Source organism: Bos javanicus, chromosome 2 (genome assembly GCF_032452875.1).
Source record: "Bos javanicus breed banteng chromosome 2, ARS-OSU_banteng_1.0, whole genome shotgun sequence".
In the NCBI taxonomy this organism is placed as follows: domain Eukaryota; kingdom Metazoa; phylum Chordata; class Mammalia; order Artiodactyla; family Bovidae; genus Bos; species Bos javanicus.
Window position 1 is genome coordinate 8,999,646 of NC_083869.1, and position 288,358 is coordinate 9,288,003.

Genomic DNA, 288,358 nt, shown 5'->3' on the forward strand with positions numbered 1-288,358 from the left:
GAAGCCAGAATAAAGTTGGATGTGGAAGTCTGAGGGATGAGGAATCACTGTTTACTTTATTACATACATTTAGTGCTAACTGATCTTTCAGTTACATGCCTAGAGTGCTTTGCTGAAAAATAGAAGTTAATTAAAATGAACATAAAGTTGTTCAAGGTTTTCACTTTCCATCAGGGGCTGTGGGGAAATTTTCTGAATTGTGAACTAGGAGATATTGTTTCTTGTATTAAGACTGACACTACCTCGTGGATGAATTTGTCATCTGATTTGTTTACCACACATTGACCCATCTTTAGAAACAGTGTTTTGGATTTGACTGCTTATAAGGATTCTTCTAGTTTGGCACTTTAGTATTTTATGAAAATGCTCTCTATTTAAAAGCTAAACAAATGTAAAGATATTCTGTGCTTAAAAAACAAAAGTCAAGATCGTCTAGGCTCTTCTCTTAGTAGTAACCACATCCCTTGTAAGGTAAAGAGATTATTTACATCCAGTCATCTGCTATACTTCTGCAAAGCTTGCCTTATTCAAACTGACTCCACCTGTTGCAGATTTCTTTTTCAGTGCCTTCTCAGTGCTAAGTCATGTCCAACTCTTTGCGACCCCAAGGGCTGTACCCTGCCAAGTTCCTCTGTCCATGGAATTTACTAGGCAAGAGTACTGAAGTGGGTAGCCATTCCCTTCTCCAGGGGATTTTCCCAAGCCAGGGATCAAACCTAGGTCTCCCGCATTGCAGGCAGATTCTTTACTGTCTGAACCACAAGAAAGTCCCAAGAATCTGGGAACAAGCTGCCATTTCCTCCTCCAAGGGATCTTCCAGGCCCAGGGATCAAGCCCGCGTCTCCTGTTCTTTACCACTGAGCCACCTGGGAAGCCCATTCAATGCCTGATTAGTCCCTAAACAACAAAAGGTCTTTATTTTTGTTTTATGAGAAGCTTCCAAAAGTACTATTTTACAAAGTAAAGTGTTTCCCCAACAAAGTAGGGGCCCTACTTTGGAAGATTCTAAACGCCTTAATATGTGACTTTCACTTATGCTAAAAAAATTTCTGAACCATCAATTTTTCCCCTCTTAAGATTGTATACAATCTAGAGAAAATAATGTGTATCCTTCTGATTGATAGTGTTTGAGGCATTTTAAGTTCATAAAACATTTTGAAACAATTTTGGAAACACTTGTCTCTTTTAATAATCATTCTTAAAAGAGCTACCAAATTTAATGAAGAGTAAATTATTTCTAGTACCAAATATTTTATTTCAATCTACAGTTCATTCTAATAAGCTTTAAGAAAATCCCATTGGACCAAAGTTAACCCATTCTTGTCAACATAACTTTTCATTTGCTCTTCTTACAATGAAGTAACATCAGCTAAGTCAGTTATGAACCTGGGTGTCTTTGGGATTTTAACCCATATTTGATCTGTATTTTCATAAAGAGTTTAATTTCAACTTGCTGACCTCTCTCTTAAGCTGCAGGTGCTCTCAAATTACAAGCCAGAGGAAACTGCTACTTCCTTCTTAGTCAATTATTGGAATCAGAAAGCAAGAATTTTGACTTTCAAAAGTGAATTTAACATATTCCCCATTCTCAACAGAATGTTCTACAAAATTTATAAATCACTCTAGGGAGATTTCCAGAGAGTTTCAAAATGTGAACAGCTGTGAGCTACCTAAATGACCCATTTTGCCAAGAAGTTTCTACTCCAGAGATGAAGTAATAAACCGTTACCAGTTTTTACTTAAACTATCTGCCACTGTTCAATGAGAAAGTTTGTAGAGTTATAAAGCGATGTATATGTTAGGACAATTTTTATTTAATATTTTGCTTTTTCTCCTCCACAAGCGATACACATACATAATCACTTAATCAGGAAGAAAAATCTTTACAATCCATTAATTCCCACAGCTTCCCTTATCTATGTATTCTATGTGCAAAGTTGCTTCAGTTGTGTCCAACTCTGTGCAACCCCACGTGCTGTAGCTGCCAGGCTTCTCTGTCCATGGGATCCTCCAGGCAAGAATACTGGAGTGGGTTGCCTATGCCCTCCTCCAGAGGATCTTCTTGACTCAGGGGTTGAACCCATGTCTCTTATATCTCCTACATTAGCAGATGGGCTCTTTACGACTGGTGGCTCAGAGGTTAAAGCATCTGCCTGCAATGTGGGAGACCTGGGTTCGATCCCTGGGTTGGGAATTTCCCCTGGAGAAGGGCATAGACAACCCACTCCAGTATTCTTGCCTGGAGAATCCCATGGACGGAGGAGTCTGGTGGGATACAGTCCAAGGGATCGCAAAGGGTCGGACACAACTGAGTGACTTCACTTCACTTCACTTCTTTACGACTAGCGCCACTTGGGAAGCCCATCTCTTATCCATACTGGCTGCCAATAAACTGTCAGACATAAATGAGAAAATGTAAATATTATGCAAGAAAAACATGAAATACCAATCATATGCAATAATAATGAGTATAGGATTTGGATTCGAATCAATTTGGATTTGCACTCAATTAGCCTTACCTCCGGAGAGGGCAATGGCACCCCACTCCAGTACTCTTGCCTGGAAAATCCCATGGACGGAGAAGCCTGGTGGGCTGCAGTCCATGGGATCGCTAAGAGTCGGACAAGACTCAGCGACTTCACTTTCACTTTTCACTTTCCTGCATTGGAGAAGGAAATGGCAACCCACTCCAGTGTTCTTGCCTGGAGAATCCCAGGGACGGGGGAGCCTGGTGGGCTGCCGTCTAGGGGGTCGCACAGAGTCGGACACGACTGAAGTGATTTAGCAGCAGCAGCAGCAGCAGCAGCCTGACCTCACTTTGCCAACAAAAGTCAAGGCTGTGGTTTTTCCAGTGGTCATGTATGGATGTGAGAGTTGGACTGTGAAGAAAGCTGAGTGCCAAAGAATTGATGCTTTTGAACTGTGGTGTTGAAGAAGACTCTTGAGAGGCCCTTGGACTGCAAGGAGATCCAACCAGTCCATTCTGAAAGAGATCAGCCCTGGGATTTCTTTGGAAGGAATGATGCTAAAGCTGAAACTCCAGTACTTTGGCCACCTCATGCGAAGAGTTGACTCACTGGAAAAGACTCTGATGCTGGGAGGGATTGGGGGCAGGAGGAGAAGGGGACGACAGAAGATGAAATGGCTGGATGGCATCACTGACTCCATGGATGTGAGTCTGAGTGATCTTGGGAGTTGGTGATGGACAGGGAGGCCTGGCGTGCTGCGATTCATGGGGTTGCAAAGAGTCGGACACGACTGAGCGACTGAACTGAACTGAACTGAGCCTGAGCCTTCTTTGTCTGTGAAACGATTACAAGGGTCAATGGGAGCACACATGCATCATATAGTGTTTGCTACATTGTAAGGTTTGATATTACAACTTGTAGGATGGTTATTATTTCCAAGAGTTTTAGAATATAGTTTCAGTTCAGTTCAGTCACTCAGTTGTGTCCGACTCTTTGCAACCCCATGAATTGCAGCACGCCAGGCCTCCCTGTCCATCACCAACTCCCGGAGTTCACTCAAACTCACGTCCATTGAGTCATTGATGCCATCCAGCCATCTCATCCTCTGTCGTCCCCTTCTCCTCCTGCCCCCAATCCCTCCCACCATCAGAGTCTTTTCCAGTGAGTCAACTCTTCCGATGAGGTGGCCAAAGTACTTTAAGCTGCAACAATTATTCAAATAACTTAGACAATTAAAAGAGTAGGAAATTTTAGGTAATTTTTTTTTTTTTTTACCAAAGCAACAACTTTATAAAATGGGATTACTATAAGTAATTTTACTGTTAACAATATTAGTAGCAGAAAATTGTATATTTAAAAAATTTTTTTAAAGTTTAATTGTTTTTGAGATAACTGCCTAAGAGGTGCTAATAATATTTTTAATATGGAACATGGATAAAAGGGGTACAAACTAGTGAATGTTCTTTTAATTTTTCTAATGAACTTTTGTAAAACTCATCCTAAAATACTCAAATATATCTTATGTTGCTAAGAAATGTTGTTTAAAAAATGACGATCATTATTCCTTGTGTTATCCTTCCAAATATTCAGAAACTTATACTATATTATTCACATGTGAATAATATGGGAAATGTGTGCTCTGAATGGAAACCAGATTATGAATTGATCTGAATGGAAAAATAATCAACTTTCCTTTCTGAATGCTGTGCTGTTTTTCTATATTGCTAATACTCATTATTTAATATTTCTCACTTTGCCACACCTAACTGAAACTCTAGTAACCAGTATCATTTGACTTATAGTCCATATAATTTTATTCAAGAAATACCTGAAGTAGTTTGCCAGATTAAATATTTTGTTCATAATGTTGTGACGAAGGAGGACTGATTCCAAAACTAAACACCTTAATTTCCAAGTTCCAGTTCTCCCAATTTCCAGTTGTGACAACTTGCTAAGATTCTATTCTCTCATCTGAAATTAAAAATAAAATCTTATTCAGAGTTAAAGAAAATATCTAAAGCACATAGCGTATTTCTGGGAAAATGCCAGTCATCAACAATATTACACTTCCTCAATTTATCCTGAAACAGAAGGAAGTTTCCAGAAGCGCTACTAAGTACTTACAGATACACTAATTAGTAACCATGCAAAGTTGAATTTGTTTTTATGCTTCTTTACAATTAACCCCCCAAAAGAGGGTCCTCCAACCATAGTATTTTTAATTTTCTGAATAGTGACATATAACCATGAGAATGCAAGTCAAGGACACCATATATAAGGAAACATAGTTAACACTGTGAACACTAACTTTGCAGAAAAGGCATAGAAACATTTCCCAGGGAAAGATTTTTGTACTTGCTTACTTACGCCATCCCACCACCACAGCCTCACCCAGACACACAGAATAAAGCATAAAACTTGATTTGAGTGCATGAACCATTGCAAAAAGATTAAAATACAAATTCCTTATCACAATCTATGTGATCCTACTTACAATGTCCTGATATACTTGGGTGGAATTCTCTTCTTGTTCACAGGTCTCTGGACTCTAGGAACTATTAAGGTCCTGCATCTGAACAGGTTTTGCTTACTTGTGCTAGTATTCCTAGTAAACTCTGCTTTGGTGCCCTTCCCCCAACCCACAATGAGCTGGTGCATTCATCTCCCTGTTGCCGGGAGAACTGGCTGCTAATAGCTCTCACCTGCATCATTGTCCCCAGCTGACAGTAGTTACTTCCCCTAGATATTATGCTCCCCAGAGTGGCTCATGCTGCTGCTGCTGCTAAGTCGCTTCAGTCGTGTCCGACTCTGTGTGACCCCCTAGACGGCAGCCCACCAGGCTCCCCCGTCCCTGGGATTCTCCAGGCAGGAACACTGGAGTGGGTTGCCATTTCCTTCTCCAATGCAGGAAAGTGAAAAGTGAAAGCGAAGTCGCTCAGTCGTGCCCGACTCTTAGCAACCCCATGGACTACAGCCTGCCAGGCTCCTCCGTCCATGGGATTTTCCAGGCAAGAGTACTGGAGTAGGGTGCCATTGCCTTCTCTGAGAGTGGCTCATACAAGGACTGAAAAGAAGCTATGAAAGACAAACTCCTGTGCATCAAGAGAGGACAAATCTTACATGCAATTTACACTCCAAAGCCCTTGTCCTATGCATTAGGCCAAATCCAGATTTTACCTGAGACCGCATGCTTGCTCACCTCATTCTTCTTCCAATCCTGCTTCATTCCCTTCTTTAATGCTTTTCAGTAAGTTTGCGACCCCATGGACTGTAGCATACTAGGCTTCTCAGTCCATGGGATTTTCCAGGCAAGAGTACTGGAGTGGGTTGCCATTTCCTTCTCCATTTCAGTAAGTTATGGGAGCTCAAATCCCTCCCTCAAGATCTGTTCTTGGACCCTATGGAGAACAGACTCCTTTCTAATTTGTGGAATATCTCCTATTTCTTGAATTTTAGGTTCCAGAGTAATTATTACCTTCAGAAAACGCTCTTCTACAAAAAATATGTCCACCTTCTATCCCTCCCTTCCTATCTACTCAGCCCTGGGTCTGTTTCAGTCATTGAACATACTGCCTTTTACCAATCTGAGTAGCTGAGCAATATGAATAAAAATAAGTGTTTTTCTATTAATAACTGTCTACCTGAAGATACAAAGTAAATTCTTGAGAGCAGAGACCATGTCCCTATTATCAAGCTTTGTACTCCCAGTATCTATCCAAATGCTGGGCACATAGCAGATGATCAGTTAATATGAAAATCAATTAGCATCCAAATGGATGGCTCTACTTCGGAAACTTTGCTTTCTGATGACATAACTGTTTAGAGAGATATATCTCAGGGGTAATTAATATGCTCCCAAACACTGTATCTCAAATGTCAGCTGAATTAAGCCAGAGTAGGTTTATAATCAATTAATTGCTGATGTTTTTTTTCCTAACACGTAGTGGTAAAACAAAGATATTTTATGCTTAAATATAGTGAGGTCCTTGTTTATCAAATGTGACACTTGTTACTCTGTTTTGAGATTTTGAAAATGTGATTTGTATTCCTGATCAGATAGGAGTTAATCCACTTTAACCTAGCCATAGGTTCAGAGCTGTCTAGCTTTAGATCATTTCAAATGTTTAAATATATATATATGTCACGTGTATGTGGTACGTACATTCATTGGAAGACAAAAGGTAGTGGGTCGTTTTAATTTGAAATATTTCATTTATATTGTTTCAACGTTTAATGATTCTTTTGCCTTTGCATCTAAATAGTGTATGAAGGACATATTCTTTTCACTGTATATAAAATGATACCTTAATTGTATAGTACACACTAAGTACCTACCCATTATAACTCTAGCCATCATGTGCATCAGAATGTTTTCTTAGGAATATTCCCTTGTTATTGAGATTTTGATTTCACGAAAAAAGCCAATAATAATTTCATTTTTTTTATTTCACTGAGAGCAACTTTGGCAATTTGAGGATGCTTAACACTAGATGGCAGGATAAGACTGTAGATTCCCAACTCCTCAACACTATTAAAAAACAATACTTTCTCAAAGGTGCTAAGAATTCTTAGGCAAATACACTATATTCTTCTTTAATATATGCATTATATATAGTTCTGGGCTTCCCTGTTTATTCAGACGGTAAAGAATCTGCCTGCAATGCAGGAGACCTGGGTTCGATCCCTGGGTTGTGACGATCCCCTGGAGGAGGGCATGGCAACCCACTCCAGTATTCTTGCCTGGAAAATTCTATGGATGGAGGAGCCTCGTGGGCTACAGTCCATAGGGTGGCAAGAGCTGGACACAACTAAGTGACTAAGCACGGCACAACATATAGTTCTACATTCCTTTGTATTTAAGAGTTTTCACTGTATATAATATAGTGATATTAAACATGAATAAATTATTGAAAAGAAAATATAACTTGCTAATAATTTTAGAAGTTATATAAATATGATAATAGCTGAATAAAATAATCTGTGCTGGGAAAACCTTCATTGTATTTGGCATTCTTAGAACTTGATTAAATTTTTAACCAAACTATAAAGATGTGATCTGTTAATCAAATGCTGCTTAGGTCAACATGAGTAAACACAAAGTTAAATAAATCATTTATTATTTTCACAATGAAGATTGATAGCAAATAAAGAGCATTTCAGAATAAATTCACAATAAATATCCAGTAATGAAAAGGGCATCTTTCTCAATGCCAACTAATGCTATCCTAGAAATAAAAACTATTTTAAACTCTTCTGGGAAAAGCCATTTCTGTTTCCCAGACAAATTACTCACTCTTAGTATTTTGTACCAGCAATATGGATAAGTATTGCTAGGGTGACTGTACATAATTTTTCATCCAAACCAGGACACTTTCAAGCATAAAATATAAACTGGAACTGCCCTAGAAAACTGGGGTATATGATCACCCTGATCAGGGAATTTCACCCTTAGGAAGTTCATTTTGTGAACATTTATGAATTTGTTGTATTTTTAAATTAATTTTTAATTAGTCCATGACATAGCTCATTTGCTATTGTTAGCTCTTTTATCAACAGGCAGCCCTTTTAGAGGAGGAGAGGCTCAAACACTCAAAATCCTGAATTCCTTGCAAGATCCAAATCCATCAGAACTTCATAAGAATCAATGAAAAGAATAGGCAAGTTTTTAGCTAATTATAATTGATATGTTTGCCTTTGTTGCGAAAACACATTATAAAATACTAAGAGAAATAGTATGTAATAAGCTGCTGCTGCTGCTGGTAAGTCACTTCAGTCGTGTCCGACTCTATGCGACCCCATAGACGGCAGCCCACCAGGCTGCCCCGTCCCTGGGATTCTCCAGGCAAGAACACTGGAGTGGGTTGCCATTTCCTTCTCCAATGTATAAGCTAGTTCAGTTCAGTTCAGTCGCTCAGTCGTGTCCGACTCTTTGCGACCCCATGAATCGCAGCACGCCAGGCCTCCCTGTCCATCACCAACTCCCGGAGTTCACTCAGACTCACGTCCATCGAGTCGGTGATGCAAAATAGTTTTAATTATACATATATGTATGGACCTGATGTCACGGTACTCACTTCAAATTTAAAGTTTTCTGCTCCTTTGAAATTTGTATTTATAGTAAATATTTTAAAAGCAACATTGATTTATTGATAACTTATGTGTACAGTTAGAATGAAATCAGCGCTTTGGTTTTAATAATGGAAAATAGCATATTCACTCTCAATGGCCCTGCCATCAGTCCTGGGTCCTTTAACTACCTGCAGTTCATTCAGCAATAAAATAAGTTGAAAAATGCTGAGCAACTTAGGTAAAATAATAGAAGGTCATGTCAACTTACTTCCCTATTAGGATTGCTTTTATTTTAAGTTTATAAAAATTGTGTGTTTCTCCTCAAATTATTGGTGCATTTTTAACAAAACATAGTATACATAATTGCTGATGCATAAATTATCTAACTGTAAGCAATGACTTTCAGACAATTGAGAACACAGAGGAATTATTAATTTACAACATAATACCTGAAAAACTTCATAGAAATAATTTTTAAAGTTCTTTCTTACACTCTTACCAGGGACAGTCTGTCCATAACACGTCTTGTTTAACAATGTTTTGTTTTGTTTTGTTGGGCAGAACTATGCTCCAAGGCAGTAGCCACACCATTTCAAAATAAGTGGTCAGTTCAAACCAAACCACATTTTTGGTCTAACATGACTAAGTGAGTAAAATAAAATAAACAGTAATCCAGAGATTTTTAGATAGCCTCCTCCTGAGTGTCAGTCAAAGTGCATTTCAAGTGGTAATTAGTACTCCTTACTCAAGGACCATTGCTCTTGTGAGCCTTCCATGGAACCAAAAATGTAAGCACAATCTCTTTTGTAGGATTCTGAAATGGACAAGCATGATTAATTACTATTATATATGCCATTCTTCACTGGATGTCATTCCTGAGTTCTATAGAAAACTTTATTGATAGTGCTCGGCATGGTTTCATCTAGACTATGTTGGTAGCATTAGCTGCTAATTGAAGAGAATACAGCACTTGATTCTTCATGTGCTACACAATCTGTGCTGTAAACAACTAGACAACAGAATACATCCTATTTTTTCTTAATTCCCCAACACAACTAGTACAGTATCTAGCTCAAAATATAGGTTTGATCACTAGAAATTAAATGATTGCAAGTGTCATTAAACATATGTTCTGGAAAAATATTTTATAAATAAATACAATGCATAGGGCTAAATTAATATATTGATTCATGTCTCACTGGCAAAGAATTACCTCATTGATTATTTAAATATCTTCATTTTGTTCTAGTGCATTTTTCCAAATATTTATGTCATGTTTCAGTGTGAAGATCCATATTTTCGCCTGTCCCTTCATACCCAGAGTGGCTCTCTGAAAGTCCTCTTGCCATTCAACTGGAATTTATAAAACAGCAACTCTGAAGAATTTGATTAAAAGTATGCAGTTTATCTGTTATTTCTAAGTGAGGCTTTTAAATGATAACTAATAAAAATTATCCAAGGGACATCATGGAGTATAAGCATGCCTGACCAATAATTTAAATATAAATGCTATGATCTCTATTAGCCTTCCTATTTTGTATAGAACTTGATGTAAACTAGAAGAGAAAGAGTAATAGTTTCAGTATTTTAGGACATAAATTTACAGCATAGATGTTTTTTCATTCACTAGAGTTTACTAGTGGGCAAATGAACAGTGAATCTTGAGGGAAAATAATTACCATCTGCAAACTTATTGGCAAAAGTTTTAGTTCTTCATAAGTTAAATTCAAAAACTATATATTGATCTCTTTCTAGGAGTCAGATGATAAACCAAGAATGAGTGTTGAGATGACATGCACAGTGATCACTGAGGCACATAATAAAGTCTAGTGTTTTATTTTGCTATGAATTTTAAGATGGGAACAGCAAGACAAATTTTGTCAAAGGCTGCACTAGAAAATATCAGAACCAGGACTGGAATTTCTTGTTTCTTGGTCTAATCCTAGTGCTTTTCCTGTCTTCTTAGTGGTTCCCTGAACAATGTATTCACTCCACAGCAGAATTCAGGAAAACTTTCTCCTGACAATATCCACGTCAGTATTCTGATTAAAGAACCACTGTTTGTGGAGTCAGTCATAGTCTGCAACTTGGACTATTTTTTATCACGGCCTGAAATAAATTACTCAAAATGCAGCCTCCCAAAGCAAAGCAAAACCAAGCCCTAACTGCAAATAATGATATTCTACAACCTTTCAACCTCTGGTTATTTTCTATCTCCCAATAACTAAATAGGCATAAGTTAGTTTCTTATAAGCTTTATAACTATAATTTGATAGAGATTAGTACATATCATATTTATATGTGTTTATTTTTACTGACCTTGATCCTATTGATCATAAAATCAGCAATTATGTAATAAGTTTCTTCTGCGGATCCAAGTAATAAAAATGTCAGCAGGAACATACTGTTTAAAAAACGTGAATCTTCTTTAATTTATATTGCCTGGTCTTTTGTTAATTCTACAAGGAATTTGAGCATCTCATTTTGTTCTGGAATTGCAGTAACATACCAATGTTTCAGTGCCTCTGATCTCAAATTTATTCAGAATTGAGAAATCATCATGATATCATCTCTATTTCTAAATGTTACCTAATTTGTTGATTGAAAATGTTAAAAATATAGGAATTTTAGATATTATTTGATACATCTCTTCTAGTTTACAGATGAGAAAATTGATATCCATACAAAGCAAGTGACTTTTAGTGCAGTTTAGGTTTCAGAAATTATAACTATTGTTGTATTTCACACATACTATATTGTTTAAAAAAGTACATTTCACATTTAAAGCTTTCTTCCCTGATAACTTCCAATGATTTATTAAACACATTTTAGAATAAAATTACTTTTTGAGGTAAACCTTTTTGTAAAATGTAAAATTATGTTACATAATTTACCTTGTTTCAAAATTTATATGTATAAACTATCTGCATTTTTGTTAAGGTTATTTTGAGGTACAAGGTATTAATTACTTTTTTACTTCATAGGTGATAAGTCAAATATTTTAAAATATGTGCAAACATTTACATGTATAAGTGTTCTCAAGGTTACTTTCTCTAAAATATATATTCATATATACTGAAAAATAATTATATATGTATATCTATAGATACACAACACATACACACACAATGGTTCTGGTTGGAACATATTCCTATGTCATGAACAAAATTTTAAAAATGTTAAAAAAAAACCTGCAGGAAAGAGTTTCATCATTTAATTGTGGAAAACTGATGAGGGAATAGCTCTGATTATCGAGGTCCAAATTAACAAGAATTAGATCACAGAACTAATTATGATGGAAAAATAGTTATTACTTTTCTGTGTTCCTCTATGAAGAAAGATATGTTACATTAAAACATTCCCTTGATGCTTTGTAAAGTATAATTCAACACACACACACACACACACACACACACTCCCTAACTCCTTTAATTCTTTGAGCAGAATACTATATTCAGATTTCCTTCAAACCATAGGCAGCTCTGTTTGACAAGTTCTAACAGAACTCAGTCAAGGTGAAATCCAGCCAGCTTTTGCTGCTAACAATGTGTTCATACAGCATATGATGTGTGTCTGTTCAGGCTGCTTCTTGCTCCTGTCTCAGAATAAAAAAGGAGTACTGCTTTCCTGGGGTATGCCATTTGAGAAAGAAAGTAACCTAACACTAACTGCAGGCGGGGTCAGAGTGATGTAACAGGAAGCTCTGATGTTTCCCTTCTGCTGCTGAGCACATACAATGTGACAACTCTTCCAGTCCACTCAGAACAACAGTCTCTCCAGCAGAGTGTCACCTCCTGCCTTAGGATCACCAAGCTCTGCTAACTGGACCTCACTCTGCCTCCAGGATCATATTGCAAGGCTTTCACCCTTCCCCACCTTGCCTGGGGGTACATTTCCTCTGCGGAATCTCAGAAAATCAAATTCCATCCTAAGAATAGTTCACCAAGAATTTCCTTAGGAGCTGTTCTGGGTAAGTGCATTATTCAAAATAAATATATTTATTCAGAGTAGTATTCTCAAGTCGTTTGACAATGTTTTTACTATAGAACTCAGCTAGTGACATTGAAATTATGTTTAAACAATTTTCATTTACTTCATGTGTTAGAAAAACGACAGTATATCTCCCCAAGATGTACACAATACCTGTTACTACTAGATAATATTATGTACAGTGCTATTCTAGAAAATAAATTTGGGAAGTAATAAAACATCTAAATGGATTTAAAGGCATACTTCTGAACAAATATCTTAATCAGGGAACAATGCCTTTTAAAATTAGCTCTACTATTAGCTAAGCTTAAATTTTGACAGCTGGAAAACATTTTTCCCCCACCAAGAGTCTTTAAACTTTCCATATAATCACTGTTTTAAAAAGGGGATGAGAGAATACTTATGGGGATCTTGGAGCCTCACTCACTCTGCTGTTAAACACAATGGAGAATCTAAGGAAAAGTAATAACTTTGGATTTATTATATTTGTCTTCTATTTGCCTTCTACCTCTATTTACACATACATCTCGAACTACTAAACTAATGGAATTTTCATTGTTCGCTGTTGCCAGATGTGTTTAAATCTCTTTTATTAACCCTGAACTGTTTCCGCTGTGTTGGATCATGGGGTGGGCAACAGAGGAAAAAAAACAACTAGGGTTGAGAAAATGTTGGTATTTCTAATTTCAAAGCTTTTTATAGCTAAGAAGTAATAGAATGTGTTGCTTCCATTTGTCTGATAACCCTCTGCAAGCTTTTTTGGGAGGGTGTGATATTGAGATAACAAAGAAAATAGCCAAGATTTCCCAATTGGGTATATCAGATTGTTAAAGAGAAATTAAAGTGTGTTTTAAAAAAAATAATTTCTAGGATAGAACTTACTGAAATGTCGAGATGAAACATCTGTTAATGCTTCTTTCAACAGTACAGACAATTGGACAGTTTAAGAAACGAGTGTCTACTTTATAAGATGTTTGTATAGAGACATGACAAATTTATTGCTGAGGAAAATTAGATGTCAGATTTGGGTTCAAATTATATTGATTGACATAATTTTAGTATATTTTCATACCCAAATGAAATGATAAATCTGCAAAATGTCTTTCCATGGAGAAATTCTGTACTTAATCATCCATATCAGGCACATTAACAGTGGACCACCAACTCATTTTGAGTAATTCCTTTATAAGTTTCTACTCAATTCTTCCATATATTTCTCCAAATAATGGAAACTTCAATTAAGTCTTGTTTTTGTGATTCTTTAAAAAATATTATGACTGGTTTCCTATCTCCTGTCATTCATTAATTGTACTAAGTTCTCTGACACATTTGTGGAAATGGATATTGTTTTTGAATGTAACTTTGTAAATAGCCATTAGATAATTAGGGGAGGAAATGGAAAGAACACATTAAATGCCTAACCCAATGTCATGGGATAGTAACAAAACCTAAAAATAGCAGTTCTTTTAGTTTATTTTCTTAGAAGGAGGTGTTACATAAAATTAATATCATATTTTATAATAAGAAACTTCCTCAAATTCTATAATCTCTAATTGCTAACCAAAACCCCATAATTTTCTTGAATAGCTTATTTTTGGTAACAATTATAATGATTTATAATTTTTATTTTCAAATAATAGTGTGGAATATTCAGGAATGAATATTGTGGATCTTTTGGCAAAGGCTTATTATTTGAGAAAATCATTGAAAATTTGAAATAAGAATTCATGTTATTATATTCTACAGTTTGCTTTCTTTCATTGTAAAGAAATATCAGAGCACTGACACATGCTTTCAGCCATAAAGAATTAATTTATTTTTCTGGATGATATTACCCTATTAGATCATAAAATGAATGCACAGAATCTAATGCCAGTTCTAAATATGTAAGATAAAATATAGAGTTGAGAAATTACATGGGTAATGTGAGCTAAAATATGTTTTACCTGCAATATTTGGGTGTCTTTAAGAATATGCTTTTGGTTATTGCTACAAGTCTCCATCTTGACACATGCCAAAATATAATTTTGTTAGATAAAATATGTAAACTTCTAGAATACATAAGATCGTTCATTCACTTTGAAAAAAAATGAATCACAAAATATTAAAAAAAGAAATCAGACTTGGGTCTGTAATTTTAAGACTATGCTAAATGAATGGCCAAGGTGTATGTAATTTTCTCATTGGTGATGCCTAGGATATAGTGAACTTTAAATTGAGTCAACACGTATGAGAACCTTCAGATTCACTTGTACATATTTTATCATTCTTTTATGCATAACAGATATTTACTTCAGTAAAAAATTCAAATAATATCAGAACAAGAAGTTTACCTTATAAGCTCTATGTTAGCATGGAAAAATTATTTGATAAACATGTAAAATCTAATCAAAATTCAGTTAATAGTATTATTACATATTTCTATTTTAGATCATATCTGAAACAATTATAGCAATATTTTTTCCAACCTTTACCTCCATAGTTAAAATTTGAGAGTTACTTAATTTTTAAGACTTGCCTTAGTGATTGCTATAGAACAATTAACAAAATACTTTAAAGATCAAAATATGCATTTACTATACAAAACTTGTTTATGTATGACATTGAACACAACTTGAAAAACAGAATTCTGTTTTTAGAGATACCATGATAATGGTCAACATTTCAGAAAACAAATATATTTAAAGAACATTATTTGAAGTCATTGGTTTCATTCCTTATCTTTGTTTACGATTCAGAGAAGCTTTTAACCCATAAACATGAGATATATCATTGCAGTGGTGTTAAAGACAGACACTTAGAGAGTCAGACTTGTAGCATCTGTTAGTTCTTGACTTAATCAGACTTTCAGAGAATGAACTTAAGATGGAAAGTCAATATATACTTGTTTAAAAGATTTGCCTGTGTTTGGTTTTGATGTCTAGGGATGCACTATATAAATGTCTATAATTTCTTAGGAAATCTTTCTTTTTCTACCAAATTACTACTACCATGTTGCTGTTGCACTATTAAATTTAAGAAATTCTCTCATATAATACCAGAAAATGCTCTGATGCAGTTAAATAGAAAATAAAAGTTTACCAGAGACACAGGATCTGCATACTAATGCGATATCTCACACACTTTCCCATTTATTCACATGGACAATCATGCCTCCCAAATTCTTTCATCAATCCATAGTTATGCAACTCAAAGTAACTGGATAGTTTTCATACCTTAATTTTAGTTTATCTACTTATAAGTTGGTATATAATTTTGAAGCTATATAGACTTAACTAGTATAAAATTGCATAATATAGAATACATTTAATTGTAAAATTTGGAATTTTACAATTTTACAAATTTGTAAATATTGATCTAGTGTGATTTAAGGAAAAAGAACATATGATTAGATATATGATAATTAAATCAATAAAACCCATTTAAATAATAAGATATTCTTTTATACATACTATTGTCATTCCAGCTTAAACAGCTTAAACTTTCCATCCTCAATAAATCCAGATTATTATCTTTTCATATCTAATTTGAATTACAATATTGTTCATTAAATTAGATTAAATTAACTAATCTGTATTTTTCATATTTGAGTTAACTTAAAATCAAATTAGTTTTTAACTTTAATGTTATTTACAAAAAATGAATAAATGGATTTTAAAGACCCAATAAAAGTCTTTTTAATATTAAAAAATAAAATGGAATCATTGTCTGTGACAGAGTTAGGTTCTATGATTATTAGGTTACTGGTATTATTATCAGATAAGTTGCAAATACTTTACCAGAACATATTTCTTCCTTTTTTTCCCTTAAATTTCTTTACTTAAAAAAGACAGTATCATGCAAAACTAACACAATATATAATTGCTTGCAAAAATGGTCAAAGGGGTGTATTTTTTTAAATACAAATCAAGTTTTAATCTTTTTCTTCCTTCATGGTTTAATTAAATGTATCATATGCTTTCTCCCTTACAACCAATTACTAGGACAAAAACTCAACCCAATCTAAATCTAAATAAACAATTAACCAACCCAACCCTGTGGTATTAAGGTTTTATACCTTATTGCAGTTGTTGGATGGAGCCCAGTTTTCAGAGAAATCTTATCCCTCTTAACATGGAACATATTTTTTAAATAAAAAATGTTAATATGGCATAAACTTTTGTATAAATCTGTCATTATTTCTCTATTCCGACTTAGGTTAACTCAGGCCCGATTGTGCTTCTCAGAAACCATAGTCACGAGAACAAGTGGTATAGTGAAATAGCAGCTAGAAGGTTTACAAGGTGCCTGTCCCTCTCCTTCCAGCCGAGTCACTGGGGGGTCGTTAGCATATTCATGAGCACACAGACTTGCTTTTATCAATGGAAACTAAGTTAATTTGTCTTAAATCCATGCACTGATTTGATACATTTTACAGATGAGTATTAGTTTGAACCCATAACCATTAGTTAACCTGACACCAATTATTATGCAGATATCTGTGCATGAACCTCAATTTTGCTTCCCTTCCAAGGATAATTTGAAGAGAAAATTGGAACTGCACTAAGTACTAGAGAAGAATAAATAATGTGATAGCAGAAAATAAGGAGGATTAAAACTCTGGGAAAAGAATGCCAGCAATACAAAATTGTTGATCTTTTTTTCCTCAATTGTGTTCATTTCAAATATGAGGCAAAATAGGAGATTTGTTTTTATTAGATAATGCGAACCTAACATTAGGGTAACAGGCTTAAATATTTTATTAATCAATTTACATATTTCTTTTAAAAATCATTTCAATGAAATTGTTTTGGTTTCAAACCTTTTTTTATGACATGACAGTAAACTTTATTAGCTAAGGCAAAAATATAACTTTTGTAGTTGTGCTTTAGAAATTTAGATATAGTTGTTGTTTGAAGCAATTCCCTGGAATGGAGTATGTTTTAGACCACAATCATATCATATTTAGTAAAGACATTGCTACATTCTAAATGTGTTAAACAAAATTTTATTAAAGTCTCAGTTAACTAAAATATCTTGGAGTTGTAAGGTTTACTTGAGTAAATACATATATTTATTGTCAGGTTGCTTTGCTTTCTGATCCTTGACATTGTAAGATGAGGATGTGTTATTGAATGAAGTATGCATTGATGGATTTTGTTGTTGTTTAGTTGCTAAGTAGTGTCCAGCTCTTGGAACTCATGGACTGTTGCTCACCAGGCTCCTTTGTCCATGGATTTCCCAGTCTAGAATACTGAAGTGGGTAGCCATGCCTTCTTCCAGGGAATCTTCGCAACTCAGGGATCCAAATGGAGTCTTCAGCATCAGCAGGCAGATTCTTTACTGCTGCGCCATAAGAGGAAGCCTTTGTTATTGGATGAATCTATCTTAATATTCCTACAGGAGAGTCTGCCTCCTCTGCTACAGCCTCCAACAGGGGGATCTGCCTTCCCTGCTACAGCATTCCCTCCCAAAGTCAGGAGAAGGTGACCTGTGCACACTGCATTCGTACAAGAGAACTCCATTTTAAAGGGTGGCTTGCTGCTACTGACTTAGCTAATTTCTTTGAGGGTTTGCTATGTGCCATAGACATTATTAATTACTAATGTATAAACTCCTTTCATCTCAAAGCCCTAGCAAATATTATCCTTGTTTGCATGTACGAAACTCATAAACTAAAGCACAGAGCTCCTAAGTAATGTGCCCAAGGTCATATAGTTATCAAGTGGCAAAACAAGGCCTTGACTCATGTTCTGAACAACTCTGCTTCCCTTTCCAATTGGTGGCTGATACCATGTCATCCCTAGTGCAAAGGGATGCTGTTCCTCGAATCTTAGCTTAAGTGTAGTTAGTTAGTTAGCTCAGTCGCTCAGGGTTGTCCGACTCTTTTCAACCCCATGGACTGCAGCGTACCAGGCTTTCCTGTCCATCACCAACTCCTGGAGCTTACTCAAACTCATGTCCATTGAGTCTGTGATGCCATCCAACCATCTCATCCTCTGTCATCCCCTTCACTTCCCACCTTCAATCTTTCCCAGCTTCAGGGTCTTTTCCAGTGAGTCAGTTCTTTGCATCAGGTGGCCAAAGTATTGGAGTTTCAGATTCAGCATCAGTCCTTTCAATGAATATTCAGGGCTGAGTTCCTTTAGGATGGACTGGTTTGATCTCCTTATGGGCTAAGGGATTCTCAAGAGTCTTCTCCAACACCATTAAAAAGCTTCAATTCTTTGGTGCTCAGCTTTCTTTATAGTCCAGATCTCACATTCATATATGACTATTGGAAAAACCATAGCTTTGACTAGATGGACATTTGTTGGCAAAGGACTGTCTCTGCTTCTAAATATGCTGTCTAGGTTGGTCATAGCTTTTCTACCAAATAGCAAGCATCTTTCAAATTAATGCTGCAGTCACCATCTGCATTGATCTTGGAGCTCAAGGAAAGAAAGTCTCTCACTGTTTCCATTGTTTCCCCATCTATTTGCCATGAAGTGATAGGACCAGATGCCACCATCTTAGCTTTTTTAATTTTGATTTTAATCCATCTTTTACACTCTCCTCTTTCACTTTCATCAAGAAGCTCTTCAGTTCCTTTTCACTTTCTGACATAAGTTTGATGTCATCTGCACATCTGAGGTTATTGATAATTCTCCTGGCAATATGAATTCCAGCTTCTGATTCATTCTCATGATGTACTCTACTTATAAGCTAAATAAGCAGGGTGACAATATACAGCCTTGAAAGACTCCTTTCCCAATGTGGAATCAGTCTATTTTTCCATGTCGAGTTCTAACTGTTGCTTGTTCACCTGCATATAGGTTTGTCAAGAGGCAGATCAGGTGGTCTGGTATTCCCAACTCTTCCAGAATTTTCCACAGTATTGTGATCCACACAGTCAAAGGCTTTGGCATAATCAATAAAGCAGAAATAGATGCTTTTCTGGAACTCTCTTGCTTTTTTGATGATTCAGTGAATGTTGGCAATTTGATTTCTGGTTCCTCTGCCTTTTCTAAAACCAGATTGAACATCTGGTAGTTCACGGTTCACGTATTGCTGAAGCCTGGCTTGGAGAATTTTGAGCATTACTTTACTAGCGTGTGAGATGAGTGCAATTGTGCGGTAGTTTGAGCATTCTTTGGCATTGCCTTTCTTTGGTATTGGAGTGAAAACTGGTCTTTTCCAGTCCTGTGGCCACTGCTGAGTTTTCCAAATTTGCTGGCATATTGAGTGCAGCACTTTCACAGCAGCATCTTTTAGGATTTGAAATACCTCAACTGGAATCCCATCACCTCCACTAGCTTTGTTCATAGAGATGCTTTCTAAGGCCCGCTTGACTTCACGTTCCAGGATTCCTGCCTCTAGGTGAGTGATCACACCATAGTGAATATCTGATTGTGAAGATCTTTTTTGCACAGTTCTTCTGTGTATTCTTGCCACCTCTTCTTAATATTTTCTGCTTCTGTTAGGTCGATACCATTTCTGTCCTTTATCGAGCCCATCATTGCATGACATGTTCCCTTGCTATCTCTAATTTTCTTGAAGAGACCTCTAGTCTTTCCTTTTCATTTGTTTTCCTCTATTTCTTTGCGTTGATTGCTGAGGAAGGCTTTCTTATCTCTCCTTGCTATTCTCTGGAACTCTGCATTCAATGGGTATATCTTTCCTTTTCTCCTTTGCTTTTTGCGTCTCTTCTTTTCACCGCTATTTGTAAGGCCTCCTCAGACAGCCATTTTACTTTTTGCCTTTCTTTTCCATGGGGATGGTCTTTATTCCTGTGTCCTGTACAAAGTCATAAACCTCCGTCCATAGTTCATCAGGTACTCTATCAGATCTAGTCCCTTAAATCTATTTCTTACTTCCATTGTATAATCATAAGGAATTTTATTTAGGTCATACATGAATGCCTAGTGGTTTTCTTCACTTTCTTCAATTTCAGTCTGAATTTGGCAATAAGGAGTTCATGATCTGAGCCATAGTCAGCTTCCGGTCTTGGTTTTGCTGACTGTATAGAGCTTCTCCATCTTTGGCTGCAAAGAATATAATCGATCTGATTTCGGAGTTGACCATCTGGTCATTCCATGTGTAGAATCTTCCCTTGTGTTGTTGGAAGAGGGTATTTACTATAACCAGTACGTTCTCTTGGCAAAACTCTATTAGCCTTTGCCCTGCTTCATTCTGTACTCCATGGCCAAATTTGCCTGTTATTCCAGGTATTTCTTTACTTCCTACTTTCGCATTCCAGTCCCCTGTAATGAAAAGGACATCTTTTTGGGGTGTTAGTTCTAAAAGGTCTTGTAGGTCTTCATAGAACCATTCAACTCAGCTTCTTCAGCATTACTGGTTGGGGCATAGACTTGGATTACCGTGATATTGAATGGTTTGTCTTGGAAATGAACAGAGATCATTCTGTTATTTTTGAGATTGCATCCAAGTACTGCATTTCAGACTCTTTTGTTAACTATGATGGCTACTCCATTTCTTCTAAGGGATTCCTGCCCACCGTAGTAGATCTAATGGTCATCTGAGTTAAATTCACCCATTCCAGTCCATTTTAGTACACTGACTCCTAAAATGTCAGTGTTCACTCTTCTGTCTCCTGTTTGACCACTTCCAATTTGCCTTGATTCACGGACCTAATATTCCAGGTTCCTATGCAATATTGCTCTTAGCATCGGATCTTGCTTCTATCACCAGTCACATCCACAGCTGGAGTGTTGTTTTGGCTGTGGCTTTGTCTCTTCATTCTTCCTGGAGTTATTTTTCCACTGATCTCCCATAGCATATTGGATACCTACCGGCCTAGGGAGTTCATCTTTCAGTGTCCTGTCTTTTTGCCTTTTCATGCTGTTCATGGGGTTCTCAAGGCAAGAATATGGAAGTAGTTTGCATTCCCTTCTTCACTGGACCATGTTTTGTCAGAACTCTCCATCATGACCTGTCCATCTTGGATGGCCCTACACGGCATGGCCATAGTTTCATTGAGTTAGACAGGCTAGGATCCATGTGATAAGTTGGTTAGATTTCTGTGATTGTGGTTTTCATTTTGTCTGCCCTCTAATGGAGAAGGATAAGAGACTTATGGAAGCTTCCTGATGGCAGAGACTGACTGAGGGGGAAACTGGGTCTTGTTCTGATGGGTGGGGCCATGCTCCATAAATCTTTAATCTTATTTTTTGTTGATGGGCAACAACTGTGTTCCTTCCCTGTTGTTTGTCCTGAGGCCAAACTATGGTGGAGGTAATGAAGATAATGAAGACCTTCTTAAAAAAATCCCATGCAAGCACTGCCACACTCAGTACCCCTGACCCTACAGCAGGCCAATGTCAACCCACATTAAGTGTAGAGTGCATTGAAATTCTTTCAAAACAGTGATGGAGTAAATAACCTTAGTTTTCCAGGTTACTCCATGAGTTTAATTTTTAAGTTTTTTTTTTTTTTTTTGCCACCTTTATCAGTTGCAAAAAATTAAAAAGCTATAATATCAGTTAAAATATGAGCCACATTACAGATGTGAAGTATAATGGACTTTGGCTTTAGGTTACTCACGTATGAACCCAAACTTCACCACTGCTTAATTCCCTTTTGTGTCAAATGGAAGTGATAATCACACTGCTTTATAAGGTTTTGTTAGGAATCCAATAAACAATTCATTGAAAATGTTTAGCACAGCCCTTGGCACTTAGTAGGTATTTAACACATTTTAGTACTCATCATAAATTTTCCGTGAACAAGAGGAAATAATTGAGGACATAACTTGTGTCTTTGCAAAAACTTATTTCAATCAACATACAGAGAGTTAGAATACAGCCCCTTCATAGGTCAGGGAGAGTGATCAAGAGTGATTTGTAATGTTTTTCGACTAATCACACTTTTGTAATCATATAATATATGCCAGAACCTAATAAAACTGACATTGCTAACCACCATTTCTACAAAGTTTGAGCACTTAAAAGGTATCTTCATGCTAATAATTTTAAATGTATATTATATAGAAATTATTGTTTTTTTCTTTCTTTTACATATGAAGTCCAATGAAGTAAACGGTTTTCCCAAAATCAAATGGCCATCATTGACAAAGCTCTGGTTTTTACGTATGTCTACTGTGATTCTGAATCCTAACTATTTTGTTGCACTTGTGTGTATTAGATCTCTCTTATTACAAATGTTGCACAAAGTTGAATAACAATAATGATCCACCAGATCCAAACTCAGTTTCCTCTAACTTAAGATAATACAAATAAATTTAATCATGTTACTCATGTGGACTTTGTGAAATATGGTACGTTAGACGTCTGTCAAGAAATTTTTAGTTTTGACTACTTATAGAAGCTGTAGAAACTCAAAATTTAAAGAGCATTTAGAATGATCAAGTTAAACGTCATTTGTAGAACTCCAAGTTTCTGGTGGTGATTTTATTTTTAAAAAATGTCTTTATTGAAGGGCCTTTTATTACTGTCTAATGGTACCCACTTACATTATCTTATGTATTATATTTCAGAAATATGATGAAAGAATACCTGTACAATAAGATTGTTAACATTCATTTATGTTGTAGTTTAAAATAATTTATTCTGTTTTTGAATATTATATGATATATGACCCGCATTGAGAATATAATGAAAACTACAAACTCTTTCTCCTGTACAAAACCAACTAATCTATATTCATAAGATAAATGTCATAGAGGCTCACATTTTGCATATAGCTGCGTGAGTTTCAAGGGACCTCCCTTTTTGATGGATCTAGTAAGAGTTTTGGATCTCATTTATGAAATTTGCTAATTAATTCAAGTGACAACTTTTCTTCTAGAATGAAGTAAATTATATGTATATATTTTTCATATACCTCAGATACATTTATAAGTACCTACAAACTTAAAAAATGAGAAACAAATGGCCTATAAGATTATTTTCATCAACTAGAGCACAATGCTGCATGAAAAACTGCTCTGGGAAAAACTACACAGCAGTAGAATCTGCAATTGGTGATTTTCTGTCTTCTCTCCCTTTTCCTTTCACTGTTTCTATACCCACACCTGCACCTGCCTATCCTCACCCTTCTCGAAACCAAATACTCAGCAGCTACTTTCTGGCCACAGATGGTCAAGACAAGCATGGAAAAAAACCTTGAAGAAAATTTTTTTCTTCTTTAGGAAACCTCAATATTTACTCTTAAAGCTTTCAAATGATTGGAAGGCTTTATCACATACATTATCAAAGGTCATCTGCTTTACTTAAATTTGACTGATGGTAGATGTTAATCATATCTACAAAATAGCTTCACAGCAACATCTAGATTAGCTGTGATTAGTTGTTTGATCAAACAACTGGGCACCATAGCCTAGCCAAATTAACACATAAAATAACCATAATGACTACTTAGGGGGATTCATCTATATTTGCTCTTTTTTCTCCATAATGATTTAGATTTTTATATTTGGAAAGTTCTTCAAAAATTCCTTCTGGAATAATAACTGGAACTATAGTGAATTTGCTAGTTAAATTGACAAGAACTGACATCTTAATGCCATCCAGCCATTAGAATGGCACATATTCTCTAGTTATTCAGGAATTTCTCTAGAGAGATGATAGGGGCAGTCTGGTGTGGTTTAAATGTATGTTGAGGATATATTTAAAGTAAATATAATACATATTATTATAATATGAAAATATTTTTATATAAACTGAAGAAGGAAATAGCAACCCACTCCAGAACTCTTGCCTGGAAAATCCCATGGACAGAGGAACCTGGTAGGCTGCAGTCCATGGGGTCGCAAAAAGTCAGATATGACTGAATGGGGGACATTAAAGAGATATGACATGATATAAAGTTTCCACATTTTAAGAAAAAAGAACATACCCATAGGACCTTCCCAAATTGCTCTTCCTCTTATCAAGTTAAAATATGTTCTCACTGAAATATATTTTATTTGGGGAAATTTCTGTTCACACCAGAATTTAATCTGGTCAGAGGATAGCTGTGGTTTAACTCAGTGACTGTGCCATTATTGCTATTAAGGGTGCTATTATAATAGCATGCTTAAACAGCATGATCTTCAGTTTTGCAAGCATCCATGATATGCCAGGCCCTATGTTAGAGGTTAAAGGTGAGCAAGACAAGACCCAGGGTCTGGACAACATCAGCTCCGCCTCAGCACAGTGTAAGACAGCACTGACTGAAGAACCTATTAACTCTTAATCTATACTGCTGGCTGTCACTCCATTTTTCATCTTGTCCCAAGATCAGGACGGATGCTTTAACTAGGCTGTTTTCTAAAATGATAAAAGCTGATGAGTCAGATATTTTCTGACATATATCTATGAGTCAGACTTATATAATTCTGACTCTGCATATATTCATTATATTTAAGAAACCTTGGATTATAGATTAGAAGAAAAAAACCCTGAAATAAGGGATAATCTAATGGATTCTTCTCGGCTCACAATTGTATGTGTTTTGATATTCTGAAATATTTTCTTACTGCTCTGATGTAACTTTGGCATTTTAAATTTTAACAGAAAGGTTTCTTTGCATCTAAATCCACCCAAACTATCATGGTTGTGTAACAGAAATTGTTCATTTTTTTAGGCTAAAAAGAATGTGGTTAAAGAAAGTGATATCATTAAGAATAAAGCTTTGAAGAATGTATGGGCTCATTAATTTGATTAGGAAGTTCTTCAAATGAGATATAAACAAGATTTAAGGTCTAGAGCAAACTGGCAAGGGTGAAATCCATAAAATAATTTTCCTAAATATTGTTTAATATTTTAATTAATTGAATTCTTCACATGAATTAACTTCCTTAATTATACAGTTTCCAAAAGGATTTCCCATACTGCGTTCCATGTTATCAGTTCAAAATTGATTAGAATTCTTACTCTTTTGATAATAAAATTAATATTTTTCCATATTTAATGAAGCAGATTCCATCCTACTTCTTTCAAAATAAATATACCAAAATCAAAGAGCTTGTACTAGAGTTTTTGTGAAAGTCAAACATCCAAAAATTCACTATTGTGTAAATTTTCAGATTAACCCTGAAAGCTCACAGTTCACAAAATTCTCAACTGTCTCAAGTCTGGTACCATAAAAGATTATGTATTTAAGGCTACAAAATCTCAATTTTCTCAGTTATAGTACCATACAGACCATAAAAGACTACATGTTCAAACCTTTCAATGTTGCGTGTAGTTTCTGATGCTAGAAGCCAGAATAAGATAAATAAATTTAGTTTATGGGATCCAAACTTAGAAGCAGGAGATTCCAGCTCAGTGTGTCCTCAGAGGATTTCATTAAGTGTAACTATGATGTAGGTCTTGAAATAGCATGTGCTCTTAAAAAAAAAAGTTAGATTTTTACACTGAGACAACACCCTGCTCCTAATTACTCAAAACCATTAAATCATTTTTCCCACACACTTGTCCTTTTTTATTCCACACATAGTTGCATAATTTTATTATCATGTGAGGGAAATAGTCTGTAAATGCAATATGTAAGCTTTTCTGTCTGGAGAGCTATCACAGTATATCAATTTCAATTTGAATAACTCTTTGGAATTAACATTTGTGGTAAAAAAACAAAGATCAGGGACTTCCCTGGCAGTCCAGGGGTTAAGACACTGTACTTTCAATGTAGGGGCACAGATTCAATCACTGGCTGGGGAACTAAGATCCTGAAAGCCACATAGTGTGGCCAATAAATAAAACAAAGATCATTGTGTATCATATTACTTTATTGATATAAAATTATAATAAAAATTAATGAAGGAATACTTATTTAAATGAATTAATTGAGTAACTTTCTATTAATGTTTATTATGTCTCCTTTTCTCTACTCTTCATCACTTATGCATCATTATAGCACCAGAATATGAAAACAAAACAAAACACTAATTGTTCTTACTTGTGGGCCTATAGTTCCTAGAGTCTGTATTTTAGTAGCTCTTCTTTCTTTGATTGAGTCCTTTACCTCCAAACAAGTTGATTTCTTTGCTAGTACTTCTGATATCAACTGGTGTAAGTTTAAGGGAAGGTCAACACATTATTTAAGATAAGATTAAATTTTATCTGAGTTTCTTTTATGGAGCATAGAACACTTTTCCCTCAGATATCCATATGCCTAAGTCTGTCTCTTCCCTGTAGTCTTTGCTCAGATAAAAGCTGTTCTTTGGGGCTTAAGCTAATCATTGTTTAAAATAAACCTACACCTATACCTACACCCCTTCCCCAGTGGCTCAGATGGTAAAGAATCTGCTTACAATATAGGAGACTGGGATTCAATCCCTCTGTCTGGAAGATCCCCTGGAGGAGGGCAAGGCAACTCATTCCAGTATTTCTGCCTGAAGAATCCCACGGACACTGGAGCCTGTGGGCTACAATCCATGGGTTCCCAAAGAGTTGGACAGGAGTGAGTGACTGACACTACAACACTGCTCACCACTACAACCCTATTGCTCATCTTTACCTGTTTTAGCATGCCCTTGCTTTTTTACTATAAAGTCAATCATCTGGCCAAACCATCTATTATAATTTACATATTTTCTGTTATTATTTATGTTCTGTCCATGACACTAAGCCCTAAGCTCTACAAGTACTGCACTTCTATTTTTTTCTTCCCCTCTGACACCTAGCACCTAGATAAGTGTCTACATTAGTAGGTGCTTAAAAACTGTTGAATAAATGATTAAATGAATCAATGTTTCTTTCTACCAGTTTCCACAGAAAACTGGATAGTGACTCTGTGATTTTGTGTGCAGTACACAACAGGTATCAGAGCTGAAATTCTGAAGACGTTAGTCACTACCTATTGCCAAAGAGAAAATATTCAGAAACTAATTACTGTCTTATTATTCTTAGGTCAACCTAATATTTACCCCTTTACTGTCATTATAAAGACAGATAAATGAATAAAGATGCTTTCGGTAATGTATTTACTGTTCAGGTTTCACTGAATTCCAAGGCGTGACCTTTCAAACTGGGGTAAATGAGAAGGCTGCTCAGTGTTTTAATACAGAATGTTGAAGCATTTCCCTAATTGGCCAAACAATGGCTGAAATTGGCAGAATTTCTTGTTGAAACTGGCAGACTTGCCCACTGTTGCCTCCCAACAAAAGTCTTCCTCCATTGCTTGTTGCCTTTTTGGACAATAGCACTAAAATGTCTATAGAAGGAGAAAAAGAACACTTAGTGGTGAAATTGAAAGAAAGTAAATTAATCTCATAAAAAAGCATATAGGGTAGAATACAAATCCTGTTTGATTGTCAAAAAATTACACATCTCTATAATAATTGATGAGTTACATATTTCTATATCTGTAATTTCTCAAGCTTTTAAGTATTGATTTATAAATATTTAAAGATAATTCTAAAAAGAGTGCCAAGTGTCAGTGCCCTTTCATCATTGTATAGTTCTGCAAGTTTTCTAAACTTAAAGCCAAAGGACTATTTTATAAATTAAAAAATATAATTGTCACGAAATAGAATCATGATTTGTTTGAAAGCTCATGATAAATTTTCACAAAATATATCTTCCTAAGTCATAAATTTTAACAATTCCTTTCTATTTAGATTCTCCAAAGGTTTATGTCCATAGTACGCAGAAAAAAAAAGTATGTGTATATATACACATTTTATATGAATGTGTCAAGGCCGTGACTTCCCTGGTGGTTCAGATGGTAAAGAATCTACTTATGATGCAGGAGGCCTGAGTTCGATTCCTGGGGCAGGAAGATCCTCTGGAGAAGGAAATGGCAACCGACTCCAGTATTCTTGCCTGAGAAATTCTATGAATAGAGGAGCCTGGTGGGTTACAGTCCATGGGGTCACAAAGAGTCAGATATGACTGAACGACTAACACTATTTACACTTGTCAAGGCTGTAATTTTACTGTTCTTCAACATATCTTGTATGACTGGATTTTAAACCGCGTACTAGTTTGTATGAAACAACTCTATGTACTCAAAGGAGTATTGCTCAAAACATAAAAGTAAGCTATGAAATGGGTTCTTTAAGTCTTTTTGAAATTTCTAACTTTTGTTGTTGTTCAGTCACTCAGTTATATCTGACTCTTTGTGACCCCAGGGACTGCAGCATTCCAGGCTTCCCTGTCCTTTACTATTTCCTGGAGTTTGCTTAAACTCACAGCTATTAAGTCAATGATATCATCCAGCCGTCTCATCCTCTGTTGTCCCCTTCTCCTGCCTTCAATCTTTCTCAGCTTCAAGGTCTTTTCCAATGAGTCAGCCCTTCGCATTAGGTAGCCAAAATATTGGAGCTTCAACATCAATCCTTCCAATGAATGTTGTGTTAGTAGCTCTGTTGTGTCCAGCTCTTTGTGACCCCATGGACTATATACAGCCTGCTAGGCTCCTCTGTCCATGGGATTCTCCAGGCAAAACTACTGGAGTAGGTGGCCATTCCCTTCACCAGCGACTCTTCCCAACCCAAAGATTGAACCCAGGTATTCTGCATTGCAAGCAGATTCTTTACCATCTAAGCCACCAGGAAAGCCTCCTCCAATGAATATTCAGGGTTGATTTCATTTAGGGTTGACTTGTTTGATCTCCTTGTTGTCCAAGGGACTCTCAAGACTCCACTCCACCACCATGGTTGGAAGGCATCAGTTCTTCAGTGCTCTGCCTTTATTGTCCAGCTCTCATATCCATACATGACTACTGGAAAAACCATAGCTTTGACTAGATGGATCTTCATCAGCAAAGTAATTTCTCTGCTTTTTAAAATGCTATCTAGGTTTGTCATAGCTTTTCTTCCAAGGAGCAAGCATCTTTCTGGCTTTAATGCAGTGTTACCAAAGGGATTTCCCAGGTGGTGCAGAGGTAAAGAATCCACTTGCCAATGCAGGAGGCACAAGAGACTTGGGTTCCATCCCTCAGTCAGGAGGATCCTCTGGAGAAGAAAATGGCAACTCGCTCCTGTTTTCTTGCCTGGGAAGTCCTATGGACAGAGGAAACTGGTGGGCTACAGTCCACGGGGTTGCAAAGAGGCAGTCACAACTGAGCATACAAACACCAACTTATAACAAAGTTACTATTATAAAGCATAAATAATAATAATGGCCTAACAAAAATTGTATTTTGTTTTAGAATTATTCTATATTCATTCTGATATGTTTATATATATATGTGTGTATATATGTTTACATATATATGATATGTTTACATATAATGTGGTCTCCTGCATGACAGGCAGATTCTTTACCGTCTGAGCCATGAGGGAAGCCCCATATATAATGTGACAATCCAATATTCTACAATATATTTTCTTTTTCCAAAGTAGCTTAAAATAAACAATAATAATAATAAAAGCTGAAACCAAAAATAATTTTTAAAAGACCAAAATGTGACAATTTACTAATCAAGAAGGGCTTGATGAAATGGTAGAAAGGGCAGTTAAACTTTACATAATAATAGAATAATAATAGAATTTTCAGTTCAGGTACTTGGCACATAAAATTGGAGTGCAAAAATAAGTGATTTCTCACAGTGAGCAGAGACACCACACTTTCTCAAGCTAGAATCATGCCCTACAATGAAAAATGGGTACTCCCAGTAGTCCTGTTCAGCAAAAGGCAATGCCAAAATATTTGTTTACTCTCATTTAGATTCAGCAGAGGTACCATGTATTCCTGAGACCCTTTTCTAATAAAGTGCTGCTTGTAGAATGAAAAAGCTGTTTTGAAGCCTGAATAGTTGTCCAATACTAAATTAAGTCTAAAAAAATTGCTATCAACTTAAAATAATTTCTCCAATTATTATTATTGACTCTTTATTGCATACTGGATTTAAGGATACAGGCCAAAAATTCATTTTCAGTTTTAGCAGTTCTTCAGCTCTTACATATGCTGGATCTCCTTGACTCTGTTAAGTGTCTCTTTTCTAGAGGCATAGCTTGCTAACCTACAGCATGGAATATGACTGTAAATCAGTTTGGTAATCCACGATGTTTCCCACAAGCAAATGTTACTAGCAATCCTTTAATTATTTCTATTTTAATTCCTCTTACTAGGTCCTCACCTCACTTGTTTCTAAAGAAGTGGATGTGCTCTCCTTGTTTACATGGATCATATTTTTAAATTGTATATATTTAAACATATAATTTAAAAAGTACACAAACCCTAAACTTTTATTCCTTGAAGTAAAACCAGGTCAGATCTGGTCACAGCATCTGGGCAAATGGCAAGGTGAAAGCTTTTGAGATTCAACCAGAAGTTGATGAAACAATAAATGAAAGAAACAAGATCAGAGTTAGGAACTACTCAGGAGAACAGAAAAGATTCAGAAAAATTCTCATCTAGAGACCAAATATCTATATCTATCTATCTATCTATCTATATATCTGTAAAAATGTAATTAACTTAGGTATCATTGCTTACTGAGTCAAAAAAGTGATATAAAGCCAGAGTGAGGGGTGTGATTTGTCAGTAAAAGAAAGCAGAAAAAGAGAAGGGGAGTAAACAGAATAAAGAGAGGAAAAGAGAGAGAAGATAAAACGAGAGGCTCTAAAAGAAGATAAATTGGTTTGATAAGACATATTATTTGCCAGAAAGTTTAGGAAATAAAAATCCAGCACTGAACTGCATCAATTAAGAGGTGGAGATACTCTGGATACATGACCGTGGACAAAAATTTAGTATGCAAATCCTTCTAGCTGTTTGGTATAATATGTTGGATAGGAAAATTTAACTGCCTTTTTGTTTGAAGAATGGGATTGAGTGTTAAGCTCTTACTCCTCTGATAAGAGGTGACAGGTATTCATGAAGAAGTTGTGAGAAGCAAATACCACTCCCCAGTGGTAATCATGTTCTAAAAGTTGGGCCTAATTGTTCAGGATTCTACTTTTTAAAAGTGAAGGGTTCATAGAGTCTGACCCACTGGGACATCTTAGTCTGTCTAGGATAGCTTCTCAAAAGGCAGCCCAGAAATTCAGCTCCCTTGCCCAGAGAATCCCAGGGATGGGGGAGCCTGGTGGTCTGCCGTCTCTGGGGTTGCACAGAGTCGGACACGACTGAAGCAACTTAGCAGCAGCATCAGCAATCATACCATGTTTAAAACAGCAGACCTGGTTTGGTTAACTGCGCATCTCTCAGCTCATTCCAAGTCTACCAAATCAATCTGAGGTGGCTCAACATACAGAGGAAGGTGATGCTGAAATGAGTCCTGCATGCTCTGAAAACTGCTTTCTCTTTACTTTGGATTTTGTGAGAATAAGAAATGATAATATGATTGAGTGCAAATTTATAATAAAATTAGGGTGAACAAGGCATGTGTTTAAATCAAGTGATTCTCTAACCAATGAAAGAATAAGTATAAATTCACACTGCACTACACATATATAACAAGATACTTATTGCTTTCCCTTCTCATTCTTGCTTAGAGAATTATTAGTTTTGTGATTTGAGGTACACATTTTCCATGTCTGAATCATTATAACTTAAAAGTCTTAGAAACTTAGTAATAATCCAAAGTACAACTTTACTCATCCTTCCTTTTTTCACTAGCCTCAAGGGGTAGTATACACACACACAAATACAAATATACACACAGATTCACAGGTTGTTCATCATTGGTCTTTCAAAATTCTCCCATATAGCTAAGAAACTAACCTAAAGTCAAAGAGAATTCTTTGACACTCCTAAATCACATTTGTAAAATTTACAAAGTGTTTAAATTGTGCATATATTATGACTTAGCTATTACATCTTAAAAGGGGTCTGATCTCAACAATATTCTGACAAAAGGAAGTAAACTTTAAAATTGATCAGTGCTGTGTGATCTCCCACCCTACCTCCAAGACCTATCTGAAATACATTGCATTTTTATATATTCTGATCCACAGATCTATAACAAGTTCTTGATTCCATAGTAAGGAATCACACTCTGCACATTGTCCTATAAAACCTTTTTATATTTTAAATTTTTCATGCATATAAAAGATTATTAAAATGCACTGTTTAAATAAATAAATTCCTGTATACCCAGAACCCATCCTGTCCATCATATTTGTCACTAATTAAGTCACATGTGTGTGCCCAGAAGTTAGCCATTAGCCTAAACTTGTACGAGTCATTCTCTTGCTTTACTTTATGGCTTGACCATAATCATCTGTATTTCTAAGCAATGTATTATTTAGTTCTGTGTTTTTAGTTTTACTTTTATGAGAGTGGAATCCTTCTGAATATAGTCTTTGGAGACTTGCTTCTCATTCAGCATTATGTTCTGAAGATGCATCTGTATTAATGTGTGTAATTGTGGTTCTTTTCACTGGTACAGTGTTCCTTGGTATGAATGCACAATGCATTTATCTTTTTTCTGCTGACAACATTTGGATTGCTTCTACAATTTTGCTATTACAAACAGTGAGGCAATGAACATTTTTTAACATATTTCCTTGGTACACATGTCTGAATTTCTTTAGGGAATACATTTATGAGTAGGATTTAAGGATCCTAGAAGGCAATGGCACCCCACTCCAGCACTCTTGCCTGGAAAATCCCATGGATGGAGGAGCCTGGTGGGCCGCAGTCCATGGGGTCGCTAAGAGTTGGACAAAACTCAGCGACTTCCTTTCACTTTTCACTTTCCTGCATTGGAGAAGGAAATGGCAACCCACTCTAGTGTTCTTGCCTGGAGAATCCCAGGGACCGGGGAGCCTCGTGGGCTGCCGTCAATGGGGTCGCACAGAGTCGGACACGACTGAAGTGACTTAGCAGCAGCAGCAGCAGCAATTCTTACACCAATTTATTCTCCCAGCCATGTGTGAGGTTCCCATTGCATCACATCCTTTCCAATACTTTGTGTTAATGTCAAACTTTTTTAAATTTTTGCCAGCTTAGTGGGAGTAACATAGTATCTCATTGTGGTTTTAATTTTCATTGCCCTAATTATGAATCACAGCAAATTTGCATGTAAAACAAATTAAAATTTTCCTCCAAAACATTTGTTTCTAATTGGGTAGCAGTGACTGGATGTAGAATTATGGTAAAACCACTTGTTGCTTATATGTTTTTGAGAAAAGGACTTTTTGGTTAGGGGATCCAGGGAAAGTTTTATTGCTTTAAAGCTGGGTATGGATGAGCGGCATTTCTCATCATGACTAAGAACATAGATTAATAATACCTAGAATCATACTTCCAAATTTCCATTCCTTTAATTCAAAAATCCCATCAAATACATATCTTCTTTAAAAATAGGAGGTAAGGGAATAATTCCATTCAGATGTGTGTGTGCTTTTTAGAAAAAAGACTTTATTTTTCAGAGCTGTTTTAGATTCCTATAAAAGCTGAGTAGAAGATAAAAGATTTTCCACCTAACCCTCTTCCTACCCCCTCCTCTATTACTCATATCCCCCATGAAAGTTATACATTTGTTAGAATCAATTAACCTATATTGGCAGATCATACCCACTCAAAATCCTGTGCTCTGTGACACCTAGAGAGGTGGGATGGGGTAGGAGGTGGGAGGGAGATTAAAAAAGGAAGGGACATTTGTATACCTACTGGTGATTCATGTTGATGTATGGCAGAAAGCAGAACAATATTGTAAAGCAATTATCCTCCAATCAGAAATAAATAATTTTTAAAAAATACTGTATGATTCACTGTTGATGTTATGCATTCTATGAATTATAACAAATATATCAGGACATGTATTATGTGGTTTTTTTAAATAATCTTTTAACTGTTTTAAATCATTCATGGTGCTTACAAGTCTCGGAAAGAGGTCATATCTCTCTTTCTACTGTTGTAAAATTACTTAAACATAAAGTTATCCTAGAAGGCACTGCAGTTTGTGTCTTCATGTAATTCCTCATTTTGGAAACCACTTGATTGCCTTTGTACCCATTGGCTGAATTTAACTAATATATTTCTTCAAGTTTCTGATTTCCTCTTAATAAATACACTTAGGTTTGTGTATTTGTTCTTTTAACTTCATTGTTGTGCTTCACCATGGCAACAGTACTTCAAGAAGGTTTATCCAACATTCTTATGTAATTCATTTATTTACTGTGTTTCTAAGGTTTAGTTGATTTTTATTTCATTGTCTAAACATTTCAGTCTGGTGCTGCTTGCACAAGATTAACTTTCTTTTGAATTTTCTAGGTATCTTTATCATTTTAATTAAGGCTTTATAATATTTTCTTTGTATTTTTTGGTACAGCAGATGCTGATATTTTCAGAGGAAAGTGGAATACCATGTTGACATATACATTATATTTTATTAATATATGCAATATGTTCACTAACCAAAATGATCTCATCAATATATTCACTGGTAGTCCGAAGTAATTGTTGACATTTTTGATTTCTACTAAAGCTTATCACCAAAAGGATGGAAATATTCTTTCACAGCATTTTCAGTTGGGGTTAAAAATGAAATGTCTAGAACCATGCAGAAAAAAAGAAACAACAAAACCCAATGGTCATGTCTATTTCTAGTGGTATTTTCTAGCAAGTTGGGAAAGTACGCAAAATAAACTTCAACTTTGAACCTTGTGAATTCCATATGAATGCCAGTAAAGTCTGAGACTGACAAGACTTTTTGTTATTTTTTCCAAAATAGCTAGTAGAAACTCCAAATTTTAACTATATGCAGAGTGTCTGTTTATGTAAAACTACACATCTCTTTAATATGGTCACTATCCTAATGACAATATATGCTAGACCATTTATAATATATTATAAATTATTAAAGTATGTGAGGGTATAAAATTTACAAACTAATGCAAATTTTTTTATTTATATAAAATATTTTATTACAGAGATTGCTTTTAACATAAGCTTCTTATGCTTTTGGGTTTTCATGCAAGGATCCCTAATGACTTCATGAAAATCCTTTACAATAATTCAGAAATTATTGTTGGAAGTAGCAGCAAATTGATGATTCATAAGAACAAGTTTATTTTAAAAAAACCCCTCTCAATATAAATTAATGGAGATAAAAATTTGCAAATGCAAATTTGACATCTTAAAGTACTATAAGTTCAAACAAGTAAGTAAGTAAGTAAGTGTTAGTTGCCCAGTCATGCCTGACTCTTTGCAACCCCATGGACTGCAGCCCACCAGGCTCTTCTGTCCATGAGATTTTCCAGGCAAGGATACTGCAGTGGGTTGCCATTTCCTTCTCCAGGGGATCTTCCCGACCCAGGGATCAAACCTGGGTCTCCTGCACTGCAGGCAGATTCTTTACTGACTGAGCTACAAGGGGAGCCCAATAGTACTTTAAAGTATTTAAAGAAGTTCAAATAGTACTGTGTAAATGCAAATCAAGGTATATCTTGCCTTAAACATTATTTTGAGTCTGAAAAGAGACATGTAAACTACATTTATATATGTTAACTCTTAGTTTGGTAGTGGATGAGTCTCACTTGTTAGTAATACCCTGTATTTAAGGAGGGCTAAATCTCATTACTGACATGGTCTAGTCTCTAGCTTCCTCTGACAAGATCTGTGTCACTCTTTCCCCCTGATTCATTTCAGTTTGATCATGTTGGCTTTTTTTATATGCTTGAACTAGTCATGTCATTCCATTTTCAGAATCATTGACCAAGCTACCCTTTCCTCCAGGAACAACTTTTCTCCTGAACATTTGAGGACATCCACTTCTTCCTAGTGCTAAGATCTTGAACAACAGGCACCATCCTCCATGTGCGTGTGCCTTAAAATCCTCATTCTTAACAAATGAAGTCCAAGAACAAAGTTCTTGATTACTTTCAGGTTAAAATGGTGGCAACCTAAATTACCTGAAACAATACCTTCCAGCTTCCCATTAAAATAGATGTTTGTGATTTTCAGAAAGCACACTAGTATATAACTTTAAGTTATGTAAAATTCCACTATCCACTAATATTATCACCAAATTCACAAGAATGTTCTCTTGTCATCTAGGGTCCTACGATGATACACCAACCATTTGTGCTACCACCAGTCAAAACTATGGATGGCCCCACCTTCAGGTACTGCATATGAATATATTACAAAAGGACACTCACGCCTTAATGAAACTAACATGTTAGATTTACAGTGATATTGAGGACAATATGAATATGTTAATAATCATAAGAACGATTTCACAGAATGATACATAATATAACTCCAAATAACTTCTGAATAAAGGAAAACTTTTAAAGGCAATCTAACAAACTGCTAATAAAGATGGATTTATGGGCATCTGTCAAACTTACAGTCATTTCCTTGGGACCTTTGGGTATGAACTTATCCCACATGTTTTTGTTCCCTTGGCCAGAGGACTAGGAATGTTAAATTAATACAAATGGCTCTTATAAGATTTATTAATATCCTTAATTTGATAGTATTAGCCACAAACATCACACAAAAACACAAACACACACAAATATATAACGTCTATGGTTACTCTTGTTTTAACTATAAATAAATAAATATATATATATATATATATATATTAAACAGGAGAAGGCAATGGCACCCCACTCCAGTACTCTTGCCTGGAAAATCCCATGGATGGAGGAGCCTGGTGGGCTGCAGTCCATGGGGTCGCTAGAAGTCAGAGAGGACTGAACAATTTCACTTTCACTTTTCATGCATTGGAGAAGGAAATGGCAACCCACTCCCGTGTTCTTGTCTGGAGAACGCCAGGGATGGGGACGCCTGGTGGGCTGCCGTCTCTGGGGTCACACAGAGTCGGACACGACTGAAGCAACTTAGCATCAGCAGCAGCATATATATATATAACAAATTATGTTTCATGTATAAAGTAATAGGGCTAGGTTGCTCTTTTGAACTAAATTCCTTTCCTCTGTAAAGTTCTTTGTTTTCTGATTCACATAATCACTGTTATATTCTTACAAATGGCTATAAACCTTTCCCATAATTGGAATGTAAAAGGATATCATTTATAAATAAGGGAACAGGAAAATGGTGGTTAGCTGAATTAAAGATTTAAGTTGCCTGAGCTACTATTTTTAGAACTCCCGGGCAAAGCAGTTTCAACTTCAATCATGGGCATTAATTTCAAGTTTCAGGGCACTGTTGCTTCCTAAAAGATTACTGTTGAGACAGATATCTCTTCTTATTTATATTTAGCACTGTAGTTCCATACCAGATAAAATATTAATTATGTGATTATTATTATACCTCACATCCTCCTTCCTGACAAAATTAAAGTAGCTTTCCTGTCCTCACTTATTTTTAGACTGCGAAGTATTTAACAATTCAGTAATGCATCATCTCAATAAACTATAATAGCATTAATGAAAAATAAAGGCTAGTGAATTATTTTATCTTAAATTCAAAGCTGAGTGAATTAATTCCTTACTCTAACTTTAAATTCCCAAGTCATTTTGTTGGACCAAAAATAGCCCCTCTATAATTATTCTTTGTCCTACAGCGTGTCTTTGGGAACTCATCATTGTTGTTCTATCCTTTTATGTGTCAGCTTCCTTTGCACATTGAATCTCATATGACTCACTGTTCCTTAGAGCATGGTGTGAATGCTTGAAATGCCTACTTATAACTGACAGTTGACTTTTTTCTTCCTGAACTTTTTTATGTGAAGTGGTGCCAGATCAATTTTTTAAAGCCCCAATTTTGCTTATTGAAGACATGTAAGAAAGAGCATAAAATGAAAGAAGATTCACTTACTGGGCAAAAACTGACTTTAACTTCCACTATCTGTGAGTACCAGTCATCCTCATATGGAAGTTAAGAGGATTACCCATTCTTTTCTGTCTTTCCAACTTATAAATTCTAACATATATTGGCTAGTTTGAAGGAGATAATTTGGAAATGACTTGAAAATGAAAGATCTGAATTTAAACTGCATTCTCTTCATTAAATTGATCTCTGACTTGCAGTGTATTGGTGAGATTTTTTTGTGAAACACAAATAGCCCTGATAGTAATTTTTAAACTTTTATTTCTAGCATGGAGAGTTTAAGGTGAATATGTATTTAAATTCTAGCAAGAAAGAGTTTGAAAAAATGATCTCTGGAAAGATTAAAAAATATAACTGAGAATCAGTTTGCTATCATATTAGTTTGACTCACATGCAGTTTAACTTTAGCCTAATACAAGAAGCCCAGAAATGAGACTTAAGATAAAAAACTCCTAGTCTTAGCTCATCTGCCTCTGCTATGGGATATGAGGCAAATCACCAAACATTCCTGAACTCCCAACTTCTAAATCTATAATATGAACAGGTTATACTGTGAGACATCCAGGTCCATTTCAGCTCTGAAATTCTGGGTCCTCTAACTGTAATCACTCGGAATTACAGACAGGAGCTGGAAATAAAATATCATTTGAAGTTCTTTGTAATAAATAATGTGATTTGTAATAGCTCAATTCTTCTAACTCCAAATATTGTTTCATTTCTTTATTTACATAATCATTCAGTAGACTCTGAAACTTGACAAATAGGTAAAAGGTAAGAAAGAGGAAAAAAACAAGAATGTCTCTGGCTAGGCTGAATTTTGGCAACAGAAGGATCCATTTCTATTAATCACTAAAATTGTATATTCTTACTGAAAGTTCTCTTTGACTGCATGGTAGTAAAAATATTAACTTTTAAATTTATAATAATTTAATAGATCCATTTTCATATTTAAATCTTAAACCAATTGAAACTGAATCTCACATACAAATTTTTTCCCAAAACTGATGGACAGTTGTAGCAATGCTTTTTATCAAATAATGCATCCATTCTATTACTGATTTAAAACATAATTAAATTGTTCTATTTGCTAAGTGATATTAACAAACTGGTTTGGATTCTAGGGTCTATTTGTCTAATCATTGTTGTTTAACTGACCTTTAAAATTATTCATTACCTTGATTGCATTACATTTATACATCATTTGGGGGAAAATTAAGCATCTCTATACATTTTAGTTTTATATACATTAATAAAAATGTCTCTTTAATAGAAATAATTTTATGTCCATGAAATAATTATATACCTTCTTCAACGGCTCTTCAGGCAGGAGTAATGCCTGGTTCTTAACGATCAGAGTGTACTTTTACACAGAACAATGTGAAGGTTTTCTTAGCAAATATTATGAATACGTCAGAGAATCAAGAGAGAGTCAGGTTGATTAGAACAATGAGAACCAAATTAAGGTAAATTTACAAAAAAAAAAAAAAGTATTGATATTCCACTAAACTAATGAAACAAATTATAGGACTTTAACTCAAATAAGACACTTTCAGGACCCTGGATTTAATTTTGTACTTATGATCTGGTGGTTTTTTAAAGAGCAAATTTATAAGCACATTGATTTTCTCTAATCCAAGACCATAGCATATAAATCCCCAAATTGTCAGTGATTTGGTTACTACATCTTACACAAGGAGCAAAGGAGACACTGGTGTGTAATTCGAGAGGCTGGCCACTGAGGGCTGGTCCATTGTGGAGCATATCTCTCCTAGCTAAGCTTTTGACTTTGCATTTCACATAAATATATTGGAGTTTGGTCTCCCTATCTGTAAAAATAGGAGATTAAATCTGAGACGAAAAAAAAAAAGAGAGAAAGTTGCTCAAATAAAAATAAACTCTAAGATTCTCCTTAATTCTAACTCTTCTTGGTCACTTTGGCTCTTGGCTTAATCATCATCTCCAAAGGGTACATTTTACATTCTACTTTTGTCCTTTAATTTGTTATGTCTGTCTTTCTTGTCCCTGAGCTACATTAAATAAGCATTTGTAAAGAGCTATTTTAAACCTCTGTGTATTACACCTTATAGTGCCTGTAAACTCAGCTAAGTGTATTACAAATTGTATTAGAATGTTCCCCCCAAATTATATATTTAGTGATTAAATTACTCATGTAGATCAACTTCATGCATAATTGTCTTACCATTCCTTGAAAAATGAATAGCACGCTGTCTTATTGCTCAGAGTTAAAAACAGGTAAACTAGGGGACATCATTGTTCTAGAAGATGTAATTGATGACCTCTTACAAAGAGTAGGTATAAAAATATATAGCATATATTTTAAGTGTAATTTTTTAAAGAGTTAAAAGATGCAATTTTTTAATAGTTGGAATATCCAAAAAAATACCAGTTCTTATCTTTCTGTATAATTAGCTGTGTTTCCAATAAAAATCGTTCAAATAAAAATTATGGATTCAACAAAATGAGTTTAGCACAACTGACGAGGAACATTTGCTAAATATACTTGTCATTTATGTTAGCTTACATATCTCACATGCAAAATAAAGCATGAACCTAAGTGTAATACACCTCTTCAATAATTCAGTATTGTTCTTGATCCAATGATTTGGGGGTCTCATTTTCAGTGCCAAAAAATCTACAAGTATTCTAAGCTGTAAGAGATTTCCATATTATAATGCGTCCTATAAATGGTGGTATTCTTTGAAAATACACTTCTCTGAAATCTCCTTGTTAGCTTACTTTTAATCATACTCTATTTTAGTGCATAAAGCTGTTCTCTTTTGTATTGATCACGGAAGTAGTTCTTTTTTTGACCTCTATAAAAAATTCCAGACACAGAAATTGTTTTGCATGTAGTAGACTGCATTGAATATTTTCATACAAAATATTCAGGAGAGATCCACATATTAGCAATGTAAATAATTTCAGATCAAGTGGTAGACATCGTCATTTATAAAGATCACTTGGTTTTTCCAATATCTTATCTATTTCCAGCCTCTCCATCTTTCTGGATCCTCTCTCTTCCTCTTTATCACTCATTTCCCTGCTTCCTTTATAGGAGTGAAAATAATACACTTTCTAACATTGATTCATGGAGAGGAGATTTTTCTTTTCATATTTAAGCAAATGCAAATGTTTGTTTTTATGTATCTGCTCTATCATATGTTATTTTTGATGTATTTTACATACAAAAAATAGTTCCTTCAGTAAAAGAAATTCTGGTATCAATGTTAATGGTAATTATGTAATGAATTATGATAACAATCTATTTATAATGACAATTATTTAACATTTAATAGGTAAAAGTAAGTTTTCATTGAAGTTTAGTGGGAACCAAATTATATGCAGACTTACCCGATGGCTCAGTGGACAAAGAATCCACCTGCAATGCGGGAGACACAGGAGAAGAAGCAAGTTCCATCCTTGGATCAGGAATATCCCCTGGAGGAGGGCATGTCAACCGAAAGAGTCACAGAGTCTGAAACCACTGAGCGACTAAGCACAGCACAGTACTTGTTATTTGTAGTGTGGATGCATGCTTCGTTGCTTCAATCGTGTTTGACACTTTATGACCCCATGGACTGTAGCCCACCAGGCTCCTCTGTCCATGGGATTCTCCAGGCAAGAATAATGGAGTGGGTTGCTCTGTCCTCCTCCAGGGAAATTTCCTGACCCAAGAATTGAACCCACAGCTCTGAAGTCTCCTGAATTGGCAGGTGCGTTCTTTACCACTAGTGCCAGCTGGGAAACCCTTTATGTAGTGTAGATACTATAAATTTCATACATTTACCTGTTTATTCCTGTTCACATTTGCTTTACATTAAATTATAATTTGTTTTATTCATTTTTCTGACTACAGTGCTCAGCCTAATAGTTTTCAAATGCACTGCATTTTTATTTTTGGTAAGATTGCATTTTTTTGTTTCATATGTCTTATACTTTAGATCAATGATCTACAAACTGGCTTATGAATATACCTAAGGAGTAGGCAGAAAATGCTTGTTGTATAGACATCGATTTCCAGATCCAAAATTCCTAAGGTCTAAGTTGCCAGCCAGTCACCCTTTCCACTTTTTCTTTCATAGTTTTCCTTTTACTTCTTTACACACACACATATTATTTCACCCTTCTGAGTCTCACTATTAATATTATACAAAGTATTTCTGCAGGGCATAACAATCTCCCAGGCCATAAAAATGAGTACAGAAACAACGGATACACTGATGTTTGCCAAACCTTTTTCGAAAGTACACATGGCCTCTCTACTTTCTTCATCTCATCTGATATATTTCTAACAAAATTTTACTTTGTGTTTAAAATTATGTATCAAATTTTGTAATGAATTTATTATGTTCTGATCTAGAGTATAAAGTCTAGAGGCAAACTCTTTGGTTCAAATCCTGAATCAAATAGTTTTTTTAATCACTTGGTTAAGTTAATAAATCTACTTGTGCTTCAGTTTCCACATAGGTAAACCTGGGATAAACAGTACCTATTATATATATTTTTTAATAATGTGATCATAAAGATTGAAAAGGTAACTGTTACATTTTTATGTATTATAAATTGGTCATCATCTATTATGTATCATTGATGTTTCCAGACTTGGTGGTCACTGTCTATAAGAACTGATAGAAGTTTCTGCAAACGTGAAAGTCTTAGTCACTCAATCATGTCTGACTCTGTGACCCCGTGGACTGTAGCCTTCCTGGCTCCTCTGTCTATGGAACTCTCCAGGCAAGAATACTGGAGTGAATAGCCATTCCTTTCTCCAGGGGATCTTCCTGACCCAGGGATTGAAATCGCATCTCTTGCACTGCAGGCGGAATCTTTACTATTGGAGCCACCAGGAAAGCACGATAGAAGTAGAGGTGGAAATATTTAGTACTTAGATCATGGCTTGGAATTGAGTAAGTCTTGTGTGAGCTACTATCATCATCATCACCATCATTATTATTATTCTAATAAAATTGTAATGGTCAAGCAATTGAGAAAGATTTTGAAATTTCAACCTAGGTATATGTTTTGTTGCATAAAATAGTTTGGTCAGGGAAGACTTCATTGAAAATTTTCCTAGGAAAAGATTAGGAGAAGTTTGCATAGTAACCATGCGAATGCTTCACAGGAAAAGGAAGATGCTGCGAGATGATAGCGTTTAAGTCTCACTTGCTCACTCAGTGACTTGCTTCTTCCTCCCTCCGTCTTCCTTGCTCCACTCCGTCTTTACACGTACTGTTTCTCTCTTATGACGTTTCCTGGTTCTCCTGTAATGTAGTCGCTTAAAAGAATTGGAAAACTAAAAAAACATATTTCAATAGAATAAAATTCTGTAAGCAAAAGGTGGATAGTGGAGTGGAATATGATGTCAAGGAGATTAAGAAATTTCCAGCTGTCAAGAGAACACTCATTTCTCTACAAGTGATTGTGTAGGTATTAAATTGTTCTTGCATTTATATTTCATTGAAAATAATATAGCAGTTATAGTTTAAAATATCAACATTTAAAATGTGCCAAATATTACACTTTGCAAATGATATAGTAACTTAAATGAAGTTTTAAAATTACTTTAGAAATAGCATCAACAGAAAAGTTAGAAGAACACTTGCACTAGATTGACATGTTTAGTTCATCTTTGCATTCCCTTTTCCATGAAAGTACACTTAAAATAAGTTTACTAATAAATATGTATATAACATTTTACTATGAAAATATGATGAATTATAATATCGTACCTTTCATTGTAGCATGGAGTTGTAACCAAAACAACTAACCTCATGTTCTTAACTTGACATAATTACAGGAGGATGTGTTGGATCTGGGATAAGGTGATGAGATATTACATGTATCACATAGAAATGAGCTCTTGATGCTATTAGTAAGAAAATAAATATAAGGCTTTGCAAATAGTGGGTTAGAAGATACCATAGGGTTTCTCTTTTGTCATTAAGGATAATAAATTATAAGGAGATTAAGAAAGATCCTTTGCAACTGGAGCTTTTACTTCTACATATAATAATTTATATTTGTAGTTTAGGATAAATAGCTTACATTTATTTATTGATAATGAAGAATATTATGCATTTCCAAAAACGAAAGAGCTTGTCATTAGATGTGGAAAACCCTAGTCTTTTTCAAGATGCAATAATCCATAAAAAAAGCAATCAGTTGAACACAGAGTACCTATCTTGAAAGAGGTTTTTATTATATCAAAAAAGGTCATTTAGTGGGATAGATCTATACTTACAATTAAGAATCAAACCCCTCCACCAAATCTCAGCAGAGTTCATTAGACTCCAGATTAATTCTAATAGTCATTAGGGTGTGGATTTCCCCTCTGTAGGAAAACCCCAAATTAAAAAAAAAAAAAAAAAAAAAAGCACCCTTCTCCCCTAATAGAAAGCCCTGTTTCTTTTCTTTAGATACTTTATTATTGTTTCATTTTGTCTTCTATCCTATCTCCCAAGTCCTCCTTAATCTTCTTTTCAAAACAAGTTAATCTTTTTATGGAATAGATCAGTTTTGATAAAATTTTCCCTCTTCCCAAATTATGCAGACCCAAGAATGAACACATCAAAGTGAAATTTCCAATCAGCCTATGCCACGGTTCATTTATACCTGTCAGGATTATAATTTTGCTAGTTTTTAACTTCAAGCCAGTTTTTCCTAAATTGCCCATTTTTATAACTTTCCCAGATTATCTAATTTTCTGTCTGTATTAACGTGTCAGTCACAATATACTTAAAAATGGCCAGATGTGCAAGCCTTGGGTTTCCCTGGTGGTTCAGCAGTAACGAATCCGCCTGTAATGCAGGAGACCTGGGTTCAATCCCTGGATCAGGAAGATCCATTGGAGGAGGGCATGGTACAACCCACTCTTGTACTCTTGCCTAGAAAATTCCATGGACAGAGGAACCTGACAAGGTGGCAGATCATAGGGTTGCAAAGAGTCAGACATGATTGAAATGACTCAGCAGCGGCAACAGGACAAGCCTTTCCACTGTGTGGCGTGTTTGCTTAATGTAAAGTCTTGCTAATATATTTAATGTTATATTATTTATATGTCTACTAGTTATTGAAAATAAATGAAAACACATTTACATTTATTGACTTCTATTTAAGTGACCTAAAGTAACGGAGAAATGCCCAGCACCTAGAAAGAATAAAGGGTGTGGCATACGAGGAAAACACAGTCATTTACTGTATTTTACAGGAAGTTCCTGGCTGTGACTAAAAGTTCTTTGCTGTCTCGGAGACTAGATATAAGACAAAGGGAAATGCAACACAGATAACTGGTAGCTTTTAATCTGTTGAATCTAAATATGTCTGCCAGTGAGAAACAGATCCTGGATTTAAAGAAAATGGGTGCTATGATTCAATGAGTCTGGGAAGTAGACCTGGCAACAATAACTCAAGAAAGCCTTTAAGCCTTTAGATGTACTTTTACTGTTTTAGGCTTAAGTTTTAGAGAAACCAAACCCTCCAGGTCAAAGTTCAACACTTCTCTGTCAAATGTTTTTCTGTATGATACCGAATATCACCTGAGGTAAGAGAAATTCCAGTAAACAGTAACCATCAACTGCCAAAGGTAAAAATGACCTCACTGGGCATATCCAGAGCTTTTAAATCAAATTTGGCTACACTTTTAATTAGACTTTAAGCAAGAGACCTGCCTATCTATAAATACAAATCATGGCCATGCTGAATTTATTATTCTTTATTATCTCACATATAAATTTGTTTTTCACATTTACTGCTATATAATTAGTAACAAATTAAATTTAAATCATTTGGGATTCCATTTTATACAGTGTGCCTATCTTAGTTAAATATTTCTGGAAAAGTTATTATTCCCTATTTTCTATCAATTTTTTTCCAAAGCCTTTGGACGTTAAATAAAGGATCCTGTGACACAAAGACTGCCATATCACTAGAAACACTAATGCATGCATACACATAAAACCACAAAATACTTTAGAATGTAGTTTACTGTCAAAAGAGCAAGTTTTCTGAACCATAGCAGATCTTAGAATTTATCTTTCAGCGAAATCATAAATATATTCCTCAACATATCCTATTAAAATAGTTTCTGTGTTTCCTTTACTGGGGGAAAATGACACTGTATGCTTTTATAAATTCTCATATTCTACCTGATATTTCATAGAATATTTGGTGGAATTGTATGTGAATATACACAAACATATATACATACATACATGTAGCTTGAAACACAATAGCTGAAATTCAAATATATTCTGAGGGAAAAAACATGCAATGAACATAAAGACAAACAAGTGTGTTTGTTTATAAAGACATATTAAATTAAAAAGAATAAGACTAAATTTTTGGTTCAAATTTTCTAGTGCCTAGTTTGAAAAGGTATATACTTGTAGCCAGAACAACTCTCTAACACTCTATTATTAATTCTATCATTCTCTATTACTGTTTTGAAGGTTAACTGCATCTTCAAAAATTTTCAATAGTGAACAGGGAAGAGTTATTTTTTTCTCTTACAAGTCCCAACTAAATATAATATAAATTGTAATTTTTATTCTCTCTGTTACAGATCTGATGCTTGAAAATCTTGTGGGCCATTTCTGAGCACAGAGCTTTAAGCAGTCCTATATTCAGTTTTCTAATAATTTATAGCTTTGTAGGACTCCAGTTTAGTTCATTTGCTCAGTTGTGTCCGACTCTTTGTGACCCCACTGACGGCAGCATGCCAGGCCTCCATGTCAGTCACCAACTCCCAGAGCTTTCTCAAACTCATGTCCATCAGGTCGGTGATGCCATCCAACCATCTCATCCAATGTCATCCCTTTCTCCTCCTACCTTCAATCTTTCCCAGCTTCAGAGTCTTTTCTAATGAATCAGTTCTTCACATCAGATGGCCAAAGTTTTGAAGTTTCAGCTTCAACATCAGTCCTTTCAATGAATACTTAGAACTGATCTCCTTTAGGATGGACTGGTTAGATCACTTTGCAGTCCAAGGGACTCTCAAGAGTCTTCTCCAACATCACAGTTCAAAAACATCAATTCTTCAGCAATCAGCTTTATTTATAGTCCAACTCTCACATCCATACATGACTACTGGAAAAACCATAGCCTTGATTAGATGGAACTTTGTTGATAAGTTCAACTATGTTGAACTAATGTGTCTGCTTTTTAACATGCTGTCTAGGTTAGTCATAACTTTCCTTCCAAGGAGTAAGCATCTTTTAATTTCATGGCTGCAGTTACCATCAGCAGTGATTTTGGAGCCCAGAAAAATAAAGTCAGCCACTGTTTCCACTGTTTCCCCATCTATTTGCCATGAAGTTATGGGACCAGTTGCCATGATCTTAGTTTTCTGAATGTTGAGTTTTAAACCAACATTTTTCACTCTCCTCTTTCACTTTCCTCAAGAGGCCCTTCACTTTCTGCCATAAGGGTAGTGTCATCTGCATATCTGAGGTTATTGATATTTCTCTTGGCAATCTTGATTCCAGCTTGTGCTTCCTCCAGCCCAGCATTTCTCATGATCTACCCTGCATATAAGTTAAATAAGCAGGGTGATGATATATAGCCTTGACATACTTCTTTTCCTATTTGGAATCAGTCTGAGGTTATTGATATTTCTCCCAGCAATCTTGATTCCAGCTTGTGCTTCATCCAGCCGGGCATTTCCAAGATGTACTCTGTATAAAAGTTAAATAAGCAGGGTGACAATATAAAGTCTTGAAATACTCCTTTCCTGATTTGGAACCAGCCTGTTGTTCCATGTCCAGTTCTAACTGTTGCTTCCTGACCTGCATACAGGTTTCTTAAGAGGCAAGTCAGGTGGTCTAGTATTCCCATCTCTTTCAGAATTTTCCACAGTTTGTTGTGATCCACACAGTTGAAGACTTTGGAGTAACTAATAAAGCAGAAGTAGATGGTTTTCTAAAATTCTCTTGCTTTGTCTATGATCCAACGGATGTTGGCAATTTGATCTCTGGTTTCCTCTGCCTTTTCTAAGTCTAGCTTGAACATCTGGAAATTCATGGTTCACGTATCGTTGAAGCCTGGCTTGGAGAATTTTGAGCATTACTTTGCTTGCCTGTGAGATGAGTACAATTTTGCAGTAGTTTGAGCATTCTTGGGCATTGCCCTTCTTTGGGATTGGAATGAAAACTAACCTTTTCCAGTCCTGTGGCCACTGCTGAGTTTTCCAAATTTGCTGGCATATTGAGTGCAGCATTTTCACAGCATCGTCTTTTAGGATTAAAATAGCTTAACTGGGATTCCATCACCTTCACTAGTTTGTTCTTAGTGATGCTTCCTAAGGCCCATTTGACTTTTCATTCCAGGATGTCTGACTCTAGGTGAGTGATAACACCATCATGATTGTCTGGGTCATGAAGATCTTTTTTGTACAGTTCTTCTGTGTATTCTTGCCACCTCTTAATATCTTCTGCTTCTGTTAGGTCCATACCATTTCTGTCCTTTATTGAGCCAATCTTTGCATGAAATAGTCCCTTAGTATCTCTAATTTTCTTGAAGAGATCTCTAGTCTTTCCTATTCTATTGCTTTCCTCTATTTCTTTGCATTGATCAGTGAGGAAGGCTTTCTTATCTCACCTTGCTATTCTTTGTAGGACTAGATGGATCATTATGGTTTTTTGATACAACTGATTATTTTTAAATGAAACACTGAGAAGCAGGCAAATAAAAAGGCTGATTAAAAGAAAAAAAATAGTAATCTGTTGTCACAGAGTTAGTATGCATTTTTCTTTAAAACATTTGTGCTGACTATTCTATGAAATGCCCTCAAACTACCTATGCCCAGGTCCGTTTTGTCTATAAGCAACACTTAATTCTTGGTATAAATTTAATTTTTCCTCATATTCTTCTGGACAACTTCTTTTATGTTTAACTTGGAAATTAACAAAGCATTTTTTTGCTGTTTACTCCAAGATTATTGCTATTGTTCACAGGTTTGAAAAATCTTCTTTCATGATGCCCTAAAACATGTTGTCACATACTATTAAATCCAGACGTCAAAAAACTACTCCACTTTGGATTCATGACCTATCCATTGTCCATGAACTGGGATCACCTAACATGCTGATGTATATTAAATTTCAGTGTACCTATTGCTGCAAAATCTCTCATGCAGTTTCAGTGCAAACCTGATCAAATAAATAGTACAATTGATATTTTCTATTTAAAAAAAAAATGGTTCTATCAAATGTTTCTGAAATTGCTCTTCAAATCCTGATATGTTGACGGTAGGGGACACACATGTGCTTAGAGTCTTTGTATCCACTCTGTCTATAGGTCACCATCTGAGTCACTAGGGAAGCCTCCTGTTGAAAGGAGATCTCTCAATTGCCATTTTATTTTACTTTTCTCTTTTTGTATAGCAAGTTGGCCCTTATTTAGCCCCAAGGCCTTAAGAAATTGAGTAAGCAATAAGTATTTACCTTGAAAAAAGATTGAGAAAATACATAATTTATTACACAAGTTAAAGATGGATGTTTTAGCAAGAGTATCATTCAAACACTGATGAAGTAGATAAAAACAAAGATAAAGCTCACCTTGTTCACTAAATATAATTCTTTTGAGTCACTGATTTTTAAATTTGCTTGAAATTACATGCAAATACATTAGTCTAAAAATAATAATTTGCAACTGAAATCTCAATAATAAAGATCATTTGATCACTTGTGTGTATAATTGGGTGTTCATACTTTATCTTGAGGATGTCATTAACTCATTTCACAGGATTTTGCATACCTAGGCTAAATTCCCAGAGGCAACATAGGGAAACCCAAAGGAATTGGAGCTAGGAGATATTTTTCTAGTCTCTATACCTGACCTATTATTGAATGTAATCAAGACATATCACTTTTTCAGTATTAAGTGTCCTCTATACAGTAAATTTTTGTACCACATTGACTTTTTTATATTATTAAAAATATGATATTTAAACAATAATAAATTCACAATGCTTATACTTCCAAAAGTCATGTTTTATATTGTTTCTCTAATTCTGAAAAAGAGATCTTTCTGGGGTCAGAAAGATCTCAAGTCTTCTGTAACTGAGCAATTGCAAGGTAGAAATTACATAGCATTATTTAATACCATTCATTTTTTCCTGAAGTATAGTTTAATGCTCTTAATATAAACAAAGAATCAAAATTAAATGTAAGTAATGGTGAGGATTATTCATTTTATTATCCTCCCTATAGGATCTATCATGATGCTGGGCACATAGTAAGAAATTGCTTCAAGTTCTAAGGTACAGACAAAATTAGAAATTTGGGGAGTTATTGATAATATAACTTAGTATCCAGAAGTTTTTGTAACCTAACAAGATTTCAGCCACAAGAATAATGATGGAAAAGTTCATTTAGATATAATTAAGATAAACTGTATAGAGCCAAGAGTAGGTTTCAAAGTGTTTTAAATTACGAAAATTGTAAGTGAACTACAGGATTACCTAGCTGATTTAAGGTACCTTGGGCTTTTACACGCATTACCTGGTAATAAGGAGGTATGTGATAGTTCCTAATGAAGTTATTTTCAAATGGGAAAAAAATAAATAGAGCTACTTCCACATGGAGGGTACTGCTACTGATCTATGTATCAGATCAATTAGTCGCTCAGTCGTCCCCAACGCTTTGCGACCCCATGAATCACAGCACACCAGGCCTCCCTGTTTATCACCAACTCCCGGAGTTCACTCAGACTCACGTCCATCGAGTCAGTGATGCCATCCAGCCATCTCATCCTCTGTCATCCCCTTCTCCTCCTGCCCCCAAATCCTCCCAGCATCAGAGTCTTTTCCAGTGAGTCAACTCTTCGCATGAGGTGGCCAAAGTACTGGAGTTTCAGCTTTAGCATCATTCCTTCCAAAGAAATCCCAGGGCTGATCTCCTTCAGAATGGACTGGTTGGATCTCCTTGCAGTCCAAGGGACTCTCAAGAGTCTTCTCCAACACCACAGTTCAAAAGCATCAATTATGTGTACCTAAGGATTAATCTATTCATGGCTCAGATAGTTCTATCTAAGAAAGGTAACATGTAAATTCTTGTTAGTCAGCATTTACAGATACCCTCCCTTTAGAGTGTTCAGAGGAAATTCTCAATTAACTTTGAAGTCATTAACATAATCCTCTCTCAAAACCCAGAATATTGCATCAATATTCTGATAAGTTGGGGTTTCTCTGGTAGCTCAGCTGGTAAAGAATCTGCCTGCAATACACAAGACCTCAGTTCAATTCCTGGGTCAGGAAGGGATGGCAACCCCTGGAGAAGGGATAGGCTACCCACTCTAGTATTCTGTGGCTTCCCTGGTGGTTCACATGGTAAAGAATCCACCTACAATGTGGGAGTTCTGGGTTCGATCTCTTAACTTAATCCTTTCTCAAAACCCAGAATATTGAATCAATATTCTGATATGTTGAAGTCGCTCAGTCATGTCCAACTCTTTGCTACCCTAGGGACTGTATCCCATCAGGTTCCTCTGTCCATGGATGGGATTTTCCAGGCAAGAATACTGGAGAGGGTTGCCATTTTCTTCTCCAGGGGATCTTCCTGACTCAGGGATTGAACCCAGGTCTCCCGCATTGCAGGCAGATTCTTCACCATTTGAGCTAGCTGGAATTCCCTCTGATATGTTAGGCCTACTTAGAATAAACTTTAAGACATGTATTGCTACTTGTATTTATGTGTAAATAATCCAAGACTGGATACTAGAAATTATCTTTCTTTCATCTTCTTTTCTGAACACTAGCCTTTCCCCACACCTCTACTCTCTTATATCACTTCTGTGTACATTTCAAAATTCTTTCTTTTCACTCAAGATACCACTCAAACATATGTACTCCTGAAACGTAAATTCATGTTATCTCCTGCCAAGTTTAGATTTCAAATTAAGTTGCATGAGGCCCATAATGATTTGGCTTCCTCCAGCCAGTATTTTATAAGAATTCATATCTGCTTTCTCCCCTGGTGGCTCATATGGTAAACCATCTGTCTACAATTCAGGAGACCCAGGTTCGATCCCTGGGTCAGGAAGATCCTCTGGAGAAGGAAATTGCAACCCACTCGTATACTGTTGCCTGGAAAATTCCATGGACGGAGGAGCCTGGTAGGCTACAACTCCATGGGCCCGCAAAGAGTCGGACACGACTGAGCAACTTCACTTTCACTTTTCTTTCAGTGTATCCCCCTTTCTTAAATGTTTTATCTTATATTAGAGTAAAGCTGATTAACAATGTTGTGATAGTCAGGTGAACAGCAAAGGGACTCAGCCATACATATACATGTATCCCTTCTTCCCCAAACTTCCCTCCTCTCCAGGCTGCCACATAAAGTTGAGCAGAGTTTTCTGTGCTATGGACAGGATCTTGTTGGTTATCCATTTAAAATATAGCAGTGTGTATGTATCATCCCAAACTCCCTAACTATCTCTTACTCCTATTCTTCCCTGGTTGGCAACCATAAGTTTGTTCCCTGTAAGTCTGTTTTGTAAATAAGTTCATTTGTCTCATTTCATTTTAGATTCTGCATAGAAGGGATGTTATATGATATTTTTAGGATACATACAATATATCTTTTTAATGAATTTTTTAAAAAATTGTTTAGCCTGTCCTGAGCTTTGTTTGTGGCTGTAGACAAATAGGTGAAACTTAGCAAAGAATAATCATCTACAGTGATCTTCACCGTAAGGACAGCTGCCTCTCCCTATTGATCTAATTCTTTCCTTTCAAAAAAATTCAAAAGAAGAAACATAATTATGACCATTAGCCTATTGAGCTCTACCTTCAAACAGCTTCATTATAGTGTAATTTTTACACTTTGAAAAAACAGTGATTCATTAAAGAAGAGTTGCCCAAGATATGCATGATGAGTATGTCAATAAGCTCATGAAAGAAATTCCATTTATTCCAGAATTAGTTCATTAAATGAGTCTTTTAATCAGACTGATTCTTGATGCAAAAGACAGAAACTTCTCTTTAAATTCATCTGGCCAAGATGCAGTCTTTAAACATATGAAATATCAACAGATTAATTTTGAGCACTACATGAAAACGATTTTTAATTCTCTTACAATGAAGGCTTTTTTAGGAATGTTAGCACTTACTTCATTTTGTAGATTTTAGAGTAATTTCTATCTGGAATGTATAGTTTTGTGACAGTGGCAACTGAAGATTTGATGATTAGTAAGACAAACAGGTTAAGTTGACATATGAGCCAGTCTCTGCTTCCAGAAAGAGTAGTGTGTGGTTCCTGAACTAACAGTTATTAATCATAGGATTTTTTTAACTTCTATGTTTAATGGCTTAATATGATGCTATTCATCTTCATAATGCTATCAGGCAGATAGCATAGATCCTTTAGAGGTAGATTTATACTTCTAGTTAAAATAATCTAAGGAAGGTTTTTTGATTCATTTTAATTTAACCTGACATACAGTAACTATTTTATTTAAATAATAGCTCTTCAGCAAATGAAAATATATTTGTTTTAATTTTACAAAAAGAAATGGTCTATTTATTAACAAGATAATGGTTAAAATGAGATAATATTTAAAATACCTTTATAAAATTCTTAGAAAATTTTCTTTTCAGTTTTTATTTAGAGTCAAGCTCTGAGAACTAACTCAATCCAACTGTATTATTCTGCTAAGGCTACCATAAAAAAAAGAATCACAGATTGTGAGGCTTCAATAACAAAAGTTAATTTTCTCATGGTTCTGGATGCTGGAAGTTCAATATCTAGGTGTTGGCATGTTTGGTTTCTCTTGAGGCTCTCTTATTGGCTTGCAGATGATCACATTCTCATGGTTTCTACCACAGTCTTGTCTCTGTATATGAGCATCCCTGAAGCTTCTTTTTCTCTGCAGAAAGACATCAGATTAAGGACCCACACTTATTACCTCATTTAACCTTAATAACCTCCTTTAAGTCCCTATCTCCAACATTAGGGGTTTTAGCTTCAACAAAATTAATTGGGAGGGGATACAGTTTACTCCACAACACTGAGAATTTCTAAGAAATTATTTCAAAGAAAATGGAGTTGAAATCGGTTGGAGTTAGTAGAAATTTTACAACTAATCCTAGGTAATAACTGAGTTCATTCCCTAAGTAAAAAAATAATCATCCCGTTGACCTAAAATAAATACCTGCCAGTTACTTCTACAGCATGAAATGGATTTATTCAAGATCAGCATAGAATTGCAATCCAGGGTCTTCAGTCATGGCAATGGAGAAGGAAATGGCAGCATTCTTGCCTGGGTAATCCCATGGACAGAAGAGCCTGACGGGCTACCGTCCATGGGGTTGAAAAGAGTCAGACAGGACTCAGCGACCAAACAAACACAAATCATGGCAAGTCACATGCAAGTCACCCACAAAAACTGGAGAAGTGGCTTTTTTTTATAGTGGGGGAAAGGAAGTTGGGAGGGCTAAAGTAAATAGAGTCCATGGTTTTTCACTGGCTGAGTTATGACAGTCTCTTATTGGCTGAACTTTTGCCAAGGAAAAAGAGGAAGTCTTTCTTCTTCATGTTAGGTTTTGTTATAGTTTCAGGGTGTTAGAGCTCCTATTTCTGTCCTTCTGACTCTATTTTAACTGAGGCTTCTGTTTATTAATTTCTACACTTCCCTTTTTTGAGCAAGGTCTTTCTCTAAAAGCATGGCTGGTTAAGAGTCAGGTTTTTCCAGTTTCAGTGGCTTTTTGCCCCTCAATGCCAGGAAGAATCTTTCCTAAGTGTAGTATTCCTTGTCAAAGGGAAAATGCATGGATCTTTTGAGATCATATTTAAGTAAAAAGGAGTGGTAGAAGGGAGAGCTCTCAGGTACTTTTTATTTAAAGCCCATTTGTTTTCAAGATCATAGTCATCTAATCAAAGGTTTGGCAGGTGAACTTCCAAAAAAGTCTGGATATCTGAGGAAAGTTGTCTCATCAGATGTTGTTCCCTTCAATTCTGGGAAACCTTTTCTTCCAGTTAACCAGATGATATGCCTGTTAGTCAGGACTTCGTGTATCCTATGAATCCAAGAGTCTGTTCCTTATAGTTTGGCAGTACCACAGTTGGTTAGCAGTACCTGATAGGGGTCTTTCCAATGAGATTGAAGAGAGCCTTCTGTAGGTAGCTTTTCCAATTGGTAAAATTTCCAGTTTGCAAAGTATTATACTTAAGATCTTCATTTCCTGAGAGTGTACTGTGAAAAGATTGCTCAACCAAAACACGATTTTTTGAAAAAAATAGAAGCTATTAGACTTTTGTAATATTGGAGTATCTTTCCTTTTATCAGTTGTGGGTCAGAAGAGACAGGAGTCAAGTGCGTGGGAGTCCTGTGGCTATCACAAAGGGTAAAAGTTTATGAATTCCAAAAGAGTGGATCTAAGGTATAGAAAAGCCAATTGCAATGCTTTTTGGCCAAGGTAGTTGGAGGACCTCACATACTTTGCTAATTGAGTCATAATAGAGACATTAGTGCATTCAACTAAACCAGAGGATTAAGGGTGGTAAATGCAGTGGAAATGTTGCAAAAGTGGTCAAATAGCACAGACTTGTTAAAGTAACTGATCAGTAAAATGGGTTCCTGGATCATTATGAAATTTGAAAGGAATCCCTGGGTAGGGATAATTTTGTTTTCAGAATGACTTTGCTACAGGGTTCAGTCCAGTGTAAAAACATACAGATACTGACTAAACTTATTTATATACATAAGACAGAGTAAGTCGTATGAAATCCACTTACCAGACCTCAAATGACCCATTAGTCAAGTGAAGTCGTTCAGTAGTGTCCGACTCTTTGTGATTCCGTGGACTGTAGCCCACCAGGCTCCTCCATCCATGGGATTCTCCAGGCAAGATTACTGGAGTGGGTTGCCATTTCCTTCTCCAGGGGATCTTCCTCACCCAGGGATCAAACCCAGATCTCCCATATTGCAGGCAGATGCTTTAACCTCTGAACCACCTGGGAAGCCCAAAATTAGGAAGTTTAAAATGTTCAGAAGCAATACGGGCAGGCTACCCTGGGTTGTATTTTGGACAGTGGGACACATGAAGTGAGCACTTTTTGTAGCCTTGATAATGTTTCCCCACTCATTGATTCATGAATGTTATTATTTTGTCAGTAAACTCGTGTTTTAATGCATGTTCAATGGTGAGGAGTGAAAATTTGAGAGTCTACAGAAAGACTGGATTGTAATTTGATCCAAGCCAGAGCCTTCTCTTTTTATCAAACAACAATTGTTGAATTTTCATTCTGTTTTTTCCTTCCCTGAAGCCAATGGTTGGGCTTTTCTAGCCAGTTTATAACTTATCATTTGGGAAAATATCACTTTTGACCATGACAGCAGTTTGGCTGTCATTGGTTCCTTTAAGGAAAGCAGCCCCTGTAAAAATGTCAGCAGGGTGATTTCCTCTAACTTCCGGACAGTCAAGTTTAGAATTCCCCGGAATCTTAGTAATAGCTAAAGCGGCAAGTAAAAATATTGCATTCAGTAATTTCTGAACATAAGGAACATTTTTTGTTTTATTTTTTCTGGAAGTAAAGAAGTCACATTGCTTCCACAACATTCCAAAATCATGAGCTACTCTGAAAGCATATCTACTCTCAGTATAAATATTGACAAATTTGCCCTTGGCTGAAGTACAAGCCCATGTAAAAGCATATGATTCAGTCTGTTAGGCTCAAGTAGACATAGGTGAAGATGCTGCCTCAACAGTACCAAAATGTGTTCCAGTAGCATACTCTGTAAAATATTTGCCATTGTCACCATTTAAACAAGAATCACTGGTGAACCATGAGACTTCAGTGTTACTCAAAGGAATTTCCTGCAGGTCATCATGAAAAGTCAGGAGGTGATCCATCAGTATTAGGCAGTTGTGAGGGATTTTGTCAGTGACAGAGGGAAGAAGAGTAGCAAGGTTAAGATTACTACAGCATGAGAGAATTATGTGAGGAGTAGTTTTAAAAGATTTCATAAGAGATGAGCTGACTAGTGGAGAAATGTTAAGTATGATGGGAATTCAGGAGAGCCACTATAGCATGAGATACAAAAATTGTTAGGGAGAAATCCCACAACAATGTTCTCAGTAGCCTTAACCAAAATGGCTGTGGTAGTAATGGCTTAAAAGCAAGAGGTGTATCCCAATGTCACTGGGTCTAGTTGCTGGCTATAGTATCCTGTGGGTAAATGGTGGTCCCTATGTTTTTGAGTGACCACCCCAAGGACATTTGCTTTCTTTTTGTATACAGAAAGAAAAAAAGGGAATCTGATCACTGAGATGCCCTAGAGGAGGTGAGTTCATCGGACTCTTCTTCAAGGCCTTAAAGATTGTATCATCCAGTTTTTAACCACAAAATCAGGTCAGGGTTGCTGTTGTTGAATAAAACATAGAGAGGTTTGGTCATAAGAGAGAAATTTAGAATCCAATTTTGGCAATAACTAACTACCCTGAAAAAACCTTGCAGTTGGTGCTTGGTTTTATGCAAGTTTGTTCCCCCCAAAAATGGATAGGAGATCTCTTTTATAGGGGAGAAAAGGAAGTTGGGAGGACTACAGTAAATGAAGGGTTCATGGCTTTTCATTGGCTAAGTTGAGATAGTTTCTTGTTGGCTGAGCCAAGAAAGAAGATGAAGTCTTTCTTCTTCCTCTTGAGCTTTACTATCATTTTGGGCATGAGAGCTCTCCTTTCTGGCCTCCTGGCTCTATTTTAATTGAGATTCTATTTATTAATTTTTAAAGTCAATATTTTCTATACACCAGTAACTTCCCATTATTGGTATTCAGTCCTTCAATAATAACTTTCAGCCAAACATTTTATAAACTATTCATAATTAGAATCTTTCATGGCTAAATGTCAAGTTAATGTCAGAAACACTTCTAGTTTCTGGTCATAGACACTATTAGATACCACAGAGGCTTATAAAAATGTTTTTATATTAATAAGTTTACTTTTCAAATCTATACTCCTCCTCAGATTCTTCAGAAGGATTTCTCTTTTCTCTTGTGAGTCAGTATTTTTAATGCTATCCCTTTTAAAAAAATTTATTTTATTTTGTTAGCTCATCATAGCCTGAAGTTAGATCTGCTTGCCAAAAGACATCTTGAGAATTTCCCTTGTTTATGCTCACTGTTTTCTAAGGCTTCATCAAACCTGCTCTCATGTCAAAGTTTAAAGGAAAGCAGATAAGCATAACTTTTAGTCAAGTCTCAATATTTAGAAAACATGTATCTAGATTTTTCTAGTGTGGAATTGCCTCATGTCTTATATCCAATCATTTGGAACTCTCACACTTTGACCAATAGAATGCATAAAAACCTCTTCACCAGGGTTCTTGCCACTTCTTCCTTCCCCATGGGGCTGGACTTGTGAGATTAACCCTTAACCATAGAGATTATTGAGACAGCACCAGTGTCTACTCCTAACCAAATCAATCAATTAATATACAAAATGTATTTCTTGTTTTCTGGGAAATGAAATTTCTGGATGAATAGGGGAAGTACAAAAATAATATACATATTTCTCACATTGTTTTGTTTTAAAAACGAAAACACCTACAGTTAGTAATTGAACCCGGATCTCCTGCACTGAGGCAGATTCTTTACCATCTGAGTCAAAAAGGCCCTTGTGCATAGGTTGCCATTTAAATGCCATTTTAAACCAAGATTCACATGTGCACTTTGAATTTAAACATTATTTATTCAATTATGATAAAATAAATTTTATTATGAAAGAAAAATTATGTTTTTAGTATCCTGTTGATCTCACTGCTGATAATTATGATCTCTTTTAGTGAAAAGTAGATTTTAAATTAATTCATTATGACATGCTGCTGCCTATATTAATATGTGAGCAGTGAGTTTAAAATGTGGTCATCTAGTTATAACTTTAATTTTTAAGTTACTTTTGTATTTAGGAGGGCTTTCCTGATAGCTCAGTTGCCTGCAATGCAAGAGACCCCGGTTTGATTCCTGGGTTGGGAAGATCCACTGGAAAAGGGATGGGCCACTTATTTCAGTATGCTTGGGTTTCCCTTGTGGCTCAGCTGGTAAAGAATCTGCCTGCAATGCGGGAGACCTGGGTTCGACCTGGGATAGATCCCTGGGTTGGAAAGATCTCCTGGAGAAGGAAAAGGCTACCCACTCCAGTATTCTTGTCTGGAGAATTCCATGGACTAACAGTCCATAGGGTCACAAAGAATAGGACACAACTGAGTGACTTTCACTTTATATTTAAGAATGAAATATTATTGACTGACATTGAGGAATTCAAATACCTCCTAGTATAACAATATGCTAATTAACCTCAGGCAACTGCACTTATACAACTTTACAGACTTGTGACCCTAATAAAACATGGTAGAAAAGAGAACTTTCTTCCCATAAATGAAATTTTGCATAAATAAAATATTTGCTATGCTGATGTCCCTGTTTAGATATGGTACTTCCCATTTCTCTTACTGTGTGAAAATTAATGGTATTCAATATTAAAATATATCATAATAATAAGTCACATTTTTTGAGTACACACTAATATGTCAATAAATGTTAGCTTGCTGCATACTAACACATCAGCCCTAAATAGGATATAATTATTCACATTTTATGTAAGATATCAAAGTTAGAGGGAAAAAATGATTTGCCTAAGTTACATAGATGTATAATGTCAGTTTACATCAGAGCTCAAAGAAATACATCATCAGTCTGTGACTAACTCTATAATAAGAGTCTTTTTCACTTTCCCCAAGACGTAAATTTGAGAAAACAAACCTGGCTTGCTTTCTCTGGTGTTTTGTATCTTGTATGTTCATGCTCAGTTGCTCACTGTATCCTATTCTTTGTGATCATATGGAATGTAGCCCTCGAGGCTCCTCTGTCTATGGAATTTTACCGGCAAGAATACTGGAGTGGGTTGCCATTTCCTACTCCAGGGTATCTTTCTGAGTCAAGGATAGAACTCATGTCTCTTGCATCTCCTGCATTGGCAGGCAGATTCTTTACCATTGTGCTACCTGGGAAGCTCATTTTATTAATATATCTACTGAGACATAAATCATAAGTTTTTGTGTCAAGTCAGGTGCTGTCAACATAAAAGTTTTACCTTTGATAAAGATTATTTTAAGGTCAAGAAAAAGAAATACAAGAAGGTAAAGTGGTTGTCTGAGGAGGCCTTACAAATAGCTGAGAAAAGAAGAGAAACAAAAGACAAGGGAGAAAGGGAAAGTTAGACCCAACTGAATGCAGAGTTGCAAAGAATAGCAAGGAGAGAGAAGAAAACTTTCTTAGGTGAACAAACAAAGAAACAGAGGAAAACAATAGAATGGGAAAGACTAGAAAATCTCTTTAAAAAAGTTAGAGATATCAAGGGAATATTTCATGAAAGGATGGGCAGGATAAAGGACAGAAATAGTAAGGACCTAGCAGGAGCACCAGGGACTAAGATAAGGTGGCAAGACCACAGAGAAAAATTACATTAAAAAGTCTTAGTGACGTGGATAATCACAATAGTGTGGTTACTCATCTAGAGCCAGACATCCTGGAGTGTGAAAGCAAGTGGGCCTTAGGAACACAGCTAGTGGAGCTGATGGAATTCCAGTTGAGCTATTTCAAATCTTAAAATATGATGTTGTTAAAGTCTGCCCTCAGTATGTCAGCAAATTTAGAAAACTCAGCTATGGCCACAGGACTGAAAAGGCCAGTTTTCATTCCAGTCCTATGGAAGGGCAATGCCAAAGAATGTCTGAACTACTGTACAATTGTACTCATTTCACATGCTAGCAAAGTTATTCTCAAAATCCTTCACACCTGGCTTCAACACTACTTGAACCAAGAACATCCAGATGTACCAGCTGGACTTAGAAAAGGCAGAAGAACCAGAGATCAAGGTGCCAACACTCACTGGATATTAGAGAAAGCAAGGGAATTCCAGAAAAGTATCTACTTCTGCTTCATTGACTTTGCTAAAGCCTTTGACTGTATGGATCACAAAAACCTGTGGAAAATTGTTAAAGACATAGGAACACCAGACCACTTACCTGCCTTCTGAGAAACCTGTATGCAGGTCATGAAGCAACAGTTAGAACGGGACATGTAACAATGGACTGGTTATAAATTTGGAAGGAGTACAGTTGTATATTGTCACCCTGCTTATTTAACTTATATGCAGAGTACATCATGTGAAATGTCAGACTGCGTGAATCACAAGCTGGAATCAACACTGCCAGGAGAAAAATCAATAATCATCTTCAAATATGTAGATGATGCCACTGTAATGGCAAAAAGTAAAGAGGAACTATAGAGCCTCTTGATGAGGGTGAAAGAGGAGAGTGAAAAAAACTGGCTTAAAACTCAACATTCAAAAACGAAGATCATGCCATCTGGTCCCATCATTTCATGGCAGATAGATGGGGAAATTTTTGAAACAGTGACAGAGTTTAATATAACAGACCATAATGAAGGCTGAGCACTGAAGAATTGATACTTTCATGTCATGGTGCTGGAGAAGACTCTTGAGAGTCCCTTGAATAAAAAGAGATTAAAGCAGTCAGTTCTAAAGAAATCAACTCTGAATATTCTTTGGAAGCACTGATGTTGAAGCTGCAGCTCCAATATTTTGGCCACCTGAGCATGGTGTACTATAGTCCATGGGATGGCAAAGAGTTGGGCACAACTTAGAGACTGAACAACAACAATAATTATTAACACTTAGGAGAGTTTTTCTTCCTGTAGGAAGAATAATTTTCATTATGTGCTGAAAACATCGTCTGCTCCAAACTGTTCTCTTGGTATGTGAATGTCTTAGATAATATTATAGTCCTATAACATTCTCTTCAGATCAGATCAGATCAGATCAGATCAGTCCACTCAGTCCTGTCTGACTCTTTGCGGCCCCATGAATCTCAGCATGCCAGGCCTCCCTGTCCATCACCAACTCCCGGAGTTCACTCAGACTCATGTCCATCGAGTCAGTGATGCCATCCAGCCATCTCATCCTCTGTCATCCCCTTCTCCTCCTGCCCCCAATCCAGAGTCTTTTCCAATGAGTCAACTCTTTGCATGAGGTGGCCAAAGTATTGGAGTTTCAGCTTTAGCATCATTCCTTCCAAAGAAATCCCAGGGCTGATCTCCTTCAGAATGGACTGGTTGGATCTCCTTGCAGTCCAAGGGACTCTCAAGAGTCTTCTCCAACACCAGAAGTCAAAAGCATCAATTCTTCGGCCCTCAGCCTTCTTCACAGTCCAACTCTCACATCCATACATGACTACAGGAAAAACCACAGCCTTGACTAGACGAACCTTTGTTGGCAAAGTAATGTCTCTGCTTTTCAATATGCTATCTAGGTTGGTCATAACTTTTCTTCCAAGGAGTAAACGTCTTTTAATTTCATGGCTGCAGTCACCATCTGCAGTGATTTTGGAGCCCAGAAAAATAAAGTCTGACACTGTTTCCACTGTTTCCCCATCTATTTCCCATGAAGTAATGGGACCGGATGCCATGACCTTCGTTTTCTGAATGTTGAGCTTTAAGCCAACTTTTTCACTCTCCACTTTCACCTTCATCAAGAGGCTTTTGAGTTCCTCTTCACTTTCTGCCATAAGGGTGGTGTCATCTGCATATCTGAGATTATTGAAATTTCTCCTGGCAATCTTGATTCCAGCTTGTGTTTCCTCCAGCCCAGTGTTTCTCATGATGTACTCTGCATATAAGTTAAATAAACAGGGTGACAATATACAGCCTTGATGTACTCCTTCCTGATTTGGAACCAGTCTGTTGTTCCATGTCCAGTTCTAACTGTTGCTTCCTGACCTGCATACAGATTTCTCAAGAGGCAGATCAGGTCGTCTGGTATTCCCATCTCTTGAAGAATTTTCCACAGTTTATTTTGATCCACGTAGTCAAAGGGTTTGGCACAGTCAGTAAAGCAGAAGTACAGGATTTTCTGGAATTCTCTCTGGCTTTTTGGATGATCCAGTGGATGTTGTCAATTTAATCTCTGGTTTCTCTGCCTTTCTAAATCCCCAGCTTGAACATCTGGAAGTTCATGGTTCACGGAGTGTTGAAGCCTGGCTTGGAACATTTTGAGCATTACTTTGCTTGCATGTGAGATGAGTGCAATTGTGCAGTAGTTTGAGCATTCTTTGGAATTGCCTTTCTTTGGGATTGGAATGAAAACTGACGTTTTCCCATCCTGTGGCCACTGCTGAGTTTTCCAAATTTGTGGGCATATTGAGTGCAACACTTTCACAGCATCATCTTTTAGGACTTGAAATAGCTCAATTGGGATTCCATCACCTCCACTAGCTTTGTTTGTAGTAATGCTTCCTAAGGCCCACTTGATTTTGAATTTCAGGATGTCTGGCTCTAGGTGAGTGATCACACTATCGTGATTGTCTGGGTCATGAAGATCTTTTTTGTATAGTTCTTCTGTGTATTCTTGCCATCTCTTCTTAATACCTTCTGCTTCTGTTAGGTCCATACCATTTCTGGCCTTTATTGTGCTCATCTTTGCATGAATTGTTCCCTTGGTATCTCTAATTTTCTTGAGATCTTAGTCTTTCCCATTCTATTGTTTTCCTCTATTTCTTTGCATTGATCACTGAGGAAGGCTTTCTTATCTTTATTTGCTATTCTTTGGAACTCTGCATTCTAATTAGAATATCTTTCCTTTTCTCCTCTGCTTCTCTTCTTTCTACAGATATTCAAGTCCTCCTCAGGCAACCACTTTGCCTTTTTGCATTTCTTTTTCTTGGTGATGGTCTTGATCTCTGCCTCTTGTACAGTGTCATGAACCTCCGTCCATAGTTCTTCAGGCACTCTGTCTATCATATCTAATCCCTAGAATCTATTTGTCACTTCCACTGTATAGTCATAATGGATTTGATTTTGGTCATACCTGAATGGTCTCCGAGAAGGCAGTGGCACCCCACTCCAGTACTCTTGCCTGGAAAATCCCATGGACAGAGGAGCCTGGTAGGCTGCGGTCCATGGGGTCGCAAAGAGTTGGACATGACTGAAGTGACTTAGCAGCAGCATACCTGAATAGTCTAGTGTTTTTCCCTACTTTCTTCAATTTAAGTCTGAATTTGGCAATAAAGAGTTAATAATCTGAGCTACAGGCAGCTCCTGTCTTGTGTTTGCTGACTCTATAGAGCTTTTCCATCTTTGGCTGCAAAGAATATAATCAATCTGATTTTGGCATTTACCATCTGGTGATGTCTGGTGTGTAGAGTCTTCTCTTTGCTGTTAGAAGAGGGTGTTTGCTATGATCAGTGCGTTCTCTTGGGAAAACAATATTCGCCTTTGCCCTGCTTCATTTTGTACTCCAGGGCCAAACTTCTTTAAATTTCAAAATCTATTTAAAAGTCAAAATTCTGAGAGGTTAAGACTGTGCCTATTTGATATTCCTGCTTTTCTCTCCATCTTTAAAAGAATGTTTTGCACTTGTTCCTTCCCCTATTTGAAATATTCTCTCTCTCTCTCATTCTCTCTCTGACAGATGCTTAGATCACAATATCTCCTTTATTGTTCCTGAGGTAAATCCTGACACTACTAAGGTTTTTTCCTAAATCAAAACAAGTAAGTTTGAAAAGCTGATCCAATGGAGGAGAAGGGGGGAAAAAAAAGACTTCAGTGTTGTAAACATTTTCCCAGAGATCAAGGCTATTATCCATCATTATTTGATAAACAGAGTCAATTAAAAGCATTCACATGTAAAACTTCCCTTTACAAAGAGCTCACTGTATTGCTACAGTCCTGGGAGAAAACGGGGAGAAGAAGAAAAGGGAAGAAAGGAAAAGACTTTAGACCTCTAACCAAGAGGAATGGTAAACATTTTATGTGTTCTGAATTAATTTGTTTGTACTTTCTTGAAAAAGTAATTGCTACTTAATTTTTAGGAAAAAGCAAGTTTTATATTTCCATTAAGTGTTGTTTAATTATGAACTACGCAGAGCATGAAGGAAGAGAGAATAGAGTAAAAATTTAAAGAAAAACTTGCATTTGTAAATCTTATTTTTTTCTTGGTCACATTCTTGTTTAGCTGTCACTGGAGTAGTATAATCATTTCACTCAACTCTACAGTGATTAGATTATTATTATTATTTTACTACAATATTCTTGGTAGCTTTTCTGAGATGGGAGGATTTGTATACAAATTACAATAAAATTGAAAATCTGTTCTGGATTATCACAAAAGAAAAAAAAAAAACCTGCAGAAGGGAGGTTTAGAATTTTTTGTATAGTGAATTCATTGATTTACTGCATTTAGTAGGTGTTTAGGCTTCCATATCATCCTACCTTTTAAAAAGAAAGATATATAATATGTAATGTAATTTTATGGATATCACATGGACATCTTTGAGTTTTATTCCTAGATTGTCTATTTCTTAATTGTTTTAAATAAACTTTAATGTATACTGTCATGCTTCTTAAACATGTTGCCTTATTTATTAAGGCATTGGGAAGAGAAAAAAAAATTCACTGAAGTTTTTTAGTGAGTTTTAAAAAATCTACTCACTGTAGATTTTTACAACTAAAAATCAAAATCTAAAAATAAGTTTTCTAAGTGTATATATATATATACACACACACACATATATGTATTTATCAAGATAGTATCAAATCTCAAATAGCATTATTTTGCAAACTGCAATATTTTGTTGTATGTTTACAAAAAACTAACAAGGAAACTTTTCCTTTAGTTTAGCTTTCCATACTTAATGGATTTGTAGTAATACAGCATTACTGAGATATAAAAACTATAGCATTGCCCCTCAGAAAATCAGAATTAAACAAAAAGTACCTTAAAAATCTAGTCTAATACTCTTACTTTACAAAGTAAAAAAAAAGAAAAATTGAGACTACCTAAGATGAATGATTTTGTTCAAAATATATAGAGCTTGTTTAGTGACAGAAACCAAGACAACATGTAGAGGTGAAAGTCCTTGTAATCTCATTGCACTGTGCACAAGAAGCTTTAGGTCACGTCTGTAGGCTCCTTTTCCTCTGCGATCCTCAGGTTGACCAAAATTAAAACCCTGCATTTATTCAGCACTCGACTCAAAGCTATTGAAATGCTTTAAATGCAGTGTTTTACCTAAACATATGCTTAATGCTAAAGAAAACTTTAACATGAAGTAGCATATATGCTCAAACTCCTGCACAATTGCACTCATCTCACACGCTAGTAAAGTACATGAACCATGAACTTCCAAATGTTCAAGCTGGATTTAGAAAAGGCAGAGGAACCAGAGATCAAATTGCCAACATCCGCTGGATCATTGAAAAAGCAAGAGAGTTCCAGAAAAATATTTGTTTCTTCTTTATTGACTATGCCAAAACCTTTGACTGTGTGGATCACAATAAACTGTGGAAAATTCTGAAAGAGATGGGAATACCAGACCACCTGACCTGCCTCTTGAGAAATCTATATGCAGGTCAGGAAGCAAAAGTTAGAACTGGACATGGAACAACAGACTGGTTCCAAATAGGAAAAGGCGTATGTCAAGGCTGTATATTGTCACCCTGCTTGTTTAACTTATGCAGAGTACATCATGAGAAATGCTGGGCTGGAGCCAGCACAAGCTGGAATCAAGTTTGCTGGGAGAAATATCAATAACCTCAGATATGCAGATAACACCACCCTTAGGGCAGAAAGTGAAGAAGAACTGAAGAGCCTCTTGATGAAAGTGAAAGAGGAGAGTGAAAAAGTCAGCTTAAAGCTCAACATTCAGAAAACTAAGATCATGGCATCCGGTCCCATCACTTCATGGCAAATAGATGGGGATACAGCGGAAACTTGGCTGAATTTATTTTTTTTGGGCTCCAAAATCATTGCAGATGGTGACCGCAGCCAAGAAATTAAAAGACTCTTACTCCTTGGAAGGAAAGTTATGACCAACCTAGACAGCATATTAAAAAGCAGAGACATTACTTTGCCAACAAAGCTCTGTCTAGTCAAGGCTATAGTTTTTCCAGTAGTCATGTATGGATGTGAGAGTTGGACTATACATAAAGCTGAGCGCCAAAGAATTGATGCTTTTGAACTGTGGTGTTGGAGAAGACTCTTGAGAGTCCCTTGGACTGCAAAGCGATCCAACCAGTCCATCGTAAAGGAGATCAGTCCTGGATGTTCATTGGAAGGACTGATGCTAAAGCTGAAACTCCAGTACTTTGGCCACCTGATGCAAAGAGCTGACTGATTTGAAAAGACCGTGATGCTGGGAAAGTTGAAGGCGGGAGAAGGGGACAACAGAGGATGAGATGGTTGCATGGCATCATCGACTCAATGAACATGAGTTTGAATAAACTCGAGGAGTTGGTGATGGGCAGGGAGGCCTGGTGTGCTGCAGTCCATGGGGTTGCAAAGAGCTGGACACGACTGAGTGACTGAACTGAACTGAGCATATATTTATATCTCACTGTATGTATCTCAGCCTTTAGTTTATGCCCAATGATTTCTCATTCTTTTATTTTTAAATTTAGATTTTTGTCTCTTAGCGTATAAAAGTCAGCAGACGTTTCTAGGATTAATAGGCAAAAATATACTACTAGCCTTTTGAATATGCCCACTATTTTAGAAATAAAAGAAATAGTTCATTTGAAAATGTTCACCACTTGCCCGTTTTGATTGCCATATTATCACCCACCAATTTTTTAAAAGTTTTTTAACAGTATGAGAGAAAACATTTTTGGATTAATTGAAGTACTTTTCTTTATTTGACAAATGAATGAGACAAACTGTTTTAACTAGTCTTATACTCTTCCTATATACACTTGAATTTTGCTATGATCAGACTTTATAGATCATTAAAAAGATGTTAATCATTATAATTAGACATATTTGTGATGCATATTTATTTCATTTGTTTATTCATTTGAAAAATGGTAATGATTATTACACACCAGGCAGTGTCCTGGGGACCCAAGGGTTAGTAAAGCAGGGCTCTCAAATACTTCAAATAGCACTCACATTTGGTGGGAGAAAGAAGACAGACTGAATTAAGTCTAATGTGATAGTGTGGCCTAAGAGGGTGTGGCCTCTCCAGGGTGGGAACATGAGGGACACAAGGAGTTCAGAGAGGGTTTCTTCAGGATGAGAGAGCCAAAGTCAAGCCCTGAAAATACAGTAATTAGATCCTTCATAAAACATCATTAGCATTATTGCACAAAACAGTTTTTTTTTTCCCCCCCAGAATTCTGCTTTTCTTATATCCTCTGACTAAAAGATTTTCCAGTTGGTTAGTTAATGTGTGTATTTAATGATGTGAATTCCAGCACCCCTTCCTTGTGTAGGAAATAAAATGGAAATCCTGTCCTTCTATCTTCCAGTTTGGGTTTGCTCCCTCTCTATCTCTCTCCCTCTTCCTCTCCTTCTTTCTCTCTCTCTTATGTAAGAACACACATACACACACACACGGACCAAACCACATCTTTTTTCAAAAGTTATTACTTGCTTATTTTAAGTACCAAACACAGGATAAGCAACGTTCACTTTTTTGAAAAAAATTATTTTTTAACTGGAAGAAAATTGCTTTACAATGTTGTGTTGGTTTCTGCCATACAACAACACGAATCAGCCATTGTTCCTGTTCGGTCATGAATCAGTCATAATTACAGACAGATCCCCTCTTTCTTCCCCTCCCCCCACCCCACCTCACCCTCCTAGTTCATCACAGAGCACCAGGCTGGGCTCCCTGTGTTAAATAGCAACTTCCACATGATAGTTTATATATGTCAATGCTACTTTCTCCATTCGTCCCACCCTATCCTTCCCCTGCAGTCTCTACAAGTTCATTCTCTACATCTGCGTTCTATTCCTTCCCTGTAAATAGGTTCATCAGTATAGTTTTTCTAGACTCCATATGTATGTATTGATATACCGTATTTGTTTTTCTCTGACTTACTTCACTATGTATAATAGGCTCTAGGTTCATCCACCTCACTACAATTGACTCAGATGTGTTCCTTTTTATAGTAGAGGAATACGTACCACAGCTTCTTTATCTATTCATCTGTCCATGGACATATAGGTTGCTTCCATGTCCTGGCTATTGTATACAGTGCTGCAATGAACATTGGGTACATGGGTCTTTTAGAATTGTGGTTTTCTCAAGGCATATGCCCAGTAGCGGGATTGCAGGGTCATATGGTAGATTTGGGCTTCCCTGGTGGCTCAGATGGTAAAAAATCCTCCTGCAATGTGGGAGACCTAGGTTCGATACCTGGGTTGGGAAGATCCCTTGGAGGAGGGCATAGCAACTCACTCCAGTCTTCTTGCCTGGAGAATCACCATAGACAGAGGAGCCTGGCATCCTATGGTCCATGGGATTGCAAAGAGTCAGACACACTGAGTGACTACAGCACGTGGTAGATTTATTCTTAGCTTTTTTTTTTTTAAGGAAACTCCATTGTGTTCTCCATAATGGCTGTATCCATTTACATTGCCACCAACAGTGCAGGAGAATTTCCTTTTCTCCACATCCTCTGCAGCATTTATTGTTTGGAAGTTTTTTTGATGATGGCCCTCTGACTGGTGTGAGGCAATACATCCTTGTAGGTTTGTTTTATTTTTTTGCATTTCTCTAATAGTGATGTTGAGCATTTTTCATGTATTTATATGTCTTCTTTGAAGAAATGCCTGTTTAGGCCTTCTGCCCCTTTTTTTTTTTTGACTAAGCTTTTTGTTTTTCTAATAATTGAGCTGTATGAGCTTCTTATATATTTTAGAGACTAATCTTTTGTCAGTTGCTTCATTTGGAATTATTTTCTCCCATTCTGGGGGTTTTCTTTTCATTTTGTTTATTGTTTCTTTTGCTTTGCAAAAGCTTTTAAGTTTAATTAGGTCCTATTTGTTTATTTTTGTTTTTATTTCTGTTGCAATAGGAGGTGGGTCATAGAGAACTTGCTGTGAATTATGTCAAAGAATGTACTGCCTACATTTCCTCTAAGAGCTCTATGGTTTCTGGCCTTACATTTATGTCTTTAATCCATTTTGAGTTTATTCTGTGTATGATGAAAGTGCTCTAATTTCATTCTTTTATGTGTAGCTGTCCAGTTTTCCCAGCACCACTTATTGAAGAGGCTGTCTTTTCTCCACTGTATATTCTTTCTCTTATGTCAAACATAAGGTGCCCTTAGGTGCTTGGATGTATCTCTGGGCTTTCTATCTCGTTCCACTCGTCTGTATTTCTGTTTTGTGCCAGTACTGTACTGTCTTGATGACTATAGCTTTGTAGTATAATTTGAAGTCAGGAATGTTTATTCCTCCAGCTCCCTTAAGCAATGATTACTTTAAGAGACCATAGATACACACAAACAAGCAGACTAACAAATAACGTTAGGCTCCCCAATACTTTCTCTTTTTTTCCTCCTCCTTTTTCTTATCAATAGTACCCACCATTATACAGAGGTGGAATCCCCATAAGGTTTTCTTCACAATAAAGATATTTAACAGAAAAATTCAGTTTGAATTGTGAATGGAATATTCTAAACATCTTCATTAGTAAATGAATTTATTTCCAATTTTTAAGTACATATAATTTTCATGAAATACAGAGCTAAATCAATTACATGTAATTTTCATAAAATATTAAGAGTTAAATCCAAATATATGCAATTTTACAGAACAACAAATTATTTTTTAGCTTAAAATTATTTTAGATGATGAATTATTGCATTTATTGTTTCTTTGCCACAAATAAACATATCAACATTTTTCTTTTCTTTTCTTTTTCTGTTTTGGCTGGGGATGGTCCTGAGGTTGTCCAGAATTAAGTTTTGACAATAAGAAGGAAATGATGAAGTCCAGCTACTTATAGCCCCATATTCATACTATTTTATACTAAAAGGGAACATTATATTATAAAACAAAAATAGTATGATTCAATTAGTAAATAATAAATTATTAATTTATTTTGTGTTTATATGTCTGTATTAAATTTTATTTGTTTTTGACCACAAAATAAGCTTAATGAAGAACTGCTGCATTTTTTTTCTCCTTCAGCCATTTACATATTATATCTTTCCACCATTCTGTCTCCACCTAATAACTCCCTGATATTTCCAGATAATATATCTGCCACCTTCAGTTTTTCTTTTTTTTAAGTCAAGGAATTAAGAAATTAAAAACAACAGTTGATAGTGCAGATGCAGAAATCTTCATAGGGTATGTATTTGTGACAAAGTAAAAAAGATTTTACCTCCTTAATAATATTGTCCTGGGAATCTAAAGAGGAGACTTGAGTGCCGGTGTTTATTATTTTCTCAGAATAAAACCCCGATGTATATATGTCATACACATATTTTCATATATGCATGCATACATGCATGCTGTCGCTTCAGTCACGGCCAACTCTTTGCAACCCTATGGACCATAACCCACCAGTCTCTTCTGTCCATGGGATTCTCCAGGCAAGAATACTGGAGCGGGTTGCTATGCTATGCCCTCCTCCATGGGATCTTCCTGACCCAGGGATCAAACCAGCATCTCCTGTGGCTCCTGCATTAGCAGATGGATTCTTTACTGCTCAGCTGTCAGGGAAGACCCCAGAAGCCCCTTAAAGCCCCCTAAAATAGGGTACTTCCCTGGGGGCTCAGTGGTGAAGATTATACCTGCAATTCAGAAGACTCAAGTTTAATCCCTGGGTCGGGTAGATCCCCTGGAGGAGGAATTGGCAACCCACTCCAGTCTTCTAGCCTGGGAAATGTCAGGAAGAGAGGAGACTGGTGGGTTACAGTCCATGGGGTCACAAAAGAGTCGGACACGACTTAGCAACTAAACAAAAACAACAGAATGTGTGTGTATACACATGAAATGGCACTTCCTAACAGAGCAAGAGTTAGCAGTGTTATGTAGAGAGCAAAGTAGTAGTTTTCATAAGACATAAGTGATTTTGAATATAGTATTCATTGTCACTTCCTTTTGACTGTGTTAAATCCCATGGCTTTGATGGCTAATAATCCCCTTTACAGAAAGCGGAGAGAGTTGGCATTGTTAAATATTCATGTATAATTTTACCCCAAATTGCAAGTCTTATCATTGGGATCAATTAAAGCAAACCATGGCATTCTCTTCTGCTGCAGGGGAGAAGAGAGACCACTACTTTCATAGTACTTATCGCTTCCCAGATAGCAATAGGTGATTATGTGGGTTATTACATTTAATCATCACAAGTATACTTAAGATAGAAATGTTATGCTCATCTGAGAACTATAGAAACCCAGGTAAAGGCTGCAGATTTAGTTTCTGCCTGCATTTCCAGTTTGTAAATACTACAGCTGGTATCTCAAATCAGCCCACTGATGCAAAAACCTGTGCTCTCTGCCCTTCATTTGCTTTCTACCATTTTCCTGTCTTTTTTCCCCCAAGTCCCCCACTATTAGTTTTAAAAAGTTGTTATCTGCTGCCAAAAGCAACATAATCTCCCGATAGATGCATTGACTCCTGTCCCAGAAAGCTGCATGTGAGTTTTCTAGACATAACCTCCAACAAAGTGGCCCTTCAAGCTATGTTTATCTTTTATTTACTTTCCTCTTATTCCTTCTCCTCTTCCTCCTAGTTCTCTTCCCGTCCTCTTTATTGTTATTTTTTTTTTTTCCTTTTCTGAGATTGCTATTTTTATTACTGTTTACAAAGACTTTTGCTGGGGAAACACTTTTCTCTGGAAAGACAGACACACACAGCAGAGCAACCTGAGTTGCAATTTGACAGACGGGCCCCAGCAATGCATGGAATTCGTTTTGAAGTGACCAAGACAGATTTCAGGATATTGTGATTCTTTTCTTTTCCTCCAAAAGAAAAAAAAAGAAAGATCAACATGGGTACCTAAAGAACCATTCCATATGATTAATTTATTTTCTTTAGATTATTTTAACTTTACAAAACAAACATTTATTTTCCATAGTAATTTTTTTTCTCTTATTTGGAAGAAATTCCTACTTCGGTGGACAGATTTTTCACTTGATTTAAAATGATGATTTGTTTTGGTAAATTGTCTCTTCTGTTGTTTCTTCAGGGTATTTTGCATTTTCATGAAGATGCACTGTTTTAAGATTCGGTGAGAGGAGGGATAGTCAGGTTAGAAAAGTGCTTTACTGATGTTGTTAAGACCTATTACACCATGTCAAGCGTGACAGGGCATTTTTTTTTCTTTCTTTAACACATCCTGGTCCAGTTAAGGCTAAGATTCAGAAAAAGTGCTTGGCACAACAATTTAGCAGGAAAGAAAGCTATTTTAAAAGTCTTTTGGGAACATGTTTGTGAAACAGGAAAAAACATACAATTGGGTTGATAATAGCACTCTGTAAAGGTTAGACTCGCTGAAAGGGACTTGCCATCATTTTTCACAGGGAACGTGTTGTTCTTAAGCAGCCGTTCTCACTTAAGCATGGCTTAATTCAGCAAGGAACTTCTTCCTGTGCAACTTCTCTTGCACTGGAAAATCTATTTTTAAATTATAACCCAGATTTAGTCACAGGACTAAATAATTAAAAATAAGTTGTTTGGTATGTGCAACATTACAGCAGTAGTAGAGAGCATCATGGGACAGGGTGCCTAGGAAATGTCTCAGGTCACATATCCAGGTTCCCCCCATGAATTACCTAACGAACCTCAAGTTCCTGCAGGCCAGCACCTCTACCCTACTCACACAAGCCTTGCTCTTTTAGAACCTACGCTTTTGTGTTTCTAGCTCCTAGTCCATAGAATCCTCTACCTATACTATTAACACACAGTTTTCCTTTTGAAAGAAGGACTAAAATTCCACTAGTGTTTGAAATGTGCTCTGATTCAATTCCATATATATCTCTTAGAGTACAGTGTCTATTCTCTTCCCATTATGGACAGCTTTTCTGGACAAAATGGCACCTTTTTCTGTTCTATTGGGAGAAGGAAATGGCAACCCACTCCAGTATTCTTGCCTAGAGAATCCTGTGGATGGAGGAGCCTGGTGGGCTGCTGTCCGTAGGGCCGCACAGAGTCGGACATGACTGAAGCGACTTAGCATTCATGCATGCACTGGAGAAAGAAATGGCAACCCACCCCAGTATTCTTGCCTGGACAATCCCAGATGCAGAGGCACCTGGTGGGCTGCCGTCTATGGGATCACACAGAGTCGGACAAAACTGAAATGACTTAGCAGCAGCAGCAGTTGTTCCATTATATGATGATGAGTGTGAACATTTTATTTCAAGGCCCTTCCTTACTAATTTTCAGAATTATGTAGACAAATACTCAGGCACTTTCTTCCTCAAAATATCTCATCTATACTCATATGTTTTCCTACCATCTATTTTCCTCTGTGTATTCCCTATATTCCTATTGGAAGCCAGAGACTCATATTAGAATTGAGGGACTTCCTTTAAGGACTTCAATTAGGGACTTCATTAATTAAACTCAGGTGAATTCTCATATCTTCATAGATTAAATCTATTGAATATCTCTGACTTTTAAATATTCCTATCCATGCCCATCATTATCAATCCTAGTTCCAGCCTCCATGATTATTTTCTTGCCTCATTTCCTTAGAAGTCATTGCAGTATTCTAATTCGTCTGTTTCTGTACAACTGCCCTTGTCACCATCTTTGAATCAATCCTCCTACTTTGTAAAAGGAAAATCTTGACATAGTGTTCTACTACTTAATTCCTCTATGATTATCATTATTAATTTTTTGCAGCTTGGTTAGCAAATTTTTAGAAAACATGTCATGACTACTCAGGATGATGCCCATGGCAGACATCACCGATGCCTCAGGGAAGCCTACTGAGTCAAGACTCAACCCAGTCACTGCTCAGGGCAGGAGTGCTCCCTGCCATCACCAGCAATTAAAGTGGGCAGAGAGAGATGAACATCTCTAGCTTACAGCATTAAATCAAAACTCTTCAACATGACAGAAGATACCACCTTTAATTTGCATCCCTGTCTTTCAAGAAGGTCTTACCTCTTGTATACTTGCATCTGTTTAGTACCTGACACTTTCAAATTACTAAATTAAAAGAAAAATAAATGTTTGGCCATGCCACACAGCATGAAGGATTTAGTTCTTTAAGCAGGGATGGAATCTATGTGCCCTCCAGTGAAAGGGAAGAGTCTTAACCCCTGGGCCACCAGGGAAGTCCATCAAATTACAGATTTATTGAAACTCTACTCAAGTGTCATATTAAGTAGACACCATATGTTTCTCCCTCAGCACATGCATATACATGCACACACACTCACTCCTCCCATGTAAAATGCACCATTCTCTGCTCAAACACTAAAAAATATTTATTGACTATCTATACACTTTATTGGGCTTCCCAGATGGTGCAGTGGTAAAGAATCCATCTGTTAATGAAGGAGATATAGGAGACATGGGTTCAACCCCTAGGTGGGGAAGATCCCCTGGAGTAGGAAAAAGCAACTCATTCCAGTATTCTTGTCTGGAAGATTCCATGGACAGAGGAGCCTGGCAGGCTGTAGTCCATGGAGTTGGACAGGACTGAGTCACCGAGCATGCACGCACACTTTATTAACGACATTTGTATATCTTTTTCCCCTATAAAATTTTTTACTACCTCAAGATAAAAAATTAAAGCATTTCTGGATCTCTAGTACTTGGCATAGGTTTTGAAATATATATCTCAAACAAAGAAATTTTATATTTAAATAAATGTTTGAATGAATGAATGAGTATACTAAAAATATTAAGATGGAATTATGTTTAATGGTTATGAGAAAAAGAAACTTGTAATGGTACAAGTTTCAGTATTATCAACATTCTGTTTGATATTTTAAAAAGTAATGAAAAAATAGAGTTAATTTAAATAAAGCATGTATTTACCTTGGACACACACACATTGATTTTTCTCTTTCCTTCCTTATTTGCTCCCCCTTTCTTATTTCCTCCCTTTCCTTCCTTCTTTCCTTTTTTCCTTTCACATTTTTTAATCTATTAATAACTTCATAAAAGGGAAATATTTGTGATATAAGAATTTTAACCAGGGTTTATTTCCAGGAATGAACTATAGTTCAATAATTTTTCTTTTTTTCTTGCTAATTCTCCTGTATGCTGTTTCTTTTTTGTTATAGCTTATAATAACACAATTAAAACATGCCACAAATGGGATAAAAAATTTGCATTTTTGTGTATAAATTATCAGTTTTTCACTCCTGTAAGAAAATGAAAATGTCATGGGATTCTCTATCAATCTCCAGCTCTCAGCTGATTATCTCTTCTTGGCTTCACTTTTAAAACAGGTTTTCTCCATGTGATAAAAAGGATGTATGAGTGCATGCATGCATGCATGCTCAGTCATGTCCGACTCTTTGCGACCCCACAGACTGTAGCCTGCCAGGCTCCTCTGCCCATGGGATTTCCCTGGCAAGAATACTGGAGGAATTTCCTTCGCCAAGAAGGATGTGTGAGGACAGCCCAATAACAATGTACTATTTGCTTTGCAACTCCAACAGAAAATCTTCGCAGATAACACTAAAATAAATGTCGCAGATAACACTAAAAATATACTTTTGATGGTATAGCCTAGACCACATTTCCATGCTTAAATCAACCTAAATCAGAGGATTGTGTTAATCTGACCTCTTTTCAATCACTTCCCACCTCAGCAGGGCAGCCTCACTTCAACCAGAGTGAATAGATTTTCCAGCGGAAATAGAGGGTCATTTTATCAGGGAAAAAATAGGAAATGTGCTGGACTGACCATATCAGTAGAGTTTCTATGCTTCCTACATGCTAGTAGATGCTGTATGCATGTTTGATTTGAGAGAAATGGAAAACGTCAAAAAACAAAAATACCATAACATTCATGATGGACTACTATATTCATTTAAATTAAAATTTCAGCAGAATTGCGTATTTTTTTATTTTATTGTTTGAGGAAGAAAACATGTTTTTGCATAGAACTTGACTCTTGACTTCATGGAGAAGTAGGTATAAAGCTTGTAATCCAAAGAGCTGGAAAGATGTGTTTCATTTCTATGCTCTTGGACAAGCAATTCTTTCCATATTAAATCTCCTGGAGCAAGTGTCCCATCAAGTACAAAGCATTTTTTTAGGTTCCCTCCCACCTTTTACTAATTGGGCTGATATTTGGCCACTTGCCTCTTGCAAATAAAAAGAAGGTGACCAAAATCATCGGAAATGGCTAATTATACCCACAATGGGAAAATAATTCCTGTGAGTAAGTACTTCAGAGTGTAAAATGAAGTCCAAAATTTAATCACAATATTATCTTTCATTAATGGTTATTCAGCTATTCAATCTGGAATGTTCATTAGATAAGCAAGTAAGCACAGAGTCAATGTTTTTCTTTTTTGGTTCCAATACATTGTTAGTAAAGGCTGTTAAAGTTAACATAAAATTAAAGTCAAATTTGAGAGGTTTTGTATCTTGTTTTTAATTGGATTAACTTGTTATATTCTTTTCATTGTGACTGATTATAGTGTGTACAATTTGCTAGAGCAGTATTAGGAAATATGCAGTTATTTATTAACTAGGACATATTTGGGAATAGACTTGTCATCACTCACTTAATTTGATATTTTCATAATTGACTTAAATGACAGAATAGAAACATTTCTGCATAATATAAAGAGTCAAGATGCTTATGACAATCATCTTGAAATATAAGATTAATTTTCACCTATAATGCTATTAAAATTGCAGCAAATAACTTAAGCCTATAATAGCTTAAACAAAATAACTTATTTATATTTCAAAATTTTTAATGTAATAATAATAAAAACAGCTAACACTTATTGAATTGTAAAATGTTTACGTATATTATCTCATTTTATTTTCACAATAGTTTTCTGGTTTAAAACTATTTTGCAAATGAGAAAACAATTCTTACTGAAGTTGTTTAACTTGCAAATGTGAGGCTGAGTTGGGTTTTAAAATCACAAAGTTTTAACTCATATTTGTGGCCAGCATAGCTACTGCCTCTGCTTGTAAGTGATAATCACACAATGTTCCTCGATCATGCTAATTATAAATATCAGTTGGGTGTTACCTTATTTCAGTCACTCTCTGGAAAAGGAAAACTGTATCATTAGTCAATGGGACAATATTTACAATATATGTTTTCTTAGCATTTGTAGTTCAATAGTTACTATTAAAGTAAGTGTTAAAACACTCAGTTGTGTCCGTCTCTTCAAAACTACTTTCTGGAGGTTTTTATGAGAGTTTTTATTGCCTTTTTAAATATTAGGTGTCCTTTTATATGCTAAGTAATGCATAAGATTTTGATGAATTAAACGTAATAATCTTTCTTACTCTTTCATTAATTAACTTGTTGAGTATATTGTTGAATCATTCCTTAACATATGCTGTAATTTCTGGCACCCTATGATTTTTAAATTTTTACCTAGGTCATTTTCTGTTAAGTGAAAAAAGAGATAAAAACTCAATGTAGCCAAATTTCAGATTGTTGGTTTCCAGTATTAGAAGCATTAAGGCTATTCCAATGATGATGGTAATAAGTTTAGCTTGGCCTAGATGAACTGATCAGGTTCCATTCTGAGAAGTCTGGCAAGAGGGCTTATGAAGTATGTTTGCTTTTCTAATTTCAATTTTGTGCAGTGCAGAAGAGAGAACTAGACTTTTTTTTTTTTGTAAATGGCCTTTCAAAAGTAATAGTGGCTCTCAAAAAGAGGCAGTATATAAAGAGGTGAAAGCAAGATGTGACTTTTGTATTTATTTTTGGCCTAGATACGTTTTCCCTGAATTCTCATATAACAAAAGAAAAAGCATGTAGCCAAGTGGTCCACTTTCCACGGCCTTAGATTCAAACTCACTCTTTTTGGGTAATTGGTAGGAGTCCTGGGGAAAGTCTTCCTGAGCCAGGAAAAACAGTGTCAGGAATGACTTTGATTCAAGAATATTTTGGACTTGGGTTACTTTCAACAAAACTGTTCCTATATTAACTATCTTTTAAGATATAAACTTTGAACCTTTATTCAATGTTTGTCATATCGTACTCCTTTGTTTTACAAATGAGACACCTGGAAGGTGTTTAACTTGCTCTGACTCATTGACTGACAGTGTACTGCCTAAGGCCCAGCCTTGGCTTCCTGTCTTAAATGTTGTGAAAGCATTCCTTTTTAGAACCTCATGAATTTTTCTTATGGACTGTTTGTGTAAGCACTGAACTAAGCCTCTAAAATCACCATAAAATTACCACTCTCTAACTTGATGAATATTTGCATTGACAGCACAAATCTTATGTTCACTTCTGTCTCCCGATACAACTAGGTGAAAGTAATCACTCAATAAATAGGGTGAGATGACAAACTGAATTTCTAGAGGCATTTCGTCATCTAAGTTAAATTTTAAAGTGCCTAAGAGTGAGACAATACATATTCTTTTTATTTTGGTACTTTAGCAGAATGGCAAGTCTGAATTGTCAAGCTATTTACTAATGTAAGTTTAAAAAAAATCACAATATTTCTAAATAATGTATGTTTAAAAAAAGTCACAACATTTCTAAGGAAAAGAATTAAAAGAAGAAATTGTGTGAAAATGTGTTTTATGAATTAAAATAAAATGCAATGCAATGAATGGATGGTTAAGTAAAATAACTGAAAAAGCAAAGTAGAAATGTATTCTGCACTTATTAATCCTTAATTATCCAAATAAAAGACTCAATCCTCTGAGTTACTATCATCCAGGGCAAAGGGGCCCAGATACAGGGTCAACCTTGGCCAAGTCACTAAAATATTTATGCTGGACTTTTCCTGGTTCATTCAGTTGAGATTAGTGTTGTAGTGACAAATTGTTATAACATGGGTCGGGAAGATCTGCTGGAGAAAGGCATGCCTACCCACTCCAATAGTATTGCCTGGAGAATCCCTTGGCCAGAGGAGGCTGGCAGGCTACAGTTCATTGGGTTGCAAAGAGTAAGACACAACTGAGCAACTAACATTTTCACTTTTTTCAGTAATAATGATAATAGCAAGAGCTAATGCTTTTTGGGTATTTATTATAAAACAAATTCTTTACATTATCATGCAATTTAACACACTGATGAGTTATGATAAAAAATTCTAGGAAGCATTGATTACACCACTACTTGTACACCCATGTTGAGGATAAGAAATAGACTTGAGAGAGTTTAAGTTTGTAGTTATGGCTCTCTGACTCCAGCATACATCTTCTAACCAAGATGCAAGAGAAAAAAAGAAGCTAAAGATTAAGTTGAGTATTTATTCTCTAGTTGGGTAAGTGCAGTTCAGTTCAGTCGCTCAGTTGTGTCCAACTCTTTGCGACCTCGTGGACTGCAGCACGCCAGGCTTCTCTGTCCATTACCACTTCTGGAGCTTGCTCAAACTCATGTCCATCGAGTCGGTGATGCCATCCACTCTCTGCTCTAGTTGGATAAAACATGCAGAAAAAAGTTGAGTTGATTTTCTCAAAATCATACAGCAATTTAAGAGCAGCTAGAAAGAAATTCTCTTAGCTAATGTGATTGCCTTGCAGTATTTATGAATATACAGACAGTCTCCAACTTAACATGGTTTGACTTTATGATAATATGAAAGCAATACACGTTCAGTAGAAACCCTACTTTCTTTTGAATTGTGACCTTTCCCCAGGCTGGCAATATGTCGTATGATATTCTCTTGTGATTCTGGACAAGGCAAGGAGCCAAAGTTCCCAGTCATACACAAGATAATGAGGATAAACAGCTGATACAACCATTCTGTACTCATACAACTTTCTGTTTTTCACTTTCAGTGTAGTATTGAATACATTGGGCTTCCCTAGTAGCTCAGATGTAAAGCATCCGCTTGCAATGAAGAAGACCTGGGTTCAATCCCTGGGTTGGGAAGATCCCCTGGAGAAGGAAATGGTAACCCACTGCAGTATTCCTGCTTGGTGAATGCCATGGACAGAGGAGCCTGGCGGGCTACAGTCCAGGGGGTTGCAAAGAATCGGACATGACTGAGTGACTAACACACACACTCAATACATTACATGAGATATTCAACACTTGATTATAAAATAGTAATTGTGTTATGTGATTTTGCCCAACTGCAGGCTAATGTAAGTGTTCTGAGTAAGTTTAAAGTAAGCTATGGTTTTTGGTATGTTAGATGTATTAAATGTATTTTCCACTTACAATATTTTCAATTTATGATTTATCAGGACATCAGTTCAGTCAGTTCAGTCGCTCAGTCGTGTCCGACTCTTGGCGACCCCATGAATCACAGCACGCCAGGCCTCCCTGTCCATCACCAACTCCTGGAGTTCACTCAGACTCACGTCCATCAAGTCAGTGATGCCATCCAGCCATCTCATCCTCTGTCGCCCCCTTCTCCTCCTGCCCCCAATCCCTCCCAGCATCAGAGTCTTTTCCAATGAGTCAACTATAGCCCCATTATTAATTGAAAAGGATCTGCATTCTAAAGTTAGGAGGAAGGACTGGCCAGTTGGCAAGCAGAAAATTACCACTTAGTTTTAATGGGAAAATTAATATTTTATAAGGGTAAGGATTTCTAGTTAGTTTTTTCTTACAGCTCTGACAAATTGCCACAAATTTAGTAGTTTGAAACAACACGTTTATTATCTCACAGTTCTATGGGTCAGAGGCCCTGTGGGCTTGTCTAGTTTCTCTATTTCAAGTCTCACAAGGCCAAAGTCAAGTGTTGGCAGAGCTGTGTTCTCTTCTGAAGGTCCTGGAGAGGATATGCTTCTGGACTCATTCAGGTTGTTGGCAAAATTCAGTTCCTTGAGGATGTACAGTTGAGGTGCACATTTGCTTGCTGGCACCTTTGTCATTGTAGAGTCTGGTTTCTGGTCCTTGCACATGAGCTCCTGCATGGCATAGCCAGCAACAGTGGATCAACTCCTTTTTGTTGCTATTTTCTTCTGCTTCCTTCCTTCTGCTGCACTGCTCTGACGGACTTGTCAATGTTCCCCTTCTATTTGAAGGGCTTAGTTTAGGCCTACCAGGATAATTCATGAAAATATAGGATAATCTTTCTATTTTAAGGTCCATTACCTTAAAATCACAGATTCTGGGGACTATGTATGGGAATCTTTGGCGGCTTGTTATTCTGCCTACCACAGGATTCTGTCTGTACCACTGGTTCTCAACTCTAGTTGCATATTTCTGCATCACCTAGGAAACTTGATAAAAAGCTTATCCCTTGGCCAAAATCAAGAGGCACTGAACCTGAATCTCTTGGAGTACAATCCGGGCAATGACTTTTTAAAGGTGTCAGAAAATTATAATACGTTTGAGACAGCTGAGAACATCCTACAACACCAGATTTCTTCAACTCGATTGAATTCATTTTGTAAATAACCTACTCAAAACATACTGTGTACCCACTTTCTACCCCACTTTGCTAGGGTTTGAAGTCACAGGGATGAACATGTCTGGGGAGTAATTTCCTTGGTTCTGTGTCACTGCAGCAAAAATTTGAAGTGATGGATAGACCACTGTTATAGCTCAGTTTTATTTAGAAAGCAAAGGAAAATACATCCTTGAGGCATGAGGGTGGGCTGGCCCAAAAGACGGGAAGAGAAGAGAAGCCCCCAGTTCAATTTTGGCTCCTCTCTTTATATGTTTTTGTCTCCTCCCCTTGAGCCTGCCCTACGTAAATTAAGCTAATCAGAAGGCTGTTCGCTTCACCTGAGGTCCTTACTCTGGTCCTCGGACATTCCTTTATTCTATTTTCATGGGCTTTTCCCTTCTTTGTCTTTTAGCCTTTGCTATTTTGGACTCCGTTTTCCTATCCTAACTACCTAACAAATATGGTGCATGTCCTATTCTTCATGTACTCACAATCCAGAAGCATGAACAGTATAGAGTAATAATTATATTACATGAAATGTCAAATATATATATTAAACATATGTATTTGAATAACTTGCTCTGGAAGTTCTGAGGTAGTAATTGTGCCTGGGAACACTGCAGAATATTTTGCTTGATTTATACTTAATAGCACTTTTAAAATAGTCTGGCCAGCACCTAGAGACAGAGGAATATAAGTGTGTCCAGGTTTCAGCACGGCCAAATGAGGATGATGTGTTTGTATTGTGCTTCCCAAAATTTAGCAGGCCAAGAATTTCCTCGGGTGCTTACAAAAAGTACTCCCAAGTTCTTCTGAAGGTTCTGATTCAGAGTTTCTGTTCTGGGGCCTAGACATTCTAATGTGTTCAGCAAGTTCTGGGGGTGATTCTGATACAGGTGATCCATTAACCCACACTCGGTGGAACCCTGGTGTATGTTACAACAATGATTTGTTACTTGTTCATTCAAAGGCTTAATAATTTGAGTTTCTTACATTCCAGTAACAGATCTTCAAGAAAGAGACGTCACTTTATATTTTAATTTTCTTACTGCTTCACATATTGAAAGTGTTAGGAACAGTCCAGGTCAGGATGGGGGTGGGGAAATAAGGGCATTTCTTTCTCAAAGACTCTAGTGCAAGTAAAGATGGTAATTAGCAGGAATCATTCTAGCACAAAGACTTAGGTTTTGCCAAAAAATAAGCAGTGAGAAGATAATAAAAAGTAACCAGGATCTTGTACTTGAACACTTTTCTAGTGGCACAATCTGTTCCATATAGTGTGAATGAGAGAAAGAAGTTGACATTTGCCATAGACATGTAGGATATTGGGAGTGAAGAGTGCTTTTCCCTTGTTTTGAATCAGGAAAAATGAAGCTTGTTTAATATGCTATAAAGGAAAGTACTTGGATAGGAAACAGCCTCACTTTGCTCACACAAAGATTCGGGATACTTAATGGCAAATTAGATATTTGTGGGAAATGCTTCTGTTAGCCAGTTTTATAGTAACTAGATAAATAAATGGAGCAAAGAACATGGCTTAGGGCCTGTGACAATCCAAGATATTTTGGAAATGGAGTAGAAGATTAAAGTTGGTCTTTTGTCTTAATTTTGGAGTGAACATACACTTTTAATATTAGGGTTAGATGGGTCAACTAAAAATAAGAATTTTTACTAAGAAAAATTTATGAGAAGTGTGTACATGTATAATAAAAATTTGGGAAAATAAGAAGCAATTTTGAAAGGCACTGGATTTATGTTTTTGTGTTCTGGTAAATGATTAAGTCACACTGATTTATTATGTTTAGGTAGAATAAAAGATTTTTTAAAAACTGATCAAGCCAAGAAGATTGGTTAAATTTTGTGGATTTGGAAATGCAAAACTGTTAAAAAAAGGGAGAACTGCCTTGTGTTGCTGATCTACTGCAATTTTAAGAAATGAACCCAGAAGATGCTACACAAAGCAATGAGTGATTAGGAAGCTATATTTCAAAAGTTATTTGAGTTCTTAAGTCAAAGTTCTTTCTGTGATGAAATATGTCATTTAAATTTTATTTTGGTGATTCTTTGAGCAAGAAGCTTGTAGATTATTTATAAACTATTTTTTATTTCATGTATACAGTAAAGAAAGTTATTTTATTTCTAATAGTAAAACCAAATCTTCTATTTTAATTTTGAGATGTGATAATAGTATTTTTAGGATCTGTGAGACTAGACCAGCAGTAACTACTACCAGTACCACTGTGATTAGAAATTCACTTATGAGTTTAAATTTGAGCTTTCTCAGTTTTGAAGCAGCGCTTTTCCTGTTAAACAAACCTGAGCTCACTAGGAAAAATCCCCTGGCAGAATTAGTCATGTAATTTGACCTCCTTTAATTATCTACTGGGCTTCCCTGGTGGCTCAGACGGTAAAGCGTCTGTCTGCAATTCAGAACACCCGGGTTTGATCCCTAGGTTGGGAAGATCCCCTGGAGAAGGAAATGGCAGCCCACTCCAGTATTCTTGCCTGGAGAATCCCATGGACAGCAGAGCCTAGTAGGCTACTGTCCATGGGGTTGCAAAGAGTAGGACATGACTGATATCTCTTCAAAATTGAATGGGACCTACTATATTTCGGCAAGCAACATGAAACTCAATTGTCAATAAATAATTTAACTAGGTATGAGAAATTTACAATGATTTACTTAACATCTTTGATTAATTAATATAATGTGAACTTCAGGAAAGATAAATCTGGAATAAGCTAAACATAGAGGAGAGAAATGCTTGCTAAATGACCATATGAGAAGCTGTCTACAAAGAACCAGTGACTTGGTTAAGTATGATTAATTGTAAGCTGAGGCATACAGTTAAGCATACTTCTGACAATAATCGTGTCATTATACTCATAAATATGAGGCTTAACCTAAACTGACCTTCAGATGTATCTGCAGTGGCATTATTTGTATGCCTAGTCATGATTCTTACATTATTGATGTAAGAATTGATGTAAGATGTAAGAATCTTGGTAAAAGGGGTGATTCTTCCATCACTAGCATTTTCATGCCATATGTCTGCCAGGAAGGAAATTTGATAAATCCTTTGTAGGGTAGATGATTCAAGCAAATTGGATCACTGCATGAAATAGACATTCAGTTCAGTTCAGTCGCTCAGTCGTGTCTGACTGTTTGCGACCCCATGAATCGCAGCACGCCAGGCCTCCCCGTCCATCACCAACTCCCAGAGTTCACTCAGACTCACGTCCATCGAGTCAGTGATGCCATCCAGCCATCTCATCCTCTGTCGTCCCCTTCTCCTCCTGCCCCCAATCCCTCCCAGCATCAGAGTCTTTTCCAATGAGTCAACTCTTCGCATGAGGTGGCCAAAGTACTGGAGTTTCAGCTTTAGCATCATTCCTTCCAAAGAAATAGACATTACCAGATCTAAAGAGTACAAGTAAGTATCCACCATGTTGTTTAGAAACTGCCACCCAAACTTGCTGCTTCAAAGTTTGATAAAACCAGGGATCATAAACCTGATCCCTTGATTAGGAATGCTACAAATATATACAGTGTAGAATATAATCTTGTTCCTAGTAACCCACTTTCCAAATCTCTAGGCAATAGGGTGAAGTAAGAAAGCTATAAAAGTGTAATTACTTGCACTAATCAATATTTTGTGAGTTGAATAAACTCATCTTAATTATTGGTGCCAGAATGATCCTTTGAACACTAAGAGATATTTCACTAAGATATTATTTGGAACTCTGATTTTGAAACCCATTAGCTTAGCAACAAAAATAGCTGCTAGTGTTGCATGAAATGTTTTTCAAATATGTTGGATATAGGAAAACTTCAAACATGTTTTTTGAGACAACTTTTCCTTCAATTTTTGAGCCCAAGTATGCATTGAGGATAATTTAATCCTGCATTGTGTAAATCATCAAAGCATTGTTTCATAAAAATCTGATTTCCAAATAAAATAATATTCTTTTACATTTTCCTTTGCAACTTTGTATTTTATACATATTTAATACGGAAAAAATGTGGGCTACTAATGTTTTAAATTTGGCTTAAGCTTTATGACTTCCAAAGATAGTACGATAAACTACTGTTTATTCAATCCAAATACCCAACCAACCACTGAACTCAAAGATGGAATAAAGGACTTTAATTTTGTAAAAAAGTAAACATGCTGAAGTTTCCCCTCAATTTTCAGTGTCAGTATAGATTCAAACACTACTTACAGTCTTCTAATAAAAGAAATGATAATTCACTAATAGTTACAACTAGTGTTCTGGATTGTAAGCTTAAGCTCCTAAAGTACTTTATTTCTTCATTTTTTTCATTTATTCCAGACACAAAGAAAAGAAAGATCAATGTGGTTTCTGTCTGTGAGGAACCACATCAGCTAGGGAATTAGATTTAAATAACCAAGACTAACACATTCCAATAAATATTAGATAAAATGGGTAGCCGTTCTCTTCTCCAGGGGATCTTCCCAACCCGGGGATCAAACCAGGTCTCCCACATTACAGATGGATTCTTTATCATCTGAGCTACCAGGAAAGCTCAAATTATTCAAAGGAAGTTTAAAAAACAGTTTAATTTGAAAATTCTTTTATTGTATTCTAGTTTTTTGATATTTACTTAAGTAAAATAGTCAATTGCTCAGTGTTTCAACCATCCTGGATAAATGAAAATAGACATAAACTTCTCCATATAATGGAAAACAACAAATATTTGTGACAAAACTCAAATATTGTAAGCAAAAGATTTTTAAAAATCAGAGAAGCTGAATAAAAATATCATCTTACTAGTGGCATTTTCTTTGAAAATTTTAATTTATCATGGAAATTATTTTGTTCATTGAAATACAATTATTATATCAATATTTCAGGTCATGACCTCCAGATTTAAGACATTCTTCAAGACAATTTTGAATACGATCCAAGAGAAAATGTGATTTGAGTCTGGAGACAATTGTGATTGTAAGTATCAGAAAATTAGATTTTTCTCATGGTACAATGTAATAAAAACTAAAATATCAACTCATTAATCATTAAATTGCAAAAACTTTGATTCATTGTTTTCTTTCTATTACAACATGATTTTTTAAATCTAAAATTAATGTAATACTTTGTTTTTTCATTGTATTTTTTTAAGATCAGCTAATCCTAAAAGCCCAGTGTAGCTGACTGAAAAGAAAACATTATTTGGAAGATTGCTACAATATAAAGAAAAGTTTCTTTTAGGTAAGTCATTGATGAGGTCAAGCAGTGGCATGAATTCTGTGTGCTTGTTAATGGTGCACTCTCATCGCATGCAATAATACAAATGATAAGTAAAATGAAGAAAAGATTTTTATAATTCTTATTCTAACATTTGCCCTGTAATAGAAATCACATTTCCTAATGAAATTAAATCTAAGTTCATAGTTCACTGGCAAATATGTATTGATTAGTTTTTATCTCCTTTGAAAAATGTTTTTAATTCAGCTAAATAAATATATTTTATGATAAACCATGGTCATTTATATTTCATAAAAATGCTACCAGAGTAGATTGGTGATGGAACTTTTGGAGAGTAAGTGCCATACACTTTATTCCTGCAATGTTTGCCTCTTAGAATTAAGAAGTTAGCAGGGATCTATATCCAACATTACAAACACTTGACAGAAATACTTTTATTTGCTATTGTCCATATCCTTTAAACTTATTTTAATAATATAGATGGGTTAGGGAACTATTTTTATTATAAAAAGTGAATCCTGGAGTGAAGAGGAATTTCTGTTAAAGTAAAAGTCCATTTTTTATGACTTATGGATGCTAGCTTTCAAGGAATGGGCCCAAATTCAGTTTTTCCTTTAAATTGTTAAAGAGTCATAAAATTAAAAATAAGATTAATACTTATTGGAAATAAGCTTTAATAGTAAACTATGCTATCAAAAGTTGTGCTTTTATGTCTTATGAGACTTTACTCTGATACTTTTTATCATTTTATTCTAATTTTTTTATCCAAATTTTGGTAAATTTAAGGATATATAAAGTAGATTACCAGTGGGAATTTGCTGTATGACACAGGGAACTCAAACCTGGGCTCTGTAACAACCTAGAGGGGTGGAATGGAACCACCGTTCGTGAGGGAGGGGACATATGTACACCTATGGCTGAATCATGTTGATGTTTGACAGAAACAAACAAACAAAAAGATGATTTCTGATTATTTAAAATTACATCTGTGAGAGGCTTTCCTGCTTGAAAAGCTAACTAAATTAAATTAAAACGTATTTAATTTAGCTTTTAGTGCTTTAAACTATGACGCTTATAATATTTGTAATTCATAAAACTGTTAATCAAATCCTTAAAGCAAAATTATCGTGTAGTTTTTATTTTTTGTTGTTTCTTTATCATGAGGTTTAAAATAAATTCCTATTAAGAGCCATGTATATTTATTTCATATATATTGCTGAATTATATTTTTTATTTTCTATTGCAGTTTGATTTATATATATAGCATATTTCATTTTGGCTTTAATGATGGAGAAAAAGTTTTTCCTGTCTTCTCTGTTCCTCTTGCCTTTTTTCATGGTAAGCATAAATTTCTCAAATGTATCCCCCTTCCTATGATTATTTCTGTTTTAACTTCTAATATACCCATCATTGATAAAGGTTAATAACACAAAATTACATACATATAGTTATTTGATGCGTAAATAAAGTACTCTTTTATATCTAATCAACACAGCAATAATTCATTTTCTTCCAGTGTACCTTTTTAGGCTTTTAGTCCTGTAACAGGCACCCCAGTATTATGTTGCGTTGGGAGGGGTGGTATCAAAGTGAGGAAGTATGAGAGATACAGCAGTGCAGACCAGAAGAAAGTAATTACCAGAGTTTTAAAAAAAAATGGAATGGCTGTATAGCCCAGTCATACATAATAGATGAAATATTTTCAATCAGACCTGCTGACTCTGAGTTAGCTATGTTAAAAAAGCAATTCCAGCCTGTTGATTTTCTTCCCATTCTGCCAACTGATTGACTTGTATTGACCGAAAAGCATTTTGGAACCAATCACTATGTTTTAAATTAATTTCCTCATCCATTCATTCAAATCAGTATTAAATGTCCGCTTTCTGACAGGCATTGAGGCTAAGTTGGGGCAGATGTGTATGTGAGTATGTGCTCTCCTGCAAGCCTCTGCATGTATATGCAGGGGAGGTGGGGCTGGAAGTGGAGGGTAGACTGAGGATGACCAAAAAGCAATTGCTGTACTAGAGGGGCTGTATGCTTTATACAGTTAATGTTATTTTTGTTTACAGAAGTATTTTGTTCCCATTTTTTCTCCCTTATTAAAGCAGTGACTATACTCTTACTACAACAACAACAAATACTCTTATCATATGTATGAGAAACTGAGAGATACAATCTCGTCTAACTCTGTGCCAGCAAATAATTTTCCTGTGGTGTTTCCAAGTAAACCCCAGGAAGAGTCAAGCAAAGAGACTCAAGAAAAATATAGAAAACTTAAATGGGAAAAAAGCACGACTACATTCCTGTTAGCATTTGTATTTAAAAACATTCTCAAGTCTAAGAGCAGTCCAAATTCTAGGCTTCTCAGATGTTATCTTAGGTAAATAGACTAGAATTCAAGAAACAGGACTCCTGTTTCTCTGGCTCCCAGCCTCAACTGAGCCTGCCAATGAGCTGCACGGGCCAAAGCTGGTTCCCTGCAGGTAATTCTGTAAGAGATTACCAACCTGATTGTTGTAATTTAAGGAATTGTGACCGTTTCTCTTGAATTCATTCAGACAACATGCATATCTGGCTTTTAAAGTAAAAATAAAAATGCTATTGGTTTTATGCAATTATAAAAACTGAGAACAGGAGAAAAATATTTTTCCTTGATGTTGTAAATTTCCATTTTTAATACGTGCAGCACAACAACTGCATAAATCTTTGTTAAGAAATTAAAGCCAATCTAAGAATGAAAAAGTTAATGTTGAATGGTGGTGAGGTGATGGGAAACTAGAGTGGTGTCACACACTGAGGGACTGTTACTATTTATTTTACATTTAAATTAAATTCAACTTATTGCTAGAGAACAGCAGTAAGAAAATTAAGAATAAGGAATCAACACAGGAATAGAAAGATAACTGTTTATGGAAAATAGGAATAATGCAAAAGCGAAGAAGAAATAAAGTTGAAGAGAGGTGTATATAGGCTTCATGCTATGAAACAAGGAAAAAAGTCATGTAGAAATTAAAGTGTAAGTGAAGCTTAAAATAATGCTACTAAAGTGGAAGAATATAAATATAGACCTTATCTAAAACATTTATTGATGTGCATACAATTAAAACTCTATTAACCAGCAGCATAAGTGAACTTGCATTATTTTATCAAAATGTAAATATAAAAATGGCAACAAGCTTGAGTATTTACCATGTGCCAGATACTTCCCCTTTGTTATCTTGATACTATTTTAACCCATTTTACAATAAGAAAGCAGAGGTTTTGGTGGGATTGTGTGGTGGGGTGGAGGTTAAATATCTTTTCTACATTGCCAGGTTAAAAAGTAGAGGTGGAGTTTGAATAGAGCTGTCTGCATTCCAGAAAGCTGGCCTGGAGCCGGCCCCTACAGGCTCTGAGGGGGAACACTGGACTGTACTTCCCAGTGATGCCACTGGCAGCTCTTGGTGGTGGTTGGATATTGGACGAGGTGGGGATATTTACAACGTGGAAACCGGCAAACACTGAAAGTCAGGAAGTGCCCCCCAGAGCCTGTTGATCATGCAGCACATCGATGTACTTATATTTTTCACTGTGACAGACTGTCTCTAACATTCTCACAATTCTGAAATTTTATTTTCTTTAATTCCTTAGATTCTTGTTATAGCAGAATCCGAAGAAGAGAACCCCGATGACTTAATTCAGCTGGGTGTTACTAGAAATAAAATCATGACGGCTCAATATGAATGTTACCAAAAAATTATGCAAGACCCTGTTCAACAAACAGAAGGTAAACATGACTAATTTTAAATGCATTTGATATAGATTATAAGAAAACTACCCCATTACATCATTGCAGGTCTCTTAGTTTCCTTCTTAAAAATGGGTTAGTTGCTAGTATTTCTAGTATATATGCAGTTTTAATTATTTGTGAAGAACATCTTATTATGTAATTTATCTTAAGTGAGTGAGTGAAGTCGCTCAGTCGTGTCCGACTCTGCAACCCCATGGACTGTAGCCTACCAGGCTCCTCCATCCATGGAATTCTCCAGGCAAGAGTATTGGAGTGGGTTGCCATTTCCATCTCCAGGGGATCTTCCCGACCCAGGGATCAAACCCGGGTCTCCCGCATTGCAGGCAGACCCTTTACCATCTGAGCCACCAGGGAAGCCCCAATGTATCTTACCTCTTTTTAAAAATTCTAATAAAAATATATGCGACAGGGATATTTTTAGTATTTTTATATAGTATAAAGATATTTAAAATAAAAAATAAGTCTTGAATTAAATCAATGAGAGTTGATCTTCAGTTTATGTGCTCTATATTTCTTTTTTTCACAAACTTCTTGATAGGAGCTTAGTAAAATGACAATTTTTTGCATAACACATACTATGTATAGTACATTTGGTAGCAAAGCTAATGAAATCCATGAATTTCTGTTTCCATTAGGTATTTTTAAGGTATTTTTGAAAGATTTATTGAAGGCCTACTAAGTGTCACATATATGCTGTAATTCTTAATTCTGGCAACAAGTAGAGTTGCCAAATTTAGCAAAACCAAAAACAAAACCCAAAGCACGAAAACACTATGTTTTTTATCTGGCAACCTTAAAGACAGGATTATCTTTAAAATATAAAATGCAAAACTCATAATGAAACAAAGAAAAACGTAGACTTTAGATATTTTTAAATCAGTAGAAACAAATAATTTAATTTGGGGAGAAAATATTTATAGTATAAAACATGCTTGTTATATACATGATATGTTAAAAGTACATTACTGTTAATATTTGTAAGTGTCAAAATTAACTTGCTTGTGAGAAAGAGAAAATAAACAATTTGTCTGTATTGATCAACTCTTGGAATCTTAATCTAACCGATATATATTGAAGCAATTTGATATATCTGTCCAAATATTTTTATTACAATATATATCCAGTATCTCTAAAATATGTCAGACAATGACAAACTATCTGATATTAGTTCAGTAGGAACTGAATTATCAAATAGTTAAAATCTGTATACAAATTCTGTGCTAACCGATCTGGCCTCTCACTTTATTCCATTAAAGTCTAAGTGTTATTAGCTTTAAATTTTTGAATTAATGCCTTCCAAATGATCTAGATATGTGTGCAAGCTAGCTTCAAATCTAATTTCTTAATAATAGGAATATATTTATGAGGGTTTTATAATCAAATAATTTTGTGATAAAGTTCAGGATCACTACATAATAAATCTTCCTCTTGGAGATTCATAACGTCCTCTGTAATTTTAAATACTGTAAAAAATCCTATAGTAAAGAAATGTGTTTAACTTTGTGTTTTCCAAATCTATTTGACCACAAAAACTTTTTTAATGGAAAACTTTTTCATGTCTCACTCAAATGCCATATAACACAGCTGGGAAAATTCTAGACCTTTCTATCATGTAGTCAGTGTTGTGGAATCTTTTGGAGCTCTGTAAGGACTTGTCTAAAGTGCTTTCTAAAATGGGATCAGGAAAATTTTCTCTGACAGGCCTCAAAATGCATTTTGTTTGGTAATAATGTGGATGCAAGCTATTTAAATAAAGAGTTTGAAAATCACAGGAGGGAAAACAGACTATATGAGTTTTATTTTTAATTAGAAATATTTAGATTTCAGGCCGATAGAATGTTTTCTACTTCTGTGAGGCCTAGATTGATTCTGAGATTGCTATGCAGATCTGTTAATAATAATAAACAGTTCATGCAACATTCAAGTTTCTATCTATGTGTGCTTATGGCAAAAAATTACCGTCTTTGATTACAGACTGTTATATAACTTTATAAAGTTTTAGTCATTTTATTTCTCTATGCCTTTAAACTTTTTTTCATGTAAGAGGTTCTTGTTCTTAATGTAGGTAAGAAAAGAATGTGAGATTAAACACTTTTATTTCATTTGAAAAGAAAAGGAAGGAAAATAAGAGTTAGAATTTGGTGAAGGACTCTAAATAAGTGTGTGTCAGGGTTAATGTGGTAAAATAGGAAATATTGGAATGTTCATTTGTGCACCTCAAAAAATACTATAACTTGCCCTAAGAACACAGTTTCTAAAATAAAACACGTTTCCAATTTCCCAAATTTTTGAATTTCAAAAATAGGGACACGAATTAACCCATACTTCATGGTTAAGGAAAACCAGCAAAGGCCATGTAATTTATTAGATAAATAGCTACCTTTGAGAATGAGAATTAAAGCTAAACATATATTTGTTTAGATATTTCTAAATTTAACAATTAGTTATTCTAATAACTACTTTGTGAATAATCCAAGTACTTGTTATAAAGATTTTATATGATGTCTTCATTTTCAGTAGACAGTCTGTATTCCCTGTTAGTGTGGGTCAACCATGAGGACTTCAGGGGTTTCTGTATAACTAGAGGGAGGTTAGTAAGCCTGATGTTTGCTTTCTCCTGAAGGCATTTACTGTAACAGAACCTGGGATGGGTGGCTGTGCTGGAACGACGTCGCTGCGGGCACGGAGTCAATGCAGCACTGCCCCGATTACTTTCAAGATTTTGATCCTTCAGGTAAGAGCAGAAATGTATATACAAATCTCTTTGACATCTATTTAATAAACCCTCATTTAACTAAATTACTATTTCCTTTTCAATTTTAAAGAAAAAGTTACCAAAATCTGTGACCAAGATGGAAACTGGTTTAGACATCCAGCAAGCAACAGAACATGGACAAATTACACCCAATGTAATGTTAACACACATGAGAAAGTTAAGGTACGTAATAATTATAAATTCAAACTGAATTTACACTATCTACTGTAAAAGTTAGTTACTGATACAATATCGGAGAAAATTTAGCTAGTGTTCATTCATTTCACTGTAAAGCCTTTTCATTAAAAAAAATAATAATAATTATAGATTTAGTCATTACACTGAAGAAGCAATCCAGCTAAGTAGATGTCTATTTACAAGTCAATGTCTCAGTACTGTAGTTTAGAATTTTCCAAAGTAAACATAGTTTAAAAGTAAGAAAAAAGAAATGTTCATCTGTGGTGGAACTCCTATAGTTACACTCAGGAATTGTGCTCAAGAGACAAGAACAAGCCCAGGGGGATTTAATAAGACCTATCCATCCCAGCCAAAGACTTTCATCCTGACTGGCTGTTAGGTCACCCTCACTGGCATTCTCACTTTTAACATCCATCATACATTAAAGTCAAGGTTAGCACAGTTCGTCACAACAATACGGTTTCGATACAGAGTGCCTGCACATATCTGCACACGTGTGTGTGTGGAGGCAGTTTGTCACAGTGATTAAAACAGTTCTGGTTTCTCACTTCCTGTTTCTGCTCTTTATCCACTGTGACCCTGGGCAAACTAGAACATCTGCCTCAGTCCCTTCCTGTCTAAAATGAGGATAGTGAGCCCATCCTCAAGGTTTTCATAGGAATTGACTAAATACAAGGAAAATATTTAGAAAACTAACAAGCCTATGGTAAGCATTTGATAATTGCCAGCTCTCATTATAAATCATGTACTCTTTATTTATTCAGAGAAGGGTTTGAACATATATATATAAATACACATTAAAATGGTAAGTTACAATAAAGACAAAAATCAAAGAGATAAAGTTAAAACCAAGAAAAATAATTTATTTGTACAGATCAGAGGCCCCTATACATTATTATATTGAGATTTGTTTTGGAGTATCAAGTTTGTCAAATGGAAAAAAGAAACCTAGTTGGGAAAGAAGCCTTACCTGGCATTCAAATTAAACAAACAAATCATCAATTTAAGGTGCAAAACTGATGGAGTGAAAATTGTCAGTGTCTTCCAAAATTTAAAACGCTGGTTTTACATTTTATAAACCTAGATCAATAAATTTATTTCTTCATATGTTTAATATGACTTCTAATGTCTTAAATAAAAATAGCAATTTATAAATTTTGGTATCACCTGATAAGTTTTTATAGATATTCTTCATTCAAGATGTATTCAAATACTTACTGGCTTGCTTGCTAAAGGCTTAGGTTATCAGATCACATGTTTTTAAAAACAGATGTTATTTTATTGATTTGGGGCTTATACACATGTAGAAGTATAGCATTGATATTAGCATTAATTAATTTTTTATTCATACAAATTACAGACTGCACTGAATTTGTTTTACCTGACTATAATTGGACATGTATTATCTATTGCATCACTGCTTATCTCACTTGGCATATTCTTTTATTTCAAGTAAGTACATGAAAATCTTTTTTTAATTTACTGATTATCTTTGGTGAATGCAGTATCATATCCATGTTTATGTCATGTGCTGATAAAATACATGAAATATAGATGATTTATAATATTTAAAATAAATTTATATTTAAAATAATTTGAAATATATTGACTTTGTCTTGACTTTCTAAAATATAGAGAAAGGAGATTGATGAACTCTCTGAAGCTTAACTTGTCATGCAGTAAGAAAGGAACCAAAACCAATATGCAAACCTATCTGTATTTGCTTTGGAAACTGTGAAATATTAGAGGTCTGCCCAATTAAATTTTCAACTTCTTGGTCAATTTTACTATCAGCATACATAGTACATTGTAAGAACTGTATTATGTGCAAAAAATAACAATGACTTTTAATATATACTATTAAAAATAATAATTTCAATATTTGTGGTTAGGTTAATTTTCCTGGTGTTGGGGGGATAATCTTTAAAATAGTTAAATTCTGCTTTGAATTTTACTTGCAGTTTTTTCTTTTGCGAGCTGGAGGGAGAGTCAGTTCCAATTTATTTTTTAATAGAAATATAGTTGATTTACAGTGTTTCAGGTATACAGCAAAGTGATTCAGTTATATGTACATACATGTGTCAGTGTGTGTGTATGTGTTTATATATACATATGGCAATGTGTGTTAAGTCACTTCAGTCATGTCTGATTCTTTGTGACACTATGAACTGTAGCCCGCCAGGCTCCCCTGTCCATGGGATTCTCCAGGCAATGCTAGAGTGGGTTGCAATGCCCTCCTTCAGGGGATCTTCCCGATCCAGGGATCCAAACTTGTCTCTTATGTCTGTCTCCTGCATTGGCACGCAGTTTCTTTACCACTAACACCCGCTTTAGGAAGCCTGTATATATGTATGCATGTATATATACAATATATATACGTATTCTGTGCTGTGCTTACTCACTCAGATTCGACCCAGGGTTTGAATTCAGGTCTCCCACATTGCAGGCAGATTCTTTACTGTCTGAGCACCAGGGAAGCCCAAGAATACTGGAGTGGGCAGTCTATCTCTTCTCCAGGAGATCTTCCTGACTCAGGAATCAAACTGGGATTTCCTGCATTGCTGGCAGATTCTTTACCAGCTGAGCTGCCAGGGAAGCCCAAATATATACATATGTATACACACACACACACACACACACCATCTCTCACCATCTCCAGGAGATGCATACTTATATATACACACACCATCCCTCACCATTAAGGACAGGGATACCTGACATGCTGCAGTCCATGGGATGGGGTCTCAAAGAGTTGAATACAACTGAGCGACTGAACAACATCAATATACACACATATATTCTTTTCAGATTTTTTCCCACTAGAGGTTATTACAAAATACTGAACACAGTTCCCTATGCTATACAGTAGGACCTTATTGTTCTGTTATGTATAATAGTGTTATCTGTTAATCCTAAATTCCCATTTTACCCTCCTCTTCTAATTTCTTAATTCTGTCCATTAGCTGTGATTTTTTAAATTGATAGGAAAGTAAATTCTAAAACATGCATACATTATCTTATACATTAACATGGTCTTCATAAATATGATCACCAGCAGTGATTACAGAATGTAGTGTGAACAGTAAGTGTGCTTTATTGTATCATCACTACCGTCACTCTCATTGTCTCTCTCTTACTCTCTTCTTTCCCCTGCTCTCCTTCTTCCTACCCCCTACTCCTCCTACTCCTTCTCCCCTCCTTCATCTTCTTAAACAATTATCTTGGAACATGATCCAGAACCGACTACAGTAATGGCACATCAAAATAATTCAAATCGAAAAAGTATTAGATAACTGGAAGTTAGGTTCCTTTTTAACTGGAACACCAGCTTTTAGCCCACAGTGCATCACAATTCAAAGTACAGCAAATAACATATGAACTAAATGATTATCTTTCATGGGTTCAAAATCAGCGAGTCTAGAGATTGTATCATAATTTCTGTTTTGGGAAACTTGTGCCTTCTTAAGAACCTTCAATATGAATTACTTTGGGGAATTTTAATGGCACTTTTGATTTAAGACATTATCTAGGCATCATTCAGTTCAGTTCAGTTCAGTCACTCAGTTGTGTCCAACTCTTTGCGACCCCATGAATCGCAGCACGCCAGGCCTCCCCGTCCATCACCAACTCCCAGAGTTCACTCAGACTCATGTCCATCGAGTCCGTGATGCCATCCAGCCATCTCATCCTCTGTCGTCCCCTTCTCCTCCTGCCCCCAATCTCTCCCAGCATCAGAGTCTTTTCCAATGAGTCAACTCTTTGCATGAGGTGGCCAAAGTACTGGAGTTTCAGCTTTAGCATTATTCCTTCCAAAGAAATCCCAGGGCTGATCTCCTTCAGAATGGACTGGTTTGATCTCCTTGCAGTCCAAGGGACTCTCAAGTCTTCTCCAACACCACAGTTCAAAAGCATCAATTCTTTGGCGCTCAGCCTTCTTCACAGTCCAACCGTCACATCAATACATGACCACTGAAAAAACGATAGCCTTGACTAGACGGACCTTTGTGGGCTAAGTAATGTCTCTGCTTTTCAATACGCTATCTAGGTAGGTCATAACTTTTTTGCCAAGGAGTAAGCGTCTTTTAATTTCATGGCTGCAGTCACCATCTGCAGTGATTTTGAAGCCCAAAAAAATAAAGTCTGACACTGTTTCCACTGTTTCCCCATCTATTTCCCATGAAGTGATGGGACCAGATGCCATGATCTTCATTTTCTGAATGTTGAGCTTTAAGCCAATTTTTTCACTCTCCACTTTCACCTTCATCAGGAGGCTTTTTAGTTCGTCTTCACTTTCTGCCATAAGGGTGGTGTCATCTGCATATCTGAGGTTATTGATATTTCTCCTGGCAATCTTGATTCCAGCTTGTGCTTCTTCCAGCCCAGCATTTCTCATGATTTACTCTGCATAGAAGTTAAATAAGCAGAGTGACATATACAGCCTTGACGTACTCCTTTTCCTATTTGGAACCAGTCTGTTGTTCCATGTCCAGTTCTAACTGTTGCTTCCTGACCTGCATATAGGTTTCTCAAGAGGCAGGTCAGGTGGTCTGGTATTCCCATCTCTTTCAGAATTTTCCACAATTGATTGTGATCCACACTGTCAAAGGCTTTGGCATAGTAAATAAAGCAGAAATAGATGTGTTCTGGAGCTCTTGCTTTTTCGATGATCCAGCGGATGTTGGCAATTTGATCTCTGGTTCCTCTGCCTTTTCTAAAACCAGCTTGAACATCTGGAAGTTCACAGTTCACGTATTGCTGAAACCTGGCTTGGAGAATTTTGAGCATTACTTTCCTAGCGTGTGAGATGAGTGTAACTGTGTAGTAGTTTGAGCATTCTTTGGCATTGCCTTTCTTGGGGATTGGAATGAAAACTGACCTTTTCCAATCCTGTGGCCAAGCTGAGTTTTCCAAATTTGCTGGCATATTGAGTGCAGCACTTTCATGGCATCATTCAGGATTTGAAATAGCTCCACTGGAATTCCATCACCTCCACTAGCTTTGTTCATAGTGATGCTTTCTAAGGCCCACTTGACTTCACATTCCAGGATGTCTGGCTCTAGGTGAGTGATCACACCATCGTGAATATCTTCGTCATGAATATCTTTTTTGCACAGTTCTGTGTATTCTTGCCACCTCTTCTTAATATCTTCTGCTTCTGTTAGGTCCATACCATTTCTATCCTTTATTGAGCCCATCTTTGCATGAAATGTTCCCTTGGTATCTCTGATTTTCTTGACGAGATCCTTAATCTTTCCCATTCTATTGTTTTCTTCTATTTCTTTGCATTGATCACTGAGGAAGGCTTTCCTGTCTCTCCTTGCTATTCTTTGGAACTCTACATTCAGATGCTTATATCTTTCCTTTCTCCTCTGCTTTTCACTTCTCTTCTTTTCACAGCTATTTGTAAGGCCTCCTCAGACAGCCATTTTGCTTTTTTGCATTTCTTTTCCATGGGGATGGTCTTGATCCCTGTCTCCTGTACAATGTCATGAACCTCATTCCATAGTTCATCAGGCACTCTGTCTATCAGATCTAGTCCCTTAAATCTATTTCTCACTTCCACTGTATAATCATAAGAGATTTGATTTAGTTCATACCTGAATGCTCTAGTGGTTTTCCCTACTTTCTTCAATTTAAGTCTGAATTTGGCAATAAGGAGTTCATGATATGAGCCACAGTCAGCTCCTGGTCTTGTTTTTGTTGACGATATAGAGCTTCTCCATCTTTGGCTGCAAGGAATATAATCAATCTGATTTCGGTGTTGACCATCTGGTGATGTCCATGTGTAGAGTCTTCTCTTGTGTTGTTGGAAGAGGGTGTTTGCTATGACCAATGCATTTTCTTGGCAAAACTCTATTAGTCTTTGCCCTGCTTCATTCCATATTCCAAATTTGACTTCCTACTTTTGCATTCCAGTCCCCTATAATGAAAAGGACATCTTTTTTGGGTGTTAGTTCTAAAAGGTCTTGTAGTTTTTCATAGAACCGTTCAACTTCAGCTTCTTCAGCGTTACTGGTTGGGGCATAGACTTGGATTACTGTGATATTGAATGGTTTGCCTTGGAAATGAACAGAGATCATTCTGTCATTTTTGAGATTGCATCCAAGTACTGCATTTCGGACTCTTTTGTTCACCATGATGGCTACTCCATTTCTTCTAAGGGATTCCTGCCCACAGGAGTAGATATAATGGTTATCTGAGTTATATTCATCCATTCCAGTCCATCTTAGTTCTCTGATTCCTAGAATGTCGACATTCACTCTTGCCATCTCCTGTTTGACCACTTCCCATTTGCCTTGATTCATGGACCTGACATTCCAGGTTCCTATGCAATATTGCTCTTTACAGCATCAGACCTTGCTTCTGTCACCAGTCACATCCACAACTGGGTGTTGTTTTTGCTTTGGCTCCATCCCTTCATTCTTTCTGGAGATATTTCTCCACTTATCTCCAGTAGCATATTGGGCACCTACCGACCTGGGGAGTTCCTCTTTCAATATCCTATCATTTTGCCTTTTCATACTGTTCATATGGTTCTCAAGGCAAGAATACTGAGTTGGTTTACCATTCCCTTCTCCAGTGGACCACATTCTGTCAGACCTCTCCTTCATTACCCACCCATCTTGGGTGGCCTCACGGGCATGGCTTAGTTTCATTGTGTTAGACAAGGCTGTGGTCCTAGTGTGATTAGATTAGACATCATTAGAAACTAAAAAAATTTCACTCTGAAGAAAATTAATTCAACATTTATGTACATTTTAAAATGTGACTTTCTTACAAAATTGTATAAAAATGTATCAAAATAAATTGAAGAGAATTTTTACCCTCAAATATGGAAAAAATTTCCTAAAGAAATAAATTTACAATTAATTTAACTTAATTTAAATTGCCATTAAAATTTAATTGCCATTTGAATTCAATTGCCAATTGAATTTAATTGCCATTAAAATTCCCCAAAGTAATTCATATTGAAGGTTGTTAAGAAGGCACAAGTTTCCAAAAACAGAAATTATGATACAATCTCTAGATAATTTGTAACAAATTATCAAAAAGTTCTTGCTCAAAATAAACTGTCAATTCTTAATTACTGTAGACCCATTTCTCATTTTAAAAGAGAAGTTAAAAATTAATGTTGTCCCAAATACTGTATTCATGTTCAACATATTAATAAACTTTATTTTTTTCAGAAAAAAATCAGGTTTTCTTTTATAAAAAACATCAAGAATACTATATGTAATGTATATATATATGTGTCTGTGTTAATTGCTACAAATCTCCAAGCTTTAAAAGAAAGATTGTGGCATGCTACATAGGCAAAACCTCATTAGCAAATAAATATCTTGCCAACGTATCGTTTAGTTCTTGGCCTCTACATAAAAGAAAAATTAATATTTTCAACTAATTACATTGCTTATTTTTAGAGTTTATTGTGAAACTACAGTTAACTATTCATTTTCCGAAGTGAACTAAAAAAGATTCTTTTTTTTTCGGCTTTTATTTTATTTAATTTATTTTTGTTTTAATTGGAGGCTAATTGTTTTACAATATTGTGGTGGCTTTTGCCATACATTCACATAAATCAGCCATGGGTGTACATGTGTTCCACATTCCTGAACCCCCCTCCAACCTCCCTCCCCATCCCATCCCTCAGGTCATCCCAGTGCACCAGCCCTGAGCACCCTGTCTCATGCATTGAACCTGGACTGGAGATCTATTTCATATATGATAATATACATGATTCAATGCTATTCTCTCAAATCATCCCACGTCACCTTCTCCCACAGTCCAACAGCCTGTTCTTTACATCTGTGTCTCTTGTGCTGTCTCGCATATAGGCTCATCATTACCATCTTTCTAAATTCCATATATATGCATTAATATACTGTATTGGTGTTTTTATTTCTGACTTACTTCACTCTGTATATAGGCTCCAGTTTCATCCACCTCATTAGAACTCATTCAAATGTATTCTTTCTAATAGCTGAGTAATATTCCATTGTGTATATGTACCACAGCTTTCTTATCCATTCATCTGGATGGACATCTAGGTTGCTTCCATGTCCTGGCTATTGTAAACAGTGCTGCGATGAACATTGGGGTACACGTGTCTCTTTCAGTTTTGGTTTCCTCAGTGTGTATGCCCAGTAGTGGGATTGCTGAGTCATATGGCAGTTCTATTTCCAGTTTTTTAAGGAATCTCCGCACTGTTCTCCATAGTGACTGTACTAGTTTGCATTCCCACCAACAGTGTAAAAGCATTCCTTTTTCTCCGCACCCTGTCCAGCATTTATTGTTTATAGACTTTTTGATAGCAGCCATTCTGACTGGGATGAGATGGTACCTCATTGTGGTTTTGATTTGCATTTCTCTGATAATGAGTGATGTTGAGCATCTTTTCATGTGTTTGTTAGGCATCTGGAGGTCTTCTTTGGAGGAATGTCTGTTTAGTTCTTTGGCCCATTTTTTGATTGGATTGCTTATTTTTCTGGAATTGAACTGCAGGTGTTGGTTGTATATTTTTGAAATTAATTCTTTGTCAGTTGCTTTATTTGCTATTATTTTCTCCCATTCTGAAGGCTGTCTTTTCACCTTGATTATAGTTTCCTTCCTTGTGCAAAAGCTTTTAAGTTTAATTAGGTCCCATTTAATTATTTTTTCTTCTATTTCCATTACTCTGGAAGGTGGGTCATAGAGAATCCTGCTATGATTAATGTCAGAGAGTGTTTTGCCTATGTTTTCCTCAAGTAGTTTAATAGTTTCTGGTCTTACATTTAGATCTTTAATCCATTTTAGTTTATTTTTGTGTATGGTGTTAGAAAGTGTTGTAGTTTCATTCTTTTACATGTGGTTGACCAGTTTTCCCAGCACCACTTGTTAAAGAGATTGTCTTTTCTCTATTCTATATTCTTGCCTCCTTTGTGACAGATAAGGTGTCCATAGGTGTGTGGATATACCTCTGGGCTTTCTATTTTGTTCCATCGATCTATGTTCCTGTCTTTGTGCCAGTACCATACTGTCTTGATGACTGTTGCTTTGTAGTAGAGCCTGAAGTCAGGCAGGTTGATTCCTCCAGTTCCATTGTTTCTCAAGATTGCTTTGGCTCTTCGACATTTCTTTTTGTAATTCCATACAAATTGTGATATTATTTGTTCTAACTGGAAGGTAAACTTCCAAACTCATTCTATGAGGCCACCATCACCCTAATACCAAAACCAGACAAAGATGCCACAAAAAAAGAAAACTACAGGCCAATATCACTGATGAACATAGATGCAAAAATCCTTAACAAAATTCTAGCAAACAGAATCCAACAACATGTTAAAAAGATCATACGTCATGACCAAGTGGGCTTTATCCCAGGGATGCAAGGATTCTTCAATATTCACAAATCAATCAATGTGATACATCACATTAACAAATTAATAGATAAAAACCACAAGATTATATCAATAGATGCAGAGAAAGTCTTTGACAAAATTCAACATCCATTTATGATAAAAACCCTCCAGAAAGCAAGCACAGAAGGAACACATCTCAACATAATAAAAGCCATATATGATTAACCCACAGCAAACATTATCCTCAATGGTAAAAATTTGAAAGCATTTCCCCTAAAATCAAGAACAAGACAAGGGTGCTCTCTCTCACCACTGCTATTCAACATAGTTTTGGAAGTTTTGGCCACAGAAATCAGAGCAGAAAAAGAAATAAAAGGAATCTAGATTGGAAAAGAAGAAGTAAAACTCTCACTGTTTACAGATGACACAGTCCTCTACATAGAAAACCCTAAAGACTCCACCAGAAAATAACTAGAGCTAATCAATGAATACAGTAAAGTTGCAGGATATAAAATTAACACACAGAAATCCCTTGCATTCCTATACACTAACAATGAGAAAACAGAAAGAGAAGTTAAGAAAACAATTCCATTCACCATTGCAACGAAAATAATAAAATACTTAGGAATAAATCTACCTAAAGAAATAAAAGACCTATATATAGAAAACCATAAAACACTGATGAAAGAAATCAAAGATGACACAAATAGATGGAGAAATATATCATGTTCATGGATTGGAAGAATCAATATAGTGAAAATGAGTATGCTACGCAAAGCAATCTATAGATTCAATGCAACCCCTATCAAGCTAGCAATGGTAAAAAAGATTCTTTAATGATGAGTTAGTGCAATATACTTGATTTCAGCCACAATTTTAATGGATAGTAAAATACAGTAATTTAAAAAATGGGATAGATGCAAATCTTACCATCTCACATTTACTAATAGTATGGACTTATTCTGATTTATGCTTTTCAGTTAGCCTGTTTCCTTATAATGAGTCATATCATTATTTGAAATATTGGCAGAAAAGATTCAGAAAGTACTTGGCATGTAGTGATATTCCAATAAATGGTAAAAGGAACAAATTTTGCCCTTAGACTGTATTAATCATGTACGCATGTAGATTATACTTACTTAGTCATCTAATATTATATCTATATAATAGTTCAGTTCAGTTCCGTTGCTCAGTCATGTATGACATTTTGCTACCCCATGGATTGCAGCATGCCCAGCTATCCTGTCCATCACCAACTCCCGGAGCTGACTCAAACTCACATCCATAGAGTCGGTGATACCATCCAACCATCTCATCCTCTGTCGACCCCTTCTCCTCCTGCCTTCAATCTTTCCCATCATCAGGATCTTTTCCACTGAGTCAGTTCTTTGCAGCAGGTGGCCAAAGTATTGGAGTTTCAGCTTCAGCATCACTCTTTCCAATGAATATTCAGGACTGATTTTCTTTAGGATTGACTGATTTGATCTTTTAAAATCCAAGGGACTCTCAAGATTCTTCTCCAACAGCACAGTTCAAAATCATCAATACTCCAGCACTCAGCTTTCTTTATAGTCCAGTTCTCACATCCATACATGACTACTGGAAAAACCATAGTTTGACTGGACGGACCTTTGTTGACATAGTACTGTCTCTTCTTTTTAATATGCTGTCCAAAGAGCAAGCATTTTTTAATTTCATGGCTGCAATCACCATCTGCAGTGATTTTGGAGCCCAAGAAAATAAAGTCTGTCACTGTTTCCATTGTTTCCCCAGCTATTGTCATGAGGTGATGATACTGGATGCCATGATCTTAGTTTTCTGAACGTTGAGTTTTAAGCCAACTTTTTCACTCTCCTCTTTCACTTTTATCAAGAGGTTCTGTAATTCTTCTTTGCTTTCTGCCATAAGAGTGGTGTCATCTGCGTATCTGAGGTTATTGATATTTCTCTTGGCAGTCTTGATTCCAGCTTGTGCTTCATCCAGTCTGGCATTTTGCATGATGTACTCTGCATATAAGTTGAATAAGCAGGATGACAATATACAGCCTTGACATACTCCTTTCCTGATTTGGAACCGGTCTGTTGTTCCATGTCCAGTTCTAACTGTTGCTTCTCAACCTTCATACAGATTTCTCAGGAGGCAGGTAAAGTGGCCTGGTATTCCCATCTCTTTCAGAATTTTCCATAGTTTGTTGTGATCCACACAGTCAAAGTCTTTGCCATAGTCAATACAGTAGAAGTAGATGTTTTTCTAAAATTCTCTTTCTTTTTTGATGATGACCTCAAAATCAATACACAATGAATGAACAGTTCTTTGTATAATTATATCAGTAAAAATTGTGATTAAGTATTAATAAATTAGTTGAAAATAATAAAACTCTATGTCCACAATATACCACATAGCTGACTCAGTACTTGAATTTGTAGTCTTTGATTTTAATGCATTCTTATTACATACTCCCCAGAACTATCTATTAAAATAGGAAAAGCCACTATCAACACAAAACAACTGTGTGCTAAAATAAGAAATAATGGAAAGGACATGACAAAGTTAGCGCCATGAGAGCAGGAGTCATCACTGCTTGTTTCTTTACATGTTCCAGGGCTTAGTATCTAATCTTGTGCATAGTAGGCACTTAACATATTTTTAAGGAATGAAGACATGAATGGATTTGGAAACATTTTTGTAGGATGCACTTTCCCATGACTTATCTGTGACCTTGGACAAGTCCCTTGAATTTGTCTGGCCTCTGTTGTCTCCATCAACAAAGAAAGGCATTAGACTAAGACTCTACAATTCTAACCAGTAGAAGTATCTGTGTACAATAATAGAGGATACCCTGCAGCTAGATCCAAAGAAGACCAAGGACATCTCAGAAAATGCTTAACTGAATAGTTAATAAAGCGTGTTCATACAGTCAGGGGCAATAGAAATCTTTGCTTTTTTCCAACTAACCTGGAAACAATTCCCTGGGGAGCTGATGTTTCACATGAAATCATTGTGTGTACAAAAATCTATCAATAGCTCACTTCTGCTTCTGAACCCAGCTCCTCAAACTGCAGTCATTCTTGCTTAGTAGAGGGTAGAGGCAGCTTTTTATTTTTCGTTTGTTAATTGAAGGTCACTGGTCCATCCTAATAAAAACCAAGACTGGACAAAAAAGTTGATTTAGGGTGCTGTTTGTTACTTTTTATTTAGAGAGAAAAAAGAAAGGTCTACTACTTGGCCATGCTTTAAATTAGAAACAGAGAACATGAAACACTATTTACCAGATATACTTCAGTTTTATATTAGAGTCAATTAAAGCAAAGAGAATGGGAGATAAAAAGAAAGGAAACAGAAAGGGAGGGGAAGAGAGAGAGACAGAACTTTAGGATTTGCCAAGCCCTGAGAGGCTCTTACTCATAATGATCCTTGGAAAAACAAAGCAGAACCCTTTAGATAAAAAAATAAATAAGCTTTACTGGAATTAGCTATAAATTAAATTTTAATTACTGTTTAATATCTGAGAGCATAGAAAATCTTGCTGTTATGTTTAACTTAGACAAAGGAAATAAAAGAGCACATGAAACTTGCATGTGGAAAAAGGTAGCTTTTTTTTTAAATCATCTTAATTTTGCTGACATTTCAGGGAGTGCTTCTAAATAATTTTAAAGCCAAGTTGCATATTTGCACCTATATAGACAATGATATCATTTCTAGGTAATTGAGATAATGTCTTGAATAAAATTCAGCAAAAAAAAAAAAAAATCTATCCAGTTGATAGACCAAAGCTTTCTCAGCTTAATAAAACAATCCTTTAATGCTTACATTTCTGCTTTCAGGGCAAGTGTCACAAATGCTCACCTTTTTTTTATCATATATGAAAATATTCAATCAATATTGTGAACCTTTATCTCATTTCCAGTTTCTTCATATATCTCTTGAAATTTGAACAAATATGGTTTTCCTCTTTAAGCTGTAATTTTTCACCTGAAAACTATATATGACTGAATCTTTAAATTGGTTTTGAACAAAGCTAACTATTTAAAGAAACCCTACATTGAAACAGAGAAAAGAGAGTCTTCTACAATCCGTAAACTGATGTACCTGTTTTTACAAATCAGAACTATGGCTTAAATAGGTTGTGGAAAATCTGGAAAAACTGCACTGTTTAGAAGTCTATTATACAGAGTAAAGTAAGTCAGAAAGAAAAACACCAATACAGTATATTAATGCATATATATGGAATTTAGAAAGATGATAATGATGACCCTATATGCAAGACAGCAAAAGAGACACAGATGTAAAGAATAGACTTTTGGATTCTGTGGGAGAAGGCGAGGCTGGGATGATTTGAGAGAATAGCATTGAATCATGTATATTATCATATATGAAATAGATCGCCAGTCCAGGTTCGATGTGAGACAGGGCACTCAGGGCTGGTGCACTGGGATGACCCTGAGGGATGGGATGGGGAGGGAGGTGGAAGTGGGGTTCAGGATGGGGAGCACATGCACACCCGTGGCTGATTCATGTCAATGTATGGCAAAAACCACCACAATATTGTAAAGTAATCAGCCTCCAGTTAAAATAATTTAAAATTAAAAAAAATGAAGTTTGACAGTGGCTGAGTCCAGAAATAGACATGTAATAGTCCTTGAGTAACACCCCTCTGAGTGCCTGCCCAGGACCATCCTTGTTTTCTCCACTCTTGTGATAAGAGTCTATTCATTGTTAATTTGTTGTGCCTACAGTTCTGAGATGCATTCTATTCTATTGTATGTATCCTAGACTTCTTTCAGCTTAACACTGGATGTTGTTAAATTAAATGGTTTTTCGTATAATGTTTTATTAGGGCATGCTCAGTGAGTCCATTTCCAAATTAATTAATTTAATCAATGTGCTGAAAAATACTTCCCTCTCGAAATGAATGTAATGAGAGGTGAAATATTCCTATTTAGTAATGTTAGTCTTGGCTGGAAAGGTTTTTAAATATGTCCAGTGTAATTATATAATAAAAGCATTGCATTTCCACATTAGAGTATCAGATTTAAATAAGGACAAACTGTTACAAGAAGTAATGGATTTACTCTAACAAAAACCAGTTCCTCTATAACGTAATTGCTAGTACTAATTTATAGAGGAGTCCAAGTATGGAAATAGAAAGTAAATAACTGAATTAAAGAATTTGGACTTTTTTAAAGAGTAAATTTATTATTTAAACTACAACTATATATTAAAAATAATATTTATGTTGATATTTTTAAAAAATATGAAACAATTTATAAGTGTATTTATAAAATATATTCAGACATAATTACTATTTAAGAATAAGTAAATTTTCATGGGAACAAAATGATAAATTGTTCTAAGAATGCAAATGACCCGCTGCTTGGCACAAAAACTAGACCGTTATTTGAATGGATTAAAACTTCATAATTTGAAATAGAAGGCACATAAGTAACATCTTTCTTCCCCAAATCATAATATGATTTGCAATCTCATTTGGCTCAGTGGTAGTGAATCCTCCTGCCAGTGGAGATGCAGCTTCAGTCCTGGGTCAGGAAGATCCCTTGAAGAAGGTAATGGCAACCCACTGCAGTATTCTGTCTGTGGAAAATCTCATGGACAGAGGAGCTTGGCAGGCTACAGTCCATTTAACAACAGTCCACAAAGAGCTGGATATGACTTAGTGACTAAACAACAACAAACCTTCTACTCCTGTAGACGTTCCTTGACCATATTCACTGATATGACTAGATACCAAGAGAAAGCAAAATAAGCCCTTCCATCTATAGCATCTTCTTAGTAGTTAGGAAAAACAAAACCCAAGGATGATTGGATATTACTTATCCAGTTAGCATTTGCTGATGGAACATTAAGACGTAACATAAAAGTATGAGCTGCAGAATCAAAAAGTCATTTAGTAACTTATGCTGTTTGAATTTAATTTTCCTAATTTTAATATAAAAATAAAAAAAAATGTGGAGTTTTTCTTTGTGCTTTATGCACATTTTCTGTCCTTTTTACTGCTCAAAAACCTTCAGCTTTAACTTTGTAAAACAAACAAAAAAGTTCGATTCAGATGCCTTCTCTGTTTGGAATGTTTTTCTCGCCTATCTTCTCCAGTTTCAGTTCTATCTTTAGTATATCCCTCACTCTGGTCATAGTCTTTATTGTTCAGTTGCCCCATCATGTCAGACTCTTTGTGACCCCCGGGACTGAAGCATGCCAGGTCTCCCTGTCCCTCACCATCTCCTGGAGTTTGCCCAAGTTCATGTTCATTGCATTGGTGATGCCATCCAGCCATCTCATCCTCTGATGCCCTCTTCTCCTTCTGCCCTCAATCTTTCCCAGGATCAGGGACTTTTTCAATGAGTTGTCTGTTTGCATCAGATGACAAAAATACTGGAGATTCAGCTTCAGCATCAGTCTTTCCAGTGAATATTCAGAGTTGATCTCCCTTGAGATTGATTGGTTTGATCTCCAAGCTGTCCAAGGGACATTCAGTTTTCCCTAGCACCACAGTTCAAAGGCATCAATTCTTTGGCATTCTGCCTTCCTTACAGTCCAGCTCTCACAATCATACATGACTACTGGGAAGAAGCACTGCTGTTAATAAGGCTAGTGGATACAATGAAATTCCAGCAGAACAATTCAAATCCTTAAAGGACGATCCCATCAAGGTTTTGCATTCATTATGTCAGCAAATCTGGAAGACCCAGCAGTGGCCACATGACTGGAAAAGGTCAATCCTCATCTCAGTTCCTAAGAAGCATATTACCAAAGAATGTGCTAACCATCAGACAATCGCACTCATCTCCCATGCTAGGAAGGTCTTTAACTTATGCAAACCAGGAACTTCCAGATGTCCAAGCTCAGTTTAAAAAAGGAAGAGGAACTAGAAATCAAATTGCCAACATTCGCTGGATTATAGAGAAAGAAAGGGAATTTCAGAAAAACACCGATCTCTGTTTCATCAACTACCCTTTTGACTGTGTGGATCATGACAAACTGTGGAAAACTCAGAGAGATGGAAATACCGGACCATCTTACCAGTCTCCTGAGAAACCTGTATGCAAGTCAGGAAGCAACAGTCAGAGCCCTATATGGAACAGCTGATGGGTTCAAGATGGAGAAAGGAATACAACAGGACTGTCTGCTGTCACCTGTTTGGTTAACCTATACACTCATCACATCATGAAACAAGCCAGGTTAGATGAGTTACAAACTGGAATCAAGATAGGCAGGAGAAACATCAACAACTTCAGATATGTGGATGATACCACTTTAATGACAGAAAGCAAAGAGGAACTAAAGAGCCCCTTGATGAAGGTGAAGAAGAAAACTGAAAGAGCCGGCTTAAGACTAAATATTAAAAAAAATAAAATCATGGCATCCGCCCCCATTACTGCATAGCAAACAGAAGAGGAAAAGTGGAAGTAGTGACAGATTTCCTCTTCTTGGACTCCAAAATCACTGCACAAGGTGACTGCAGCCATGAAACCATAAGACGATTGCTTCTTGACAGGAAAGCTATGACAAACCTAGATAGTGTGTTGAAAAGCAGAGACATTATACTGGAGGAGGAAATGGCAAACCACCCCAGTATCCTTGTTTTTAGAACCTTATGAACTGTATAAAAAGGTACAGTCTTTATCAATCTCATAATCCTATTTTAACTTCTAAAAAGCGTATAATGCTACCTAGAATTGCATTATGTAATGCAAATGGTGATTGCAGCCATGAAATTATAAAAATGCTTACTCCTTGGAAGGAAAGTTATGACCAACCTAGACAGCATATTAAAAAGCAGATACATTACTTTGTCAACAAGGTCCATCTAGTCAAGGCTGTGGTTTTTCCAATGGTCATGTATGGCTGTGAGAGTTGGACTATAAAGAAAGCTGAGCACAGAAAAATTGATGCTTTTGAACTGTGCTGTTGGAGAAGACTCTTGAGAGTCCTTTGGACTGCAAGGAGATCCAACCAGTCCATCCTAAAGATCGGCCCTGGGTGTTCATTGGAAGGACTGATGTTGAAGCTGAAACTCCATTACTTGGACCACCTGATGCGAAGAGCCAACTCATTTGAAAAACCCCTGATGCTGGGAAAGATTGAAGGTAGGAGGAGAAGGGGACGACAGAGAATGTGATGGTTGGATGGCATCACTGACTCGATGGACATGGGTTTGGGTGGACTCGGGGAGTTGGTGATGGGTAGGGAGACCTGGCATGCTGCTCTTCATGGGTTCGCAAAGAGTCAGACACGACTGAGTGACTGAACTGAACTGAATGTACGTATACCCATTTACCCTCCGCTGTCCCATGAGTAACAGGAGATCAGGATCTTGCTCTATATTGTTCACAACTGCTTCCCTGGTTATCTAGAAACTGTGCACAAAAAATATATTTTATGCATCAAAAATAGTTGTAAATAACTAAATGAATATTAAGAGACTCAATAAGATTGTGACCTGGAGCAACTTACCTTAATTTTATTAAGGGATAATGATATTTTCAAGGGATTGTTAAATTAGATAATGAATGTAAAGTACTCATCTCTGTGACTGGAATATTGTAAAGGCTCCTATATTATGATGTCTGCTGTTATTATGAGTTTTATCTCTAAAAGGGTTGTTTTTGGTTTGATTTTTATTTTTGCAGTTTTGTGGGTCTTTTTCGGTTTTGCTTGTTTTTTTGTTTTGAGGGGCAGGAGATTGTGCAAGAATCACAGGCATTTAGAAGGCCAGACTATTTCTTCTCTAATTCTCTGCCCACTAGGAGACCAGGAAGTCCATTTACACTGGGGCACTTCAGAACAAACTATTTGGCTACATAAAATGAGCATGTCTATTCCTTATGCAGCCTGTACTTACATGTAACACTAAATGAACAATCTTGAAAGGCATGGGAGGAGGGCCCGTGATGGAGACCTCTCTAGCAGGACTTCATTGGGCACCTTGGTTGAAACACTCTTGGACTCTTTCTAAATCTGGCCAAATGGATCACCAGCAGCCTCCAAAGAGAGTTAATGCTAGCGGTTATGTCTACTTTGTGTCATATATAACCAAGTAATTCCATCAACTCAAGGTTCTGTATACAATAGACAAAAAGTAGCCATACTGCTTATTCTTTGCATATATTTATTGCTTTCTTCCTGTTGTTTTTGGCACTATTCTGATCGGCACAGGCTTTCCTTTTGGATACATGGTTTGTGTTTTCTTGTGGGAAAAGCTGAGCATTTGGGAAATTAAATTAGATAAATTAGCATAAAGAAGCAGTATACCGTAGAGTGGGCGATTCTTTCATTGCTTGTATTTTCTTCTTCCATGAATAGTTCTGCTCAGGATTAGCACTGAGTACAGTAGTTTGGAAATTTCTATCTCATAAAACCAAGAACGCTGTGGTACATATACACAATGGAATATTACTCAGCCATTAAAAAGAAATACATTTGAATCAGTTCTAATGAGGTGGATGAAACTGGAGCCTATTATACAGAGTGAAGTAAACCAGAAAGAAAAACACCAATACAGTATACTAATGCATATATATGGAATTTAGAAAGATGGTAACGATAACCCTTTATGCAAGACAGAAAAAGAGACACAGATGTATTGAACAGTCTTTTGGACTCTGTAGGAAAGGATGAGGGTGGGATGATATGGGAGAATGGCATTGAAACATGTAAATTATCACATGTGAAACAAATCGCCAGTCCAGGTTCGATGCATGATACAGGGTGCTCGAGGCTAGTGCACTGGGAGGACCCAGAAGGATGGTATGGGGAGGGAGGTGGGAGGGGGTTCAGGATGGGGAACACATGTACACTCATGGCGGATTCAAGTCAATGTATGGCAAAACCAATACAATATTGTACAGTTAAATAAATAAATAAATAAAACTGAGAATTAAAAAACAATCAAAAAGAAACCACACACACACACACACACACACACACACGCAAAATGGGAAACAAAGGCAAGTATTTTGTTCATACTGTGACAACAATAACTTTGACTATAGAACAGCATGATACCTGGGGTCAGCATCGTAAGGAAAGTGGTAATTTGCAGACAATGCTAGCAAGGATAAAATTCCTAAGAAAGAAAATTTAGGTTGCTTGACCCATTGCCCTTTGTCACATGGAAATTGTTTTTCTGATGCTAAATTCTTGTGTTTTTAATAAAAAGGTGAAAATACACCATTTTATTGCATTACTTAAAACATGGGTAGTTTTATGTTTCTCAAACAAAACGATGCTGTTTTATTATTTGTGAGAGAAAACTATTAGAGAATTTAATTAAAATTAGCCATATGAAAACCTATGTTAAAAATAATAGTTAACCTAACTTGGAATATTCACTATAGGTTAGATATTATACTAAGCACTAGACATGATTTAACTCATTTAACCTTCCAATCAATCCTATGTAGTGCTATTGTTATTCTATATTATAGAAAAGGAAAAGAAACAGAAACAGAAGATTATGGATTTTAAATGACTTGTCCAAAGTCACACTTTCAGTAGGTGGCACAGTCCAGATTTAATCTCAGGTCAGGCTTCAAAAGCCACTCTGACTTGATGTTACCTGCTTCTAGTTGATCCAAGAGAGCATTGAAAGGCATGGTTCCATTACACATGGTGTATAATGGATTTGTTGACACACTTATGCCAACTGCCTCTATAACTCTGCTTAGTGCATATGTGCATATAACTTAGTGCATATAACTCTGTCAAAAGTGCATATTGAAGTAGTGTTCTGAAATAATTATATGTAAAGAATATGAAATGGAAACAATCCAGACCCACAAACCACATTTTCTATTCTGTGGTTATACTAGGATAACATTTAAAGAAAGCAGACACAGATTTTCATAAAACAATCTCTAAGCCAGTTATATATATATATATATATATATATATATATATATATATAAACAGTTTATATATATATATATAGAGAGAGAGAGAGAGAGAGATAAAAAGAGTTAAATAATCACATTTAAAAATTTGGAATACGTTATATTGGTTGCAGGTTAGCATTTGAAAAAATACCCAACTATTTTAGTATTTCACTTAAACAAACCACTGTATTTGCCAAATATGTATTTTGGTTTTTATTTTCAAGTTGATTTTATTTGGCCTAATGTATGTATATGTATTAATGAATGATTTTAAAAGAAAATAGTATGCATCACTAGAAAAATGTGAACCATTTTTACTACTAGACATTGATATAAATCATGTCAGATAGCATTTGTCTACATTTAAGTTGCACAGAACCTGGAGGAAGAAATAGAAGAAACCAAAGCTATAGGCTAATGTTATGGATAGTAGGGCATATTTTATACAAAACAAACTGAAAATGATTTGGCAATGGTTCACTATGTAACAACAATATAGAGAGTAAATAGAATATCAGGATTTCTAAAACAGAAGTATATGGTTTGAGTTATATATGGCAGGTTATCATGTTGACCATATTATTAACATAATTTTGTAAAACATTCAAAGTAAGCTTTACGTGTCTATTGAAATGATTTCATGTGTCCTCTCAAGTATTTGGCTTTGATTTCAATAATTCATTTACAGCAGAGTTTCATTCTATCATTTCAAAATTTTTCCCATACTATGGTATTGTGCTTAGTCACTCAGTTGTGTCTGACACTTTGAGATGCTATGGACTGTAGCCCACTAGTCTCCTCTGTCCATGGGATTCTCCAGGCAAGAATACTGGAGTGGGTTGCCATGCGTTCCTCCAGGGGATCTTCCCAACCCAGGGACTGAAGCCATGTCTCCTGAGTCTCCTGCATTACAGATGAATTCTTTACTGCTGAGCCGTTGGGGAAGCCCCCTATGGGTCTAGAGGGAAATGCAGTATATTCTTTTATCACATAGTAAAAGAATAAGAAACATGTTTTTTTTTTTTGGTTTTTTGGTCTGTATTCACAATAATCACAATTTTAAACAAGAATAGATACCAGCAGCTCATTTTTAAATTTTTAACTTTCAAGCTAGATTGAGATAGTAGAGTCATTAGCAAAGTGGGAATTCTCAGAGAAACAGAAATACAAAGTATCATAGAGAAAAGAAGGAAATTTAAATGAACACATGAAAAATTAAATTTGTTTTCCAACTAACTGCAGTTGGCATTTTATTTTACTTACTTTCACTTTTCACATGTGAATGCTATAAACATCAACAGTTATAAATGCTGTATGCTTTATGTTCCTCAGCTCATATCTTTCAGCTCCTACTTCTATCATGAATAGCTATTTTTGAAAACCTTTTTTAATGTTTGTTTTCATTCATTCCAATTTAGTTCCTAAAAAAAATATTTCTGATGCTGTCTAAGCAAACCCTCCTACTCTTTTGGTCATAATTTGAAAACTATGAAATTTTGTTTATATATATATATATATATATATCTTAACCAATGGCCTGGATATAAGTGTGTTCAGCAGAAAAGGGCAAAACAACCCAGTTAAGGAAAACATTTTTTTCCCATGATAGTAGCTGAGTTATCTAAATTCTGTTACTAAAAAAGAGCACGGGCATTTTATATTTGCATGGGTAAGCAGTCTTTCCCTAAATAATAGTTGGTATTCCATAGACACAGGGTAAACTCAAGACAGGCATTTAAAAATAAGACCAAAAAAAAATAAAAAAAAAATAAAAAAAAATAAGACCATGTGGACAAATTCTTTGTGTTCATAATTTTCAACATAGAAGAGTTCTAAATTAAGAGAAGTAAACTACACATAATGTGCATAAATGATTTGAAAAGAATATTTTTGTTAGACTTCTCCTCATATTCATCAATTGTCTTCACTCTCACTGAACACAAAACACTCGTCACTGCTGTGGCATTTTTCTCAAGAATAGAGCCGTCTTTGCCCCAGTGATGTCTTCACTGAAATAGCAGGACTCATGCCACTCCTTAGCTTTCAAAGAGTGTTCTCTTTAGAGTATCATTTTTACACTGTTCCTTGATCCCTGTCGGCTTCCCACTACTATCGTGCATTGCAAAGTCAAGTCAAATTAAGGACTCTCTAATATGCAAACACCAGCAGCGCTCAGCTGTTTCTGTTTTGATGGACTCCAGACGGACTCCACAGTTGTAGGTCTGTGACTGTCTCACACACAGTGATTGATCTGTGGGCCATCTTGTTTATGAAGCCTTTCAGAGAAGTTTCCCTGAGAGCACTCACTTCTGTGAAAGGCATGCATTGAAATTCCATAAATCTTGATTTGGATTGGATTTACTTTCAAATCCTTTAAATTACTAGAACGATACATAGGATCATAAACTTATAGCTGCAAGAGATTTCAGAGACAATATAGCTTAAACTTTGCATTTTAAAATATAGAAAAGAACCTTGGCATCTCAGCCTAACTATAATATCCTGGGAACACAGTCTATTTAATATAAAGTGATAGTTAAAACCTTCTTAAAGTTTCCAAAGTAGAAGTCATTGGCTTGAGTTATATAGGGTGGATTATCTAGGTTGATCATCTTAATTGCATAATTGTATAAAAATGAAAATGAGCTTTAAGTCTTTCTAATGAAATGATTTCTCATGTCTTCCTACATATATGCTCTGTTTTGATATTAAGTATTCAGTTTCTAGTGGAATCTTGTCTATTATTTTAAAACTTTACCCATAATAATCCTTCATAAAAGAGGTAGTACTTAGATGGTATTTGATCATAGGTAAGGCAGCCATATACAAGCTTGTAGAGCAGATGTGAATTCAAGCTAAAGAGCAGCAGTACTTGTCATTAATGACGTCTGCTCCTGAAATCTATTTCTATATGAACTCCATCTAGCCAGTTTTTAAATTTTGTTTTACACATGAGAACTTGCAGTAAAAGGAGGTAATCTTTTTTATGTCTTACCTATGGCTAGGCCAATTAAAAAAAAAAATCAGTAAAGCTGACCTAATCTCATTGGTTGCTAAATCTATATTTTTATCAACTCATTTCTTCTTTTCTTATTTTAAATTTATTTGTCTTAATTGAAGCTAATTACTTTATAATATTGTGCTGGTTTGGGGTTCAGGATGGGGAGACACATGTATACCTGTGACTGATTCATGTCAATGTATGGCAAAAACTCGTCTCTTCTAAATACAATGTTATTTTTCTCATGATTGGTCTACATAATCACTGCTACTATACAGGAGGTATACAAACAGAACCATAAATAACCATAAAAAGACTATATAAATAGAACTGCCTATGTGGCATAATGAAAAGAGCCTTATCTATGTGAGATTTGATGACAAATTCAAAGTTTGAAATTAATTAGCTGCATGATTTTTGATCAGTTACCTACACTAAATATGAGTTTCTACATCTTCAGAATGAATTAGAATATTAATCATGATGAGAGATTAAGGGAAGAAATTTATGTAGAGGCCTTGTACAAATTTCCTGTCCTTATATATGTCTACCTGTACTGAACCAACTCATGTGTCTCTATGTTTTAAGCAATTTTAGGTTTTCCCTAATTAAGATTTTAAGATGAGTAATTAAGATGAGTAAATCTTGAGGAGAAAAAATACTTCTTCCAAATTTGGAGCAGCTGCTATGAATTGTGAATGTATCTCATTTGAATGATTGTTAACACAAAATGTAGAAACATTTTATGACGTCAACACACTTTGCTTTCTCTTGCCTTTTAGGAGCCTAAGTTGCCAAAGGATTACCTTGCACAAAAATTTGTTCTTCTCTTTCGTTTGTAATTCTGTCATAACCATCATTCATCTCACTGCAGTGGCCAACAACCAGGCCTTAGTGGCCACAAATCCTGTAAGTAAAATAAGGTCTAAGTTCCGGGGGTTAATGGGGAAGAAATAGGAGAGGTAGGGAGCAGGGGTTCATACATGTATATGTATACGTTTAAGTACTAATATATGCATAGTTTATGTCTGACACATAAAGAGTATGTATATGTAGCTATATTCCAATTGAGAAAAGTAAATGTATCTCAGTATTCCCCAAGGTATAAATATTGAACAGCAAAAGGAAAAATACTTTGTTTCAGTTATCGATACGTTGCATGTTTTCACCTCATTTTATGGTTAGAATCTTGCTGCTGGTGGGACATAATATTTACTCAATCAAATTTTAAAAAATCAATCAAAGCAACTAACTCTGTGTAGTTAGAAAAAGACAGGACATGAAAACGGAAAATGTAAATTATATGCTTGATATCAGGCTGACTTAAAAGAGTTAATAAAACCAGGGGAGAAATGACTTATATGTGTATAATGTTAAATTTTACCAACATAAAAGTTTTAAAATACTCTACGCAATCCTAATAGCCTCAGCAAGCCTTATAAACTGTTCCCTACAATCACTTTGGAAGCACAGGTTTTATGATAAGTATCAAAAGACATACAAAATAAGCACAGAAACTATCATAACATAAAAACTATATTTTAAAAATATAACCTGATGTTTACTTATATAAAGGTATACATTTTCTGCAAAACTCCATGGGCATTTAAGCTATATTTAAATTAAAATATCTGCATAAATAGCAATCATAAATTTGAGTTTTTTAATTGCCTGCTTTTATAATATTTGTAGCATCTATACTACAGTTTTGGATGTAGATTTGTATGCATATGTATGTATGCATACATAAAGTAGTTTTTTAAAGATTAAGTTATCTAGTTTTTGAAATGAAGGAAGGGAAGGAATTTTCACACGATGAGCCAATAACCAATCTTCTCATATGTATTTTATGTGTGCTTTTAGGGTGACTTGCAAATTCTAAAATTCCCTGCGTTATTTGCACGCATCCGAATTGCTTAATCTTGTATATGTTCCACTCTAAAGTCACTGGGTGAGAAAACACTGGAGTATAATTAGCAAAACAAAAAAATTGGCGAATATCCTGCCATTTTAGAGTGCATTTCTCTAGAGCAAGGAGATTCAGAGTTTTGTCATAAAGCTTCAGAGAAAGAGACTCTAAATATTATGCTTATATACAAGGATGTTCTGTTTAACACATAAGTTGCAAAATGTAATGTAGTTACTTTTAATATATTCTTGGAAAATTTATTATCTGTTTATAACTCCAATTCTGTCATAAAAATGTTTTTCTGCAGCATGCTTTTTTATCATAATAGTTTGTAGATTAATTTTTTAATGAAATCAGGAATTGGAAGCCCAATTGTATGTTCTGTGGGTTCACTCCTGACTGACTCTTTGAGACCCCATGGACTGTAGCCAGCCAAGCTCCTCTGTCCATGTGATATCCCAGGCAAGAATACTGGAGTGGGTTGTCCTTTCTTTCACCAGGGGATCTTCCTGACCCAGGGATCGAACCCATGTCTCCTGCATTGGGAGGCAGATTCTTTACCACTGAGCCACCTGGGAATTGTCCCAATTGGATACGTGTATCTAAAAACTATACAAATAAAATTTTATATATGAGGCTTATGATTTCTAGGTATGTAGTTAAATAACTCAGCTATATTTTTGAGAGAACATTTACATATTGCAGATGTATTTAATAAAAGAATAGTTTTTTAATTATCCTCGGTCAGAAGGTATAACATTTGATCGAGAAAACAAAATTGTGTTCAAAGTGTAGCTTTGATTGATGTTTTTGTAGTTTTTGATTGATGTATGAATATTAGCAAATAATTTAACTTCTTCAATACTCAGTCTTTTGTCTATAAAATGTGTGACTAGTGATGTAAAGCATGCCTCGCAGAATTACTTTGGGGATTACATAAAATAATACACACAAAAATATTTTTAAGCCAGCTCAATGCACTAACTAATGTTATTACTAGTATTCTATGATAATCTACTATTTATTTTCTAGTGCATCTAATTTCCAGTTTTCCTTTCAGTGCAAAAAGCTTCTTATTCTAAAAACAATGATAATACACACTAACTATTTGAGATCCAGTCTGAAAATCGGAGTTGATGGTAGTAACTGGCTGTGTATTTCTGGGAGAGCTTTAAATGTATTCTTCTTGTTGATGGAGTAAATAATATCTTTTACTCCTTTATGTTTTCTTTATGCAATATTTAGACATCTCTTCCTGTCTCTTTAAGAGTAAAAAAAAAAAAAAAAGAAAGTGAAGACCTCAGGAAAAGAGCAGGGAAAAGCATAGCTTTTCCTTCTTTGACCTACATGAAATCCTCAAATCCTGTATTTAAATAAAAAAAAAAGAGTGGGTTAATTAGATATTATTTAATAAGCATACACACTGGTAGCATGCAGGGCTTCCTCAAGTATTTGGCACTTTTCATGAATGCTTTTAAAATTATGAATATAATTATTACAAGTTTTCCAATAGAATGTAACAATCAAGGAGTTCATGATGACATAGTTAAAATAGACATAAAGTCATTCATGGGTAAACTTTTTTACTTGTAATTACACAATAGCTAGAACAATATTAAGAAAATACACATCCACTAAATGTAGTAAATTTGGAATTTGCATATTTCCTGGAGATGTATCATAAATCTCTGGAGTCAGTGGCTAAATCCTTTAAGGAGGCACCATTAGATAGGAATGAAGACTGGCCTTTACAAATCTGAATCATTAGTGGGAAAAATCTGGTGTAGAGGAGAGAAAAGTCTGTGTTTCTGTACAACTAAACTAAACTAGAATATTGCTTTACATGTTCATTTATAAACAACTAAATACTGATTGCCTTCTGGGACTCCCTTGGTGTTCCAGGGGTTATGCCTGTGTTTCCACTGCTTGGGCCCAGATTCCATCCCTGGTCAGGGACCTAAGATCTCCCAAGGTGTGTGACACAGCTAAAAAACACAGACATATACATATGTGTGTATGTGTGTGTACGTGTCTATAACGTATATATGACTTTCTTTTCCCCTCACAGGTTAGCTGTAAAGTGTCCCAGTTCATCCATCTCTACCTGATGGGCTGTAACTACTTTTGGATGCTTTGTGAAGGCATTTACCTACACACGCTTGTTGTAGTGGCTGTATTTGCAGAGAAGCAGCACTTGATGTGGTATTATTTTCTTGGCTGGGGTACGTGCCATTATGCATATCTGCTGATCCATCTTTTTAAAAAGCTTTTGAAGGATGCAGAGTTCCTTTGAAATAAAAATATACTTACGATTAATCATTTTTAAAACAATATCAACTGATTAACCTTTGCTTATTGTTGTAAATTAAAATATTTAAAGTACCACTGACTCACTGTTTTCAGTAACTACAGGACAATTAATGATACAGGTATTTTTTTTCTATTTAATATTCCAGTGTATGTTTTGGCTGACTATGTAGTGACTAAAACAATAGAATTATAAATGAAAGGATCTAGTCTTTGCACTATTCTGAATTTCCTTTTTCCTCATGTACAAAATGAGGGCATTGGTCTTAACTAGCTTTGAACTTCCATTATGAAAAGGCTTCTTTAAAAAAAATTATCATTTTAAGAGTAGAGGATTCAGTAATTGAATTGACAGCCAAAAAAATCTTTTTCCACACAATCATCTGACGTGTTATTATTCACAAAGCAAAAAATAATACATTTTTGGCATATTTCTTAAATAACTGGAATAAAGAGAAACATAAAATATTAAAAAGAATGCAATAGAACTAGTTTCCAGAAACAAAACTGAAATTATATTTATGTATCTATCCATCTATCTATTTACCCAATCAGATAATAGAAGTAGAGATATAGAGGTACCATAAATATCAAATCCCTTATGATTATACAGTGGAAGTGAGAAATAGATTTAAGGGACTAGATCTGATAGATAGAGTGCCTGATGAACTATGGACGGAGGTTCGTGACATTGTACAGGAGACAGGGATAAAGACCATCCCCATGGAAAAGAAAAGCAAAAAAAGCAAAATGGCTGTCTGAGGAGGCCTTACAAATAGCTGTGAAAAGAAAAGAAGTGAAAAGCAAAGGAGAAAAGAGAAGATATTCTCATTTGAATGCAGAGATATATTCCAAAGAATAGCAAGGAGAGATAAGAAAGCCTTCCTCAGTGATCAATGCAAAGAAATAGAGGAAAACAACAGAATGGGAAAGACTAGAGATCTCTTCAAGAAAACTAAAGATACAAGGGAACATTTCATGCAAAGATGGGCCTGATAAAGGACAGAAATGGTATGGACCTAACAGAAGCAGAAGATATTTAAGAAGAGATGGCAAGAATACACAGAAGAACTTACAAAAAAGATCTTCACGACCCAGATAATCACGATGGTGTGATCACTCACCTAGAGCCAGACATCCTGGAATGTGAAGTCAAGTGGGCCTTAGAGAGCATCACTACGAACAAAGCTAGTGGAGGTGATGGAATTCCAGTTGAGCTATTTCAAATCCTAAAAGATGATGCTGTGAAAGTGCTGCACTCAATATGCCAGCAAATTTGGAAAACTCAGCAGTGGCCACAGGACTGGAAAAGGTCAGTTTTCATTCCAATCCCAAAGAAAGGCAATGCCAAAAATGCTCAAACTACCACACAGTTACACTCATCTCACACACTAGGAAAGTAATGCTCAAAATTCTCCAAGCCAGGCTTCAGCAATACGTGAACTGTGAATTTCCAGATGTTCAAACTGCTTTTAGAGAAGGCAGAGGAACCAGAGATCAAATTGCCAACATCCGCTGGATCATCAAAAAAGCAAGAGTTCCAAAAGAACATCTATTTCTGCTTTATTGATTATGACAAAGCCTTTGACTGTGTGGATCACAATAAACTGTGGAAAATTCTGAAAGAGATGGGAATACCAGACCACCTGACCTGCCTCTTGAGAAGCAGATCAGGAAGCAACAGTTAGAACGGGACATGGAACAACAGACTGGTTCCAAATAGGAAAAGGAGTACGTCAAGGCTGTATATTGTCACCCTGCTTATTTAACTTATATGCAGAGTACATCATGAGAAACACTGGGCTGGATGAAGCACAAGCTGGAATCAAGATTGCCGGGAGAAATATCAATAACCTCAGATATGCAGATGACACCACCCTTTTGGCAGAAAGTGAAGAGGAACTCAAAAGCCTCTTGATGAAAGTGAAAGAGGAGAGTGAAAAATTTGGCTTAAAGCTCAACATTCAGAAAACGAAGATCATGGCATCCGGTCCCATCACTTCATGGGAAATAGACGGGGAAACAGTGGAAACAGTGGCAGACTACTTTTTTGGGCTCCAAAATCACTGCAGATGATGATTGCAGCCATGAAATTAAAAGACGCTTACTCCTTGAAAGGAAAGTTATTACCAACCTAGTAACATATTGAAAAGCAGAGACATTACTTTGCCAACAAAGGTCCGTCTAGTCAAGGCTATCGTTTTTCCAGTGGTCATGTATGGATGTGAGAGTTGGACTGTGAAGAAAGCTGAGTGCCAAAGAACTGATGCTTTTGAACTGTGGTGTTGGAGAAGACTCTTGAGAGTCCCTTGGACTGCAAGATATCCAACCAGTCCATCATAAGGAGATCAGTCTTGGGTGTTCATTGGAAGGACTGATGCTGAGGCTGAAACTCCAATACTTTGGCCACCTCATGCGAAGAGTTGACTCATTGGAAAAGACTCTGATGCTGGGAGGGATTGGGGGCAGGAGGAGAAGGGGACGACAGAGGATGAGATGGCTGGATGGCATCACTGACTTGATGGGCTTGAGTCTGAGTGAACTCCGGGAGTTGGTTATGGACAGGGAGGCATGGCATGGCATGCTGCGATTCATGGGGTGGCAAAGAGTCGGACATGACTGAGCGACTGAACTGAACTGATAAACACACCATCTTTATTTTTTCACTGAAATAAATTTTATTTTTATTGATTGATATTTTGATAGTAAAAATATCAGATATATGTTTCCCAAGTCAGTGCAATTTTTGCTCAGTTACCTGCATGTGTGTATGTGTGTATGTTCATTTGTATGCAACTCTTTGCAACCCCTTGGACTGTAGCCCCCAGGCTCCTCTGTTCGTGGGATTTCCCAGGCAAGAATACCGAAGTGAGTTGTCATTTCCTCCTCCAGGGGATCTGCCAACCCAGGACCAAATCCTCATCTCTTGTGTCTCCTGCGTTGGCAGGTGGATTCTTTACCCTGCACCTCCTGGAAGCCCATGTATATAGGCTATTAGTATATCCAGGTTGCCTTTATAAAAGCTATCCTCATTTTATCTTTGAAATATCTAATTTAGAATGCTAAGAGCATGCAAAATTTCTGATATATAAACCATCTCTCTCCTTTTTTCTTCACATAGTCAGTGTCAACTTCTTCCCACATCTGATTATCTACAAAATATTGTCTAATTCCATCTTACAGAAAATGTGTGGATTCTGAATTTCTTCTAAGCTTCTGAGAATAGGCAGCACATTTATGAACTTAGGCTCTGGAGTCCACTGATTCATAATGACTCATATTAGAATAAACTATACACACAAATACTTGAAAATATAGATACATAATACTTTACCAAATTTACTGTTCAACTAGACAGATAATACTTACTTGATAAGCATATAATGGCCAGTTATTTTTGCTCCTAGAATATCTCTGAGTTCCAAGGTTCATAATATATTTTAGGAATTCCATCTACAGAGAAAGTTGCCTATTTATTTTCTGTTTGACATTTACAGGATTTCCATTGATTCCTGCTTGTATTCACGCTGTTGCCAGAAGATTATATTACAATGACAAGTAAGATAATCTCTCTTTTTTATTTCGATTGGAAGTAAGTAGAATGAAAATATTCAACCTAATTTCCCTGCTTTTTCCCCTAGCTGCTGGATCAGTTCTGATACGCAACTCCTCTACATTATCCATGGCCCAATTTGTGCTGCTTTATTGGTATGTAATTAAAATGCTCCTTTTCCCATCATTGTTCATAGCGCAACTTTATTTCTTGAAACATCTAGCCTATGGTATCCTTTAGGGTTTCAGTGGACATAGCATACTCACAGTGTTTGATTGAAGAGGGTTTAATGAAGGTGTTGGTTTATTTGAGTTTTTTTTTTAAATAACTGGAGGACTTATTTGAAGTGATGGCAAAAAGAGTAAAGGAACTAATTCACAAGGATGGTGAGGTAGCAGGGGCCAACAATGGGATGCTATTATCATGGCTAGACTTGAAGAGAAGAGGAGAGGACAGAACAGTGTTCCTTGGGTTGGGTGAATGTGAGGAGGGCTGGCCCAGAAGGAAGTGTGGCCTTGGGTAGAGGAATGCAGCTACTGCCAAAACCACAGCCTAACAGGGAAAAAGGAGAAAGAAACACTCAAACTTCTCTCTCTGCCTATGCTCTGATCTCCTGGTTCCTCCCATTGGCCAAATGCAGCAGAAGTCTGAGGGCAAGAAAGTCTGGTGATGAAGTGGTCCTCAGAGCTGCCTCAGAGCCTCCAGGGTGCCGAGCACAACAGAGGAGGGCAGAGGAGGGATCTAGTGAGTGTGAGTGGCAATCAAAACTCTAAATCAGAAGGTTAAGGAAATAATAAATGCACTTAACAAGTGAGAAATGTAACAGCAATTAGCACAGTTCTTGAAAGAGCTTGTCCACATCAACGCTGGGAGGAAAGAGAACGTGGTGTAATTAGGATAATAGCCCATCTAGCTGCTCAGTAAGAAAGGAAGTGAAAATCCACATTATGTACATAACCCTTTTTCCATTTTTTTTTTTTTTGGCCTGACAAAAGATTAGGAGCCCTTTTTTTTCCTGCCAGGATAAAATGTTCTGCCTTTGTTTAAGCTCTAGGTCTTCCCACTGGGCAATTCCAAGGTCTTGGGAGGTGCTCTAGCGATTGTTTATATGGTCACATGTTTTTTGCACAATTTTTATAAATAAAATATTTCAACCACAATCAGTTTCTTTCCACTCAGACGTCCTCTGCCACATTTCCCCTTGAGCAGGGTGGTAATTGAATGGCTACAGCACTTTTGAGATCTTGCTAAGGGGAAATTAAGAGAGGATGCATTTAATTTGTGTTTAGTGAGAAACGTTTAGCTCACTCCAGTGCATAGTAAGTGATTGCTGGCTAATCTAGTAGGGGAGTACTTTCAGGAATCCTGTCGCCACTGAGCTCAGGCTTCCTGCTGTGACCCTAGGTGGTATCATGGTGTGAAAAATGTCCCGTGGTACCTACCACCTACGTGAACTTTATGAGTGTTGGAGTTAATATATTTCTTCTTTTTTACTTACTTAGTTTTTCTCTAAGATAGATGAGATTCAGATGTAATTCATCTGAACTTCACAATTTTTTCTCTATTTGTATTTAAAATAAGTGGAAGTATTTACAGAAAATCAGGAGGACATTCTCATTTCTAGTTTTACATTTTAAATCAGACTTGCATTTTGGAGAAGCACTTTGCATTTAGAAGTTTTCTTATAATGGGCATCTAAATTGCAACATTTATACTGATTTTTATAATTGTGATTTTTGTATATTAGGATTATAAAATATTCTAAATGTATAAACAGATAAAATGGTATTATACTCTTCTTCTATGGGTTGGTAGTAATTTCCACTTAGTCAAAAGTTTTAAAATAATAATGAATGCCCTGGGAGGGAATACAGTAGGATGGGTGGAATAGCAGCTGATGTGTTGGTTCATCACATTTCGTTTTTACACCTGTTGAAGTGGCTTATGTGGCTTTTGTCTTTAACAGAGACATTCCTATGTCTGTAACCATGTTTCTTTTCATAGATATGTTTCCATCAGGACTATAGTTAGCTGTTTATTTTTGAAACATATGCTCCGTTGAATTCTCTGAAAGAATAGTAGTGGAATATTTTTATGCCCAGTTATTTTCATAATACATGCCTCAAATCAGCAAATGTATGTTATTTGTCCATTGCTTTCTATATTAGCTGAGATACTATCATTATTTTTCCAATTAATAGAAGTATATAAGATATAAATTGCTTATTAGTATGCAGTTTGAAAATTTTAGATTATTAAACAAAGCACAGATGCTAAAAGTCAGGGTGGGAAAAAAGGAAAGAGAACAGCATTTTAGAAAAAGACCCCTAAGCGGCTTTTCTGGGGCTAACATCTGTAGTTCTATGGAAGGCATAAGGAATGGGCATAGAGGAAATAGACAAAATAACAGATATTGGCATGGGTGAAGATAAGAAAGAAAGTATAATTCAGCCAAAGAGTGAGAGAGAGAGAAATATATTTCTGTAGAACTCTGCTCATTTCCTGAACACTATATTTTTGAAGTTTTATGTCTCCCTTTCAAAGGGAACATTTTCTCTTCGGGAAAGTTGTTAATTCATAGGACTTTAAAAATCACAGAAAGTAATTAACAAAAGGTTCTGCTGGGTGCCAAATTTTTTTTAACCCTAGGATGATCTAGGTTGAATATCAACTAGTTTAAGTATGTGATTCAGCCTCTTCGTAAGGATGAAGAAGATTATAGTACTATGATGGGGAGTTGGGATGATTTTTGTTACACACAAATAACACAGGAAGGAAAAACTAAAAATATGAAAATGGCTATTGTGATATAATACATATTTGGATGGGCTTCCCAGGTAGCCCTAGGGGTAAAGAACCCACCTACAAATGGAGGAGACATGAGACACAGTTTGATCCCTGGGTCAGGAAGATCTTCTGGAGGAAGACATGGCAACCATTCCATTATTCTTCCCTGGAAAATTCCATGAACCAAGGAGCCTGGCAGGCTAGAGTCCATGGGGTCACAAAGAGTTAGACAAGACTAAAGCAACTTAGCGCACACACACGTATTTGGAAAGTACCTCGTTTGGACACTAATACAGAGTAGAGACTTAAAATAATTAGCCTTTGTTACAAACAATTGTTTCCTTTCTTTGGGATTAAAATATTCAAAGTTTTGGTTTTCTTAATCATAGCAGGATTTTAAAATATTGCATAAGAAAATAAACTAAACAAAACAATCCGATGTTACTCAATTGAATGTGGTCCACAATAACACCACCATAATTTTGTTTTTTAAGATATAAGTCCATTAAAATTGATGTACTTTTTAAATTAATAAATCACAATTCCAATATCTAAAGGTAACAAAAACATATTAATAAATATATTAATATCTGTACCCCATGCTCATCGCAGCATTATCCACAACAGCTAAGACATGGAAACAACCTAAGAAGGATACACACACACACACACACACACACACAAACACACACATTAGTATTTAGCCACAAAAAATGAGAAAATCCTGACACTGGAGACAACATGAATGAAACTTGAGGGCATTACACCAAGTGAAATAAGTTAGACAGAGAAAGACAGATACTGTATGATCTCACTTACATGTGGAATCTAAACAAATAGACAAGCTCATAGAAAAAAAGAGATCATATTTGCAGTTGCCCTTAGGGGTTAGGGATGGAGGAATTGGATGAAGATGGTCAAAAGGCACAAACTCCCAGGTATAAGATAAAGGAGAACAAGGAATGTAATGTATAGCATGATGATTATTGTTATCACCACTGTATGATATATATGTAAATTGCTGAGAATAAATTGTAAAAGTTCTCAGCATAAGGAAATGTGTATATATATACATGCATATATACTTTTTTGGTATCTGTATGAGATGGTTAACATTAGCTTAATGTATTGTGGTTATCATTTCACAATATATGTGAGATTAAATCATTATGCTATGCAACCTAAACTTAAATAGTGTCAATTATGTGTCAGTAAAGCTGGAGAAAAAAATAAAAGAAAAATTCAACAGCAGAAATAAAAATTAATATTTAAGCAAGTATTCTTTTCAATAGAACATATTCTTGTGTACTGAAAATATTCTAAGATTTATAAAATCAGTGATTCTTCAGTAAAGATTCTTAATATGAAATAATTTCCATATGCCATTTTATTTTCTTTTAGGTGAATCTTTTTTTCCTATTAAATATTGTACGTGTTCTTATCACCAAGTTAAAAGTTACTCACCAAGCAGAATCCAATCTGTACATGAAAGCTGTGAGAGCTACGCTTATCCTGGTGCCGTTGCTTGGCATTGAATTTGTGCTGATTCCATGGCGACCTGAAGGAAAGATTGCAGAAGAGATATATGATTACATCATAAACATCCTCATGCACTATCAGGTATGGTGTTCTTGCATCAGGAAGGCACCTTGTGATGTTCGGATGTAAATTTACCATGTAGCGTTGGCTTCATTTTTGACTACCTATACAGCAAATCGATTACCAAAAAATGCACCTTTTCTATTTGGAATCAGATAATTCTATTTTTCTTTTACAGGGTCTCTTGGTATCTACAATTTTCTGCTTCTTTAATGGAGAGGTATGGTGACTGATTTTATTCCTTTTATCATTTTGTGTTTGTAATCCATTTTTTTCCTTTAAAAAAGAGAAAGAATTATAAATCCCCTAGGAATAAGTATTTCAAATTCCATCTCTGTCAGAAAAAAGAAGCGTAGAGGCTCTTTGAATATATGCAATTCTTCTTCCCAAAAGTTCAGGGCAAATTAGAGTTGAGGTTAGGGCAAATTCAGACTCACTTTAAAATATTCTGTCAATGACTGTTATTCATCTAGTCTTTCAACTTACCTTTTGAACTAATCCTACTAATTCTGGACTTGGCCCTAGGCAGTGTTAGACTATCCTTATCTTCATCGAACATACACTCTAATGGGAAATAAAATTGCCTCATTTTAATTTTCCCTCTTTCTCTGTTGGCTTTGTCCACACTGTGGTCTTTGGAAACATTTTTATGTCGAATAAAAAAGATTTCTAAAAATTTAAACCCAGTTATGCACAGAAGAGTGGCATCAGATTAGGAAACATAATCGAGGTCTCTAATTCATAACATGGCAATGTGATCTGAGATATTTCAGGATTTTTATCCAAGGCTTTCCTAATTGGAAAGTTTCAGACATTTTAGAAATTGGTACCACATTTCTTATGCATGTGAATAGAACTATATAGCTCAGTGGTTTGGGCTATATTGCTTTAGCTCTTTATATGTTTTTAATCTACTTGACAGTGTTAACCTATTGGAGGAGCTTGGCAAAATTCAGCAAAGTTTAGAAATTCAGACAGCAAATGATAAGACTTACACACTTGTAACTGTGAAACTTATCACAAAGCTTCAGACTGGCAATACATGGAACCAGTTAACATAACTTTATAGGAATCATTTCTATGCAACTAATCAATGTCAGAAATCATGTACATGTCATGAAAAACTATAAAATATTTTTCTCTTGTTTATGTGATACTTTACTTAGCACATAATTTCATATTTTATTTCTTAATTTTAAATATAGATTTTATCATACATATATAATTATTTATAATGGCATATAGAAGTATCAAACGTATTTAAGTGGTCTCTTCATGATTCTTCTGCTGTGTAGAGGACAAGGGTGACTTTTTCTGAAGTAAGAAGTAGAGACAGAAAATGCAATTAGGAAGAATAGATACATTGTTTTGATAATACAATTCAAATAGTATTTATTGTGTAACTATAAATTTATTATTATATAAACTGAATTAGACAATCCAATTTCTGCCTATATAGGATTTTACAATTAAATATAGGTAAGAAAACTACAGTATGACATAAAACATGTATGAACTAAGAAAGATATACCTTTGCATCTGCAGGAGCGAATTTTATTTTTATAATGGACATTTTTTTAAGTACAAATCATAATCATTAGTAAAATATTTAGTGATGGAAGGCAGTGTAGAATAAAGGCACTGACATAATAGTGCGTTTAAACCCAAAGATGCCACTTTGCTCCTGGCTGTAACATCATGGGAAATACTCTGAACCCCAAGGAGTCCCAGTGTGTATTTCTATTCAAAGGATATAAAAGCAAGCTCCTAACACAAATCTCAGAGGGATAAATGTAAACTAGGACTATAAAGTTTTTAGCACCATGCTCCAACCTCAGTAGATAGCACATTAAAGATTCCTTATTAGGTCTGTCAAATCACTCATTTATAAAAATATATATATAAAGGAGTTCATTACTCATATTGGAATCAAATCTCAAATTGACCTTTATATTTAGAAAGAGTGCTCAGGGAATATTTAAACTAATGCATAACTCTCTAACTGCACTTTATCTACGTAAGCAATAGAGACACAGGCCTTGATATTTTGCCATGTCTGAAAATTTTGGCATTAGAAAATTATAATAATATAAAATTTTTGAGCCAAGTTGTTACCAAATCCTTTAGCTCCCCACAACATCTCCAATATCTGTCCCCCTTTCTTCATCTCTAGATATAATACCTGCTTGTGTATGATTCATTTCTCATCTTAAGAAATACTATAACCCTTCTTTTTTTGTCTCTTTGCCTCTAGTTTTTCCCTTTCTCTTAACACAAGGCATGCTGTCAAATTCATTTTGTGTGGTTCCAACTATGTCATATACTTCTTAAAATCATTTGGCAAAACCAATACGATATTGTAAAGTAATTAGCCTCCAATTAAAATAAATAAATTTATATTTAAAAAAAAGAAAAAAAAATCACTTGCTCAGGCTTAATTTCCTTCTTGCTTTCCACATTAGGTCAAACAGCTTGTCTTTGTCTTAACATCTCTATTTACGTTTTTATTCTCACATTTTATTTTTATTTCTCAGCCAAAATATTCTTATTTGCATTTGTCACTAGTTAAATAATGTGGCTTGACAAGTCCTCAGATTGCTTTCATCTCAAGTCCATTCAATCAAAAAAATGTGCACCATTAGCATACACTAGGGAGTCTGGTCATTGGGAGGGCCCTCATCAGACATGGAAATGTACAGATGTTGGAGTTGGAGGTGTGCTTGAATATTCTCGTTTATGCTTACTGACTCAATATAAAGAAAATCATCTGTGTCTTATGTTAAATTAACACCAAAGTCATTATATGGGCTTCCCAGGTGGCGCTAGTAGTAAAAAAAAAAACACGCCTGCCAACGCAGGAGACGTAAGAGACGCAAGTTCCATCCCTGTGTCTGGGAAGATCCCCTGGAGGAGGCATGGCAACCCACTTCAGTATTTTTGCCTGGAGAATTCCATGGACAGAGGAGCCTGGAGGGCTATGGTCCGTACAGTCACAAAAGAGTCAGACACAACTGAAGCGACTTAGCACACATGGCCAAAGTAACTGTATACGGCCTACCTAGCTCTGGTCCCTAGCACCAAACAGAAGGAAGAGTAATTAAACTTCACATTTAGAAGAGAGGGATCTAAATACAAAAAAAGTGGAGTGATGACATTCCTAATATTTTTTTTTTTCACATGCAAATTCCTATTTTTTTTTAAATGCTCATCCCATTTGTAATTTTCCATTCAACATGTTCTTCCCGCTGGGTGAAAAGCTACATGAGGATTAAAAACTCTGTTCTTCTTTTATTTTTTTCCCCAGAATGTAGCTATTAAGCTACATATCTGTCATATGGTAATCACTTAATAAAGTGAGTGCTACTGATGTTGTTGATGATGATTTATTATATTTCCTGTATCCCTAACTTCTTTTTCTTTTATCTCTTTTCTCATCTCCAATTATCTCATTCTTTTAATAAAATGTTGATACAGAACTAAATGTTGCTCATGCCAGCTTGTGAGAATGGGGATTAATTACTTAACAGCTAGACATTCATGTGCATTTTAGCTTCAAAGAGAAAGCATAGAAAGTAAAATATGAATCTTTCTGTAGTCTGTACTAAAGAACAAAGTAATTACAATCATTTCCTAATATAAAGATGGTTTACTCAATTTCATATTCTAATTAAGAAAAGAAAGCAATATTATTTACCCATTAATATCAGTGATTTTTTTAAAGAAAAGCTTTTGTATATAATTAATTTTGTTGTACTATTAGACATATTATCTTCATTTGATTTAATTAACTGCTCTTGCCCTTTCTGTTTCTTTCTGTTTTATAGGTTCAAGCAATTCTGAGAAGAAACTGGAATCAATATAAAATCCAATTTGGAAACAACTTTTCCCACTCAGATACTCTCCGTAGTGCATCTTACACGGTTTCAACAATCAGCGATGGTACAGGTTACAGTCACGACTGTCTAAGTGAACACTTAAATGGAAAAAGCATCCACGATACTGAAAACGTGGTCATAAAACCCGAAAAGTTATACGATTGATAATAGAGGGTATACTGCTGAACTATTTTTTGCCACTCCTAACTCAAGGATTTGGATCCATGACTTTACAACCACAAGACTTCAGTATTAGATGAATTATTTGAAGGTGACAAAGAAAACGCTCATGAATTCAGTAGGGTGTTGATAAATGTTTCGCACTAGCTCCATGGGGGAAAATTGTCTTGATCTATGATTTTTTCCAGTTTTTAGGTTGTAAATACTCCCACCATGACTGATTTCCAGCTATCAACTTAACATCACTGCATGTGGAACTGGGTAAAGATGAGCACATTCTATTCCTGTAGGTTGGTTTGAGCCACCTCCAGGACACTACTGCATAAATCCACAAATAGTTATAAAAGTTCACAGACACGGCGGGCACAGTTCCACTCCTATTGCCTAAAGAGGCCTAGTGAAGGCTTATAGATTTGGAGGGAAAATGACCTTTCATTTGATTTGAAAATCTTTTCCCCAAGTTCATTGCTGCAGTTGATTTTTTACCCAGAAAATGTTCTAGCTCTTTTGTTTTTATTTTTTAAAGTGAACCTGATAATTAATTATTCCTCTTTGCTTACTGTTTTCTCCCCAGGAAAAATATTGAGCAGAATTGCTGTTGGCTACTTATTTGCTGATTCATCACAGTTATACCCTTTGTCATATGCATTTTTAAGACTTGATGAATAATATATATGACATGCAATCCTGCTTTGGTATTATTAGGGAGACATCTTGGTTGATACTACAAAACATGTTGTCAACTACTTTCCTATATTCGTACACATATGGGAAGGAATTCATGTCCATGTACCTGTAAATAGAAACCTTGCCCCTTCCATTTCTACTATATGGACAAATTAGCAATTATTTTACATGAAGGAAATCAATGAAGGGTTTATTATTTCCTCAAAAGTTTGTAAAAAATTGTGAAAAATGAGCTTGTAAATACTCTTTCATTCTATTTTATAGCCTCAAATATATACAATCTACATAATTTTTAAAAACAAATGCTTAATGTAACAAAGTGTGCATGCTAATATCTGATACTGTCTCTGGGCTAATTTTATAATAAAATAGAATCTGGAATTCTATATTTGTTAAATATTTTAAAGACAACCAGGTGTCAGCATCAGAAGTTTGAGAACTAGGTTTGAGAAATATCTATGATAAGATATAAAATATTTATTTAAATATCCCTCAAGGCCATTGTTTTATTGAATATTTTTGCTTTGGTGATTCAAATCTTAATAATAGGTATGTTTGACATATTTTTCCTTTTATTTTGACGATGAATTTTCATTCTAATCCAGAAAATTTAAATGACTTCTGTAACAAATGCCTGTTTGTTACTCTTTTGGTTTTTATCCCATTAAAAATATTACTTTTCTGACTTACTATAAGATGATATATAGTTTTGGAAATACTCCAGGCTATTTTTTAAAACTAGACAAATACATATCATATACAATGTTTTAATATTTTAATAGAGATAGTATATATGATAATACAATACAGTATTGGAACATTTATGGAATAATGAAATTAAGATGGAAAAAATCTTCCCTAATGAATTAAAGTGATATTTAAATGGGATTCATTTTCCCTAATGTCATTTTCCACTGAAATTGTTGAAATTCATAAGTCAATTTTGGCAGGAGAATTCATTATTTTTCTTTTTTGTGTGTGGTGTGTCAATCTGCTTAAAATAGAGTAGACTAATGACTTAGTCATCACAGGTTTTTTCTTAAGCTGTAAATAAATGGTAAGTTCAGAAGGCCTCTGAAGTTGTCCAGGAAAATCATCTAAATTAATAAGAATTCACTTATTAAAAGGACTGATCAATAGATTTATGATTTACCTATACACAGGTAAAAGCTGTATTGTTAGTCTCAGATTTATGGATTTCAAAATAAGTTGTCATAAAAAGATATGCAGGCTGTTCTGGTCTTTCTAATGCTAAATTATATAATTCCTTTAAATAAACTTACTTTTAGCTATTATTCAAAGACACAGATTCAAGTCCTTTGCTGGCATTGTCTATATGTTTCAGCATTCTACCAGACAAACTATCAAGTCTCAACCATAAATGACAATAGAAAATGTCAAATTATCCACAAGCATCATATTAAAAATAATTGTGACTTTCAAGTATTTTTACTGTGCTTTTATCATATTCAGTTTAGATCAGATTTCCTTTTTGGCCAGGATTTATCTATTGTACCACCTTTAGGCGTAGACAGTCCATGATTAATGAGTGTTAGTTTTGTACCCATATATTTTTGGAAGTAATATTTTTAAATATTAGACTTCTCTAAAGCTGAAGTACTAATAATTAAGATCTCCTTTGTATTTTACTCATGAAGAAAAAGGAAAACATATAATTTTTAAAAACAAACTGCTTTGGTATCTAAAAGCTTACTGGGGAATTTCTAACTTTTAAAATGTAAATCTGCTACTTTTCTGCAAGTACTTGCAAAAGTCATTTTAATTGTTTAAAAATTCTGGTCTGTCATTTTTTTAAATTCTAAATTTATTTAGTGTGTTTATTCATAGAATATACATTCTGGCATTTAGTGTTTGTTCTAATGTAATTCAATGTACATAGTAGTGGTAGCTGTAGTGCTGTATTTATTGCTTGATAACTTTTTTACAATGTGAACTTATTTTAATTTTCACTTGGTTTTAATATGCTAATAAAAACTATCATTTCTTTTATTTCTAAAACATACCCAAGATATTCTTTTCAATTAACTCATGTTATGCCTACTTAATGTATATCTCTATATTTTGATTGTATGAAAATATTAAAGGTATGAGCTAAAGTTGATTTTCACTCATGCTTACTGCAGTGCTGAATAATTTAAATTATAATGATTTTTAATTCTTTATAGCAACCACTGAAACACTTACAATTGATGAGTATATCTCAGTCACCCTCTTTGAAGTCTTTCATAATGCTATAAATCATTCTATAAAGCAATTTGTTTTGTAAGCTAGAAAATTCTAAATAAACTGCAATGTATGCAAATTCCTTCTAAGACTGAAAGAAAGGAAAAGATGCCCAGGGATAAGAAAATGCAGAGATTTGTCTCCTTTCTCTAAAGAACTATTTCTCTAAAGTTCTTTCTCTAAACTAATTAAGTGTACAGTTCACTCATTTCCAGGTGTCCTTCATGTATTATATTAGTGTTGTGGCCACAGTCAGTTTTAGTACATTTTCATGACCTCAGGAGTTCACCACCTGTCCTTCGCCATCACCTCTAACATCCCGTCCCTGCTGTCACCTGAGCCCTAAGAACACAAACCTACTTTCTTTCTCAGTAGACTTCCCTATTCTGGACTTTCCCATGAATGGAATTATATGGAATATGGTGTTTTGTGACTGACTGCTTTCATCTGTAATTTTTTCAAGGTTCATCATGTTTTAAATTGTCTCATCATTACATTCCTTTCTTTGCCTGAATTATTAAATTGTATGGATTTACCAAATTTTGTTTATTCATCTGTCTGTTGATGGACATTTGTGTTTTTCTGATTTTTTGGCTATTATGAATAATGCTATTATAAATACTTAGGTAAATTTTACTTGGTTATATTTCCAGAAGTAAAAATGTTGGGTCGTATGTTAAGCAGTCTGAGGTCTATCAGACTGCTTTTCAAATCAACTGGATAATTTAATATTCCCATTGGCAATATTTGAGGGTTCCTCTTTCTCCACATACTTCCCAATACTTGTTATTATCTGTCTTTTCTCGGAGAAGGCAATGGCACCCCACTCCAGTACTCTTGCCTGGAAAATCACATGGGCGCAGGAGCCTGGTGGGCTGCAGTCCATGGGGTCGCGAAGAGTCGGACATGACTGAGCGACTTGACTTTCACTATTCACTTTCATGCATTGGAGAAAGAAATGGCAACCCACTCCAGTGTTCCTGCCTGGAGAATCCCAGGGACGGGGAAGCCTGGTTGGCTGCCGTCTATGGGGTCGCACAGAGTCGAACACGACTGAAGCGACTTAGCAGCAGCAGTCTTTTCTACTCTATTCATCCTCAGTTCAGTTCAGTTCAGTCCTCAGTCGTGTCCGACTCTTTGCAACCCCATGAATCGCAGCACGCCAGGCCTCCCTGTGCATCACCAACTCCCGGAGTTCACTCAAACTCACGTCCATCGAGTCGGTGATGCCATCCAGCCATCTCACCCTCTGTCGTCCCCTTCTCCTCTTGCCCCTAATCCCTCCCAGCATCAGAGTCTTTTCCAATGAGTCAACTCTTCACATGAGGTGGCCAAAGTACTGGAGTTTCAGCTTTAGCATCATTCCTTCCAAAGAACACTCAGGGCTGATCTCCTTCAGAATGGACTGGTTGAATATCTTGCAGTCCAAGGGACTCTGAAGAGTCTTCTCCAACACCACAGTTCAAAAGCATCAATTCTTTGGCGCTCAGCCTTCTTCACAGTCCAACTCTCAGATCCATACATGACCACAGGAAAAACCATAGCCTTGACTAGACAAACCTTTGTTGGCAAAGTAATGTCTCTGCTTTTGAATATGCTATCTAGGTTGGTCATAACTTTCCTTCCAAGGAGTAAGCGTCTTTTAATTTCATGGCTGCAGTCACTATCTGCAGTGATTGTGGAGCCCCCCAAAATAAAGTCTGACACTGTTTCCACTGTTTCCCCATCTATTTCCCTTGAAGTAATGGGATCAGATGCCATGATCTTCCTTTTCTGAATGTTGAGCTTTAAGTAAACTTTTTCACTCTCCACTTTCACTGTCATCAAAAGGCTTTTTAGTTCCTCTTCACTTTCTGCCATAAGGGTGGTGTCATCTGCATATCTGAGGTTATTGATGTTTATCCTAGAGAGTGTGAAATGGTATCCTGTGGTTTTAATTTGCATTTATTTGATGGCTAATGATGTTGAACACCATTTCATATTTTTGTTGCCCATTTGTATATTTTGGGGGGAGAAGCATTCAAACACCTTATCCATTTTAAATTGGATTTTTTTCTTTTTATTATTGAATTAAAAGAGTTCTTCATGTATTCCAGATACAGGTCCCTATCAGATATACAATTGCAAACCTTTTCTCTCATTCTATGGGTCATATTTTCACTTTTTTATTGGTGCTCTTCATAACACAGAAGTCTATAATCTATAATCTCAGTTTATCTATTGCTTCTTTTGGTTCTTGGGCTTTCATTTTCTTATATAAAATTCCTTTGCCAAATTGAAGATCATAAAGATCTACTTCGTTTCTTCAAAGGGATTTATAGTTTTTGCTCTTATGTTTAGGTCTTTGGTCCATTTTGAGTTAATTTTTGTATACCATGTGAGTTGTTGTTCAGTCGCTAAATCATGTCTGACTCTATGTGACCCCATGGACTGCACCATGCCAGGCTCCTCTGTCCTCTGCTATCTCCCAGATTTTGCTCAAATTCATGTTCACTGAATCCATGATGGTATTTAACCGTCTCATCCTCTGTCAGCCTCTTCCCCTCCTGACCTCAATCTTTCCCAGCATCAGGGTCTTTTCCAAGAAGTCTGCTCTTTCCATCAGATGGCTAAAGTATTGGGGCTTCAGATATCAGTCCTTCAGTGAATATTCAAGATTGATTTCCTTTAGGATTTACTGGTTTGATCTCCTTGCAGCCCAGTGGACTCTCAAGAGTCTTCAATATCGCAATTCAAAAGCATTAATTCTTTGGTATTCAGCCTTCTTTATGGTCCAACTCCCACATACATGACTAACGGAAAAACCATAGCTTTGACTAGATGGACCTTTGTTGGCAAAGCGATGTCTCTGATTTTTAATACAATGTTTAAGTTTATCAAAGATTTCCTTCCAAGGAGCAAGCATCTTTTAATTTCATGGCCGCAGTCAACATCGACAATGATTTTGGAGCCCAAGAAAAAAAATCTGCCACTGCTTCACTTTTCTCCATGTGCCATGAAGTGATGGTACTGGATGCCATGATCTTAGTTTTCTAAATGTTGAATTTCAAGCCAGTTTTTTCATTCTCCTCTTTCACTCTCATCAAGAGGCTCTTTAGTTCCTCTTCACTTTCTGACATCAGAGTGGTATCATCTGCATATTTGTGGTTGTTGATATTTCTCCTAGCAATTTTGATTCCAGCCTGTGGTTCATCCAGTCTGGCATTTCGCATGATGTACTCTGCTTATCAGAGAAGGCAATGACACCCCACTCCAGTACTCTTGCCTGGAAAATCCCATGGACGGAGGAGCCTGGTAGGCTGTGGTCCATGGGGTCGCGAAGAGTCAAACACGACTGAGCGACTTCACTTTCACTTTTCACTTTCATGCATTGGAGAAGGAAATGGCAACCCACTCCAGTGTTCTTGCCTGGAGAGTCCCAGGGACAGGGGAGCCTGGTGGGCTGCTGTCTATGGGGTCGCACAGAGTCGGACACTACTGAAGTGACTTAGCAGCAGCAGCAGCAACTCTGCCTATAAGTTAAATAAGTAGGGTGACAATATATAGGCTTTCCCAATTCTTTCCCAATTTTGAACCCAGTCAGTTGTTCCATGTAGAGTTTGAACCATTATTTCTTGACCTGCATTAAGGTTTCTCAAGAGACAAGTAAAGTAGTCTAGTGTTTCCATTTCTTTAGCAATTTTCCACAGTTTGTTGTGATCCACAGAGTCAAAGAATTTTGCATAGTCTATGAAGTGGAAGTAGATGTTTTTCTGGAATTCCCTTTCTTTTTCTATGGTCCAGTGGATGTTGGCAATTGGATTTCTGGTTCCTCTGCTTTTTCTGAACCTAGCTTGTACATATGGAAATTCTTGGTTCATATACTGCTGAAGCCTAGCATGAAGGATTTTGAGTATAACTGTACTAGCATATGAAATGAGCACAGTTGTACAATAGCTGGAACATTGTTTACAATTGCCCTTCCTTGGGATTGGGATGAAAACTGACCTTTTCCAATCCTGTGGCCACAGTTGAGTTTTCCAAATTTGCTGTCATATTGAGGGAAGCACTTTAACAGCATCATGTTTTAGAATTTGAAATAGTTCGGCTGGAATTCCATCATCTCCACTAGCTTTTTTCATAGTGATGCTTCCTAAGGCCCACTTGACTTCAGACTCCAAGATGTCTGGCTCTAGGTGAGTGATCACACCATCATGGTTATCTGGGTCATGAAGAACTTTTTTTGTATAATTCTTCTGTGTATTCCTGCCACTTCTTCTTAATATTTTCTGCTTCTGTTAGGTCCATACCATTTCTGTCCTTTATTGTGCCCATCTTTGCATGAAATGTTCCCTTGGTATCTCTAATTTTCTTGAAGTAATCTCTAGTCTTTCCCATTCTATTGTTTTCCTCTATTTCTTTACATTGATGACTGAGGAACACTTTATCTCTCCTTGCTATTCTTTGGAACTCTGCATTCAGATGGGTGTATCTTTCCTTTTCTCCTTTGTCTTTAACTTTAATGTTTAGTATAATATTACCAACCACTTTTCATAGTTCTTTGGGCAATTTCTACCAGATCTAATCCCTTGAAGCTATTCATCATGTCCACTGTATAATCATGGGCTTCCCTGGAAGCTCAGCTGGTAAAGAATCTGCCTGCAATGCATGAGACCTGGTTCAATTCTTGGGTAGGGTAGCTCCACTAGAGAAGGGACAGGCTACCCATTCCAGTATTCTTGTGCTTCCCAAGTGGCTCACATGGTAAGGAATCCACCTGCAATGAGGGAGACCTGGGTTCCATCCCTGGGTTGGGAAGATCCCCTGGAGGAGAGCATGGTAACCCACCCCAATATTCTTGCCTGGAGAATTCCCATGGACAGAGGAGCCTGGCAGGCTACAGTCCATGGAGTTGCAAAGTGTCAGACATGATTGAGCAGCTAAGCACAGCACTGTATAATCATAAGGGATTTGATTTAGTCCTAGTGGTTTTTATCTACTGTCTTCAATTTAAGCCTGAACTTCAAATAGGACTGATGATCTGAGGCACAGTCAGCTCCAGGTGTTGTTTTGGCTGACTGTATAGAGCTTCTCTGTCTTCAGTTTCAAAGAATATAATCTGTTTTCAGTATTGACCATTTAATGATGTCCATGTGTAGAGTCATTTCTTGTATTGTTAGAAAAGGGTGTTTGCCATGTCCATTGTGTTCTCTTGACAAAACTTAGCACAGTGTGAGATAAGAGGCCAAATCCATTCTTTTGCACATAGCTATCCATTTATGCCAGGCTTCCCCAGCTCAGATAGTAAAGAATCTGCCTTCAATACAGGAGACCCAGGTTCAATCCCTCAGTCGGGAAGATCCCCTGGAGAAGGGAATGGCTACCCAGTCCAGTATTCTTGTCTGGAGAATTCCATGGACAGAGGAACCCAGTGGACTGCAATCCATGGGTTGCAAAGAGTCAGACGTGACTAAGTGACTAACACTTTCACTTTTCAGCATTTTGTCCCAGAAATATTTGTTAAAAATTATTTTTCTACATGGAAGAATATCTTTGTCTACAAGGATGAATCTGGAGTCGGGGAATGCAACCCATTCCAGTATTCTTTCCTAGAAAATTCCATTGACAGAGGAACCTGGCAAGCTCCATGAGACAGAGTCAAAGACAACAGAGCACACACACATTCACAAGAATGAAACAATATTTAGAAATCTATTACCTTAATACACCATATTAATAGCATTAAGGAGAAAAAAATCTAATAATTATCTTCAAGATAGTGCAGAAGCATTTGGCAACATTCAATTACATACTTAATTTTAAAATTGTAAATAAATAAGGAATTTATATACAGACACTTCATTTACATGACAAAAGATGCCTCCGCCTCCAAATGATTATCATGTCAATAGAAAAATATTGGAAGCTTTGTCCCCAGAGTCGGGATCAGGATGTAAATGTTTGCATGGCACCACCATTATTTACTATCCAGCTAGATGAACCAGCCAATGTAACTTGACAATGCAAAACAAGATAAAACTAAATAAATTATAGGTTAAAAAATACAGAAGGGTGCAGAATACTATCAAAATTTTCTAATGATAGATATGGACATACCTGGAATGCTAATCTAAGCAGTAAGAGAATTCAGAAATGTAGACACATACAAAATAAATGTGCACAATCAATATTTTTTGTAAATACATATAACAGCCAGATAGAAGATTCAGTGGGGAAAAAAAGGAGCAAATGTCATTTGTTATGGCATCAAGAGAAACAAAATATATAAGGACAAATAAAACAAGAAATAAGTGAAATACATTTTGAATATTACTAATGGTCACAACAGAGAGTAACAGTTCATGGAAAGACACCACATTCTTGAATAAGAGAAACATCTTAAAGATGTCATTTGGCCCCTAAATAAATTATAAAGTATTTATGATCCAAATAAAAATAGTAGATACTTACTTTGAAACAAGATGTCCTGATTCTAAATTTCATATACAGTCAACCCTTAGTATTATTAGAGGATCAGTTCCAGGGCACTCCTCCTCCCTGTTGATATAAAAACCTACAGACACTCAAGTCCCTTATATAAAACAACATAATATTTATATATGACCTACACACACTATATATATGTTAAATCAAGTCTAGATTGCGTTAATATCAAATACAATGTAAATACTACATAAATAGTAAATACAATGTAAATGCTATGTAAATAGTTGCCAGGTCCAGTACTCTTGCCTGACAAATCCCATGGATGGAGGAGCCTGGTGGGCTGCAGTCCATGGGGTCACAAAGAGTCAAGTTGGATACGACTGAGCGACTTCACTTTCACTTTTCACTTTCATTCATTGGAGAAGGAAATGGCAACCCACTCCAGTGTTCTTGCCTGGAGAATCCCGGGGACAGGGGAGCCTGGTGGGCTGCCGTCTATGGGGTCGCACAGGGTCGGACAATACTGAGGCGACTTAGCAGCAGCAGCAGCAGGTGGCAAATTCAAGTTTTGCTTTTCAGGACTTTCTAGAAGTCTTTTTCCATTCAAGGTTGGTTTCCATTCTGCAGATACATTAACCTCAGGTACAGAAGGATGACTTTAGAGTAAAAGTAAATAGTCATGACATTTCTAAATAGCAGGGGTTAGGAGATAAGCCCCAACAGATATATAATCCAATAATTAAAACAGTGGTAACAGTACATGATGATAAGGAAATGTGTATGCAGAGCACTCTTTAAAGCAGAAATAGTAATCAGAATGGGGAGTGCAATGCTCATTGCAACATTATGTACAGTAGCCTTGTCATGGAAGATATCTAGATGTCCATTGACAGATGAATGGATAAAGAAGTTGTGGTACATATATACAATGGAGCATTACTCAGTCTTTAAAAGGAGCAAATTCAAATCAGTTCTATTAGGGCAGGTGATCCTAGAGCCTGTTATATAGAGTGAAGTAAATCAGAAAGAGAAAAATAAATATATTAACACATAAATACGGAATCTAGAAAAAATGGCACTGATGAACATATTTGCAGGGCAGAAATGGAGATGCAGACAGAAAATATCTTGTGGACATAGCAGGGGAGGGAAGAGGGAGGGACAAATTGAGAGAGTAGCAGTGAAACATGCACTATTATGTGCAAAGTAGATAGCTAGTGGGAAGTTTTGGTATAGCACAGGGAACTCATTCTGGTATGCTGTGACTACCTAGAGGGGTGGGATGGGGTATTCCAATTAAATATATTTGGAGGTGATGGAATTCCAGTTGAGCTATTTCAAATCTTAAAGATGATGCTGTGAAAGTACTGCCCTCAATATGCCAGCAAATCTGGACGACTCAACAGTAGCCACAGGACTGGAAAAGGTCAGTTTTCATTCCAATCCCAAAAAAAGGCAAGACCAAACAAGTTTCAAACTACCACACAATTGCACTCATCTCACATGCTAGCAAAGTAATGCTCAAAATTCTCCAAGCTAGTCTTCAACAGTACATGAGCCGTGAACTTCCAGATGTTCAAGCTGGATTTAGAAAAGGCAGAAGAACCAGAGATCAAATTGCCAACATCTGTTGGATCATCGAAAAAGCAAGAGAGTTCCAGAAAAACATCTACTTCTGCTTTATTGACTATGCCAAAGATTTTGACTGTGTGGATCACAACTGTGGAAAACTCTTAAAGAGATGGGAATACCAGACCACCTGACCTGCCTCTTGAGAAATCTGTATGCAGGTCAGGAAGCAACAGTTAGACCAGGACATGGAAAACAGACTGGTTTCAAATCAGGAAAGGAGTACATCAAGGCTGTATATTGTCACCCTGCTTATTAAACTTATATGCAGAGTATATCATGAGAAACGCTGGGCTGGATGAAGCACAAGCTGGAGTCAAGATTGCTGGGAGAAATATCAATGACCTCAGATATGCAAACGTCACCACCCTTATGGCAGAAAGCAAAGAGGAACTAAAGAGTCTCTTGATGAAAGTGAAAGAGGAGAGTGAAAAAGTTGGCTTAACACTCAACATTGAGAAAACGAAGATCATGGCATCTGGTCCCATCACCTCATGGCAAATAGATGGGGAAACAATGGAAACAGTGACAGTTTATTTTGGGGGGCTCCAAAATCACTGCAGATGCTGACTGCAGCCATGAAATTAAAAGACACTTGCTCCTGGAAGAAAAGCTATGACCAACCTAGACAGCATATTAAAAAGCAGAGACACTACTTTACCAACAAAGGTCCGTCTAGCCAAAGCTATGGTTTTTTCAGTAGTCATGTATGGATGTGAGAGCTGGATTCTAAAGAAAACTGAGCACTGAAGAATTGATGATTTTGAATGGTGATGGTGGAGAATACTCTTGAGAGTCCCTTGGACTGCAGGGAAATCCAACCAGTCTATCCTAAACAAAATCAGTCCTGAATATTCATTGGAAGGACTGATGCTGAAGCTGAAACTCCAATACTTTGGCCACCTGATGTGAAGGACCGACTCATTAGAAATGACCCTGATGATGGGGAAGATTGAAGGTGGGAGGAGAAGGGGCTGACAGAGGATGAGATGTTTGGATGGCATCACTGACTCAGTGGACATGAGTTTGAGTAGGCTCCGGGAGTTGGTGATGGACCAGGAAGTCTGGAGTGCTTCAGTCCATGAGGTCACAAAGAGTCGGACATGACCAAGTGACTGAACTGAACATATATATAAATGAAAAAAAGAATGGGGTGTTTAATGACATTATCACCCAGAGAACCATTCATTCCTGTCCTTTCTCATTTTCTCTTCTTTGGAAATGTGCCACCAGTAAAAGAAATAGGCATAGTTGGTAATGGTTGCTCTCTTGGCCTTAAAACAGCAAACACATTGAAACTTTCACCTGTTAAGTGTAAAAGTCTATAGAAAAAAGCCATCCTCCTCGTTAATTTTTGCATGGTGCAAAAGGTGTGATGCTAGTTAAAGTTACAGCTAATAACTAACTTCAAGTCCCAGTTATTAGGATATAATTTCAGTGATTTTGTAGAATCATGGACACCAAACTACACCTGTGGATGACCTAGGAGTACTTAACCTTCCACATATATCCTTAGCTTACATTTTCAGCAATGTTGAATGGATATTATGTTGTTTCTAAATTCTACTTATATTTTCTTCTCTCAGACCCCAGCTACCAGGCATTTCTCTGGCTTTCTGAGAGCCAAATACTTTCATCAGACAATTTGGTTTTAAGGTGTTTCTTACATAGTTTTACCATTTCAATTTCTGTTACACTTTTAACTTTCCTCTGACCTTTTTTTTCTTTATCTTACCTAAGTCTATATATTATATTCCATCCATCAGTTTCCGAAATTTTCTGAAAACACATTTATATACTTAATCCCCAGTCTCTTATTGTTTATCCCATGTCTTAGTTTATCCCATGTCACTTTTCATAACGAAAATGCCATAGGTTGGGTGGTTTATTCAACATAAATTTATTTCTCCCAATTTTGGAGGATGGAAAGCCCAGTTTCAAGATTCCAGCAAAGTGCCAAGATTAAACTTTCATCCTGAGGCCTCTTCTCTTAAATTGTAGGCAGCTGCCATCTGGCTGTGTGCTCACATGACCTCTTCTTTGGATATGTGGAGAGACTGAGCTACCTGGTGTCTCTTCTTATAGGGACACTAATCCTAATCTTCAGGGCCCCACCTTTATGATCTCATTTAAACTTAATTCAGTAAAGAATCTGCCTGCAATGCAGGAGATCTGTGTTTGATCCCTGGGTTGGAAAGTTTCCCTAGGGAAGGGATGGCTACCCACTTCTTGCCTGGAGAACTCCTTGGAAAGAAGAGCCTGGTGGGCTACAGTCCATGGGATTCCCAAGAGTAGGATACCACTGAGGACTAACACTTTCATTTTTTTCTATTTTTCACCTCCTTAGAAGCTCCATCTCCAAATGTAGCCCCATTGGGGGTTAGTGTTTCAACATATGAATTTGCGAGGGACACAAACATTCAGTGCATAACACTCCATTATTTCATTACAAGTTCTCTGTCTATAACACATTACCTCATAATAAGGCAGACAAAACATAACAACAAGACTAATATTGCATTCCTCCTACAAATCAGATAGTGTCCCCTTTTCTGAAATGAGTTTTGCAAAAATTGTCTTTGTTTAAGTCTATTTCCAGTCAGTTTCTGATAGCTATCTTCTTGATCTTCTTCATGAGACAACCAGTTTCCTCACAAGCCTCAAAATTCTCTTTCCTTTAAGGTTAATTTTGGTTGATTTACACTTTTATTTCTTTGTATTCATGTAATAAATGCGACCAGTCATTTTTCTCCTTTGGCTTCTGTGTCCAGGAAGCTTACCCAGCTGTATCAGTCTTATTTTCACTGTTACTTAGTCATAAAAAAATCTGTGTAGGAATGTTCATCTCTAAGGATATACAAAGAGCTCTTGCTATAAAACAAAACAAAACAAAACCTCTCCAAGTCTGCACACCCAGGACAGTTTCTGAGGCTGCAGTTTACACTCCAATAAATTCAAGGTAACTATATACATTTGTTTACTCGAGTCTAGGTTTGTTGTTTATTCCTGGCATCAACTCCAGCTTAGCATTTGCAGTACTGGCCTCAGATCCATGAGAAAGGAGCTGTGTTCTTCTCCTGGCAGTTTAGAGACTCTGACTTTACATTTCATGAGTTGAGGAGTTATCTGAGACAGGGAAACATGTCCACCTAAAGCTTAAACCTCCTATTCTAATCATCCTGAGAACGCTGGGACCGCAGAGCTTCCTGCCCCCATGGCTTCTGCTCACACTCAGGGACTGCACAAGTCACTTGGCTGGATTCTCCTTTCAGATGATGGATCTGGCCTCTTCTGTGCCCATCGCTAGTCTCAAGGTGTGGCCACAGGAAGGGTATTTACACTAAGAAGTTGAAAGCAGTCAAATGGGCAGGCTGAAATGAACACCTAAACCCACATGTGAAGGAACTGGGATGGCCCAAAAAGGGTCTTCTGGGGGCTGGGGCCCACTTCATGCTGTACCAGCATGTTCCTGAACAAAACTCCAAGAGTCCTAAGAATCCTGAGAAATTGAAATTTGAAATGTATCTTCTTGGGTGTTTTGAGTATTTATGTGTAAAGATACCAAAAGTTACCTAAGAGTGTGTGGCTTCCTTTACAAACTTGGGTTATGTCAAATATATGGGCTTTAATTTGTACCCTTGCCTCAGGCTCCACAGATACTAGGGAAAAGTCTTGGTAATTTTCCTAGAATAAACACTTCTTAGTTTGGATAATGAATTATATGTTCCCTTATTCACTTCTACTCTAAACCTTCCCTGACCTCATTTTAAAAGTAGCTATTAAACGGTTGAACTTTTCTTGTTTTTTTTTTTTCCTTTTGTTTTTTACACATAGATGTTGTTCATGCTTTTATTATGCACCTTAAACCCTACATTTTCCCATTATTTTCAACCAGTCATAAGAATAGTTCTCAGCAATAACCATGAAAACAGCTAGTTTTAATCATGTTATTCTAATAACTCTATTGATAAAATATTATACCTTACAGGTTCTGTGAAGCATGGGCCACTTCTGAAGGTAACAATCTTTGACTTGCTAAATGGAATTGCAGTAGGGTTCCAACAGAAGTCAGGTTTCTTCTGCTGATAAATTTTTAAACCCATATTCATGGCTGTTCTAAAGATCATTGAAAATTCTTTATTTCCTGGCATTAATATAATAAAACATATCTACTGTCTTCCAAACATTGACTTAAACATCAGAGTTTGGGGGAGAGGGGTGGTTCATTGTTCTTTCTCTGGAAGCAAGTGTTCTTAAGCAGAAGTCTTTTTTATTCTAAGGATCTTCCCATTCTCTCCTGAAGAGAAACTGAAAGTTTTCCTCCCTCTGCTTTTGTTCAGCCTCCAAATGTAGATATTATGCATGATAAATAGAAAGAACAAAAAAGACTGATTTCCCTCTCTTTCTGCTGTAGAAATCCACTCACTTCTGTTCCATGTGGACAGATTTGCACTGCCCTTTGTCTTTCTTAAACTTTCCTTCTGCAGCTGTCTGCAGACGTTTCTATATCCCTGACTAAAGCTAACGGAGACTTAGTACACTGCATGGCCAAAATACTTTATTGAATTGCTGCTACTGCCAATCCTGTGCAGACACTTACACCCCACTAAGATGCTCACAGGTCATTTCTGCATGGTAGGCTCTTTGTTTCATGCCTCCTCGCTACCTCTGGCTCTCTGAACAGCGTAACAACTGCAGAGACTTCCTTTTCCCCTACTCTTCCTGCCCAATCAGACAGCATTATTGTGTTAGTCAGCCAGTCGTGTCTGGCTCTTTGTGACCCCATGGACTATAACCCACCAGAATCTTCTGTCTATGGCATTCTCCAGGCAAGAACACTGGAGTGGGTTGCCATTTCCTCCTCCATCTGTTACTTTGTTTGCTATATTAGACTCCTTCCTCTATATTATAAGAATTTGGTACATAGTAGGAACTCAACAAATAATGGTTTCTCTTCCCTTGTCTATTAAGAAATATATTTGATTCTGTCACAATTAAAATAAATAAATTTAAATTAAAACACACACACAGACAAAAAAAGAAATATATTTGTATCAGTAAAGCAAATGTGATCCTCAGTTTATCAATAAAATTGAGCCTTTGTAAACCTATGTCAATGTCATACTGTTTACAAAATATAAATTTAGACTAGAAATCAGCATCAGTATTTGATACTAAAAACAGTATCAACTGTTCATAACAAAAAGAGACAATACAGAAAAAAATATTTTAGAAGAAAGCCCCTCAGAAGACTTGTTACCATCATTTGATAATCAGGGTTTGGGAGAAGAATCTCAAATAAGAGAGCTGAAAGGCAAAGACATGGTTTTAAAATACGTTGACTGTGTTTGTCACTCAGTCATATCCAATTCTTGGCTTCCAAAATAAGGAATTGGCAAAAATTCTTTTGTAAAATGTTCCACCTACAAATTAGGAACACTTTTTTTTCCTGGCAGTCTATTGTCTTTTCTATCTCATGATGAAAGTAGATGCATCCTTTCATACTCTGATTATTTCCTCTTTGAGCACTCAGTCATCAGGAGCTGAAATAGAAAGGATCCTTTGTTGTTCTTTTCATTCAACTGATCTCAAATGGTGGCCAGAGCAGGTCTCATTGGCTGCTGACTCTCTACAGCCATGCCCAGTAAGGTCAGAACACAGACCCAAAATGTGGAACAAGTGGAAGTCACGACTCTGAACTGTGCTCCGTAACCTTTACCTGTTTATGTGATCTTTGAGTATCCATTTCCTCAAATGAGCTAGCAGTGACAAGACAAAAACCTCACCCTTTCTAAAAGGTTCTAAAGAATCCAGAGGTGTCAGTTAAGACATAAAGTGACAGGTAAAGATGTGCAAAGCTTGTGAAAAGTAACTGTAAATTATAATGAATATGAAGGTCTTGTACGATTAAGCAGGAAAATATGTAGTACTGCTGTAATTTCCAGGAAACTCTCAAATCAGCACTGCTTTAACCATCCCAGGCTTTAGGTCACAAGGCACCCTGAGGGAGAACAATCTATTCTATGGCTTTCGGACCACATTTGATTCACATCCTGTCTCCTATGTTGTTTTACAATGTATTATATTTATCAGATTAAAAAGTAAGTGTATTTTACATGGGCTAAAAATCACACATCGTGCAAGGTTTCTATTCCCCTGAGGTAATGTATGTGGATAGAATTCAGGGTATGCATGAATTCAGATGCACAGAACTACATTTAATTTCTTTAACTGCTGGATGACATTTTTTTTTAAGTTTTATTTATTTATTTTTAAAATTTTATTTTATTTTTAAACTTTACAAATTCTATTAGTTTTGCAAAATATCAAAATGAATCCACCACAGGTATACATGTGTTCCCCATCCTGAACCCTCCTCCCTCCTCCCTCCCCATACCGTCCCTCTGGGTCGTCCCAGTGCACTAGCCACAAGCATCCAGTATCGTGCATCGAACCTGGACTGGCAACTCGTTTCATACATGATATTTTACATGTTTCAATGTCATTCTCCCAAATCTTGCCACCCTCTCCCTCTCCCACAGAGTCCATAAGACTGTTCTATACATCAGTGTCTCTTTTGCTGTCTCATACACAGGGTTATTGTTAGCATCTTTCTAAATTCCATATATATGTGTTAGTATACTGTATTGGTGTTTTTCTTTCTGGCTTACTTCACTCTGTATAATAGGCTCCAGTTTCATCCACCTCATTAGAACTGATTCAAATGTATTCTTTTTAATGGCTGAGTAATACTCCATTGTGTATATGTACCACTGCTTTCTTATCCATTCATCTGCTGATGGGCATCTAGGTTGCTTCCATGTCCTGGCTATTATAAACAGTGCTGCGATGAACATTGGGGTACACGTGTCTCTTTCCCTTCTGGTTTCCTCAGTGTGTATGCCCAGCAGTGGGGTTGCTGGATCATAAGGCAGTTCTATTTCCAGTTTTTTAAGGAATCTCCACACTGTTCTCCATAGTGGTTGTACTAGTTTGCATTCCGACCAACAGTGTAAGAGGGTTCCCTTTTCTCCACACCCTCTCCAGCATTTATTGCTTGTAGACTTTTGGATCACAGCCATTCTGACTGGTGTGCAATGGTACCTCATAGTGGTTTTGATTTGCATTTCTCTGATAATGAGCGATGTTGAGCATCTTTTCATGTGTTTGTTAGCCATCTGTATGTCTTCTTTGGAGAAATGTCTATTTAGTTCTTTGGCCCATTTTTTGATTGGGTCATTTATTTTTCTGGAGTTGAGCTGTAGGAGTTGCTTGTATATTTTTGAGATTAGTTGTTTGTCAGTTGCTTCATTTGCTATTATTTTCTCCCATTCTGAAGGCTGCCTTTTCACCCTGCTAATAGTTTCCTTTGATGTGCAGAAGCTTTTAAGGTTAATTAGGTCCCATTTGTTTATTTTTGCTTTTATTTCCAATATTCTGGGAGGTGGGTCATAGAGGATCCTGCTGTGATGTATGTTGGAGAGTGTTTTGCCTATGTTCTCCTCTAGGAGTTTTATAGTTTCTGATCTTACGTTTAGATCTTTAATCCATTTTGAGTTTATTTTTGTGTATGGTGTTAGAAAGTGTTCTAGTTTCATTCTTTTACAAGTGGTTGACCAGATTTCCCAGCACCATTTGTTAAAGAGATTGTCTTTAATCCATTGTATATTCTTGCCTCCTTTGTCCAAGATAAGGTGTCCATATGTGCGTGGATTTATCTCTGGGCTTTCTATTTTGTTCCGTTGATCTATATTTCTGTCTTTGTGCCAGTACCATACTGTCTTGATGACTGTGGCTTTGTAGTAGAGCCTGAAGTCAGGCATGTTGATTCCTCCAGTTCCGTTCTTCTTTCTCAAGATAGCTTTGGCTATTCGAGGTGTTTTGTATTTCCATACAAATTATGAAATTATTTGTTCTAGCTCTGTGAGGAATACCGTTGGTAGCTTGATAGGGATTGCATTGAATCTATAAATTGCTTTGGGTAGTATACTCATTTTCACTATATTGATTCCTCCCATCCATGAACATGGTATATTTCTCCATCTATTAGTGTCCTCTTTGATTTCTTTCACCAGTGTTTTATAGTTTTCTATATATAGGTCTTTAGTTTCTCTAGGTAGATATATTCCTAAGTATTTTATTCTTTCCATTGCAATGGTGAATGGAATTGTTTCCTTAATTTCTCTTTCTGTTTTCTCATTATTAGTGTATAGGAATGCAAGGGATTTCTGTGTGTTTATTTTATATCCTGCAACTTTACTATAATCATTGATTAGTTCTAGTAATTTTCTGGTGGAGTCTTTAGGGTTTTCTATGTAGAGGATCATGTCATCTGCAAAAAGTAAGAGTTTTACTTCTTCTTTTCCAATTTGGATTCCTTTTATTTCTTTTTCTGCTCTGATTGCTGTGGCTAAAACTTCCACAACTCTGTTGAATAGTAATGGTGAAAGTGGGCACCCTTGTCTTGTTCCTGACTTTAGAGAGAATGCTTTCAATTTTTCACCATTGAGGATAATGTTTGCTGTGGGTTTGTCATATATAGCTTTTATTATGTTGAGGTATGTTCCTTCTATTCCTGCTTTCTGGAAAGTTTTTATCATAAATGGATGTTGAATTTTGTCAAAGGCTTTCTCTGCATCTCTTGAGATAATCATATAGTTTTTATTTTTCAATTTGTTAGTGTGGTGTATTACATTGATTGATTTGCAGATATTGAAGAATCCTCGCATCCCTGGGATAAAGCCCACTTGGTCATGGTGTATGATCTTTTTAACGTGTTGTTGGATTCCGATTTCTAGAATTTTGTTAAGGATTTTTGCATCTATGTTCATCAGTGATATTGGCCTGTAGTTTTCTTTTTTTGTGGGATCTTTGTCAGGTTTTGGTATTAGGGTGATGGTGGCCTCATAGAATGAGTTTGGAAGTTTACCTTCCTCTGCATTTTTCTGGAAGAGTTTGAGCAGGATAGGTGTTAGCTCTTCTCTAAATTTTTGGTAGAATTCAGCTGTGAAGCCGTCTGAACCTGGGCTTTTGTTTGCTAGAAGATTTTTGATTATAGTTTCAATTTCCATGCTTGTGATGGATCTGTTAAGATTTTCTATTTCTTCCTGGTCCAGTTTTGGAACGTTGTACTTTTCTAAGAATTTGTCCATTTCTTCCAAGTTGTCCATTTTATTGGCATATAATTGTTGATAGTAGTCTCTTATGATCCTTTGTATTTCTGTGTTGTCTGTTGTGATCTCTCCAGTTTCATTTCTAATTTTATTGATTTGATTTTTCTCCCTTTGTTTCTTGATGAGTCTGGCTAATGGTTTGTCAATTTTATTTATCCTTTCAAAGAACCAGCTTTTGGCTTTGTTGATTTTTGCTATGGTCTCTTTTGTTTCTTTTGCATTTATTTCTGCCCTAATTTTTAAGATTTTTTTTCCTTCTACTAACCCTGGGGTTCTTCATTTCTTCCTTTTCTAGTTGCTTTAGGTGTAGAGTTAGGTTATTTATTTGACTTTTTTCTTGTTTCTTGAGGTATGCCTGTATTGCTATGAACTTTCCCCTTTGGACTGCTTTTACACTGTCCCACAGGTTTTGGGTTGCTGTGTTTTCATTTTCATTCGTTTCTATGCAAATTTTGATTTCTTTTTTTGATTTCTTCTGTGATTTGTTGGTTATTCAGCAGTGTGTTGTTCAGCCTCCATATGTTGGAATTTTTAATAGTTTTTCTCTTGTAACTGAGATCTAATCTTACTGCATTGTGGTCAGAAAAGATGCTTGGAATGATTTCAGTTTTTTTGAATTTACCAAGGCTAGATTTATGGCCCAGGATGTGATCTATCTTGGAGAAGGTTCCATGTGTGCCTGAGAAAAAGGTGAAATTCATTGCTTTGGGATGAAATGTCCTATAGATATCAATTAGGTCTAACTGGTCTACTGTATCGTTTAAAGTTTGTGTTTCCTTGTTAATTTTCTGTTTAGTTGATCTATCCATAGGTGTGAGTGGGGTATTAAAGTCTCCCATTATTATTGTGTTATTGTTAATTTCTCCTTTCATACTTGTTAGCATTTGTCTTACATACTGTGGTGCTCCCGTGTTGGGTGCATATATATTTATAATTGTTATGTCTTCTTCTTGGATTGATCCTTTGATCATTATGTAGTGACCATCTTTGTCTCTTTTCACAGCCTTTGTTTTAAAGTCTATTTTATCTGATATGAGTATTGCTACTCCTGCTTTCTTTTGGTCCCTATTTGCATGGAAAATCTTTTTCCAGCCCTTCACTTTCAGTCTGTATGTGTCCCCTGTTTTGAGGTGGGTCTCTTGTAGACAACATATGTAGGGGTCTTGTTTTTGTATCCACTCAGCCAGTCTTTGTCTTTTGGTTGGGGCATTCAACCCATTTAAGTTTAAGGTAATTACTGATAAGTATGATCCTGTTGCCATTTACTTTATTGTTTTGAGTTCGAATTTATACACCATTTTTGTGTTTCTCTCTAGAGAATATCCTTTAGTATTTGTTGGAGAGCTGGTTTGGTGGTGCAGAATTCTCTCAGCTTTTGCTTGTCTGAAAAGCTTTTGATTTCTCCTTCATACTTGAATGAGATCCTTGCTGGGTACAATAATCTGGGCTGTAGGTTATTTTCTTTCATCATTTTAAGTATGTCTTGCCATTCCCTCCTGGCTTGAAGAGTTTCTATTGAAAGATCAGCTGTTATCCTTATGGGAATTCCCTTGTGTGTTATTTGTTGTTTTTCCCTTGCTGCTTTTAATATTTGTTCTTTGTGTTTGATCTTTGTTAATTTGATTAATATGTGTCTTGGGGTGTTTCGCCTTGGGTTTATCCTGTTTGGGACTCTCTGGGTTTCTTGGACTTGGGTGATTATTTCCTTCCCCATTTTAGGGAAGTTTTCAACTATTATCTCCTCAAGTATTTTCTCATGGTCTTTCTTTTTGTCTTCTTCTTCTGGGACCCCTATGATTTGAATGTTGTAGCGTTTAATATTGTCCTGGAGGCCTCTGAGATTGTCCTCATTTCTTTTAATTCGTTTTTCTTTTATCCTCTCTGATTCATTTATTTCTGCCATTCTATCTTCTAATTCACTAATCCTATCTTCTGCCTCTGTTATTCTACTATTTGTTGCCTCCAGAGTGTTTTTAATTTCATTTATTGCATTATTCATTATATATTGACTCTTTTATTTCTTCTAGGTCCTTGTTAAACCTTTCTTGCACCTTCTCAATCCTTGTCTCCAGGCTATTATCTGTGATTCCATTTTGATTTCAAGGTTTTGGATCAATTTCACTACGATTATTCGGAATTCTTTGTCAGGTAGATTCCCTATCTCTTCCTCTTTTGTTTGGTTTGGTGGGCATTTATCCTGTTCCTTTATCTGCTGGGTATTCCTCTGTCTCTTCATCTTGTTTAAATTGCTGGTTTTGGGGTGTCCTTTCTGTATTCTGGCAGTTTGTGGAGTTCTCTTTATTGTGGCGTTCCCTCGCTGTGTATGGGTTTGTACAGGTGGCTTGTCAAGGTTTCCTGGTTAGGGAAGCTTATGTTGGTGTTCTGGTGGGTGGAGCTGCATTTCTTCTCTCTAGAGTGCAATGAAGTGTCCAGTAATGAGTTATGAGATGTCTATGGTTTTGGGGTGACTTTGGGCAGCCTGTATCTTGAAGCTCAGGGCTGTGTTCCTTTGTTGCTGGAGAATTTGCTTGGTATGTCTTGCCCTGGAACTTGTTGGCCCTTGTGTGGTACTTGGTTTCAGTGTCGGTATGGAGGCGTTTGATGAGCTCCTGTCAATTAATGTTCTTTGGAGTCAGGAGTTCCCTGGAGTCAGGGTTTGGATTTAAGCCTCCTGCTTCCAGTTATTGGTCTTATTTTTACAGTAGTTTCAAAACTTCTTCTATACAGCACCATTGATAAAATATCTACATTAAAGATGAAAAGTTTCTCTACCATGAGGGCCACCCAGAGAGGTTCACAGCTTTACATGGAGAAAAGAAGAGGGAGGAGGGAGTTAGAGGTGACCCGAATGAGATGAGGTGGAATCAATAGTGGAGAGAGTGGGCTAGCCAGTAATCACTTTCTTGTGTGCACTCCACAACTGGACTGCTCAGAGATGTTCACGGAGTTATACAGAGAAGAGAAGATGGAGGAAGGACACAGAGGTGGCCAGAAGGATAAAAGGGGGAATGAAAAGGAGGGAGACAGATCCAGCCAGTAATCAGTTCCCTAAGTGGTCTCCACCATCTGGAACACACAGAAATTCACAGAGTTGGGTAGAGTAGAGAGGGGTTAGGGAGGAGACACAGGTGACCTGGTGGAGAAAAAGGAGAGTCCAAAGGGAGAGAGAGCAGTTAAGCCAGTAATCTCGTTCCCTAGTAAAAAATGGGTACTGAAGATTGGGTTCTTAAAGGTACTAAATTGGTAACAAATACATAAAAGCAAAAATTAAAAATCTAGAGTAGAGTTTGGAATTTTAAAAATACGATGTTAAAGAAAAGAAGAAGGAAAAGAAAGAGAGAAAAAACGAACAAACAAAAACAAACAAGGTTGCGAAAATTATAAAGAAAATATAGGTACAAAATAGTTAACTAATACCAAAAAGCAAAAGTTAAAAATCTAGAGTAGAGTTTGGAATTTCAGATATACAGTGTTATATAAAAGAAGAAGAGAAAGAAACAGAGGGGAAAAAAAGTCACAGAAATTATAAAAAAAACTACAGGTACAAAATTGATAACAAATACCAAAAAGCTAAAATTAAAAATCTAGAGTAGAGTTGGGAATTTCAAAAATACAATGTTAAAAAAAGAAGAAGAAGAAAAAAAAACCAAGGTCAAAAAATTATAAAAAATATATACATGAAGTTTGCTGAAGGAAAAAAAATAGGGTCCTTTTTTTTTTTTTTGCAAAGTAATAGGTTATAAAAGTGAAAATTAGAGGAATAAAAGAGGACTTAAAATTTTTTTTAAAAATTAAAAAAAAGAAAGAAAGAATGAATGATCGTAAAAATAGTAAAAATATATCGAGGACTTTCTCTGGTTTTGTTGTGAATATTGTGGGTTCAGCTCATTTTTGGCTAGTTCCTTGGTCCGACTTTTATTTCTCAAGATCTATAGGCCCCTTCCTATGTAGTCTGTAGTAACCACAGGGTTTTAATCTATTGCCTATAGCTTCCAAGGCGGTTCCCTCTGTTATAGCTTCTTGTGTTTGGTGGACTCTTCAGTGTCTGGTTTCGGCCCTGACACAAAGGGGACGGTGGAGGACACTTTTTCTTTTTTTTCTTTTTAGGCTCACTTGTTCAGTCACGCCATGGGGAGGGAGGGAGGGATGCTGCAAACAAGTAACACTGGCGTGTGCTCGCAGTGCCTCAGCCACACTGGGTCTGCCCCCACTCATGGCGTGTGTAGCCTCCCTGCCCACACCGCTCAGGCTCTAGGTTGTTCCGCCGGGAACCATCCGAGGCCAGCCCTGGGCTGCCTGCACCTCCCAGGTCCAAGCCGCTCAGGTTCAGGCACTCGGGTAGTCCTCAGAGGCGCAGACTCTGTTGGGCCTGCATTTTGTGCCCTTCCCAGGTCCAAGCAGCTCAGGTGATGAGGTGTTTAGCGAGCGCGATTGCTGCGATTTATCGCCTCCCCAATGCTCAGTTATCTAGGTGTACAACCGGCGCACCTTCTCAGGGAGATGTTGACCGTCCAGACCCCCCAAGAAGTTTTAGTTAGCAAAGAAGCCTGCTTACACTTTTATAGATAATGTCTCTCTGGGGCTGCAATTGCCCCCTTCCAGCTCTGGCTGCCTGTCACCGGAGGGGGAAGGTCTGCAGCCAGCTATCTCTGTTCAGTCCTTTGTTCCGTGCGTGGGCCTGGCAGTGTCTTAGGTTAGGGCTGGCTTTTCGCGTGGTAGATATCCCACAGTCTGGTTTGCTAGCCCAGATTATTTCACTCAGATAGCACTCAGGGTTTTCAGGCCAGGTCCTTACTTTAAGCGATGCAGCCCGGGCTGCACCTCCCTGCCCAGCTCCCGCTTGCTAATGGCGTGTGCAGGTGTCTGCGCTGCTTCTCCGCTGGGAGACTTACCGTAGGTCTCACTATCTATGAGTTTTAATTGTTTATTTATTTTTTCTCCCTGTTATGTTGCCCTCTGTGCTTCCAAAGTTCGGCACAGATTCGGCAGTGAGGTTTCCTGATATTTGGAAACTTCTCTCTTTTTAAGACTCCCTTCCCGGGACGGAACTCTGTCCCTCCCTTGTCTCTTTTTTTGTCTTTTATATTTTTTCCTACCTCCTTTCGAAGACTTGGGTTGCTTTTCTGGGTGCCTGATGTCCTCTGCCGGCATTCAGAAGTTGTTTTGTGGAATTTACTCAGCTTTTAAATGCTCTTTTGATGAATTTGTGGGGGAGAAAATGTTCTCCCTGTCCTACTCCTCCGCCATCTTGGCTCCTCTCCCCTGGATGACATTTGATATCTCCTTCAATTAGGAATGTAGGCATACACCAAAATAGCATTAGTGATATCTGTGACTTTGTCACCAATATAAATCACAGATCCAGTCATATCACATTGTGATTGTTGCAGATATTTGGAAATAATATTTTGATCATCAATATTTTGAAACTATATAGTTACTAGATTGCCCTTGGATCTTCTTAAATTTATTAATAAAGAAACATGTGTATTCTGGAATCACAAATTTGTCTTTAATATTTGGATAACTAAATCTTAATATACCTATTTTTTGTACTCGATATATTGTATTTCAAATATTTAAAAGTATTATTCTGAAAAAAGACACTTTACCATACTGTAAAAGAGGTCAAAAAATACACAAAATAGTGAAATGCCATAGTTTAGAAGAGCAGTAGTTGACAAAAATTGAGCTTGTATCAGAATCCCAGAGAGCCCCATCTCCAGACCTTTTGATTCGGTCAGTCTGGGGGGACCAGAGAATCTGCATTTCAAACAAGTTCCCAGGTGATGCTGATTCAATTGGTCCAAGGACTACACTTTTTAAATGAATGTAGCAGCATTACTGGGAAGAAAGGATGCGTAGCTCTTAAATCAAAACAAATCAATTGCTTAAAAATATTATAAGGATTTTGTTGATGAACAGTTCAGAAAAACTTGAAAATCACAGACATTAAAGAAATGCATAAATGAATTTTCTTGCTATCAGTTAGTTCAGTCACTCAGTTGTGTCCAACTCTTTGCAACCCCATGAACCGCAGCCTGCCAGGCCTCCCTGTCCATCACCAGCTCCCTGAGTCCACCCAAACCCATGTCCACTGAGTCAGTGATGCCATCCAACCATCTCATCCTCTGTTGTCCCCTTCTCCTCTGCCCTCAGTCTTTCCCAGCACCAGGGTCTTTTCAAATGAATCAGCTCTTTGCATGAAGTGGCCAAAGTATTGGAGTTTCACCTTCAACATCAGTTCTTCCAGTGAACACCCAGGACTGATCTCCTTTAGGATGGGCTGGTTGGATCTCCTTGCTGTCCAAGGGACTCTCAAGAGTCTTCTCCAACACCACAGTTCAAGAGCATCAATTCTTCGGCATGCAGCTTTCTTTATAGTCCAACTCTCACATCCATACATGACCACGGGAAAAACCATAGGCTTGACTAGATGGACCTTTGTTGACAGAGTAATGTATCTGCTTGTTAATATCCTAAGTTGGTCCTAACTTTCCTTCCAAGGAGTAAGTGTCTTTTAATTTCATGGCTGCAGTCAGCATCGGCAGTGATTTTGGAGCCCTGCCAAAATAAAGTCTGCCACTGTTTCCACTGTTTCCCCATCTATTTCCCATGAAGTGATGGGATCAGATGTCATGAGCTTTGTTTTCTGAATGTTGAGCTTTAAGCCAGCTTTTTCACTCTCCTCTTTTACTTTCATCAAGATACTTTTTAGTTCTTCACTTTCTGCCATAAGGGCGGTGTCATCTGCAGGTTATTGATATTTCTCCTGGCAATCTTGATTCTAGCATTTGCTTCCTCCAGCCCAGCGTTTCTCATGATGTACTCTGCATGTAAGTTAAATAAGTAGGGTGACAATACACAGCCTTGAAGTACTCCCTTTCCTATTTGGAACCAGTCTATTGTTCCATGTCCAGTTCTAACTATTACTTCCTGACCTGCAGGTTTCTCAAGAGACAGGTCAGGTGGTCTGGTATTCCCAGATTTCAGAATTTTCCACAGTTTATTGTGATCCACACAGTCAAAAGCTTTGGCATAGTCAATAAAGCAGAAATAGATGCTTTTCTGGATCTCTCTTGCTTTTTCCATGATCCAGAGGATGTTGGCCATTTGATTTCTGGTTCCTCTGCCTTTTCTAAAACCAGCTTGAACATCTGGAAGTTCACGGTTCATGTATTGCTGAAGCCTGGCTTGGAGAATTTTGAGCATTACTTTGCTGCTGTGTAAGATGAGTGCAATTGTGTGGTAGTTTGAGCATTCTTTGGCATTGTCTTTCTTTGGTATTGGAATGAAAACTGACCTTTTCCAGTCCTGTGGCCACTGCTGAGTTTTCCAAATTTGCTGGCATATTGACTGCAGCCCTTTCACAACATCATCCTTTAGGATTTGAAATAGCTTAAGTGGAATCCCGTCGCATCCACTACCTTTGTTCGTAGTGATGCTTTCTAAGACCCACTTGACTTCACATTCCAGGATGTTTCTTGCTATCAGAGCACAGCAAATCCACTGTATGAAAATTTATATCTTAAACAGCAGGTTTCCTATCATAACAATATCAATATAAATCAGTGGGAAATATCAACACCATTATCAAAGATAAAATGCATTTTTACTTGAATCAAAGAAAGAAATCTGCAAGTTAAGATGTATTCGGTAATGTATATCCTTCAAAACTCAGTGTCATATCTGAGTGATGAATGATCCATTGTAAGGATACAGAACTCATTCTATCCCTTATTCCTACCCAGGCCACTTTTCAGAAACCTATCCAAGACAGGAAAATTTTAAAACCAATTATGAAACTTAATATAAACTAATGAATAGTGAAGGGATCTTTACATCTATAATTCATTTAAATTCTGAAGGTTGACTTTCTATTTATAATTCAGAGTTAGTCTTGCTCCAAATTAGATTAACTGTCTCTGGAGTCTAATTTCCTCTTGAGCATGTCCATCTCAGGCAAAGGTATTTTTAAAAGTTGTGTGGTGATAAACTCTTGTTTTACAGCCTCTTCTCCTTGTGACTATAGATTTTTAAGTAATATTAGCTACTGAGTTATATGTGTGTTGATGGATTAGGCTATCTATTTAGCAACTCTTCATAGCAAAAGGAAAAAACAGATACACGAAGAATGAAAGGAAAAAAAGATGGTGCGACTGCAAATCAATATACGTGGTATTCTCTATACACTATGTTCTAGAAATTCGTGTCCAGCCCAGAATTCTAACATCATTCCACATTCTCCTGGACCCAATGTACACAAGCTCTTTGTCTATACAACCATTTCATTCAGATTTAACTTACACATTAAAAGAGAAGGTAATATTTGACTGAGTATAGAGGGAGCTAGAGTGAGAAAAAATATGAGGGACTAGCCTTAATGGATGTTAAAGGAAATGTGTACACTCAAACAATACTCCCAGGATGGTGGATAGTTTTCAGACCTCAGAGTGAAGATACATCAATAAATATGTGGGAAAATCAGCAAGAAAAAAGTTTAGTAAATTCAAATAAGTCCTAACAAATTTGAATGCAAGAATTTAGAATTTGAGAATCCCAAGTAGAAAATTAGATTTCTTAAAGGATAAGACCAGAGTCATATCACTGTTAAACATGATTTTTTACTGACAAAAGAAGCAACAAGGAAAATTATAGAAATACAGATGCTAAACTATAAAGAAAAATTACTTCTTTGTTTCCTTTTTGTCAAAATAAATGAAAGTTTACTTTAGCATTCAAGATCTCTAACACATTCCAAGATTATTCTAGCTCAGAGAACAAGCATCTTGGGAAAAGCATTAGTAGAATTATTATCACCTCTAATAGTTTCAAGTGTTTGAGAGAGGATGAACTTATTAAGTAGTAAATAATAATAGCCCATCACTTGATTAATTTGATGTCATTCTCTTTCTTGTCAAAAGTAAGAAGAAGATAATGTAGCTCTGAAATTTGCATCACTAATGGCTGGGGTTAGTCATCATTTGACTCTTGGCAGTCCCTTGGAATACAAAGAGAGCAAACCAGTCGATCCTAAAGGATATCAGTCCTGAGTATTCATTGGAAGGACTGAGGCTAAAGCTGAAGCTCCAATACTTTGGCCACCTGATGCGAAGAGTCAACTCATTAGAAAAGACCCTGATGCTGGGAAAGATTGAATGTAGGAGGAGAAGGGGATGACAGAGGATGAGATGGTTGGATGGCATCACTGATTCAATGCACATGAGTTTCAGCAAACTCCATGATATAGTGAAGAGCAGGGAAGTCTGCGTGCTGTAGTCCATGGGGTCGCAAAGAGTCATACATCACTGAGCAACTGAACAACAAGAAGTTCATAGTTTCCCTTTTTCTTGTCAATGGGATCCACTTTTTAGAGTGATTGCTTTCCTTGAAATAAAGAGATACTTTGTCAGAAAGGGAGAAAAATTTCAGTGTTGCTGAAAAGATTTTGATTGTGAGATTAAAAAAAATCTTAATAAATCTAATAAAAATCACTGAAACTGCTAGAGGGATTTTAGAATACAGGGCCCCTATGGGAAACGGGAAACTGAGGTTTTCCAAGTAACTGATCTTGGGAGCAAGCACATTAAAGGAGTTTTAGAAAATCAATGGTTTTTCTGGATGCCTGGTAAAAATTTATGGGAAATGCATAATATAAGAAAACAAATTATATGAAAAGATGGAGGGAGTGGTGAGGAGCTTTAAAGGAGAAGCAGGCTGGGTCATGTAGTGTTCAGCTGCACAGAATTCTAGTTACAAAGGTCACAATGCTCATTCTAGTTCTGTCATTTTCTACCGTAGAACACTTTGATTAACTTGGATTATACCTTTTTAGGTCTTTTCCTCAGCAAGAAGGCAAGAATAGCAACTTTTGGACTGTGTATGGATCAAATTGGTTAAGGTTTTTATGTCTGGTGGGGTGCTAAGAACTGGAGTCTACTTCAATGAATATAATTTTAGGATTAAGCTTGGTGAATAGCTAATAGTGTACTGTGTATTTTGCTGGACACTTTATCTTATATTATTAATATTATTTATTAATATTATATTATATTATTATAATAATATTATATATAATATATAAATAATATTATTAATTAAAATTAATAAATATTAATAAATAACTAAAATTAAAAATAATGTTAATATTATTTATATATTTTATTATACATAAATAATAATATTATTTATATATTTTAATTTTTATTTATTTTATTATTTTCATTTATTTATAAATATTATTTATAAAATAATTTATTAATTATTATTAATAGTTATTATGGGTGCATGCTCAGTTGTTTCAGTTGTGTCTGCCTCTTTGTGACCCCATGGATTGGAGACTGCCAGGCTCTTTTGTCCATGAAATTTTCCTGGCAAGAATATTCCAGTGGGTTACCATGTCCTCCTCCAAAGGATCTTCCTGACCTGAGAATCAAACGTGCATCTCCTGCAAGCAGATTCTTTACCACTGAGCCATGGGAAGCCCTAATAATTACTATGTGTGCTGTGTGTATTAGTCTTCAGTGGTGTCCAACTCTGCAGCCACATGAACTGTAGCCCACAAGGCTCCTCTGTCCATGGGATTCCCCAGGCAAGAATACTGGAGTGGGTTGACATTCCCTTCTCCAGGGAATATTCCTGACCCAGGGATCAAACATGGTTCTCCTGCATTGCAGGCAGGTTCTTTACCTTCTTAGCCACCAGGGAAGCTCAAATAATTACTATATCAAAATTAAAGTTGTCAAACTCTTTCTTAGCTATTTATTTCATATTAGTTCATTTCCTCTTAATTCAAAACTCTGTGAGATAGGCATTATAATTTAATAATTATAATTATTATTTAATTATAAACTAAGCTATAGTTTCAGTTCAGTTCAGTTCAGTCACACAGTTGTGTCCAACTCTTTGCAACCCCATGAATCGCAGCACGCCAGGCCTCCCTGTCCATCACCAACTCCCAGAGTTCACTCAAACTCACATCCATCAAGTCAGTGATGCCATCCAGCCATCTCATCCTCTGTCGTCCCCTTCTCCTCCTGCCCCCAATCCCTCCCAGCATCAGAGTCTTTTCCAATGAGTCAACTCTTCTCATGAGGTGGCCAAAGTACTGGAGTTTCAGCTTCAGCATCATTCCTTCCAAAGAACACCCAGGGCTGATCTCCTTCAGAATGGACTAGTTGGATCTCCTTGCAGTCCAAGGGACTCTCAAGAGTCTTCTCCAACACCACAGTTCAAAAGCATCAATTCTTCGGTGCTCAGCTCTCTTCACAGTCCAACTCTCATGTCCATACATGACCACTGGAAAAACCATAGCCTTGACTAGATGGACCTTTGTTGGCAAAGTAATGTCTCTGCTTTTCAATATGCTATCTAGATTGGTCATAACTTTCCTCCCAAGGAGTAAGCATCTTTTAATCTCATGGCTGCAGTCACCATCTGCAGTGATTTTGAAGCCTAAAAAAATAAAGTCTGACACTGTTTCCCCATCTATTTTCCATGAAGTGATAGGATCAGACTGTGAAATTGTGGATAAATTAAGTCATTTGTCTAAAAGTTATGTGGTCATAAATTTGAAAGTGAAGGATTATATCTAGTGCCAGACTTTCATACTGTCTACAACTGGATGTGTCATTTGTTTTTAGAGATCAATAGTTAAAATATGAAAAGAACATTTGTGTTTCTAATTGACGAATTAAAAAATTTACTTATGCAAATCCTGTTTTCTATAGGAACTGTAGATACTGATGTGTGACTATTGATAATGGGTGAGTGGTGAGGATGACTGGGAGAATTTTTTTGTAGAATTGTCATTTCAAGTAATCAGGTATTTGGTAAGCCTTTGGATAGAAATTCCCATTTTGATCAAACTAAATCTTATTTAGTTCATGCTTTTGATTCATCAAAAGGAGGTTATGTATCAGATATTAGATAGCTCTATAATATTAGAAGCTCTATAATGAAATGCATCTTTAATAGAAATGTCATTCTTAGTAAGAGGATTGCAGTGTAAAACCTGAATGTAACTATGATGGCCTACCCATAATGGACTATTTGGCTAACAAAATTATTGTTGCTGCAGAAATCTCCTTATTTCACTGCGATGGCAACCCTCTTCAGTATTCTTGCCTGGAGAATCCCATGGGCAGAGGGGCCTGGTCAGCTACAGTCCATGGCGTCGCAAACAGCTGGACACAACTGAGTGACTTGCACTTTGACATACAATGTGACACATATGGCTGATAACTGTGTGCCAAGCAAGCACACAGAATACCTTTGAAAATGCTTATTAAATGACTAAATGAATAGATTAATTAAAATGTTTCACACTTACTGCTCTTACCAATGACACGAATATCCTCTTACTTCTCAGTCTCCCAACTGTTGTGTGAAAAGTTGAATTTTTTAAACTCTAAGTTTTATGATGTTTTTGATGTTTTTGTTTCCTTACCTACTTTTCTGATCAGTTTTTCCCTGTCACCTTTACTGACTGTTCCTCTTCTACACATGTCAGAAGTGCAAGCTTTTACAGGTTGGCCTTAATTACCTTCTTCAGTCATAATCATTCTCTCTAAGTGACCCCAATTAGCATCATGGCTTCAACTATTCTATTTATACTGAAGAAATAGAAAAGGGGAGAGGGAAGGTGTTAAAGAGAAAGATAGAAACACAGAAGGAAGGAAAGAAGGAATGGAGGTGGGGAGGAAGGAAGGAAAAGAGATAAAGAAAGAAAGAGGAAGAGAGGAAGTAAAAAAAAGAGGGAGGAAGGGAGGGAGGGAAACCGGCTAGTGCAAAGAGCAAGCTGGTATCCCACAATGATTTCATATCAATACGTCTAAAGTAGAACTCCAGCAAAGTGCAGCCAGATAATCATGATGGTGTGATCACTCACCTAGAGCCAGACATCCTGGAATGTGCAGTCAAGTGGCCCTTAGAAAGCATCACTACGAACAAAGCTAGTGGAGGTGATGGAAAACCAGTGGAGATATTTCAAGTCCTGAATGATGATGCTGTGAAAGTGGTGCATTCAATATGCCAGCAAATTTGGAAAACTCAGCAGTGGCCACAGGACTGGAAAAGGTCAGTTTTCATTCCAATCCCAAAGAAAGGCAATGCCAAAGAATGCTCAAACTACCGCACAATTGCACTCATCTCACATGCTAGTAAAGTAATGCTCAAAATTCTCCAAGCCAGGCTTCAACAATACATGAACTGTGAACTTCCAGATGTTCAAGAAAAGCCAGAGGAACCAGAGACCAAATTGCCAACATCTGCTGGATCATTAAAAAAGCAAGAGAGTTCCAGAAAATCATCTATTTCTGCTTTATTGACTATGCCAAAGCCTTTGACTGTGTGGATCACAATAAACTGTGGAAAATTCTCAAAGAGATGGGAATACCAGATCACCTGATCTGCCTCTTGAGAAACCTGTATGCAGGTCAGGAAGCAACAGTTAGAACTGGACATGGAACAACAGACTGGTTCCAAATAGGAAAAGGAGTACCTCAAGTCTGTATATTGTCACCCTGTTTATTTAACTTATATGCAGAGTACATCATGAGAAACACTGGACTGGAAGAAGCACAAGCTGGAATCAAGATTGCTGGGAGAAATATCAATAACCTCAGATATGCAGATAACACCACCCTTATGGCAGAAAGTGAAGAGGAACTCAAAAGCCTCTTGATGAAAGTGAAAGAGGAGAGTGAAAAAGTTGGCTCAAAGCTCAACATTCAGAAAACTAAGATCATGGCAACTGGTCCCATCATTTCATGGCAAATAGATGGGAGAACAGTGGAAACAGTGACAGACTTTATTTTTGGGGGCTCAAAAATCACTGTTGATGGTGATTGTAGCCATGAAATTAAAAGGCGCTTACTCCTTGGAAGGAAAGTTATGACCAACCTAGATAGCATATTCAAAAGCAGAGACATTACTTTGCCAACAAATTTTTCCAGTAGTCATGTATGGATTTGAGAGTTGGACTATAATGAAAGCTGAGTGCCAAAGAACTGATGCTTTTGAACTGTGGTGTTGGAGAAGACTCTTGAGAGTCCCTTGGACTGCAAGGAGATCCAACCAGTCTATCCTAAAGGAGATCAGTCCTGGGTGTTTATTGGAAGGAGTTTGTTGAAGCTGAAACTCAGGTGGCCAGTAGTTTGGCCACCTGATGCAAAGAGTTAACTCATTGGAAAGACCGTAATGCTGGGAAGGATTGGGGGCAGGAGGAGAAGGGAACAACAGAGGATGAGATGGTTGGATGGCATCACCGACTCGATGGACATGGGTTTGATTGGACTCCAGGATATGGTGATGGATAGGGAGGCCTGGCGTGCTGCGATTCACGGGGTCGCAAAGATCCGACACGACTGAGCGACTGAACTGAACGGTACTGAACTGACCTGAAAGTAGAACTACTTACCTTTCCTGTTAATCATCTTCCCCCAGTATTTTATATTTAATGAGCATTGTTATCTTCTGTTTTTGCTTTCGTTCAAAGTTTAAGAATACTTCTAATACAGTCCCCTTTTTGTCTATCTATATTCAATCAATCTCCATTGCTTATTAATTTTTTCTTACTAATGTCTCGAATATTGTTCTGATTTTCTTTGAATACCTTAGTTCAGTCCCTTAAAGTCTTTCACTTGAAGTATTATCTCTTCCTCCTGTCTGGCCTCCTTTGGCTGATCTCACTTCTGTTTAGGTAGTTATCTACATGTTACTCCCCACTTACAATCTTTTTTAACACATCAAATTGGGTCATTTCATTTTTCCTGCCTAAAACTTCTGCCCTAACATTACCTGCAGTATAAAGTTCAAAATCTTTTGCACAGAATGTTAAAACCTATTTCTACACCAACCTTTTCCTCCTTTCTCTTATGGTTTTGTGCCAAGCACACTGACCTCCTTGTTCCCTGAACACACAACATGCTTTGAGAATGTTGTGCCTGGAATACCCCACTCCATCTCCTCCTCTTGGCAAACTCCTGCTCCTCAGTCAGCGCCAGTTCAAATGAATCTCATCCGTGGCCTTTCCTCACTCCCTCAGGCAAGTAGTTGTTCTGTTTTCCTCTCCCAAAGGAGTCATGTTCACACAGTGATTATATCAGCGGTTACATGCTACACTAGAAATTGGTTTTGATATCTGTTTTCTCCAATACACTGCTGTATTCATCTATGTCACCATCCCTAATATAAAAACCATACAGTGATTAGAATTTATGCATGCATATATGAATATTTACAAGCTACAATTTCATTCATATTCTTTTAAAATTATTTCATTTTGTTCTTTGAACTTAATGTAATGATGATCAGTATAATAATGATTTAACTAGTTCAAAATTTTGATACACTCTAATATAATTTTAATTATTTAAAATTAATGAGCTATTTAAATATTTTTGTATTTTTAGAAATCATGATGACTAATATAAACTGCATGTCACATTTCAGGCATACATAGACTCATCAATACGAATTCCATCTCTTACCCTAAATCTGCTTCTTCATCTTCCTGTGTCAGCCTACATGATAGGTTATTAATGGTTTTCTCTTGTAAATCTACAAATTTAAGTCTATTTTTTGTAATTTTAAAATTTGATTTGGCTTGAGTATTATACATAAGTTACAACTGTGTTATAAATAATAAATGCCTTTCAAGAAAGAATCTATTGGCCTCTCAGAAATTAAAATCTATGGCCTTAGTGATAGAATTTTATGGAAGATATTGTGGGTATTTTAAAGATCTGTTCTACTTCCTTGCAAGGGTAACAAGTTATATTTAGGAATACTGATGTTTACTAAGATCAATGGAACAAAATAGAAAGCCCAGAGATAAATCCACACACATATGGACGCCTTATCTTTGACAAAAGAGGCAAGAATATACAATGGATTAAAGACAATCTCTTTAACAAGTGGTGCTGGGAAAACTGGTCAACCACTTGTAAAAGAATGAAACTAGAACACTTTCTAACACCATACACCAAAATATGCTCAAAATGGATTAAAGATCTAAATGTAAGACCAGAAACTATAAAACTCCTAGAGGAGAACATAGGCAAAACACTCTCCGACATATATCACAGCAGGATCTTCTATGACCCACCTCCTGGAATATTGGAAATAAAAGCAAAAATAAACAAATGGGACCTAAGTAAACTTAAAAGCTTCTGCACAACAAATGAAACTATAAGCAAGGTGAAAAGACAGCCTTTAGAATGGGAGAAAATAATAGCATATCAAGTAACTGACAAACAACTAATCTCAAAAATATACAAGCAACTCCTGCAGTTCAATTCCAGAAAAATAAATGACGCAATCAAAAAATGGGCCAAAGAACTAAATAGACATTTCTCCAAAGAAGACATACAGAGGGCTAACAAACACATGATAAGATGCTCAACATCACTCATTATCAGAGAAATGCAAATCAAAACGACTATGAGGTACCATTTCACACCAGTCAGAATGGCTATGATACAAAAGTCTACAAGCAATAAATGCTGGAGAGGGTGTGGAGAAAAGGAACCCTCTTACACTGTTGGTGGGAATGCAAACTAGTATAGCCACTATGGAGAACAGTGTGGAGATTCCTTAAAAAACTGGAAGTAGAACTGCCTTATGACCCAGCAACCCCACTGCTGGGCATACACACTGAGGAAACCAGAAGGGAAAGAGACATATGTACCCCAATGTTCATCACAGCACTGTTTATAATAGCCAGGACATGGAAGCTACCTGGATGTCCATCAGCAGACAGATGGATAAGAAAGCAGTGGTACATATACACAATGGAGTATTACTCAGCCATTAAAAAGAATGCATTTGAATCAGTTCTAATGAGGTGGATGAAACTGGAACCTATTATACAGAGTCAAGTAAGCCAGAAAGAAAAACACCAATACAGTATACTAACGCATATATATGGAATTTAGAATTTAGGGTTATTGTTACCCTGTATACAATAACCCTGTATACGAGACAGCAAAAGAGACCCGGGGGGATGGTGTGGGGAGGGGAGGGGAGGAGGGCTCGGGATGGGGAGCACATGTGTGCCTGTGGCAGATTCATTTTGGTGTGTGGCAGAACCAATACAATATGGTAAAGTTAAAAAAAAAAGATTAAAAAAAAAGAAAAACAATAATAATTTTTTTTAATTGATCACACTATGCAGCATGTGGGATCTTAGTTCCCCAGCCAAAGATAGAACCCATATGCCCTACAGTGGAAGGGCAGAGTCTTAACCACTAGACCATCAGAGAAGTCACTATGGTAACCAACTTATATTCAGTGGCAGTTGAAATATCCTGCCTGATTTGTAATTGTGTTCTTTATACTTCTCTCATTTATCCAAAAAAATATTTATTCAGTTTCTATACTGTACAAGATGATGTGCAAGAGATACAATCAATGGTGAAAAAAGACAGTTAGGATACCTGTCCTTCACAGCATTTAGAGTCTTCATTTAATATTATATATTATCAGTCAGTCTTAAAGGATATCAACCATGAATATTCATTGGAAGGACTGATGGTGAAGCTGAAGCTCCAATAATTTGGCCACCTGATGCAAAGAGCTGACTCATTGGAAAAGACCTTGATGATGGGAAAGATAGAAGGCAGGAGAAGCAGACAACAGAAAGTGAGATGATTGGATGGCATCGTTGACTTAATGAACATGAGTTTGAGCAAACTCTGAGAAATGGGGAAGGGTAGAGAAGCCTAGAATGCTGCAGTCCAAGGGTTCACAAAGAGTTGGACATGACTTAGTGACTGAACAACAAATTAATATTATTAGGTCTATTGGCCAAAAGATTTGTAAAGCATTTTATTACCAAATAAATGTATCATTAAATATATGTCATTAATATATGTGAAGGCTCTATATCTATACCTTGATTATTTCACATATATACAGAGTACATGATGTGAAATGCCAGGCTGGATGAGACACAAGCTGAAATCAAGATTGCCAGGAGAAATATCAATAATCTCAGATATGGAGATGATACCATCCTTATGGCAGAAAATAAAGAACTAAAAGCCTCCTGATGAAGGTGAAAGATGAGAGGGGAAAAAACTGGCTTAAAACTCAGCAGTCAAGAAACTAAGATCATGGCATCTGGTCCCATCACTTCATGGCAAATAGATGGGGAAACAATGACAGAGTTCATTTTCTTGGGTTCCAAAATCACTTTGGATGGTTACTGCAGCCATGAAATTAAAAAACACTTGCTCCTTGGAAGAAAAGCTATGACTAACCTAGAAAGCATATTAAAAAGCAGAGACATTTCTTTGCCAACAAAGGTCTGCATAGTCAAAGCTATGGTTGGTTTTTCCAGTAGTCATGTATGGATGTTAGAGTTGGACCATAAAGAAGACTGAACACTGAAAAACTGATCCTTTTGAACTGTGGTGCTGGAGAAGACTCTTGAGAGTCCCTTGGACTGCAAGGAGATCAAACCAGTCCATCCTAAAGGAAATTAACCCTGAATGCTGAAGCTGAAGTTCCAATACTTTGGCCACCTGATGCGAAGAGCTGACTTATTAGAAAATGCTCTTAATACTGGGAAAGATTGAAGGCAAGAGGAGAAGGGGACAACAGAGGATGAGATAGTTGGATGGCATCACTGACTTGATGTACATGACTTTGAGCAAGCTCCAGGAGTTGGTGACAGACTGAGAAGCCTGGCGTGCTACAGTCCATGGGGTCTCAAAGAGTTGGACATGTCTGAGTGACTGAAAAACAACAATAGTACACCTTGTGTGGTAAGTTCCCTCAGTCGTGTCTTACTCTGTGTGACCCTATAGACTGTAGCCTTCCAGGCTCCTCTGTCCATGGGATTCTCCAGGCAAGAATACTGCAGTGAGTTGCCATGCCCTCCTCCAGGGGATCTTCCCACCCAGTAATTGAACCCAAGTCTCTTACATCTCCTGCATTGGGAGGTGGGTTCTTTACCCCTAGCACCACCTGGAAAGCACCCTGCTATATTTAAAATGGATAGCCAACACGGACCTACTGTAGAGCACAGGGAACTCTGCTCAATCTTATATAGCAGCCTAGATGGGAAGGGAGTTTGGGGGAGATGGATACATGTATATGTATGACCAAGCCCTTCACTGTTCACCTAAGACTATCTCAATATTGTTAATTGGCTATACCCCAATAAAATGAAAAGTTAAATTTTAAAAAAGCCCTATTATTAATCAGAATTTCAGATAAAAGAAAATGTTTTGTGTATGTGTGTGTGCCGTATGCTATGTGTGATGAAAGAGAAAAAAGTTAGGAAATTCAGTAGTTAAAATAGCTAATAAATAAGTAACAAATAGGAATCCATCTGCGAATGCAGGAGATGTGGGTTTGATTCCTGGGTCAGGAAATATCATATGGAGAAGGAAATGGCAATCCATTCTAGTATTATTGCCTGTGAAATCCCATGGACAGAAGAAACTGGTGGGCAATAGTCCGTGGAGTTGCAAGAGTCAGACACAACCTAGCAACTACACAACATCAAAAATAAATAAGTGGGGCATGATGGTTTTAAAGCATATATAGGAGGTGAGTGGCTTATTAATACTTATAAGATTTTACCACCAGATTATCTGTCTTAAAGAAAAAGCAACTTTGACAAATTCAATAAACTCATATTAGAAATATATAAAAGGTAAAGGAATTTTATTTTCTTATTCTTTGCCTCCAAATAAATTTTCCCTGACAGTGTGAATATACATGTAAAATACAGTCCCAAACTGTACACAGACGCTCTTAAGAAGAAGTACAGTTTTCAAGGCAATTCTAATGCATATGATCATCAAGTCTCTTTGCCCTATGGCAAGTAGGGTGTTAGAGGTGAGTTCTTAGACCTTATTTTGTCTGCTAATATGCATTTAGGTATAAAGATGAGAAAGAAGAGTGAGACAGAAAAACCAGGGTACTTAATGTGAGCCCCAAGGATTGGTTTTAGGACACAAAATAATTTGCAGTATTTTTAATGGAAAAAGAGTTGATAACAATCATCAGATTCTCCAAGGAACCTATAATTATCCAGAAGTTTAAGAACCCAAAAAGGAGAGTGAGAGAGAGAGAGAACAAAATCAGAAATAAAACATTTCCAAGGCAATAATTAGGAGTACTTTTGAGAGCCAATTTTTTTTTGTTTGTAGAATTCTAAAATTAAATAGAACATTTACAAATATAATTAGCTTTCAAAAATGCTGCTATTTTGTTTACTATTTGGAATAGAGATAAAGAGGTAACTGAAACAGAAAACGTCCCCTGTCGTTTAGATGTTTTAGCAATTGCTACAAACAACTTTTGGGAAGGTATTTTATATCTACAATTATCAAAGTCATCTCAGTCAAGATTTGTCTTTGGTTTATTCATATAAACTTTACTTTGAATTTTGCTCTTAAGGATGCCTGAAATTATGATTCGTATTCTATATCATAATTATATTTACTATCGTAAATTAAGTATTCTATATAGATCAAGAATGTGTTTCAGAAACAGAAATTAAAAAAATAAATTCACTCATATCATGATCTATTTTTCAAGTGATTTTTTAAAATATCAAAAAAGTGATTTTAATCACTTTTTAAGTGATTAAAAAGTGTAAGTCAAATTACATGCAATAACACCTACATATTTTGAGAAAGTAGTTTTTGAATATAGAATATGTGCCATCTTTCTCAGAGTTTTGAGAGTTTACTTAATAAATGAATTACAGCTCATCTTTACTGAAGTCACTTTCTGACAAATAGCCAACATTAAGAAATAAATAAATATAAGGCGGTTTGTGAATTCCAGCCTTCTTGGCGAGTCACAATTGGTGTGTTGTTATCTTGGCTTGAGGACAATAGTCATAATTACTTTCCTCTAAACAGCTGAACTCAATCCAATGCACAATGTCATGTTTATGAATCCGTTGTAGCAAAAATTAAGGTTAGCAATGAAGTAAAATGCCACTGGAAAAACATTTTTCAAACTTTTCATATCCCCTACTCCCCTTTCTTATTTCATCAAATTGGAATCACTCCCAATTTTAAAGGGATCACAGATTGAATTGTACTTTCCCAGCCACTGTTTGTCCAGTGAGTTCAACAAACACATATGTAGCCAGAAAACATTTTTGCTTTTGTGTATGTGGCTTTTCATGTGTATTAAAATCATGTTCTTTAGTTTTGCTTAAATACTGTGGTTATTACATCATTATAAATATATTCATGTACATTTATTCTAGACAACAGTTTCTGAGAGATATTTAATGTTAAAATGATTGTGTCTTGAGTTAGAATTTTACTAGATTTCAACAAATAAAAATTGTTGATTTTTATATTTCTCAATTTTCAAAGAAATATTAATAATATTATTCAATACAAATTAAAATCATATTTACACCACTGATGATAATAGAAAATGATCAATAATTTCAATGAACTTAAAATTACTCAATTCTCTGAAAAAAAAACTGAAGGATAAAGGTGTGTGTGTGTGTATGTGTGGAGGCAAAAAGAAAGGGAAAAGTCATACAGATAAGGAGGAAGTATAGGACTCTGAGGTACTCAGCAATGAACTTGTAAGTCCAAGAATAAGAATCAGCGGGTTTGGTGGAGGGTTTTTATCAAGAATAAAAGAGCATTGATTGGAAAGAAAATTGCATGATGTGACTAAAACTTTCACCAAGGATTATCCTACTAGAATAGATAAAAGGGAACGAATAAAAATTTTTCACAGACAAATGCAAAGAAATATTTTGTGAGATTTTTATTATGAAAAGAGAGAGAAGGAGGAGAAGGGGAAGACTGAAATTTTATGCCCAAGGGCCTGGAAGGATGATCACTGAAGTCATGCAAGGGACAGAATAGTGAGAGAACATTTAAAGGAAAACAGATGGTCTAAGGTCAAACATGAAAATAGGCATAGTAGAGAAGTTATTAATGCTAATTTAAAAATTATAACATGTGTATAGTACATTTTGTGTCACCAGTGTTTTCATGGGCATGTTACCTCATTTGACTTGATAGGGAAGAAGAATGGCCGTGTAAAAGAAGAAAAAGGGAGGTCAACTAGACAGTGAAGTATCATTTAGACATTAGGAAAAAAATTAGAAAACAGCTAATATCACTTAGTTAGTGTTACTCTACGTGCCTGACATGATGCTGCTTTTTAAATCTACGCTTTTAATCTTCACAATACATTTTTCAGTTATTATGTCTCCATTTTGCAGATGGGAAACAGGTTCACAGAGCTTTTGTCAAAGATCACATAACTAGGAAATAGCACAGGCATCCATCTCAGAGATGACTGGCCAGAAACATTCGATATATATATATATTTTTTTTTAATTCCTAGGTCAATCAATGCTGAAAGACCTTTCTGAAATAAACAGAAAAATCAAATCTCTTAGCTGCTTGTTCACCATTCAACTCTACACTATTTTAGTTAAAAAGTAAATGAATCAAAAATGATCTATACATAGTTAGAAAATATTTGTTACTACGATGAGATATTAACTAGACTTACTGTGATAATCATTTTTTTAATACATGAAAACATTTAATCATACTTTGCACACCTGAAATTAATATAATGCTATATGTCAGTTAGGGTTCCCTGGTAGTTCAGCCAGTAAAGAATCCGCCTGCAATGCAGGAGACCCCAGTTTGAATCCTGGGTAGGGAAGATCCCCTGGAGAAGGGATAGGCTGCCCACTCCAGTATTCTTGGGCTCCCCTCGTGGCTTATGTGGTAAAGAATCTGTCTGCAATGCACGAGACCTGGGTTTGATTCCTGGGTTGCGAAGGTCTCTGAAGGAGGGCATGGCAACCCACTCCAGTATCCTTGCCTGGAGAATCCCCATGGACAAAGGAGCCTGGTGGGCTATAGTCCATGGGGTTACAAAGAATGGAACATGACTGAGCAACTAAGCACAGCACAGCACAGTGGACATATCAGTTATCCTCCAATAAAAAACAATCCATAACATATACACTAAGGAAAAATAGTTAGGCAAATACATTTATTTACATGTTCTCCATATCAAGTACTCCTCTAAGTGCTCTACAACATAATCTTGACAATTTCTCTGTTAATACAATTTCATTCCCTCATGTGTCCTTTAATTACCCGGAGGCCCACCAATAGAAATGGGATAGCATGCTCTACATAGGTCCCTTCCTGCCAATGGAGGGAAGTGAGAACAATAACAGCAGCAAGCATTTAGGTTAGTGCTTCTCTACACCAGGCTATTGCCAAGCACTCTACGTACATTAGTTCAGTCAGTACTCACAGCAGCTTAATGAAGTGAATGCCACAGTATGATCCTCATTTTACTGACGAGTGAAGAAAGGTACGGAGCAGGTAAGTAGTTTTCAGAAATTTCCAGGGATACAGTCAACAGATCCAGGATTTGCATGGAGGTCCTCTGCCTCTGGAGCCTGTGCTATCAGTACATACATTGTACTGACTTTGTACAACTTAATAAAGGAGACTTAGTACCCTTGTCATGGTTCTACAAGCCTGCAGAGGTCTGAAGTAAAGAAAATGTTGACCATTTAAAGAAACAGTAAATTAAACAGGATAAGGAGTGGGTATTTTTGTTTGCAACCCAACCTCTACCAACAAAACAAAACATAACACAGAGACAGCTTATTTATATTCATATTTTATGATTTTTATTTTTTATTTTATTTTATTTTTTTTTAATTTTATTTTATTTTTAAACTTTACATAATTGTATTAGTTTTGCCAAATATCAAAATGAATCTGTCACAGGTAAGGGAAAAGATTGCAACTATCAAATCAAAGAGTGGTTAAATTAAGAACACCGTTGACTACCATTGATATTTTCATATCGAGCACTGAAATGCCAAGAAAGACTGTGAGAATGTCTAATTTTAAACATTCAAAGGGTGAATGTACCTAAATATGCAGACAAACGGAAGACAAAGAGAGGAAGATGCCCTTTTGCTCTCTGATACAGTCTGAATTGTAACTCTTGAAAATACAAATATCAGTGAAATTAATACTAGCTATAAATAGCCATATAAACCATTCCAGCTTTTTTTTTCTCACATTCTGAGAGTACAGAGATGCAGTTTCATGTTTAACACTGTATTTCTTTATCAATTGGTGCTTCTTCCTTATGTTGCAATAATGATATAAAAATTCTGAATCACAATTTATGTAGATATAACTAAAAACATTAAAAAGTGACATGATTCTTACAAAAACTGTTCTTGCTAAACATAAATGACAGAATTGAAACATGCTAGCTAACATTTAAATTTTTATTCATAAATAAAACTTAGAGTCCAAGCAAATATTAGACATTTTACCATTCAGTTCTTCTCTGAGTTAGAAATTGTGAGAAGTTCCTTTGATGTTATTAATTCCATTAACTCCATATTAAGGTTTTCCCATGTTTGGCAGTAACTAAACTGACCAGATTATCTTTTCCATCTTCTATCCTTTTCATATGACCAATACACATAGCAAGTACCATAAATGATAACATCATTATTTTCAATTGTCTGTATTTAAGGAAAAACATTTTCCTATGGATGATAACATGGCCATTGCTGCTGCTGCTAAGTCACGTCAGCCGTGTCCAACTCTGTTCGACCCCATAGACGGCAGCCCACCAGGCTCCCATCCCTGGGATTCCGCAGGCAAGAATACTGGAGTGGGTTGCCATTTCCTTCTCCAGTGCATGAAAGTGAAACTCTTCACGACCCCATGGACTTCAGCCCACCAGGCTCCTCCGTCCGTGGGATTTTCCAGGCAAGAGTACTGGAGCAGGTTGCCATTGCCCTCTCTTATGGATGATAACATGGCCATTGAGGAAATACTAAAAAAAGAGAAAGAAAAAATAGATCTCTCAAATTCTTTGATAAGATCCCAGAAAAAAAATGAACTTTTTTTACCTAATTTAATTTACAAACGAATTAATAGTTTTAAATTTATAATTACTCTCAAGGTTCTATTTTGAAAAACCATAGTTTGTGGACTAAATGAATGAATGATTAAAATGTCTTTCAGGTGTGTCTCCTACCATCAGCTATTTTATTAAGGATCTTAGAAAAAAGAATTTTTTCATATAACAAGTTTATTGACTAACTCCTTGTGAATTAGCACAAATATCACTTCCTCAAAGCAGTCTCTCAAAGCATCTTCCCATTCCTTTTCCCTATCTAGTTATTCATCATCCTGTTAGCCTGTTTGGTTTATTCAATCATTTTTATCTTTTCATTTACTTGCTTACGTATTAAAGGTGTGTTTGCATCCACTGAAATGTGGACTCCATAAGGTCAGGGAGATTTTCTGTCTTCAGACTGTGGTCTCCCTTGCACTTAGACATAAATGCTCAGTAAGCTTTGCTTAAACAAATGAACGGATGAATGCCCATAATAATGACTGGTGATAATGACATGGAAGACTTGTTTAGTTAGCTGTTGTTATTCTAATTTGCTGCTGTGGCCATAATTGTCTACCTACTTTTTGTTTCACCAGTTACTGGAGGCAACTTGTAAAGATATGCTAATCAGGTAACTTATGTGAGCATGAAACTAAAAATCAATATAACTGAGTTATTTCAACAGTAAAATTAAAAAGTTCATGCATTTACTTATTGACAACAAATGCTTATTGAGTACTTCATGTTAGTCAACTGGCTAGGTGCTCAAGATACAGCATGGGTAAGATGGATAGAAATACCATCATTACAATGTGTTTGTGGGAAGGGTGGATTATAAGTACCAACCAAACAATAAAGATTGTATCATGTACTATTAAAAAGGAAATACAGGTGGTATCTCACCTAGGCTTGGAAAGGGGAAAGGAGGATAGCAAAGACTCCCTGTGAAAGTCACAGAGTGAGCTCTAAGGAAGCCAAACAAGCAGGTAAGAGGCAGCAGGGAGATTGTTCCAAGAAGAGTGATTTAGATTTGGAAATTCAGTTAAATTTGAAATCTATTTTACATATTCTGTACTATATTTAAAATGATTCTGTAAAAATTTATGCATATATACAAGTACATTGTTATTGTTTAAGTCATGTCCAACTCTTTGTGACCCCATAGACTGTACCCTGCAAGGTTCCTCTGTCCATGGAATTTTCCAGGCAAGAATACTGGAGTGGGTTGCCATTCCCTTGTCTAGGGGATCTTCCTGACCCAGAGAATGAACCTGTATCTATTGTATTGAAGGTGGATTCTTTACCATTGAGCCAACCAGGAAGGCCACAAGTACATTATAGAGGAAAAAAAAAAAATTTGTCAGCAGTACCTTCCATATAATCTATAAAAATAAAAATGTTTCTAAGTATAGGTTAAGAGCCCTTTCAACCTAATTGAACTGTGATTTTACAGCCAATGAATCATAGAATCTTAGAACACGGAGCATACTTTTACAAACAGAAAATCTCCACTCTTCCCAGAAATGGATCTGTTTTTCATTTTCATGAAGGTAGAATATTGACCCTTCAAGTTCACACAAAATGATAGGTAGTCAGAGGATTCTCTTTCAGTTCAGTTCAGTCGCTCAGTCGTGTCCGACTCTTCGAGACCCCATGAATCGCAGCACACCAGGCCTCCCTGTCCATCACCAGCTCCCAGAGTTCACTCAAAATCACGTCCATCGAGTCAGTGATGCCATCCAGCTATCTCATCCTCTGTCATCCCCCTTTTCTCCCGCCCCCAATCCCTCCCAGCATCAGAGTCTTTTCCAATGAGTCAACTCTTCACATGAGGTGGCCAAAGTACTGGAGTTTCAGCATCAGCATCATTCCTTCCAAAGAACACCCAGGGCTGATCTCCTTTAGAATGGACTGGTTGGATCTCCTTGCAGTCCAAGGGACTCTCAAGAGTCTTCTCCAACACCACAGTTCAAAAGCATCAATTCTTTGGCGCTCAGCTCTCTTCACAGTCCAACTCTCACATCCATACATGACCACAGGAAAAACCAGAGCCCTGACTAGATGGACCTTTGTTGGCAAAGTAATGTCTCTGCTTTTGAATATGCTATCTAGGTTGGTCATAACATTCCTTCCATGGAGTAAGCGTCTTTTAATTTCATGGCTGCAGTCACCATCTGCAGTGATTTTGGAGCCCAGAAAAATAAAGTCTGACACTGTTTCCACTGTTTCCCCATCTATTTCCCATGAAGTGATGGGACCAGTTGCCATGATCTTCGTTTTCTGAATGTTGAGCTTTAAGCCAACTTTTTCACTCTCCTCTTTCACTTTCATCAAGAGGCTTTTTAGTGCCTCTTCACTTTCTGCCATAAGGGTGGTGTCATCTGCATATCTGAGGTTATTGATATTTCTCCCGGCAATCTTGATTCCAGATTGTGCTTCTTCCAGCCCAGCATTTCTCATGATGTACTCTGCATATAAGTTAAATAAGCAGGGTGACAATATACAGCCTTGACGTACTCCTTTTCCTATTTGGAATCAGTCTGTTGTTCCATGTCCAGTTCTAACTGTTGTTTCCTGACCTGCATATAGGTTTCTCAAGAGGCAGGTCAGGTGGTCTGGTATTCCCATCTCTTTCAGAATTTTCCACTGTTTATTGTGATTCACACAGTCAAAGGCTTTGGCATAGTGAATAAAGCAGAAATAGATGTTTTTCTGGAACTCTCTTGCTTTTTCAATGATCCAGCGGATGTTGACAATTTTATCTCTGGTTCCTCTGCCTTTTCTAAAGCCAACTTGAACATCTGTCCTTAAGACTGATCAATTTATCAAAGTCAAAAGTCATGAAAAGAGAGACAAGAATAGAATGGTGGTTATCCTGGCAGTGGTAGGATTTGGGGGAATTGGGGAGATATTACTTAAGGTACAAACTCATACCAGTAGATTAGTCCTGGAGATCTAATATGAAGCATGATAATGATAGAGAAAAACACTGTAATATAAATTCAAACTTACTAAGAGACAAGATCTTAATTGTTCCCACTACAAAAAAGATTTTAAAAAAAGATGATTGTGTGGCATGAAAGAAGTGTCAGCTATTACTTTGATGAAAATCACATTGCAATATACAATATATCCACCAGTGTATAACTTAAACATGCACAATGTTTTATATAAATTACATCACAATGATTTTTTTTAGTGGAGAAAGAACCACTGAAAAAGGGATAGGCTACCCACTCCAGTATTCTTGCGCTTCCTTTGTGGCTCATCTGGTAAAGAATCTGCCCACAATGCAGGAGCCCTGGTTTCAGTCCCTGGGTTGGGAAGATCCCCTGGAGAAGGAAAAGACTACCTACTCCAGTATTCTGGCCTAAAGGAGTCTATGGACTGTATAGTCCATCGGTTCACAAAGAATCGGACACAACTGAGCAACTTTCACATTCAATTTAGCAAGAATAACCAATTGAACAGCAATTATTTAGGAAAACAGACATTGCCAGTTCTATGTAAGTGTCTTAATGCAAATTGTCAAAAATTGGACCATGGAATGATGTGGTATAACCAAATGGCTCCAAGCAATCAGTAAGCTACTGTTGGTTGTGGGAAACTATTGTTTTTTGTTTTCTAAGAGGAAAGCTTTTTAATAACTTTTATTAAAAAATAAAAATTTTGAGAACAAAATAATAGTTTTACTCCTCATTATGACATAAAGTGAACAGATTTAATTCAAATTAACATAGATTTAAAAGATAATAGACTCACTCAAGTATAGAGAAAAGTGAAGCTAAAATTTTAAAATTTTGCATTTTAGGCTGATATATTAAAATGTAGGAGCATTCTTAGCTAAAGAAGTATAAAACCTGAAAATACACTTGATTCAAAATAAATACATGCAACATTTTTCAAAAATATTAGAATAATTCTTTTCAGTTTAAATGTGGTCATTTCAACAGAAGAAGATACAAAATTAACTCAAATATTTTAATATTCAAGAATTTAACACAGATTTCTATAATGCAGAAGTGTACCATCCTCATTCATATTGGCTGAATATAATATAAGGTGCTGGTTACTTTGAAGAGTTTCACAATTTGTTAAGAAAAACACAAAAGCTTAGTCTTTATCTAGATCCCTATAGTATAACAGAAGGGAGGTAAAATTAAGTGTTCGTGTAATTATAAAATATCCTTCCCATTTTTATCATTCTAAGATGGTATTGGGGAAAAATACCTGAAAATCACAGTTTCATACAAAATGTACATATTCCTCTAATATATGAGATTGAATATTCTTCTTCCCTGAGAATATTTTACTAGATTATTTTCTTCATACTTTATGATGCACATAAATAAACTTTTTATCATTTTTGTTTTCTCTTTGGCTTGCAGAACTGGCGTACCTTGCAAAGATTTGCAGCTGGCAAGTCTTTCCCTAGCTTAATGAATATTCATCACTATTTGCAAAGATAGAATGACAAGGAAAACTTTCAGCTCTTTTAATATATGACAATTTGGCCAGCTCTTACTGATTGCTTTCTGTGTTTGAAAACTGAATTACACTAGTAGGGAATTACTGAAAGAAAACACCTGTAAAGAGGAGGAAGAAAAATGATTGAAGAGGTATGAAACAGTGTGATTATAAAAATCATTCAAAAATTTAATCTCAGAAAATTCCTTCCAAAGAACACTCAGGACTGATCTCCTTTAGAATGGACTAGTTGGATCTCCTTGCAGTCCAAGGGACTCTCAAGAGTCTTCTCCAACACCACAGTTTAAAAGCATCAATTCTTCAGCGCTCAGCCTTCTTCACATTCCAACACTCACATCCATACATGACCACAGGAAAAACCATAGCCTTGACTAGACGGACCTTTGTTGACAAAGTAATGTCTCTGCTTTTCAATATGCTATCTAGGTTGGTCATAAGTTTCCTTCCAAGGAGTAATCCATGAAGAAAGCTGAGCGCCAAAGAATTGAGGCTTTTGAACTGTGGTGTTGGAGAAGACTCTTGAGAGTCCCTTGGACTGCAAGGAGATCCAACCAATCCATTCTGAAGGAGATCAGCCCTGGGATTTCTTTGAAGGAATGATGCTAAAGCTGAAACTCCAGTACTTTGGCCACCTCATGCGAAGAATTGACTCATTGGAAAAGACTCTGATGCCGGGAGGGATTGGGGCAGGAGGAAAAGGGGACGACAGAGGATGAGATGGCTGGATGGCATCGTGGACTCAATGGACGTGAATTTGAGTGAACTCCAGGAGAATGTGACCGACAGGGAGGCCTGGCGTGCTGCAATTCATGGGGTAGCAAGGAGTCGTCCACGACTGAGCGACTGAACTGAACTGAATTACTGAAAATAAGATATGCTTCATTGTTAACACATTGTTCTTAATAACATTAAAGTTGTTATTTGTTTTGCTGAGTAGAACTTTTTTTCAGGTAAATTATGATTCCTGGGTGAGATGAAAAGCTTTTAAAAAACTACTATATGGATATTTTATTTAACATAATTGAGACATTTGGTAAAAAGTATTGTTGAATTCAGAAACAAAGCTCAAAAAAACTCTTGGTGTAATGTAAAATTAAGTACAATCTCATTTAAAACAAAATAAACAAATAAAATAACACAACAAGAAGTCCTCATAGTCAAGTAATTTCTCATTTTTTTTGCCTTGCTTTTGCCATGAAGTCTTTTTCTTTTATAAAAAGTTGTTGAAAATAAAGAATCATTACAAAATCATATAATAAACAATGTCATTAGAAACATTAAATGTAGGAACATTAAATATTTAAGAAACATTAAATGTGGAAACATTCTCTAGTGGGATACTGATTCACCTAAATTTTGGGTCCCTAACCTCCAGGATCTAATGCCTGATGATCTGAGGTGGAGCTAATGTAATAATAACAGAAATAAAGTGCACAAGGAATGTAATGCAGTTGAATCATTCTCAAACCATGCCCCCTGCCCCAGTCCATGGAAAAATCTTCTTCCACAAAACTGGTGCTTGGTGCCAAAATGGTTGGAGACTGCTGATATATCAAAACATACAAAATACATTAAAAGGGGAAAAAATGTATTACTTTAAAAGTTTATGTAAAATATGACCAGGTTATTATTATTAAAAGATATTAAAGTGAAATAAATCGTTTATTTGTTAATAGAAAAGACTGATACATAAATCAGAAAACCATATCTAAAAACCAACATATTTCATTCATGTCCTTAACATCTCAAGTCTTTAAGTGATTCTTCTGTGTGTAATACTTCACTACCTGGTTAATTTTTAGCAGTGTTATGAGGCTGCTGAGTGTTAACACACATACACATATGCAGGCACACACAAACACAAGGTCTTTAGAATTTCCTGAATATAACAACAATCTATTTATATTCAGACCCTTTATACCAAAGAGGGCTATTTTTAGAATGAATCACATCCTGGTCTTCAAAAACAATGGGATAAAACTGGGTACTAAATACAAGGGCAATATTTCCACTGTGTAAAGGAAATGTGTGTGTGTCCGTGTGTGTGCGTGTGCACACATCTCTCCAAAAAGCTGTCAATGATTGACTGAATCCTCTACATATTTTGTAATACATTTTATCACATGAATACTGTGGTTTCAAATGATCCCAAATCATTCTTTTTTTTTTTTTTTGCTTCTTCTGAGTTCTTCAATCAATAACACTATTGGTGATTATATTTTGTTTTTAAAGTAAAATTATTATTATTGCCAAATAAAGGATTATTAGTTTTACTCTACCTATTTCTCCTTCTGAGCACCACTGAAATTTCTCTTCAGATCTTGGAAAAAAGTGCTCTTTCCCAAAAGAAAATGGAATTTCTGTGAATCAACCTGTCCAGGGCAGCTTGCAAACAGATGGGAGAGTCCTGCTGTTTTTGAACTTTTTCCATACAGAGCTAGTACACACAGAAAGGCACTCTTCGAGGATCACTTGTTTGTGTTGTTTCTAAATGGAGGTGCTGTTGTCCACATGCATACACTAAATAATATTTTGCTTTTTTAAAAAACTACAAAAAAGCCTTGCCAAATCAAAGCTCTAAAAATAATACACATTGTAGTGAATGGATATCTGTTTCTAATATCAACACGACATTTGTAATATTTACCCATTCTTTCCCCCTAATAACAGAAAAAAAAATTAAAGTATTACAAAAGATGTAGTGAAAAAAACTTAAAGAGAATTATTTTTCTTTACTTGGGTCAAATTTTTATTTTCATTTCAAGTTATTTTTCTATGTTAATATATATTTCTGAAATTAGTAGAAATATGATTTTACTAGATGATTCTCTATAGAAAATTTTGGAATCAAATATAAAATATTTTAGTTCTAGTTGGAAACATTTTTTCCCAATGTTTATATTCTGGAAGTAGAAATTATACTATTTCCCAAAGACACACACACACACATATATATATCCTCAATTTGCCAACTAAATTGTAGGGATTGTGCTTGAACATTCCATGATTAAGCACACATTATAGATGTATTGTTATTGAATTTGAAAATTCTTTTTTTTAAACCATGCAGATTTTGGTTTTGTCATTTGAAAATTTTAATTACATGGTCATTGTCCAGATAATTATTTAAAAGAACTACAGACTTGATTAAAGTACAAGTATTAGAAACAGATTTTGTTTTTTGTTCCACTAAAATGATTACTTTTTAGTAATTTCAGAAGTCTGTGTTATAACAGCTAGAAACAAAAGAAAATTTCCTTAGAGAAACTGATGAATCCATACTATACTATGATATGTGTTAAAAATAAAGATACAAAATTAGACAATGACTTTGGTGGTAAACTTTTTGTATTGAATGGTTAAAATAATATTGTTCATATAAGCCTTTCAACCATGATATAGGTATATGAGCTTGCTATTAAGTCAGTTAGAATGAGCAATGGAGTGAATAAAGCTGTCTTCAATAATTAATTCTTCTAACTGAGCAACACTGATTTTCAATCTCACAATAAGAGTTAGACATGCTGCTTTGCTGGGTATAATATACATTGATTAAATTTAAGATATAGAAAATTGTGAATAATTAGAAAGCACAAAATGTAACTCAAATAATTAAGAAAGCAAATATTTACATTGCCTGTAGTCCAAGGGAAAAATGTTTATGAATAAAAGGGAAATGATGACAGTTTTATTTGGTAAGAAAAAATTTTGCTTTTGCCTATAGGGCTTCAAAAAATTAAAGAAAGAGAAAATGGGAAAGAAATGGGGAAGGGAAGGAAAGATGGGTAGGAAAGTACCCACAATGTGTATTTTTCAGAGTGGCCTTCTGACTGCACCCTTGTGTAACTGTAAATATGATGGCAAAAATTTTGAAAGTCTCTACAGTGGCAGTTTTCTGACAGACTTATGCAGTAGATGAAGCCTCTCAACACCTAATTCCTCTAAGAAAAGGCTCCAATTCAGAGAATCCTTCTACCATTGCAACAGGAAAAGAATTACACCAATTTTGGCTGTAGTGATCACCTTAGTTAACCAGTAGAAGGAGAACGCCAATTAAACTGCAAAACTTTCTACTCTATGACAGTGCTAAAAAAAAAAAAAAAAGCATCTATATTAGATGAGTATGCATTTAGCAAAAATTGCTTTTATAGTGAAAGTCTCTTAGTCATGCTCACTCTTCATGATCTCATGGACTATATGGTCCATGGAATTCTCCAGGCCAGAATACTAGAGTGGGGAGCCCTTCCCTTCTCCAGGGGATCTTCCCAACCCAGGGATTGAACCCAGGTCTTCCACATTGCAGGCAGATTATTTACCAGCTGAGCTACAAGGGAAGCCTATTATACTGTACTATCCCATTCTTGAGCAGCTCAAACTTGGTAAGGGATGACAGGACAAGAAACAGGAGATGTTTCATAAAATTTAATATACTGTTAAAATTATACAAGAAAAATTCTATGTAAAATATTGTAGGTGCACCAGACAGGAAGAAAGCATTGGGACTTAGATGGCTAAGTTATTAAAAAATTATACTCAACATTACTGCCATGCTGTACAACTATGGGCATTGAAGAGATGTCAAAAGATTTGATTTTCAACCAGACAAGATCTTACATCGATTCTGAGCATAACAAAGCATATTTAACCGGGAAGAATGCTATCCAAGACTTCAGACTCCATCACCACCATCCCTTTACAAAAGCTATTTTGCATGGAGAATCTCCATCTGTATCCCAATTATAGCCTCCTGTCACTCATTTTGCTTCTCCTAACCGGGCCCTTGTTCTTGGCCCTTGCCTTCTATGTTGACACCTTACTGTCTCTACCTCTGTCCATCTGACTTCCTTACCTTCATCTTAGTTGGGCTATCTGAGAAAAGTCTTGGCTCTTTTCTTTCCCAGTGGTTCCCTCTTTGGGTATTACGTCTTTCTAGTGAGCTATACCACACAGAATTTTTCAAAATTAGAATGTGGTAAGGAGAAGACTCTTGAGAGTCCCTTGGACTGCAAGGAGATCCAACTAGTCCATTCTAAAGGAGATCAGCCCTGGGATTTCTTTGGAAGGAATGATGCTAAAGCTGAAACTCTAGTACTTTGGCCACCTCATGCAAAGAGTTGACTCATTGGAAAAGACTCTGATGCTGGGAGGGATTGGGGGCAGGAGGAGAAGGGGACGACAGAGGATGAGATGGTTGGATGGCATCACTGACTTGATGGACGTGAGTCTAGGTGAACTCTGGGAGTTGGTGATGGACAGGGAGGCCTGGTGTGCTGCGATTCATGGGGTCGCAAAGAGTCGGACACGACTGAGCAACTGAACTGAACTGAAATGTTACATGCACCTTCCACTGTTTTTCCAGGCACACTTCTCATCACTGTAGACCATTTTGTCACGTCTAGATTTCTGACCTGGGCTGTACTTTGCTGCCCTTTTCTAACCTACTGTCATGGTTTTGATCTGGCATAAAAGAATCAATTTTTATACTCTCTAGAATTAATTCTTTTCAGGTTCTACTACTGCCATTTTTTTATATCCATGTTTATATTAATAATTGCGATTTGCATTGTGCTGAAGCATACTGAATATACAATTATAGGATAAAGCACTGTAATTATCTAAATTTATGGAAGTAGAAAAGTTATCCTATTTCCATGACCAGTTCAACTATGACAAATTTCACAAATGATCCGTAATTAAATGAGGATTCAAGATGAAAATATAAATAAGCATATATACTAATAACCAACATAAGATTTTTACTTAGGGGGGTACAAAAATCCTAACATGTCATTCATCCACTCAACAGATATTTATTTTATTATGTACCCAATACTATCCTCTAGAATGGATAATTTATTCATTCATTCAATCAACAAAAATTTGTTTTCTCTATATCTGCTACTATCCTATAATAAGGAAGGCATTGACTCAAAGAGTTTATAATCTAGTGAAATAGATACATAGGTCCTCAGATAGTTGCATATGAAAAACCAAAGTGATCAGAGATTTATGTGAAAAAATTATAGAGGAAGGTTAAGTAATTGTGCCTACAGAAGTCAGAAAAAAAATCCCTCCTGGATACAGTGCACTAACAAGGAAGGATATAATATATATAAGGGCAAAGAGGATAAAAACACTCTTGGTAGAGACAATGGCAAATTCAAAGACGTAAATGCATGCCATTGAAAGAATAACTTCTTCATGCCCATTACGTAGGGAAAAAAAATTCTGATACATAGGAAATGAGGCTGAAATGAAAGGGATGAGTCAGATAATAAAGGTACTTGAATTCTTGTTAAAAAGACCTTGATTTAAACCTGTAAGCAAGTAAGCAAGGGGCAATCATTATATGATTGTTAGTAGATCAAAATAGCACTTTAGAATAGAATTTCTAACTACTGCTTGGCTGATAGGCTAAAGTGGAGGATGCTATGACAGTGGCAATTAGACTAGGGGATAAGAAGGCAGAATAATTGAGACATATCTACAAGGTACATTTAAGTCTTAAATGAAACAGTAGAAAGTGGAAAACAAGGGGAGAGATCAGAATTGCATATTGAATATCACACAATGCAATATACTAGAAAGCAGTACCAAAATAATGAACAGAATACAGACATTTCTGGAATTATTCCACATCCATACATAAACATGCAATTTTCCAAATTTTAAAGACACAAAGAAAATTTCAAATATTTTCAAAATGGAAGCTTTCTTTAAAGCTTATCCTATTAGCTATTCAAATTCTTAGAATATTTCCTGTTGCCCAGTGAAATTCAGACTTCGAGTGTTTAGGATTCCCTAGGTCAGCTTTTATTTTACTCTTTCTGCTACTCCTCACAACTCTTACAGCAGCCAAAGTGGATTTCATCACCACTATCTAAAATCACCATGGATGGTCCTACTTCTCATCCACCTGCAATTACTGAATTTCTACAATTTTTTTCTGAACTATCTTAGTTTTGTTTTTTTCTCAGTCCTATACTATGATCAGTGCATGTTCCGTACCCCTTCTCAGTGTTCTCATACTAGTTTGTTTATTTTCTAGTAAGATTTTTAATATCTTTAAGTTATATACACAGTTCTTTATGTGTTTGCCTGAACCCTCTATGCTTAGATTAAAATATACCTGAATACATGGTTTATATAATTTGCTATTTTAGCCATTTCAATTCCCTAGCACAAGTCTTTGTCTAAAATAGTTTTCAGAAAATAATAACAGTGTGGGAGAGAAAGAGAAAAAAGAAGAGATAGAAGAAGGAAAAAATACTAATTTTAAAATCATTCAAATGGGAAAAATTGAAACAAGAAATGTGTGTTGGCTTGAAGCTTTCATTGTTTTGATTCTTAAGACCTCATTAGGCCAGTGTTTTCTGGCATGTAAAATCCCATATATTATGTGATTGTGGTTAAGTAGGGTAAATGAAATTCAAGGTGAGTTACATAAGACAATCACCTTGGAAACAGAAACAGAAGACCATATGCGTCTTATGAAGAGACCATTTATAACAGATTCCATGAGAGCTCAATTTAAAAATACCATGTTTCTGTTATGATGAAACGCTATAGCACCCCCTTTGATGAATGAACACAGAAGCACATTCTCATACAAGAACAAGAAAGCCCTAGGGGTCCATCAAGTCAAACTGATGCACCATTCAGGCACTGTTTTCTTTATTCCCATGATATCCATCTTCTGCATTCTTGAACAGCACTAGTAACAGAAGCTCATTTTGCTAAGACACGTCTCTGGATAGTCTAGCTGAAGCTGTTTCTCCTTTTCTTCTCTCTTTCTCTCCCCTTTCACCTTGCCTCTTCCTATCCTTCTCTCTCGCAGCTATTACTTAAGTATTACAGTATGTAATTGATTTTTTTTTTCAGTTAGCAATATCCAATTTCTCATCAGTTCCTCATGTGAACCTCAATACTGAAACCTCATTTCTCAGCTTGATATGAATCAATTGTATTTGTCCAAGATCATTTAAAAACAAATGCTTTCCAGTTCTAAGTCACTAAAGCGTTAAGTTGTGCTTAGAATTTAATCACTTTGTAACTGTGGGACATTTTAACAAATGAAAAGTATAACATACACTTTGAGAAATAACATAAGACTGTTTGCTTTTCTGATCTTTTCTCTGGTACATCAAGTTATAAAAAGCTGTACCTTTGCTCAATAGAAGATACAATTGTATGATTTTCCTTTCTAAAGGTGATAAAAACAGCACACATTTTGAAAAATCAGGATTCTCATTAATTAAAACTGGCACTAAGTGTGGAATTTTAAATTTAGTATATAAAACAATATATATTAATTATAGTTTCATAAATATATAAAAATCACAATGGTCATGAGAATGATGAAAGCCAAATTCATTTACTACCTGTGGGAGGAAAAATACAAATCATATTTTAACTCTTAAAAATGAGACAGGTATCTAAAACAAATACAGCCAAGTATAAAAATTTGACAAAACTATTATGTATTAAAACACCTCCTATCTACTGAAGTGTTACTAATACCATTAATTGCATTATGTCTATTATTAGAACAACCTATAAAAAAAGTGAAGGGGGCATGGCAACCCACTCCAGCATTCTGGCCTGGAGAATCCCATGGACAGAGGAGCCTGGTGGGCTATAGTTCATGGGGTCGCAAGGAGCCAAACAAGACTGAAGTGACTTAGCATGCATGCACGCATAAGAAAAGTACTGTGTTCTTTCCATTTTATAGAATAAAAACAGAGGCAGGAGAAGTAAATAGGCTGCCTAAAAATTACACAGTAAATAAAGGTTGAACTGGGTTTAAACCCATGCATTTTGTCTCTTGAGGCCTTGTTCTTAATCACTGCATTATGAAATTTGTTTTTTATTTTTCCTCTTTTACTTCTTTGTATACTCGATGTAGTTCATATTTTTTTAATGAACATGAAAATAGAAAAATCAGTACATAAATGTTAGCTAATTGAAAAATACATTTTAAAATATTTACATGGAAGCTTTGGCACTTGATGTTATGGTTTGTGAATACAAAGATTAGTAATGGCCATTTGTCATGACACTCATACTCATGACACAGGTACTATTTCACAGAAGCACAAGTTTAAGAGACATGAAAACTAAGATTTTGAGTATTTTCATAAGAAAATCTGAATTATGATTGTTTAACATACTGATTCAGCCATCCTTTGGACCCAGAGACTTAGATTATTTTTTTCACCGTATGCATCTCTTTTTAGAACAATAGTATGAGATTTTCTCAAAAGTCAAAGTAGGAGTGACGAATTGAGATTTAGATGTCCCAAATCCATAAAGAATCAGAAGACCGGATATTCTGATGTATCTCGGTGATGACTAAACAAAAAATTGTTCAAGTAGATTTCTTTTTATGGTGTGTGATTGATTTAAATACTTAGAGCAAGTTACACTCAATGGTTGACTACTTCCTATTCTCAGTTCTCCTGTTGTTCCTCTACAAAGTTTTCTTTACTCTTTATCCCACCAGTTCCAGCCACTTCAATACTTTAAATGACCAGCCTGTTTCCTTTGTTCAGCATGATCGCTATTCTCCTATTTGGACTTTCCATCTCTGTGCTGACATCTAGAAAGTGCATCCAGAAAACCAACTCTTCTGGGGTTTATCCCTTTTGTTTCCTTTATCTTAGATATATTTGCAATTTTTGTTCAAAATTTGAAAACAATTATTTAACATTAACTCCAATTTTTAGATTATTTATGGTGGCAGCCACTACAACTAGCAATTCAGTTATTTTTAGAAGCTGCTAATATAGATTTGAAATACTTAGAAAAGATGCATCCTTAGTGTGTATCCATTATGTACATATGTGTATGCAACATTTATTAAATTAAATTTTAAGAGATAATTAATATTTCACAATTTCACAACCACTATCTAACCTTAGGCACATAATATTTCTACTAATCTTATTTTTTTTCTTTCTTTTCCTTTGCCTAAAGTAGAAAGCACTTGCTCAAGACCACACAGACAGGAATGGAACCTAAGTCTTTGCATGCTAATTTCTGTGTTCTTTCCACAATGGACAAACAATATAAAAAACGGGCCCAAGGTATTAGGGAACATCTTCCTGTCCACTCAAAGCTTCAAGCCTTAATGTACACACTCATATTCCATCATCAGGCTTTAATTATGACAGGCTAAGCTGCAGAAGCCATCTGGAAAGAAGAAATTTCCCCACCCATTGCTTCTTCCCACTGACTTTAATATGACCTGTGAATACTGTTAACAAATAACAGCTGTCTTGAATCCATATAGCATTTAATTGCCATTTGTTTGCCTTAGCTTCTTGCAACTATTTCAGGAGGGAAAGAGGTCTGAATTCATCACTGAGGATCCTGACATATTGAACAACAAAAATTAATTGTATTTACTTTATTTTGATCTCTTCAATGCCACTTATATTGCTTTACTTACACAGAGTTAGAAATAGCCAAAACAATAATAATAACTGAAGCTTAAATATTTTAGAGATGACATATTATTAAAATATACTATCTTTGTGAATAAGAGCCATATACCAGAATCACTGAAAAATCAACCATTTGTTTTCTTATAGAGTTTTATATACTAGATTAGGAAAAGAAATTTTTGTCCTCTTAGTGTTTACTTGTCATGCTTTTCAAACTGCTTATAACAGTTTCTTTGTTTGTAAAACGAGTGGGTTGGATCCTTGAAGTCCTTCTGGTTCTTCCTAATTTGTAATTCCATAGGGAGATGTATTTCTATTGAAGGCAGGGTGCAGGCATCAGTGCACCTCTCACCTGCCCTTTGCTCTTTTGTCAGTGAACACACACAGAATCTGGATTCACTTGGGAAAATCTGAATTGAAGTTTCTTCTTCTTAGTTAGCTACACTTTTGCTCTTAGGAAAGTTATTAAATCTATATGAGAAAACTATGAAGGAGATTTTATATACGTACTACTCATTGGGAAAATAAAATATCTACTACAAAATAAGTTTAAAGACAAAGCGAATGCATGAGAGAACTCTTTGCAAATTGTGAAATATTTTACAAATGCAAGGAAATTAATATAATAATAATAAAGTGCAAAAACAGAGAGGGGGATACAAAAGAAATAGCTTCAGCTAGACTACCCAGAGACATGTCTGAGCAAAAGGAGGTTCTGCTACTAGTGCTGTTCAAGAATGCAGGAGATAGAATCATGTTCAGTTCAGTTCAGTCGTTCAGTCGTGTCCGACTCTTTGCGACACCATGGGCTGCAGCACGCCATGCCTCCCTGTCCATCACCAAGTCCCAAAGTTTACTCAAACTTATGTCCATTGAGTTGGTGATGCCATCCAACCATCTCATCCTCTGTCGTCCCCTTCTCCTCCCACCTTGAATCTTTCCCGGCATCAGGGTAATTTCAAATGAGTCAGTTCTTCACATCAGGTGGCCAAAGGATTGGCGTTTCGGCTTCAGCATCAGTCCTTCTAATGAATATTCAGGACTGATTTTCTTTAGGATGGACTGGTTGGATCTCCTTGCAGTCTGAGGGACTCTCAAGAGTCTTCTCCAACACCACAGTTTAAAAGCATCAATTCTTTGGCATTCAGCTTTCTTTATAGTACAACTTTCACATCCACACGTGACTACAGGAAAAACCATAGCTTTGACTAGATGGACCTTTGTTGGCAAAGTAATATCTCTGCTTTTTAATATGTTGTCTAGGTTGGTCATAACTTTACTTCCAAGGAGCAAGCATCTTTTAATTTCATGGCTGCAGTCACCATCTGCAGGGATTTTGGAGTCTAAAAAAATACAGTCTGTCACTGTTTCCCCATCTATTTTCCATGAAGTGATGGGAACAGATGCCATGATCTTAGTGTTCTGAATGTTGAGCTTTAAGCCAACTTTTTCACTCTCCTCTTTCATTTTCATCAAGAGGCTTTTTAGTTCCTCTTCACTTTCTGCCATAAGGGTGGTGTCATCTGCATATCTGAGGTTATTGATATTTCTTCCAGCAATCTTGATTACAGCTTATGCTTCATCCAGCCCAGCATTTCTCACGATGTACTCTGCATATAAGTAAGCATGGTGACAATATACAGCCTTGATGTACTCCTTTCCCTATTTGGAACCAGTCTGTCATTCCATGCCCAATTCTAACGGTTGCTTCCTGACCTGCATACAGATTTCTCAAGAGGCAAGTTAGGTGTTCTGGTATTGCTATCTCTTTAAGAATTTTCCACAGTTTGCTGTGATCCAGGCAAGAATCTTGATAGAATCATGGGAATAAAAAAACAGCACATACAAATAAGACAGTGTTGATTTGTCTAGTAAAGAAATCATATTTGGAATAGCATACATAATTTGACTAATTTTGTGATTGTTAAATGCAATTTTTCAAGACATCTTTTAATATATTTATTTTGCAGCTAATTATTTTGCATGCTAAATAACTGTATAAATTAAAATCTGATTGTAATAGTACATGCACCTTTCAAATTTCAAGGATGGGTACAGATTTCTCAGTTCCACCAAGGAGAGACTATTGTTAATGGTTACATCTTTTTTGGTTGAATTTTTTTAAAAAATGGCATAGTTGTAACGCAGCCCAGTCCCCATCACTTAAATACAGGACGGAGGTAGAAAAGAGGCATGCTGCAGGCATCATTATTATTATTATTCAGTTAGGAAGGGTCATTCCAAAACTTTTTAAGCGATCGGTCTTTTTGTAACAGCTCTTACTCCACAGATTGGGAAGCCACATGGGCATTGTGCCTGTCTCTAGATACATGTTGTCAACACTTCAATTCAGATAAGGAAAACAGCCACACTTTTCTTCCATAGATGCACTGAATCCACTATATTCCAATCAACATTTATTATCCTTCATTAATTGTTGGAGAAGTATATGGCAACCCACTCCAGTGTTCATGCCTGGAGAATTTCACAGACAAAGGAGCCTGGTGGGCTACAGTCCATGAAGCCGCAAAGAATTGGACATGACGGAGGGACTTTCACTTCCATCAGTTGTTCCCCTCTCTGACAAGTGGATCATAATGATGTTTCAGACCTCCAGTGATTAAAACCAATTCAAAGTTTCTAGTGCTCCAATTAAGGTATATTTCCATTTTTGCACTATAAAAATAATTCTGAAATATGGTCATTAGACCCATTGGGAAAAGCACAGAGAAAAGTTAACAGTACATACTTGTAGCAATACATCACATCCATTTTTAAGGTGATTAGGTTCACCTGGATTGATTATATTCTTTGCAGATTGATATTATTCTTTGCAGCCAAAGACGGAGAAGCTCTAAACAGTCAGTAAAAACAAGACCTGGAGCTGACTCTGACTCAGATCATGAGGTTCATATTGCAAAATTCAGGCTCAAATGGAAGAAAGTGGAGAAAAAGAAATTGTAGGTCTTTGGTACATACTTGTAATGATATTTCACATCCATTTTCAAAGTGTTAGGCTCACCTTCATTCGAGAGATTCTGAGTCTTCATTCTTGCAAATGTCTGTAAAATTGCTAGGTTCTTGAAACTGTACTATCTCGGTTTTTATGATAGAAGTAAAGCCTGGAATTAGTTGTGTTTTTTGGTTTTTAAAAATATAGATCAACATTTTAGAGGGGCTTCCCAGGTGGTTCATGGTAAAGAATCCACCTGCCAATACAAGAGATGCAGGAAATTTGGGTTTGATCCCTGGGTGGGAAGATCCCCTGGAAGAGGAAATGGCAACTCCCTCCAGTATTCTTGCCTGGAAAATCCCGTGGGCAGGGGAATGTGGTGGGCCACAGTCCATGGCACCATAAAGAGTCAGACATGACTTAGCCACTAAGTAAACACACACACACAGTATTTCAGAAGGCTGTTCATCTATTTCAGTCCTAGAAACTGAACAATTAGCCAGTACTAACGGAAATATCATTCTTAAATTCTGGTAGCCATCCAATCCATTCTGTCCTTTGGAATAACTATTCCTACCATGACTCTTCTCAGTTAAATACCACAATTTGTTAGGCTTTGCCATTTCTACCATTTCTGTTGAAATCAGATAATATATTTTTTTAGCTTGACCTTGAATTTTCACCATCAAATTTCAAGCGATAAAAACATTTTCAAGATTTTTTAATTCACTGGTGAATGGAATGCCCTTTGGACCTGCTGTGGATCACAGTGAATGTCACACATGATAAATTCATTCTAATGCTCCTATGATCATAGGCTTCAGGAGACTCTTTTGTTAATCTAAAGTGCTATATAGAAGCAAATTCAGGGAGCTAAACCTCACTGAAAATGGGTTACAGTTTCAATCAGTCAACTGAGCAAAATATTAGAACTGCTGCTCACAATAACATATTAATCCAAGAATCTCTGGATAGTATGATAATATTAATAAATTTGACACAAATTCCATGTTTTACTCTCTTTGTTCTAATAGCCTTAGAAAAAATTTCCTGTACGTATTCTTCAAGTTCCTACCAAAATAAAAATTGGGCATTTTTTTGCTTACAGAATTAGTGCCATTATACTGTGTATAATCTACATCTTCCTAGGTTTACACCTTGAAATAAAATCTTGCAATGCTGTGAATTCAAGTTACATTGTTTTTGCTTATCCACAGAATCAAGTTTGGAGCCTTATTTCTATCTTCAGCAGCCTTGCAGCAATTAGAGGAAAAATAATTTTAGGGCAATTCTAGAAGCTCTCTGGTTGTCTGACAATGACTTGAGCTGATTAAAATAGTCAGCTTGATATTTTACTTCCATAGTCTCCCAGGTTGAGTCTAAGGCAATTGCCTAACCCTCCAGTTAGTCATCTTTTACTCGATTACAATCAAGTGCAGCAGACTCTCGGTCTCCCCAGATTTTCTCTTCATTAGGAACTTAATACAAGACAACCACAGAAAGTTATTTGCATAACTATTTTTCCACTGCATGATTTTGACCACCAGCCTCCAATTTTCCACTAGCAGTAAGATCATCACTACATTTAAATCCAATTAGATCAAATCACAATTCCTAGATGCCTATCTTTTGTGTGGATATGTTTCTTTGTTTCATTTCTTATACCAAGAACTCTATTGATCAATGTTCAGTCAGGAGAAAATAATAATAGCAAATCCAGTAGACAGTGATGATTTAAGTAATAAAATTTGTTACAAAGCTTTTGGTAGCCGGGAAAGACCAAGTGATATAAATGGTGCTGGAAAAGCAAAAGGAGAAAAGCTTATCAAGTCTGAGGCTGAGTTGCTGGAGAGCTGTTATTTCCTCTCCTTTTCTTAGAAAAACATAAGAGCTTGGAACTAGGTAGTGTTAAATTAGTTTTCCATCCTCCAGGCCCAGTGATAAAGAGTATAAATGGATAATCATTTATACATGAGACAAGACACACTATCCAGCATATAGAAGTAATTCTTAGCTTAAATTTCATCAAAATCTCACCCTTTTTTCTCATATATATCTAAATAGACTCTCTAATGTCATATTCATAGACTACTATCTGCATACCAGTACTACATAGGTATATTTAAGGCCCAAAATGTTTAGTAGCTCTGGGTTAAAAAGAGAATTATGTGTGATTGCAGTTAGTATTTGTGGTAAAAGAGTACTGATGGAGGCACTCCATTTTTCAAGATTTTGCAGCCCTCTGTAGAAAAGTTAAGACCTTGCTAAGGAAATGAATGATTATCTTAAAATATACCTATCTTTAGTTTACAGATGTATTCTCAACAACAGCTGCTGTCCACACTGACTAATCTTGAGCTGAAGTCTAGGTCATGAGATTTTAACCAGCGTCTCAATAAGTGATGTGAATTGATAAGAAACATCAGAATGGATGCTCCAAGATCAGTTTGCTTGAGATAGTTTCTTGCTTTTTTAAAAATTTCCTTCAGTATTTACATAGGACTAAAGGAATAGTCATATACTACAGCAAGGCCTTTGACTGTGTGGATCACAACAAATTGTGGAAGATTCTTAAAGAGATGAGAGTACCAGACCACCTTACCACCTGTCTCCTGAGAAAGTTGTATGTTAGTCAAGAAGCAACAGTTTGAATTGGACCTTGAACAACTGACTGGTTCAAAACTGGGAGAGGAATACAACAGGGCTGTATGTTGTCACCCTGCTTATTTAACTTCTATGCAGCGTACATCATGAGAAAGACTGGGCTGGATGTCTCACCAGCTGGAATCAAGATTGCCGGGAGAAACAGCAACAGACTCAGACATGCAGATGATACAACTCTAATGGCAGAAAATGAAGAACTAAATAGCCTCTTGATAACGGTGAAAGAGCAGAGTGAAAAAGCTGGCTTAAAACTCAACATTCAAAAAAACTGAGATCATGCATCTGATCCCATCACTTAATGATAAACAGAAGCAGAAAAAGTGAAATCAGTGACTTCTTTTATTTTCCTGGGTTCCTAAATCACTGCAATCCAATCACCCTTGGACAGTGAGGAGATCACACCAGTCAATCTCAAGGGAAATCAACACTGAATACTCATTGAAAGGACTGATGTGGAAGCTCCAGTATTTTGGTCACCTGATATGAACAGCCGACTCATTGGAAAAGTCCCTGATGCTGGGAAAGGTTGAGGGCAGGAGGAGAAGAGGGCATCAGAGGATGAGATGGCTGAATGACATCACTGATGCAATGGACATGAAATTGGGAAGACTTCAGGAGATGGTGAAGGACAGGGAGGCCTGACCTGCTGCAGTCCATGAGGTTGTAAAGAGTCAGACACGATGAAGCAACTGAAAAACAACAGCAAAGTCACTGCAGGCAGTGACTGCAACCATTAAATTAAAACATGCTTGCTCCTTGGAAGAAAAGCTATGACAAACATAGACAGTAAATTAAAAAGCAGAGACATCACTTTGTGACAAAAGTCTGCATAGTCATAGCTATGGTTTTTCCTGTAATCATGTATGGATGTTTGGCCTGAGGCCAAACTATGGTAAGGGTAATGGCAGTTAAGGTGACCTCCTCCAAAAGGACTTATGCCAAGATGGCATCTGATCCCATTACTTCATGTGACTGCAACCATGAAATTAAGACACTTGCTCCTTGGAAGAAAAGCTATGACAAATCTGCTGTGTTCAGTCTTGGTCATGTCCAACTCTTTGCGATTCCATGAAGTCCTATAGCCCATAGGAGCTCCTATAGTCCATGGACTCCATAGCCTGCCAGGTTCCTCTGTCCGTGGGATTTTCCAGGCAAGAATACTAAAGTGGGTTGCCATTTCCTTCTCCAGGAGACCTTCCCGACCTAGGGACCGAACCCACATCTCCTACATTGGCTGGCAGATTCTTTACCCCTGAGCCACCTGGAGCCCTGCTTTAGGTTACTCACTTTTAGTGCTGCTACCAGAAAAGCTGCATTCTGTTTTGCATCTCCTTGTTTCTGCCATTGTTCCCTGTTGTTGAATAATCTAAAAACTGAGAAGTATTCATTTCAAATACATCATCTAATTTCTATACTTTTTTAATCTCTGGAGCACTTTGCCTGAAGAAGGTCATATTTATCATGTTTACATTCTCAGGAGCCTCGGGGTCTGTATCTGTATAGCACCTATAAACTTGATAAATCCTTTCTAGAAACTCTGATGGATCCTTAGTTGGTTTTATCTCCTGAATTTAACTTAAGCTCTTTTGTCTAGGTGTCCCACTGGGTTTTCTCTCAGACTTCTGTACCATAAGGTGGTAGCCCTGACACCTTTTTCTCCTGATACAATAGGATAAATGCTTCTACATATGGTATCTCATCTTTTTTCCCTGCTCTTTTACAAAACACTTCTTACTGTGAGATTGCATAATAGTTGAGTGAGTCGTTCAGAGGTCATTGCTCTTCTGATCCTAGTATATATTGGGTCCAGACCCTATTACAATAGCGTGGTCATAGGCTCACAATTATACTTTGCCCGTTTATCCATTATATACCCCCCAAAGGGCTCTCCTTCAAGATAGATGGAGTAATTCCCATTTATAGATGGAATATTTCTCATTTTTTAAAAGGATGACAACACAACACAAAAGATGCATACAAATTCCAATATAAAAAATCCCACAAAATATTACAGCATCAATACACCAATAAATTGGTTCCTAACTCCCAAAACTTACCCTACAAACCAAAGAACTAATTCCAATCAGGGTAGGCTGACCCCACAAGAACTAGTTCCGCAATAACTGGTTCCAACTGAACTGGTTCCCAACTCAGGTTAATAAAATTACCTTATAAAACAAACGAACTAACTCCATCTAGGGTAGGCTTACCCCCACAGGAACTAGTTCACCAATGAACCAGTTCAAGCTCAGACATAGTACAAATCCAGACAGCGTATTAAAAAGCAGAAATATTACTTTGTCAACAAAGGTCCATGTAGTCAAAGCTATGGTTTTTCCAGTAGTCATGTATGGATGTGAGAGTTGGACCATAAACAAGACTGAGAGCCAAAGAATTGATACTTCGAACTATGGTGCTGGATAAGACTCTTGAGAGTCCCTTGGACAGCAAGGAGGTCAAGCCAGTCAATCTTAAAGGAAAACAACCTTAAATATTCATTGGAAGGACTGATACTGAAACTCCAATACTTTGGCCACCTGATGCAAAGAGCCAACTCATTGGAAGAGACCCTGATGCTGGGAAAGATTGAAGACAAGAGGATAAGGGGGCAGATGAGATGGTTAGATAGTGTCACTGACTCAATGGACATGAATTTGAGCAAACACCAGGAGATAATGGAGGACAGAAGAGCCTGGCATGCTACAGACCATGAGGTTGCAAAGAGTTGGACACAACTTAGCAACTGAGCAACATAAGGAATATTATTTTTCTCTGTTAGAACATGAGATTCTGTAACTGAAGGGGGGGAAAAGATGATGGAAAAAGATTGTCATATTGAAAAGTAATCAGGACCTAGGTAATTAAAACTCTGATAAGCAGATTTTGGAAGGATGTAATGCTACTTCTCATTGGAATTTCCTCTGAGTCTCTAGATTTCAAATATTTCTATGGATATCCCTTCAAAGCTGAGAAAAACAAAAGTTTCTATAAAAAGATCATCAACTTTTTGAAGGGAGACTTCCACCAGTGTAGTTTAAGTCCACAAATCATGGCTTTTGGAAAACTGGCATGAACTGACCATTATCCCAAAGAAGCAGAAACCAAGAAGATTTTAGAGTTTGTTTCTTTGGATTGTTGGTGCTGTTGCTATTGTTGTATTATATGTGCTCTGTGTATCCTCTTTATTCCAAATAACTTTGAGCCTTACCTGTGGTCTATGATTGACTAAAACAAGAAGGGCATGTACTAGTTATTGGCCCTGGGTACATTATTTTTCCCTGATGGACTAGAATTGGAGCTTAGATAATACATTTATATATTGCATTTCTTTCTTGCATTCTAAATTTATTGAGTTTAGGGATATTTTTGTGAATCTGGTTATTCTTGAAATTCTGGAAAAGTGGAACACATAAGAAATGGGAATAAATAAATCAAATTTGGATGTACTGAAATGGCCACACCAATTCCAGTGAAAATGGCCCTTGTTGCAAATGGTATAGAAGGAATTCAGACCACCCAGATATCTGAGTGAAAATCTGTCTGGATGAATGAAATAAGACAGAAAGAAAAAGAGAGTGAATTTTAGTTAGTTTGGAACTTTATCCAAAGAAGAGAAGTTTCTTTTTGAGAACTTTACTATCTTTATGTGATATTTGGGATTTTTTCTTCATTTTTTTTCTATTGAGCTTGGAGTCATAAAAAGAGGTGATTATAGGCTATTGGAGGCTTCTCTGGTGGCTCGGCAGTAAAAGAATCTGCCTGCAATGCAGGAAATGCAGGTTTGATCCCCTGGAGAAGGACATGGCAACCCACTTCAGTATTCTTGCCTAAATAATCCCATGGACAGAGGAGACTGATGGGCTACAGTTTATAAGGTCACAAAGAGTCAGACACGACTGAAGCAACTGAGCATGTACACACGCATATAGCCTATAGGGATGGAAATTATAATAATACATAAGTGCTTAGAAATGGAAATTATTGGCACTAATTTAGCTAAATTAATGTAATAATCTGTTTCCCATTCACTATCATTCATTAGATTTTTGCTCGTTTAGAAAATATCAAGAAGGGTGATTGGCAAAGCAGGATTCAGAGATCTACTTAAGTATTATCAAAACCCATCAAAGCACATATCAAGCAGCTAACAGTAACGGATGCTGTTAAAAATTCAAAGAGGATGATAACTGAAAGCAAGTTTTCTGTGCTTTGAAACAGCTTTGTGCAACATTTCTTTTCTCCACACATCATGTATAAGCAATATGATATCCTTATGATTTACAAAAAGCTAACTTGTTTCAAGCAAAAAGCATCTTAAACTTTCATAAATAGATTTCACTAGAGAAGTGACAGTAAAAGCCAAAATCAAGTTGTTTATGATTTGTGAGGAAGCAAGACAAGTAACTATAGTCTATCAAGAGGCTTAAATAAAAGTTTACACACAGAATCATTTTTTAAAAAATCATAGACAGGGTCTTCCCTGATATTCCAGTGTTTAATAAGACTCTACACTTCCAATACAGGTAGTTCTGGTTGACCCCTGGTCAGGGAACTAAGATCCCACATGCCTCACAGTGAGGCCAAAAAAATAAATAAATAAAATTATAGAATAAACAAAAAATATTTTTATAGGATGAGACTCTTAAAAACAGGTTTAATTTTAAAAGAGAGAACTGGAGAGTGAGAAGTTGAAGATCCTGATAAGAAGAAACCTGGCCTAATGAATTCAAAAGAAAATAGGATTAGAGAAGTTAACTAAAAGGTGAATCAAAATCAAAAGATTAGCCATTTTTTTTAAGTCTGATAAAGAGATGAAGGAAAAGGACACAGGGGAATGTTTAAGGAGAGAAGAGACATTTCTCTTACGTGCTTAGCATGTAAGAGAAGTTTAACTTGTAGACATATGACCAGGTATTATGAATCAAACATCCTTCTCAAATTAGCATATTATTCTACCTTTATTAGAGGAAATCTGGGGATAGAAAAAGCTGGGGTCATCTCTATCATTCTAAAAAGTTTTGAGAAGAAAAACATCATACTTAGTATAGCTTCTGCTTGGACTCTGTACCTACACAGGAAAGATTAAACATGGAAAAGATATCCTGAGCCAGGGTTTTCACATTATTTTTCAGATTAATTAAATCCCAATATCCCTTGCTGTAATAGAATCAAATTGATTAAAGATGACAATAAAGTAGAATCAAGTTCATCTTCTTGATTAGGATGCGGTCCCCATAAACAAGGGCACTGCAACACTCTCAAGAGTCATGTTTTTCAAGTTTTCTGTGCTTTGAAACAGCTTTGTGCAAAATTTCGTTTCTCCACACATCATGTATAAGCAATATGATATTATGATTTACAAAAATCTAACTTGTTTTAAGCAAAAGATGCATTTACAGGAACTCAGAGACTTACAGAATAATAATTTATTTCTGTATAATATTATTAATTATGCTACTGCTGCTGCTGCTAAGTTGCTTCAGTCGTGTACGACTCTGTGGGACCCTATAGACAGCAGCCCACCAGGCTCCCCGTCCCTGGGTCTCTAGGTAAGAACACTGGATTGGGTTGCCATTTCCTTCTCCAATGCATGAAAGTGAAAAGTGAAAGTGAAGTCACTCAGTCGTGTCCGACTTAATAAAAGGTACTAATTTAGTTTCATTATTATGAGATAGGCACTATTCTCATTAGTTCGCAGATGAGAAACTGGAATGCGAAGGTTAAAAGTGACTTGTGTTTTAAGCTTATGCACTTCATAAAATGTGACTGGGAACTTGAATCTGTTCTTGTGATTCCAAGGTTGGTATTAATTCTACTGCAGTATATGTTTGTAACCACAAGACAGGAAAAATAATTGATCCTCTAATCTCAACCTCTGATCCAATTTCCATGGTGATAATAAAACTAAATAAGAATACTTCTTCCTCCAACTGAGAACTTTAAAAACTGTGTTTGCTCTTTCAGAAGTCAGAAGCAATCAACTAAGATTTGAGGGATGGATCCAATTAGTCTCCTGGTTTGATTAAAATCATATGTGATAATATTCCGCCTCACATCATTTTGAATTTTAGCTATCATTATTCACTTGATTTTAAATCATAAATTAAAATGCTATCTAAATATATTAACACACTTTATTTCTTTCGAGTATAGAAAACCATTCTTTAATTGCACACAAAATTGTCATGATTTTATCTTGAAAGAAGAGAAATTCATTGCGCCCAGAATTAATCTTTAGGTGGGATTTATTGCTTTTATTTGGGATAGAGAATTCATAAATATTTTTCTTAAAGGCTTAGGAAAAGAACAATGGAAATCACTCATAAAATACTAGGAAATGTACAAACACAGTACAATTTCTATCTGACAGTGACATACTAAGAAAGTGAATTTCTCTTTCCTTTTTTTTTTCATTTTGTCTCAAGAATAGCAATTGATATGATGTGCACCCATTAGCCAAAACTCTTTACTCAACTGGGAACTGATGCTGTAGACATTTGTTCTTATAAACCACTTTGAAATATTCCATTTTATAGCTTAAAGTGTGAAAAACAATATCATTACAACTAATATTATAAATGTCAGTTTAGCAATACTTTATGTATGAAACACTATAGTTCCTGGGATTAAAGCTCTTTGAAATGGAAGCCTTGAAAACCTAAAATCATAAGGTATATCTCACTTTGGAATTGTAGGCAGTTAGAGTAGGGGAAAGGGGTTCAAAATGGCAGTCATAGGAAGTGGTGGCTAAGAGATCACACACGCAGCAGGTGAACAAAGAAAGGGAGAAAAAACCAAGGAAAAGAAAAACAATGCACCTGTGTGAAGGTGACATTGACACATGACAGCAAATGTGCCCAACAAACCACCTTCCATGATTGGTCTCTGGCATATGCCCTAATTGCATACAGCAAAACCAATCAGGCACCAGGGACTGTCCAGGAAAGGGAACAAAGGATTAAAAAGATTAAAAGTTCCATTCAGTTCCATCACTCAGTCCTGTCCGACTCTTTGCAACTCCAGGAACCGCAGCACACCAGGCCTCCCTGTCCAACACCAAATCCCGGAGTCCACCCAAACTCATGTCCATTGAGTTGGTGATGCCATCCAATCATTTCATCTTCTGTTGTCCTCTTCTCTTGCCCACAATTCCTCCTAGCATCAGGGTCTTTTCCAATGAGTCAGTTCTTCGCATCAGGCGGCCAAAATACTGGAGTTTAAGCTTCAACATCAGTCCTTCCAATGAACACCCAGGACTGATCTCCTTTAGGATGGACTAGTTGGATCTCCTTGCAGTCCAAGGGACTCTCAAGAGTCTTCTTCAACACCACAGTTCAAAAGCATCAATTTTTTGGTGCTCAGCCTTCTTTAGGGGTCCAACTCTCACAATTGTACATGGCTACTGGAAAAACCATACCTTTGACTAGATGGACCTTTGTCGGCAAAGTGATGTCTCTGCTTTTAAATATGCTGTCTAGGTTTGTCATAGCTTTTCTTCCAAGAGCAAGCGTCTTTTAATTTCATGTCTGCAGTCACCATCTGCAGTGATTTTGGAGATGAAGAAAATGAAATATGTTACTGCTTCCAATGTTTCCCCTTCTTTTTGCCATCAGGTGACGGAATCAGATGCCATGATCTTAGTTTTTTAAATGCTAAGTTTTAAGCCAATTTTTTTACTCCTCTTTCACCTTTATCAGGAGGCTCTTCAGTTCCTCTTCACTTTCTGCCATTAGAGTAGTATCATCTGCATATGTGAGGTTGTTGATATTTCTCCCAGAAATTTGATTCCAGCTGGTGATACATCCAGTCTAGCATTTCACATGATGTACTTTGCATGTAAGTTAAGTAAATAAGGAAACAATATACAGCCTTGACATACTCCTTTCCCAATTAGAACCAGTCAGTTGTCCCATGAAAGGTTCTAACTATTGTTTCTTGACCTGCATACAGCTTTCTCTGGAGACAGGTAAGGTGGTCAGGTATTTCAATCTCTTTAGAATTTTCCACAGTTTGTTGTGATCCACACAGTCAAAGGTTTTAGCATAGTCATTAAAGCCAAAGAAGATGCTTTTTCTGGAATTTTCTTACATTGGATTGGCTAAAAAGCTCATTTTTTTACAAACACATTTTGGGCAACCCATTACAAATGTAAGGTCATAATAAAATAGGATTCTTTCATGAAATTTTTACAAGTTTAAAGTTAAATAATTTAGCAACTTAAACAAGAAAAGTCATAACAGGAGGCCAATTACAATAGTTCAATTTTTAAACAAGAATTTTTTTATATAATCATTATTCCTAACTGATACCTCTTACCATCAAACTGCAGAATCGTCATCATTTAAAATAAACAAAAATGTCATGTCCATGCAAATTAGTTTTCTATCACAGAATTTATTGAAGCTCAGACAGAATTGATGAGTGTCACTTCATTGATGGGGAACTAAAGGTAGTAATAAACATTTTCTACTTAACTGTTGGTTGAAAAAGCAAAGGAAAGTGACCTTGCCAACCAAATGTGCATCAAAAACATTAATATGGGAAACTCTTCTTCCCAGAAAATCTCTTTTTGGAAATGAAGTGTTTGTAAATATGAGGACATATGCGTATATATGGGCTTCCAAGGTGGCTTAGCAGTAAACAATCTGTCAACGAAGGAGATGCAGGAGACAAGGGTTGAATTCCTGGGTCAGGAGGATCCCTTGAAGAGGGCATGGCTACCCACTCCAGTATTCTTGCCTGGAGAATCCCATGGATAGAGGAGCCTGTCAGGCTATAGTCCATGGGGTCGTAAAGAGTCAAACATGACTGAGCAGACACACAGATGCACACACACACACTTGCATATATAGTATTTTTATAGCATTGTTCATAGTGAAGAAAAGTTATAGCAGTTCAGTGAGGACTTTCACTCCAAAAGAAATGGTATAGTTTCCTCTTTCCAAATAAGTAACCACTGTTTAGTAAAATAGGCTGTTCTTTGAATTGAACATGAACTAATTATGTAATTAACATTTTCAGATACAACTTAAAAACTGACATTGTTTTAATTAAGTTTTGTTTTGTCCAAGACTCAAAATCAAATCTCATTCATCTCTAAAAATTCTACCTAAAAACTTGCCAAATTAAATTAGAACATTTTGCCCCAATTTGATTCATTATCCAACAAACATTCATTGAGAATTTATTACCTCATGGGCACTGTGCTAAATGTTGAGGATAAATAAATAAATCAGAGTACTATTGTTTAGAAAAACAAGAATCTTGTGAGGAATTGCCATAGAAGTGATAAATAAAAAGGGTGGGAATTGATGGAGGGCTCTTTCTCAATTGTTTTCTACATACCCACTATACGTCTCAAGCATAATCACTCTTAAAATTGCAGATACTTTCAAGCAAATGTGTACACTATTAAAGAATTACCCTATTTTTGAATAGAAAAGCTTGTATCATGTTTTCTGAATATACTGTGAAATCTTTGCCTGCTCTCAAAAGCAAAGAAACCCATTCTGCTCTGAGAAGACTACATAACCAAAATTAAAAACTTAGCTGAATCCTTTAAATTAGTAAAGCAGAGGATCTAGTTGGATAAGTTAACTTTTTTCACGATTTCTAACTGGCACTGACCTTTCTCATACAATGATTTTGTATTCTACTTATTTTATGATGTTTATGTTACTATAAAATCTATTCCCATGCTTATAAAAGCAGTTCACTTTACATGTCACAGAAAACTTTTGTCTATTTCACAAAAAGAATGTTTTCCACTGGAATTGAAAATTAAGCTATTAAATTTCCTCAAATTTTATTGGGAAGTGTGTGCTCTTTTTTAACTTCTTGAATTTATGGTATAAGTCTAACCATTAATTTTCTGTTGTGTGTACTGTGCTTAGTCACTCAGTCATGTTCGACTCTTTGCAATCCCGAGGACTGTATCCCACCAGGCTCCTCTGTCCGTGGGATTCTCCAGGCAAGAATACTGGAGTGGGTTGCCATTTCCATCTCCAGGGGATCTTCCTGACCCAGAAATCAAACCAGCATCTCCTGTGTCTCCTACATTGCAGATGGATTCTTTACCTGCTGAACCATGTTGTTTACATATATTAAAAATCAGAGGGGGTGGGGAAAAACGGGTCTATGAACTCTTGCCAATGTTATCCGAAATGTCAGCATTAAAATTTTAGGAAGAAAAAGTGACAGAAGATATAAGTTTACTGACAGCTTTCCCCCCAAACTAAACAAACAAAAATGTTTTCAGTGAAAATAGTATAATGTAGTTAGCTACTGAAGGATTTGGGATGCCTGAGCTCTGGTCTATCACAAGGAAACAAATGTGAGCAAAGATACAAAATTTCAATGAAAAAGCAATAGGAAGAGCCACAGAAAATAGTCTAAGCAATAGAATAGCACATGTACAAACACACGCTTAATAGGAGGAAGCAGGTACTGCTCTTGAGAAGTGATTAGTAACAATTAGAGGCCACCTAGGTTTCTGCACTTGGAAGTGATGCTTCATGGAGTAAGATTTTAAAACAGAAGGATCCAAAAACAGATCCTCCTTCTCAAAAAACTTTCACTGTGTCTTCTGTAGCACTAATTTCATCATAAATATCACCTCTAACTCTGCACCTCATTATAGGATGCTGCCCACAATACTTTCCTTAAGTGAACCTCAGAGTGCACGATTTTCCTTGCAGTTCCCCACCCCACACCACCAAAGGAGGACAGTCATACTCTGACCTGCCATAAACACAGAGTTAGGAAAATTGTCTCAACTACAAACGGCTGCTCTCCAACCTACACTCAGTCACTTTATCCAGTGACTAGGGCTTCCCAGGTGATGCAAGTGGTAAAGATGCAAAGATAAAGTGCCTGCCAATGCAGGAGATGCAAGAGACATGGCTTCAATCCCTGGGTCGAGAAGACCCCCTGGTGGAGGAAATGACACCCCACTCCAGCATTCTTGCCTGGAGAATCCCAGGGGCAGGGGAGCCTGGTGGGCTGCCATCTATGAGGTCGCACAGAGTTGGACACGACTGAAGCGACTTAGCAGCAGCAGTAGCAGCAGCCAGACTTTAAGACTTGGAAGTCATATAGACACCTAAAATCAGCCAGGCCATCATTTGCATTGCCATTTCTTTTTCTAGCCTCAGTATTCTAGGTAATCACACTATTCTATCACACCACCTCAGTACTCTATTCACTGTATCCTTCCCCCACCGTTTATGATTAAGTCCTATAGATTCCATCTCCTATTTAGCTCTGAAATTGGACATTTTCTCTCCTCCAGTGTACAGGCCTCATTATTTCTCATTTGTATTTTACTTTTGCTACTATCCCCACTGATTTCAATTTTTCCACTTACTGTTAATGTTTTTAAAACACTTTATATTGAAAGTGAAATGACATGGGCTTTTGTGTAAAATCCTCTCAGGAGTTCTTTCTGATTTTGAATCAGTAATTCATTTAATACTTCTGAGGTTCTACCTTCTCACATTTTTACTGGATTAGAAAAGTATCCTCCTATACAGAGTTAAATTAACTCATGCATGTTAAGTGCTTACCCATTATTTGGAAGCTGGAGAAGGAATTACATAAGCAGGTCCATAAACTCAAATATCAGCAGGCAGACCCAGGAGTGGATGGAGCAGCCTCCCCATTTCGTAGCCGATGGCTACGCGGCCCCAAAGAAAGTGCGTGGCAGTGTTGCATTTTCCCACCTCTAGGTCAGAGTCCTGTTTGGCACCTGCCCAGGCTGGCCGGACGTGGCTAAGGGTCTGAATCCCCCTACCCGGTGCCCAGCGCCTCCCCTGGGGAATCATTAACTTTTAACTTGACCACTGTTATTATGACTCATTTATTCAAAGACTCTCCTTTACCCTAAGGATAAAATTGAAAACCTTAAAATGGCTTTCAGGGTCTCTATAATTTAATTCTAACTTCTCTAGCCTCATCTTTCTACACTCTTGTGATAGAAGCCCTAATTTCAGTCAAGTGCTTTTCCTTCTCCTTTTTCTGACATGGTTAATTGTTAATAACAACTCACAGGCCTCTTAAAAACACATTTCAAAAATTACGGATGCTAGGAGGGCAATGGGGAAAGGTCTGCAAGGAAGGAGTGAAAAGAGTCAAGAGAATTTTGTTGAATACTTAAAGTTCTATATCTTAATTGGGTGGAGTTTACACAAGTGTGTATGTTTGTCAGATAACTGTAGAGTTAATTAATCCATTTTATTGTACATAAATTATACCCCAATAAATTGACTAAAAATGATTCCAAATGGAAGCTCTTCATCAACTCTTCTCTCCCTGGTCTAAGTGGCCGTATGTGAACTTCCATATAACACACATTAACTCTTTTCATAGCACTTATTCTATCGTCTTGCCAAGCACTAAAGAAATTATGAATCCCTCTGAAAACTCTGGAATACTTATTTTAACATCTGTATCTCCAACATCTGATATAAGAGCCCAAAACATAATTGTGTTTCAAATAATATTTATGGGACCAGTGAATGAATGAATTGCAAATTGAGATCATAATTATAAAATCAGGTTAAAATTTGATAATGTTGAATTAGGTGATTATATGTTTACAGTTTCTATGTTAAAACTTTAAAGTAACTGTACAACACATCTAATGCTCTATAATAAGTTTAATTTATACAATCGAAGATTAGAATGTCACCCAATTACTAAAAATAGCTATGTAGCTTCATCATCAATATAAATCTTATCAGAATGCATATCAAATAGAGGACTTATTTTCTCTTTTATGGGAAATAAGTAAGCAAACAATTAAAAACTGTCATCTACTGATTATTAAAAAACTCATTGTAGCAATGAATATCAAGAACATATAGAAATTAAAACTAAGATGAGAAAATGTGATACTAATGTCAACAGTGGAGATCCAACCAGTCCATCTTAAAGGAAGTCAGTCCTGGGTGTTCACTGGAAGGATTGATGCTGAAGCTGAAACTCCAGTACTTTGGCCACCTCATGCGAAGAGTTGACTCATTGGAAAAGACCCTGATGCTGGGAGGGATTGGGGCAGGAGGAGAAGGGGACAACAGAGGATGAGATGGCTGGATGGCATCACCGACTCGATGGACGTGAGTCTGGGTGAACTCCAGGAGTTGGACAGGGAGGCCTGGTGTGCTGTGATTCATGGGGTCGCAAAGAGTCAGACATAACTGAGTGACTGAACTGAACTGAACCGAATGTCAACAGTAGTGTCATGTCCAAATATACCAAGAAAACCCTGGAGTAGAAAAAACACAAAATTTCCACTGCACCAAGGCACATGTAAAAGTCATTACTGATATACTCAGAATGCAATATACCAAGGAGAGTTGGATCCTTAAAGAAATACATGCCTACCAGCAGGCAAAGTTCCCAATGATAATAGATGGGATTGAGGCAATCATCCTATAAAATGTAGAATATAAGCTCATATGACCTGGTTTTCAGGGGGCATATCATCCATCAGTCTCATTGATAACTTTGATAAAGTTATCACTTAATCAACTCTTATAAAGTATCCTTTTTCTTGGATTAGGAAGAGTTATAAAATCCAGTACATTTTAGACTAAATTAAGATATTATAAAGACAGAATCTTTTATAATATCTCAGATGTTCCAATTATTGTGCCTTCAAGCATAGTTTCTCCTAAAGGAAAAAGCCCTTAGCTTTCCCACCAAAAAAAAGTTCACTCATATTTAAACTCACATGACCTTGCCCTTCCACAGTTTGGATGGCAAGTAAATGTATGATTTAGGGCAGCCAGTCTTCAACTTTATCATTGTAGTTAATATACAGTATTATATTAGTTTTGGATATACAGCATAGTGATTCAATATTTTACAGATTATGATTAATTAAAAGTTATTACAAGATAATGGCTATAATTCCCTGTGCTATAGAATATATCTTTGTTGCTTATATATCTAATACATGGAAGTTTGTATCTGTTAACACCATACCCCTAATTTGTGCCCACTTCCCTCTCCCCTTTGGTAACTACTAGTTTGTTTTCTATATTTGTGAGTGTGTTTCTCTTTTGCATATACATTCATTTGTCTTATTTTTAAGATTCCATGTATAAGTGTTATAGACTTTTTGTCTTTCTCTGATATAGTTCACTAAGCATAATATTTTCTAGGTCCACTCACCTTGCTGAAAATGGCAGAATCTCATTCTTTTTATGGCTGAGCAGTATTCCAGTCTGTGTGGAATATTACTTAGCCATAATCTGAGTAATATCACATCTTCTTTATCCATTCATCTGTTGATTGGCATTTGGAGTTTTTCCATATCTTGGCTATTAAGTAATGCTGCTTTGAACATCAGGGTGCACATATCTTTTCAAATTAGTTGTTTTTGTTATTTCCAGATATATAACCAGGAATAGAAATGTTGGATCACATGGTAGTTCTATTTTTAGTTTTTGAGAAACCACCATAGTAGCTGCACAAATTTGCATTCCCACCCACAGTGTACAAGAGTTCCCTTTTTTAACATCCTCTCCAACATTTCTTATTTGTACTCTTTTTGATGATAGCCATTCTGATAGGTGTGAGGTGATAGCTAACTGTAGTTTTGATTTGCATTTCCCTGAGACTTAGTGATACTGAGTGTCTTTTCATGTTTTCGTTGGCCATCTATATATCTATTCTATTTGAAAAAATATCTGTTCAGGTTTTCTTCCTATTTTGTAATTGTTATTTTTGATGTTAAGTTGCATGGACTATTTATACATTTTGAATATTAACCCTTTTATCAGCTGTATCTTTTACAAATATATTCTCTGATAGCACAGGTTTTCTTTTCATTTTGTCTATGATTTCCTTTGTTGTGCAAAAGCTTTTAAGTGTAATTAGATCTCATTTGTTTATTTTTGCTTTTAGTTCTTTTGACTTAGAAGACAGAACCAAAATAATATTTCTATGATCTATATTGGCCTTATATTTAGGTCTTTAAACCATTTTGAGTTTATTTTTGTATATAGTATCAGGTAATGTTCTAATCTCTACTATCCAATTTTCCCAGCACCACTTGTCTTTTCTCCATTGTATGTTCTTGCCTCTCTTACAGGCCAATATATTTGATGAATATAGATGCAAAAGATTCTCAACAAAATATTAGCAATCCAAATTCGGCAATGTATTAAAAGATCATATACCATGATCAAGTCAGATTTATCCCAGGATCAAAAGGATGGTTCAACATTTTCAAATCAATCAATGTAAGAAGGATAAAAATCTAATAATCTTCTCAACAGATGCAAAAAAAGCATTTGACAGAATTCAACCTTCACTCATGATTACAACTCTCATCAGAGTGGGTATATAGGAAACATTTCTCAACATAATAGAGCGCATTATGGCAAAGCTGCATCCTTCTCAACAGTGAAAAGCTGAAAGCTTTTCTTCTAAACTCAGGAACAAGATAAGGATGCCCATTCTCGCTACTTCTATTTAACATAGCGTTGGAAATACTATCCACAGCAATCAGATAAGAATAAGAAATAAAAGGCATTCAAATAGGAAGGGAAGAAGTAAAAGTGTCACTATCTGCAGATTATATGATACTTTAAAAAACTGTCTCCACCCCAAAATTATTAGAACTAACAAATGAATTCAGCAAAGTTGTAGTGATGTATATTAATATACAGAAATTTACTGTGTTTCTATATGTAAATAATGAACTAATAGAATCAAAATTTTTTAAAATCATTTAAAATCATAAAAAAATAAAAATACATAGTAATAAACAATCTTCCCTGATAGCTTCCCTGTCTTCCCTGATAGCTCAGCTGGTAAAGAATCCACCTGCAATGTGGGAGACCTGGGTTCGATCCCTGGCTTGGGAAGATTCCCTGGAGAAGGGAAACGCTATCCACTCCTATATTTTGACCTGGAGAATCCCGTGGACTGTATAGTCCATAGGGTCACAAAGAGCTGGGCATGACTGAGTGACTTTCACTTTCACTTTCAATAAACAACCAAGGAGGTGAAGGACTTATATGCTGAAAACTATAAAACATTGATGAAGGAAACTGAAGATGATACAAAGAAATGGAAAGATATTCAGTGCTCTCAAATTGGAAGAATTAATATTATCTAAATATTCCTGCAATAAGGAAATAATTTTCAGATTAAACAGCCATTTGTGAGTCTAGAATGAAAGGTGGGATTAGCCAATAGATTATTAGGTTTGGGGCCCAAGTGTATCAAATGAGGGTATCAATAGATGCAAAAACTAAACAGTATTAAGGAAGAGAGTGCAGAGTGACAACTGGGTTGTAAATGGCTTGATAAACTGAAGTTATAAGGCTATCAAAATTATAAATAAGCAAAACCAATGAGGTAGAGAAAAGATACAGAGAAGCGGATAAAAGAAACCAAGGGATAGAGACAGGAATATGGAAATGTGGAGCTGTGTCTCAATTAATTTATGGTAACAAAATGTTACTGGTTCAAAGATCTATATGTAGCTCAATTTTAACAAGATATTATGTGTCCAGCTTTTTCTGGATTTTCTATGGATATATGTCTTTCCAACAAACCTATAGACTCCAAAATTAATTGAGACTTAGTTTCTTGAAACCAAAAATAAATAAAATTTAAAAGTTTAATTAAAATGAGTTTTGATGGGAATTTCTTGGCAGTCCATTGGTTAGGATTTTGTGATTTCACTATCTGGGTTCGATCCCAGGTCAAGGAACTAAGATCTGACAAGCCACAAAGCATAGGGAAAAAAAAGACTTTCTATGCATTTTAGGTATCAGAACACAGAATGACAAATAATAATTTACTTAGATAAAATCTAGGGAAACATTACCTTTCTAAGAAACAAAAATATAATTTTAGGAATTATACCATATTGTACAAATACTGTCACTATTACCACTATATAACATTCTTTTAGCATAGATTTTTAAAACTAAGCTGAAAAAGATGACAGAAAAATAAATTGACAACTTTTATGTACTTCTAAATGATGTGAAATTATGCACTAACAGCTTTATAAGCTGAAATACAGCCTGTTTGCTCTTTCCATCTGATAGAAAAGAACAAAAGCTCTTGATATAGCCAGGAAAGAAAAGTACTGTTAATACCATTGTTCATCATGAAAATCTTAAAGTATAATATGAATATTTCAAGACCAGTCCAATATAATTTCTAAATGTTCGCACTCATAATTTTGGAAGGAGCAAAACTTCTAATGACACTTTGACCTAGTATATACTATATTGAATTATATCTTTTTTTGCAGTAATCTCTGTGTACCTATTCAGCAAACACACACACACACACACACAAATGAACCTCTACTGTTTATATATTGAAAACAGTCAAGAAAAAAAAAAAGAAGAAAGAAATGCTTATAATAAATACTGATTCCATTGTATACACATGTATTTCCTGTCCCATGACATAATTGGGTGGACTCAGAAAGTCATACAATAGATTTTAATCATTTAATCTGGCTGTTCTAACTCCCTGGGCCAATGTTTTCTTTTCCCATGAGAACTCTCTATAGTACTAGAGCACTAAAGACGCCTTTCTCTCCTGACTGAAACACAAGATACATACAGTGTAGAACATAAGTTATTCCTGCCCAAGGAGAGAAGAGAGACAAAGTTTATATCTCCTAGAAATAAACAGTACAATGCTTTGCCCCAGCTATTTCACCTGTGATGCCTAAGATGATGCTTAAGACATTCTGCCCTGTTAGTTCAATCAATCACTGTTAGTTTGGCTAGTCCCTAAAGCAGTATGCCTAAAGGTCCTGAGCTGAATATGTTAAATATCCTAGATGTCTGAAAGAAATGTTTCCTTAGTACAGGATTTGCATCCAGCCTGATGAAAAGTTTGCCTGAGCTGCTCTTTCAATCCCCCTTTCTAGTCACCTCACCATTCAATTTGTTTCCAAGCTGTATCTCAAGGGAAATCCTTCTCCATAACTTACCATGTTTTAAAAATGCCCTCAACTTCTCCAAAATCTCTTTCCATGTTCATTTCCACTCCTTAATACAAATATTTTCTTATATTTCACTATCTACTTGCTTTAAGGGGGAAGCCGTCAGGCCATGTGGGGTGGAGCAGCTGCATTACCTAGATCTAGAAAACAAATATTTGGAGATTAATTTGAGGTCCTCAAAGTCCTCAAACCACAATGCACAGCAAGCCATTCCACAAACTTGAATAGCTAAGACATTAAGGAACTAGAAGATTAAGAGTACAAAATTGTTTTTTTGTCTCAAATAAGGTATCTGTAAGCTAAGAAGAACTAAAGAGCCTCTTGATGAAAGTGAAAGAGGAGAGTGAAAAAGTTTTCTTAAAGCTCAACATTCAGAAAACGAAGATCATGGCATCCGGTCCCATCACTTCATGGAAAATAGATGGGGAAACAGTGGAAACAGTGGCTGACTTTATTTTTCTGGGCTCCAAAATCACTGCAGATGGTGATTGCAGCCATGAAATTAAAAGACACTTACTCCTTGGAAGGAAAGTTATGACCAACCTAGACAGCATATTAAAAAACAGAGACATTACTTTATCAACAAAGGTCCATCTAGTCAAGGCTATGGTTTTTCCAGTGATCATGTATGGGATGTGAGAGTTGGACTGTGAAGAAGGCTAAGCGCCAAAGAATTGATGCTTTTGAACTGTGGTGTTGGAGAAGACTCTTGAGAGTCCCTTGACTGCAAAGAGATCCAACCAGTCCATCCTAAGGGAGATCAGTTTTGGGTGTTCATTGGGAGGACTGATGTTGAAGCTGAAATTCCAATACTTTGGCCACCTGATGTGAAGAGCTAACTCATTTGAAAAGACCCTGATGCTGGGAAAGATTTAGGGCATGAGAAGAAGGGGATGACAGAGGATGAGATGGCTGGATGGCATCACTGACTCATGGACATGGGTTTGGGTACCCTCCAGGAGTTGGCGATGGACAGGGAGGCCTGGTGTGCTGCCGTTCATGGAGTCGCAAAGAGTCGGACATGACTGAGTGACTGAACTGAACTGAAGCCCTATTTGTTATCGTTGATTCTGTATCTCACTTAACTTGAACCTACTTTCCACTGGGAAACGTTAAATGAATATAATGAGTAAATCACATTTCTTCAACTATCAGATGAATAAAACTAATAAACATTTATGGTTGTTATAATGCAGATAAGAATAAAATAATTTTGGGGAATAAAAGGATGAATACTATAATACTATTTATATGTTTATTTTACGTATATTCAAAAATAAGACCAGTATATCAAAGTTGTGGTTTCACAGATATCATTTGCTTGTCACAGTGTTAAAACAGATCATTCTCTAACCATATACATTTTCAAAGGTGGCATATATTGTGGGCAAATCCTTTGAAATAACAAGGGACTTTTATCCTTGTAGGACTTAACCTTATAAACTCACTAACAGGAAATACAAGTATTGTTAAATGGCATTTCTGTGCACAAGTCTATGAAAAAGAGAATTCTCAATTCCACCAAAGAACAAGACCTCAAAATACTTGTCACTGAATTTAACAATTTTTAGCTATCATTATAGAACTCCTTTTTATTAGATAGCCATCTAATTAATTTTGTGTGTGTGTGGACAATGGATGGTCTCTCCTACTCCACCATTTTGCTGATGTTACCTGCTAAGTAAATTTTCTACAAAAGTATGTTTCAGAAACATATACAAAGCACAAAAAAAGAGTCTAAAATAAAACCATTTCTGGGGTAAAATAAATTATCTGCAATATGTCAAGCACATCTGTAAATATAAGATGTATGTGGAATGCTGTTAATTTAATTCCAAACTTCTAATTACTGGTAATCTTATTTGAAAGAGATGATACACGTGTACAAGGAAGAATTATAGCACAGTGCAAGATTGCATAAAATGGAGTGCTAATCTGAATATAATTAAAAATAAATTACAGAATGTTCACAACATATCCTGTTGAATTAAATTAACTTTCAATTATAAGTGAAGACTTCATAAATAAGAATCTATCTGAACTTCAAACAGATAAATGGTTTTCTATAGAGAAATCAAAAGACAAGCCTGAGGTAAGAAGTAGATGAAAAGAGGAAGGTTTAACAGAAAAGCTGAAAAAAAAAAAAGAGTAAAACAAATAACCATGGCTTACAATAGAATATTTCATGCAAAGAAGGGCACAAACAAGGGAAGAAATAGTATGACCTAACAGAAGCAGAAGATATTAAGAAGAGGTGGCAATAATACACGGAATAACTAAACAAAAAAGATTTTCATGAATCAGATAACCACGTTGGTGTGATCACTCACCTTGAGCTAGACATCCTGGAATGCAAAGTCAAGTGGACCTTAGGAAGCATCACTATGAACAAAGCTAGTGGAGGTGATGGCATTTCAGCTGAGCGATTTCAAATCCTAAACGATGATGCTGTGAAAGTGCTGCACTCAGTATGCTAGCAAATTTGGAAAACTTGGAAGTGGCCACAGGACTGGAAAAGGTCGGTTTTCATTCCAATCCCAAAGAAAGGCAATGCCAAAGAATGATCAAACTACCTCACAATTGCACTCATCTCAATGCTAGCAAAGGAATGCTGTAAATTCTCCAAGCTAGGTTTCAATAGTACAGGAACTGTGACTTCCAGATGTTCAAGCTGGATTTAGAAAAGGCAGAGGAACCACAGATCAAAATGCCAATACCTGTTCAATCATAGAAGAAACAAGAGAATACCAGAAAAACATCTACTTCTGCTTTATTGACTATACCAAAGCCTTTGACTGTGTGGATCACAATAAGCTGTGGAAAATTTTTCAAGAGATGGGAGTTTCAGACCACCTGACCTGCCTCCTGAGAAATCTGTATGCAGGTCAAGAAGAAGCTGTTAGAACTGGACATGAAACAACAGACTGGTTCCAAATAGGGAAAGGAGTATGTCAAGGCTGTACATTGTCACCGTGCTTATTTATATGCAGAGTACACCATGCAAAATTTCAGGCTGGATGAAGCACAAGCTGGAATCAAGATTTCTGGGAGAAATATCAATAACCTCAGATGACACCACCCTTATGGCAGATGACACCACCCTTATGGCAGAAAGTGAAGAAGAACTAAGGAGCCTCTTGATGAAAGTTAAAGAGGAGAGTGAAAAAGTTGGCTTAAAACTCAACATTCAGAAAACGAAGATCATGGCATCCGGTCCCATCACTTCATGGGAAATAGATGGGGAAACAGTGACAGACTTTATTTTTTTGGAGATCCAAAATCATTGCAGACGGTGCCTGTAGCCATGAAATTAAAAAACACTTGCTCCTTAGAAGAAAAAGCATATTAAAAAACAGAGACATTACTTTGCCAACAAAGGTCCATCTAGTCAAAGCTATGGTTTTTCCAGTAGTCATGTATGGATGTGAGAGTTGTACTATAAAGAAAGCTGAGCACCCAAGAATTGATGCTTTTGAACTGTGGTGTTGGAGAAGACTCTTGAGAGTCTCTTGGACTGCAAGAAGATTCAACCAGTCCATGCTAAAGGAAGTCAATCCTGAATATTCATTGGAAAGACTGATGCTGAAGCTGAAACTCCAATATTTTGGCCACCTGATGTGAACTGACTCATTAGAAAAGAGCCTAATGCTGGGAAAAATTGAAGGTGGGAGCCGAAGGGGACAACAGAGGATGAGATGGTTGGATAGCATCACCAACTTGATGGACATGAGTTTGAGCAAGCTCCCGGTGATGGACAGGGAAGCCTGGCATGCTGCAGTCCGTGGGGTCACAAAAAGTCCAACAGTACTATGTGACTGAACTCATCTGAATTTAACAATAGAAACACCAATAGCCTGTGTAAGGAACACAAAATATCATTCAAGCAGAAAGGAAACTTATTAATCAAAAAGAATATTAAGAATCTTTATAGACACCTAAAGAGTATATATTACTATATCTGAAATGACAAATAATATATTTAAGCACCACCCATATTTAATTTTTAAAAATGGTTTTTAATAATCAGTATTTAAAACCAGAACAAAACTGTTTAAATTTAATGCTTTCTCCCCAAGTCTTTGGACTAGAGCTTTTATTTCACTAATCCTGTACTAACATGTATGATTGAAATTCCTTGTTATGAGAACAGTATAGAAAATATAGAAGAGTGTTTGCATAAAATGTGAATTTTAAGGGATTTAGAAAATATCAGTTAATTGCATAAGAAATATAAAATAAAATGAAACATTTTAAACTTCTGGCCATGATTTTTTAACTCAAAACTCTTAGATATACATTATTCAGTGATGTTAAAATTTCTTGTGAAGCAACCATATTTCTATGTCAGCACTTGATCACATTCTAGTTACAAGAATATTCACATTAATATCCTCCCTGTGTCCATGTCCACTGAAGGTACAGAAAAGCCAGTCTTAAAGATATCAAGAGGTCCAGTTGCTTGAATGAAACAACAGTCAGTCCAAGAACCAATGTTTGTAAATCCTTTTATCTACTGTCCCTGATGGAACAGCTGAACCATTTGAATAGACTGCATCTTTCTTCACTCTGAATCTCATTATGGATCTTATCACAATGCATCTTTTTAGTAGCTACTGATTCATTAATCTAGTGCCAAGGGATTTTTATTATCAAATCACTTGATTTATGGCTTGCTTAGTTAAATACAAACACTAATTCTCTCTGACTTTATAATTTTCCTCAGACTCTATAGTGTGAGAGACTTTGGATGTAGAAAAACAACAAACTGGAATTCAAAAGATCTGATTTTTTACTTTTCTAGTGTTAAGTGACTTTAAGAATCAGTGAATTTACTGCTCCAACCCAGGTATACAGTGGAGGCTCTATCTGGAGCAGTTCTAAGGCACAAAGCTTAAAGAAATCTGGCAAAGTTAACAAAGCTGCATTTGGCTGGAATTCTCTCAGACAGGAGGTTTGAAAGTGAGGGCAGAAGCTCCTTTTGGTAGCTCAGACAACATTTTCTAATGCCAGTAATATGTAAAACATCATAATTTAAAAAATCAGAATACCTACCTTTGTGTTTGAGATATAAAGCAATAACTTTTTAAAAGAATTTTGTTTATTATATCCTATAGGAGCAAATAATAAAATAACATCACAAAGTAATGTTAAGATAATGATTTGTCATATATTTTGACATTTAAAAATATAATTCATTAGAAGATTTTTTTCCATTTATCTAAAGAATAGTAAATTATTTCTAACACTACATATAAAACATTATAGCCTGAGAAATATTATAAAATAGTCCCCTACAATCCTCTATTTACTGGGATGTGCTTTCAAAAATAATTGCTCACATTTCACAAATGTTTTTGATTATTATATTTCTTTTGTTTTGTTTCCAAATACATGACCTACAATGGCATTAAACTTTTAATGGTAAGTCAATGTTAAAATGAAAAAAGCAATTTTTCTCAAATACAGACTTATTTTCTTTTCCTAGAGGAGGGATTTTCCTGTTTATATTTGCTTTAGTTAAATTCATAATTACTATTACAACATTTTCTTTGGAAAACAATTCTGAAAATACATTTAGATGGACTAAGAGAATATTAAACAATTTCTAGGCTTGATGAAGGACTTGAAATTTCTTATAAATTGTTTATATAAAGCTGTTGAGTTTAAGCAATCACTTGGGGTGAAATCTAGTGGTTTAAAGTTCAATAGTCAGGGAAAGCTAAAACTATCACAAAATAATAACATTGAAGTACTTTTATAGGCCTTACAAATTTTAAAAGATGAGAGTTGCAAAATTCTGAATTATGCAATTATACCATATGAATTTGAAATACCTATTAATTTAGCAGATGAAATTGTTTGATATAAATTTATGTATTTTAATTGGGGGCTAATTACTTTACAATATTGCATTGGTTTTGCCATACATCAACATGAGTCTGCCATGGGTGTACACGTGTTCCCCATACTGAACCCCCCCTCTCACCTCCCTCCCCATCCCATCCCTCTGGGTCATCCCAGTGCATCAGCCCCGAGCATCCTGTATCATGCATTGAACCTGGGCTGGCAATTCGTTTCACATGTGATATTATACATGTTTCAATGCCATTCGCCCAAATCATCCCACCCTCGCCGTCTCCCACAGAGTCCAAAAGATTGTTCTATACATCTGTGTCTCTTTCGCTGTCTTGCATACAGGGTTATCGTTACCATCTTTCTAAATTCCATATATATGCATTAATATACTGTATTGGTGTTTTTCTTTCTGGCTTACTTGACTCTGTATAATAGGTTCCAGTTTCATCCTCCTCATTAGAACTGATTCAAATGTATTCTTTTTAATGGCTGAGTAATACTCCGTTGTGTATATGTACCACTGCTTTCTTATCCATTCATCTGCTGATGGACATCTAGGTTGCTTCCATGTCCTGGCTATTATAAACAGTGCTGCGATGAACATTGAGGTACATGTGTCTCTTTCAATTCTGATTTCCTCGGTGTGTATGCCCAGCAGTGGGATTGTGGGTCATAAGGCAGTTCTACTTCCAGTTTTTTAAGGAATCTCCACACTGTTCTCCATAGTGGCTGTACTAGTTTGCATTCCCACCAACAGTGTAAGAGGGTTCCCTTTTCTCCCCACCTTCTCCAGCATTTATTGCTTATAGACTTTTGGATCGCAGCCATTCTGACTGGCGTGAAATGGTACTTCTTGTGGTTTTGATTTGCATTTCTCTGATAATGAGTGATGTTGAGCATCTTTTCCCAGCTGATGAAATCTAATTAATACAATCTTCAATAATGTTAAATTTTATATTTTTCACAGTTTCTTTACACTGATTAACGTAATTGTTTTGAATGTGAAACCTTTTCAATATACCATAATGTATGACTTTAAATTTTTCATTCATTTAATCAACCATATTTGTTGAGCCTGTGCTAGATACTAGGCACCATGAGTGATAAAACAACAGGACACTTATTTTGCCTTGAAGGAACAGAAAATCAAGTAGTGGAGATCTGATGTTTTCTAAATAACCTTCCTGGGTTGGGAAGATCTCCTGGAGGAGGGAATGGCAGCCCATTCCAGTATTCTTGCCTGGAGAATCCCATGGATAGGGGAGACTGGCAGGCTACAGTCCACGGGGTCGCAGAGTCAGACACGACTGAAGCGACAGAGCATGCACACATGAAAATGGAACTTATACCATTACATGAATCTAGTTAAAATATTATACAAGTTAGAGAAAGAAAAGAGATTCCAAGTCTCCAAATGGGAATCAAAAAAAGCTTTTGTGAAAGTGGTGATATCTAAGATAAATATTGAAAAGACAAAAACAACCGAAGATGAAGATCATTTCAAAGGCCACAAAAGAACAGTATAAACAGGCACAAGAAGAGAAAAGAGAAGGAAATATAAACAGGGAGCATCAAGCAATTCACTTTGGGTTGAGAATGAGATGCACAAAAACGCTCTAGTGTAAGATAATACTAGGAAAGTTGACCAGAATGTGGTTTAGATTATTCAGCATAGCAAAATAACAAAGAAGATAAATTGGCCAAGAGTTCAAGAAAGTGGAAATAATGTGACTGAAATGATTTATGCAACAATACACATTTAAAACACAATAAGGCTGGCCAGGGTATTACTCATTTTTTATTGTCAGACATTATTTTTAGGTAAGGTAATTTCCCAATACTATAGTTCAACAATCTTTGTTGTCCTATAATATTTTTCAAAATTAAGAACATATCAAATTGATGAAGGAATTTATCATTATTTAACGTATTTATTTTCAAAGTTTATTTTATTTTATTTTGGCTACACTACACAGTATATGGGATCTTAGTTTCCCATCCAGGGATCAAACCACCACCCTTGCAATAGAAGAATGGATTCTTAACCACTGGATCACTAGGGAAGTCCCTTAAGTTCAGTTCCGTTCAGTCACTCAGTCATGTCCAACTCTTTGCAACCCCATGGACTGCAGCATGCCAAGCCTCCATCTCCATCACCAACCACTGGAGTTTTCTCAAACTCATATCCATCGAGTCGGTGATGCCATCCAACCATCTCATCCTCTGTTGTCCCCTTCTCCCACTTTCAATCTTTCCCAACATCAGGGTAATTTCAAATGAGTCAGTTCTTTGCATCAGGTGGCCAAAGTATTGGAGTTTCTGCTTCAGGATCAGTCCTTCCAATGAATATTCAGGACTGATTTCCTTTAGGATTGACTGGTTGAATCTCCTTGCACTTCAAGGAACTCTCGAGTCTTCTCCAACACCACAGTTCAAAAGCATCAATTCTTCGGTGCTCAGTTTTCTTTATAGTTCAAATCTCACATTAATACATGACTACTGGAAAAACCATAGCTTTGACAAGATGGACCTTTGTTGGTAAAGTAATATCTCTGCTTTTTAATATGCTGTATAGGTTGGTCATAACTTTTCTTCAAAGGACTGTCTTTTAATTTCATGGTTGCAGTCACCATCTGCAGTGATTTTGGAGCCCCTAAAATAAACTGTCACTGTTTCAACTGGTTCCTCATCTATTTAACATGAAGTGATGGGAACAGATGCCATGATCTTAGTTTTCTGAATGTTGAGTTTTGAGACAACTTTTTCACTCTCTTTCACTTTCTTCAAGAGGCTCTCTAGTTCTTCTTTGGTTTCTGCCATAAGGGTGGTGTCATATGCATATATGAAGTTATGATATTTCTCCCAGCAATCTTGATTCCAGCTTGTGCTTCATCCAGTCCAGCGTTTCTCAAGATGTACTCTGCATATATGTTAAATAAGCATGGTGACAATATATAGTATAGCCTTGACGTACTCCTTTCCCTATTTGGAACCAGTCTGCTGTTTCATGTCCAGTTCTAACAATTGCTTCTTGACCTGCATACAGATTTCTCAAGAGGCAGGACAGGTGGCCTGGTATTCCCATCTCTTTCAGAATTTTCCAATTTGTTGTGATCCACAGTCAAAGGTTTTGGCATAGTTCATAAAGTAGAAGTAGGTGTTTTTCTGAAACTTTCTTGCTTTTTCAATGACCCAAAAGATTTTGGCAATTCGATCTCTGGTTCCTCTGCCTTTGAAGTTCATGGTTCATGTATTGTTGAAGCCTGGCTGTATTGCATTTCAGACTCTTTTGTTGACTATGATGGCTACTCCATTTCTTCTAAGGGATTCCTGCCCAGAGTAGTAGATATAATGGTCATCTGAGTTAAATTCACTCATTCCAATCCATCTTAGTTCACTGATCCCTACACTGTAGACATTCACTCTTGCCATCTCCTGTTTGACCACTTCCAATTTGCCTTAATTTGTGGACCTAACATTTCAGGTTCCTATGCAATATTGCTCTTTACAGCATCAGAGTTTACCTCCATTACCAGTCATATCCACAGCTGGATGTTGCTTTGCTTTGGCTCTGTCTCTTCATTCTTTCTGGAGTTAGTTCTCCCCTGATCTCCAGTAGCATATTGGGCACATACTGACCTGGGGAGTTCATCTTTTAGTGTCCTGTCTTTTTGCCTTTTCATGCTGTTCATGGGATTCTCAAGGCAAGAATACTAAAGTAGTTTGCCATTCCCTTCCCCAGTGGACTATATTTTGTCAGAACTCTCCACCATGACCTGTCCATCTTGGGTGGCCCTTCATGGCATGACTCATAGTTTCATTGAGTTAGACAAGGCTGTGGTCCATGTGATCAGATTGGTTAGTTTCTGTGATTGTGGTTTTCAGTCTGTCTGCTCTCTGATGGAGAAGGATAAGAGGTTTATGGAAGCTTCTTGATGGGAGAGACTGACTGAAGGGGAAATTGGATCTTGCTCTGATGGGCAGGGTCATGCTCAGTAAAAGATATTATTAGCATCAATGCTCCAGCCTGCTTTCTTGTTTCTGTAATGACATGTATTGTGTTTAGGTGATATATTTTATGTCTTTCAGAATTCTTAGGTTGTTAAACTATTGAATTCTACATTTAATCTTCTGCTGCTCTGTATTTGTCCTTTGTAAAATGTTCTGGGGCTCTGGGCAGAAGAGTGACATAAAATTGTAGATATCTCAAATTTGTCTCCTTTCAAGCTTGAATTGACTACTCATCTCATTAATAGATTTAATGAATAATTCTCAAGAAGAACCATTCAATCCTGATATAATCAATGGTTAAAATAGTTCATGATAAAACCTTAGTAGTATAAATTTAATTTAAGACAATAATAAATCTCCAATATTTAAAACTAAATACAAATGATATCTAAAACAGCTAACTTATGAAAAAATAAACCATGATCTATATTTTTCACCAAAAAGGATCAATTTTGCCATTTTATACATTTTGGAAATTTAATGCAATTACTGACATTGCAAAAAATATCAACAATAATGAAACTTGGAAACATAAAATAACTATACAATAAAAAACATTAAAAGCCAATTATACAATGCCTCCTTCATTTGTGAATAATTGCAAAAATATTTTGCAGTTTGATCAAATTAATGTTGAGGAAGGATAACCAATTTTTGTATGAAAATGTCTTCACATTTTAAGACTATAGATGACATGAATAACACAATTAGTATTCTTGATCAACAGATATGTATAGAATACTGTCTAACATCTATATGATACTTTTTGACTCAAACAAACATATAATATAAATTTGGTCAGCATAAGCTATAAAACAACATTCAACAAAATTCAGAGAACTGATTTTACACAGAATTTATTCTCTGCCCTTATCCCTCAGTTAGAATGAAATGACTAAATAATACATAATTTCAAACTCATTAAATAAAAAAAAGTTGAATTCTCCAAAATTAATCTCTCTTGGAAAATAAAAATAGACTCTTTGGCAAGATCAATAAAGAAGAGTACAAAGAAGAGTACAAAATAATTTAGAAATTATACATAATTTGTATAAATTATAAAATGTTTCCTGGGATTCTCCAGACAAGAACACTGGAGTGGGTTGCCATTTCCTTCTCCAATGCATGAAAATGAAAAGTGAAAGTGAAGTCGCTCAGTCATGCCCGACTCTTAGCGACCCCATGGACCGCAGCCTACCAGGCTCCTCCATCCATGGGATTTTCCAGGCAAGAGTACTCGAGTGGGGTGCCATTGCCTTCTCCATATATATGTTTTAATTAATTTATTTTAATTGGAGGCTGACTACTTTACAATATTGTAGTGTTTTTACTATACATTGACATGAATCAGCCACAGGTGTACATGCGTTCCCCATCCTGAACCCCCCTCCCACCTCCCTTCCCATCCCATCCCTCTGGATAATCCCAGTGCACCAGCCCCAAGCATCCTGTATCATGCATTGAACCTGGATTGGCGATCTGTTTCTCATATGATAATATACATGTTTCAATGCTATTCTCTCAAATCATCCTACCCTCGCCTTCTCCACAGAGTCCAAAAGACTGTTCTTTACATTTGTGTCTTTTTTTTTCTGTCTCACATATAGGGTCATTGTTACGATCTTTCTAAATTCCATATATATGTGTTAGCATACTGTATTGCTGTTTTTTGTTCTGACTTACTTCACTCGGTATAATAGGCTCAAGTTTCATCCACCTCATTAGAACTGATTCAAATGCATTCTTTTTAATGGCTGAGTAATATTCCATTGTATATATGTACCATAGCTTTCGTATCCATTTGTCTGCCGATGGACATCTAGGTCACTTCCATGTCCTGGCTATTGTGAAGAATGCTGCAATGAACATCGGGGTACACGTGTCTCTTTCAGTTCTGATTTCCTCAGTGTATATGCCCAGCAGTGGGATTTCTGGGTCATACGCCAGTTCTATTTCCAGGTTTTTAAAGAATATCCACACTTTTCTCCCTAGTGGCTGTACTAGTTTGCATTCCCACCAACAGTGTAAGAGGGTTCCTTTTTCTCCACACCCTCTCCAGCATTTATTGTTTGTAGACTTTTTGATAGCAGCCATTCTGACTGGGGTGAGATGGTATCTCATTATCATTTTGATTTGCATTTCTCTGATAATGAGTGATGTTGAGCATCTTTTCATGTGTTTGTTAGCCATCTGGATGTCTTCTTTGGAGAAATGTCTGTTTAGTTCTTTGGCCCATTTTTTGATTGCATCGTTTATTTTTCTGGAGTTGAGCTGCAGGAGTTGCTTGTATATTTTTGAGATTAATTCTTTGTCAGTTGCTTCATTTGCTATTATTTTCTCTCATTCTGAAGGCTGTCTTTTCACCTTGCTTATAGTTTCCTTCATTGTTTAAAAGCTTTTAATTTTACTTAGGTCCCATTTATTTCTTTTTGCTTTTATTTCCAATATTCTGGGAGGTGGGTCATAGAGGATCCTGCTGTGCTTTACATCAGAGAATGTTTTGCCTATGTTTTCCTCAAGTAGTTTCTGGTCTTACATTTAGATCTTTAATTCTTCTGAGTTTATTTTTGTGTATGGTGTTAGAGAATGTTCTAGTTTCATTCTTTTACAAGTGGTAGACCAGTTTTCCCAGCACCACTTGTTAAAGAGATTGTCTTTTCTCCATTGTATATTCTTGCCTCCTTTGTCAAAGATAAGGTATCCATAGGTTTGTGGATTTATCTCTGGGCTTTCTATTTTGTTCCATTGATCTATATTTGTGTCCTTGTGCCAGAACCATACTGTCTTGATGACTGTAGCTTTATAGGAGATCCGCCTGGGATTTCTTTGGAAGGAATAATGCTAAAGCTGAAACTCCAGTATTTTGGCCACCTCAAGCGAACAGTTGACTCATTGGAAAAGACTCTGATGCTGGGAGGGATTGGGGGCAGGAGGAGAAGGGGACGACAGAGGATGAGATGGCTGGATGGCATCACTGACTCGATGGATGTGAATCTCAGTGAACTCCGGAAGTTGGTGATGGACAGGGAGGCCTGGCGCGCTGATTCATGGGGTCGCAAAAAGTTAGATATGACTGAGCGACTGAACTGAACTGAACTAAGTCAGGCAGGTTGATTCTTCCAGTTCCAGTCTTCTTTCTTAAGATTCTTTTGGCTATTCGTGGTTTTTTGTATTTCCATACAAATTGTGAAATTATTTGTTCTAGTTCTGTGAAAAATACCATTGGTAGCTTGATAGGGATTGATTGAATCTATAGATTCCTTTGGGTAGTATACTCATTTTCACTATATTGATTCTTCCAATCCATGAGCATGGTATATTTTTCCATCTATTTGTGTCATCTTTTTTTTTTTTTAATTTTTTAATTTTTTAAATTTTATTTTATTTTTAAACTTTACAAATTGTATTAGTTTTGCCAAATATAAAAATGAATCCACCACAGGTATACATATGTTCCCCATCCTAAACCCTCCTCCCTCCTCCCTCCCCATACCATCCCTATGGGTAGTCCCAGTGCACTAGCCACAAGCATCCAGTATCATGCATCGAACCTGGACTGGCATCTCGTTTCATACATGATATTTTACATGTTTCAATGCCCTTCTCCTAAATCTTCTCACCCTCTCCCTCTCCCACCGAGTCCATAAGCCTGTTCTATACATCAGTGTCTCTTTTGCTGTCTCGTATACAGGGTTATGGTTACCATCTTTCTAAATTCCATATATATGCATTAGTATACTGTATTGGTGTTTTTCCTTCTGGCTTACTTCACTCTGTATAATAGGCTCCAGTTTCATCCACCTCATTAGAACTGATTCAAATGTATTCTTTTTAATGGCTGAGTAATACTCCATTGTGTATATGTACCACAGCTTTCTTATCCATTCATCTGCTGATGGGCATCTAGGTTGCTTCCATGTCCTGGCTATTATAAACAGTGCTGTGATGAACATTGGGGTACACGTGTCTCTTTCCCTTCTGGTTTCCTTAGTGTGTATTTGTGTCATCTTTGATTTCTTTCAGTAGTGTTTTATAGTTTTCTATATATAGGTCTTTTGTTTCTTTAGGTAGATTTATTCCTAAGTATTTTATTCTTACCATTGCAATGGTGAATGGAATTATTCCCTTAATTTCTCTGTTTTCTCATTTTTAGTGTATAGGAATGCAAGGGATTTCTGTGTATTAATTTTATATCCTGCAACTTTACTGTAATCATTGATTAGCTCTAGTAATTTTCTGGTGGAGTCTTTAGGGTTTTCTATGTAGAGGATCATGTCATCTGCAAACAGTGAGCGTTTTACCTCTTTTCCAATCTGGATTCCTTTTATTTCTTTTTCTGCTCTGATTGCTGTGGCTAAAACTTCCAAAACTATGTTGAATATTAGTGCTGAGAGTGGGCACCCTTGTCTTCTTCCTGACTTTATGGGAAATGCTTTCAATTTTTCACCATTGAGGATAATGTTTGCTGTGGGTTTATCATATATAGCTTTTATTATGTTGAGGTATGTTCCTTCTATTCCTGCTTTCTGGAGGGTTTTTATCATAAGTGGATGTTGAATTTTGTCAAAGGCTTTCTCTGCATCTATTGAGGTAATCATATGGTTTTTATCTTTCAATTTGTTAATATGGTGTGTTACACTGATTAATTTGCAAATATTGAAGAATCCTTGACTCCCTGGGATAAATCCCCCTTAGTTATGATGTTTGATCCTTTTAATATGTTGTTGGATTCTGTTTTCTAGAATTTTGTTAAGGATTTTTGCATCTATGTTCATCAGTGATATTGGCCTGTAGTTTTCTTTTTTTGTGGCATCTTTGTCAGGTTTTGGTATTTGGGAGATGGTGACCATATAGAATGAGTCTGGAAGTTTACCTTCCTCTGCAATTTTCTGGAAGAGTTTGAGTAGGATAGGTGTTAGCTCTTCTCTAAATTTTTGATAGAATTCAGCTGTGAAGCCGGCAGGTCCTGGGCTTTTGTTTGCTGGAAGATTTCTGATTACAGTTTCAATTTCCAGGCTTGTGATGGGTCTGTTAAGATTTTCAATTCCTACCGATTCATTTTTGGAATGTTATACTTTTCTAAGAATTTGTCCATTTCTTCCAAGTTGTCCATTTTATTGGCATATAGTTGCTGATAGTAGTGACTTATGATCCTTTGTATTTCTGTGTTGTCTGTTGTGATTTTTCCAATTTCATTTCTAATTTTGTTGATTTGATTCTTCTCCCTTTTTTTCTTGATGAGTCTAGCTAATTGTTTGTCTATTTTACTTATCTTCTCAAAGAACCAGCTTTTAGTTTTGTTTATTTTTGCAATGGTCACCTTTTGTTGTTGTTGTTGTTGTTGTTTTTTCATTTATTTCTGCCCTAATTTTTATGATTTCTTTCCTTCTACTAACCCTGGGATTCTTCATTTCGTCTTTTTCTAGTTGCTTTAGGTGTAGAGTTAGGTTATTTATTTGATTTTTCTCTTGTTTCTTGAAGTAAGCTGTATTTCTATGAACCTTCCCCTTAGCACAGCTTTTAATGAATCCCACAGGTTTTGGGTGTTGTGTCTTAATTTTCCTTTGTGTCTATACATATTTTGATTTCTCTTTTGATTTCTTTTGTGATTTGTTGGTTATTCAGAAGCGTGTTGTTTAGCCTCCATATATTTGTATTTTTAATAGTTTTTTTCCCCCTGTAGTTGACATCTAATCTCACCACATTGTGAACAGAAAAGATACTCGGAATGATTTCCATTCTTTTGAATTTATGAAGGTTAGATTTATGGCCCAGGATGTGATCTATCCTGGAGAAGGTTCCGAGTGCACTTGAGAAAAAGGTGAATTTCATTGTTTTGGGGTGAAATGTCCTATAGATATCAAGTAGGTTTAACTGGTCCACTGTATCATTTAAAGTTTGTGTTTCCTTGTTAATTTTCTGTTTAGTTGATCTATCCATAGGTGTGAGTGGGGGTATTAAAGTCTCCCACTATTATTCTGTTACAGTTAATTTCCCCTTTGATACTTGTTAGCATTTGCCTTACATACTGCGGTGCTCCTATGTTGGGTGCATATATATTTATAATTGCTATGTTTTCTCCTTGGATTGATTCTTTGATCATTATGTAGTGTCCTTTTTAGTCTCTTTTCACAGATTTGTTTCAAAGTCTATTTTATCTGATATGAGTATTGCTACTCCTGCTTTCTTTTGGTTTCCATTTGCATGAAATATCTTTTTCCAGCCCTTCACTTTCAGTCTGTATGCATCCCTTGTTTTGAGGTGGGTTTCTTGTAGACAGCACATATAGGGATCTTGTTTTTGTATCCATTCAGCCAGTCTCTGTCTTTTGGTTGAGGCATTCAACCCATTTACATTTAAGATAATTATTGATAAGTATGATCCCATTGCCATTTACTTTGTTGTTTTGGGTTCGAGTTTATACACCTTTTCCATGACTTAAATTGAGGAAAGTAGGGAAAACCACTAGACCACTCAGGTATGACCTAAATCAAATCCCTTATGATTATACAGTGGAAGTGAGAAATAGATTTAAGCGACTAGATCTGATAGATAGAGTGCCTGACGAACTATGGAATGAGGTTCATGACATTGTACAGAAGACAGGGATCAAGACCATTCCCATTGAAAAGAAATGCAAAAAAGCAAAATGGCTGTCTGGGGGAGGCCTTACAAATAGCTGTGAAAATAAGAGAAGCAAAAAGCAAAGGAGAAAAGGAAAGATATAAGCATCTGAATGCAGAGTTCCAAAGAATAGCAAGAAGAGATAAGAAAGACTTCTTCAGCGATCAATGCAAAGAAATAGAGGAAAACAACAGAATGGGAAAGACTAGGGATCTCTTCAAGAAAATCAGAGATACCAAAGGAACATTTCATGCAAAGATGGGCTCGATAAAGGACAGAAATGGTATGGACCTAACAGAAGCTGAAGATATTAAGAAGAGATGGCAAGAATACACAGAAGAATTGTACAAAAAAGATCTTCATGACCCAGATAATCACGATGGTGTGATCACTGATTTAGAGCCAGACATCCTGGAATGTGAAGTCAAGTGGGCCTTAGAAAGCATCACTATGAACAAAGCTAGTGGAGGTGATAGAATTCCAGTTGAGCTATTTCAAATCCTGAAAGATGATGCCGTGAAAGTGCTGCACTCAATATGCTAGCACATTTGGAAAACTCAGCAGTGGCCACAGGACTGGAAAAGGTCAGCTTTCGTTCCAATCCCTAAGAAAGGCAATGCCAAAGAATGCTCAAACTACCGCACAATTGCACTCATCTCACACACTAGTAGAGTAATGCTCAAAATTCTCCAAGCCAGGCTTCAGCAATATGTGAACTGTGAACTTCCTGATGTTCAAGCTGGTTTTAGAAAAGGCAGAGGAACCAGTGATCAAATTGCCAAAATCTGCTGGATCATCGAAAAAGCAAGAGAGTTCCAGAAAAGCATCTATTTCTTCTTTACTAACTATGCCAAAGCCTTTGACTGTGTGGATCACAATCAACTGTGGAAAATTCTGAAAGAGATGGGAATACCAGACCACCTGATCTGCCTCTTGAGAAATTTGTATGCAGGTCAGGAAGCAACAGTTAGAACTGGACATGGAACAACAGACTGGTTCCAAATAGGAAAAGGAGTTCGTCAAGGCTGTATATTGTCACCCTGTTTATTTAACTTATATGCAGAGTACATCATGAGAAATGATGGACTGGAAGAAACACAAGCTGGAATCAAGATTGCCGGGAGAAATATCAATAACCTCAGATATGCAGATGACACCACCCTTATGGCAGAAAGTGAAGAGGAACTCAAAAGCCTCTTGATGAAAGTGAAAGAGGAAAGTGAAAAAGCTGGCTTAAAGCTCAACATTCAGAAAACGAAGATCATGGCATCCGGTCCCATCACTTCCTGGGAAATAGATGGGGAAACAGTGTCAGACTTTATTTTTCTGGGCTCCAAAATCACTGCAGATGGTGACTGCAGCCATGCAATTAAAAGATGCTTACTCCTTGGAAGGGAAGTTATGACCAACCTAGATAGCATATTCAAAAGCAAAGACATTACTTTGCCAACAAAGGTTCGTCTAGTCAAGGCTCTGGTTTTTCCTGTGGTCATGTATGGATATGAGAGTTGGACTGTGAAGAAGGCTGAGCGCTGAAGAATTGATGCTTTTGACTGTGGTGTTGGAGAAGACTCTTGAGAGTCCCTTGGACTGCAAGGAGATCAAACCAGTCCATTCTAAAGGAGATCAGCCCTGGGCTTTCTTTGGAAGGAATGATGCTGAAGTTGAAACTCCAGTTCTTTGGCCACCTCATGCGAAGAGTTGACTCGTTGGAAAAAACACTGATGCTGGGAGGGATTGGGATCAGGAGGAGAAGGGGACGACAGAGGATGAGATGGCTGAATGGCATCACTGACTCGATGGACGTGAGTCTGAGTGAACTCCGGGAGTTGGTGATGGACAGGGAGGCCTGGCATGTTGCGATTCATGGGGGTGGCAAAGAGTCGGACATGACTGAGCGACTGATCTGATCTGATCCATGTTCCCTGCCTAGAGAAGATCCTTTAACATTTGTTGAAGAGCTGGTTTGGTGGTGCTGAATTCTCTCAGCTTTTGCTTGTCTGTAAATTTTTGATTTCTCCTTCATATTTGAATGAGATCCTTGCTGGGTACGGTAATCTGGGTTGTAGGTTTTTCTCTTTCATCACTGTAAGTCTGTCCTGCCATTCCCTTCTGGCCTGAAGAGTTTCTAGTGAAAGATCAGCTGTTATCCTTATGGGAATCCCCTTGTGTGTTATTTGTTGTTTTTCCCTTGTTGCTTTTAATGTTTGATCTTTGTTAATTTGATTAAAATGTGTTTTGGGGTGTTTCACCTTGGGTTTATCCTGTTTGGTGCTCTCTGGGTTTCTTGAACTTGGGTGGCTATTTCCTTCCTCATTTCAGGGAAGTTTTCAACTATTATCTCCTCAAGCATTTTCTCATCACCTTTCTTTTTGTCTTCTTCCTCTGGGACTCCTATGATTCGAATGTTGGGGTGTTTGATATCGTCCCAGAGGTCTCTGAGGTTGTCCTCATTTCTTTTAATTCCTTTTTTTTTTTTTCTCTGCTTCATCTATTCCACCATTATATCTTCCACCTCACTTATCCTATCTTCTGCCTCAGTTATTCTACTGTTAGTTCCTTCCAGAGTGCTTTTGATCTCAGTTATTGCATTATTCTTTAATGATAGAGTCTTCTTTATTTCTTCTAGGTCCTTGTTAAACTTTTCTTGCATCTTCTCAATCCTTGTCTCCAAATTATTTCTCTGTAACTCCATTTTGTTTTGAAAATTTTGGGTCATTTTTACTATCATAATTCTAAACTATTTTTCAGGTAGACTCCCTATCTCCTCCTCTTTAGTTTGGTTTGGTTGGCTTTTATCATGTTCCTTTACTGCTGAGTATTTCTCTGCCTTTTCATCTTGTTTAGATTGTTGTGTTTGGGGTGGCCTTTCTGTATGCTAGAAGTTTGTGGTTCCTCTTTGTTGTGGAGGGTCCTCCCTGTGGGTGGGGTTGGATGAGTGGCTTGTCAAGGTTTCCTGGTTAGGGAACCTTGCATCAGTGTTTTGGTGGGTGGTGCTGGATCTCTTCTCTTGGAGTGCAATGAAGTATCTAGTAGTGAGTTTTGAGGTTGTTATGGGTTTGGTGTGACTTTTTGCTGCCTGTATTTTAATGCTTAGGGTTATGTTCATGAGTTGCTGGAGAATTAGCTTGGTATGTCTTGCTCTGAAACTTGTTGGCTCTTGTGTGGAGCTTGGTTTCTGTGTAGATATGGAGGCTTTTGGATGAGCTCTTGTCAATTAATGTTTCCTGGAGTCAGGAGTTTTCTGGTGTTCTCAAGTTTTGGATTTAAGCCTCATGCCTCTGGTTTTCAGTCTTATTATTACAGTAGCCTCAAGACTTCTCCATCCATACCACACCAATGATAAAACATGTAGATTAATGGAGAAAAGATTCTCCACAGTGAGGGACAACCAGAGAGGTTCACAGAGTTACATGGAGAAGAGAAGAGGGAGGAAGGAGACAGAGGTGACTAGGAGGAGAAGAGGGGAATCAAAAGGAGAGAGACAGATTTAGCCAGTAATCAGTTCCCTAAGTGTTCTCCACAGCCTGGAATACCCAGAGATTCACAGAGTCAGGTAGAGAAGAGAAGGGGGAAGGAGGAGATAGAGGTGACCTGGGGGAGAAAAAGGAGAGTCCAAAGGGGAAGAGGGAAGTCCAGCCAGTAATCACACTCCTAAGTAAAAATGGGTACTGAAGATTGTATTCTTAAAGGTACAAAATTTATAACAAATACCAAAAAGCAAAGATTAAAAATCTAGAGGTTAGACTCTCAAAAATATAATATTTTTAAAAAATCACAAAAAATTATAAAATATATATATGAAATGTGCTTTAAAAATAAGGTCTTTTTTTTGCAAAGTAGTAGTAGGTTATAAAAATGATAATTAAAGGAGTAATAAAGAACTTAAAATTTTTTTTTTATTTTTATTAAAAAAATATAATAGTAAAATATATCTAGGAATTTCTCTGGAACTGTTGAGGGCAATGTGGGGTCAGTTCATTTTCTGATAGTTTCTTGTTCCATCTTATACTTCTTCTCAAGGTCTATAGGCCCCTTCCAATGTAGTCAGTGCTAACTACAGGGTTTTAATCTGTTGCACCTGTCACTTCCAAAGTGGTTCCCTCTTTGTTTATTTTGGCTTCCTCTGTTTGCAAGTCTCTTCAGTGTCTAATTTCTGCCCTGACACAAGGAGGCGAAGGTGGTCACTTATTTAGGCTCATTTGCTCAGTCGTGCTGTGGGGAGGGAGGAACACTGCAAACAAATATCACTGGCGTGTGTGGGGAGTGCTTGCAGTGTCTGGGCCACACTGAGTTTGCCCCCGCTCATGGCGTGTGTGCTTTCCCAGTCTACACTGCTCAGGCTCCAGGTGTCTCTGCAGGGGAACTGTCTAAAGCGGGCCCTGGGTTGCATGCCCTTCCAAGGTCTAAGCTGCTCAGGTTCAGGTTCTCAGGTACTCTGCAAAGGCACAGACTCAGTTGGGCCTGAGTTTTGTGCCCTTCCCATGTTTGAGCAACTCAGGCAACCAGGTGCTTGGTGAGCACAGTCTCCCCAGTTGTGTGGTGCCTCTTGTTGCCTCCCCAGTTCCAGCTGCTCGGTTTCCTGGGTGCGCAGTGGGAGCGCCGTCTCAGGTGTGCCATGTATCACCTCTGGAGAGCTGATCTCTGACTGCAGCCCTCCTGGCAGATGTCAACCGTCCAGGATCCCAGGAAGACTTGGTTAGCAACTGGGAGCCTGCTCCCTGTTGGTAGACGATGCTGTCTCTGGGGCCAAGATGCCCCTTGCCTTCTGGCTCTGGCTGTTGCTTACCTGCCTCTGGTGGGGGATGGGCCAGTCCGCAGCTGGGTAACTCTCCCCTGGTATTAGCTCAATCATTTTCTATGAGCGGCCCAGCAGTGCCTTAGGTTAGAGTTTTTCATGGGAAAGTTCTCTCTCGCTCTCTCTTTTTTTTTTTTCCTCTCTCTTTTTGGATATCCTACAGTTTGGGTTGCTATATATATATATATATATATATATATATATATATATGTATGTATGTATGTATATGGGATAGACGGAGAAGGCAATGGCACCCCACTCCAGTATTCTTGCCTGGAAACCCCCATGGACGGAGAAGCCTGGTAGGCTGCAGTCCATGGGGGTAGCTAAGGATCAGACAGACACGACTGAGCGACTTTACTTTCACTTTTCACTTTCATGCATTGGAGAAGGAAATGGCAACCCACTCCAGTGTTCCTTCCTGGAGAATCCCAGGGATGGGGGAGCCTGGTGGGCTGCCATCTATGGAATCACACAGAGTCAGACACGACTGAAGCGACTTAGTAGCAGCAGCAGCATACGGGGTAGATGGTAGTTTGTCTGTTCCCTCCAGTTAAAAGTTGTTCATAATATTAATATACCTAGCAAACAATTTATTTTCATCTGGTCTGTGAGTTAAGAATGTTTTTATATTTTTTAAGTGTCTTTTTAAAAAAAAATTGCATGTGCCACAAAAGCTTAAAGTATTTATTTTTTGGCCCTTAATAACAACAAAAACAGTTTTCCAGAAGCTGATTTTAGAGTATTTTTTTTAATGTGGCATGAAAATGTAAGTCAGTGTTCTAGAGCCATTAAAACCATTTGAATCTAGACTAGTTGGGTTCAAATGTCATTGCCACTACCCACGACTTACATGAAATTGAAAGTTGCTCTGGGCCTCAGTTAACTTATCTGTAGAATTGAAATATTGAAAACAATTATCTCATAGGGTTGTTGTAATTATTAAATGTGCTAATATATGCAAACAACAAATGAATGGAATGAAGTAAGACTAGAAAAGTTTATGTTGATCATTGCATTGTGTTGTTCTTTAAAGCAATACATAACACTAAAGATAAAAGAAAATTTCATATAGCTCAAAAAATTTAAAGCAAATGTTAATGTAATTAAAAGCAAAGATTGTATAATAGACATCATTGGAAATTTTATCCCATTTCTCTCAGCAGTTTCCAGAATAAGCAGACAAAACTTAGCTAGGATAAAAGTGTGTTCATTATGATTTACCAACTTTACTTAGTTGACATATATAGCATACAACACTCAATAACAGCAAAGCAATATTTTTTTCCCTTCCCAGTATATACCAAATAGCTGCTAAAATGGACCATATGCTGGCAAATAAAGCAAGCCTCAAAATTTTTCAAAGAAATGAAATTATACAAACTATATTCTCTAATCATAATAGAATTAAACTAGGAACAATAAAGATAACAAATTTCATTTATTACTAAACTTTATTCGAATGGATATAGATATATGTATGGCTGAGTGCCTTTGCAGTCCACTTGAAACTATCACCACATTGTTAATCTGCCATACTCTAATAAACAATAGTTTAAGAAAAATAAATTATTGAGCAAATTTACATTGAATATTGACAAAAGAAGAAATTTAAAATATAATTAGTCTTAATATTAATAAAAGTAAATTACTTCTGTAATTTACAAACTTCCCAAATATAAAATCCAGTGCAAGTTGTATTTGTGGTGAACTATTCACTTCCAATTTTTTAAAACTCTGTAGAAGTCCAGTTTTTGAATGTTCATGACATCCAGTCCCATCACTTCATGGAAAATAGATGGGGAAACAGTGACAGATTTTATTTTCTTGGGCTCCAAGATCACTCAGATGGTGATTGTAGCCATGAAATTAAAAGATACTTGCTCCTTGGAAGAAAAGCTATGACAAATCTAGACAGCATATTAAAAAGCAGAGACATTACTTTGCCAACAAAGGTCCTTCTCATCAAGGCTATGTTTTTTCCAGTAGTCATGTATGAATGTGAGAGTTGGACTATAAAGAAAGGTGAGAGCCAAAAAATTGATGCTTTTGAACTGTGGTGTTGGAGAAGACTCTTGAGAGTCCCTTGGACTGCAAGGAGATCCAAACAGTCAATCCTAAAGGAAATCAATCCTGAGTATTCATTGGAAGGGATGATGTTGAAGCTGAAACTCCAATACTTTGACTACCTGATGTGAAGAACTGACTCCTTGGAAAAGACCCTGATGCTGGGAAAGACTGAAGGAGGGAGGAGAAGGGGACAATAGAGGATGAAGTGGTTGGATGACATCACAGACTTGATGGACATGAGTTTGAGCAAGCTCCAGGAGTTGGTGATGGACGGGGAAGCCTGGTGTGCCACAGTCCATGGGGTCACAAAGAGTTGGGCACAACTGAATGAACTGAACTGAGAAGTCCAGTAAAATTCTGATACCAAATGTTAAAACAATATAACAAAAGTAAGTTTGCTTATCTATATGCTTTTTTATATAGATGCAAATATTTCTTAAAAATAGGAAATTGAATCTACAGACCCTAGAAAGATTTCATAAATAGTGGGGTTTATCTCACTGACCCAAGGCTTGTTCAGCATTTGAACATCAGTAACTCGGATTCACCTCATTAACAGAGTAAAAGAAAAAAAAAAGGTATGATTATTTCACTTGATACAAAATGAATAATAATAAAAATCAATGCTCAATAGTGACTAAAGAAACAAACTGAGAATACGATGGAACTTCCTTAGTTTGGTAAACTCTACTAACACTATTTACTAAACTAAAAACTATCTACCTATTAAAAACCTACAGGGTTCATGATGAACAATTAAATGGTTACTCCGTTAGATAGTGAGCAAGACAGAGATGGTAACTATGAACTATGGTCTTAATTTTATTTGCAGAGGGTAGAGATGACACATCTTACTATAATTCTAATTTCCATTTACAGCATTTTCATTTCCTATTTTGGCAATTTATCCTTAACACTTTCCCAGGCTTTCTTCTTCTTCTTCTTTTTTTTGGAGTATTTGTTGTGTAGTCCTTAAGTTGTATCTGACTCTTTGTGACCCCATGAAGTGGAGCACACCAGATTTCCCTGTTTTTCACCATCTTCCAGAGTTTGCTTAAACTCATGTCCATTGAGTCAATGATACCATCCTACCATTTCATCATATGTCGTCCCCTTCTCCAGCCTCAGGGTCTTTTCCAATGAGTCAGCTCTTTGCATCAGGTGGCCAAAGTATTGTAGTTTCAGCTTCAGTATGTGTCCTTCCAATGAATATTCAGGGTTGATTTCCTTTAGGGTTGATTGGTTTGATCTCTTTGTCGTCCAGTTTACTCTCAAGAGTCTTCTCCAGCATCAATTCTTTAGAATTCAGCCTTTTTAATGAATGATCTCTCACACTGTACATGACTACTGGAAAATCATAGCGTTGACTAGCAGACTTGGTGGCAAAGTGGTATCTCTGGTTTTTTATATGCTGCGTAGGTTTGTCTTAGCTTTTCTTTAAGGAGCAAGCATCTTTAAATTTCAAGGCTGCATTCACCACCTGCCATGATTTGGAGCCCAAGAAAATAAAGTCTGTCATCATTTCCATTGTTTCCCCACCTATTTGCCATGAAGTGATGGGACCAGATGTCATGATCTTAGTTTTCTGAATGTTGAGCTTTAAGGCAAATTTTTCACTCTGCTCTTTCACTTTCATCAGGAGGCTCTTTTAATTTCGTGGTTGCAGTCACTGTATGCAGTGATTTTGGAGCCCAAGAAAACAAAATCTGTCACTGTTTCCACCTTTTTCACATCTATTTGCCATGAAATGATGGGACTAGATGCCATGATATTCTTTCTTTGAATGTTGAGGTTTAAGCCAGCTTTTTCATTCTCCTCTTTAACCCCTACTAAGAGGCTCTTGCATGAAACATTCCCTTGGTATCTCTAATTTTCTTTAAGAGATCTCTAGTCTCCCATTCTGTTGTTTTCTTCTATTTCTTTGCATTGATCACTGAGGAAGGCTTTCTTATCTCTTCTTCCTATTCTTTGGAACTCTGCATTCAGATGCTTATATCTTTCCTTTTCTCCTTTGCTTTTCACTTCTCTTCTTTTCACAGCTATTTGTAAGGCCTCCCCAGACAGCCATTTTGCTTTTTTGCATTTCTTTTCCATGGGGATGGTCTTGATCCCTGTCTCCTGTACAATGTCACAAACCTCTGTCCATAGTTCATCAGGCACTTTATCAGATCTAGTCCCTTAAATCTATTTCTCACTTCCACTGTATAATCATAAGGGATTTGATTTAGGTCATACCTGAATGGTCTAGTGGTTTTACCTGAATTCTTCAACTTAAGTCTGAATTTGGCAATAAGGAGTTCATGATCTGAGCCACAGTCAGCTCCTGGTCTTGTTTTTGCTGACTGTATAGAGCTTCTCCATCTTTGGCTGCAAAGAATATAATCAATCTGATTTCGGTGTTGACCATCTCGTGATGGCCATGTGTAGAGTCTTCTCTTGTGTTGTTGGAAGAGGGTGTTTGCCATGACCAGTGCATTCTCTTGGCAAAACTCTATTAGCCTTTGCCATGCTTCATTCCATACTCCAAGGCCAAATTTGCCCGTTACTCCAGGTGTTTCTTGACTTCCTACTTTTGCATTCCAGTCCCCTATAATGAAAAGAACATCTTTTTTGGGTATTAGTTCTAAAAAGTCTTGTAGGTCTTCATAGAACCATTCAACTTCAGCTTCTTCAGCGTTACTGGTTGGGGCATAGGCTTAGATTACCGTGATATTGAATGGCTTACCTTGCAAACGAACAGAGATCATTCTGTTGTTTTTGAGATTGCATCCAAGTACTACATATCAGACCCTTTTGTGGACAATGATGGCTACTCCATTTCTTCTAAGGGATTCCTGCCCACACTAGTAGATATAATGGTCATTGGAGTTAAATTCACCCATGCCAGTCCATCTTAGTTCTCTGATTCCTAGAATGTCAACATTCACTCTTGCCATCTCCTGTTTGACTACTTCCAATTTGCCTTGATTCATGGACCTGACATTCCAGGTTCCTATGCAACATTGCTCTTTACAGCATTGAACCTTGCTTCTATCACCAGTCACATCCACAGCTGGGTATTGTTTTTGCTTTGGCTTCATCCCTTAATTCTTTCTGCAGTTATTTCTCCACTGATCTCCAGTAGCATACTGGGCACCTGCCAACCCAGGGAGTTCCTCCTTCCGTATCCTATCATTTTGCCTTTTCATACTGTTCATGGGGTTCTCAAGGCAAGAATACTGAAGTGGTTTTCCCTTCCCTTCTCCAGTGGACCACATTCTGTCAACCTCTCCACCATGACCTGCCTGTCCTAGGTGGCCCCATACGACATGGCTTAGTTTCATTGAGTTAGACAAGGCTGTGGTCCGTGTGATCAGAATGGCCAGTTTTCTGTGATTATGGTTTCAGTGTGTCTGCCCTCTGATGCCCTCTTGCAACACCTACCATCTTACATGGATTGTTCTTACCTTGGATGTGGGGTATCTCCTCACGGCTACTCCAGCAAAGCTCAGCCATTGCCCCTTACCTTGGATGAGGGGTACCTCCACACAGCCACCCCTCCTGACCTTGAATGTAGAGTAGCTCCTCTCGGCCCTCCTGCACCTGCGCAGCCACCACTCTTAGGACATGGGGTTGCTCTTCTCAGCCCTCTTCCCTGATTTCAGGCCAAGGGAACATTTCATGCAAAGATGGGCTTGATAAAGGACAGAAATGGTATGGACCTAAAAACAGAAGATATTAAGAAGAGGTGGCAAGAATACACAGGAGAAGTGTACAAAAAAGAGCTTCACGATGCAGATAATCACCATGGTGTGATTACTGACCTAAAGCCAGATATCCTGGAATGTGAAGTCAAGTGGGCCTTAGGAAGCATCACTACAAGCAAAGCTAGTGGAGGTGATGGAATTCCAGTTGAGCTATTTCAAATCCTGAAAGATGATGCTGTGAAAGTGCTGCACTCAATACGCCAGAACATTTGGAAAACTCAGCAGTGGCCACAGGACTGTGAAAGGTCAGTTTTCATTCCAATCCCAAAGAAAGGCAATGCCAAAAAATGCTCAAACTACCACACAATCGCACTCATCTCACACTCTAGTAAAGTAATGCTCAAAATTCTCCAAGCCAGGCTTCAGCAGTATGTGAACCGTGAACTTCCAGATTTTCCAGCTGGTTTTAGAGAAGGCAGAAAAACCAGAGAACAAATTGCCAACATCCGCTGATCATTGAAAAAGCAAGAGTGTTCCAGAAAAACTTCTATTTCTGCTTTATTGACTATGCCAAAGCCTTTGACTGTGTGGATCACAATAAACTGGAAAATTCTGAAAGAGATGGGAATACCAGACCACCTGACCTGCCTCTTAAACCTGTATGCAGGTCAGGAAGCCACAGTTAGAACTGGACATGGAACAACAGACTGGTTCCAAATAGGAAAAGGAGTGCGTTGAGGCTGTATATTGTCACCCTGCTTATTTAACTTATATGCAGAGTACATCATGAGAACGCTGGGCTGGAAGAAACACAAGCTGGAGTCAAGATTGCCGGGAGAAATATGAATAACCTCAGATATGCAGATTGACACCACCCTTATGGCAGAAAGTGAAGAGGAACTGAAAAGCCTCTTGATGAAAGTGAAAGAGGAGAGTGAAAAAGTGGCTTAAAACTCAACATCCAGAAAATGAAGATCATGGCATCTGGTCCCATCACTTCACAGGAAATAGATGGGGAAACAGTGTCAGACTATTTTGGGGGGCTCCAAAATCACTGCAGATGGTGACTGCAGCCATGAAATTAAAAGAGGTTTACTCCTTGGAAGGAAAGTTATGACCAACCTAGATAGCATATTCAAAAGCAGAGACATTACTTTGCCAACAAAGGTCCGTCTAGTCAAGGCTATGGTTTTTCCAGTGGTCATGTATGGATATGAGAGTTGGACTGTGAAGAAAGCTGAGTGCCGAAGAATTGATGCTTTTGAACTGTGGTGTTGGAGAAGACTCTTGAGAGTCCCTTGGACTGCAAGGAGATCCAACCAGTCCATCCTAAAGGAGATCAGTCCTGAGTGTTCATTGGAAGAACTGATGCTGAAGCTGAAACTCCAATACTTTGGCCATCTCATGCGAAGAGTTGACTCATTGGAAAAGACCCTGATGCTGGGAGGGATTGGGGGCAGGAGGAGAAGGGGACAACAGAGGATGAGATGGTTGGATGGCATCACCAACTTGATGGACGTAAGTTTGGCTAAACTCCGGGAGTTGGTGATGGACAGGGAGGCCTGGTGTGCTGCCATTCATGGGGTCAAAAAGAGTCGGACACGACTTAGTGACTGAACTGAACTGAACTGAAGAGGCTCTTGAGTTCCTCTTCTCTCCGCCATTAGCGTGGTATCAAGTTGTTAATGATTCTCCCAGAAATCTTGATTTCAGCTTCTGAGTCATCCAGCCTGGCATTTTGCATGATGTACTCAATATATAAGTTAACAAGCAGGGTGACAGTATACAGCTTTGACATACTTCTTTCCCTATTTTGAACCAGTCTGTGGTTCCATGTTCAGTTCTGTTGCTTCTTGTCCTGCACATGGGTTTCTCAGAAGACAGGTAAGGTGCTCTGTTACTCCCATCTCTTTAAGAATTTTCCACAATTTGTTGTGATCCACACAGTCAAAGGCTTTATTGGAGTATAGTTTATACTATAGTTTATACTTCTTAATGTATAAGTTTCTGCTGTGCAACAAAGTGAATCAGTTACATATGCCTGTGTGTGTGTGTGTACTCAGTCACATTCAACCCTTTTGCAACCCCATGGACTGTTGCCCACCAGATTGCTCTGTCCATAGGATTTCCCAGGCAAGAATATTGGAATGGGTTACCATTTCCTTCTCCAGCAGATCTTCCTGACACAGGGATCAAACCCAGACATTCTGCATTACAAGCAAATTCTTTACCACTGAGCAGCCTGGGAAGACCACACCTATTAGAATGGCCAAAATCCATAAAACTGACAAAAACAAATAATGGTGAAAATATACAGCAACAGGAACACTCACTCATTGCTGAGAGAAATGGAAAATGGTATAACCATTTTGGAAGACATTTTGGCAATTTCTTACAAAGGTAAGTGGCTGACTTTATTTGGTTGGGGGGGTGGGCGGAGCTCCAAATTCACTGCAGATGGTGATTGCAGCCATGAACTTAAAAGACGCTTTCTCCTTGGAAGAAAAGCTAGGACCAACCTAGACAGCATATTCCCATCACTTCATGGCAAATAGATGGGGAAACAGTGGAAACAGTGGCTGACTTTATTTTTCTGGGCTCCAAAATCACTGCAGATGGTAATTGCAGCCATGAAATTAAAAGACGCTTACTCCTTGGAAGGAAAGTTATGACCAACCTAGATAGCATATTCAAAAGCAGAGACATTACTTTGCCAACAAAGGTCCATCTAGTCAAGGCTATGGTTTTTCCAGTGGTTATGTATGGATATGAGAGTTGGACTGTGAAGAAAGCTGAGCACCGAAGAATTGATGCTTTTGAACTGTGGTGTTGGAGAAGACTCTTGAGAGTCCCTTGGACTGCAAGGAGATCCAACCAGTCCACTCTAAAGAAGATCAGTCCTGGGTGTTCTTTGGAAGGAATGATGCTGAAGCTAAAACTGCAGTACTTTGGCCACCTCATGAGAAGAGTTGACTCATTGGAAAAGACTCTGATGCTGGGAGGGATTGGGGGCGGGAGGAGAAGGGGAGGACAGAGGATAAGATGGCTGGATGGCATCACCGACTCAATGGATTTGAGTTTGAGTGAACTCTGGGAGTTGGTGATGGACAGGGAGGTGCTGCGATTCATGGCGTCACAAAGAGTTGGCCATGACTGAGCGACTGAAAGGAACTGAACTGAACTATAAAGCTAAACTGCGTCTTACCACAGGATCCAGCAATTGCACCACCATGTGTTTACCGAATTGAGTTGAAAACGATGTCCACTCAAAACCTGCACATGTGTTTTTTATAGCAGCTTTATTCAAAATTGTCACAAACTGGAAGCCAACATTCACTGCCAACAAGTGAATGGATAAACAAACTGTGGCACATTTGGACAATGTGATATTAGTGACCTCTGTAAAGAAATGAGCTGTCAAGCCTTAAAAATATAGAGGAGTCTTGTGCTTATTGCTATTACCTGTGTCTATTGCTAAGAAAACTAGTCTGAAAGGCTATATATGATTCCAACTACATGACATTTTGGAAAAGGCAGCAATTCTATTCTAGGTGTATAATCAAAAGAAGCTTTTGAACATGAAACCGAATATATATCAAGATATTTATCTTTTCCATCATTAGTAAGATGTGCAGAAGTAAAAATGAACAAATATAGCAATATAGGACACATTGGTGAATGTCACAAACATTATATGGTGTGAAAAATGCATATACTTTGACTACATTGGTATAAAACATAAAAATAACTATTTTATGTATATATACAATGTAGTAAATCTATGAAAATCAAAATAGTGGATAACCATTAGAAGGAATAGGGCTTCAGGATTGCAGAGAGGCACCTTAAACTTCCAGCATGCTGGGCATTGTCATGTTGACCAGGATGGTGGTAACATGGTGTTTTCTTTATGGTTGTTTTTCAAATGAACATATATGTCTTCTACACTCTTTTTATGTAGTCTATATCTCACAATAAAATTAATGATAAAAGGATGGATGAAAGAAAAAAGAGGAGAGGTATGAGTCTATGTTTTCACAGCTTTTGACTGGAATGAGGAGATAAAACAGCAGCAATAGAGAAAGGCACAGAGAGAGAGAAATTTCTTTTCCTAAAGTTCAAAGAATCTGGAATAAATATCTAGCTTGCAATAATAATACGGGAAAAGAGAGGGAGAACATGTTTTGATCTCAGTTGATTTTAGTTTAAGAGTTCCATTTGTCTATCTACAAACATCTAAGAATCAAAATGCAAAGAGATAGAGTGGTGTTTTGAATGATGCCAGTGGCTCTAGCACTGGAGTCCGACTGGGGCTCTATTGGAGGAAAGATTAGTCCAAGGATCAAGCACCACACAGACTTTGTTCCACATTTTCCTCACCCAGAATCCTGCAAGTCCTTTGACATTGCATCCTAATCCAATGTCTGAAATAATAATCCAGTGTGCTGGAATAATTCTGAGATCAAGTGAAGAATAAGGATTGGATGTATTATAGGTGGAAATTTGGGAGAACTGGAGACAGGGTAGCAGTGGCTTTTGTTGTAAATGAAAGGAGGAACTAAAAAGGAAGAGGAAAAAAATTCCCCACTGGAACAACAAGGGAAAATGTAGTTCTTGTGGCCATATGGAAAGAGGTATATCAAATAAAATTTTGAAAAGCCTCCTGTACTTTCCGTTCTTATAAAATTGAAATATACTAGTCATTAGGCTGCCAGTAAGTTATAATAAATTTAGGAAATTTTAATGCAATACATTAGCTCAATTGAAAACAGAAGTGTCAATTTGACTTTAATAGATTGAATATTGAATATATATTCATCTACAAAGGAAAATTAGTGTAAACTTCATTTCTAAGTTGATGCACAAATTCAACCTCTGTTAAACTGGGCCAGCATATTTAATTCTCTTCTTCTGAAGAATTATATATGACAGTTTCTAAGGTGATTTGGGCCAGAAAAACTTCTTTTGATACTATATTTTGTATACTGAGGTTTAGTTCAGACAAGTTCAGTCGCTCAGTTCTCTCCGACTCTTTGCAACCCCATGGACTGCAGGACGCCAGGCCTCCCTGTCCATCACCAACTCCCGGAGTTTATCCAAACTCATGCCAGTTGAGCTGGTGATGCCATCCAACCATCTCATCCTCTGTCATCCCCTTCACCTCCCATCCTCAATCTTTCCCAGCATCAGGATCTTTTTAAATGAGTCAGTTTTTCACATCAGGTGGCCAAAGTGCTGGAGTTTCAGCTTCAACATCAGTCCTTCCAATGAATATTCAGAATTGATTTCCTTTAGGATGAACTGGTTGGATCTCCTTGCTGTCAAAGGAACTCTCAAGAGTGTTCTCCAACACCACAGTTCAAAAGCATCAATTTTTCAGCATTCAGCTTTCTTTATAGTTCAACTCTCACATCCATACATGACTACGGGAAAAAACATAGCCTTAACTAGATGGGCCTTTGTTGGCAAACTAATGTCTTTGCTTTTTAATATGCTCTCTAGGCTGGTCATAACTTTTTTTCCAAGGAGTAAGCATCTTTTAATTTCATGGCTGCAATCACCATCTGTAGTGATTTTGGAGCCCCAAAAAATAAAGTCTGACACTGTTTCCACTGTTTACCCATCTATTTGCGTCAAGTCATGGGAACAGATGCCATGATCTTAGTTTTCTGAATGTTGAGTTTTAAGACAACTTTTTCACTCTCCTCTTTCACTTTCATCAAGAGATTCTCTAGTTCCTCTTCGGTTTCTGCCATAAGGGTGGTATCATCTGCATATTTGAGGTTATTGATATTTCTCCCAGCAATCTTGACTCCAGCTTGTGCTTCAACCAGCTCAGCATTTCTCATGATGTGCTCTGCATATAAGTTAAATAAGCAGGGTGACAATATACAGCCTTGACATACTCCTTTTCCTATTTGGAACCAGTCTGTTGTTCCATGTCCAGTTCTAACTGTGGCTTCCTGACCTGCATACAGGTTTCTCAAGAGGCAGGTCAGGTGTGCCCATCTCTTTCAGGATTTTCCACAGTTTATTGTGATCCACACAATCAAAGGCTGTGGCATACTCAATAAAGCAGAAATGAATGTTTTTCTGGAACTCTCTTGCTTTTTCTATGATCCAGCAGATGTTGGCAATTTGATCTCTGGTTCCTCTGCCTTTTCTAAAACCAGCTTGGACATCTGGAAGTTCACGGTTCACGTATTGCTGAAGCCTGGCTTGGAGAATTTTGAGCATTACTTTACTAGCATGTGAGATGAGGGTAATTGTGCAGTAGTCTGAGCATTCTTTGGCATTGCTTTTCTTTGGGATTGGAATGAAAACTGACCTTTTCCAGTCCTGTGGCCACTGCTGAGTTTTCCAAATGTGCTGGCATATTGAGTGCAGCACTTTCACAGCATCATCTTTTAGGATTTATAATAGCTCAATTGGAATTCCATCACCTCCACCAGCTTTGCTTGTAGTGATGCTTCCTAAGGCCCACTTGACTTCACATTTCATGTTGTCTGACTCTAGGTGAGTGATCACACCATCATGATTATCTGGGTCTCTTAATATTTTTTTTCTTTGGAAATATATTTCTATGGTCTCTGCTCAACAACAAAGTCCTTTAGTGTAGGATCCAAGTAGCAAGGTGGTGCTTTTCTCTTACATGTTCATTTGGTCAGTAATTATTTATTGGGCTAAATTGCTAGGAACTTAAAAAGGTATAAAGATTCAAAGAAAAATAGGACTTGGTCATATATGTGGGTTAGATGATGGTTGGAGAAAGGGGGTTCATTAGAGATGAGCAGATGCTTAGAATATAATATAGTGAATCCAATAATGAAAGTAACATATGGGCTCTGAAAACTCAGATTAAGAGCATCTTGCCCAGGTTTGGAGGAGTACAAGTTAAGTCAGAAGAGTTTTCATAAGTAATCTTATTCTTAACAGGAGAATAAATTGTAGTAGTTAGAATCTGCAACAGGCAAAATGAAAAAGTATTCTAGATAAAAGAAGAACTTGAATAAGGTGAAATCAATGAAAAACACACAATGTGTATATAAAGGAAATATACTAGCTGTTCTTTGCTGATGACATACAAATATTAAGAAGGGAAATAGGATAATAAATTAGGTCATAGTTAGGTGGGGTCTTCATCTTACAGAGGTTCACACACAAAGTTAAAAATATTGGCCATTATTCTATAACCAGAAAATATGTTTTAAGCAGATATATGACCCAATCATGGCTGTGGGCTAGGTAAGTCATTCTGAGACCCATGTGGAGTACAGAGCTGATAAGAAGTATGATAACAGGGTAGATCAAGAGGGAGGCTTTAGATCAATCCATGGAAGAGGTGATGAAATCCTGAACTAAAGCAAAAATGATGGAATTAGAGATTCATGCAAATGAGTCAGGAATTACTGTTTCAAGTGCCAGAGAGCCAAATCCAAAATGCATAAGCAAAACAGGAACAAAAAGCCTGAGTATAAGCACAAATTAATAAGGGGTACTAATGATTACACCATCATGCATTGCTTTGGCTCCAAATCCCAAATATGCTTCCCCCAATTTAGCTCTATCTTCAGGCATATTTTTTTCTCTCTCATAGGCTCCAAAATCACTGTAGATGGTGAGTGTAGCCATGAAATTAAAAGAGGCTTGCTCCTTGGAAAAAAAAACTATGACAAGCCTAGACAACATATTAAAAAGCAAAGACATCACTTTGTCAATAAAGGTCCATAGAGCCAAAGCTATGATTTTTCCAGTAGTCATGTATGGATGTGAGAGTTGAACCATAAAGAAGGCTGAGCACTGAAGAAGTGATGCTTTTGAACTGTGATGCTGGAGAAGATTCTTGAGAGTCCCTTGGACTGCAAGGAGATCCAACCAGTCAATCCTAAAGGAAATCGATCCTGAATATTCATTGGAAGGACTGATGCTGAAGCTGAAACTCCAATCCTTTGGCCACCTGATGTGAAGAGCTGACTTCATTAGAAAACACCCTGATGCTGGGAAAGATTGAGGGCAGGAGGAGAAGGGGGTGACAGAGGTTGAGATGTTTGGATGGCATCACTGACTCGATGGATGTGAGTTTGAGCAAACTCCAGGAGATAGTGAAGGACAGGGAAGCCTGGCATGATGTAGTCCATGGGGTAGCAAAGTGTCAGATACGACTTAGTCTTTGAACAGCAACGATGTAGTGACAGAGCTCCACTCTCACAATCTTGCAATTCTAAACATATATAAAACAGGAGCTTCATTTTTATACCGAAATTTCACAAAACTCTTGAGATTTTCTTTGGTTATAAAAAAAAAAACCACAGATGCATCATTGAACAAATGACAGTGACTGAGTACAATGGTGAAGGACTTAAGGAAATCAGAAGAGATCCAGGTTTTCTAGTATGAAAGAAAATATATAGACAGAATATTTTTTAAAAAGCTATATGTAGGCATGAAGATGCAGTTCTGTTACCCCGAGTGGGATATCTCAATGAACATTCTAGAAAACTTTGGATACTGTTCATAAGATGGACTGGGCCTTTCCTCTAACCAAAACAGACAAACAAATAAACAACAACAACAAAAAAAAACATTGTTACTATTAATTTTTTAGAAAAAGAAAAGGTGTTTATAAAGAAATGAAAATTTATAAATTGCAAATAAGAGTCTGAATCTTAGCACTCTGGGTCTAAGATATAAATTTGAATATTATAAAAAATATGTATGGTTTAGATTTACACATAATTACCCAGGAAAACTGTGTAGAATGAGAAGCATGGTATATTGAAGATAAAAAACTGGTCTCTAATAATGATCATTATTGTACATAACTATATTCCTGGCTCTCCTCCTCTATTTTTTATTTCCTATAGCAACCTTTGAGCTCCAAATTCAGTGCAAAGAAATCTAGGCCTTAAAGACTAAGAATATTTCATAAGTTTAGACAAATTGTAAATGCAGCTTCAACAATTGAAACACAAGTTGTAGTTACCTGAGGCCACAATCTTTTTCTACCCACACTGAATAGCACCTGTTCAAAGAAGATAACATTGATAAAACTACTGTTTCTACAAGGTTTGCACACCCACAACATAAATACCAAAGCATTGACCTTCCTGCTTAAAGCATCTTTCTAAGCTATAAAATAGAGACCTGTCTACAGGATGATTCACATCAGTAATTCAATATAATCTGCTGGTCTCAAAATCTTTGACATATTTTCCATTTTTTGTTCTTTTCTTGCCCAGGTCAATATACTTACAGAAACACTAAGGCCTAAATTATTATCGAATTATTCAATTGTTGAAAAAGGAGAAAGAGTCTCAGTTAATCTAATTTGTCACAACTCATTAAGACACAGAAATACTAGTCTTCTGTTAAGAAGGAAAAAGTTGGGTACACATTAACACAGGAGTTAAAACTGCTTGCAGGATTTTTGATTACTTGATTCAATAAAATGAAATTGAATCAACAGCATCACCTCCTTTAACATGGATAGAGCCTACCAATGGTGCTTAGGCAGACAGACATAGACTACTCATTCAACAAAGTCATGACCAATTCTACTTATGAATGACACATTAGTGAAATACGACAGTAGTCATCTACAGACATAAACCCCAGAACTGTGAAAAATAACTTTGTGAATTCACATACCTTTTTCTAGTTTTATAACGAAAGTGTGGCTATCTAATATAAACTAATTTTCAACACTTCTCAATTCATTGGCTTTTAAGAATAATAGAGTCATAAACTGGGCTTCCTTGGTGGCTCAGTGGTAAAGAATCCACCAGCCAACATAGGAGATGCAAGTTTGATCCCTGGGTTGGGAAAATCCCCTAGAGAAGGAAATGGCAACCCACTCCAGTATTCTTGCTTGGGAAATCCCATGGACACAGGAGCCTGGTGGGCTACACTCCATGGGGTCACAAATAATTGGACGTGAGTCAGAGACTGAAGAGTTACAAATCACATGATTTTGTATTGCTTGTTTGCTTAGCATCCATGATGAAAGTGAAAAGTATAGGTGTTAGTCGTTCAGTTTTGACCCTATGGACTGTAGTCCATCAGGTTCCTCTCTCCATGGAATTTTCCAGGCAAGAATATTGGAGTGGGTAGCCATTCCATTCTTCAGGAGATCTTCCCAACCCAGGGATCAAACCCAGGTCTCCTACATTGCAGGCAGATTCTTTACCATCTGAGCCAACAACATCCATGATATGACAGAGGAAAAACTATGACCATACATATATATTGTTAATTTTTAAATGTTTTCCTCATAAAGCACAGAAGAATTACATTGAACACAGTCATTGGATTTACAATTTTTGAATGTTAACTGACTTTATCTAATTTTAATTGAAGAAAACATCTCTTTGTTTGGGGGATTGAGAACTTGTTCATTTTCCCTTGCCGCATTATATTCCTATCAAGGGTGCACTTTCACTCTCCCTGATACCATCTATTATTTGTATTCAGATGTGTAAAGGATATAAATCATACAATTTACATCCCCATGGACTTTCATGGCTCATATACTCATAAAAGCCAACATCACTTCAAGTATTGTTGGACATCCTCTCCTTTATCTGTGTGTATTATTTTTCTTTCCTACATAAACTTTACTGACTTAAGGGGAGTAAACAGATCCCTGAACTCTTGTTTCTTCTTACTTGGTTTCTTTTGTTCCATATCACTCATTATACATTTTCTCTTAATTAACAAGACGTATCCTTTAGGATTGTTTTTCTGTTTTCACTTCAGCATATTTCCATTAATTGTCAGCAATTACATATAAAAAGCCATACTAAATAACAAATATGAGCTTCCTAAAAGGGGAAGAAAAAAGCCAAAAATTTCTTTCACTCTAAAATCTCGGAAAATTTTATGGTATTCAAACTCATCCAGTGAAATAAACTCTGGAACTATATTTACTTTATAAACCAAGATAATGCAAAAGACAATAAACTTCTTGAGAGATTACTTCTTGTCTAAATTATACAGTATCCTTGCAAACTTCTTGTGATAGAGCATAGCATCTCTGCTTCATTTCCTTTATAGACATATAATCTTTAGTCTCCCTATGACTGATGACTTTCCTTGTATTCACTCTTCTAAAGTATACCTCAAGGTGATTTTCCCCATATAGCACTAGTCCTTCAAAGCTCTGTGAAATCAAGTTTCTTTAATCAAATGTGTTTGGAAAAGGTTGTATACACTTGAATATTCATAATGCACATTAGCATTCCAAGCACTTGATTCACATATTCATACCAATATGACCACCTGAACGCTTCTATAGACAAATGTTCTCACATTCAAAAATGTCCCACACTGACTCATGCTATCAAATGATATCCCAGAAAATGTCACCATCATTTAATCAATGAGCCAAGGCCAGAGGTTTGCTGTTATCCTTGATGTGTCCCTAAATCTCACTGTGGCAGGTAGAATTCTAAAATGTCCCAGATGACCCAGGCCCTTTTCAAATCTCCTTCCTGAGACTGTGGAAGAACCAGTTAGTATAATGAGATATTAGTTCCATGATTATGCTGTATTGTGTGGCACAGTTGACTGTGAGAAAGGGAGACCATCCTCACAAGGATAGGAACTTTGCGCCAAAAGTGATCTGAAGTGTAGAGGGACACTCCACAGGAGGGAGATTCTGTACTGTAGGTTTCAAAATACAGTTGTTACTTGGCAAGGAATTCAAGCACCTTCTGGTTGCTAAGAACAGTCCCCAACTGACAGGCAGTAAAATATGGGGCCTCAATTTTAGAACCCTGAGAAAAGTTGTTTTGCCAACAACTTGAGTGAGCTTGGAAGTGCATTTTCCCTAGAAACTCCAAATAAGAACTAAGAAATCCCTCATTTCAGCCTTGTGATTCCTAAATAAAATTTCCAGCCACAACATGCTGGACTTCTGACCTACAGAACTGTGAGCAAGCAAATGGGTATTAGGTTGTTAAATTGGTAATTTGTTATGCAATAGAAAACTAGCATACTCAAACCCCAACGCCACCAATTTCTGTTGATTCTATTCTGTACTTACAAATTTGTCTACTTTCCATCTCATTAACCACCATCCTGATCTAAGTCGCCATCTTTTCTCACCTAGACTTCAAATTTCCTGCTGACATATCCTCTTAACTGTCTATTCTTTACATAGAAACTAGGGGGTCTTTTTTAAAGACATAATTCTATTCTTATCAAACCTCCTCTGCTTTAAAACCTACAATTACTTCTCATTACTTTCAAAGCACAATTTTTTCAACAGATGTAGAAAATAAACTTATGGTTACTGAGAGACTCAATTCCTCTCTCAATTCCTTAGGGCTTCCTTGTAGCTCAGTCAGTAAAGAATTTCCCTGCAGTGCAGGAGACCTGGGTTCAATCCCTGGGTCGGAAAAATCCCCTGGAGAAGGAAATGGCAACTCACTCCAGTATCCTTGCCTGGAAAATCCCATGGACAGAGGAGCCTAGTGGGCTGCAGTCCATGGGGTTGCAAACAGTCTGGCACAACTGAGCAACTAACACTTTGATAAGAAGTCCGGACTTCCCAAGGAGGAGAGAGGGTCTGGGGCTCTTGAAGAGGAGATGGGGGTCTGAAACTCTCAAGGAGGAGGAAAGGACAAACGTCTTTTTTTTTTTCTCTCTCTACGTTCCTTAGTCTTAGTCACATAAAACGTTTTTTTCTTTAAGTCCGGAACTAATGACTACACAAAAAACAAGTCAGTTTAAACTCTATACTAAGGATTATATAACAACAATGTATCCTGTTTGAGGACAGTTTCTCACTCCTGAAAACTTTGTGACTAATCCTGTCATCTTAAAATGTAAATTGTGAGAGTGGGTCTGGCAAAATGTTTACAACCTTGAGACATTCTTTTGATTTATTATAATAACTAATTTAAAAAGTGAAAGAAATGGCAACCCACTCCAGTATTCTTGCCTGGAGAGTTCCATGGACAGAGGAGCCTGGAAGGTTCCCAGTCCATGGGATCGCAAGAGTTGGACACAAAGTAGTGACTAAACCACCACCACTGCCCCTGCTTAGACTAGCGAGGGGGCACTCTCCGTCCCCCTTCTGATGTCTATGTCAGAAGCTTTCTCAGTCCCTTTTCATTCTATAATAAAACTCTGCTACACAAAAGCTCTAGAGTGATCAAGCCTGGTCCCTGGTCCCAAAGCTATATCTTCAGAGATCACGACTCTGACATCATTCACCATAAGCTAGCATTTTTCATTTCTGTTCAACTCAGCCGCTCAGTCATGTCCAACTCTTTGTGACCCCATGGACTGCAGCACACCAGGCCTCCCTGTCCATCACCAGCTCCCGGAGTTTACCCAAACTCATGACCACCGAGTCGATGACACCATCCAACCATCTCACCCTCTGTCATCCCCTTCTCCCCCTGCCTTCAATCTTTCCCAGCATCAGGGTCTTTTCAAATGAGTCAGTTCCTTGCATCAGGTGGCCAAAGTGTTGGAATTTCAGCTTCAACATCAGTCCTTTCAATGAACATTCAGGATTGATTTCCTTTAGGATGGACTGGTTGGATCTCCTTGCAGTCCAAGGGACTCTCAAGAGTCTTCTCCCACACCACAGTTCAAAAGCATCAATTCTTCAGCTCTCAGCTTTCTTTATAGTCCAATTCTCACATCCATACATGACTACTGGAAAAACCATAGCCTTGAATAGATGGACCTTTGTTGGCAAAGTAATGTCTCTGCTTTTGAATATGCTGTCTAGGTTGGTCATAACTTTTCTTCCAAGGAGTAAGCATCTTTTTATTTCATGGCTGCAGGCACCATCTGCAGTGATTTTGGAGCTCCCCCGACTGCCCGCAAAAAAAGAAAAAAAAAAAGTCAGCCGCTGTTTCCACTGTTTCCCGTCTATTTGCCATGAAGTGATGGGACCAGATACAATGATCTTCGTTTTCTGAATGTTGAGCTTTAAGCCAAATTTTTCACTCTCCTCTTTCACTTTCATCAAGAGGCTCTTTAATTCTTCTTCACTTTCTGCCATAAGGGTGGTGTCATCTGCATATCTGAGGTTATTGATATTTCTCCCAGCAATCTTGATTCCAGCTTGTGCTTCATTCAGCCCAGTGTTTCTCATGATGTAATCTGCATCTAAGTTAAATCAGCAGGGTGACAATATACATCCTTGACATACTCCTTGTCGTATTTGGAACCAGTCTGTTGTTCCATGTCCAGTTCTAACTGTGCTTCCTGACCTGCATACAGGTTTCTCAAGTGGCAGGTCAGGTGGTCTGGTATTCCCATATCTTTCTGAATTTTCCACAGTTTTTGGTGATCCACACAGTCAAAGGCTTTGGCATAGTCAACAAAGCAGAAATAGATGTTTTTCTGGAACTCTCTTGCTTTTTCTATGATCCAGAGGATTTTCGCAATTTGATCTCTGGTTCCTCTGCCTTTTCTAAAACCAGCTTGATCATGTGGAAGTTCATGGATCACTTACTGTTGAAGCCTGGCTTGGAGAATTTTGAGCATTACTTTACTAGTGTGTGAAATGAGTGTAATTGTGTGGTAGTTTGAGCATTCTTTGGCAATGTCAAAGTTATCATTATCAAGGGGAAAAGAAGAGCAGGGATAAATTGGGAAATTGGAATTGACATACACGCACACTATATATAAAATAGATAACTAATAACGACCTTCTATATAGCACAGGAAACTCTACTCGCTACTTTATAATGACTTATATTGGAAAGGAATCTAATAAACAGTGGATATATGTATATGCATAACTGATTCACTGTGCTGCACAGAAGAAACACAACATTGCAAATCAACTATGGGTCAATAAATTTAAGGTAAAAAAATCCTTAACTGAAACTCTGCCTATCTCTCCTACCATTACAGTGGTAATTTTTCTGTTCCAGAACCATGTTTCTTTCCATGTCCTATTCCCTTTCCCAGGGCACTCTGCTTTCTTCTTCAACCCCATGTCCCCCAACTAATCCTTGTGAATTATGAAGGAAACAATCTAAAGTTACATTCTCTGGGAAATTTTCTTTACCCACAGGTCATTATAGTCCCTCTTCATATATCATAGCCTGGAGAAAGGATAGGCTATCCACTCCAGTATTCTTGGGCTTCCCTCATGGCTCAGATGGGAAAGAATCCACCTGCAATGCAGGAGAACTGTGTTCGATCCCTGGGTTGGGAAGATCCCCTGGAGGAGGGCACGGAAACCCACTTCAGTATTCTTGCCTGGAGAATCCCATGGACAGAGAAGCCTGGCGGGTTACAGTCCATGGGGTCACAAAGAATCAGTTATGACTGAGTGACTAAGTACAGCACAGCACTTAGCCACATACCATACTTTTCTACCATAGAATTTAACAGAATTGTTTTCATGGAACTCAGTATTACTGTGATTCACTATACTGTCTTAGTTGATCTTTGAGTGAAACAATAACTTCAGAACTTCTAGAGTATTTTAACTGTCCTTTTCTTCAATCCTTCCTTCATATATTGCCAGAATGACCTTGCTAATGTGCAAATATTGAAACTTTCCTCTCTTTCATAAGCTGTTTAATACTTCCCCAAGGTACAGAAATTTTATGAAGAAAATATAGCACCAGGTATAAAATGAGATTTTCCTGGACTAACTCTGCCTATTAAAAACCAATAACCAAGTTTATAATTTTATCCCACATAAGGTTTATTGACTTGTGGGAATTAAGCAGTCCACTTTTTTTTATTGTGAATACCAACTTATTTCCATTAGTTCTAGCCATCCTATTTTATGTGTATCCTATAGAATATCTTTTGTGTGGTTTCTTCTAGTCAGTTTGAAGTATTTTGGCTCTTGCACCTCAATAGTTTGGAAATATTCTATTTCGATCTTGATCAGTGGTTATGCTAAAACTTTTCACACTCATTTAATATTATATTTTCTATCAAAATCTACCGTTAATCAGTCTTTGACTTCGCATTAAACAGGATCAGAGTCTTCTTGGGCCTTTAAATCCCCCACTCCACACTCATACCTGTACACATTTAGGCATATACATGTACTCCTGTGCTAAAACTACCAAGATGTTAGTTGTTAGTCATTGCCTTGTGTTGTTTTAATGCTATGCATCAGTAGTAGCTTAGACTTAACCACAGATTGGTTTTACAGTTCATTTGTTGCTGCTGTTGTCCACCACACTTCCAAGAATACATCATCCTCAGCCTTTGATTCAGTTTTCATTTTATTGGTGTGCATACTCATGTAATTATATCAAGTAAGGCCTGAGAGTGGGTAAACTCTGGAGACATATCTATTTTTCCATTTCACCCGAATGCTAATGTTTTCCTGGGCATGAGAAATGAGGTCCAATGTAATTTCTTGTTAGTGCTTTGATGATACAGCTTCACTGTGTTCTAACAACTAGTCTTAATGATCAGACATCTGATGCCAAAACTGATTTTTATTTTTTGTAGGTAACCTGATTTTCCTTTCTGAAAACTATTAGGAATATCTCCTTTTGTTTGTTGTGGCCTAATACTTCACTCACTTGCTCAGGACAATGTTCAACCTCCTTTTTCAAAAGCTGATGCCTTTTAATCTTTCTTCAGTCCTGGGAAATGTCTTCTATGATTTATTTGTTTCTTGTCTACCATTTTTCTCTGTTACTCCCTTCTGAAACTCCTCCTAGAGGTATGTTGAAACTTTTAGAGATTTCCTCCACTTCCCTTAACTTTCATGCCACACTGCCAACCTCTTTAACTTGTTCTGGGAGGTGCCTAGAGTTCAGTTTTCAATTAATAATTTACTCAGCATCTATAACTATTCCTTTTAGCCCTTCTTTCAAACCCTAATTTTAATGATCTTATTTTTTTTATCTCTAGGATCTCTAACTGTTCTTTTCTTGTAGACACACAATTTTAACATCGTCTATTCAGTGGATTGTCTTGGGAATAGCCCTAGTTGTCTCTCTCTTTCACTGCATTCTTCAAATAGTTCACGACACTGATTTAGTCGATATATCATTTTGAGAATACGCATTTCCCTTTTTGTGAATACTGATTTTGTTTACAGTAGCATGTCCCCTGTGACAATGTAGACAAGTTGAATATTCTATTGGAAAATTGAGACAATAGCTTATCTTCTGTTTTGGAGATCGCTTCCTTCTGGGACACTGAGTGTCTGGGCAGTGAATCCAAATGCTCAGACTCCGTGTTTCACCTCATGAGAAAACAGTTCATCTTAACGATTGGAGCCTGGGTATGGGAGGGATCTTATCTGTGCTCTCCACATGAATATATACAGTTCAATATCCTTGTCCTAAGACTATCCTCTTTCTTTTAAGATCACTGTCCTTAAGACATGAATGAACTGCACCTAAAGCCACAGAAATCCTCCTACGTAGACATTCATTTATGAATTTAGGGCCATGATTTCCTTCATCAATCCATATATGACTATCTTCAAATGGTTTCAACATTTGTGGTCCAGAGACTTTCTTGCAATCTCACTAGGGATTTAGTCTTCATAAAATACATGTTTTCTTTTTAAACCAAGGGACTTAGGTAGCTAGGAAGGTAGGTTTACATTCCCAGTGTATGCTGTTGATAATGATCTATCTCTTTAAAATGGGGGACATTTAGGCACATAATGAAGTTTTTATTCAACGTCAAAATGTAAGAGAGTTGCCTAGGCCAACTGGAATTTGAAACCCCTAGCTCGTCATCCACTTTTCAGTCCTCAACCATAGGACTGCTTTCAGATATATATCTCACTCTGCTCTTTTCTTGAAGGATCAGTTGTTGTCATTACCCAGTTGCTAAGTCGTATCCAAGTCTTTGTGACCCCATGCACTGTAGCCCTGACAGGCTCCTCTGTCCATGGGATTTGCCAGGCAAGAGCACAGGACTTGGTTACAATGTAGCAATGTCTTTTGTTAAATGCCAAATGAGTAGATACAGACTTCCTTTATAATTAAAAGTCATTGATAGAATAATGTGATGTGAAAGCGGCTCAGCGAACTCTTTGCGACCCTATAGACTGTAGCCCACCAGGCTCCTCCATCCCTGGGATTCTCCAGGCAAGAATACTGGAGTGGGTTGCCATTTCCTTCTCCAATGCATGTAAGTGAAAAGTGAAAGTGCAGTCGCTCAGTCGTGTCCGACTTTAGTGACCCCATGGACTGCAGCCTACCAGGCTCCTCCTTCCATGGGATTTTCCAGGTAAGAGTACTGGAGTGGGGTGCCACTGCTTTCTCTGTAGCAAGAATAGTCATGGTTAAATAATGTCAAACACAAAGTTATCCTAAATCACATATTCTTATTCATTTCAAGTTTATCATTATGATTTTCCCTTCAGAAGCAGAATGAACAGAATTAAATCACTAATGGCAAGAGTAAGGGATAAAAGAATCTACACACAAGTATAAGTTTGTTAAATGCAAAGTACATACTAACAATGAGATATTATTAAAGAGCTGGTTATAAAATATCCATGTAAAATACTATATAACACATTAGAAATTTATTCAAAAAGATCTTTCTTACTAGTGAATATAACAACTTAATATGTTTTCTTCAGGTAGAAGTTCTTTGAGGACTTTATTCAAATGTGAAGCATATATTAAAGAAAGCATATGCCATATATGCTAAATATGAGAAGAGTACTTTATTTAATAAAAAAATTAGAAATGATAGCAGCAATTGGTGGCATTTGCTAATATTTTATTAAGTACTAGACACTGGGATGGGGCCTTCTTATGTACTGTATCAATTAATTATCACAAGGTAAAGGTTCTATTTATCTTCCACATTATAAGAGGCATAAACTACAATTTCAGAGGTGAGGTAACTTTCTTATAAAGTCAAAGAGCTTTGAGGTAGGAAAACTGAGACTTAAATAGCTACTGGATTATGAATAATTTGTTTTTCAACTTATTGCTAAACTGAGGTTACTATATTTATTTTTCTTCACAGAAAGAGGCAAGTAAATCATCGTCACCAGCATAATCATCCCCGCCCTAGCACTCTTAACAGTAAATGAATGCACAGCATCACCTGTTGGGCACCTGAAGAACAAGAATATGTTCCCAGGGCTGACGGCTCACAAGTCACGGAATTAGACCAGGTATGGTTTGTCAGGATGTTTACAGCCTTGGTTCATCCAAGACTTAAGTGTGTCTACAAAACTGACAAATTTCTTCATAAACTGTCTCTAATATATTAAGCCAAATTTCCAAAGCCTGTGATGAATGATTTTAGTGGCAATTTGACTGGGCCACAAGGTACTCAGATCAAAGGTTATGCTGAGTGAGTCTGTAAGGGTTTTTTTGTTTTGTTTTGTTTTTAGATGAAATTAACATTTGAATCAGTAGACTAAGTAAAGCAGATTGTCCTCCCCAGCGTGGGTCCTTCTCATTCAGTTAGTTGAAGGCTTGTATAGAAGGGAAAGTCTAACCCTCTCCAGAATAAGAGCAAACTCCTCCCACCTGACTGACTGCTTAGAGCTGCAACATGGGTTTCTTTTGGACTTTGAACTCAAGCTGAAAACAGCAGTTTTTCTTGGGTCTCAAATCTGCTTGCTTTTGCACTGGAATTTAAGCCTTCTCAATCCTAGGTCTCCAACTTGTCCACTGCAGATCTTGGGACTTTCTTAGCTTCTACGATTGCCGAAACTATTTCCTTATAATAAATTTCTTTGTATGTGAGCATGTGTATGCATAGATGTCTGTGTTGTGGGGTAGGGGGAGGCATCTGTTTCTCTGAAGAACTCTAATACAACACCCTTTCCTTTCCTTTATAACCACATTTCTTCAAATCAGAAATATATTTTAATGAAGATTAAAAGACAAGGTTCTCAAATCCTTTTTTTAAAAAGTAGGCATGATTAATCCTCCTTAATTGTTAAGTCATACCATGAGAGTGACATCTTTCAGAATTGCTGCAGCAAAATAAACAAAGGCTGAGGAACTTGCTGTGTTAACCAATGAGGTCCCTTCAAGCATGACTTTATTCTTAGAATAAATTACTCAATGTGATAACCTCATCTCTAAAGATCTATGAATTGTTGTGTGTTTTAATTGCATCTTGGTGCTCGAATCCTTCCTTACCATTTTCCCTGTCATTTCACATTACCCTCACCCCATTCCTTTCAGGAGCCTACAGAAGAGTTTTAAATCCTCATGACATAGTGTTGGTGTCGGGACCAACAGCATCAGAATCAAATAGGAACTGTTGAACAAAACTCTCTAGAACCAAGATGGAGCTGCTCCTGTCAGCGGCTGCCACGTCAGCAAACTGAAACTTAAATAACTTTCAGGCCTTTATAGTAGTGTTCCACTTGACCAGAAGTGCAGTATATCCAGTCAGCCAATCCCCCAACACCAAGCCGACTCTGGGCTCTGTACTTATTTCCCTGTTCCTTCTTACTCTAAACAAAGTTGATCTGTGGCCCCCAGGCAATCAGATATTTTCTCTTGTCTCTTTCTTGTTCTTTATTCTTTATCATATAAAAGCTTTCTGCCTTATGCTCTGTTTTGCCATTCTCCCAAAGGACAATCTGTTTCATGAAGTGTTACAGATTGTTTGTATTGCCTAAAATGTCTTCTTTAATTATTTTTTAACAGAGGTTATTAGACATGCAGTATCTTAGGCCCCACTCGAGATTTATCAATCAGAATCTGGATTATAACAAGGTCTGTAAGTGACTTACATACATATTAATATTTGAAAAGAATTGGTCTAGCCCCACTCAAACCTACTATGCTTGAGTGGAGGGAATAAAGAGATTTATTGGCAGTAATTAATATTTGCATTTTTATATTTTATAGGGCCTTTTTAGACCATGAACTCTGAAACCAACCCAGTTTTAATATCCCAGCTTTGCCTCTTTGATGGCTGTCTTTTTGAGATACTGTTTCCTCCTCTGTTAAGTAAGAATCATAGTAGGACCCAGTTTATAGTATTTATTTCCTTTAAACTGATTAATACTCTTAAAAGTTAGGAAAGTGTCTAATTTATGTATTAGGTATTTGCTATTATTTCATAGACATTCTCTATCTCACATAACTATGCACTGTTGGTATCAAACTTCAGTTATGCAAGCCTCTTCTTATTAGAGAATATCTCTACTATTCAAATAATTTTCAATATCTTTTTTTTTTTAACTTTCGCTTCACTGCCTTGGTTTCCTTCTTTTTGTCCTCTTCTCTCTTGCTTTTCCCTCCTTTGCCTTTCTTCCTATCATCATTTTGCAAAGCTGAGTGCCTATTTGCCCTGCCTCCCCTCCTGTTTACAAACATCCTTCAGGTGTAACCCTCAGGGATACTTTATAAAAGAGGTGTGCAAACATTTGCCTCTGATCTGTAATTCTGTTGTCAACCAAAGCTAGAGGCATGAGTGCTTCAACATTCTAAAAGGAAAAAAAAAAATACATGGGTTAAATTTATTATTTATTTTAGGACAGGCCCTTTCCTTTGAAGAACCTTTGGAGAGATGTAACAAAAGCATAATGACCCAGGTTTTGTGTAATCTCTCTTTATAAACTCGAACTAGCCTTGTGGCCAAGAACAAATTTCCTAATCTCTTTGAACATTAGTTTATTCATCTGTAGACTCTTATACAGTTATTGTAAATATTCTAAGAGACAATACATGTAAAGTACTCAGTGCAGTTCCTCAGACAGTAAATGTTTTGAAAGGTTAGCTCTAATCATCACCATCTTTATTATTATAAACAGTGCTTATCAATTATGCTCTCAAAAGTACAAAGTCCAAATAAACAACACTGACTGATCTTAAACTGATCTTGAAACTACTTAGATTTCCCCTGTGTTTTCCTCCTAAATTTTGGTACTCTCCTGACTCTTTCACTTAGAACTCTGTATCTGGCACACTTGAGAGTTTTCCACCTCATTTTCTGTCTCCTTTTAGTCTTCTCTCTTGCTATGTGTAACTTTCTCCTCTCATTGTAATTCTTTCTTCTCTTTAATCTTCTCTTCCTTCTCTCCAGAAGTCTAGTTAAAAGACTAAAATGCTTTTAGTCATTTTTGTATTTCAAGGAAACTAGGATTAGTTTATTCACATATTTTTCTAGGAAAAAAGATAATTTTACAGGTGGATTTGGGTCACTGAATAATTGTGTATTCTCATTTGTATGTGTTATCTCTGCTCTATCACATAATTTTGATATTTTTTAGTAACTTCCAAATGCTCATTAGGCAATTCATCTCCAGTCAAATGTGTCATTCATCACACCAGTGACTTAGAAGTTTCCATTGGTTCTTCAATTAGTACAAGTCATTTCTCTCAGTGCTAATGTGATTTAAATTTTATTAAATTTTATTTTATTAAATTAAATAACATAATGTAGGAGAGGTTAAATAAATCTATTTTGAGTACATTTGGTAGTTTCTTCAGTAAGTAATCTTAATTTTTGTCTTTATATATTTTCTAGCCATTTAGGTTTTTAAAAGTTATGTTAATAATATCAATAACCTCAGATATGCAGATGACACCACACTTATGGCAGAAAATGAAGAAGAACTAAAGAGCCACTTGATGAAAGTGAAAGAGGAGAGTGAAAAAGTTGGCTTAAAACTCAACATTCAGAAAACTAAGATCATGGCATCTGGTCCCATCACTTCATGGCAAATAGATGGGGAAACAGTGGAAACAGTGACAGACTTTATTTGGGGGAGGGTTCCAAAATCACTGCAAATGATGATCACAAAATCACTGTAGCCATGAAATTAAAAGACATTTGCTCCTTGGAGAATAGTTATGACTAATCTAGACTGCATGTTAAAAAGCAGAGACATTACTTTGCTGATAAAGGTCCATCTAGTCAAAGCTATGGTTTTTCCGTTTGTCATGTATGGATGTGAGAGTTGGACTATAAAGAAAGGTGAGAGCCAAAAAATCGATGCTTTTGAACTGTAGTGTTGGAGAAGACTCTTGAGAGTCCCATGGACTGCAAGGAGATCCCACCAGTCAATCCTAAAAGAAATCAGTCCTGAATATTCATTGGAAGTACTGATGCTGAGGCCGAAACTCCAATATTTTGTCCACTTGATGTGAAGAGCTCATCTGAAAAGATCCTGATGCTGGGAAAGATTGAAGGTGGGAGGAGAAGGGGACAACAGAAGATGAAATGGTTGGATGGCATCATTGACTCGTGAGTCTGAGTAAACTCTGGGAGTTGGTGATGGACAGGGAGGCCTGCCCTGCTGCAGTCCATGGGGTCCCAAAGAGTCGGACACAACTGAGCAACTGAACTGAACTGAACTATGTTAGTATAATCACTCTCAGTTGTGTTCAAGAAAATCTGGTCTTATCACTATGTAGATCAAATTCCTTTTTTTTTTCTTTTCCACTATGTAGTATGAACTCTTGTACTAGATCTAGAGTTAAGTAAATGACAGATGAAGAGTTTATTTAAATACACAATTTTATCCTTTTAGCAATTATTTTTGTATTTTTAATAATTATGGTAAAAATAAGTATTATTTCATGTTACTGTAAAAATAAAATATATGAGTTGAATTTCTTTTAAATAGAAATTTTAAATGTCATCTTCAATTTTATTAATTCTTTATGGAAAAAATGCAGAAGGCAATGGCACCCCACTCCAGTACTCTTGCCTAGAAAATCCCATGGACAGAGGAGCCTGGAAGGCTGCAGTCCATGGGGTCACTGAGAGTCGGACACGACTGAGTGACCTTACTTTCACTTTTCACTTTCCTGCATTGGAGAAGGAAATGGCAACCCACTCCAGTGTTCTTGCCTGGAGAATCCCAGGGACAGGGGAGCCTAGTGGGCTGCCGTCTATGGGGTCACACAGAGTTGGACACGACTGAAGTGACTTAGCAATAGCAGTGGAAAAAAAAGACTGTCATTTTCACAATTTATTTTTTGTTGGTAATAATTTCTTTGGAAATCCCAAAATTAAACCCAAATGTCCTCCAGGGCAGAATAATTTGAGCTAAGTAGTATTGACATGTAGCAAAACATGCACAACAATACAAAGGAAGGATAATCCTTGGGTTTTCCAAATATCTGTGTAGAAGTTCTTCCTTAAGCAATGAAATATTTCTATGCATTTTTAGAGCAAATAGAAGATTCAAATGGGAAGAAATTTAATTTTTTTGCTATGTTGATTTTGGTCTCCTGATTGGCCTCTCGTGTCATTTCTCAGATGTAGCTGAAATCAAGAGTAGTCAGTTGACTTAATGAGTCATTGCCTTATTCATAGGAAACCATAATTTAATACTACCTCATATTTGTGCAACAGTTTATTTAAAGTATTATAACAATGGTATTTGAAATAAAGTTCGAAATTCCTCTATTAAAAGTTGTCTAGAATATCTAGAAACAATTATTACCTTGTAAGTATCCTGTTTCTACTCTTGCTATTCTCCTAGGACACATCACTTCTCAGGTAACTCTGCTGTATAATCATGCAGAAACCATCTGCCAAAAGTCTTGGTTATTTTTCTTTCTGCTATCTTTCTGAAGCAAAATGTCATGGTAAGTATAGAGGCCCCAACTTAGCAACACTTCCCGTAAATAAAGGAAATTGTGTCTCATCCCAAGTGCTTCAGAGCTCCTGTGAAGGCAGTGGAAAATCTGTGGAGGAAATCTTTTGAAAATGGAATCATTAGTAGCTTTGGGTGGAGCCCTGAAATAAGGCCTTACCTTTCTATACTGATTCCTCAGTGGAGGAACCTAAGGTCAGATATCAACTGGAATATTATAAAATGCTGCCCGTAGCAATACATTAGGTCTTCCATGTTATAATTAATTATTTACATATATGTAGTCCTCTGCCCTGTGTCTCCATGCCCTAATTACACAAATTGACAACAACAGATAAAAATAAAGCATATTTTAACATTGTTTGAGGTTACAAAATTTATTCTTTTTTAAATTCATTTTTAATTGACGTATAGTTCAATTGCAATGTTATGTGAATTAATGCTTTACAGCAAAGTGACTCAGTTACACATTCTTTTCCATTATGTATGATCTCAGTATATTGACCAAAGTTCCCTGTGCTGTACAGCTGGACCTTGCTTACCTGTTCTATACACACCAGTTTGCATCTGCTGACCCAGGATACTGAACATTGTGCTATACAACTGGACCTTGTTTATCTGTTCTATACATACCAGTTTGCATCTGCTAGTCCCAAATCCCAATCCAACTTTTTTCCACCCCACTTTCCCTTGGCAACCACCAGCCTAGTCTCTATGTCTCTGATTCTGTTTCTGTTTCATAGATAGGTGCATTTGTGTCATATTTTAGATTCCACATTTAAGTAATATCATATGGTATTTGTTTTTCTCTTTCTGACTTATTTCACTTACTATGATAATCTCTAGTTGCATCTACAAAATTTATTCTTGCATAAAATATTCAAGTGACTCACTTCTCCATTTGTAGCCATGTCTCCCAAAGAAGAAAATAAAAACAAGCAAATGTATGTATTTCATTACTGATGTGACTGAACAAATAAATATAGTTTTGACAAATAATAAAAGATAAAATAGGCATTTCAAACTAAATTTAAAATATGTGATTTTCCCTAAATTTCTAATTGTGAAAATTTCTACCTGTGTTATACAATATTTTAACTGTTTAATAGGGGTAAATATTCTATATAGCATCTCTAGTTTTAAATACACCATTTATGTCATGCCTAAGGGTTTCATCACAGTTGCATTTATATAAATGAGATTTTGTATATAGCTCAGGACCATTTGTTAGAAAAATATATACATCTAATTCTATGTATTAGAGTTGCCAAAGGAATACTGAATATAAATAATTTGGACTATCCGAAACTTGAGGTTCCTAGGGTAATTAGTTAAAAAGAGAAAATTTTCTTAAATCAAATTGAAAAAGGCAGTAGTAAACCTTCAAGCAAATGTGGGGGGTGGGGGTCATTTTATGGGAAAAAAAAGTTTCTTCTTCATGTTACTGAAATCTATAATCTAACCAGATAGAAACAAGTCATGATAATGTAGCTTTCTCTAAGACACAGGGCTTGTTCTTTGATACCAAAATCTTAATTGTAATAGGTTAAGTTCACAGTCTAAATATTGACTATAGCAATACTTTAAAAGATTCTGTTATTCAGAATATTTGAAAATGACAAAAGGATTTGTTGAGATCATAGCCAATTCTATGAAAAAAATTGTCCACAGATACATGTAGTTTAAAATTTATAATAATGCTCTAAACTATACAACAATAACTTGGATTTCATGATCAATTCTCTCTCTTCACTAAACCTAAAGTAGCAGCATTTGGTACAATTGATCATTCCTTTCTCCTTGGACTGTGCTGTTGGATCCTAAGACACCACACTCTTTTAGTTGTCCACATACTTTACGGGTTTCTCCTCAATCCATTTTGTTGATTTTCCCTCATTTCTCTAACCTGTAAGTTGCAAAGTGCTTCACTTCTCATCCTCTAAACTTTCCTATCTACTTTCACTCCCTCAGTTCAGTTCAGTTGCTCAGTCGTGTCTGTCTCTTTGCAACCCCATGGACTGCAACACGCCAGGCCTCCGTGTCCATCACCAACTCCCGGAGTTTACTCAAACTCATGCCCATTGAGTCAGTGATGCCGTCCAACCATCTCATCCTCTGTTGTCCCCTTCTCCTCCCACCTTCAATCTTTCCCAGCATCAGGGTGTTTTCAGATGAGTTCTTCATGTCAGGTGGACAAAATATTGGAGTTTCGGCCTCAGCATCAGTACTTCCAATGAATATTCAGAACTGATTTCCTTTAGGATTGACTGGTGGGATCTCCTTGCAGTCCATGGGACTCTCAAGAGTCTTCTCCAATACCACACTTCAAAAGCATCGATTTTTTGGCTCTCACCTTTCTTTATAGTCCAACTCTCACATCCATACATGACTACTGGAAAAATCATAGCTTTGACTAGATGGACCTTTATCAGCAAAGTAATGTCTCTGCTTTTTAACATGCTGTCTAGATTGGTCATAACTATTCTTCCAAGGAGCAAGCATTCTTTTAATTTCATGGCTGCAGTCACCATCTGAAATGATTTTGGATCCCCCCAAAATAAAGTCTGTCACTGTTTCCATTGTTTCCCCATCTATTTGCCATGAAGTGATGGGACCAGATGCCATGATCTTAGTTTTCTGAATGTTGAGTTTTAAACCAACTTTTTCACTCCCTTTTTACACTTTCATCAAGAGGCTCTTTAGTTCTTCTTCACTTTCTTCCATAAGGGTGATGTCATCTTCTTTCACTCCCTAGGTAATTTTTTTGGGTCATATGGATCTAAATACCGGCTATATTCTAGCAGTTATCACATGTATACATCTGGTCCAGATCATGACTCTGAACTTGACTCCCACATTCAGATGCCCACTTGACACCTTCACTTACATGTTTAATAGCCACAACAAACTCAATGAGTCCAAAATTGAAATCCTAAGCTATCCTTAAAAACTTTTGTTTCTACCATCTTCTCCATGTAAAATATGGCAGCCTCTATCTTTCAGTTGCTTAAGCCATTAGAGATTGTGGTAATACTTGACTTCTCCTTTTCCCTTTCACTTACATCCAATCCATTGGTAAATCCTGTCTGCTTTACCTTCAAAACAAACTTAGGACCCAACCACTTTTCACATCTCTGACCTGGATTATTTTAATAATTTTATAATAGCCTCCATAAATTTCCTTTGCCCTTAAAATTTATGCAACAAAAGCATGTCAGTTCATGCCACTTCCTGCTCAATATCCTCCAGGGTTTCTGAACTTTTGAGTCTATCTGAAATCTCCTAAATTTTATTTTCCAGATTTCACTGTCATGGAGTCACATTTTAAAATTAATGGCTCCATGCTTCAAAGGTACTCTTGATATCTAATCAACTTCTTTCATAAAATGGAGCATTTTACTTTATTGAAGAACAGTGTCTGATACATAGGTCTCTTTTTATAAATCAAGTTTTTTTTTTGTTTTGTATAAATGTTTTTATGATATAAGGGTGGAATTTGGGATATGATTTTGAATCCTTGCATAGCCAAGGTACATTAAATTTTTACATTTATTGTGAAAGCATGTTGGTCTGTTTCGTACAGTCGAAAAGTAGTAGTAAGAGGAGACAAATGAAACATAGATAAACACATTCTGAAACCACTGAATATTTTATATTCCAGAGGTTTCATGTCTAACAGATTTTTTGTCTAGTAAGAAATAGTTATGTTGGCTAGATAAAGATGTACGGAGGACGCCACCTCTGTGCCTTTAAAGGCACAGTGTTGGGCCAGAAATCGAATTACTATTAACTCTCATGACCAACAAGGTAAGTGGTTATTTGTGAGACAAAAATATCCACTTCTTCTCTGTGAGGAGAAACATCAAGATATATTCTAGATTTACTAGCAATCCTCAATTCAAAGGTTGAAACTTTGACATATGGCCAAGACATCACACAGTTTAAAGGGCATTACAGAATGTTCAAATTGACACAAGAATGTCTGAAAAGCTGTCTCCATACTGTACCTGAATGAGGTTTTAGGCACCTAGAGTTCCAAGGGGCACTATAATTCATACAAAGATATCATAGAAGGAGCAAGCATGAGAAAATGTCACTTTCACCCTGAATTAGGTCAATAGTGAAAAAAATAAGATTCGGCGGGAGGAGAGGAATTAATTTCTCAAAATGCTCAGTGCAATTTGATCGATAGCAATAAATTCTCTAGCCTCTGGCCCTGAAAGCAAATAGACACATATGATAATTATGCAGGGCATAATTCAAGTTTACTATGTAGAAAATTCCTTTAGTTTCTAATATCGAAAAGCCTTCCACAGCCAGGGTACACATTCTGGATTCTAAGTATCCTGAGTGTTTCTGGATTTCATTTTCTAGTATGATAGTGCTTATCACAAAAAAGCAGAAGCTTAGCGTATGAGCATCTCAGAGTATATGGAGTTCACTGTTTTGTTTTTCCTGAGATGGGACGGATGGACCAGTGAGTGGGTCATGTAAATAATGTGTAGTGAACAGTGGCAACTACCTGAAATGTGTGCTCCATTTTTATTTCCTGGATCCTATTTTGTAAGTTATAGACTTCAAACTCCAAGTATGCACAATGAGCCTCAACTTGTCTGCCCAACTGCCTCAAAAGATATCTTCTGAACACAAGAAGAAATGGATGAATGTCTGGATGGATGGGCGTACTAGTGAATAGATGAATGAATGAAAGACGTATCTGTCCTTAGTGCCCTCTCCACCTGTGAGAAAGGTAGAGGCAGTAAATAAAATAAATGTGATACATGGTACATTGGACGTAATTCAAAAGTAGGATAGTGTCACAAGGAATAAAGATTTACTCTTTATAGGAAAGTCAGTGAAGAAAGTTTTTATGGAGGTGGAGAGAGGGAGTGATGTTTGAATTATTAGTCAACCCTGTTCACAAATGTTTTAGCTTATTTGCCATTCCCTTCAAAAAACATTACTTCACTGTGCTTCACAAATACTTTATTTGAACACATCTAAAGCCTTCATTATTTTAGTAAAATTATTCCTAAGTGACATTGTTTCTTCACTTATTCTTCATATTTAAAAAGGCCAAACATTCCTGGTTATTACAGCTGTCTCAAGTCACTGAAAGCTGTCCTTACTGAATACCAATAAAATGAGTGATATTCAAAATTATTCCTTTTGAAAAATTAACATGCCTTTATGAAATGGATTTATGTGTCAATTTACATTTCCAATAATGTGTTTAACCTCTATTACTGACTATTGAGTTTAAGACTTAAGATACAGTTTACCCGAGATGTGGGAAATTTTTACTTTTATCATTGTAATTATGTTTAAGTATAAATAGAAAATTAATTGTCATCCTGCCATATGCACAACAGTATTCTAGAAAAGACAGTAAGTATGTGCTAGAATTGCTTGACTTCTGAATGCAGAGAATGGGTATTCTATCTCTTGAGAAGCATAGCCCCTCACTTCAACTAGGGGAAGGCAAAATAATTCCTATAATTCAGAGTTGTGAAAAATTACATGGGAAATAGATGGGGAAACAGTGGTTGACTTTATTTTTTGGGGCTCCAAAATCACTGCAGATGGTGATTGTACCCATGAAATTAAAAGACGCTTACTCCTTGGAAGGAAAGTTATGACCAACCTAGATAGCATTTTCAAAAGCAGAGACATTACTTTGCCAACAAACGTCCGTCTAGTCAAGGCGGACCATGGTTTTTCCAGTGGTCATGTATGGATATGAGAGTTGGACTGTGAAGAATGCTGAGTGCCCAAGAATTGATGCTTTTAAACTATGGTGTTGAAGAAGACTCTTGAGAGTCCCTTGGACTGCAAGGAGATCCAACCAGTTCATCCTAAAGGAGATCAGTCCTGGGTGTTCATTGGAAGGACTGATGTTGAAGCTGAAACTCCAATAATTTGGCCACCTCATGTGAAGAGTTGACTCATTGGAAAAGACCCTGATGCTGGCAAAGATTGAGGGCAGGAAAAGAAGGGGATGACAGAGGATGAGACAGCTGGATAGCATCAACGACTCGATGGACATGAGTTTAAGTGACCTCCGGGAGTTGGTGATGGACAGGGAGGCCTGGCGTGCTGTGATTCATGGGGTCGCAGAGTCGGACATGACTGAGCGACTGAACTGAAATGAACTGAACTGAAGACTCATAGTCAGAGGATCATTAAAGGAAACTTTTCCAGTCTAGAAAGAAAGAAATACAAGCAGTGAGAAGGTTAAAAAGTGGAAGACCCACAGTTACAGAAAATGGGAGACCTCATCTATTCTGGTTCTTCCTTGGTGGCTTGGATGGTAAAGAATCTGCCTGCAAGGCAGGAGACCCAGGTTTGATCCCTACAAGAAGAAATGGCAACCCAGTCCAGTATTCTTGCCTGGAGAATCCCATGGACAGAGGAGCCTGGTGGGTTACAGTCCATGGGGTCACAAAGAGTTGGACATGACTAAGCAAGTAACACTTTCACACTTCCATCTGCTCTGAGCTTTGCCAATGCCTAGCTAAAGAGCTGCTAGCTATTGGAAATGCTTCTTCACTTTTCTGAGCTTTGGGAGCAGAGTAAAATTGGACAATAATCTTTAGAGGCTTGTGTATATCTATAATTTCATGATTTCACAATATACAAATATACAATTTACACAAGTTTACACAAAATATACAATTTACACAAGTTTACACAAAATATACAATTTTCACAATATACTTAGCAGCTATTTTATTCAACCTTTAAGAAATACAACAGGATATCTTCAATATTAAATGTACTGGGAAGCAGAAAAAGAAATAAAAGGAATCCAAATTGGAAAAGAAGAAGTAAAACTCTCACTATTTGCAGATGACATGATCCTCTACATAGAAAACCCTAAAGAGTCCACCAGAAAATTACTAGAAATAATCAATGACTACAGTAAAGTTGCAGGATATAAAATCAACACACAGAAATCCCTTGCATTCCTATACACTAATAATGAGAAAACAGAAAGAGAAATTAAGGAAACAATTCCATTCACCATTGCAACAGAAAGAATAAAATACTTAGGAATATATCTACCTAAAGAAACTAAAGACCTATATATAGAAAACTATAAAACACTGGTGAAAGAAATCAAAGAGGACACTAATAGATGGAGAAACATACCATGTTCATGGATTGGAAGAATCAATATAGTGAAAATGAGTATACTATCCAAAGCAATTTATAGATGCAACGCAATCCCTATCAAGCTACCAACAGTATTCTTCACAGAGCTAGAACAAATAATTTCACAATTTGTATGGAAATACAAAAAACCTCGAATAGCCAAAGCGATCTTGAGAAAGAAGAATGGAACTGGAGGAATCAACCTACCTGACTTCAGGCTCTACTACAAAGCCACAGTTATCAAGACAGTATGGTACTGGCACAAAGACAGAAATATTGATCAATGGAATAAAATAGAAAGCCCAGAGATAAATCCACGCACATATGGACACCTTATCTTCGACAAAGGAGGCAAGAATATACAATGGATTAAAGACAATCTCTTTAACAAGTGGTGCTGGGAAATCTGGTCAACCACTTGTAAAAGAATGAAACTGGACCACTTTCTAACACCATACACAAAAATAAACTCAAAATGGATTAAAGATCTCAACGTAAGACCAGAAACTATAAAACTCCTAGAGGAGAACATAGGCAAAACACTCTCCGACATACATCACAGCAGGATCCTCTATGACCCACCTCCCAGAATATTGGAAATAAAAGCAAAAATAAACAAATGGGACCTAATTAACCTTAAAAGCTTCTGCACATCAAAGGAAACTATTAGCAAGGTGAAAAGACAGCCTTCAGAATGGGAGAAAATAATAGCAAATGAAGCAACTGACAAACAACTAATCTCAAAAATATACAAGCAACTCCTACAGCTCAACTCCAGAAAAATAAACGACCCAATCAAAAAATGGGCCAAAGAACTAAATAGACATTTCTCCAAAAGACATACAGATGGCTAACAAACACATGAAAAGATGCTCAACATCACTCATTATCAGAGAAATGCAAATCAAAACCACTATGAGGTACCGTTTCACACCAGTCAGAATGGCTGCGATCCAAAAGTCTACAAATAATAAATGCTGGAGAGGGTGTGGAGAAAAGGGAACCCTCTTACACTGTTGGTGGGAATGCAAACTAGTACAGCCACTATGGAGAACAGTGTGGAGATTCCTTAAAAAACTGGAAATAGAACTGCCTTATGATCCAGCAACCCCACTGCTGGGCATACACACTGAGGAAACCAGAAGGGAAAGAGACACGTGTACCCCAATGTTCATCGCAGCACTGTTTATAATAGCCAAGACATGGAAGCAACCTAGATGTCCAGCAGCAGATGACTGGATAAGAAAGCAGTGGTACATATACACAATGGAGTATTACTCAGCCATTAAAAAGAATACATTTGAATCAGTTCTAATGAGGTGGATGAAACTGGAGCCTATTATACAGAGTGAAGTAAGCCAGAAGGAAAAACATAAATACAGTATTCTAACGCATATATATGGAATTTAGAAAGATGGTAACAATAACCCAGTGTATGAGACAGCAAAAGAGACACTGATGTATAGAACAGTCTTATGGACTCTGTGGGAGAGGGAGAGGGTGGGAAGATTTGGGAGAATGGCAATGAAACATGTAAAATATCATGTAGGAAATGAGTTGCCAGTCCAGGTTCCATGCATGATGCTGGATGCTTGGGGCTGGTGCACTGGGACGGCCCAGAGGGATGGTATGGGGAGGGAGGAGGGAGGAGGGTTTGGGATGGGGAACACATGTATACCTGTGGCGGATTCATTTTTTTCTTTTTTTCTTTTAAATTTTATTTAATTTCAGATATACACATGCTCCCCATCCTGAACCCTCCTCCCTCCCCCTCCCCATACCATCCCCCTGGGCCTTCCCAGCGCACCAGCCCCAAGCATCCAGCATCGTGCACTGAACCTGGACTGGCATCTCGTTTCACACATGACATTTCACATGTTTCAATGCCATTCTCCCAAATCTTCCCACCCTCTCCCACAGAGTCCATAAGACTGTTCTATACATCAGTGTCTCTTTTGCTGTCTCGTATACAGGGTTATCGTTACCATCTTTCTAAATTCCATATATATGCGTTAGTATACTGTATTTAGGTTTTTCCTTCTGGCTTACTTCACTCTGTATAATAGGCTCCAGTTTCTCCACCTCATTAGAACTGATTCAAATGTATTCTTTTTAATGGCTGAGTAATACTCCATCGTGTATATGTACCACAGCTTTCTTATCCATTCATCTGCTGATGGACATCTAGGTTGCTTCCATGTCCTGGCTATTATAAACAGTGCTGCGATGAACATTGGGGTACACGTGTCTCTTTCCTTCTGGTTTCCTCAGTGTGTATGCCCAGCAGTGGGATTGCGGGATGATAAGGCAGTTCTATTTCCAGTTTTTTAAGGAATCTCCACACTGTTCTCCATAGTGGCTGTACTAGTTTGCATTCCCACCAACAGTGTAAAATGGTTCCCTTTTCTCCACACCCTCTCCAGCATTTATTATTTGTAGACTTTTGGATCGCAGCCATTCTGACTGGTGTGAAATGGTACCTCATAGTGGTTTTGATTTGCATTTCTCTGATAAAGAGTGATGTTGAGCATCTTTTCACGTGTTTGTTAGCCATCTGTATGTCTTCTTTGGAGAAATGTCTATTTAGATCTTTGGCCCATTTTTTGATTGGGTCGTTTATTTTTCTGGAGTTGAGCTGTAGGAGTTGCTTGTATATTTTTGAGATTAGTTGTTTGTCAGTTGCTTCATTTGCTATTATTTTCTCCCATTCTGAAGGCTGTCTTTTCACCTTGCTAATAGTTTCCTTTGATGTGCAGAAGCTTTTAAGGTTAATTAGGTCCCATTTGTTTATTTTTGCTTTTATTTCCAATATTCTGGGAGGTGGGTCATAGAGGATCCTGCTGTGATGTATGTCAGAGACTGTTTTGCCTATGTTCTCCTCTAGGAGTTTTGTAGTTTCTGGTCTTATGTTGAGATCTTTAATCCATTTTGAGTTGAAACTAGAACACTTTCTAACACCATATACAAAAATAAACTCAAAACGGATTCATTTTGATATTTGGCAAAACTAATACAATTATGTAAAGTTTAAAAATAAAATAAAATTGGAAGAATAAAAATAAATAAATAAATAAATGTACTGAGAGAAACCAGAGTTAGATTTTCAATATACCTACGATGTTGTGCAAAAATAAAATCACAGATCTAAAGATAAATTGTCTATTATATGTCAAATTTGGATTTTGATTTGTAAAATTGGATTTTCCACTATGCCTAGGAATCTAGAATACTTGCATTTAACAATCAAAACAGTGTGTCCCCAGGTCATATGGGAAGCACACAGATCATTGGAAAATATCCATTTCCTTTTCTTTGTTCTTTTCTAAACTCATAATCAAAATATTTACATGAAACTAATAAATATTTATGGACCTTTATTTGGTCCCAGGACTGTTATTATACTTTATTTTCAGCTTTATATGGATGACCATATTTTATTCTCATAATCTTTTGAAAATTAGTACTATTATTTTCAGTATTATTCTTATTTTACAGAGGAGGAAAGTGAAGCATAAATAGGTTGAAAATCTTGCCTACAGTCATATAGAAAGGAAACAGTAGAATCGGAATTTCAACCAATACAATTAGATTACATATATACTTCCACCCTTTGAACAAAAGGTTTCCCCAGCTAGTGATTTTCTTTTTTGTCATTTACTACTTTTTTTATATTCCTAGTGGACTATTTGTTACTATCTGCCTTGCATATTTTTAATTATGAATGTATCTGTTCCTGCTACAATAGTTCCAATAGCAGCCAGGGCTTGTATCTTATATATTTATAAGCCTGGCTTTATAAATCTTATAAAAGTTTGGGGTTTCCCAAACTTTTAGCATGGCATCTTGTTTACATTTTGTGTACCTTTTTCATATTTGTTCAGTAGTTTAATGACCTTATTGACTTTATAAAATCTCAATTCAGTCTTTCCTCCAGTGTACATTGTGATTAGTGCCTCTCACCTAAGCCTTCTGTGTATTCTGGTCACAGAAAGCCTGTAAATACACTGCCTAGACCCCTTGCCATATATGACTACCTGTCAGTCACTTGTCTACAGAGGCACTGACAGAAGATTGAAAGGTAGGAAGAAGGCAGAAGCCGTTTTTCCGGCTCTGGCAGTGCCGTTAGCAGTGGCTACAGTGGAAGCAGAAACAGCAATAGCAGGCAAATACAGTATGTATTCCAGGCTTCCTCACAGACTGTTCAGCTCCAGGAACAACAGTCTCATTAGCATAGAGATCACGAGCAATGGATAATAAAGTTTTCCCTGTTGCTTCTCCAGCTTCATGGAATAACATTATCCTGATGTTCCTAATTTTCACCTTTTTGTTTATTTTTTAAACTTCTAACATCTTAGTAGCCAATTTCTAGTATTAAGTTACTTCTGTTTTCATTGTTCTTATTGGATACTAACTTGATACACCTCCCAAAGTATACTCATTGTTCTCTCTGACTAAATTTGAGAAAACCCTGATATTCCTGATTTGATTTAGGGAAAAATATGCTAATCTAAAACCACGTCTTACATTAGGGTACTCTATAGACTCTTGCGAGTCCCTTGGACTGCAAGGAGATCCAACCAGCCCATCCTAAAGAAGATCAGTCTTGGGTGTTCATTGGAAGGACTGATCCTGAGGCTGAAACTCCAATACTTTGGCCACTTCATGTGAAGAGTTGACTCATTGGAAAAGAACCTGATGCTGGGAGGGATTGGGGGCAGGAGGAGAAGGTGACAGCAGAGGATGAGACGGCTGGATGGCATCACCGACTTGATGCATGTGAGTTTGGGTGAACTCTGGGAGTTGGTGATGGACAGGAAAGCCTGGCGTGCTGTGATTCATGGGGTTGCAAAGAGTCGGACACGACTGAGCGACTGAACTAAACTGATAGATGACTAAACTCTGCTACTGTGTGTGTGTATATGTGTGTGTGTGTTTGTCTGTACTGGGTCATAATGGTGGCATGCAGAATCTTTAGTTGCAGCACATGAACTTTTAGTTGTGATGTGTGGGATCTAGTTCCCTGATGAGGGATTGAATGCAGGCCCTCTGCATTGGGAGTATGGGGTCTTAGCCACTGGACTACCAGACAAGTCTTTCTTTTACTATGTATTAATTTGTTTTAAAGCTCAAAGTGTTACTTCTTCTTGACATTATACCCAAATACAGAGTCATTTTCATAGTATGTTATTCTGTATATTAGCCACAGAATATGATTGGAGTTGAGGTGAAATTCAGCTATCTATGCATTAGATACATGCATTCACTTATTCACTCATCAACAAATGTTTATCACACTCCTATTAGATAACACACACTCTTCAAGACTCTAGGTACAAAGTGATGAGCAAGATAGCCAAATAGTTGTTTTTGTGGATCTGACCTTCTGTTTTATTGGAAGCAGATAACAAATTTATAAACAAAATCTCTGATATAAATAATATGTAGTCTCTATATATAATATCAGATAATTATATAGAACGATGCCTTATCAGGATGAACAGAATACCTCTATTATGTGAAAATGACATTTCGTTTCTTTGGTCATTCTCCCTGAGACTAATAGCCATAGTCTAATTATGAGAAAAACATTAGATAAACTCAAGTTGAGAAACATTCTACAAAATTCCTGACCAGCACTCCTCAAAACTGCAAGTTTATCAAAAAACTAGGAAATTCACAGTCTAGAATATTCCAACGCTTATCAGAGTTACTCCCTCAACATTATAAGGATAAAATTACTACTTAAATAAGTTATTAATGTATTCATTCTTTTTTATAGATGTTATGTGCTGGACCAAACAAAAATGAACTGAATCAATTCTAAGACAGTGTTTAACAATCAATCAAATGCTTTCAAACTTTAAGTCCCTTGAATATACACACATTTTCAAGTAGTGAATTCAACATCTGAAATTACTGCTTAATCCCAAAAGAACACTCTTTTTTATCAATTAAACTCATTACATTTGAATGTTCAGTTTCTTCTAGTACACTATTTTACTTATTATATTCAAGTAATATGTTGTAGATATAAGAATCATTAAATAACTTTCCTAAAATAAACCTTCTGGAGAAGTTTTACAAATGCATTTTTCAGGGGATAACTGAACCTTTATAAAGTATTTTTCACAATTTACCTGGGACAGGTGGCCAGAAAAGGCAACATAGAGGAAAGTGATATTAGAACTGCAACGAATCTGCCATGTAAAGAATGGGGGAAAGGAATTCCAAGTAGAGAGAAAAACAAGCTCAAAGACACAGGCTTAAATTATATTGATTCCCTTTCAAAGTACTCTTTATAGATTTATTCAGCTATTTATTAATACCAGTATCTCACAATGTCCTAGACGTGAATTTATACCTTTGACATGTTTTTGCTTAAACATATTAGAATCATGCTCATGAAGCTGTAAGAGGCAAATTATAGACTCACAGAGCTACAGAGCTACATGGGATCACATAGTCTAATTTTCTCACTCTGTGAATCAAGTGAGGACCAGAGTGTATAAGGGCCTAGGGTTACATAGTATCTAGCTCACAGAATCAGATTATTTTACCTTCCCATAACAAAGTTCAAAATGGATCTACAAGATTCAGTTTTAAAGTTCTCACTTTGAATTATTTAAAAGGCATTAGCCTAAAACACAGAGAAGGCAATGGCACCCTACTCCAGTACTCTTGCCTGGAAAATCCATGGATGGAAGAGCCTGGTAGGCTGCAGTCCATGGGGTCGCTAAGAGTCAGACATGACTGCGACTTCACTCTCACTTTTCACTTTCCTGCATTGGAGAAGGAAATGGCAACCCACTCCAGTGTTCTTGCCTGGAGAATCCCAGGGACGGGGGAGCCTGGTGGGCTGCCGTCTATGGGGTCGCACAGAGTCGGACACGACTGAAGCGACTTAGCAGCAGCAGCAGCAGCAGGCTAAAACAAATTTGTGGCAGGTTTTCACAAAATCAGTTTCATTTCCCAAATGGGTTTATTACCAGTGTGTAACCCCCAGAACTTTGCCATTTAAAAAAGGATTAAAAATGCCATGTTTTTCTTCATTGGTAGAAAATCTAAAAAGAAGAAATAAAGGTAACCAAAGATAGAATGTGGTTAAGAGTGAAAGCAGAAATAAGTAGATCATTAAAACATCAAACTTCAATAAAGCTTAAACTAACACATAAATAGAGGCTAAAGTACTTTATGAATAAACCAGACTTTGTCACATGAACTAACATTTACTAAACAATCAGAGATTATTAAGAAAGTTTCTTCTAAGGAATTGGAAAAGAAATGGGGGAACTCTATTTGCTATGCCTGAAGCAATGAATAGTCTTAAACTATCTGTCACAAACAAGTAGTATGAAAGAGGAAACACTTTGTAGGAATTACAGTAACACTGGAGGAGCCTCTGATCCCAGCGTACTTCCTACCATTGTCATGATTTACTGGTCAACTCCCCAATAAATCAAAGCTGCTCAAAATGTTAAGATGAGACACACAACTCTTTGAACATGGTTACTGTGTAATTGTTTTCTCAGGCACATTTTTCATATGGATTACATTCTCACTGATTTTTTTCCCCTAGTAGAGACTCACTTGAAAAGTTAAAAAGAGAAAGACATTCCTTTAGTGCACATTTTAAATTATGTTTACTAGGGTGATGTACACAATTTATGTTTAACTCTTTTATAGCACTGGAGAGAGGGAGAGTAATTTGGTTTAGAATAATATGAGTAAGTAACTAAGGTTCATAGATAAGCACTGTTTGATAAAATCCTGTAGAAAAAAAAATACTAATCAATGTTTATAAGTAATTCTTGGAGGAATGTGTTTTTGAGTCCTATCTCCCTACTTCCTCTTCTCCTTAAATCTTCCTTGACTCCTGTTTAACTTTCATTTTCATTAACATATCACATTTGTTATTAAAACTAAATTAAAAACCTAGTCTCTTCTGACCCAAAGCTAATATACTTGCTGTCACTTTTCTCTAGCCTTACTGTAAACTTCATTTTAATGAATCTTGGTTTCCAGCCAAACATCCTTGACATTGCTCTTTGGATACCTTATTCATCAACTTTCGCAGTATGGTTATCAGCTGCACCTCTACCCCACACCCCTACACATACACAATGAGGCTCCAAGCTAAATTTTCTACTCTTTTAGGTTCCATATCTGTACAGTGAAAGATTTGGGAATAATTGATAGAAATCTCCATGTAATCTAGCCAAGATTGGGCTTCCGTTGTGGCTCAGCTGGTAAAGAATCTGCTTGCAACGCAGGAGACTTGGGTTCAATCCCTGGGTTGGGAAGATCCTGTGGAGACGGGAAAGGCTGCCCACTCCAGTATTCTGGCCTAGAGAATTCCATAGGTTGTATAGCCCACGGGCTCCCAAAGAGTTGGACATGACTGAATGACTTTCATTTTCCTTTCATATCATTTTGTGGAAAAACTTTGCCTCTGTTGATCTAATAAACCAAGTAAACATTCTATTCTGTACTCATATGGTTTTGGAAAAGGCAGACCAATGCAAATCTTACAAACAAAGCATTCATCATTTCTCATAGAGTTTACTAGAAATTTAGATCAGGAGAATTTATAGCCATCTTCAACAACAGTTTTCCATTTCCATTCCATTCCATTTGGAAATTTCCATTTCCAAGTCCATATTGGATTTATCCAATAAAAGAAATAAATCTGGCAATTATGTTAATCCTATACCTTTCATCAAGACCCAGCTATTGTGAAAATAAGATTATTCTTAAAGGGAGAAAGAGAAGAATAAACAAAGGGGAAAGAAGAGAAGGGGAATTGGAGAGGGAGGGAGGGGAGGAGGAAGATAACTATGAGAGTCTTTGCCAATAATAAGAAGGAGCACCTTGTGGAAAAGGTTCCCATCGATGTTTGTAGAGTAGTAAGTCTTCAAAAAACTACAGACTTGGACATATATGAGATGTTTCCTGTTTGGAGGTTGAAATATTACTTGAATAACTTTTCAGATGTATTTGGATAAATGGTAGGATTAATTTACTCATTTTAGGTATTTTTCTTTAAGGTATTGCTGTATAGTTGATTTGACATAATCAGAATCAATTGGAGTCTGCAGATGGTCACTATTTTGGTTCTTCATATTTGCTGTTTTAAAATGTACTATTTAACTGAGCTGGTAGTTTTGTTCACAAAAATTCTTTAGACAATTTCTATCCAAGTTCATTTGTATCCCCTCAATTTGATTTATGTTTAATTTTAACTTAAAGAAACTTAGCAGTCCTAAATATTAAATTTGGCTCAGTAAAATAAAGGAATCAGTAAACAAATTTGGTTCCACTTCATGAATTCTGACTTATGAGATTTTATAAACTTAGTCTCATCAGTTGGGAAACATGAACAAAAAACTATGTATCATGGTGAATTTATGAAACTGCATGTGAATTAGAAACACAGACCCCAAAATAATATCGTGAACAAAATCCAAATCCTGTAGTCTTGCTTTCCAATAGCAAAATGGAATGCCTGATCTGTTTTGAGGTTCACTGAAAAATTAATAAGGCACCAGCTTATGTGCTTGTACAGACAAATCAAATCTAACCTCTCATTTGTTGTTCTGAATCTGTTTTCAAATTATTATATATCTATGTCTTTAAATGAGATTTAAATGTCTCTAAATCTCATTTTAAAATGTCATTTTAAAGAAATTCGCTTTTTAAATTATTTTAAAATGATTGTAAATTTATAGAAATATTACAGTAGCCCATAGAATTCCCTTTACAATCACACAATCCCCTAATCGTCAACATTTAAAATACTTGATTTTTTCTCTCCCTGCCCATCTTTTATATGCTTATTATAATATAAAATGGTATACAATTGTATATTACATATTATTTTCATAGATTATACCTATATAATTTTTATAAACCACTGGAACATAAGTTGCAGACTTCATGCTTTATTACTGCTAAATATTTCAGTATGAGAATGGACAGAATATTTGAGTAGATATTTTTGTAAAGAGGCACAGATGGCCAATAGGTTCATGAAAAGATATTCAACATTGCTAATCATCAGAGTATTGGAAGAAAAGAGAACCTTTGCCTGCTGTTGGTGAGAATGTAAATTGGTGTAGTCACTACAGAAAGCAGCAGAGGTTTCTCAAAAACTTAAAAATAGAATTACTATATAATCTACCAATAATTCATTTCTGTATTCTCAAAGAATATAAAAACACTAAAACAAAAAATTTCTGCACCCCCATGTTGCGAAGAACTGACTCATTGGTAAAGACCCTGATGCTGGGAAAGATTGAAGGCAGGAGGAGAAGGGGATGACAGAGGATGAGATGGTCGGATGGATTCACCAACCTGATGGACATGAGTTTGAGCAAGCTCTGGAGTTGGTGATGGGCAGGGAAGCCTGGAGTGAAGCAGTCCATGGACTCATAGAGTAGGACATGACTAAGTGACTGAACTGAACTGAACTGATGTTCATTGCAGCATTATTTACAATAGTCAAGACTTGGAAGCAACTTAAATGCCCAACAATAGATGTGTGAAAGTTGCTCAGTCATGTCTGACTCTTTGCAACCACATGGACTATACAGTCCATGGAATTCTCCAGGTCAGAATACTGGAGTGGGTAGCCTTTCCCTTCTCCAGGGGATCTTCCCAACCCAGGGATCAAACTCGGGTCTCCCACATTGCAGGCGGATTCCTTACCAGCTGAACCACATGGGAAGCCAGGGGATCTTCCCGATCCAGGGATCCAACACAGGTCTTCTGCATTGTAGGCAGATCCTTTACCCACCAAGCCATCAGGGAAGCCCTCCAACAACAGATGAATAGATAAAAAAGATTTAATTTACATATATATATATTTTTTATATCAGGATGTTTTAAAAAAATCTACTTGTGCTTCATTGACTAGTCTTTGATGGCATGGATCACAAAAAACTGTAGAAAATTCTTAAAGAGATAGGAATACCAGATCATCTTACCTGCCTCCTCAGAAACCTGTATGCAGGTCAAGAACAGTTAGAAAAGGACATGGAACAATAGACTGGTTCCAAATTGGGAAAGGAGTACATCAAGGCTGTATATTTAACTACTATGCAGAGTACATCATGTGAAATGCCAGGCTGGGTGATGTACAAGCTGGAATCAAGATTGCAGCAATATATATATTGTTGTTGTTCAGTCACTCAGTCGTGTCCAAATCTGCCACCCCATAGACTGCAGCACAGCAGGGATCCCTGTCCTTCAATATCTCCCAGAGCTTGCTCAAACTCATGTCTTTTGAGTAAGTGATGCCATCCAACCATCTCATCCTCTATCGTCCCCTTCTCCTCCTGCCTTCAATCTTTTCCAGCAGCAGGGTCTTTTCTAATGAGTCAGCTCTTGACATCAGGTGGCCAAAGTATTGGACCTTCAACATCAGTCTTTCCAATGAATATTCAGGGCTGATTTCCTTTAGGATTGACTGATTTGATCTTGCTGTCCAAGGGACTCTCAAGAGGCTTCTCCAACACCACAGTTCAAAAGCATTGATTCTTTGGCACTCAGCTTTCTTTATGGTCCAACTCTCACATCCATACATGACTATTGGAAAAACCATAGCTTTGATTAGATGGACCTTTCAACAAAGTAATGTCTCTGCTTTTTAATATTCTGTCTAGGTTTGCCATAGCTTTTATTTCAAGGAGGAAGTGTCTTTTAATTTCATGGCTGCAGTCACCATGTGCAGTGATTTTGGAGCCCAAGAATATAAAGTCTGTCACCGTTTCCATTGTTTCTCCATCTATTTGCCATGAAGTGATGGGACTGGATGCCATGGTCTTTGTTTTTTGAATGTTGAGCTTTAAGCCAACTTTTTCACTCTCCTCTTTCACTTTCATCAAGAGGCTCTTTAGTTCCTCTGCATCTTCTGCCATAAGTGTGGTGTCATCTGCATATCTTGAGGTTTTGACATTTCTCCCAGAAATCTTGATTCCAGCTTGTAATTCACCAGCCCAGCATCTCTCATGATGTCTTCTGCATATAAGTTAAACAAGTTATGCATATAAGTTAAATAAGCAAGGTGACAATATACAGCCTTGATGTATTCCTTTCCCAATTTGGAACCAGTCCATTGTGCCATGTAAGATTCTAACTGTTGCTTCTTGACCTACATACAGGTTTCTGAGGAGGCAG

At 36.6% G+C, this 288,358-nt stretch overlaps 1 protein-coding gene and 1 long non-coding RNA gene across 4 annotated transcripts; one reads left to right on the forward strand and one right to left on the reverse strand.

The window, feature by feature from the left end:
- The first annotated feature begins 12,225 nt into the window (after nucleotides 1–12,225).
- On the forward strand, nucleotides 12,226–136,682 carry CALCRL (calcitonin receptor like receptor). 2 transcript variants are annotated; one of them, XM_061433318.1, is made up of 16 exons: nucleotides 12,259–12,507; nucleotides 36,404–36,471; nucleotides 87,328–87,418; nucleotides 87,594–87,682; nucleotides 88,926–89,017; nucleotides 91,310–91,445; nucleotides 94,093–94,203; nucleotides 94,295–94,407; nucleotides 95,783–95,874; nucleotides 118,436–118,562; nucleotides 121,631–121,784; nucleotides 125,367–125,427; nucleotides 125,511–125,577; nucleotides 129,611–129,829; nucleotides 129,987–130,028; nucleotides 133,633–136,682. In XM_061433318.1, exons 5-16 carry the CDS (start codon nucleotides 88,964–88,966, stop codon nucleotides 133,846–133,848), a joined length of 1,392 nt encoding a protein of 463 aa, XP_061289302.1. In that variant the 5' UTR covers nucleotides 12,259–12,507; nucleotides 36,404–36,471; nucleotides 87,328–87,418; nucleotides 87,594–87,682; nucleotides 88,926–88,963; the 3' UTR covers nucleotides 133,849–136,682. The 2 variants fall into 2 exon arrangements, with proteins under 2 accessions (XP_061289311.1, XP_061289302.1); XM_061433327.1 differs by lacking the exon at nucleotides 36,404–36,471 and having other exon boundaries at nucleotides 12,226–12,507.
- LOC133257454 (uncharacterized) lies at nucleotides 79,878–177,613 on the reverse strand. Of its 2 annotated transcripts, none has more exons than XR_009739560.1 (3): nucleotides 177,312–177,613; nucleotides 129,674–129,767; nucleotides 79,878–80,517 (listed from the first exon to the last, which is right to left on the reverse strand). It is a non-coding gene; the product is annotated as an uncharacterized LOC133257454 (long non-coding RNA). The 2 variants fall into 2 exon arrangements; XR_009739561.1 differs by lacking the exon at nucleotides 79,878–80,517 and adding an exon at nucleotides 121,761–121,849.
- Nucleotides 177,614–288,358: the final 110,745 nt, after the last annotated feature.

Bases quoted from the DNA above. Each gene is read 5' to 3' on its own strand.
- CALCRL (XM_061433327.1), top strand. From the start codon at position 88,964: ATGATGGAGAAAAAGTTTTTCCTGTCTTCTCTGTTCCTCTTGCCTTTT. The intron at 95,875-118,435 runs GTAAGTACATGA...CTTGCCTTTTAG, and splicing joins GGCATATTCTTTTATTTCAA to GAGCCTAAGTTGCCAAAGGA. The intron at 125,578-129,610 runs GTATGTAATTAA...ATTTTCTTTTAG, and splicing joins CAATTTGTGCTGCTTTATTG to GTGAATCTTTTTTTCCTATT.